The sequence below is a fragment of the Lissotriton vulgaris genome, chromosome 4_1, assembly GCF_964263255.1.
Source record: "Lissotriton vulgaris chromosome 4_1, aLisVul1.2, whole genome shotgun sequence".
Lineage (NCBI taxonomy): Eukaryota > Metazoa > Chordata > Amphibia > Caudata > Salamandridae > Lissotriton > Lissotriton vulgaris.
The window spans coordinates 517,779,089-518,067,446 of record NC_141691.1 but is presented as its reverse complement, the minus strand read 5'-3'; the positions used below and the strand labels follow the sequence as shown (position 1 = coordinate 518,067,446).

Here is a 288,358-nt window from a genome sequence, read left to right as displayed (position 1 = left end):
ACGGACTGACATCGCGAGGTGGTACAGTCATTTTCGTGATAGAGGCACACGAATATTGGCAGACAGAGGTATTCTATTCTTGGATAAACTTCCCAGCGGCAAACGCTACAACACACGAGTTCCACTATTACATTAAAGAGGAACCACCGGATAAATACGCTCCTTTCGAGGAGATTGAAATCCCATTAAAATACCAAGAGCACCTGCTCTGTTTTAAAGGCGCCCTAAAACATAATGATCATATCACCAGGCTCGGTCCACTAGGTAGACCAGGAGCAACGTGGCCGGTTCTAGCCAGCTACACACCACATCCAGACATTGATAAAATGTCAAGAGAAGAACTTTTAGCACAGCTAAAATTACTAATTAAAATACACAGACAGTTAGTCCAATATGTAATGCGGACTGCAACAGTCCAAACAGCTGTTAAAATTCCTCAGCTGACCTCTCATCAGGGGAACACAAATAAAATGACACCACAGAACATACAAGCATGTCTTGGAAAAATTCCCGCAAAACGGGAACAAATTCCTTTCTGGTTAGCACAGAAAATTACTCAAATAGAGGCAGTATTCCCGAATACTACCCCTGTTAAAAATCAGAGAATTCTGACTATCTGCCTTCCAATGGGGGTCGCACCACATGTGGAGGACTGTGACACTTGGGGTACAGTCTTTGCTTCCATTCACACAAAAACACATTGTGTTCCGTCCATGGCGGTAATTCCAGATGTGCTAAAACAAAATCAGAATGAATACGGTCTAGAACCTGCTTTAACTCTTGGTATGAAATTACTGAAAGACTTCAAGCAGGTCTCGGCTATATTACTAGCCAACATAAAAGGAGAAGCAGCATCTGTGGCGATCCGCCAGAAATTGAAAGAAACAGATATAACAGATCAACCAATTGAGCTTGCCAGAATCATAGAAAAATGCTATGAAGAATTAAGTAGAGATAGTTTGGGTGGGAAACCAGTAAAACCCCAACTACTTGAAAACCCTGAAAAATGTATTATTATAAATAATCTAAATACTCCTAAAAAGAGCTGGGATGGAACCTCATAAGATATACGAAATAACACTGCATATAGAGGGAGATAAGACTAGAAAAATAAGGGGTCTATTTTGGGATAACCTCTCAAAAGGCTATGACATCCTGTTAGCCGAAAAAGATTGGCCCCCAGAGTTTGTCAGGGAGTGCCCTCATGGCAAAGAAATGATTATGCCTGCCTTCTCAAATCACATTCCAATTCACACTAAATATATATATGCAAGGAAATGGGCAGTAGCCCAGGCACCAGCATTATATAAAAATCATGTAGGATGGGATGAGGACTCTCCTCCTCACAAAATCCAGCTAAAATGTCAACCACCTGCACAAAGGCAGTACCCAATTAAGCAAGAAGCAAAAAAACAAGTCAGGGAGATTTTAGATCAACTTGAATACCAAGGGGTAATTGAAAACATGCACCTCTCAAATGAACAATCCTTTGTTTCCTGTCTCCAAACTGGACGATTCGTATCGTCTAGTCTTGGACTACAGACACCTTAACTCATGTTGCAAAACATTTGCAGTACAAAACTCGCATAGTGCTGCACTAATGAATAACATAGTTCGCAAAAAGTACAAAACGACATTAGACATATCTAAAGGGTTCTTTTGCCAAAATATTGCAACAGAAAGCAGGTACTTGACCGCTTTCTCAATAATGGGGTCACAGAAAAATTTCTGTAGGCTCCCACAGGGATTCAAGAACAGCCCAGGACTATTCTCAGCCAAAGTAACAGAGTTACTACAAATGTATGATGATGAGGCATTATCTTATGTCGATGACATCTATCTCACAGACGACGACTTGGATACTCACTTGAAAAGAGTGAACACCATAATACTTGGGTTCGCAGTAGAGGGTTACAAATTCAACTTTAAAAAGTCAAGAACTGCCCATCTAACAGTCTTATTCTTAGGATACGAATTATCAAGTGAAGGAAAATGCCTAGCGGACAACTTCTTAGAGAAGTGCGCTGTACTCCAAGCACCGAAAACGCTGAAGAACTTACAAGCGATTCTAGGCTTCCTGAATTACAGAAGAACTTACATTCTAAACCTAGCAGAGAGGATTAAACCTCTCTACGAATTAATAAAACCTGATTTTAAACCAATCAACTGGACTCAAAAACACACAGAAATTTTGAGATCACTGCAAACAGACAAGTTAGCTAAAACAAAATTAGAAACACGTGACAATACACGCAACCTTGTAATCCGGGTCATCCCAGGAAGATGCGGATTCACGTACCTAACCTCTAATGAGGGAGAAACGGTACCAATAGCTTACAAATCACATTTGTACACACAAGCAGAAAAAACATTCAGTCTCACAGAAAATACTGTAAAGGCAGGGCAAACTGCTATAGCGAGAGAACGAGCACTAGCGCAAGGCAAAAGAATCACTGTTTTCACAGCAGAATCAGCCTTCGAGGCACTATTCAGCCCAGTAAATCTAAAAACAGTGTCACTAGATCCGAAATGGATACAGTGGGAAAATTCTCTTGCAGCAGAGGACGTGAAATACTATTTTGTCCCGAACATGAAAAAACTGAATGATTTAAAATATGAAAAAGAATATCCTCTGCCAATCGAAATTCTGCCCCTTGAACAGTACTCCTGTATAATCTATACAGACAGATTTGTACAGCATTACAATGTAGAAGATAAATCCTACGATGCAGCCTGCGCGATTGTTAAAGGTCGCTGGCTTTGCGGTAAATTCAGACCGAAAATAACAAAAACTGAATCACTGAGAAAATGTTCGGCTCAGCGAGCTGAAATCAGATCTTTAAAGATGGCGCTTGAAAATGCCGAACGTGAATTCCCGACACTAATCGTGCGCGATTCGCATTTTAGCGTCAATTCTTACAATAATGATTTGCAGAACTGGGTTAAAAATGAATACAAAGACGACACAGGTGCCACAATCAAGCATAAAATGCTTTGGAAACAAGTAGTTCTTTTTCAGAAAGAACTACAAAAGACTCACGTGATACACACTCTGAGTCATCAACGTGATGGCGTTCACGTTGCAGGGAATTCATTGGCTAATTCAGCCACAGCAGAAGCAACTAAACCGGCTTCCGTAGCCACAAAAAAGCGTTCAGAAAAATACATAGACGGGGAAACCATGCTGACGGTAAAAACTTCTTCAAAAGGCGACTGTGCAGCACTACCTGTGAACTATCCACTCAATTATACATACGTAATTGATGCAAACTCCGTTCCTTTTGCTCGAATCCCTGGAGTGGGGGATAGGGTAATTCCAAACACGAATCGGAGAATCTTATTAATAGCAGACGCACACATGGGTGAAGGTCCAAGGCACAAACAGATGAAGGAATCTCTGACTGAATTACAATCAGAATACTGGTGGCCGGGGATGAGCCTGCACCATTATAAATTTGTAAAGAACTGTCCAGACTGCGACAGAGACCGCAGAAACGAGTCAAGCGGAGTAATGCCATGGACATTTCTGAAGGTAGCATAGAGCTATCTACACATGCAATCCAGCGTCCTATTAATTGTTTAAGACTACATTCACTTAAAAAATGTGGCCCCAGCGCTCGGCTGACGCCAGAACTGTTATAAAAGATTTGCGAGTCTTTATCGGCACATACGCAATTGCCATGCTTCATTCTGACCAGGGTCCTGCTTTTAGCTCTCGAGCTTATAAGGAGGCCATGACCAGCATGGGCATTGGATTGCGATTCTCTTGTCCCTTCCATCCTGAGGAAAATGGGGTAGTGGAAAGAAAAAAACGAGACATAAAGCAATCTATAACGGCAAAGGTATTAGGTTCGGGTGATGGGTGGGTCCAGCATTTAACAAGTGTCCAACGTAGTCTTAACAACTTGCCAAGAAATTCTCTAAAAGGTTTCAGCCCGTACAAACTATTGTTCGGAACTAGAATGTATGTTCAGGACTTAGGTAGTCTTGCTTCAGTGGTAGAAGATAAGAAAAAAGACTTTGACATCAAAGATCGTTTAGCTGTTTTACAGGACTTAAATGAAACAAGAAAAGCCCTGAGCAACATAAAGTTAAAACAACAGCCAACCACCACTGAAGACACACCACCTGTCCCAGCAAGACCTGTCTGGATTCCAAAGATTGGGGATCGGGTCAGAGAGAAAATAGCGGTGAAGAAGGAATTTGGGCCTTCTTACAGAAAAGCAGTACCTGTCTTAGCAATCAACGGAACAAGATCAGTAGTACTACTGCCCCTTGCTGGTAAAAAGGAGAACAGAGTTGTATCCATCGAGCTGGTAAAACCACAATCATGTGGCCTATAATCAATAGAAGGCCCAGTGGACTCCCAAGAAGTAACAGAATACCCAAATTTGCTAGTATCCAAGAGGTTCAAACTGAAAGACTAATCACATTTGATAAACCTGCAGTGAATAAAAAGGACTATGCAGAAATGCCATGGAACTTGTGCCTCTTGAAACACAGTTCGTCATGAAACACCAGTCTACAATGATGTGGCATCAGAATGTGCTAATGGAAGCCAAATGGGAAAAACAATTCCAACAATCGACAGAACTGCATCTGGCTACTTCATACATTTCAACAACTTTTCTGAAGATCAAAGCGACCCTGAAGTGATGCCAGAAACAAAGACTTTTAAAGAAAAAGCAACAGACCTCTTTCATCAAGTCAAAGAAGCATATCTAAATGCACCATTGATTGAGCATTGGATTGTATCAGGGGTACTTATACTCCTACTATGCCTAATTTTAGTTTTAATTTTAGGAAAATTTATTACAGTTCAATGGACACAGCAAGTCAGAACATCAACTTAGTTCTGAAGCCTCACAAATCATCTCACATCGAGAAAAGAGAACTATCATCAGTAAATGTCACAGCCATTCCAATACCCGGCGGGGTAGTCTGGGACAAGACAGACTAAGAAATATATGGCCCGGTCGAGCTCTTGAAATATCCTCACCAATTTAAGGTTTCATTAAGTGACTTTGTAAAACCAAGTACATTCTCTGATGATTGGGATTTTGAAAGTATAAACAATATGATGTCGGATTTAGTGTTGTCAGCAAAATTTACAGAACATGATTATTTACAAGGTTCATCTAATTATGAACAGATGTACTGTTTTACACATTACGCAGACCACTATTTACATAAATCTGCTCAACCTAGAAATGTTTTTTAATATAACCAATGGGAACATTGTGCTACTCCACCTAAAAGCAGTTCAAAAATATTCTATGAGAAATTCCAATACTTCTCAGGGTTTAACACAAGTAATGCAGAAACATTTTATTACAAACTGATGGATAAAACAGGGACAAAAACCATGCTGACAAATACTAAATTGATATATTCAGAAGCATTTTATGAAAAAATGATTACATTTGGTTTTTATTTCTGGAAAAATAACATTGAAACAAAAACAATCTGGGGTACAAAAGATTGGCAGGTACAAGGCCTAGAAGCATTATTTCGAGCCTGCATGATCCCAGAACAAATAATGTTCTTGAATGACACAATTCAACAAACAACATGTCTTGGTCTAGCCAAGATTAAAGACCTTAACAAACCGTCTATTCCAAAGCCAATACCTGATAATGCAACCACAGATATTGAAGTAGACGTATCCCAAATTTTAAATGAAAACAGAACACATCCTGATTGGAAAAAGTGGTTAATCTGGCCTACAGACACAAATAACTGTCAAGATAGATTCCTGAACAAATTACAGGGGTTAAATATTACCAGACCAGACCCTAGATACTCCCAGAGACAACATCCAGGGATAGTAACAACATACAGTGTATGGAAACTATGCCTTGAATGGCTAGAAACATCCACACTGGCACAAATTAAACAACACTTGTCTTTACTTAAATATGGTGCTGACTTGCGCGATTTCATAATGGGACCACGCAAACAGCGTCAAAAACGTTTCATAGCGGCCAGTATATATGCTGCATACAACGAGGCATGGAAAGAAACTCAAATTGAAACAGCCGAGAAAATACGAGAAATTGATCGTATTATTTTTGAAAAAAATCACTTTCTGTTGTGGAGAATGGGTTAATGACTCTGTCCTCCAGAATATATTCACTGGACAGTATTGTATCATCTGCAATTGATATTATAGACCAGGACTTGCTAATGTTACAACATGGCCAGTCCCAATTACGTTCTATAGTACAGCTAGGCTGGACGTTGCAAAATCTCCGTTCGGGCTATGTGCCATGGCGTTTAATCAAAACAACGTCATTATTTTCTATCTTTAACCTTACTGATAAACAAATCAGTTTGGCACAGAAAGGAGCAGACTATACAATCCTGAGCACCGAAAAACTTGAGAGATTACTATTGACAATGTCAGAAAGACCTGTCATTGAATGGATAATACATGGGATTATCACAATTCCGATAACAACTTTCCAGTTTAAAAATTGCCTTGAGTATATACCGGCAGGCCAGTATGAAAAGTTGGGTAAAGGATACATTAAGTCATCATGGAAATTACCTTATACACATACATGTTATAGTGACAACAACAAAAATGTATTTCTTAGTGGTGATAAGTGTAAACAATCACTAAGCATGGCACACCTCTAACACAGATAGAGCCATTCTTTAGGCAACTTTCTAACGAGAGTTACGTTCTAATAACGGATCACAGCTGTTGTGGCTTGGTGCCAGGCTAATCTTTTGCCCCCCTTTTGTTCACTTCACGACAGTGCCCGGCTGGGTTCACTGTAAGTAAATTTATTTTACTTTAACACGCATGGGTTAAACTCAGGAATACCCCATTACAAGGTAAACTTTTAATTTTTCCCCGTGAATATGCAATATATTCATGGCGACTACACATAGAATTACAATTTCACATTATTTTCTTTGTAGACGTCCCTCACTCCCAGTCCTGATGAGACCCTCAGTCTAAGGGTCGAAACGCCGTAGACGCACTAGGAAACGAACCAGACTCACACAGTGCCTATGATTGTATAGCTGCTGTCTTATAATTGATTGAAATGAATGCCTTGAGTCAAGTTTCCTCTCTTTGTAAATAGTCACAGCTGAAACCTGTATAGTTCATTCAACTGTATACACGTTTTTGGTTAGCTCACAAATCACTTGGGACACATTGCACTTTGTATACTATATTGTATGTCGCAGTTAAATCATAGTATTATTTGTTTGTCATTTGAAATACAAAAACATTTTTTGAAACTGGTATGATTGTGTTTCTTTCTTCTTGTTGCCACCCTCCCTCCACTGCTTGGATTGTTATCAAGCCTTATTCATTAAGTAACTGATAAGTGATATGCCACAGGAACCATTGTTTTCTGGATAAACGCATTACCCTGGTTCCATTGTGAGTAGGGTCTCCCTTGTTCTCTTTTTTCGCATTGGTGCCAGGGAAAGCATATCTCTTAAGCGTTAGCTCCATGGTCACTTGCTGAATACAAGCATTGTATCCAAATGGCCCTGGAGACTCAGTGGCTCCGATTTGGCCTCCTTTAAATATCTCTTCTATACGAATTGATACTTTAAGCAGAATGAAGTCTGTGCTTTTGCAGACAACAGTGCCTATCACGTCATCAAAAGAGACGTATGATCTCCAAGTTGCAAGGACGACTGCAGAGATACATACACTTTTATCAACAAATTGCCCGGTGCATTTCACAGAAATGCTCAGCCAAATCCTAAATATGTCGAATGCCAGTGGTATCTCGAATGTATTTAAGACAATTTTTTCGGGACTGTTAACACCATTTGAAGCAGTCCTGGGCATCTTTCCCAATTTTGTCCATTCGATCTTTGGCGGCCTACCACTACTTTTGGGACTCGTAGCAGGTATTTTATTTTTGACCCTCCTGCTCCGATATGGCAAACCAAAACGCAGACATGACTCCGGCAAGGATGGAAGAAACGATCCTAGCAATACGCTACCGGGACCGCATAACTAGAGTCCTTGGGATAGCCCGGCTACGAGATCTGAATATGACCTGGTTTCTTTCATTCAGACCTATATGGCAGACCTGCATCTTACATGTGCTTCGATGTATGCTATGCGGAGAGGAATGCGTGTTAGACACCTGTCTTGCACTACCATCAGCAATACCAATGGACGTCGATACTTTGCTAAGTCCAGTAACGGCTCACGCATCGTGTTGTCCCCAGCGGTTACCAATCCTGATGACGGCATTCGTTGAGACTCCTGCGCTACGACTAGGTGGCGGCAATGAAGCTAGAAATGAAAGCAACATCACCCAGGTACGACCTTCTGTGAGCATTGCTGATCCTGAGATCGATGATAGCAATCATTCTCACAACTGCCAAGTTACAGCATTATCGAATTTGGTCAAACTGTCACCTGAATATGTAGACCAATTCTTTGCGAGCCTGTCTGAAATGATGTTCTCCCCTGAACAGAAACAATAACTTTTGGAAAACAATCCGGCACACAGTGTTCCCATGAACTCTGAATTCGGCCTTCAGCTTTGATAAACAAAAGCTACTGAAAAGCGTTTTGAACTATTTTTTTCCCCCGCTCACCATGAAATTATTTTTTCCAAAATTTCCAAAATATTTACCTTTTTTCTGGCACACGTACTTTGCTTAAAGTAGAACTATTCATAAAGAACAGAGCTTCTATTTTTAGTAGATCTAGAGACGTGATAATACCTCAGCCTCTAACACATTTTACAGCAATTGTATTTATATGTGATGAAATAGTCTCGCCCTTCTTTTCTGTATTTAGAGACATTTCATGTGTAATTCTTGCAAAATCGTTCAACTGAATACATATGCAATATTTTTTGAATGATTACTATGCTTGATAACGTACAGTACCTATTCATCTTCATGTATTTCATATACACCATTTCAAATGCAAAATGTATTTTGGGGTGGGTAGGAATACACGTGCTTCTTATTGCTTTAGTTCTTAGTAATTTGATGGACATAAATTCGTGGAGTGGGTGATGTGTTTTATCTAGGACCCCGATCAATATTGTGACCTCATGCCCCTATATGGCTATAATCAATACATATCCCTATAATGGCATAACAATCAGAACCATATTTCAGTAACTCGCCTCTGCTGTCCATGACAGTCCATGACACAGCAGAAGCCACTTCCTTAGATTCCTAGATAGCACACCGAGTTCTTTCGACATACCAAACCCCCAGCAACCTGGGAAAGCCCCGCTTGCTTTGTTTTGATTAGTAATAGAACTCCTGCGAGCACTGTAAGAACGACCAGTTCTTAGTGATATCTTTATTGACGTCTTATGTCCAAAAACTTACGTCAAACTCGGCACCTTTCAGGTATAAATATACCAACGTTGCCTCAAGCAAACACACGGTGGTGGTGAATACTGGAGCAGAACAGCTGTCCCCTTGCAGAGAGCCCGGCAGATGCGAGAAGCCCACGGACGCTGCCCCTCCTCCTTGACGCGCTGAGAAAGACGCTGTCTTTTCTCCTGCCGAGAAAATACAGCTCCGGCGTTTCCAGCCTACCCTTGCGGGTGACTGGGATATCGGGTTCTAAGAAGGAGATACCAGACCTCCTACATTCTATTTCAGAGGTACGGTGCTGACTAAACCCTTAGAGAGAATTCTTGAATCAAACTCTTGGCAAAACCAACTTAACTTAAATTGCTACCTACTTACTCCCTCCCATGTATTAGGCTTAGGTCAGGTACACCGGGGTAGGCGTAGTTAGAAGCACCAGTTGAGGTCGTTAGCCAATGTATATATGAATGTATATATTTTACTCATTTTAACTATCTTATGGCTAAGAAACCATATCAATGCTTTTACAATATTATTTCGTAATACTCCTTTTACTGTACCCACTTTTCATAATAACAAGTCTTGCTATTGTGGCAATTCATTTTTCTTGCATGAGAAAGAAGACTGCTCAATAAATAATATATTTTATTGAAAACGCCCGTCTCTCTATTCTCTGCACCCTGGTGAAAGTAAATCTGCACAACTGACTGAGTGAAATAGCTGTCTATTGTTTCACACGACTCTAGAGATTGACTCTTATTCTGAGGAGCAAAGTTGTCATGTTTATGCGGTTGTCGGAAGCTGAATCCCTTCTTGTCTGAGCCAGGAAAGCTGATCACTTCCTATTCAGTCAAGAAAGTTTCCAGTGACCTCTGAGCTAGCTGGCGCAAACCTAAATTAAGTCTAACATAGTCAGTAGAGACCTAGAAGACCGCAGTCCTACGTCTACACTGCTGTTTTTGTTATTCCAATGCGCAGGGCCTATAGGGAAATTAGGAACTACACTACAAAACTATATAACAACTCCCACTCCAACAATAACCCCCCCTCCCTACATCCTTTCGCAGTGAGCTCAAAACTACCCACCCCCCAATCCCTGGAGCCTGTCGCCCTCCCACCAATAGTCGCTGAACAGTCCTGTCTAGGGAATGCAGAACTGAGATCTAAGGGCGGGTGGCAAACCGCCTCCCACAACTCGAAACTGCAAATCAAACAATCAAGTCGGCAGTCATGGGGATCATCACAGGAGTTCCTCCCTCATCAAGGTCTCCCACAGTGGCTGAAGACTCCAAGTCAGTGGTTTCCTTCTTGACATCCATGTCCACCTCCAGAGGTGAGCACAGGTTCACCATTGACCAAGCATGACGACCGTGTCTTTCAGCCACCACCCTTGCCCTGTTGTGTTTGCTAGGGTCTGTGGGGCGCCAGTATCTGGCCTCCAGCCCGATTTCGTCTTGGCCTCTGTGTCGTCCAGCTGCCTCTGTTTTCAGGCCCCAGGCGATTCTGTGCATGGCAATTTTTTTGCCTCCAGTCCGTCCCATACTTTTGTTGCCCAGCCGAAGAAATAGGAGTACCCCGAGTCCATGACACGGGGCTTAGCGGAGAACAATAGAGCGCATTTAAGACCCATGGACCTCAGCTGCTTTGTAACTTCAAAGTAAGACTTCCACTGGATCTTGGTGGTGTAATCCAGATAAATGTTGACCGACCTGCCATCTAGCAGTTTAGGCCAGTGAGTCCTAGCCAGTTATGGTATAAGTTCTCGGAATGTGAGGAGGAGCACCACCAATGCCCTCAGGAGGGCACCCAGGGCCTTCCCGTCATCCCGTGTACCCTTTCAACAGTAAACTGTCAGGATATCTCCCCTTAAGCACCACCGTGTCCAACCAATCCTCAACATAGAGCTCTGTTGCGCACCCTCCACCCATTCGGGGACCCCCATCAGGTGATTATTATTGTGGCAGGAACCACCCTTCAGATCATCCAGTTTCACCGCCGTGGTGGCATTGTCTGTCTCCAGCTTGACCAAGCGAGTTTGAGTCTTCTCCAGGGTTCAAGTATTCTGTGTGAGAGTGCTCTCCACTACGCCTACTCTCTGCGCCAATTTCCGATGTTCGGGTCGCAGCAACCCCATCTCCTGGGCAACTGTGTAGATCTTAAATTCTAGGGTGGACTTTGTTTCCCTGATTGCCGCCAAAATGGCTGCAGCATGAGCGCCCAGACTCCTGTCAGTCTCTGCTAGGGGCAGTCTCTATTGCCATATACCGGACACCCCAGGTTCTCTTGGTGGTCCTGCTTTGCTCAGCTTATGATGTGGTCATTATGCAACTCTCTCTAGGTGCTGGTCTCCAGAGAAAGTACTACCATCTGGAGGGTCCAAGCATCGCATGGCAAGCCAGCCAGACACCAAATGCCAGTGCCTGTTACGGCAACAACCAACTCGCCTCACTACAGAAGGGGCAGACAGACAAGGGCTGCCCGTAGACAACACTGTGCAGCCTCACCCGGGAACCAGCCACACCCTCTTATGGGCTGCAGCCAGCTCCTTAGCCGCATCACCTTGGGTTGCAACAAAGGAGGGGGATGCGCCCCAGCACACCCCCTCCCAGCCACTCACCGCCAGGAAAGTCACCCTCCAACTGCCAACTCCAATACACTATGGCGACCCCCATCTCATTACCGCTGCTGGGCATCAGCTTCACTGCCTACCGTCGCTCCCTGGTTGATGCTGGAACCTCCGGGCCCAGGCCTCCTATTTTACGGGACAGGGTTTTGTTTTTGCCAATCAGCGGCACCAACAACCACTCCATCTCACGGCCCTGGATCCCAGCTGCACCAGGTGTCACAGCCTAGCTCCCCGCGATTGCCATCAAGGCTCCAGCCACCTCGTTTTCCACCGCTGGCGCCCATGTCTTCACTTCCCAGGTATTGGGGTGGGGGGTGTCGCACTAGAGGTCCAAGGTACTATAGCCCACGACTGGGGAATAGCGCTGGGCATGGGCCGCACTTTACATTGGCCCAGAATACACATCATTGGGCAGCTTCTACAGTCACCTTGAATGGCCTCCACTCCCAGGGCTTGTCTTGCCGCACACAGCTGCTGCTACACTGTCAGGTAGCAACCCCTGCAGCAACCGCTGAGAACAAACTTGCAGCCGCCCACTGCTATCTTGTTTCTGGCATGCACGCAGCTGTCACTGCTGCCTTCACCCACAGAGAGCCTCCTGGCCAAGCCGATCTTTACACTAGCTTCTACCTGTGCTCGTACGCCCCTCAGGGGAAGTTGAGGACCTGCTAGTTTGTTGTTTGATGCGCCCGCTGATCAAGTTTAACATGTTACCTTGCTGTTGTCATGGTCTCTTGAAGGAGATTTAGCATGAAAAGCTTGGTGTTATTTTTAGCAGGTGGGAAATAGACATAAAAATGTCTAGGAAAAAAAGTTCACTAGTTAATGTGAGGTGTGAGTATTGTCATCAATTATTATTGGGCTCATGACTTACCATATCAATGGTCATAGATAATCAGACAGTCAGACCTCCCTTTAATCTTCCCATTCTTGACTTAATCATTGGAACACTGAAAGCAACATATCCACCAAGCTCTACTGTTTCAAAAGTCCAGCATTGCTGGAGGCAACACATGTAATGATGCTTTATACATGATATCCATTATTTGTCCTCTGGCTTTGCTGGTAACTCAGCTATATTCCAGCAAAGTAGCCGTAGAGGACTACAGCTGGGACTAGCAGTACCTGTGGCCTATGGGAGATTCTAGAATTAGTGACGTATTTTGGTGACATTGTTCTTTGCGACTGGTCATCATGCATTCTGGTTTGAGGATGTCAATCTGCATTTAGGCCACACTTGTCAGTGAATAGAGGCTTGATCATCCCAATCTGTTGCTTCATATGGATTATTATATTTTGAAAGTCTTCTTGTGCCAACTAGTGGTTGGGCTAAACACAGATCTGTATGTGGCTTGGTATTTGCAAGCTACATCATTAGGATGGTTTGCCAGATTTGTGGATCATGGGATTTCTAGGTAAAGTTCTTCTGCAGTAAGGGTTACTGATATGCCCAAATTATTTTAAATTTCTGAGTGACCTAATATCAAATTGACGATTTCCTAATTTGACCAACAAGTTTCTGTTGTCTCGCAACCCTCAATTTTTGCTAAACAATGAAATATCACCCTTAATAGGTTTTTAGGCATCACTTGGTCCAAACCCTGAAGTGATGTACTCAGTAGCAGCTGGTAGGGAACAGTGGCGGGGAGCAGGGGGACGCAGGGCAGAAAAAATTAAAAATAAATAATGGAAACTTACTTGCTGGTTGCGTCTCCTGCGACCGCCTCTCTGCCACCTCTCCTCCATCGCAGGAAGCACCCAAGCTTCCAGGCTACCTAAGCCAATGACGCTGCTGCAATTCAGCATTGTGATTGGTCTGAGCTCCAGGTTTGACGCTCAGACGGAGACAGGGAGCCTGTGCATATTCCCCACCCGGCTCTGTAATGCAGCATGATGTGGAACATGCAAAGTGTGCATGACTGTCGGCTAAACAGTCATGGGCACTTTGAGTGAGCTAACCACTTCTCCCCCTGGCCCCTGCTCTGGCCAGCCCCACTCCTCCTCTCCCCTCACCTGATAACGGAAAAATAAAATGATAATAACGTTCTGCTATTATAATTACATTTTTCCTCTGAACTGCTTTTAAAGCAGTGGGGCGATGCTCCACCGTCTTAGCGAAGGAGCTGCCACTGGATGTACTTAGTTTAATAATGTTGCTCCTGTTCAGGACGTCATTAGACCTTCTTGAATGGTATTTGGGAGCAAATAGAATCTTGGAGAGGGATTCCATCTTTTTCGCTATGTCAAAGTTATTCAAGGGCACAAATCTATTAAAGACTGCTACATTCCTCCCTGAAATGCTGTAATAGTGCTTCTTACTAAGCATGACCAGGGTATCGGATTGGTTGATAGAGCTGCCCTTGTGGCTGTGTTGAGGGGATTTGATTGGTGTTTTCTGTGGGTAAAGGCTAAACGCTATTGCTGGTCGCCTACTGTATGGTCCCAACTCGAGCTTGTCTCGGAGTCTAATTCTACGTGCACCACTCCATACACTGTCCTTTAAATCTGGGGCAGGGCTAAGAGCCTTGTACTTTTTTGCTGGAGTAGTGGTAGCTTGTTGGCTTCTTCGATTTTGACTGTTTTGTTAATCAAGTCTTATGTGGCCATTAAGTAGGGGTTGGTAAGTATAGATGGTCCATTGCGTTCCCAATGTGGCTCAATGGGGAGAGTACACCTCTGTTTGGACTTCACAGGTCACAGATATGAGATTACATCCTGAAGTGGTTGTTGGTGTATTATTCGATTTTAGAGGATTTAGGGCCCTAGGTGTGGTGACGAGAGGCTTGCCTAGATAGTGCAATACCATTAGCAATGGCGGGCATTTGGTTGTTTCCCTCTTGTCTGTTGGAAATCTATGTATGCGGGTATGGATTGTGCAGTTAGGAGCAGAAGGGACAGGGAGCAGTTTCCTGGGATGGATCACCTCCAGGCTCACTCCTACCTGGAGATCTATAGTCACTGTCAACAGTTTTTTCGGGGACATGCTTGGGATCATCTTCTTCGATTTCTCTAGTTCTATTCTCGCAGAAGGGTTCTTTAATTGATGACATTTAATGACATATATAGAGCTTTGTTGGGCTAAATGTTTGCTTTGCTTTCTGTGCAAAGTTCTTGCTGCTTTTGGCTTTAAAGCTGGCTCTAGATTTGGGGAAACAGGTTCTAGAAGATCGAGCAAGCTGTGATGATCTAGGGCTCTGAGCCAATCAAACTTTTTCTTACTGTTATTCCTTTTGTGATTTGTATGATCAGAAGATTTGTTCATTGATCCATCTGGACCATTAGCTGCTAAATTTGTGGATAACAAGAACCTTTTGAAGTCTGGTAAACTGGAAAGGATGACAGATGGTACCTCTCCTGGTTTCATCAAAATTGCGGTGCAGTGGCAGGTGCCAGCTGGAGGGGCATGCTTATGTTTTGGAGGAAGGGTTAGTAGTTCAATGTCCTCCATGCTTTTTCCAATTATTGCTGCTGTTGACGCCATTTCCTGTACTGCCATTGTTTGTATGTCTATTTAAATGTCTCCAGAGTAACAACCTCTGCTATGATGTCCAGTGTCCTGCACATTGTACCCATAATTACTAAAATTGTCTTGGCGTTGTTTCGTGTTGCGCTGGCTTGTTGAGCCGTCATTGATGGTGCTTCTTAAAGAACTGATAGATATGGGCGTCCCACAATACCGCGTGAGACACGTTTACAATAGGGCTAAGTCCTCTTCTGCTGAGTTGAAGGAATCACCAAAGATTGTTAAATTGGGTGGAATTTCCAGATGACTGCGAATTGGGGTTCCATGGACCCTTTATCTGTAAACCTATGGAAAAGGTGACTAAAAGCAAGGCTTGCAGCAGGACAGCCTCTGCCGGGATGGCAGGAATCTGCCCTCTTATCAAGTTCACATGCTCGTTTGTGGAAGGATTAATGATATTAGAGTTTCCTTCTGTTTCTAGAGTGCCTCAGGCTGGCTGGACCATGGGATGAGTATCATTGATAGTAGTTGCAAAATCAGTGATCCTTCCATGTTTTGTATTGTGCGGTTGGTGGATCTGACGGCCAGTATGAGCACGTATCTCAGATAGCAAACCTTACATGGTCCGGGGATCACAAGCACAGAATTTTTTCGTTACAATTATGTTTCATAAAAAAAGTACGTAATTTTACTTGTCAGGAGTGGTTCCTTTGTTTATCTGGTCAAGGGAATTTTATTGTACCTTTAGCCTTTCTGCGTCAAAGGGCAGTACTGGCGCTGATGATGGTAGTGATTGCCACCCACTCTGGATTTGAGCGAGGTGTTGAGCAGGTTCTTTGCTGCTGTTGCAGAGCGGGGGGCCTTGGTTGATCCATCCTGGATAGTCACAGTGTCATGCATAGGCAGTTGAGACACTAAGAGGTTTCTTGCTGTGTGATTCCTCGTTATGGTTTCTGTTGCTATTTACCACTTGTAGGCAATCTTTAGTTTTGGATTTACTCAAAGGCGTGGATCCTGGTCTGGTCTGAGTCTTAATCTTGGTTTTCCAATCAGGCAATCAGTGCTCGTGGTAAATCAAGCCACAGGCCAGGTTTCCTTGAGCTTTTCTATTGACAGTACGTTTTCAGGCTCTTTGTGAAAATACACTAGGAATAATGGAAGTAGGTCAGTTGGTTAATTGACTTGTTGAGCATAATTTGATTAAGGTCAATTAACTACACTTGGACCTCAGGAATTGGCACACTGGGGTCTCTGGCCAGTAGGTACCGGTCGTAATAACGATTGTAAGGAAGTATTGAGCTTTCTTCCGGTGTACTTTGTTCGGCTTAGAAGCAGCCCCTTGTTGCTTCAACAACAGCGAACCGGCTTGAGGATTCTAGTGGCTTTGTGCAGCCACAGTGTTGCATATCCGATGATCCACACGTCCCTATCTGAGGCCCTGTCCTCTGTGTTTGTCTCAGTAGTTTGCTTGCAGTAGTGCCCTTTCCTTCCTGTACCTGATTCTTATGCCTGGTTGCACCACCCAGTGCCTCGTGTAGGTGTCCAGACTTCCACAGCAAGTTCTTCACTCACCACTTCTGGTGGACCACCCTGGGGTCGACAGTCGTCCTCTCCTTTCAGAAGCTCACAAATCCCACTTCTTCCTCATCTAACTAACTGCCCAGACTGCTGATCCGCCAAAACCATGGCCTCCCGCCTGCAGGAGACTCACCAGTGATTTTCCCTGCTAGTCGGGCCCGGCCAGGAGCGAGCCAGCCAAGTGTGGTGGAAATGGGCGTGAATTTAGAATGGGGAAGGCTTCTGTGGAGGTCAGGGTGCTAGCTGGACGTATAGCTGGCTGGCAGCCATGTGCCTGCTCATTCGCACACAAGGCCCGTCCTCTATGTCCACCCCCACCACCGCCTGTGTGCCTCTGCGCAGGGACTCGGATGTGTGGTGAACGTTGGGACTGCTCTCACAGGGGACTGCGATGACCTCGACTTCTGCTGGTTGTTTGTTTTTCTTTGTAGAGCTCATGAGTCGGTGCTCGGCTCGATGGCTCCTGTCAGTCTCCCTGGGAGTTTGGGCTTGGAGTTGCGTGGCACCTACCAGCTATGAATGGGCACTCTGAGCCAGTAGTGAGAAGGCAACCAGGGAGACCAGTTAATCCTTTGACCAAACAGTCAAACAGTAATTGGCTTGGGCAAGGTCAGTTAATAATGTAAATATTTCCCTTGTAATAAAGATGACTTGATTTGCACAGACAATAAGCTAATAATTCGCTTATGAGAAGTAGGAGGGAAGGGTAAGACCTTCAGGATTTGGGGCCATATTATCAAGAAAGGGCAATACATTATCGCCGCTTTTATCGGCAGGAAACTGCCGCTAAAGCGGCGATAATGGGCTTGATAATATGCCCTTGTGAATTCCCATAGAAGCCCAGGTTCTGGTATTAACCGGGGCTTCTATGGGAATTCACAAGGGCGTATTATCAAGCCCATTATCCCCGCTTTAGCAGCAGTTTCCTGCCGATAAAAGCGGCGATAATGTATCGCCCTTTCTTGATAATATAGCACTCAGTTCGAAGTTCAGTTCATTACTGGGTGACAAAATGTTCGTGCAGTTTTTTTATCCCGAGCTCCATGTGAAGAGGATGAAACTGAGGATGAATGGAATGAAGAAAAGGATTTGATGGTGGGGCTTGTTGATTGATGACAATAATTCCTCATCCACTTTTTCAAGGAAATACTGGCTTCGATATATGGCGAACTATGTTGTGCTCAACAGTGGCGGCTAGTGACATTTCAAATTGGTTAGCCGTAAAGATGCGGGATAAGTGTTGTGCGGCGAGCAAGTGAGCCCGACCTCTATAAGGGTGGTTCTTCCCCCCTGAAATTTTTGAAAAACGGAAAATGGGAAAATGGTGCATTTTCAAGTAAGTCTGAAGAAGCAAGAACTTTAATAAAGCAATTGTGAAAGTGTAAATATGACATCAATAAAGAGCCTCTGGGTGGCATTACTTGAACTGCAGACACTGTGGCAAGTTGGGGTGTTCTGGACGTCCATTCCAAAGGCCTCATGTTCTTGTTGGTCACTGTACATTGAGGAAGGCACGGCTGTGGTACAGAGGCAAATGCTAAGCTAGAACATCTGACGGCTACTAGGATTGGAGAAACGTCAATCACATGTCAGGCCTGTGTGTCTGAATGGCCAGCATGGCTGTGACAGTGGCAGTCAGTTGTCAGGTTGATTGACCTGGAAAGGCTGGGCAGGGGACGACAGTGTGCGTCAGTCACATGTCTGACTTGTGCCTCCAACAGACGAGCTGGACTGGGTGGGTGTCAGTCGCTTAGTGGCTTCTCAGGCTGGTGCATTTGAAAGGTCAGCAGGGCTGGGTCAGTGTTCGTCACTTTTCAGGTTGATCATCTGAAAGGTTAGCAGGATGCGACATTGTCAGTCACGTGTTTGACTTGTGCCTTAATGAGCAGCTGGACTGTGGTTGTATCAGTCACGTCAGGCCGGAGCCTTTCAATGGTCAGCAGAGCTGGGGCAGTGCCAGTTCCATATCAGGCCCTGCATTGTGAACAACTGTGCTAGGAGATATATGCCCAGCCCTGGCAGAGGATGGAATCGCACCAGGGTATGTGGTGTGCAGAGGGCAAGGTTCATTCACTGGTCCATGTGAGGGACACTCTGCATAAGCATTTTTATCTCAGTGCACAGCAAGTGTCTGAGGGCCACCAAAAGGCAAGAGGCTGTCAGCAGGGTCTTCATGAGACTTATAGAAGTGTCTGCCGAGGTTCACAGCTGGGTACAAGGAACTGAGTCACATCGGTTGGACATAATAAGCTGTCAGAAGAATCTTAATTGGACTCATAGTAGTGCATGCTGGGACTGTCAGAAGAGTTTAGGACACTGAGCCACATCCACCAGAGACAAGAGACTGCTAGCAGCTGCAGCATTTGACTGAGACTCTCAGCAGGAAACAGGAGATAGAAGAGACCTTCATCGCCACCTGTAGCAGGCTGCTAGCAGGAGCCTGCTAGCACCATCTGCATGACACACGCAGCAGCATCTAGAAGTAGAGAGTGCGGCACCTGCATGAGACTCGCAGCAGGAGACAGGGAACTGCGCGACACCGCTGAAGAGCGTGTGTTTTTCACCCTCTCTCCCTCTCTCTCCCTCCCTCTCATGCCAAACAGATCTTCACTGGATATTATTTGGTTCCATATTCGGGCAAACTACAACCCTTTGCAGTGCATTGTGTGTTAAAATCATACTTCTCAGCACAGATATTTCCCAGAGATCCCTCTCCAGCAGTGCCTTTATTAAGAGCTCATCAGCTATTGCTTCCATAGCTGCCAAGTTTTCAATTTGCTTATGTGTGAAATTTCCAGTATGTTTACGTGTAAGATGTCAATTTTTGTGTGCAACACTTTCAGCGACACCTTACTGTGAATAGATCAAAGCAGAAATGTCAATGCATGAGATAGATTTCACAAATGATCCTGCTTTCACAATATAATTTGCCAGCGACAACCTTAAAACAGCTGCAGAGCTCCTTAAGCATGATGGAAGTTTAGTATTCTGCTTCCCATTTCACGTGGATCATCCTGGAAACAAAAGTGACATCATAATAAATAATTTAGGCTTCAGTACATATTATTTTATGCCTGTTAACTTTAGAATAGGAACCGTCAGGAGAAGTGGAGTGGGATGCTGCAAACGACTGGGGCAGTGTGTTGCATGTGTGCAGTCAGTGATGTACTACAACATGGGATGTTAGAAAAGATGTTGGAGTCCCTGTCTTTAACGTGGCTGACTAGATATGCTAAACCATGTCTCCTAAGTAGGGTTTAAAGTTAGAGATAAGGGTGATTCTCCTTAACCTGATGACAAGTGAATACCAAAGGCAAATGAATAACAAAAGCAGAGCAAAGTAGACAATTAACATAAGATCAATTAGGATCAATAACACTAAGCAAACAATATTTATCAAAAAATAAAGCGTAAAATGTATTCACCTCCCGAAAAGGGTTACAATCTAAAACATATTAAAAACCATTGTGTTAAAAAACCACCAACAGTGGTAATACAATAGATCTATGTACAGTCAAGAGTGAAACAGTCGACGCGGCGTTTCGGTGCTTTGTTTGATCTTCACACCTTCTTCAGGACATTTACAACAATTGACTTGGTATCTGAGAAATTAAAAATAAAAGTAACTTAATACTACTTGTCTACACCTAAGGATTAATGTTTCTCCTACCTTGCTATTTGAGTATCTGCTATCTAGACATGATGTGATATGCTGACCCATTCCTATACAAACTTTTGGTCAACAGGAAAAACCACCATTGGAAAGTTTAAACACATAGTCGCTACATAAGCTCTCATTAGAAGAATGTCTGCCTTAATTTTTCAAAGTTGTAATATTATCATACACATCTAGAATCTACTTTTTGCACAAGTCTTGGACTCTATGTATATAAATGAAATATTGCTCATACCTGTGTTACTAATGGGAAGAGCATTTCAATTCTTTTCCACTGTGTTAATGACTTCTCAGCTATTTTGCTATTGCTGGAGCTATATGCAGGAAATAAGCACATGAATGTTTCTTAGTAGTCTATTCTACTATAGTAATAATATCCTTGTGGCTATGGTAAATATTATACTTTAGTAGGTTACCTTCAATGCAAATGATAAACTATTCTGTGTGCACGGAGGGGCCACCGTTGATAATGGGGATAATTCCTTAGATTCTTGTGGACCTGAATAAACAAGAATTTGTCTGAGTTGTCTAAATGAACATTTATTGAGAAACTGATGTCTATTTCCAATATTTCCCCAGCATCATCTACTGACCTGTTGTTATCTCAGGTTCATCATAGTACTTTATAGAATTGATGATCTTTGGTAATACAAAACTTCTCTTGTTCCATAGAAGAGGGAATCTGTGAGTCTATAATAAAAAATAAAGAGTATAGAGGGAACATGATGTATCTATATTCTTGCTACTCAAAGTAAAGGTCTATCTACTCATCTCTCAGTTAATCCTATGTGTCAAACTATGGGCTTAGTTCCCACCAATTATATAGAGGTAGTAATTTTATAAGGTCTCAGGGTATCTCTAAGTACTGTGTTGAACATCAGTTGATAAAAACGTCACTATGCCTTTCCTGAATAATCTTGAAGGGCTTTCACTCCCAGGTGTTACAAGTTATCAATAGGATTATCACAGGGAATATGCAATAAGCTCAAAGATTAGAAGAGACCTATGAGTTAGGTTTGTTAACTACTAATCAGCGGTAAAGTTACGCTGTCTATCTAAAGCCCATATTGCAGAGTCTCTGCCTACCTTATGAAGAAAATACGGCCTCCCTGCTCCTCCGTGCTCTCGTCTGTGCTGTCGTCTTCGTGAGGGTTCGAAGTCTGCACTAAGTGTTTTACGACGGCGTCTTTATATTGACGCTTCTACTATACACCCGGAAGTGATAGCTACCCAATGTTTTCCCGCAATTGCCGATACAGCTTCTAAATAAAGAACTAAGCCTCTGTTTTGCGCTATTATTCCACAATATGTATAATGATATGTTACGAGATTAGCTAATAGTTTTATTTCGAAAAACGTACCAAGTGACCCGGAATTCGATAGTTTTGATATAGGGTAGTAACGATGTATTCTAATATTGATGTTCAGCATCTCGCCAGTGTTATTATGTAAAAATGCGATCTATCCATTGATTGTGCTTACTAACAACACAGTTATTTATATATTGTTGCGATGATTCTATTTTTCGTGTCGGCCATATTGGATTGGGACAACTCAGTATCAAAATGCGATCAATTCAGCATACTGTTTATATTGGTGACCAAACACCGGGTTTAGTACACAATCGCGCGTTCTATTGCAAGGTTTACGCTATCGAGGGTCGTATTCCTTCCCAACTGTCATCAAATACTAGTTTAATTATAGTGGGCATTTGACAAACGTGTCTATATATTTTTTATGTGGAAAATACATATTATCTCTGTCGGATGGAACAAATGTGCATATATAATTGTTTTACAACCTAACCAGCTAGAAGTATCGTTCTGTAAAGATTATCTACAATATATATATATTACAATTGTTTAACAAATTGTTGCACTAATTCAAAAATATCTACTTCATCTTTGGGTTATATGCATGTTTAAACATTGATATTGGCAATACATCATTGGATCTCGACTTTAATGACGCAAACCACAGTAATATTAAATTGGCTAATAATATGAGTTCACAGCCAAACAACTAACTATTCCTATTCGTGTACATTACATAAGACAATATGGACTTAGATACAAACTTTAATACTTTCTCACATGTCTAAGGGTGTACCTAAGGGATACATTCAAATCTTCCCTTGAACTAATAGCTTAGATATCAGAATAGTACGACTAATATTTCCATCGGACTATGCTACAATCAGGGTTAGTCTGGGATAAGAACTATTGCAGATAGATACCAGTTAGCAATGTTAATCTATAAGATTAATCTTTCCCACTCTTCTCTATTATTTAAGCCAGTACGAAAGGTATTGAATAAGGACATATAAAACTGTTCTATTTTCTTTCTTTTGCTGTTCCAATTACCCCCTCTGGTACTGTGTGATATTGCCTCGATAACACACCATTTGAGATCTTCTAGTTTGTGGTTGTGTGTTACCCAATGTTCCACAAGCGGGGCTGATTTCTTTTGTGTCCTGATAGCAGACTTGTGTTCTGTTATCCTTGTTTTTACTTCTCTGGCTGTTTCATGGTATGGCCTCTTGCGAAAGTGGTGTTCGGCCCTGAGGCTCCTATATCTCAAAGAAATGTATTGGCCTTACAGTGAATAGGGGCTCCCTGAAGAGTGGGTTCACATTGCACCCCGGAGCCTGCACACCAGGAACATGTTGACTAGGAGGGAAGAGCGGTATTACAAAAGGTATAATGTGCATCAAAGTTTCGGAACCTTGTTTACCTAATGAAGAGGAATGCGATCTCACGCTGTAAAAGAGCACCAAAGCAGCAGGTAACCTGCTACACACTAGAGCATTTAATGCACCAAGATTTAGCCCGACAAAAGCAAAAGGAGCACATGAGATTTAGCCATGCGTTCTTAATGGTCAGCCCACTTCTCGTGCAACTATATGCTCCAGATTGCTAAGCCGTTTTAGTTAAAAGGCCAGAACTGGTCAAAGGTTTCAGATAAACAACACAAGATCACTTGGTGATTAAACGCAATATGTCTCTGCCATCCCATTCCGCAACACTAAATACATCTATCCTGATGGAGATCACCTAGTTTGAGGTTTGAAAGGTTTATGAAAATAATGAGTCTTCTGAATGCTTGAATGAAGACATATATATGCTCTAATAAAGGGCCACAAACCAATTTCCCTTCCCAAACTCGTGTCTCACATGTATGTTCTGGCACATAATGTAATGGGAAACACACGTATGCAAATGGCATATCCATGAACATGTGTGAGTGAACATGTACACAAGGCTGATTAAATGTTTGGCTGGAATTCAAAAGAAAAAAATCAGAATTGTCCTGGTAAGAATTCATAAACTCTCTGGTTAGGATAGAAAATTAGAGCAAATATTGGTCTAGGCAAGACAAGGAACTTCTCTGGAAGAAGAAAGGAGAAAGGCAGGACTGGCCTGGGCAAAATGATAAACTCTACTGGAAAGCTGAACCAGTCTGCGAAGGACTGAGAACTCTGTGGAAAAGAAGTGAGAAGCAAGGCCGTGCTGGCCAGGCCTGCTAAACTCTCATGAAGAGAAGACAGAAGCAGGTCTGGGATATGCAGCACTGATTGATGAGTGCTGTTTGCAAATAAAGAGCCTCGCATGGTAATACATCACATATAAAGCCAGCCCAGCTTACTCATCCAAGCAAGGCACAGCTCATGTCACACAGATTAAGAAAATAAACCAGAGCAACGTGCCCAGTTTCATCCGACCAAGAACACAATTCCTGCCGCCCCTTCCACTTCTCCCAGCACCCCAGCCTCCTCTCTGCACTGACGCTTTCAGCCACCCAGCCCTACCTCATACCTTCAGTGTGTGACTGACCTCCATCCATGTCCCTAACCTGCAGGCATCAGGGAGCTATGTGAAGTATAACGTGGCATTGAAGGCGATCTGCTGCCTGTCACAGTGGGTTCTCAAACAAGGACTTGTTGAATGTGCATCATCAGCAGAGCTGCACTTTCACTGCGATGAGATTAGTCTCAGGCGCCAGTCCAAGCTACAACCATATCACAGCCTCCAGTAGGACTCTGTAGCTGAGCAGCCCAGTTATGCTGAAAAGGGGCCGGGCTGCCATAAGATGAGACTCTGTCCGCTGTTACTGTGACAACCACCTCTCCACAACTCTGGCTGCTGGACACGCGGGCAGCAGCTAAATGCTAACTGCTGCTCGTTTTACAATAGCTTTAACAGATACTGGCACTTCACACTTCACAGTGAATCTGCTGCTGACCCCAAAGGACCGTGAAATAGATTGGGATCGAGGGTTCAATGCAGTAATGCGAGGACAATCCTAAATGTAAATGTTTTCTAATCAGAGCAGAGCTATCCTTCACACACACAAACACAAATATACCTGCGCAGCACACACATTCTTGCCACCCAATAACTACCCATACCTACTTATTCCCCTCTTAAGCGGGGGTCTGTAACTCAGATTGACCTCCCTCATAGATTCCCACGTGGATATATATATATCTTTTTTTCCAAAGTCAAAACCATAGAGGTTGATTCAAAATTAAGAATCATTACAAAAGGCAAAAAAGTAGTTCGTCAGATTCAAACAAACAAAATGTCTGGCACACATCCCAGAAATGACACATTTAATAGTTTAGAGACGTGAAAAACAACACACTCGTCTTAGTGTGAAATGGTATTAAGGGGTTCCCTAAAATTTTACCTTTTTAAAATGTATGACATACTTGTACTTTTTCTAAATGTTGTTTTTTAACGTATGTTATGCTTGTAAGATATCTTTGCATATCGAATAAAGCTTTCAACCAACCAACCATTAAAGGGCTGTACTAACAAAGATACGCATAATAAACCTAACAACATTGTAGAATGGAGCTACATAAAATAAGTTACTTTAGGAAATGTCTAAATCACAAATACGTGTTAAATACCATTTAGCTTACAATGAAGGGAAATTAGCCAGTTCTTAATTTGAGCTAGTGGTTGTAGGTGGGCCGGCCAACACTTATTTTTGGGAGCCAGCAGTTACTTTTCCTAATTAGACTTTTACTCAGAGCAAGACAGAGAAAAACACCTGGGTGCGGGGGGGGAGAAGGAGGAAGAGAAAACAGTTATAAAGGAGAACACAGGGATGAAAAGAAATCAGAAAGAGTGAGATAAAGAGGCAGTGGGTGTCTAGCGGTGGATTAAAGAGGGATGACGTGGAATCATGACTAGGCAGCAATGACTATGCAGTAAGTATTCAGCACCCCCAATATTCCTAGCACTGGCTACAGGCTGCGCAGCAAAACTTAGATCCCTCGCACTTAATATTTTACAAATTAAGCACTAGAAATGCCATTTCACTCTTGAAGCACACTAAGCAATATGACATTTAAGAATGAATAAAAATACGGTTGTGGCTTGGTCAACAGCAGCCTTGAATATTACAACATATGAAAAAATCTCAACATGGCTTCCTCCTAAGGCACACAAATTCATTTTATTCAGTACAAGAAAACAACACCATAGAATGAACCCCATTTCGACAATTTTATGAAAATGAAATACACAGGTACGTAGGGAACTTGTTCAGGCAATGTTAAAAGCCACTTTTTCTTCAGCATACCACTGGCCGTTGGTGCCTGCAAAGCGCAGCATTCAAACTGCCCAGGGTGCATGGTAGCATGTGTGCACCATACAATGCCAACTTTAAGGGAGGGATAATTTGATTTCTCACCCAATTTTCAAGGCTGGAAGAGGTACTCAAATACCAGTCTACTGACAACACCATCCTGCACTCTGGTATATTCATCTGCTCTCGTCAATAAAGCTGCAGCGGATGGATAGTGTTGGATTTGCTTGTGATCAGACTGTATTCCAGTTGACTCTGTTCCACACTACCAAGCCACTAAGCAATGAGATGGAAGTAGGTCAGAGAGACTGGTACTGTACATGCCAACATCAGTCCAGTGGACACCTCCATCCACCCCTCATTTTCACAAACCAGAACAGGCTTTATTTCTGATAAACAGATGGATTGCTAGAGAGTGACTCATTATGGTCAGCACAATAAACTTCGTTACTTTGGCATCTGTTTTCACTGGACTTGAGAGGAGAGGTTCTAGACCTGGAACGAGATGCTTATTATAATAATACATTCTGACCACATCAATGCCTATCAATCCTTTGTAGAAAAAAGCATGGGCGCTTGTAAGTTTGGCCACGTAACTAAGGAAAAGATTCCTTTAAGCGCATGTGACACTTTCCAGTTTACAAACTGTTATAAAGAAGAAAATCCAAGGTGAATAAAAATCGACTTTAATCCGTCACCCACTCTCCTCAACTACGAGAGGGATGCCAACATTCTAAGGCAAACTCTGGAGGAACAGTCCAAAAGGCAGGGGGAAAACAAGGAGGAACATACCAAGGCAGGAGGGAAAAAAGTGAGGAAGAGATTACAACACATCTCCCCTCGGCAAAACATGAAGAAAAGCTAATAAACATTTTATACAACGCGTTTGTAACATCCTTTTAAAAACCCTGGGGAAGGGGGTTGAAACAAACTATGCAACAACAAAGCATGAAAGTTGACATATTACTAAGGAAACGAAATGGCGTGCCGCCTGGAACAAACCGCACACCAGAAGGTTATAGGCACACGCTGGTCTTACATATCTAGGAAAGTTATGCCTCCTAATGGTTGACCCCAACTTACCAACTAGATATAGTTGTCACATAGTTCACTGAAATACAACTGACTCCTAGTGAGTTGGTACCATGTAGATTGTTGTAAGACCATGGATCTCTCCTTCTGATGGAGGCAAAAGAGGAGATTCTCATGCCCTCAATGGGAGACATGTGATATGTCCAAATACCATCTATTAAAGTTTTATCCACATCGAGACTGTTGTCAAGAGCTACTTGAATGTTTTTGGTAATCATTTGAAATGACTTGTCAATTAACCCATTGACCATGGAAGCACGTATGTTAGTTCCTTCGTGTTTGATTCCTAAATCATTTATGAACTTTTCCCTTTCGCTTGAAGAGAAAATTATATCCTTGTAAGTGACTAAGGTTTCTGGTACTCCTTCACTGGTGAACAAGTCTTTTAAGAATTCAATGAGGGTGCCAGTTGTGGCGCATTACACAGATTTGTACTTGATCCACTGGGAAGTGTAGTCAATGAGCAAGAACATGAATTTCTTTTGGGCTCCTAAATGGTCTAAGGGACCAATTACATCCATGGCAACTTTAGTCCACGGGATACTTGGCACTACTACTGGATTGCTGAACGTGAGCACATTTTTACCATCAGACACAACATTCTCTAGATCACTCTCTGTTAAGGCAGATAATTGGTCTTGATCATTTTCTCCTAACCATGCCCTGGACGGCACGTTAGTATTATTGTTATTCTCTCCCGTACTGCACACATTGTTCAACAGTGGGTTGCTGTCGTAGACACTGTGGCTTTTTCCCAAAAGCCCCTCTGGGAGCTCATCATTAAGCATGGGCGCAAAATCCGTTCCGCTCGCGGATTTCGCGGATTTTTGGTAAATCCGCAATCCGCGAACTCCCGCGAAGTTACTGAAAATCCGCGAATTCGCGAGCGGCGGATTTGGGGGGCAAAAGTTCAAGCCTTCAAGCTTGAAGTTGTAACTATTTTAGGATGGCACCGGCAAGCTGCCAGCGCCATCCTAAAATAGTTACTAAGTTAGCTAAGTTAGCTTAATCAGGAAGCACTAATAGATAAAATAAAGCAGGTGCTCGAACACCTGCTTTATTTTATCTATTACTTGTAAGATATCACAAGTCCCAACTCAGACTAGTGACACACAGTAAATAGTGAATTCACCTTGCACCTAGCTATGGAGTGGTAACAAGGACCGCCAAGGAGAGGTGAGTATGAACACCAGAAATAAACCTGAGAGAGAAGCACAACTAAGTCACACTGAAAATTCACTGGAATATAAAATTTATAAGGCATGTACTGTTAATAGAATACTGGGTGTACTGGGAGTACCAAGGTTAGAAATGTAAGAGTACATGTAATCCTAATCTGGGTTCCTGGTAAGCGTGGTGAAGAATTCAAATGTAAATCACTGAGGTGAGTGTGTCACCTTATAAAGACACACCGCAAGGTATGGGATTCTGAAGGAAACTGATAATATGGTATCACCTAATACATGCAGGGTGAAACGTAATGAAAATTGAATTGTAAGAGTAATGGGAGCAACCCCAGGAAAGCAACAGGAATAGTCTTACTTCAAAACATGAAGGTTGTAAAGAGTATGTGGAGCCAGGTTTTCTGCATCAACTGAAACACTGAATTGAGGATGGTTGTGAGGGGCGATGCGCTGTCACGAACTGACAGGCAGCAGCTGACTGAAACGCCTTCACAACAACGCTGGCTGAGGAGAGGAGAAAACGTCGCACTGACAGGCAGCAGCTGACTGAAGCGCCCTCACAGCAAAGCCGGATGAAGAAAAAGAGAACCAACGATTGAATAAAGAGGCCGGCTCTGCGTGGGCAGTGCTCCGGAACAAAATAGGGCAAAAGACCGGCTGTCCTGAGACTGGTGCGCCGGCTGCACAACCCAGAGTCCAACAGCGGGGAAGGAAACACCTCGTTGCTGCAGTGAGGAGGAGCCACACTTCAACTGCGTCGCACCACCGCAAGAGGTGCTGCACCTGTAAAAGGTCTCCTCAGGAGCTTGCACCAGGTATAGCAGTAGACGCATGAGGTGCTGCTGACGGCAGCCAGGCGGGGGTCTCTACAAGAACCGGCACCGTCCGCAGTATAGTGGCAGCTGGGGCAAACTCCACGGAATAAGCACAGACGGCGGTGTCAGCAGCCATGCAGGAATCTCCACAAAAACACCACACGTTAGCAGCAGACGGCAGCCAACAGCCAGTCGGGAATCTCTACAAAAACTGGCACAGTTGACAGCAAAGTGGCAGCTGGGGGACACTCCACAGAATCAGCTACCAAAACTCTTCAATGTGGAGAGACAGTTTCCCTCCGTGGCACAGGAATCACATGCAGCACCGGACAATGAAGAAAAGGATCCTCGCTCAACACCAACAAATCAGCCACAGCGCAAAGTGGGGAACGCAGTGCTGCAGGATGGAAGAACCCAGACTCTTCCGCAACAGCGAACAGCAAGATGGGGAACCTCGAACCTGAATAGATTGGAGAGAGCACTGAAAGGGGAGATGACGGAAGAGGCCCCCTGCGCCAACTCGTCGCCAGTGTTATAAAGAAGATAATCCGAAGCTGAGGTGAGTAAATATCGACTTTATTACGTCACCCACTCTCCTCAACTACCAGAGGATGTCAACATTCTAAGGCGGAACGGTCCAAAAGGGAGGGGGGAAAACAAGGAGGAACCTACCAAGGCAGCAGGGAATAAAAGTGAGATTACAACAAAAACTTCATGAAATAACTTAATGTGATTCAAAGAACTGATGATTCACACACTGCCGAGTAGCAAAACCAGGCGTGATATTATTGGTTGGTCCCGTGTGGACATTAAGAACTAAGGGCCTGGGAAGGGCACATTCCAAGGCCGGCTTTTCCCCCATTGTTCTTAGCACCTCAATCATACAGCCCATTAAAACCCTCTCTAGGCCCCCACAATGCTATAACATTGCTTGTCCTTTTACATTATTTTCATGCATGTCTATTTTTTTTTATTACTCAAACGTGTTTTACCTATCATGGTATAGACGATGTGCTCTTCCCCGCAATGAATGTTCATATCCTAGATAATTTCCTATCTGCATTATGTCATTGCTTCTTGTACAGGCTTTCCACTTAGTAATCTCTATAAGGTGGAGTTTTAGTCCAGTCAGTTCAGCTAACTTGTACACAGACTACAGCTTCCAGAATAGGTAAGGTTTTCAAAAGTTAGCATATCAACGAACGAGGGTGCCTTTTAATATGGAGTCATCTGGTACATGGTTGTGTGCCTCTAAGAATCCTTTTTTTAACTGAGAATGTGTGTATGTGATCTCATGAGTGGCAATGAAAATCTCCTTAAAAGTGACTCATGCAGATCGTCCTCCTTTTATTTTTGACTCTGTCCTTTCGAACGCTTATGGTCTTGTAATAGATTTAAAAATATATATTTATTTATTGCTTGTAGAGCGCACGTTCGCTCACAAGCGGCATTTTAGCTCCGTACAATTATCAGCTAATTGAAAATAATCACTGTGGGACCAGTTAGCAAATAAAACAGTTTTCAAGTATTGTATAAAAACAAGAGGTGAAGGAATAGTTCTCAAAGACAGCACAGCAGCAAGGCGTACCACAGTTAAAGTGTCAAGTGGACTAAGAGAGCGCCCTCCAGATCTGTTTTTTTAAAAGCATGGAACAGAAACAGAAGTTTAAAATTAGATCACGAGGCTTCTTCCAGAAGCGTGATACGAGTGATCAGTGCCATAAAACACTGTGCATGAGACAAATTGCTTTAAAATAAATTATTTGCTCCTCTGGAAGCTCGCAATGGATTCTGGCTTGTATAACAATCTCATATTTGTGTTCCTAGGTACAGACGTGCCAGATAGGGGGGCCGTCTATTTTCCTGCTGTGCGGCCCAAATGTGGAACAAATTACCGGTGGCCCTGAGACTTCAGCCGAACCTTTCATCGTTCAGGAAAATCTTAAAATCCCAGTTGTTTAATGCCGGGTAGCTGTTAGCCTATCTCCGTGCCCTGCTTAACTTACATACTACAGTGCCGAGACGCTTTATAAGCATTTTATAACATTAACATATCTTTTTAGATGGGCAGCTTTACAGACCGCAAAAGTGTGGAATCATTAAATGCCAACTTGCCTGGGATACTAACTGCCAGGCTCCTCCGATTCGAGCAAGTCTGCTGCTTGCTTTTATGAAGAGCACAGGTCGCAGACAGCCCCGTGTGCACAGCTCTTGCCAGGATGGGGTGTTAGATTAGGCCAGCTAATACTTTTGCAATGCCGTATTTTAGTTAGAATTCACTACTCCATTTTCTTTGCAGGCGAAATTTTAGTCTGTTCAAAACTGATTGTCTATTTTCTGAGAAATGGTCTTTGCTAAGTTTAATTTCTGAAATGTTAGCTTTTGTTTCGGTAATGAATAGACTGTTCATGTTAACGCATACCTTTCTCAATAGATAAAGGCCCTCTCCCACTTGTCTGGTGGCGGGCCCAAGGTGAAATGACCTTGGATTGTATTTGGTTGTATAAGATATGAGAACCAAAACCTTTTTTTGTATTTCACTGTCCAGCTGCATCTGCCTGGAAAATTCCACTGTGTGCTTGTCTTGCCCAGCTATGAAATGTACATAATGTATCTCTATGTTCACTGTTCTTTAGTTCCCTCTGTAGCACTCTCATGGACTGTACAGACTGGGCTCCACTCTGAGTGTATATGAATAAACAGTTATTGGTTCATATTTTCCACTGTCTGACTGACTCATCATTTGGTACGGAAGGCTGAGAGGTGGTCATCGGTAACCCAGGTGGCCCTGAGCGGTTCACTTCCTTCAGGGTTGGGGCCATGGAAGCTTGCTCCCACCCCATGCTGAAGAGTTAGGAAATGGGTGGGTGCAGTCATATGTAGTGCACCCTCGCTGGTTGACAAGCAGCCTTGGAAACCCAGGGCTGTTGCTTGCAATCAGTGAGGCCGCAGTTCGTCATCAGAGGGCAGGGACTTACAGTGTTGTAAGCCACCGGGGGCCAGGGCTGAATTCAGGTAAGCCCTCTAAAACCTGCGACGGCCGGCAGATGAATTCAGTGGAGAGGTGTGGCTCACTGGTTAGAGGCGGCAGACCCGAGTGCAGAGAACGGCCCGGGACCAGGGTTCGATTCCCGACGCGGCAGGGTCTTGGACCAGGATCAGCGGACTGATAATTCTCGCATCGGTGCCTACTCCGACCAGGGATCACACTCGGCAACTCTGGGCATTAGCTTGCCTCATCTCCACAACGGCCCCACACAAACGCCGGGGATGCCTGGTTTCACCTTGGAGACCCCCAGGAGGGACTATCTCACAGGGAAAGCCAGGACGGGTTCCCCAGCGGTCTATAGCGCTACGAGGCCTCCGGGTAGCAGTGCGCTTTACAAGACACAACAATTTACAACAATTTACAATTTACAATTCTAGAACCACATGTGCCTGGTTTTGCCAGACCCTCACGCAAAGCGAGGGTCGCAGGTGTACTGAATTAAGCAATAGGCATTCTTTAAAAGAATTAGGAAACAGTAATTGACAAATAAATTTGAGCAGGGCAGAGGCCTGCCGCCCTAATCAGGAAACTGCCCCTGCCTGCTTCGCTTTTAAGAAGTGTACATATTCCGTACACTATCTATTTGAAAGCACCGATCCAAATTCAAGCAGTAATCGCTCTGTAAATCCCAGCAGAAAACAAACTTGTTTCACACTTAAGTTTTCTTCCCTTAAGAGTATACAGGTCTACTGGTTGAGGCCAAAATAATGTTGACACAGTTGCACACCGAATTATTACATGGTGATATTGAGAAACAAAGAAGAAAAAATATTTTTCCTCCAAGTGAAAAAGTTAGACTGTTTACATGCTTTAGTGATAAAGACCCTTCTGTCTGTGTGTGTGGTCTCATGCTGCAGTTATCATAGCCACAGATAGAAAGGTATAGGAACCTTTTATAATGTACCCATGGCGCTCGAAGCCTGGCAGTAAATTATCTGCAGCCAGAACAAATGCTGGAGTTCAGATACCTTAAATGGGCATTTTAAAATCAGGATTTAGTTTAATATTTATGCTTATTATTGTAAGCAGTGGCTTCGCTTCATAACCGTTTAGATTAAAGCAGAGAACATACAAGCGTTTGCAATGCAATAAGTCTCTCATTTAAAAAACTCTTGTAAATGCAAGACCTATTGCATTGCAAATGCTTGTTTGTAAAAGCGCTCAAAGTGTGCTTTCACTTTAATGTCGGCTGCACCTCTTTATTTAGATGAGCTGCGCCTAAGGAAAGGGGCGAGGCCGCCATTAAAGTGAAAGCGTGGTATAGGGCACTTTTAAAAAAAAAAGCATTTGTCAAGTTGGCAATTGTTTTTTTAAAGGCCCCCCATTCTGCGCTTTCACTTTAATGCCGATAGCACCCTTTCCTTAGACACGGCTCATTTAAGGAAAGGGACACAGCCATCATTAAAGTGTAAGGGCGGCATGGGTAGTTTAAAAAAATTAAAATATTAATAAATAGTTTTAAAAAAACAAGCAGCTGCATTCAGCGCTACAAATAAACCAAACGCGCAGCTGCCACTATTAGCGTGGCGTGCCCTGCTATGTAAATAAATAATAGTGAAGAGTTGGGAGAGAGCGTGTCCTGCCTACAATAGCAGGCAGCTGAAAACCATTTAACTAAATAGTGCTCGGAGGCTGTAATTAACGCCTACCGAGTAACAACACATGTAATTAGGGGGACCCTCATGGGAGGTTACAAAATGAGACAAGGCGGTACTAAGGAGGGACTAATAAGCCTATTGACCAATAAAAAGGCACAGTTTCCAAAGGACAATGACATAAGCTAATGAAAAATATGGGCGGAGAGTGGGCAGAGCTTCAACTCCATACCTGAATACAGCATGACTTGCAGAGCAGCACATGCACTGCCCACACTCGACCTAAACAGGGAATTCCCTCTTTTTTAAAGAGAACACTCTGATGAAGAACTCTGTACTTTCCCGACCATATTTACACGGCATCAGGTACACCATACTTGATATCACTCTGCATGTTTTGAAGGAGAAACCAGGAACTACCTTGAGAAACCTTCTTACACAACAGATATTTCCCCTGTGGTCATTAACCTACAGCTAAACCAAGAAAACATAGTTGGGATGTTTAAATTAAAACCAACAAAAATGTATTAATCAGCACAGTAGGTGTCATAAGCTATCACTGAATTAGATCTGGGCCTGAGGGGCCAAGCAAAGAAAGCACAGACATGACAATCATGGCCCACGTTAGTGATTACACATCGACGGAGAAAGGTCCTGATCAGAGCATGGAGTAACAAAAAGCTGTTCCTTAATTCTGAATGGATATTTCTATTTTTGGAAATCAGCGAAGGAGAAGGAAGGAATTTGAGTCCAACAGGAGACTACTTTAAAACTTAGAAGCTTAGGCTTAAAAGTTGTGCGTGGCTCAATTAAAAGTTTGCAATACAGGAAGGGGAACTTCGGGCTTTTGAAAGGTCCAGGATACATGCCCTAGTCAAAGTACAAAACACATAGGTATGCAGCTCCTAAGGGGGAAGAAAGGTAAAAAGGTGATATCCTAAGCAGGAAGAAAACAGGTATCTAACGAAAGGTGGGAAGGGAAATCCTTCCTTTCGGAATGAGGGCCCTCACACACCCAAGCCCACTGGGTGTCATGCTTCATCATCGGGCATGCTCCTTGTTGGGTCGGCGCAGCAATACCCGACAGGCACCCTATGCAGGGGCTCTTTGGCGGAGATCTTTTATTCCTTCCTGTTTGGTGCAGTGAGTGTAAGGGGCCTAGGGAGTGTAGAAGTGCAGATGTGTAAGTCAAGTAGATCTTGTGAGTTAAAACAGGGAAGTGGAAGAGTCAAGCAAAATAAGTTTAATAATCCTGCCTTCAACCCTGATTAACAAATGGAGTGGTGACTCTCTGCAATGATGTTGCAGTGTGTTGTGCGCAATCTCATGCGGTCGACATGTTTCTTGCCTATTAGTCAGGTGGATCTGGCGGCAATTCCTCAAGACCTAGTGAAAATGTGATATGTCTACACTAAAAACAATGGTGATGTGGTGTGTTAACCTAATTTTACTATCAGTTGCACCAGAAACGTGTGGTATCTGTCGATGCAGCGGCCATCTATAAAGACAAATTAGAAAATCTTTAATTCAAGACGACATGATTGCTTAATGGATCGCGCCATCTTACTCCCCTATAGTACACCACTATGGGGTCGATTCAGATTCGGGAAAAAAACGTCCATACGATTTGTATCTGGAGCCCTCTCCGAACGAATCGTACCCGTCCGTCCGAGTCGCGTAGTACGATCCGTATTCCGGGAATCCGTCCGAATCGCCGCGATCCGTACGTATTGCAAGGCTGAAACAGTGAACCCTATGACTCGTACACATGCCGTACACCTGACGATTACGATCCGGACCGGGGTATGAGGAAGCGATTCGTACGGTCCACGTCAGGTAAGGGTGAGTCGTACGGAAAAGCACACAAACACATACACACTGTACGGTCCATACCCCCCATGATCGCAGGGGTACGGTGCGTACCCCTGCAATCATGGGGTGTACGCACCGTACCCCATGAACGATGGGTGTACGCACCGTACCCTGTGAATGATGGGTGTACGGTGCGTACACCCATCTTGCATGGGGTACGGTGCGTACACCCATCGTACATGGGGTGATCGCAGGGGTACGCACCGTACACCTGCGATCATGGGGGGTTGGGACCGTACCCGGGGGGGCCGTTCCATACCTGTTTTGGAGCGAACTCTGTTTTTACGGCTGTTTTCAGCTCCCGTAGAAAAAGGGTTGTACTGTGCGTACCCGACACTTATCGTACTTGCTGGGTCGTAAAAACCAGCTGCGAACCTTTCTGATGTCACGTACAGCGGGTTCCAAGGAAGATTCGGACGGGGATTTGATTCGTACGGTCTCTGTACGACTCGTACGGAGTACGGCTCCTGGTACGAATCGTACTTCGTCGTACGAACGAGGGACGTTGCAGGGTACGATTCGTACGGGAAAAACGCTCCGAATGGCTATTCGGAGCGGTTTTTCCCGAATCGGAATCGTACCAATGGTGAGGCTCACATTGTGAAGATGGGTGAGACCTAGCATGAATCACCCATGCTCGAACCACATTGGTCAAACACAATTAGTGAAGCTATAGTACCAAGTGGAGTAGGTAATATGTGTTCAAAAAGTAGTAGCAGAGTGGCGAGATCGAACAACTCACCTATAAAATAATCATGACTGGCCCCATCAAATCACGGCATGTAATGGACACATTAAGGTAACGATTGTCCTTGGGAGGGGGCCAAACGATGTGAACAGTTAATACAAATTAAGGTGGCGGGAGGGGTGCTCACACGGAGTAAAGAATATTAGTCACAGCATCTGATGCGGCAAGGGTAGTGACTGAGGTGGCTTGTAGTCAGGGCCCCCACCTTGGGGTCTGTCAAACACTGTCTGGGTGGCACTAAGCCCACAGACACGTGTGGCGGCCCGAGAGGCCAGCCACACAGTACGGACCGCCAGGTAACGAGCCGGCAAAGCGCCATCAAAGGCGAAGACTTGTGACGATCATGCCCCGGGTCGATGGTGTACTGCTGATATCAGCGGGCGATATCAAAGCCTAGGCTCACCTTGTACAGACAAAGCACTGTAGGACGTCCTAAGGGCGGAGAAGGCAAGGTACTCACGTTAGTGTTGTGCCCATTTGCGGGAAGATCTACCCCGCAATGCCTGATCCGGGAGGTAAATGCACATGCGATTCTGGCAGCTAAATATTCATCGAAGTGGTGCACATTGTGGTGCGTCTCCATAGGTGGAAGGAAAATAGAAAGTCACCCGCCTAGAAGAGAGAGAAAGTGTAGGCGTGGACGGTCATTTAAGTACTAGGTAGAAACCGCCATAGAACCCAAACGGAACAATAGTAATAGTGACAGGATGAGGCGAGATAAAGTCTTGAAAGTGGTATCTTCTTAAAGCAGGTTAGCACACAATAGGACACAAGTGCGGTTGGGTGGAGCCTAACTAAGGAGTCAATATTCTGTACACCATCGACCCGGGGCATGGGCGTCACAAGTCTTTACCTTTGATGGCGCTTTGCCGGCTCATTACCTGGCGGTATGTACTGTGTGGATGGCCTCTCAGGGCTGCCATGTGTTCGGTTGGTGGGAGCCTGTGGGCTTAGTGCCACCCAGACCGTGTTTGACAGACCCCGAGGTGGGGCCGGACTACAAGCTGTAGTGTAGTTCCTATTTTCCCAATAGGCTCTGCGCATTGGAATAACATAAACAGCAGTGTAGACGTAGGACTGAGGTCATCTAGGTCTCTACTGACTATGTTAAACTTAATTTAGGTTTGCCAGCTAGCTCAGAGGTCAAAAGAAACTTTCTTGAATGAACAGGGAGGAGTGAACTTCCCTGATTAGGCAAGAAGGGATTCAGTTTCTGACAACCACATAAACATGACAACTTTGCTCCCTCAGAATAAAGAGTGTATCTCTAGAGTTGTGTGAAAACAATAGGCAGCTATTTCACTCAGTCAATCGTGCATGCTTAGTTTCACCAGAGTGCAGAGAAATAGAGAGACTGGCGTTTTCAATAAAAAGGTGTTATTTTATTGAGCAGTCTTCTTTCTCATGCAAGAGAAATGAACTGCCACAATTGCAATACTCATCATAAAGTAAAGTGCGTACAGTGAAAGTAGTATTATGAAATAATACTGTAAAAGCATTGATATGGTTTTTTAGCCATATGATACTTTAAAACGGATAAAATATATACATACATAAAAACATTGACTAACAAACTCAACTGGTGCTTCTAGGATACGCCTACCCCAGTGTACCTGACCTAAGCCTAATACGTGGGAAGGAGTAAGTAAGTTGCAGTTTTTAAGTTAAGTTGTTTTTTTTTGCCAAGTATAGGAATCAAGAATTCTCTCTAAGGTTTTAATCAGTTCCGTACCTTGGTTCTAGAATGAAGGAGGTCTTGTATCTCTTGTTTCAGGACTCAATCTCCCAGCAACCCGCGAGGGCAACTTGGGAACCCCAGAGCTGGATTTTCTCGGTGTGAGAAAAGGCAGCTTCTCCAGCGCGTCAAAAGGGGAGGGGCGGTTTCCTTCAGCTCTCGCATCAGCTGGGCTCCGGATAAGTAGATAACCGCTCTGCTCCACACCACTGTGTGTTTGCTTAAGGCAACATTGGTATATTTATACCTGAAAGGTGCCGGGTTTGACGTAAGGTTGGACATAAGACGTCACTAAGAACTAACAGTTCTTTCTGGACTCCAGGAGTTCTTGTGTAAATCAAAACAGAAGCAGGAGGGGATTTCCCAGGCTGCTGAAGGCTTGGTTTGTTTAAAGAACGCGTTGTGCTTTCTAGGAGTCTATGGGAATAGCCTTGCCGTGCTTTGGACTGCATGGGCTATTTACTAAATATGGATCTGATTCTTATGCCTTTATAAGGATAATATTTATTAAACCACACAAGGGCATGAATCGGGAATATCGAATTAGGGTCCTAGATAGAAATACAACAAAGCCACCTCAGTCACTACCCTTGCCACATCAGACGCTGTGACTTCTATTCTGTACTCCTAGTGAGGACCCCTGCCTCCACCTTAATTTTTATTAACTGTTCACATCTTTTGGCCCCCTCCCTAGGACACTTGTTACCTTAACATGTCCATTACAAGCAGTGATTTGATGGGGCCAGTCGTGATTATTTTATAGGTGAGTTGTTCGATCTCACCACTCTGCTACTACTTTTTAAACACATATTACCTACTCCACTTGGCACGATAGCTGCACTAATTGTTTTTGACCAATGTGGTTCGAGCATGGCTGATTCACGCTAGGTCTCAGCCACCTTCACAAAGTGAGGCTCACCATTATTACGTGTGTACACATAGTGGTACATTATAGGGGAGTTTGATGGCGCGATCCATTAAGAAATAATGTCTTCTTGAACAAAATGATTTTCTTGTTTGTCTTTAAAGATTGGCCGCTGCATCGACAGGTACCGCACCTTTCTGGTGCAACTGATGGTAAAATTAGGTTAACACACCACATTACCATTGTTTTTAGTGTACACATATCATATTTTCACTAGGTCCTGAGGAATTGCTGCCTGATCCACCTGACTAATTGGTATGAAACATGTCGACCGCATGAGATTGAGCACAACACACTGCAACATCATTGCAGAGAGTCGCCACTCCATTTTTTAATCAGGGTGGAAGGCAGGGTCATTAAAATTATTTTGCCTGACTCTTTCACTTCCCTGTTTTAACTCACATGGTCTACTTGACTTACACATCTGCACTTCTACACTCCCTAGGCCACTAACATCCACTGCACCAAACGGAAAGGAATAAAAGATCTCCGCCAAACAGCCACTGCATAGGGTGCCCGTCGGGTATTGCAGTGCCGACCGGACGAGGAGCATGCCCGATGATGAAGCATGACACTCAGCGGGCTGGGTGTGCGAGGGCCCTCATTCCGAAAGGAAGATTTCCCTTCCCTCCTTTTGTCGTTAGATACCTGTTTTCTTCCTGCTTAGGATATCGCCTTTTTACCTTTCTTCCCCCTTAGGAACTGCATACCTATTTGTCAATTGAAAGTTTCATAGAGCGCTAATCAATTCCATCAATGGGACTTTGCAGCAACTTCCAACTTCATGCAGAAGTGGGAGAAGTAACACCCAAAAACAATCGGCAGGACAAAGGAAGAGGTGCAAGTTGAAGAAAACACTCTGCCGGAGTTACTGAATGGTTTTCTTGGTTTGCCCATTCTCTGATAAGAATGAAAATGCATTCCTTTCAAGACCTACAATAAATTTCTTGTAAAAATAATAATAAAATTAACTGAAATGAGAGCTTCGTCAATTCCTTTTGAGAGAAACAAGTGACTCCTGTTCTATTATAAAAGTGCACTTGTTTGCATAGAACATGATAGGTGTAACATATTTGAACTGATATTCTCTTTGAAACAAATGGATGAATTTATTATTTGGATGCACAGCAACAGACTAAATTTTATGAAGGAATAAAATGTGTTGCAGATTGTAGCTTTGCTTCCATCTCTCATTTCTTATTCTAATACCAATGGAATAGGTTCATCACCAAAGTGCCAGTATACCAAAACTAAAAAACAAATTGTTCTATCACTTTAGATGTCCCTGTTGAGACTCTAGCTTTATTACAAGTTCTAGGCCTGTCCGTCACACTTCAAGGCTAACGGAAATATTGAATTATTCATCACGTTTATTTCAGGTAGAGATGGAATCATTTTGGTTGGATTTCAAAAGTCAGTGATGCAGAATTAATTAGTGGGCGAGGAGTCAGAATGAAAGGTAGTATGATCTAGTTTTGTGTTAGTAACCTTTTGGATATTACGCTTCTCGTTCATTAGCGAGTCTTTCATTGTTACGGATGCAGAGAACAGGTATATTCAGCTACAGACGCCACAGAGATAACAGGCTTTGAAGCCAAGGGTGCTATTCTACTGATCCCACCTCCAGTGACCTGAGCTGATTATGCAACTGTGACCAAATATCTCAGAAGGTGCTTCCTGTACCTATGGCAGTAAGGCAAAGCCTTCAGCAATTTCAAAGATTGATTTATTCTCAAATCGTGCTTATGAACATTGAATAACTTCTCACTGCTAATATAGGATAATTAGTCAGGTATATTATTCATCTATTACTAACCAACAAGAGAGGTATGGGTAACATGACATGACTTTTAGCATTTAGAAGTCTTCACACATATTGGACAATAAAAAAAAAAAAGACTGGGACATTTTGGAAATTAATATTGGGATAACACATTTAGCCGGTATTGTTTCATTCTGTAGATTTCTTTTCCTGTTGCTAATGTTCAAATAGGTAATAGGCATTCATTTTGGTAGGCACAAGAGAGTAAGTGATTTGAGCAGAGTAACAGAATGTTGAGCCAACGCGGAGACTGGAACCTGGTTCCCCGGTAGCCAGTTCTGGTCATTAGGCCACATCCATGCCCCATAGTTCTAATGCATCTAGTGTAACATTCTAACTGGTGAATCATAACTGCCACAAGGGAAACTATTATTTCTGCAGTAACTTTGCATGTCTCTTGGGTCGTCATCTCGTTACCTGGTGATGATGCGCAGGGTCTCACCTCTGCCTTCTTCACACCACTACAGATATTCATACACACTAATCAAAGAGTCGATGCGTGAACACTATAAGCACACAACAGTATAAAGAATACATGCATAAGCAATAGCTAAAATCTCAAGAGAGCACAGAGTACGATAAACATGCATGTTGTTGGATCTACTGACAGATACTGAACAAAGGAACACGCAAGGCATGTGCGATCACATATATAACGCTCTGTTGCATTCATATCTACTGACAGGTTACAAGCTAGTCAGGAGGAATGTCGGTAATGATCCTCCTTATTCCTCCCTCACCCAAGAGTGAATGGACCTGTCCTATTGACACTACTGTCTGCTGTCGATCGAATGAGTCCTCTTGCCGCCTGCGTCCCTCGTCCCCTGCCAGACACAGCTCAATGGTTCCTTCGACTTACAGCCCTCTTTAGGTTCGTTATTTCCGTCTATGTTGTGAGAACAGCGTCATGGTCACTGTGCTTGAAGCAAGTTGAGCATTGTCTTCCATAGTGCCCCCTTTTGTTTCGGCAGGTCTGTCCATCTGGCCCTTTGATACTGTGTCAACTGCTCTTTCCTGGGTCTGTTGTTCCTCGGGTTTGTGTCCGTGCTCGTCTCTGCTGTCTCAGTGGCCTCCTCATGATTGTCATTCAGCTGCATGCTCTCCTCCAGGGCTCAAATTGTTCTCTCCACTTGCCAGGAGAATTGTAATCTCGTTAGCAGTGGCGGCTGGTGACAACTGAAAGTGGTAGGGCATAAAATTGGTAGTGTTGTGCACAGTGGCGAGCGAGTGTAGCGAGTGAGCCCGAACAACCTAAGAGGTGTCCAGGGGGCTCCTCCCCCTGAGATTTGTTATCAAAAAGAGCAGGCAAATGGTGCATTTTCAAGAAAAATTGACAAAGCAAGAAGGTTAATAAAACAATTCAGCTGTTTGTCTGTATTAGGAGCCGCAATGCTTTAAAAGTTTACTTATTTTACAAAAGTATTTATTCAGCTTTTTCTCAAAAGCACTAGATATAATAAAGAGCACATTAACATGAACAAATACTTATACACAAAAAACTAAAACATTAAATAGAAAGTAAAGGACAACTAAGCGTATTCTGCTTCTGCATAGCCACAGCCTATGAATTGCATATGAATTGTTTACCTACCATCGCAGCCTGTTGTAAAGTCTTCCCTGCTCTTGGACTCAGAGCTACACCGCTCTGGGGCAGTACACTGTCTTAGTGTCTTTGCTGCAGATCAGGGCCTGATCTGAAGCAAAGACACTGAAATAGTATGCAATTTGTGTTCAAAACGGATCCCTGACGCACAGCTATTGCTGAGGCACTGCCTGCCTCAGCAGTAGCTGGTTAGTTGACCACCCTAACATCCTTAAGGGTGTAGATTAAATGCTTCTGGGTCACATGTGCTACACTTAGTACACTAATTCAGTTACGTGACATACCTTTATCCTATCACGTACCAGGATGCAATGCTATATCTTTGTCTTTTGCTCTGGTACTGGTGTTGTTCCTGGGTGAGTGTCTTATCCAGGTCACTGCGTTTTTGTGTTCAACAGCCCAGTGCATTCTGGGAGTTGTATTCTTGATGCAACTCACTTGAAACTGTTGGACCGGACTGGAATAATATGAGCTTTATAATTAGGAGCCATCGGGTGACCTTTCCTCTATCCGACAAGCAGCCGAGATACTCTCGGCCCCGACGGCAAACCATTGGTTATGCAGTCAATATGTCCATCTGTATTTAATATTCCAAACTCAGTGGGATGTTGTGGAAAACCTTTTGTTCTTTTTTAGAGTTTTATATAGCGCTAACTAGACCTGAGAAATCGGGTATCAGAGTGCTTTACATGAGCACCAGTTTCGTTACAGACGTACACATTCATTTTTGTTCAGCACAGGGAGATTAAATGATTTGCCCAGAATCACAGGATGTTGACGTGGCCGAGACTCAAACCTGTTTACCCAGCTTTGAGGTCAACCGCTCTAGGCGTAAGGCCACATCCTCTCCCCAAAACTTGTTGGACTAAGCCTAATTTGCAATAAATGTGCTGAGTAATGTATGCGCACATTATTAGAAGAGTTCCGTTTGTAAACCGATTTCGTGCCAACGCGTGTCTCACTGGAGACGGACCACGCCCGCCTGTGCACCCCCACCCTGCTCGGGGCCTAGCAGAGGAGTTGTCAACCTCCACAGCGCCCCTCTCTAGCCCGTCTCCGGGACAGAGGGGAGGACAGTTCTTTGGGCTGCAGCGGAGTGTTCTTGATGTTTACTGACACAAATACCCCCTCTGTATATGCGCATTATTCACCAGGAATGGGGACCTTTGGCTGCTGCATAGCTGAGGCTCACCCAGCTGTCAACAGCTCCTCGCTCAAATGGAAGCATTTGTCCCCATTTGCTTAATCTTTTTCCCAAGTACTTGGTGGCACAATGTCATCCACTGATGCCATGAATAGTTCAGCTGTAGGGGTTGAAGGCAACTGTCCATCAGTCTTCTTTTCTTCTGTTGAGCTTGAAAAGCACGTTCACTTTTCGCTTTGAGGTGCCTGTGCATCCTTGAAGTACTAAAATTGTATTACAGACTTTGGTCACAAAGAACGGAAGTGACGTCCCAGACTGTAACCTTACCTTTCTTCACCCTCCAGAATGGAAAAAAAGATTTGAACAATTAATTTGGTGGATGACTTTTTAATTTCTTCAACTCTATTATTCATTACCTCTAAATCAGACACTCTCCATAGTGTCCCGGACCTGGCTGAGATGAGATTGTTGTGGTATTTACAGATGCAGCCATTTCCTTTCCAGCTGAAAATCAACAGAAAGAGTTAGAAAAATCTGGAACTCAAGATGGGGGACCTTACCACAGAAAAACGACTGAATAGTGATTTACCCACTCTAGTGGTTCAAAATTAGAGCAATGACACTATTTTTAGGGAAGAATAATACTTATATCTAGGAACCAGTAACATTATCTAGAAGACCATACAGATTTGTTGGACAGCCTGATGACATGGCATAAGGGTGGGAGTTGGCACGTCACACACAGAAACAAGGACTGTACCTATATATACCTGTATGTTCCTTGGCAAGGTGATGTCTGCAGTAGCATTTACTTATTTGCCTGGGACAGAGATTCATCTCTTAACTGTTCTGAGTGACATACTACCCATCCACCGAATGCACTTTGGTTCCTCTTCGGGGAAATGATGTGTAATACAAACGCAAATGCAATGCTATATATGTCAACATAATCATTCTACCTTAAAATTCATTTTACAGGGATGCTTGGGCTTGAGTTATGTGACCCCAAATTCCATCAATAATTTGGAAGTAGTGACATATTCTAGTTTCTATTTTAAAGTAGCCTTTTTCCTCAAACGTTTTTGAAAACATCAAAAGGAACACATAAAACGCAATATCCATGAGGAAAAACCTACACAAAACAAGTAAATATTCTTTTAGGAGCCACGTGTAGGAAGGTGGCTACCTGACTATGGTTACCCCAGATTTATTGTCTTGTGTTTAGCTGGTTTTCGACTTAGTTGGCCTGGTTCCCTGCTAATCAGGGCCCCAGGCTATCTGCTCTCTCTGTAAAATGGATTCCATGTACCCTAGGTGCATAACTAGATTGGCTTGGGTCACCTTATCAGCCTCTGAACAGACCACTATAGGTGCCCAGGGCATAGGTGCATCCAAGGTCTACCAGGGGCTGCAGCATATCTTTTGCCACCCCTGGATGGCTATCTAAAATTGACACAACTGGCTGATCACTCAGCTGGGGCAAGGTGGTGTAATCACCCCTTGCTTAGATATAGTATGCCTATATCTAAACCTATCTGGACACATATATACCTATCAGTCACTCCTATGGAAGGCTTATCAATCCTGAAGGCAGAGTGCGTGGTTTAATGTGAGATGGAGCTCTAGCATGAGCTGAGCCTGTCTGCAGCTGTCGGGAACAACTCCCTAAGCTGTTCCGGGATAATGCCATACCATATACTATTAAGTGCCTTATAATCCTCGCGGTTATATAGCAACTTTGGTTTGGCTTTATCAAAACATGTCGTGTAAGGTGTCATACGATTTGGAATACTATCCCCTCGACAGTTCTGTCGACGGGGATAGCATTCCACCCCTCTAGAGGGAGAAGACATGTTACTTTGCTAAAACGCGGTTGATTTTAAAAAGAGCCTCAGATCCACAAAATGGATGCTTCTGCCACAGACACGAGTCTGACCTCCTGCAGCTGACTGAAACTCAGCCAAGGAGGTCTGGACAAAGGATTTCCTGTCACAGGGAGGTGTCACACCACCCCAGACAGGAGATAGTGGATTGTAGCAGGGAGGTTTGAAAGAAACCAGACACTGTCTGGGGAGCACAAGGCTGCCCCTTGCATAATCCGGCCAAACCGGTTCTGGGGCACACCAGCCCCAGTCCCAGCGTGGCCTGGATCGAAGGGAAAGGGGTGTATCCACCCCCTTCCTGGGTCCCACCCATAGGAGGGGACCTAGCAAGTAATCCAGCCCCCTAGATTGGTATAAGAATGGGAGCAAAGCCAACGCACTCAGATTATCCTGATGAAACATTTGAAACGAAACTCTGGACCCTTCGACATCCTACTCAACGTAGAAGACTGAAGAATCTCCCGTGTGGTCAAGGAGTGACCACCCTGTGCAAACAGGCACCATCCAGCACCTCGACGTCTGCTTTGTTGCAGTTCCCGCCGGAACTCGAGCGACAGAGATCGACGAGATCAAGCTTGCCTGCCTTCTTACAGCCCGATCCACAGTCCCTGCAGAGCTGAGACCCGTGGAGGCGACCGGAAGCGTGGGGCACGCCATCTTGAAAAGACCACGAGACGCTGACCGTGCAGCCCATGAGTGACCCTCGAAGCTGTACACCGGGGTTTGAGAAGCCCCAACCCTGAGCCACTCTTGCACCGAAGCTCACCCCTCTACACTCGACGAGTGCTGCGTGGGACCCTTCTGCTTTCTTTGGCTCAACGCGTTGGCCCGGTCACTTGCCAGCTGGCTTGTGGCCCCTGTGCCGATGAAAACCTAAAACCGACTTGCGATTCTGGTTGCTCCAGACTTGAACCAGCTCCTCTGAAAAGGAGCCCCCACTCTGACCCTCCTGGTCCGAGTGAGAAGCGATCTCCCAATCCCACGTGGATTGCTTTTGCCAAGTGTTGTTGACTCCAATCTTGAAGCCGACGGTGAGAGCCTGCGTGGGACAGCTCGTGACCCGCTCCTGGACGTCGCAGATGCCCCAGAGCCCACGTGGCAGCGGAGAGAAGCTCCTCGACAACCACCTGATTGCGCCCGACATTGCCTGGTTCCGTCCTGGTTCCACCCTGGTCACTGCTGAGTGACCCAGACTCTGTCCCCTCTGCTTTCAGGTACTTTTCTACTCACATCGCCTGCAGCATCTTCAGCTTCAAGCACCAAGAACCTGCGTGACAAAACCCGACGCCACTTCGACCCTATGCACCCGCTTCCTGTGGGTGAGGTAACATTGCAACGCCAGTGTTCCCACACTGGTACACATCTCTAGGGCCTGTGTCTTAAGTTTTGTCCATCTAGGTTCAGCGTAAGTATCCTAAAACTCTATTTGTGTAACTTTTACGCACCATTGACATTGCATTGGTGCAAGCCGCGCTTTAAGCGCTGCACCCGAATCCCGCGGGCTTTTCCCGACTTCAGCATTGCTAGTCCCGACTGCTCCCAGCGATTCCCTAGGCCCAACCACTGTTCGATTGGTATCTCTTATACCACTTTTTTAATATATGGTTTGAGTGGCCACCCGCCCTCATCCATAATTGTGCAACTTTGTATGTTATACTGTGCTTTTGATTTAACGCTTGTGCCCCTTTGCTCATAAAGAGTACTGGGGATTATTTTAGAAATAAATACATATATTTTTATAATATATACTTGTGTGGTGTCTTTTCATTTGATATTACAGGACTGTGATTGGTAAAACAGCTCGCTTACCACGACCTCTTGAGTTAAGCCTTTAAGGCTGCTTAGTCTATGCTACCATTAAGATAGTTTGTCTAATAAGGTTGACTTACAACCAGACACCATAAGGGTTGTTTGGACTGATACAAGGTGGTTCCAGAATGGGAAACATCATATATCAGGCCAACTTCTCACACCACGTATCTTGGTTACAAAAAACATGTACTGTCCACACTGCAAACCCTACACGCTGCACCATTAAAATGTGAATTGTCTTCAAGACTGGCTCCATCATACATAAAAAGAGGTCATGAGGAGCAACGCCACACTGGGAAGAAAAACAGTAAACCTCGGATGTCCAGTGTCGGCTGGTGACATTTGAAAGGGGTGCCGCATAAAAGTTGGGGGAGGAGTGCCGTGAGCCAGAGGGATGGGAGGGTGGTGTTCACCAACGAGAAAATGTTTTTAAAAAATTGGGGAAAAAGTGTGTGTAAGTGGTGTATTTTAAAGCAAACTTGAGAAGGCAAGAAGGTTAATAAAGCAATTGCATATTTTTTTTAGGATTGTAACAGTACGCAGAATACCTATGCACAGATAAGATAAAAATAGTGTGGAGGTAGTAAGCCCTCAATAAAACAAAGCAGGATAGAAACATCCTCTTTTCTTAAACAAAATAAACCAAAGCATTACAGAAGAGACTCACCCTCTCCTTGGCACATGGACACAAAACTTTTTCAATAAGTCTCTGAGTTGAAAGTAAACCTCTTGATGAGACTACAGTGCCGCCTTTTCTAATTCATGTGTGAAACTGTATCCCAAAGGCCACAATCATAGTTAAGAACTATTACACCACAGTCTTCAAATATTTCCTTTAACATCCAATACTTATATTATTAATTTCTTCTACACTGTCTCCAAAAACCGCTGCCTTTCAGCAGGGACATGCAAGTTCAAGTCACCTTACAATGGATGGCTAGGTTTATTTATTTTAATCGTTTTATATACCGTGAACGTGATCCTTGAGGGTATCAGAGCGCTGTATAGAGTTTCAGCAAACAGAGAAGTGAAACAATAATATCACATTTACTAAAAGTTCCAAATTAACTAATAACGGAGTACAATAGATCCTTCATTTAAAATAGAATATTGTCATAGTTCAGACCACTGGCGATAACAGGCCATATGGAGAAGTAGGTGAGTAAAGACACTACCGCATGGGACAGCGCAACAATAAAAGTAGTTAGAGATAAGTAATCATGTGAGCACCTGAGGAGGCTGGAGTCGTGGTATCCAAGGAGGACATTTGTTCATAAGGAGTTCCTTGATTTTTTTCTTGAATGAAATGATTGAGGGATTAGTTCTGATTTTGGGAGGTGTGAAGCACAAGTTACTTACCTTCTGTAACAATATATCTGTAAGAAACATTAGTTAGTGTTAGATTCCTTACCTTAGAATATCCCAAGGCGTCAGACTGGATCCGTAAAGTTTTCGTCAGCAGTACCCCTGCGCGTTAGTAGACGTTGTCTGCGGCTCCACGTCCGTCGTTGGCATCATGATCGCCGGGATGGCGTCGCTGGAGTACTTAGACGCCGCCCTCGCGCACTGATGTCAGTCTGTACATAGCTTTCCGCGCCAGGAACACAGAGCCATGCAAGAAACCAACCCGGGTGTCATGAAACTAGGGCCCTGACAGGGAACGTCCTTAACCCTAGATATCAGTTCGCAGAACGGGGAGGATGGGTGGGGCGGTAAGGAATCTCACACTAACTAATGTTTCTTACAGATATATAGTTACCGAAGGTAAGTAACATGTGCATCTGAAAGAAACATGTTAGTGTTAGATTCCTTACCTTAGAATAGATACCCCAGCAATACCAACCCCAGTGGTGGGTCTGCAAACCAAAATCACACCAGCAAGTCCTGGAGACTGAACGGCCAAAGAAGTCGTCTCTCCGGACTTGGCTGTCCAGTCAGTAATGCTTGGCAAACTTGTGCAGCGAGGCCCACGTAGCTGCCTGACAAATGTCCTGCAAAGGGACTCCCCGTCCCAAGGCAGTTGTAGCCGCCGTGGCCCGAGTGGAATGGGCGCGCAGCCCCTCAGGAAGATCCTTTTTAGCCAAGGAATAACAGATCTTGATGCACAAAACGACCTACCGAGAGATGGTCCGTTTGTGCACCACCCGTCATTTCTCTGCGCCCACGTAGCAAACAAAAAGTTGGTCGTACAACCGGAACTGATGTGCGCGGTTCAGGGAAAAAGAAAGCACACTTTTTGGGTCCAGACGTTTGAGCCTCTCTTCCTCTTTCGAGGGATGCAGAGTCGGAAAGAAGGTGTGCAAGGTAATGGTCTGGCCGATGTGAAAGGCAGTAACCACCTTGGGTAGAAAAGAAGGACGAGTCATCAGAACAACTTTGTGCGGATGGACAGAGAGGAAAGGAGGCTTAGAAGAAAGAGCCTGGAGCTCACTCACTCTTCTGGCAGAGGTGATGGCAACCAGGAAAGCAGTCTTGAGAGTCAGAAGATGTAGAGGACAGTTATGGAGCGGCTCAAAGGGAGCACAGATCAGATAGGTTAACACTAGATTCAAGTCTCACTGAGGCATTACAAAGGGAACAGGAGGAAACATGTGAGTAGTGCCTTTCAAGAATCTATTTACAACAGGGGACTTGAAAAGAGAAGCCTGATCGGGAAGCCTCAAGAAGGCTGAAACAGCAGAAAGATATCCCTTGATAGTGCTCAGAGCAGAGCCCTGCTGGGCCAGGGAATGAAGAAAGAGGAGAACCTCAGAAAGAGGGGCAGAAAGGGGATCCACAGCCTTTGCTGTGCAACATGCCACAAATTTGTTCCACCTGCAGGCGCATACCGTTTTTGTGGAGGGACGCCTGGCTGTCAGAATGACATAACAAACTTCAGAAGGCAAGTCAAATGGCATCAACTGTCGCCGCTCAATCTCCACGCATGTAGGTGAAGGCTGGACAGGTTTGGTGGAGGACCGTCCCCTGTTGCTGCAACAGAAGATCCTCCGGAAGAGGCAGTCAAATCGGGGGATCGATTGACAGACTGAGTAGCTCGGATACCAGTATCTTCGAAGCCCAATCGAGAACCACAAGGATAACTTGGTCGCGCCTGATCTTCTTCAGCATTCTGGGCAGAAGTGGTGTAGGCGGAAAGGCGTATAACAGACCGCAACTCCATTCGCGACAAAAAGCGTCTCCGAGCGAGTGCCGCCTTGGAAATTCCAATGCGCAGAACTGATGACATTGCTCGTTCTCTTTGGTGGCGAATAGATCTAACCAAGGCTCTCCCCACTGCTGAAAGAGACCTTGCGCCAAGTCCAAGTTCAGACGCCACTCATGATCCATCATGCACCGACAGCTGAGTTTGTCCGTCCTGGCGTTCAGAGAACCTGCCAGGTGTTGAACCACCAGGGTGATGCCATGATGTTCCAGCCATGTCCAGAGGCGCAGAGCCTCCTGATAAACGGTCCACGACCCCACCCCGCCCTGTTTGTTGCAATACCACATGGCGGTGGTGTTGTCATTGAAACACCTGCACTACACTGCCCCGGACAGTGGGAAGGAATGCCTTCAGTGCAAGTCGGATTGCCCGCAGCTTCAGAAGGTTGATATGGAGTCGGAACTCCCCCGGAGACCAGGGGCCCCTGATTTCCGCCTCTCCAATGTGGCCCCCCATCCCAGGAGGGATGCATCCATCACAACTGTGTGCTCCGGTTGGGGTAGGAAGAGGGATCTGCCACTGAACCAATCGCGGTCCATGAGCCACCACTGCAACTGTCTTGCAGTGCCCTCTGAGATCAGGACGTGGTGGGACAGGTTGCCCTGATGTTGTGCCCACTGGAACTTCAGGTCCCACTGCAGAGCCCGCATCCGCCACCTGGCGTGATGTATCAGCAGGATGCAGGAGGCCATCAGACCCAGCAGCCGTAGGGCCATCCTGACCGAAACTCAGGATAAAGGCTGAAAGATAGGAATCAGAGCCTGAATATGCTGAACCCGCTGCTCGGGAGGATAAACCTGAAACTGCGCCGAGTTCAGAACTGCTCCGATGAAGAGGAGCTTCTGGGAAGGACTCAGGTGTGACTTCGGCACGTTGATGGAGAACCCCAGCGAATGCAGGAGGTCAGCCGTAGTCTGGAGGTGGGAGATGACTGTTTGGGGCCAGCCCGCCTTCAACAACCAGTCGTGGAGATAGGGGAAGACAGGAACCCCTAATTTGCGCAGATGAGCTGCGACCACCGCCATCACTTTCGTGAACACCCGAGGGGCACTGGTGAGGCCGAAGGGGAGCAAGGTAAACTGGAAGTGCTCATGGCTTACCGTGAACTGCATGTAACGCCGATGGGCCGGCAGGACAGGAATATGGAAATAAGTACCCTGCAAGTCCAACGCTACCATCCAGTCTCCAGGGTCTAGGGCAGCCAGAACCTGAGCTAACCTCAGCATCTTGAACTTCTCCTTCCAGAGGAAGACGTTGACGCTCCTGAGGTCCAAGATAGGGCGCAGGCCCCCTTTGCTCTTCTTGGGAACCAGAAAGTAGTGGGAGTAACAACCCCGCCCTACTTCTGGGCCAGGAACGCGCTCGATGGCCCCCTTGGTCAAGAGGGCCGTAACTTCCTCATGCAGAAGTTGCAAGTGATCCCCCGACATGCGGTGGTACTGCGGTGGCATAGCTGGAGGGGTCGTCTCAAAGGGAAGGGAGTAGCCCCTCGGACGATTTGCAGCACCCACCTGTCCGAAGTAAGGGTACGCCAGTGGAACAGGTGATGGCAAACTCTGCCTCCCACTGGCGAGGAATGGGCCAGAAAGCTCGGACTAGGAAGGCCTTGAGGCAGATGATGTGGGAGGGATGTGGACTGAATGGTTCTCTGTCCCCCTGCTCCGCCACGGCGGAAAGCACGTCCGCGACCGCTTTGAGGTTGGTTCTGCGGCCTGTGGCTAGACGAACGTGCGGGGGGTTCCCTTCTGTGGCCACAAAAGGAGCGAAAAGCAGAAGTTTGCTGGCGCTGGGCCGACAGGCCCAAGGACTTGGCCGTAGCCCTGGAGTCCTTAAAGCGCTCCAGCGCGCAATCTGCCTTGTCGCCAAAGAGGCAACGGCCATTAAAAGGCATGTCCATGAGAGTTATCTGGACATCCCCTGAAAAGTTAGTGGACCTCAGCCAGGAGTGACGACGAATCGCCACCGTCATTGTAATCGCTCTGCCCAGCGAGTCCATGGTGTCAAGTCCACATCGAATGGAGTACCATGCTGCATCCCGCCCTGCAGCAAGAGCCTGGGCGAGCCGTGTCCTGGCCTCTTCTGGATACTGGGGCAGCAAGAGCGAAACCGTATCCCACAGAGAGTGGGTGTAACGGTCGAAAAGGCATGCGGTATTAATGGACTGCAACCCTAGACTGACAGAGGAAAACATTTTTTTGCCAAACTGTTCCAGCCTTTTGGATTCCCGGTCCGGTGGTGCAGTCAGGAAGGCGGTTTGGGACCTGGAGGCCTGGATAACCAGACTCTCAGGGGTGGGGTGGGTGGACAGAAAGCAGGGGTCGCCCGGAGCTGGGCGGTGGCGCCGGGCCACGTTCCGATCCACAGGAAGGACTGTGGTGGGCTTGGAACAAGTACCCATCAGAACGTCAGTGAGGGCCTCACTAAACTGCAGCATTGGCTCCGAAGAGCTCACTGGCGGTTGAAGAACCTTGGTGAGTCCTCATGACCACAACAGGGAGCTCAAGGCCCAAGGCCTTGGCCACCTTGCGCAGCACCACGGCATAAGTTGCTCCCTCCTCTGTAACCACGGAAGGAGGAGAGAGAAAACCAGTGTCAGGTGAAGTGTCTAGACCACTGGCCTCCCTTAGCTCATCTGCCCAGACCTGACCTAACTGGCACTAATGTGCCAGAGGTTCCTCAGACCCCTCCCAGTTCTTCTCTTCATCCGTGTCCTGATAAACAGGCAAAAATAATGGAGCCGGGCATAGGTGAAAAGCTCACCAGTCGGCGTCGGACGCCGAGCCCGGGCCGGAGCTGAAACCAGGGACGGCGTCATCCTAGGACAGCACCGGAGGTGGCACCGAGCGGGTCGGCGGAAAGAGAGTCCTCATGACCCCAAGGAAGTTTCGAATCTGCTCCGGAGTCTCATTGAGCCCAGGGACCGGGAGGTGTGAGGCTGGATGCGAGTTCGTGGGCTCCGCCGGAGCCGCTAGGGCGGCGCCACCAGAAACCTCGGCCGAGTTACGCGGCCAGCGAGGGGAGGTCGAAGAACAATGGTGTTTCTTCGACTTCTTTTTGCCATGCCTCGACTTACCAGAGTGCGAGGACTTGGATCCAGATGATCGGGGATGACTGCGGTTCCACCACTGGTCCCTCGACTTCCTTCTCGACCGGGACCTCAAGCGGCACGGAGCCGACTGCCGGAGCTCGAGGAGCTCGAGGAGCTTGCAGGAATGTTCCCGCCTAGCCTTCGACGTTAAGGCCCGGCAGTCAGGGCACGACTTGTCATCCTGATCGGCCCCCAAACAGTAGAGACACCGGCGGTGAGGGTCGGTAATCGACATCAGTCGGTGACAGGTGCCACACGCCTTGAACCGGGCATCCATACTGGCACCAGGAGTCGAGTTGACTCGAAAAAGATAGAGAATAATTTCCAAAAAGGTAGTCAAAAAATGACTACGGGTTCACTCTACCCGGATCTGCGCTTGCTGGCGTGGAAAGAAGAAGAACTGACGTCAGCGCGCGAGGGCGGCGTCTAAGTACTCCAGCGACTTCTTCCCGGCGATCACGACGCCGACGATGGACGCGGAGCCGCAGACGACACCTACCGACGCAGAGGGGTATTGCTGACGAAAACTTCCGAATCCAGTCTGACGCCTGGGGATATTCTAAGGTAAGGAATCTAACACTAACGTGTTTCCATATTCTTGGGGCAATCCCAGAGAAGGCATGGTTGTTGGTTTTCTTCTTGTGTAATCTTTGAGGTTTCAGAAGAAAGGTGTTGAAGCTTCTAGATGTTCTGGAACCGCCAGAGCTTGAGATTCTGAGTGAGATAGTTGGGGGTTTGTGAGTCATGCAGGTGATTTTTAGTTGGATTCTTGCTTCGTAAGGTTAAAGGATTTGAGATCCGAGGTGACGTGGTTGTATCTTTTTGAGCCAGTGACGAGTCTAGCAGCAGAATTGAGTGAGGCCCGTAGAGGAGCAAGTTAGGAATTGGATAGTCTGGATAGTGTTGTACTACCATAATCGAACCTGGCACTCACTAGGGCTTGTACTGCATGCTTGAAGTCGTTGGGTGGTAGGAAAGGTTTAAGTTTTCTTAAAATACTAATTTGATAGTTTGCTGCTTTGATGAAGGTACTGATGTGCTTTTGCATGTTGAGGTTCTTGTCAAGAGTTATACCCAGAGATTTAGCAGTCAATAATTTGTGGATTGTAGTTGAGGGCTATAAGCTGTTTCACCCATTCTTCGATGACCATTGTCTGCCTAGGTGGGGCGATTAGAAGGAGCTCAGTTTTTGAGTGTTTAGTTTGAGGTGATTGGTTGCTAGCCAGTATTGAGTATCCATTAGTGTTGTTTTGAGGGAACTGATGTCTTCCTTGGAGGAGATTTTTAGGTATAGCTGGGTATCGTTGGCATACATGTGGTAGTGGATGTTGGATGAGTTTAGAATTTCTGTTAGGGGTTCCATGAATAGATTGAAGAGGGTGGGCGAACGAGATGATCCCTGAGAGACCCCTAGAGAGATCGGTGTGGTCTGAGATAGAGAGTGATTACGTTTTACTCTTTGAGACCTGTTTAGGAAATAGGAAGAGAACCAGTTAAGGACTGGTGCTGTTAGGCCCATATGATGTTCCAAAAGGTCTAGGAGACTTGTGTGCTAAACCATATCAAATACCGAAGATAGATCAAGAAGGATTAATAGGCAAGCTTGGTTCAGATTGGCATTTTTAGTGCATCAGCCACAATTTGTGTCGTAGCAGATACAGTGCTGTGTCCTGGATAGAAACCAGATTGAAATTGGTCTATAGATGAAAATGGTTGATGTGGTAACAGCGTTGCATGTGAACACATTTTTCAAGGAGTTTTGCCAGGGTAGGGATATTGAAAATAGGTTGGTAGTTGTTAAGGTCAGTTTGGTCCGCTTTTGCTTTTTTCAGAATGGGGTAACTTGACCGGATTTTAGGCAGTCAGGGATGGACCCTTGAAGGAGGGAGGCATTAACAATTTTGGTCCAGATTGGGAGTAATGTGGGAATGATTTCCTTGAAGAATTTGGAGGGAAGTAGGTCATTGAAATGGTTTGAGGGTTTCAGCCTCATCAGGATTTTGTGAATGGTGTCTTCATCGAAGGTTCTAAAGGAGCTCCATGAGGAATTGTTTTGGGGGAAAAGGCTAGGAGAGCACACTGGAACAGGAAGCTTGGGAGGAGAGGGGCAGGATTGAGGGGGTATAGGATGTTGTGCCAAGGCCATCTGTAGACTGTTTCTCATATTTTCTGCCTTCTGTAGAAAGGAGGCAACATCGTCACAATTTGGTAACAAGTTGAGTCCAACCAGTGGTTGAATGGATTTGCAGTTGGATTGTCCTTTTATGAGGGTAAAGACTTTTTTGGGTCGGTTACTGGCTAGATCTAGTTAATTTCTGAAGAAATTAGCTTTAGAGGTCCTGATGTTTTTGTGGTATATGCTCCTCAGTGACCTAAGGTGTTTGAGGTGATCAATGGACAGGTCAGATATCCATTAACGTTCTGCAAATCTCAGGATCTGTCTTTCTGTGTTGAGGCTACCATCGCACCAAGTTTAGATATTTTAGTTGAGGTTCTTTTTAGTTGGAATGAAACGAATGGGCCAAAAACAGACTCCATGGATTGAGTGTAGTGATTTGTGAGATCAGGACATCTGTGAGCTTTTCAGGGGGGTTAAGGATGCTGTGACTGAGAGAGGTTAGAGCATTCCTGTCGATGTTGTGCATGTTCCTTTTCCAGTCTTTGGGCTTTGTTCGTTGAGCAGTGTTGTTTATCAGAACTTCTGTGATGATGAATGTGATGCAGTGGTGGACCCTTCATTCACAAGGTAGGATACATTGCATCTGAATTGAGTTGAACTTTGCAATGATAAGATCTAATGTTGCTCCTTTATTGAGCATGGGCTTGCCGCAGAAGTGAGTCAGGTTCAGGTTTGCAAGAAAGGTTTTGAAGCTGTTGACTGCCGGATCATTCAGGTCATTCCAATGCAGATTGAAATCTCTGAGGAAGATTTGAGGGCAATGCTGATTGGCGTTTGTTCCAATGGTTTCCATGATTTGTTCAATAAATTCTAGGCTGTCACCTGGGTGGTGGTATAACATATGCAGCTTGCACCGGTATCTGTTGTTGAATGCAATATCAAGGCAGAGGTATTCACAGGTGGGTAAGACAGGAGTTTGTGTGCATATGACAGAGTTTGAGGTTGTGTATGCAAGGGATGCCACTTCCTGGTCTATGGGGTCTAGCCAGTCTGGTAATACCACGGTTAGGGAGGAAAAGATGGTAGTAGTAATCTTAGCTTAGCTGAGATCTGAATGAAAGCAGAAGAAACATTATTTCCTTGCCATTTATTTATGGCAACACTATTTTTAATGATGACACATCTCGGAGTCTGAGCTGAAAGTAAACCTCTCTGTGGGAGACAGCAGTATGCCTGCACCATTTTGTAGTAGTTGGATTGCTATTAGTCATCTGATTTGAGTTGGTACATTAGCCACAGAACCCAACAAAGCTGCCAAGGGGGGAGTATTCAATCTGGACTTGAACAGTTTTTATTTTTTCATTGACCTCTCTCCAACACATCTGAACTATTGGGGGAGAGGGTGGGGAATGGGTAGAGGGCGGGTTCAGGCCAATTGAATAAAATAAACAAGTGTGCAAGGACATCTATGACAGGCCATGCTTAGGGTATGGTCAAATCTGTGCAAGTGGGGTGGGGGTATAGTTCATCCAAGAAAAAACCTTTAGCAATAGAAGTCTGTAATGAAAGAAAACGTGTTCAGTTTGGAAACAGCAGAATTTCCAGGTTTCTTCAAGAAAGTGTTAGGTCAGTGGCCAATACCCTATGTGCTAAGTTGGCGACATCCTTTCGAGCAGAAAGAAACAGTCTATATAAATTAAAAACTCCCTAATCAATATTCTTCAATAACAATGTTGTGATTTGCAGAGGCAGGTGTGAGAGTACTCAAAATATTTTAAACTGCAGTTAGATATTATGGTAAAATATTACTCTTCGTGGTAGGAATCCCTCAAAGCTTGAGTAAAATGGTTTGAAGTCATAATTTATCTTTTAAATACATCAGCCATGGACAGATTTAGGATCGTAGAAAGCAAGCCCACTCCCTGATCAATGGCCTGCTAATATTAAAAAAGAATGCCTCAAACTTGTTTCCTCATTTACCCGATACCATAAACTACAGTTTTCGGACTGAAAACATTTCTGAGGTTTTGAAGAGGCATGGGTTACACTCTTCATAATTACACTTTTGATAGGTTTGACCCTAAAAGCTGTACACCTATTCCTAAAGCCATTTGGCTGCTGAAAGTGTTGGAAGAGAATGACAAGTTATTAGTAAACCATTCAAGTCTCTGTCCTCAACCAGGCACTAAGAAAGCATGAGGGGACATTCAAAATTGTATCTTTGATATAATGAACACAGTTGGCCCAGCATTATGCATGCTTCTGGATACACCCCGGTCATTCAATACTGTTGAATAGGACGAGAAACACTATGGGTATTACAGACGCAGCTGGCAATTATTTACAATAATTTATCTGTGCTAGGAAAGCTACAGTGATGGCAGGTCTTGAGAAGGCATCATTGGATACATTTCAACATGGAGGTCCATAGGGATCATGTTTATATCACATGATCTTCAATCTATATCGGCATCTACTTTCCATGCTTGCATCAGATCCTGACTTAGGATTTCACAATTCTGCTGATGCACACATTTACTTCAATACCCTATTGATGATTAAAGGAGGGTTTCTGGGTTATTCGATAATATAAAATAAAGACCACGGTTATGGAAATTGGATAATGTGGATAAGCCTCAATTCCTTTAGGATGTCAAGACCATGAACCCACATCTCGTCTGTAAACCTCAAATAATCTGATGGCTGGCCGCATCTTGGTAAAAGCTTTTGCTGTTACCATTACTGAAAGTGGGGACTGAATACCTGCTTCCTAGAAAAGAAAAAAAATTAAATGAACCGCAAGGCCGATTTTGCATTGAGGTTCAACTGACCACATTTGATGAATCTATACAAAACTTGCCATGCCGAACCCAAAGTGGATGTACTTTTTTGAAAAGCTTGGTATAGATTCATTGAATGGCACCAACATTATTAAGAAATCAAAAAATTCATTTGTAATGGAAATTGAGGTAACCATATCTACAGACTGACACATATATATTTATATTTATATATATATATATATATATACTTAATATAGGTGGATGGTCTCAGAGTATAATACACTACTTATTATTTTTGTGGAGTGTGGAGATGGGCCATGACTCATGAGAGGTGCAGCCTCAAGGGGGTCATGTTGTCCCTCACCTCTCTCAACAATGGTAATAAGCAGCATTTAACACTATTTGCATATATAGTTTATGCCCTGATAGCATGTTTGTTACCACATTTTTTCCTCCATCTCTTCATTATAGCAAGCATTCTGTAAGACAGTAAGCAGTAATTTCACATGTCAAAACACTGTACTGCTGTAATGTGTTTATTGATACACTTGCTTTAACCCCTTAACTGCTGCCGTCGGCCAACGGTCGTCACAAGCACTACCTCCCCAGTGCTGAGCACGAACATTGGCCGACGGGCCAGCATTCGTTCTTCGAACGTTCAGCACTGGGCGCTGAACATTCGACGCTCTGATGAAGTTAAATGGGCCATATTTATTTTCACTTGTCTGAGTACATATGTAAATATATAAATAAATAACATAACTGAAAAGTAGAGTACCTGGGATGCAGTGACATCTTATGTAAAGGTTATTAAATTTACCAGCAAACTGGCCCCCTGTCTTAAGGTAATTCTACTGGGCTTCCCCTCTGAGGCAGAAGATATGCTACATTTTACACGGGAGAAGATTGTGTTGCACATGCTGCTGCAGGCTAAAGGAGTTGTATTGGCAAGATTGGGCATGGTGGTCATGACTTGGGAGGAGGCGTAGTGGCAAAATTTTGGTAGTTCTGCAGATGGAAAAAATAAGAAGTGGCCAAGGGAAGGGAGCAAAGTCTCCAAAAATAATAGTCCATATGTCTTTCTTAACCAAAGGGTTGGAAGAGCGGAGTGCCCAAAGAGACTGAGGGTATTGGGTATTCTGAAACACTCTGAGCTGGGAAGTATAAGAGATGCAGAGGTGATCGAGGACCCGCTTTTTCTTAAGGATAGAACAGCTCTACAGTTTAGGCGTGTGCGTAAAGTTTACTACTACAGAGAAGGGCAAATGTTTATTGACACCTAGGAGGGGGCTTGGCCAGCTGTCAAGGATTACTTATTGTTTAGATCTTTTTACGGCCATTTCTCCTATCACTTGTTAAAACCTAAATAACACATATCTGAAACTCCACCTTACCTGTGATCTAAACACTCCTGATGATGGATATATCCAATGTAGTTGGGGTACACAGTCACAGGCATCTCTACAAATGCCATCTTCAGATGCCACATAGTAGACAGAACTTGTACACACACACTCATGTGCACAACACAGCACCATTGTCACATCGATGGCAAAAAGTTAGCAAACCAACAGCATCGCTATATACCACACCAACATGCATACTAAACCACTCAAATAAAAGCAGAATAATTATACAACACCTTCGTATGTGCAACATAGCATTGCAATTATCAACCTGAATAGTGACTGTGATGCACAAATAGAATTCACATTACTCTGGGAGAGCAATGGACAAACAACCACTCAAAATAAAGAAAAAAGTAACCAAAAAACGTCGTTTGGCACATCAATCCATACACATTAGACACTACAGAGATTTTAAAATGTCAAACTCATCTTACGTTCACACTAGCCACCTCTAAAACAAACATTGCTACTGTCACACAACGAAACACCAACAAGCACAAACATTTTGTGACACTCAGAGGTCTGCATGAAAGGGTACCCGAATTCACACAATGATACGATGCCATAAGAATAATAGCAAGTGCTGTACACAGTTTTCACGAGATAAACACTAAATAGGTCAGTAAGAACTGGGCACAGTTCTCACTTGAAAATGGTCTTCCTTTACGCCAAATCGTAAAGGATGACAGGCTATTTGAGTTGGGGATCAGACAATGTTCTTAAGTTGTTGACATCCTTCCTTTACAATAAATAGGACCATTTCAGTAGAATCTGGAGCCTTTTCATCTGAGCATTTTACACTCACCTGTGGCATGCCAGATGGGTCATCTATGAGCCCTATGCTCTTCAATGTATATGTGACCCAGCTGGCCTCACTCATCAAGCAGTTTGGCTTTTCAGAGGTCTCATATGCTGACGACACCCATTTAGAGGTGTCAGTCTCAAATAACATTGATGAGACAGCTGATCGCTTTAACAGCTGCATGTAGGAGAGTAGGGTCTGCAATCCTATGATCACCCAGATTTTTTGCTTTTGTTTCACTGGTTTACGACTTTCTCTGGCTGTGGGCCTGCCAATCAGACCCACAGCCTGGCTGTTCTCTTTCTAAATTACGATATGTACCCTAGGTGCATCTACCAATTGGTACTGGGCCACCTTATCAGACCCTGTAACTCAGGGCATAGGTGTACCCAGGGCCGCCAGGGGCTGCAGCATGTATTATGCCACCCCTGGCTGGCCTCCTAAATTTGACACAACTGGCTGCATGACAGCTGGGGCGAAGTCGTGTAATCACCCTTTGCTTTAGATATAGTAGCTCTATATCTAACCATACAATGGACACCCGAGTCCCTATCAGTCACTCCTATGGCAGGCCTTGACAATCCTGAAGGCAGAGTGCATGGGCTCGCGTGAACTGTGTTCTGGCCCGAGCCGAGCCGGTTGCAGCTTGCGGAGAAAAGACCCAATGGCTGTTCCATGATAACGCGTGCCACATCGGTAACTTCGGTGTCGCGTTATCAAGACATGTCGAGTAAGGTGTCATACGAGTCGGGATGCTGCCCTCTCACCAACTCTGGCGACGAGGTTAGCATTCCACCCTTCTAGAGGGACACGACATGTACGTAACTGTGAACCCCGGTTAAAGTTAACGAAAGCCTCAGCTCCACAAAATGGATGCTGCCACCACAGACACGAGTCTGACCTCCTGCTGCTGGGAGTCCTTCCAGCGAGGAGCGCTTGGACAAAGGGTTTCCTGTCGAGGGCGGTGTTCGCACCGTCCCAGACAGGGTTTGTGTATTCTGGGTAGGTAGGGCTTTTGCGAGAAGGTGACTGCGGAGTGGCACCCCGGTGCTCACTACGCATCTGCCGGTTAGAACCAGTTCCAGGGGCGACAGCCCTGGCCTGGGGAAAGTCCGGCAGGGGAGAGGGGTGTAACTACCCCCCTTCCTGGTCCCACCCTTAGGGCAGGACCTAGTCATGTACCCACCCCTTTCTTTAGGATAAAGGCCGGAGCGGGGACCCTTCCAAATTAGATCATCTTTGAATCAAGAATACTTTCTACGAAAGGACTTCAAGACTCTTCTCAAGATTTCTCCCTTGTGGCTAAGGAGTAGTCACCCTGCATCAGCGGGCACCATCTAAGAACTCTGCGGTTTGCTGTAAGTCCTTCCTCAAGGAATCCGACGGCCCAGCTCGACGAGAACCGGCTTCCCTGGCACCTCTGACCTCTACCCCCGTCATCAGCTCAGCTGTGATCTGTGGGTGCGACGAGACCTCGAGGGACCGGCCATCATCAGAACCTGCACGCTCTTAAAAACCAGCACGACCATCGAGGTAACTCTCTGGTGAGTGCTCTGGGGTCCGAGAAGCCCCGACCCTGAGCCGCTCTAGCTCCGAAGTGCAGTCCCCCAGCATCACCACGATCTGCGTGGGGCCCTTCTGCTCGCTGCTCAGCACGTTGTCTGGTCACTTGCCGCTGGCTTGTGTCCTTCTGTGACGACATCCGAGAATCATCACTGCCGGTCTGGTTGCTCCAGACTGACCCTTGCTTCCATCTTTTCGAGAAGCACCCCGGACCCTCCTGGTCCACTCAAGACGCCGACAGCGTCATCCTTCGTGGGACAGCTCGCACCTCCACCGTGGTCGCCGACAACGCCTCCTGGTCCGTGAGACTGCAGAGCCTAGCGTCGCCCACTCACCTGGTCGAGGTGACGGCCAACTGGTGCCTTCCTGGTACCCTCTGACTACTGGCTAGTAGTACGAACTTGGTCCCCTCTGCTTTCAGGTTTCATCAATCTCCGATCCAGGCTTGGATCTCTACGAACTATTCATCACTGGTCGCCGGCCAGCAACTCCTTTTCTTCCGGCTCCTGGCTCGTCAGCGAAGACCCCGACGCCTGTAAGACTTGTGCAGCCGCAGCCCTCGTGGCTAGGTAACTCGGCATTTCAGTGCCTGCATAGCCTCCTTACTCTAGGGTCCCGAGTCCCTCGCTTCCGACTTGCCTTAACCTTTCCGTGTCTTCGGACACTTGTTTAAACGTGCACTTGAAGTATTTGCTAAAGAGATTTGGTTTGTGCTTAGTACCCTGTCCTCATAAAGAGTACAGGGCTGTTGTGATTCTTAATAAATATACTGTTTATTTTCATAACACTTGTGTGGTGTCCTTTCACTGGGTGTTCAAGGGGTACATGTGTGGTAAACAGCTGGCTTAACGCGCCCTCTCGAGTCTTTAGCCTTAGACTGCTCGTATCCACGCTACTAGGATAGCTGGTCTATAGGTTGACTTACAACCAAACACCATTAGGGTCGTTGGAACGATACATAGCGGTCGCTAGAATAGCGAACGTTGCATATCGGGCCAACTTCTCACATTGGTGAGCAGCGGTTGGGATTTGAGCTTGCTGTTGTTTTACCACACGTATCCTAAGAATATCTTGTTGAAAGATCGCGCAAGTACTGTTAGTACATATAACTAAAGCTTAGAATACTCTGAGTTCTACTGAACCAGCTGTTGTAGCTCCTCAAGGCTTAGCACACCTTGGCTACAACTCTTAGCAAGGGATCAGTAGGAAAACACATAGTGTAGGTGGGTGCATCACTTACACCACACTAGAAACAGTATGTCGGGCCAAGGAGGAAACTCTGAGTCTCCCCTTGTGTCAGTTGACCCTCCACAGGTCATCCCTTCAGGATATACTGTGCTGAGCTTCAAGGAGTTAAGACGACTGTGTCACTCCCGGAAGATTCAGCAGGGGTCTAACCCCACAACGTCCTTTCTGATTGGTCTCTTGGAGACTTATGATGCCAGGAGAGCTGAGAAACTTCGTAGCTCTTCTAACCCAGAAGGAGACATGCCTCCCCTCGAGGGAACCCGAGATGATCCTGACCTCATCCACCTCGTAACTGAGAACGAAGAGGGAGAGGAGGACGAGGATGAGGATCTCTCTGGGGACGAGGCAGATAAGGGACAGGTAGAAGTCGTCAGACTAACACGGTCCAACTTAAGCAGACACGATAGTGGTACTGGGGGAACCCCGGCGCTACTGTCGGTTCCGCTTAACCTGGGGAATGGACGAGCCCGATCTCTGTCAAGAGACTCTGGCAGATCCCTTCATACCAACGGCTCTCACAACTCTTCTCAAAGAGGGATGACGTCCCCTCAGAGGAGAGTGTACGAAGCGAAGGAAAGGGCAGCTAATCTAAGGATCGAAAGGGAAGAACTTGCCCTGGCCAAGGAAAAGCTTGCTTTCGCTAGAGAGCAACAGTTAAGTGGGGCAATCCCCACTGGTGGCAGCAATGTACCTAGTAATAGGGAAAAGAGTTTCGATACGAAACACCTTGGGAAGATAGTGCCCCCCTTTAAACAAGGGGACGACATCCACAAATGGATTACTGCTTTGGAGAGGGCCTGCACTGTGCAAGGCGTTCCCCAGAGTCAGTGGGCAGCTATCTTGTGGCTCTCCTTTGAAGGAAAAGGAAGAGACAAGCTCCTCACCACAAGGGTAGAGGACGCTAATAATTACCAAGTCTTGAAGAATACACTCGTTGAAGGGTTCGGCCTAACCACTGAGCAGTACAGGGTGCTGTTCAGGGATACCCAGAAAACGCAGGCTCAAGACTGGTCTGATTTTGTCGATTGTGCCACTAAGGCTTTTGAGGGCTGGTTGCTGGGCAGTAAGGTTACTGATTACGCAGGATTGTATAATTTGATGATGAGAGAACAAATTTTAAACAATTGTCAGAACCAGTTGTTGCATCAGCATCTTGTCGACTCGGATCTGACCTCTCCCCAAGAATTGGGAAAGAAGGCAGACAGATGGGTTCGTACGAGAGTTAAACAGAACCAGGGCCAGAATCAAGGTGGTCAGAAGAAAGCAGACCAAAAGGGTAAAGATTCTAAGGGGGAACAAAATGACCAGAAGTCTTCGACAGGTCCCCAACAACCCAAAGAGGGTGGGGGTCAGGCTCCCCAAAAGAAGAAAGAAGGCCAATCCAAAAGATGGTGCCAGTACTGTAAAAGTAAATCTCACTGGTTTAGTGAGTGCACCAAGAAAGGAGGAGGGCAGACTCCTGCCACTGCAGCCCCTAAGGCACCTGTGCCCCCTAGTACAGTCAGCAGTGGTAGTGCGCCTCCCAAGGGTTTAGTAGGGTTAACCCTGGGTTCTGAGGGGCGTGACAACTTAGTTGGCACACTCACTCAGGCTGTCCTTGTCAGTACAGGGAACGCGGACGTGTCCCCTGACATAAGTCCCAATACGCTGGGCAAATACCGACAGACGCCTTTCATAAATGGAAAGATGGCTCAGGCCTATAGGGACACTTGTGCCAGCGTCACCATGGTGACGCCTAACTTTGTGGACCCTGGACAGATCATGCCAGGTACAGAATTCCTGGTGACCAATGCAAGCAATGTCACTACCAATCACAGTATGGCAATTGTAGCTTTCTCCTGGGGAGGGGTAACTGGCCAAAAGAAGGTTGTAGTTAGTCCAGACCTCCCAGTAGATTGTTTGTTGGGCAATGATTTGGAGTCGTCACAATGGTCAGAAGTGGAGCACCGGACTCACATGGAAATGTTAGGTTTGCCAGCACATGTGTTCGCTGTGACTAGGTCACAGGTCAGGAAATGCCCCACTGAACAGGTGCTGGATCCTGGAACAACGGACCAGACACCTCCCAAGAAAAAGAGCAGTAGGGTTAAGGCTGCGCCTTCCCCCTTGCCCCAGGTCGAGGATCAAGTCTCAGAGGAGGCTGACCTACAGGAATTGAGGGAAACTGAGCCTAGGGAGTTCGAACTTGATCAAGTTGAATTCTTGGGCTCAGGGGGACCCTCAAGGGAAGACCTGGGGAAGGACCAGTTAGACTGCCCTTCTCTTGAACCCCTCAGACAGCAGGCTGCTGCTGAGGCTGCTGGGAACGCCACAGGTACCCACAAGGTATACTGGGAAGATGGACTCCTGTACACTGAGTCAAGAGACCCCAAGCCTGGCATGACCAGGAGGCTGGTCGTCCCCTTGTCTCAGCGTGGTTTCCTACTTACCTTGGCCCACGAGATTCCCTTAGCAGGTCACTTAGGCCAGACGAAAACGTGGGACAGGCTTGTCTCGCACTTTCACTGGCCTCACATGAACGAAGATACCAAGGAGTTTTGCCGCTCCTGTGTCACTTGCCAAGCCAGTGGTAAGTCAGGTGGCACGACAAAGGCCCCCCTTATACCAATGCCTGTGGTGGGGGTACCCTTTGAACGGGTGGGGATCGACATCGTCGGTCCCATGGAACCACCAACAGCATCAGGGCACAAGTTTATACTGGTGGTAGTGGATCATGCCACCAGGTACCCTGAAGCTATTCCCCTTAGGACCACTACAGCACCTGTTGTGGCAAGAGCCCTGGTTGGAGTATTCTCCAGAGTGGGCTTCCCTAAGGAGGTCGTCTCCGACAGAGGTGCAAACTTTATGTCGAGCTACTTAACTGCTATGTGGAAGGAATGTGGTGTCAACTACAAGTTCACTACACCCTATCATCCACAATGCAATGGGCTTGTTGAGAGATTCAACAGGACCCTAAAAGGGATGATTCATGGACTACCGGAAAAGCTTCGGCGTAGATGGGACGTCCTGATCCCCTGCCTCTTGTTCGCCTACAGAGAAGTCCCACAGAAGGGGGTTGGCTACAGCCCTTTTGAACTTTTGTACGGGCATCCTGTAAGAGGACCCCTGTGTTTGGTGAAGGAAGGATGGGAGAGACCTCTCAAAAAGCCGGCAACCAACATAGTGGACTATGTGCTCGGCCTCCGCTCGCGGATGGCTGAATACATGGAAAAGGCATCCGAAAACCTTAAGGCCAGCCAAGAACTCCAAAAAGCTTGGCATGACCAAAAGGCTGTCTTGACTGTTTACCAGCCCGGACAGAAGGTGTGGGTGTTGGAGCCAGTGGCCCCAGCAGCACTCAAGGACAAATGGTCCGGGCCCCACACCATCCTGGAGAAGAAGGGAGAGGTCACCTACCTGGTCGACCTGGGAACTCCCCGGAGCCCCCACAGGGTGCTTCATGTCAACAGGCTAAAAGCATATGTCGACAGGAAGGACATGAGTTTGCTCATGGCCCTAGATGAGGGACAGGAAGAGGAGAGTGACCCTCTCCCCGACCTGCTCACTCAGAATCCTGACGATGGCTCGGTAGATGGTGTTGTCTTTTGTGGCAGCCTCTCCGAACATCAACAGAGCAACTGTAAACAGGTTCTTCAGTCGTTCCGACATCTGTTTTCTCTGACACCCAGTCAGACCGATTGGTGCACCCATGAGGTCGACACTGGTGACAGCTTGCCCGTAAAGAGTAAAATCTACAGGCAGCCTGATCACGTTAGAGACTGCATCAAAAGTGAAGTGCAGAAAATGTTGGAGCTGGGAGTCATTGAACCCTCGGATAGCCCTTGGGCTAGTCCCGTAGTTCTAGTGCCGAAACCTCACACCCAGGGTGGTAAGAGAGAGATGAGGTTCTGCGTAGACTACAGGGGTCTCAATGCAGTCACTAAGACTGACGCCCACCCAATACCAAGGGCAGACGAGCTTATTGATAGGCTGGCTTCGGCCAACTACTTAAGTACGTTTGACCTGACAGCTGGGTATTGGCAAATCAGGTTAGCTGAGGACGCCAAGCCTAAAACAGCATTTTCAACCCCTGGTGGGCATTATCAGTTCGTGGTGATGCCCTTTGGTCTGAAAAATGCACCTGCCACCTTCCAACGGTTGGTGAATCACGTCCTTACTGGGCTGGATGACTTCTGTGCGGCGTATCTTGACGATATTGCTGTCTTTAGCTCCACCTGGGAGGATCACCTGGTCCACCTGCGGAAGACATTGGAGGCGCTGCAAGCAGCAGGCCTCACTATCAAGGCCACCAAGTGCCAGATAGGGCAGACACAGGTTGTATACCTGGGCCACCTTGTAGGTGGAGGTCAGGTTCAGCCACTGGAGAGCAAGATACAGTCAATCAGGGACTGGGCTCCTCCAACCACCCAGACTCAGGTTCGAGCTTTCTTGGGCCTGACTGGTTACTATAGGAAGTTTGTCAGGAACTATGGTTCCATCGTGACACCATTAAATGAACTGACAAGTAAGAAAATGCCAAAAAAGGTTCAGTGGACAGCGAGCTGTCAAAAAGCATTCGATGACCTAAAGCAGGCCATGTGCACGGCGCCTATCCTCAAGAGTCCGGACTACTCCAAACCATTCATTGTCCAAACAGATGCTTCTGAGTTGGGTGTGGGAGCTGTTCTTTCTCAACTGAATTTTGATGGTCAAGACCAGCCCATTGCTTTTATAAGCAGAAGGCTGACCCCTAGAGAGAAGAATTGGTCAGCTATCGAGAGGGAGGCCTTTGCTGTGGTTTGGGCCCTGAAGAAGCTGAGGCCATACTTGTTTGGCACTCACTTCAAGATTCAGACCGACCATAAGCCCCTCTTGTGGCTAAATCAGATGAAGGGTGAAAACCCCAAACTGCTTAGGTGGTCCATTTCCCTACAGGGGATGGACTTCACAGTGGAACATAGACCTGGTACTGATCATGGCAATGCCGATGGGCTCTCCAGATATTTCCACTTAGAACAAGAAGACTTACCTGGTCAAGGTTAGCTAGTTGTTCCGACGTTTGGGGGGGGGGTCCTGTAGGAGAGTAGGGTCTGCAATCCTATGATCACCCAGATTTTTTGCTTTTGTTTCACTGGTTTACGACTTTCTCTGGCTGTGGGCCTGCCAATCAGACCCACAGCCTGGCTGTTCTCTTTCTAAATTACGATATGTACCCTAGGTGCATCTACCAATTGGTACTGGGCCACCTTATCAGACCCTGTAACTCAGGGCATAGGTGTACCCAGGGCCGCCAGGGGCTGCAGCATGTATTATGCCACCCCTGGCTGGCCTCCTAAATTTGACACAACTGGCTGCATGACAGCTGGGGCGAAGTCGTGTAATCACCCTTTGCTTTAGATATAGTAGCTCTATATCTAACCATACAATGGACACCCGAGTCCCTATCAGTCACTCCTATGGCAGGCCTTGACAATCCTGAAGGCAGAGTGCATGGGCTCGCGTGAACTGTGTTCTGGCCCGAGCCGAGCCGGTTGCAGCTTGCGGAGAAAAGACCCAATGGCTGTTCCATGATAACGCGTGCCACATCGGTAACTTCGGTGTCGCGTTATCAAGACATGTCGAGTAAGGTGTCATACGAGTCGGGATGCTGCCCTCTCACCAACTCTGGCGACGAGGTTAGCATTCCACCCTTCTAGAGGGACACGACATGTACGTAACTGTGAACCCCGGTTAAAGTTAACGAAAGCCTCAGCTCCACAAAATGGATGCTGCCACCACAGACACGAGTCTGACCTCCTGCTGCTGGGAGTCCTTCCAGCGAGGAGCGCTTGGACAAAGGGTTTCCTGTCGAGGGCGGTGTTCGCACCGTCCCAGACAGGGTTTGTGTATTCTGGGTAGGTAGGGCTTTTGCGAGAAGGTGACTGCGGAGTGGCACCCCGGTGCTCACTACGCATCTGCCGGTTAGAACCAGTTCCAGGGGCGACAGCCCTGGCCTGGGGAAAGTCCGGCAGGGGAGAGGGGTGTAACTACCCCCCTTCCTGGTCCCACCCTTAGGGCAGGACCTAGTCATGTACCCACCCCTTTCTTTAGGATAAAGGCCGGAGCGGGGACCCTTCCAAATTAGATCATCTTTGAATCAAGAATACTTTCTACGAAAGGACTTCAAGACTCTTCTCAAGATTTCTCCCTTGTGGCTAAGGAGTAGTCACCCTGCATCAGCGGGCACCATCTAAGAACTCTGCGGTTTGCTGTAAGTCCTTCCTCAAGGAATCCGACGGCCCAGCTCGACGAGAACCGGCTTCCCTGGCACCTCTGACCTCTACCCCCGTCATCAGCTCAGCTGTGATCTGTGGGTGCGACGAGACCTCGAGGGACCGGCCATCATCAGAACCTGCACGCTCTTAAAAACCAGCACGACCATCGAGGTAACTCTCTGGTGAGTGCTCTGGGGTCCGAGAAGCCCCGACCCTGAGCCGCTCTAGCTCCGAAGTGCAGTCCCCCAGCATCACCACGATCTGCGTGGGGCCCTTCTGCTCGCTGCTCAGCACGTTGTCTGGTCACTTGCCGCTGGCTTGTGTCCTTCTGTGACGACATCCGAGAATCATCACTGCCGGTCTGGTTGCTCCAGACTGACCCTTGCTTCCATCTTTTCGAGAAGCACCCCGGACCCTCCTGGTCCACTCAAGACGCCGACAGCGTCATCCTTCGTGGGACAGCTCGCACCTCCACCGTGGTCGCCGACAACGCCTCCTGGTCCGTGAGACTGCAGAGCCTAGCGTCGCCCACTCACCTGGTCGAGGTGACGGCCAACTGGTGCCTTCCTGGTACCCTCTGACTACTGGCTAGTAGTACGAACTTGGTCCCCTCTGCTTTCAGGTTTCATCAATCTCCGATCCAGGCTTGGATCTCTACGAACTATTCATCACTGGTCGCCGGCCAGCAACTCCTTTTCTTCCGGCTCCTGGCTCGTCAGCGAAGACCCCGACGCCTGTAAGACTTGTGCAGCCGCAGCCCTCGTGGCTAGGTAACTCGGCATTTCAGTGCCTGCATAGCCTCCTTACTCTAGGGTCCCGAGTCCCTCCCTTCCGACTTGCCTTAACCTTTCCGTGTCTTCGGACACTTGTTTAAACGTGCACTTGAAGTATTTGCTAAAGAGATTTGGTTTGTGCTTAGTACCCTGTCCTCATAAAGAGTACAGGGCTGTTGTGATTCTTAATAAATATACTGTTTATTTTCATAACACTTGTGTGGTGTCCTTTCACTGGGTGTTCAAGGGGTACATGTGTGGTAAACAGCTGGCTTAACGCGCCCTCTCGAGTCTTTAGCCTTAGACTGCTCGTATCCACGCTACTAGGATAGCTGGTCTATAGGTTGACTTACAACCAAACACCATTAGGGTCGTTGGAACGATACATAGCGGTCGCTAGAATAGCGAACGTTGCATATCGGGCCAACTTCTCACACTGCATGACACAGGTAAACCTGTGGATGCAGTCTTACTGCCTAACATTGAATGGTGGGAAGACGGAGGTTTTGCTGCTGGGCTCAGATACATCTTTTTGGTCACCTAGATGGTGACCCTTGGGTCTGGGTGACTTCCCAGCTCCAGTGCACAAGGTCAAAAACTTAGGGCTCATTTTTGATGATAGCGGACATTTGAAAATCAGGTCAATAACCTCAACTCACTCATTTGGTTCATCCTAAAATTGTCAAGAAAGTTCGTCCTTTCATCCCACCATACTCCCTAAAAACACTGGGTGACAGCATTAGCCTTGTCCAGGTTGGACTACGGTAATGCCCTGTACATGGGGATCTAAACACAGCACTTACAAAGGTTGCAGTGTCTTCAAAACACTCCCTAGATTCCAGACTGTTTTCCAGGGCCTAAGAGCCCTTCACTGGCTCCCAGTGGACAAAAGGTTTAAATTCAAATCCCAATACTTAGCCTTCAAAGCACTACACAGTGCCGGGCCTCTATTCTTGGGGACTCATTAGAATTGGTATGCCCCGGCGAGAAGTTTAAGATCTGCACATGGTAATCTCTTACAAGTCCCCAGGTTCAAGAAAGCACACTGGGGTGAAAGAAGCTTTCTAATAGGGATTGTCAAAACATGAAACTTTCTGTCACTGTAAAGAAGAGCCCTACACTGCTTACAAGTGTTCATATCACCAAATTCCTGAAAGGATGATTCTTCTAACAGAGTGTTTAGATGTGCTCTCAAGTTGTGAAAAAAACATGTTTACAGTGTGGTCTTAAAGCAATTTTACCCCAATTAAAACCTTAGGGTTGTGAAGGAAAAATCATAATTAATGTATCAAATATAGGGCTCTACTATGAGCTTGAATGTATAGACATTCCAATCGACTTCAAGTTCCATAAGGATTGCACTAAACAGAATCCAGATTCATTGCAACCACACAGCACAGATTTCAGTAGCTGACATTATTATTTAAGGAGCTGTAAGTCTTTTATTACAATAGCGGAGCTAAACAGAGCTTATAATCCAAGACTAGTTGAGGTAGTTACAATGTATGCCACTTGCTGCAAGAATGTGTTCTCTCAGTATTGTGGACTTTCTCAGAAAAGAGTGTAAGTTTACTGTGTTGTTTGATTCACAAATCGTAGTCGGAAGTACTGCCACATGTTCTTCATCATTCACCAAATCTGTGGTTTGATTTTAAGTATTGCTCTATTCTCACCAATTTGATTGATTCACATAAACAAACACTCCTTGACAAATAATCCATATGACAAGTAAACAAGTATACCTTTAATATTTGACAATTTATATTTACAGTTTTAGCTTTACCTTCAAGTTTGCAAAAATAGATTTTGGAGAACATGTATAATTTATTTAAAACATCAATAAATCAGAGGCAGCAGAATTTACCGCATTACCATACCTTCAAGACACCTCTTGAAAGATAATCTCCGCACCTATAAAAGGGTCCACCATTTAACATTTGAATCTCTGATATGGCAAAACAGCTTCTTCCAATGGATTCTTTTACATTGCATAACATTTTTCATGCGGTGGTATTCGTACTCACATAAGAAATTGTTCTATATTCCCATTTACAACATGGCTATAAGAAGAGCATGTCATCATTAGCTGCTTCCATCTGCAGCTTTCATGAGCACCTGAAAAAGCAGCCACAATGTACTCTATGAACATCTGCTCAATAAAAAAAACACATTAGGTTGCTATGCTTGTTAAATCAAAGTAAAGGATATTTTTAATAAAAAATTAACTTTCCTCCACAATTTAGGACCTAAAATAGTAAACACAATAAACCAATTTTAAACTAAGACACAAACTGTAAGTTCTAAGTCCCAACAGATGCTAATGGCACTTAGTTCTGGAATACATCCTTTTTTGGCTATGCATCATCAGTGGTCTAAATTCAACTGTGGAACTTTCTAGTAACATTTAATGATTCACGTTGTGATTATGACCCTTATAGATGCTACCACTAACCGTATTTTAGAAAGGGCCAACTATTTTTGTGTGCTGTTCCATAGAGCGAAAACTCGACCCCCAAGGTATTGAAGCATTTTTCATGAGCGATAGTTACATTACACATATGTGTACCCCATCACTTTCCCAGACATTTCTGTGACAGCACCTGAAGCAAGAAGGGTTTGTATATGACAAAATAACATAACATACTGATTCAATCAGAAGAATCTCTAAACACAACACTGGCTAAATGTTTTTTTTAAGAGTGACATATATGGACACTCAGTCTCCCATTTTGTATGCTGCACGTTGTCATAAACTTACACAAAATTATATGCTCACTGTTCAACTCCTCCTTGATCGCGCATGATGCACATTTAACTAAGAATTGGTGTTCATTTCAGGATTTTTGACTTAGAACTTTTTATGTTAATCTCCTTTTCTAGGGTTTGAAAGTAAGAAACAGTGTGCCCCCGTTTGGTTAACTTGATATTGCAAACCTTTCCAACCCCACCATAACACAAGGACATGCGTAAATGAATGCTTTTGCTGCTTGAGAAGGCCTACTTGCATAGCACAAACTTAAATTAAAAATAGTAAAAATAATACATGTTAAAAATTTCATATTGCCCACTGTAAACATGTATATACAAACTGAAAATATACAAGACAGATTATAGAGCAAATGTAACATATGTACATTAAAACTACAGCAATGGGCGATGCACCTAGATCGGTCTGCCTTCCTGTTTACTTTATCCAAGTAATCTCTTTCCCTATCTCTGTTATAGGGTTTCTTGACAGACATTAGGAGCAATCTTTCTTAGATGCACAGTTCCTCTCCAGATGAAATTTGCATTGTTAATCTAACGTACAGTCTTTGAATATCAACATTTCAGTCCTTCCCGAAATGCAATATCATCAGAGAATGCCTGGGAATTCATTTTACACATAAATGCTGGTGAAAGAGAAACAATCAATCCCATACATGTAGAGTAGGGATTGCACATGCTTAGGACTTTTACAACTTCTTCTGAAACTTTGTGTAAAGTTGGGTTCAATAGCTCCAATGTTTAAAGTACCTCAGAGAAATTCAAATGATACAAATTGAATGTGATAAAAAATACATCAGAGATAAAACATCAATGTTGTTATTTTTGACAGAAAAGAAAAAAAAAAAGCTTCTTGCCTCTTACCGTGTGAAATGATTCTCTTTCTGGACAGTACAAAAATATCTCTTTCTACTCACATGTTCTATAGACTCATACAGTCACTCAAATGTAGCAGAAATATTGGAACTAACATCCAATGTTCATAAATACTAAGAAATTGATCTTCCTATAGTTATAAATTAAAAAAAATAATCTTAATTTTCTTCACCATACCTTTTAGAAAAAATAGGGCAAAAAACTGACTTGCTCAGACAAAGTGGCCAGATAATCACGTACTCTGATAGACAAGAAGATATATAAGATATGGTGGTAAATCATAACAGCAACAATATTTGTCTTACAATCTAGAACATTTTAATTGAATTTTATACATTACATTACACTCAGTTTTACCTAAATTGAGACATGTCTCAAGTTTTAAAACAGACTCATCCATCCAGTGATATGAGGAATTTTCCAGTAGCTGTTGTCAGCAAGTAGCCCATATACAAATGTTATCTGGGAGAATATATTCTTTCTAAATCAAGAATTGAAAAATGTGCAGATTATTTAATTGTGCGAGTTGATAAAAAATACACACAAACTGCCAGCAGAGATGTATTTCTTGCAGGCTCTTAAGTTTGTCAAAAGAGAAATACTCAAATTAAATTAGCAGAAATAGTAATTAAAAGTACAAATGTGATGCTTGGTAAATGCACAGCCACTTTTTTTTACTGTACAAGCTCTGTGGTGACACAGCAAACATACAAAATAAAACATAATTAAAACAAATGTTTAAATATTCTAGACCTCATCTATTTTTCATTGATGCTTATCATTTTTTATTTCTCTTCTAGTCTGTGCAACTGTACGTAAAAATCATTAAGTATATGCTTGAGTTCCAAATTATTCCTTAACTGGATGCGAGTATACAAAAGACAGTGCAAACTACTATTGGTCTCTCAGGCCTGAAAGGAGACATACTTAAATGGTTCCATAAAGTATACGGATGTCTAGTCAGAAAAATTGATATCAGTTACTGTACTACACACGTTTATTGCTATTAGAGAGGAGGGGAGGAAGAAGGGCTAAAAGAAAAGTGAGGTTGCTTTACTGAATCTGTGACAGACACTTTTTTTTGTTCTGATAATGGCAGTTGATGATAATGGTGCTCTTTGCTTATAGACCCTTCCCTTAGTAATATTGCTAACAGCACAGTAGAATTGTTGACATATATTTATTATGAAAGATGACTGTCAGTTTATTTGTAAAAGAATCTAAAATGAATAAAAAGTTGTCATACAGAATAAAGAGAGAGTAAAAGCCCGACAGTTTTCATGCATGCCTAATTTACAGAGCTTAAATACATGCCCTGCGCGGGTTAGTGCATGGGAAATTTCAATCTCTTCTCCAGAGAAGGAGGCTGCTCCTTAAGAATTAGTTTAATTTTCTTCCAAAATGAGTTCGGAAATGCAGTTGCGGCCGATAATGCACTTTTTTTTTTTAGAGTGGGTTGCCATATTTTGTCATTGACAAAATGCGAACAAAAATGTTCTCCACTGTGGGACACAGAAGCAATCTGCAGTTTATCTATAATAGTGAATTTCATATTAAAGTTTTGCATTATATTGATATTAACATGTAAACACACAATTGTTATTGTGTATGTTTCACGTTAACTTGGCCATAGTTAATGTAGGCCAGTGTTTAAAATGTCTAAAGTTAGTTGCCATCTTATTTCAGGAAATGGGAACTTTTATTTCTACACAAGCAGAGTTTCAATAATGTTGAACATGCTTTTCCGTTTCTAGCTCATGAAAATAAAATATTTTTGTTGTAACCATTGTGGAATGTGATAATTTATATTGAATCTGAGAAATCACCTGCAAGGTACAGTCTGGTCCAATGTATCTTGCTGTGTTGCAGATAAATGTACGTTTGAAGGACACTAACAGAAGCTGTACTGTGAAGGAGCCTGGGAAGCTAATGAGCTCAAGACAGTACATTTTCACTCTAACCTGATTGGATCGCTTTATGTGAAGTATTTGAAGATTTAGCAAATGTTAAAATTGTGTAATTTAAGCTAGTGTAATGTAGATTAAGAGGCAGAACATTTCCAGAAGTAGCAAGAATTTTGTCCACTTTTGAGACAGTGTAGAGCAGACTAGGGTACTCTTTTTAAGGAAGCACTCATTAACATAATTTTTCCTCTGAGACAACTTTATGATAATTTGAACGATTACTTAAATGACTTTGATGTGAACCTCAAATTAACTCATGTATTAATTTACTTGTTGAGGGACACGAACGATTACTTTTTCTGAAAACTTTTAAACTTTAATAAATCTTAATGGTTTAAAATGTAATCATTCTCTGACTTTCTTGTGCAGCGTTTCGTCCTTCATTTTATTTAAATGAATTTAGTGTTGACCAGCCTCAGTTGCAAACTTCCATTCTTAATGGATCCCAAATTAGCAAAAAAAATCACCAACTATAGTATTATTTCAACTGTGGGATACACCCATCAAAGTATTTTTATCCTGTACTTAGCGTGTGGAGATTTAAGTACACATGGAAGTCACAAGTTAATGGTCAATTTTCAGTCTTATAAAATAATCACTACCACTGAGCAAGGTACCCCAATAAGCATTCATGAGGTGTAATTGCTGGGAACCTGCTATACTATAAAGCCTGCAAGAGCATTTGGACTCCCACCACTCCCAGTCTGTAGGGAATGCCGTTTTAATTTGTTCCAAAACATAACATTTTTGATGCTGTATTACTTGAAAATCTTCTATAAATAATGTGTTTTTTATTACAGGTGATGTATATTTCTGAAATACCACACTTAAATGTGCTGATGCCATTCGGTTAACATTAGATTGTCAAAAGTCCGGTTTTAACAAAGACTCACACAGTGGGTTGTTAGAGGTTTAGCTTACTGACAGCTCCCATGTATTTCACACTTTACTAATAACCCTTAATAAATAATTGTGTTTTTAAAGAGAGGTTTACAGCATCAGCTTAAAGACATTATACATTCACATGCTTCTAGTGTGTTTTTTTCCATCGAAAAACGTTATTGTGTGCATCAAACATGGAGATTTGTGTAATGTAACCCCAATTTGAAGTCATCTGTTGTGCCACAATTCCACAAAAGTAGACGCCATATTGGAATTTAGCGTTCACAGTCTTTTGCTCTCATGACTGAACTCACCAGTATGATGTATCACTTTGGTGCAGTGAGGGCACCGCTTTTCCATTAAGAGGTGTGAGGAAGTACACAGAGGATTTCAGTAACTGTTTTCTTCTGAAGAATTAATTTTTATATTTTTATATTCCAGAGTGACAGGCTGTAAGAAATTGGGTTATTGGTTGAGGGGGGTGAATCCCTATTCAAGCAACAAGGACACTCCTTGTCAGGGTGAACCACAAAAGTCATTAAATTAACCTTTAGTTAACCCTCTGGTAGCTAAGCACGAAAGAAGTCAGGTTTTACTTAGAGGCACTGTGTTACGTATATGTGAAGCACACACACTGTAACAAGGTGAAAAACAAAAGAAGAACATCCAAAACTAATATAAAATAATAGAGATAAATGTAATAAATAAAATAAGACCTGAATGTTTAAAAATCAATGGAAGAAATAGCCCTTATGGTAGTGAAAAACAGATGTAGGCGTTTTTCAATATCAGGACAAGTGCAACTTAAGAACATGTCCTACTTTTTAAATACAATGCACCCTGCCCTATTGGCCCATCTTAGGGGTGACTTACATGTAAAAAAAAGGAAGGTTTAGGCCTAGCAAAAGGCTTCCTATGCTGGGCCGTAAAGGCAGTTTCAAAACTGCACATCACGGCATGCCGGAGACATGTTTTAAAGTGCTACTTGAGTGGGTGGCACAATAAGTTCTGCAGTCCTACTTGCAGCCTTTAATTTACAGGCCCAAGTACCCATAGTAACATATACTAGGGGCTTACAAGTAAATTAAATGTACCTATTAGGAATAGGACAATTTTATCATTTTCAGAGGGGGAGCACAAATACTTTCGCACTAGTTAGCAGTGGTAAAATGAGTTCTAACAGCCAACAAAATCAAGTACAGCAAAGGAAGGGAGTGAAGGCAAAAAAGTTAGGGGTGAACCTGGACAGAGGTCCAGGTCCAACACAGATGTAAGTGGTATGTAAGAGGTAGAAGACAAGTTATATTCTTCAAAGCAGTGTAGCCCACCTGCGTATCTTGTCTGGTTACTGTGTCATTTTTGCGATATTTGCTAATGAGTACATGAAACTCCATAACACGGTTGCTACCCGTCTGAGCCCTCGAGGAGCTTAGGAGGGTCTGTAATGACTGCCTAGATGTTTGATTGAATAAAACAATCTAACTGACTAAACTAGATTGATTGATTGCTGTTGATCGAGTTTTCTTCCCTTCTAATATAAAGAATTGTTTACAGTTTGTATACTCTGTGAATGTATGTATGGAGTAAATTGCTGCTCTGATGACATGTAATACATTGATCTATACGTCAGTGTTTTTGATAGAATTCTTTTGATTGTTTTTCAAAAGTATAGAAACATTGGCATACGAGAACAATACAATGTATGGACCAGCACTAGCTGTCAGTACATGCACAAAAGAAAGCGTACATAGTAATGCCCCCTCAGACCTTGCCTTAACAGGGAAAACACCCAACTGGGGACATAGAAACTGGAAAGAAAAGGATGCAGAGGGGGTTTTTGTACAGGTATTGTGATGGTGGGGGATTGGGTGGACAATCGGTATGGCCCGTGAAGTCGATGTTTGTAGCTGCCGAGAGGTGGTGGCAGCAAATCTGATCTTTTGTTGTGTGACCAGTAGAGAGTGGGGGCCGTTGCAAGGGCACTGAAGATGTCCGTTGTTCAAAGCTATATTTGCAGTAGCCAGGGGAAGTCTACACTTTCACCCTGGTCCAGTGTATATGGCAGTCTGGATGTGTTTGGAGTGCTTGACCCCCCTTGACCTCAGTCGAAGAGCTGCAGAGCGAGCAACTAGTGTGGCATGAAACAAATAATTTTATTCTAGCTTCGCCAAATGGTCCAAAAGGGGTTGCCATTTAAATATGCATTTTCGTTCTGTTAGTGTGCAAGCACTTGCTAATTTTTTTCAAACCAGAGCACCAGACAGAGCCTCTTTCTTTTTTTCCAGAAAAGTGCGATAAGTGGTTTAGCCCCACATCGTCAGTCAAATAACTGTTTTGTCTGCACTGATTAATCCTTTGATGTTGGAGAGCATGATTTCTAGGAGGTTTGCGAGTGGTTGTGCCGGAATTGGATACCTCAATGTGTCTTTGATATGACCAAGTATCCCATTCCAGAATATCTGTATGAGTGCGTAAGCTCACCTTATGTGCAAGAACGTTCCTTCTCCCTGCCCACATCTCCAACATCTTGTTGAGATCTTGGGGAACTTTTGATGGAGCCCGACTGGCTTAAGATTTTATAAGCAGATTCTCTCTGGGGTATGCTTCGTAAGGATCTAGATATCTTGTGCCAATCGGTCCCAGTCCTTGGTCGGTATGATTTTCTTCAGGTCTATTTCCCAGCGGACTTGGTAAGGGTGCGGGGTTAGAGGTTTTGAGGCCTGTAATGCCTTGTAGGTTCGACAGATTAACCCCTTTGTGCCGGAATAGTTACGTATCATGGCTTCAAAAGGCAACCTTTTGCGAACCGCCAGCTGGGCGTTGGTGGGATGTAAGGTCTAGTATCTGAGCTGATAATATTGGAGTCTAGAGGACTGTCTGCACCCCTAAAATGACATAATATTGCTGCCCTGGAATAGATCTTTTAGTTTTTTACATTAGTCAGCTGCCTAGATGGGGAAGGAACTAGGATTCAGGGCTGGGTAAAGGCATGGTAGATTATGTGATCAGTGTGTTTGGGGAAGGGAAGGTTTTGAGGCCTCTCTTGGTAGTCAAATGATGCCACATATCAAGGATGGCTGCATAAGCGATCTTTGGCCGTGCCGATCAAGGAAGCCAGGCAAAATCCTACAGGGGTTGGCACACGTCTGAAGTGGACCCAGAGTACTCTCCGAGATAAAATGTAGGTGGGGGCCCAGTAATATTTAAGGAGGTTCAGGTACTTGACACTGACTTTGTCCCTAGGAAGCATGAGAAGTTTGGTCGATATGCGCTGTTGTTTCCCATTCCACACAAAGCAACATATTTTTGTTTGCAGACTAGTAATGTCTGCAGTGGGGATGGGTGTGAGGACTGACTGGAAGAGGTAGAGAAGTCATTGTAGGATGTTTAGTCCTTCACAGGCATGATAAATATGGGTTCTCCATCTCCTCAGGTCCTTTAGGACGCCTTTGAGGCAAGAGGCATAGTTTATCCTAGTCCAGTCCTCCAGGTGGGGGCTGATCTGGAGGCAAAGATATTGTATAAAAGTTGAAGCCCACTGAAAGGGTGACTGTTCTCACAACCAGCCCGTTCTGAGGGTCAATGAGATTGAGCATGCTTGATTTGTCAGTTTATTTTGAATCCTTGTACTGCTCCAAATCTGGTCTAGAGCCTGCATTACTGCTGGTAGGGAGCTGGGTGAGTGTGGAGAAGGGGGATGTCATCAACAAACAAACTGATTTGATGTTCTCTGCCCCCAAATGGGATACCTGTGATGGGGCTGTTCTGTCGTATGGCTATTGCTATATTGCTAAGGGTTCTAGAACAAAGGCAAACAAGAGAATGGGCAGCCCTGTCTAGTTCCCCTGGTGAGATGGATTGGAGGGGTGGTTTGCCGGTTGACCCTGATGACTCATGTTGGGGACGCGTAGGCCGCCATGATTTTGACCTTCATCCGTGGACCCATCTGTATCCATACTGCTTTCAGAAAGGCCCAACTGACCCAATCAAAGTCTTTTTCGGCATCTAAAGAAATCAAAAGGGCCGATATGTTCCGTATGTGGACTTTCTCTATGAGATGAGCAAGTTGCCATATATTGTCTGTCCCTTGTTCATCACAAATTAAGCCCACTTGATCAGGGTCTTTTAACCCTGGAAGTAGGTGGTCCAGAAACATTGCCAGAATTTCAGTGTAATGTTTTGCATTTGTGTTTAAAAGAGAGAAGGGCGATATGGCTTGCCGACCGCCAGGTCCTTCCCAGCTTTCGGGATCAGGGTTATTTCTGCTTTGCACATTGTGGGTGTTAAGATAGTGTTATGTGCGAAGGAGTTAAACAAAAGTGCAAAGTGCTTCTGTAGATCTGACAGGAACATCTTGTGGAAGATTGGTGGTAAGCGGCCTGGCTCTCGGCTTTGGCCTGACCCACCTCCGCCTCAGAGATAGGGGTCTCTAGGTTTTCCCAATGAAGTCGGTCAATTGGGGGTCAATTACAGGCTTCTAAGTATGCTTGTATTTCTAACTGCCTTTCAGGGTCTTGATTTTATAGCTTTTGATAGAAGGCATGAAAAGTTTCCCTTTTCCCCTACCTACCGTACCATCTGGGAATTGGATGTGTGGGATAAGTGTTTTAGCCCTATCAAGCCTGATCTTGGGGCAAGTGGAGAGCCTACTTTATCTCCCCAAAAGCAATCTTTATGCATGATTGGTCCTATTTGTTCTTATTTGGTCCCTAAGAATGGCACGTTTGAGTTTAGTTGTTCTGGAGGGAGTTTTTCATAACCTTCTCGAGCTCTGTAATTTCTGAGGTGAGTGCGTTCTCCACAAGGTGGGCCTTTCTAGCTCTGTCAGTCTCCAAGGTGATCTGGGCCCTTACAATAGTAGCTTTGAATGCACTTCATTAAGTGTGTAAGGACACGTCTTGGCTGGTGGTATTCGTAAAGTAATCTGGGATTGCTGAGCGTATGGCATGCCTGTTGACCGGGTCTCTCAAGAGTTGGTGATTGAGGCATCATCGGCATGGTCCTGTCTTAGGGGCCAAGCTGTCCTTCCATGTCAGAGGTGGTCGTGGTCAGATATGGAGATGTCGGACATAGAGACTGTTTCTAAGGTGTGAAGCAGCGATTGTGTGATTAGGATATAGTCAAAGTGGAAGTGGAGTGGACATGAGAGCAGAAAAAATTGTTCTCATCAGGATGCAGATGTCACCAGGCATCTGTCAGACCCAGTTCAGCAATCTCTTTTTTAAGAAATGTACACATCGTGCCCATGCCTTGATAAACAATGGACTGTCTGTCATGTTCAGGGTCCCATGCTAGACTGAAATTACCCTATGCAGAGGTGGCTTGAGGGGAGTGTGTGGAGAAAAGAATCTTGGACCATGTTAGGTGTGTAAATATTTAGGAAAGTTGCAGTTGTTGTACCAGTTTTAAATAACAGTCTACCGTGCATCTTGTTAGGAGAGTTACAGTTGTTGCACCCCAGGGTTGTACCAGTTTTAAATAACAGTCTTCCGTGCATCTTGTGACCTATAAGGGAAGCTCATCTAAGTGTGCTTTGCATAATAGAGCTACTCCCGCTGTTTTGGCGAGGAGTGCAACCCAGTATTGGTGGGTTAAGTTGGGTGCCACATTTGCTTATGGTCTCTTCTAAGGAATTGCATTCCCTGCAAACAAAAGTATGTCTGATTCTAATAGAAGATGTTTCCAAATCTGGTGCCACTTATCGGGTGAATTCATGCCCCATACATTGAGTGAGAGGAGTTACAGGGAGCGTGGGCCAGACTCTGTGGGTGGGGTGGTCCTTTTAGGTATTGGGTGGGTCATAACAGCCTATGGTGATATGGATGACACTGACTGCGGGCCCAGGTGGTGATCTCAAGCTTTGTAGGACTCATGGGAGTGAGGGAGATGTGGGGTAGAAATGAGACAACAACCTGAGTCTCAAACAACTAAGGGCCAACAGGGTCAGCCTCTCATAGGGGAGTCCATCTGGATAGTGAGTAGGATGAAAAATACCCACCTGAGATGTGACCCTCGATACCGTGGTCTCTTTGTCCATTAGATCTCACTTGATGAGCAGTCCTGTATCAGGGAGAGTACAGGACAGAAAAAAAATAAGTGTGATAGTCACTGTCTCTGGTCTTGCTCGTCGGTGTGCCCATCCAGCCGGACCAGTATGCCCTTCCCTGGAAAAGCTTAGGTCTGTGATCCTTCTTTGCACTAGGGGGCCCTCTGTTCATTTGGAGGTGAAAGGGAGGGCTCCTGCTTCAATATGAGGAGTTAGAAATACTGACCACTTTAACCTTTTTTGTGTGTGTGTTATTGAGTGGTGGCCACCTGGGCCTTCTCTGTACTGTCTGTGATTGGCAAAAGTATCTGTGGCCGCTAAGTCCTGAATTAATGTGACCTCTATACACCTGGACTGCCTTCCTCTTAGCTTTCCATGTTATATCCTCCTTTTCTTCGAAGACGTGCACTCTGGGGTGAAGTCCTTCCTATTAGTGCTACTGGAGACTCTGTGAGCTCTATTGAGTCTAGGTGCTGGTAGTTCTGGGTTACACTCTATCACCCGCAATACTCCTGAGTGAAGGTCATTATGCCTGAGCCCTCTGGCCCCACTAGTACCCCCGATACGTATATTGTTGTGCCTGCTGCGTTATTCCAGATCTTCTTGCTTTATCTACAGGTTCACCGTGTGTTCTTGTATCGTTTGAACTCGCCACCACAGCATCTCCTGCTCTTCAGTCCTCGTGTCTGCTGTGCGTTCTAAGTTGTCAACTCGATGCCCAACTGGCGCTATTTCCTTTTTCATCTCCTGTATACAAGTTTCAAAGTCCGTGTGCATGAGAAAGATTTCTGACCTGATCTCTGTGAAGAAGTGTTCTATGTAGTCTTGTGTGATTTTGGCAGGTGAGGATAAAGCCGTTTGCGTGGGGAGAATGTCTTGATTTTGAGCTCCTTCCATGGCGCGGTTCTACATGTAAGCCACAAAATTCTCTTGAGGGTGTTTTCCCTTGACCATCATGTTGGCCTGAGGGTCCTGATAAGGGGCCGGTGGTGAAAACCGCTGAGGAGCAGGGGGGTTCTTACTCTGGAGATAGCTGCAGTCCAATCTCCTGCTTGCCAGTTCGACCAGGCCTGACCCACTTCTGAGCTACTTTATGTGGTTTGGGCTAAATCAGTGGGGGGTAATAGACGTGGTGAGAATGGGCAATGCCAAACTGTCCGTTTGTGCTGTCTGTTGGGGGAGTAAGACTGTGGTCAGTATCTCTGCTTTGTGTCCTCCTGCTGGGTTTCCATCCTTCTGTTAGTGACCATGCTCTCCCCCATGCCTGGGGACATGCAGTATATCTGGTACTGTCTTGGGGGTCTAGACCCTATAGTCCTCAGGGCCTGTGCTCTGGGCGGTGTGCCTCAATGGCCCCGGCGGTTCCTGCCGCACAGTCCCTGGGGCCCTTGTCTTATTTGCTATCGCAAGCGCGGGAGCATGATGCCCTCACGAAGTGTGCTTACCCCTGCTGGTGCGGTGATAAAAATTTTCTCCTTGAACATGGTGAGCGATGGTCGAGGTAGGCCCTTAGGATGTTGGCAGCTCTTTCCACTCTCGCTGGGCGGTCACAGCTGCAGCCCGGGCTGTGCTGCCTCCAAGTCACTAGGCAGGGCCTGGGTCCCCACTCCTCAGCAGAGAAAGTCCTCTGGGGATCGGCAGCCCTGACCAGGGGGCTGCCTCAGAACTTGCCCACACTGAGCCCTCTAGGGTCGGTGCACTTCCCCACCACAGGGAGCTGCCAATCAACAATGGTCCCGGCCAACCCTGCACACAAGATGGCAGTCAGGAGCACTGCCGGAGCCCCGTCAGTGTCCCCAAGGCCCTCCACCAGCAATCAGGGCTCGCTTCAGCACCTGGGATTCTCTACGGGGGCTCACGACTTTTGAGGACTGTGTCCAAGATTTAGAGTCTCCATGCATGGTTGCTTGGCAGGGGCTTTTAAGGCCGGGAAGGAGCAGATCTCTCTCAGCACATGCCCGGCTAGGCCAGGCCCCCCCGCTCTAATCTTTTGAGGAGGATCAGCAATTGACTGGTTTAATATAAAAAAAGGAAATCACCTCTGGTATACATATTGGATGAATATGTAACATCATATCTGAATGAATATATTACCTATTCCCAGGACTTGGAATTCACTCAACTTTTCATGATGAGTGAGCCAAAGCACACACACGCACACATTCGTTCAAAAGGTAGCCCCGATAGTTGAGATAGTACACTATTTAAATCCTGTGTTGTTATTAATGGATTTCTCACAGTTTGTAATGTTTTAGGCCATTGAAAAAGAAAGCCCAGAGTCATATGTCAGAGTAAGATCTTTCAATGTAATATTGTTTATTGGCAGCCTTCACCATTAAACTCCTGGATGACGTCATAGCTGGCTGAAAAAGTACCAACTGCTTTCACTTCAACATGTAGCAATTTTTAATGCTTTTTGTGATGCACACTATTCATTATTCATATCGATTTAGTGAGTTGGGTATCTATTCTTCAGGAGTAATGCTACTAAGCGAATTGACTCTAGGTATGTATAATTGCCCCTTTATTGTTGGTCATTTCGGGTGAACTCCTTGTGTGATGCGATGGACTAGGTCTGAGGTGTTCACATTGATGTTGCCAAATTCAGTCATCCTGGATTTCTGTATCCTCAAATGACTCGTTGGAACAGTGGATTTTGAGGAAAAGCATTAGCAAATACCTTCTAAAAGTTTATTTTTAGGGCATTTACTGGTAACCACACCTGTGTAATTTTGACATACTGGTCACTGACACAATAGTCTGCCTTGGTAATGGTTCAGCCTAAAAGAATCTGCCGCACAGATTCCTCTTGGTAATGATTCCAGGCTGCTTCAGTTATGTAATGTTCAACACCGCATCCCCCTTGTATATTTGCAAAATATATTGTTCATCTGTGGATTTAATTGTTGGTTGTAATTTGTACCATCATGTTCTGTATGAACATCAAAATGTTTCTCTGCTAGATGCACTGTCCGTAGCACCAACATATTTATGTGCAACTGTGCTTCTGAACAATTCAATCCCCCACATGTGAACTCCCAAATCCTTTCAGGATTGTATCTGCACTGGTGGTAATTTGCAGTTTGTGATTGACTCCTTTGCCAGGACGTTTGTGTGTGGCACCCTTTTAAGGAGGTGATCACCTCCTTAAAAAAACAATGACAATCCCCATTTGACTGTGACCATTGCTTGTGTAATCACTCGTCTAGTAGTCGTGTATGTAATCTGGTTTTGAGAACTACTTACACAAAGTGTGCCATTATCCCTGAAGATTCTATATCTTCTCTCATCATTGTAACAGAGTTTGACGACAGTTTGGATGGGGTGGGGGAGGGGTGGGAGTCTCTTCAAGAATAGCCTGTCATGTACAGCAAACTAACCTACCTTCTGAATGTCCATAATGGCTCCCAGAAAGCTATTTCTCTGTGCTGGTAAGATTTATTCATGTTGAAACTAAGCCCAGATGAAGCAATAATTTCACTTTTCAGTTTGTAAAACTTTGGCTGGCAAGAGCGACTTTTTGGGGGGGAAATGCCTGTTGAGTAGTTAGGGATACAAACATGCAATCTCTCCTGAAATAAATAGCTCAAATTGATAGATACTTAGTCAACCCTTGCAGAGCAGATTCCAGCCCAGAAGGCAGAACAATGAACTGATGATTCTTTTGGCCTATTGCATAGCCTTAGTATTTGTGCTATCTATCATTACTATGAAACTGGATTCCAAGAGGAGAGGTATGATGTCTTGACATTGAATCATGTAAAGTTTTGTTTCGTACCATGAGCCATCTAAATAGAGATCTGAAGCCTAATATAGGTGTGAATATCCTATCCCTTTGTGTACAAAAAAGAATACTCCTTGCCCGGACTTCATTGTGGCACTGCTTTGACTACTCCCTTTGACAAAGCCTCAATCACTTTTCAGGCTGAGCCTGGGCAGTGCACTTGCTGCTCTGCTAGGCATGCTGTATTGAGGTAGGGCCTTGAAGCTCTGCCCATGTCCCACCCATCTTTTCAATTTACTCCTGTTACCGTCCTTGCAAAATCGCTTTTTGTTCCTGAATAGGCTTGTTAGTCCTTCCTTGTCTGTATTTGTAACCTCCCATAACGACCTTTTACTTGTCTTGTTACACGGTCTGCTTTATCTTGGCTTTGAGCACTATTTGGTCAATGATTTGCCCCTATTCCACCCACTACTTCACAGCACGACACGTGCTTTTACTATAGCGGCCATGTTTCTTTCTTTCTTTCTTTATTTTAGCAGCGGGGTCCTCTTTAATTATAGCAGCTGTGCTCATTTATTTAAAAAAGTTTTTTGTTTACTAGTGCGCATGCGATACTTTCATATTAATGGTACCCTCCAACTTTCTTTGGGCAAGTCTCGTCTAAACAAAGGTAAGCAGGCGCAATTAAAGTAAGGCGTTTTACCAACAACATGCATTTGTTTGTCAACTTGAGAAACAGATTCTTTTTTTTGTCAAAGCCCCCATGCCGCGGTTTCACTTTAATGTCAGCCATGCCACTTTCATTCGACAAGGCTTGTCTAAATAAAGAGGCACAGCTGCAATTAAAGTGAAAGCGGGGCATAAGGCAGTTTTACTAAAAAAAAGCATTTGTTTGTCAACTTGACAAACAGATTCTTTTTTTTGTCAAAGTCCCCATGCCGCGGTTTCACTTTAATGTCGGTCATTACCCTCTTTCTTTAGACGCGGCTTGTCTAAAGAAAGGGGCGCAGCCTCTATGGACGTGAAAGCGCAGCATGGGGTGCTTTGAAACAAAAAAATATTTGCAATGCAATAGGTCTCACATTTGCAGAGTTTAAGCTATTGGCATTGTACATTTTAATAGCTCAAACTCTCGTAAATGCGAGATCTATTGTATTGCAAATGCTTGTTTAAAAGTAGCAGCCAGCAGTTGGTCCTTCTCGAGTTGTCTTCGATGTGGTGGTGTTATTGGGAACACTGTATCTAATAGCCACCTGTTGTGTGTTAAATCCCCATGTCTCCTCTAAATGGAGATGCTACACTTGGAGGGTGAATTCACCGCATCTATGAGCCAAAATGTCTCCCAGTGTGCAACTGCCTCATCCTTTAATTGCATCATTGCAATCACTTCCCAACACGGAAACCCCTGAATAGGATACGACTTGCTTAGAGGTAAAGGCCGTTCGTGTTATATCAGAATCAGATCTTTTAGCATCTGACGGTGTGTTGTTCTTAAATGCACATTGGTAGCTGGTGTTCAATAAAAAGTGCCTTTTCGTGAGGCATCTAAAAGTGTATTGGGCACCCTTTAGAGATCTTCATTGTAAGCAAAACAATTAATATTTTCCGTCTGTGAACAGAAGAGCCAGCACTTCTTTTTTTCAGAGCAATAAGCAGTTCAAGTCTCCTCAAGCCAGACACCTAAGCTTACAGATGTCAAGAGCTGGGCAACAAATACATACTATTCACAGGACCCACCTAGAACACCTGGGCAAAACATAAATGGATTGTATTCCATAAATCTAAGACCAACCAACTTGTAGAAATTAAAATTGATCAAAATTAATAAACATTTTCTCATAACATAGCCCAATTAATGAGGAAATATTTCCAAAGGGCAATGCCGAGTCCAGTCACTGGCTCTTTGTCCAAAGATTTTCCACACATCTTCAATGGTGGAAAAGGGGGAGCAGATGCATGGGTCATTGGAAGCATTGGCAAAAAGATGGATGGAGACAGAGTAATAAACTCATTGAAAAAGTACATTTATGCCTAACCACTAGATGGCAAAAGTATTCAAGCTCTGGAATGCATAACTTTGTTCGACTCAAAACCTGTGTGTAAGTGTGGATTATAGTTGGTGAATATTTTAAAGTCCACCCAAAACTTGTTCACACTTTTAATATGGATATTATAATAAATTCTAATACCCACTGCAGTTTAAGAATTCACTATGAAAACTCTTGCAAGAATTTAATTTCAGTGGCATTTGAAAACCTTTTGGAGGCAACTAAAAATTACTTTAACAAAAAGGGTAGTTTTAGCATCACTGCCAGTCAATAGATCGTTGGGAACGTTGCTCCCCATACAATTGTGAGTTATGGAAGTTGTGGAGTGAAGGAGAGAAACACACAATGAAAATGTGTTTACGAAGCATATGGTGGTTTTTGGACTATACAGAAAACTAATTAATTAAGATTCATAATACGATTGATTACCTAACCAAAGACAATTTTTCAGTTGTGTTGTATTGAATTTTTTTGTGTATTTACTTTTTTTCCATCTTAATGTGCTGGTCAATAGCATACACTCCAACATTAGAATTTTTAAGAGGGGCATTTTTTAAATGAGTCTATGCCCCACTATCGGGACAATTTCCGTAGGAGTAAGTAGTAGTTATGAAATAGTGCTATTAAAAGTGTACTAACATCGGTTTACAAGAGGGACTTGTTTATCATTGGCTAGTTTGTAAAGTGAAGCCAGGGAATTATGATGGAAGGGATCTTGATCTGCTATTATGAATAATGAGGCATGACTGTCCGAGAAAACTAACTTGAGTTTAAATGTCAGCAGCCACAAGCCTATACAACGGAAACAATTGTACCGCTAATCATGCACATGGAAACATATTTCTAGCGAATATTCGTATAGCATTTGTAATCCTAACATTGGAGCCTAGTCCACTGGAAATGCTCAGTCTGATCTTAATGTTCTTCCAATTTTACCACAAGGTAACTGCAGCAGTTGTTCATTTTTATTTCATTTTACCGAGTTCCATAATATAGATTAAAGGCGAGATTTCATGAACACTAGCTTACAATGGCACAAAACCTTAAGAGACAGTAACTATTCTGGTAAAATGAGGATCTTGGACACTTTGTAAAAAGTCTAGCTACCACAAGTAGCACACGCAAAGCTCTCTATTTCCATTCTGTCATACATACACAGCCAGTGACATATTTACTTTGAATATCTTACACATAATGCATCAAGATGATGTATAGGGAAAGATATTCAAAATATGTTTGTCTCCACCAGTTCTTCGAACAAAGTAGTAACAAACTGAATGAGTGTATAACTGCCATGCATGATTCTTACTAAAAAGGGAGTCGAAAAGCAATCCCGCCAGTAGGCATCTGCATGTAACATTACATAACACATGTTATCTAAACTGGGAAACCAAAATCAAATCACAAGACAAACATGATCAAGGCCCATCAGCCTAAACAGTCAATACAAAAATGATAAAAGATGTTGAATGGGCAAATCTGCATGGCAACAGTTACAGAAACAAAATGTGGCTCATGATAGCAGCATCTGTGAAGCAACCCAGGTTTAAATGCCAGACGGAAGAGCAAATCAGTTCTGAGCTCCTGGTTAGTTCTATCCTTGTATACTGTAATAGAAAGAGGAATAGGGGTCCACTGAGTAAATCTTTCTTCTCATTGCAAACTGAGAGTCTACCAGCCATGCTTCATAAGGCCATAAAAACATGGAGGGTTAACTATTATTCTTTTCTTCTTCTTTTTTTTTTTTTTAAAGTAAAGTAAATTCTTTCCTAATCCAAAATTGACACCTGGAGCAAGTAGATTAACCCTCGATAATAGTGTATTGCTAAAATATAATAGCCCAAAAATGACAAGGAGGGAACTGTTATTTAACGTTAGCTGTAGTCATTTCCCCTTGTACTCAGCCAGAATAATGGTATTCAATCAATAGTAGAATGCTAAATAAACATAATGACATATACAAAAAAAAGAGATATGGCAATTACAGAACAGAGACGTTTGAGTTTTGTAACTGCATTGTACTGTAACTGCTCGGCATTGTGCTTTGCAGATTTTGAGGGAGGTTTTTATTGCGGAGATTATCTGAGTTGTCAGAAAAGGCGATGTCACATTCTTTACTTGGGCGTGGACTACCTCCTGTGTGCGTTTGTAGATGAGCATTAAGATCCGACATCTGGCAGAAGCTTTTATCACAAATATTGCAGTCATACTTTTTCTCCTGCTGAGTTAATGTCTCCAGATTGGGTTTTACGTCATCACTGGAATGATACTGTATCTGGTGTCTTACCAGATTGGATTTCCGACTGAATATTTTCTTACATTCATTACAAGAATATGTCTGGTCTCCTACATGTATTTTCTGATGTTTGTGAAGATCTGCTAACCTATCAAATCTTGACTCACATTCACAGCATTTAAATACTCTCTCTGTTGAGTGTGTTCTTTGGTGTCGAACAAGATTAGACTTCTTATTGAAGGTTTTATCACACAGATTACAACCATAAGGCCTGTCCCCAGTGTGAGTAGTACGATGTCTTATTAGATTTGATTTCTTATTGAAGCACTTGAGGCATTCAGGGCATGAAAAATATTCTACTGCTCCAGGTGATGCAACTGTAGTGATGCTTTCGCCTTTCTTGCTTGAGTTTTTCTTTGAATCATTTCCTTTGCATGGTTTCTCCCATGACTGGCCATTTTCCTGTTCTTCAGAATCACTATCTTTGGAATCGCCCACTCCATCCCTTGAAGGGGCTTTCTGTTTGTATGCTGAGTTATGCCCTCTACTGTGGCTTTTATCATCAGATACTTTGACAAAATCCCCTTTTACATTTTTTGTAAACTGCTTCAGTTGCTCTTGAGCTTCATTATAGCCTTCCATCACGGCTCCATAATACCAGTCATGATACTGGGTGATAGGTCTGTCATCTGTTTGATTTAAAAGATAATTAAGTTACTACAAAAGCATTTTAGGCTTGCGCAATAGCAATGCAATAAATATTTCACTGCTGCAAGATAGTGTTCCACTCAACTCTTAATACTCTCACTTGATGTGCTGATAGGTCAGTCATTCTTGTTTTAATCCAGATCACAAAGGATGGACTTTCCTTCAGAAAAAAAAAAGTGCCAGTTCCAAATGATAGAATTAGGGGGAAGGAGATAGACTGGGAGCCTATAACTTACCCAATGAGCTGGATTGAACTTTCTGCTTAAATACATCCATATAATTAATCTTTAACTCTTCGGAAAGAGGGCAAGCATTAAAAGTGGATGAAGACTTTTACCTGCTGAACCAATTCCCTTCCATCTTCTCAACATTTGGACATTTTAGGAGAGTTTTAACATAAAATTATAGGACTTAAGTTGTGGAAGAAGGATCGTTAAAATTATAGATTAACTTTAGATGGTTATAGTGGACAATAGGTTGTTTATGCAAAACAAAGAAAAACAATTCTTTCAGGAGTAGTTTAACCATACTATATATTTTATGACCACTAATTCATTTTGCTTCTTGTGGTAAGGAAAGTGGTTGTAAATGATTAGTCTGAGGAGTCAGATTATACGTGTTTGCACGTCACATATAATTAATTGTTCACACTTCTGAGAGAGGACAAGCATTAAAAGCGAGTGAAGCCTGCTTTCTGTTGTAATCATCCCTTTTCTCACCTCACCAATTGAAAGTTTTCAGAGTGCCTTCATATAACATTTTAGAAAATAAGTTGTAGTGGAAGAAAGAACATTAAATTCAAAGGTGAAATTTAGATTCATATGGTGGATAATAGGTTGGTTATATTAAGCAATGTTCAAACAGATAATTCAGGAGTAGGTTACCCACAACACATATGCTTTAGCCATTCATTCATTGGGCTTCTTGTGAAAACAATTTCTCTTTAGCATGCTGAGTCACTGCTAATAACTTAATGTTCTAGTGTAGATCACAAAGTATATTTGTACTGAAATTACAAGCTCTCATAGCTAGCATCACTACCATTCAGGATGAAAACTGAGTGCACATTAGATATCCTGAGTGGGGCTAACATGAAATAAAAATTCATCCCATCCCACTCTAATACTGAAGAATGGAAAATCTTCCTTTACTGTGTTAAAGTAGTTTATTATTCTTTCTCACTTGGTTGTATGGCTGTTAGAATACCCTGTGCACTTAGTGTTAATGTGAATAAGTATTGAAACTGAATTTGCCCCAACTGCAAGAGTGGAATCTGTAGGATACTTTTTTTATATTCAGACATTTTATTACAATTTTGGCAAACATAAAGCACAAGGAAAGCTAAATAAACGAGAAAGTAAGGACATAACAGAACACAAATCTCTCAGTCCAATCATTGGCCACACAAAAAATATCACTGCACAGGGAACTATAACAAATAAAGAAGCACAACAATATGTAGAATGATGAGCATGTGTGTCCTGTCTATAATAAACGTCTTGCAGTCAGATACATAAAGTAAGGAAAAACATCATACTTGCTTAAAACACTTTTTGTATGATTGAGCAAGTTAGAGGAAAGCTGTGATGCGATATAACAGGTATTTTAATGATAAGTATAACGACCTAGAGTGCGCACGCAGAGTATTTGATAATATTAGAGGAAAGAGGAATTTACTAAGGGGGTCAGAGATCCAACAAAGGGAGAGAAAGATGGGCAATTACTGGAACAGAGGCCGATGTACCTAGATTAGTGTAATGGGGTTCAGTAAATTGGGGATAGTTTTACCTCTTAGTGTAATGGGTTCAGTAAACTGGGGTCATTTTATCTCCTTTCCAAGAATACACGCAGCAAAATTAATCTGCACTTTTAATGAGTTTTGATTGTGGAAAGGCCCATCAAGCACGTATAGAGATTTTACCTGTGGCCTTGAATATCAACATTATGATTTTCATCCACATAGCCAAGTAGAGGTCCAGTAAAATTACATCTCTCCCCAGGAGGGTGAGGTTGAGTATGGCATAGTGGTCCAAGCAGGCCACATTAGGGTTAGGTGAAAGGTCAGATAAAAAAATTCTTTCATGCATTTGCTGATTTCAATTCATAGTGAATGCGTAGACTGGCACTCAAAGATTACGAGAGACATTTCCACTGGGTTTCTTACAGTTCCGACAGACATCTATTGAATACTAATGTCAAGAAGGGCATCTCTGGAATACTAATAATTAACGGCTCTTAAGCGAAACTGGTAATTACATTTGAGTTTTTTCCTTTTCAATGAAATCTGACTTGCTGCCTTTGCAGGCCGCGAGAGACCCGTGATGTCAGGGCAGGTCCGAAGCAGCTTACTTGTGGAAAGAAAAGAAAAGAAATCGGACCTCCGTCAACACCAACAGACGAAGCTGATGGCATTTCAGGACAAGACTATTGGGTAAGTTAGTAGCCTGCTTATCTCTTTACATTTCTCTTGCTTTTCTCTCTCTCTTTCTATCCTCGTTTTAAATCCTCTATGCCGCGGTTCACCCCTCCCTTACTGCCTCTTTACCCCCTTCCTCTCCACTCTCCTTCATTTTCTATTTCCCTCCTTCTGTTTCAGCAGCAGGCAATACAGGCACTTGGCATTCTTGACAATTCTACCTGGCTGAGAAGAAACAAAGACGATATATTCGGCATGTTCTGTGTCTAGAAATCAACTTGCCTAATTAAATTGGCCAACTTTATTTCTAGACATGGAATTTAAGTCTGGAAGCGAGGTTTCCGAAATGTAATAATTTATCCCAAATGTTTAACAAGTTGCCTAATTAGAACTTACGTACTGGCTAAATTACTACTTTTCAGAAACCTCGGATTTCTTTCTTCTCAGTCTGGCAGAATTTGGAAGGCTGCCTGCTAGCGTGATCACTGCTCTGTCCGCTCTGCTGAGAGGCCAAAGATCGGATGTCCACATAGTCTACACTCTTAACACCTTTTTGACCTTGGACATACACTGTGAGAAAGGGGCACTGCCTGCAGCATGAACTCCAGAACTGTATATCATGGCCAATTAAAAAAAACCGAGAGGTAACTCCGTCCAAAATATGCAAGTAATGTGCTACACGAAAAAAGCACAAAAACACCCCATCTTGAAAATAGCGAACACTCTTAGAGAATATAGATTAGGTAAAACGTGAATTAGAAACAGGAACTAAATCCCTGGCATAGATTGCCTTAACTTTTTTATTCATTGTTCAGAAATCAATTAGTGTTTTTTGACTGCAAAGTTAAGCACATGAATATAGGTTCCAACAGGGACCCATTTCACTGTTCGTTTTTAATTACTCTTGGGCCTGAGACCCAGAGGGACCTGGCCCACTTAAATGCCTGCAGAACTGCAGCGACCAAATGAAAACAAAGAGCTGGATATTTTAATAGAAAAATAGAAAGCATGCTGTATGACGCAGGATCATTAAATAGCACCAGATGAAATGACCATTCTACACATTTTGAATATTGGCAATGATTGATTGATTCGCTCAAACTAGTAGGATGAGGACGAAAAAAGGGGCACGGCTTTGTACACAATTCCTTTATAAAGGCCTGTATTTTTGGTCCTATATCACAGAAATAGTGCTGAATATTACCCCCCAAATACAGCAATTGTTAAAAAAGTTTCTCAACAGAAGACCCCCTCTCATAATAAACGTGGGCTCGCTCACACGTAAAAACTCATTCATTGCTCTTACGCCCCCACCACTTTCAAAGTCCACCAGCCGCCGGTGACCCTGCCAAGCCCTAGCACACACTGCTCCCCTTCTAGGAAGCAAGAGCAGAACATGCTTACTCACCCATTCAGCCCCTCACACACGCACTCACTAACCCATACAGTCACAGGCTCACTCATCCTTACAGACACCCATACAAGTACTCAGACAACCAATCATTCACCCATACAGCCACTCGCATACCCACTCACACACCCATACAGCCACTTAAGTCACCAACTGACAGACTGATAGAGACATTCACATAAGCAGTCACTCACCTGTACATTCACTAAGACACCTAATCACTCACTTATACAGTCAGTTAGGCACCCACTGAGTCATCCATACAGGCACTCATACACTCACTGATTTACCAGTACACCTTGCTTTATATATTTTACACTTATAAACGTTTTTAAAACACTCACAGCCAGTGGATGATGTCATCAGTGATGTCATTGAGATGTAATCAGTGATGTCATAGACCATGTCATGAGTGATGCAATATGTGAGGTCATTAGCAGTGCATTGTGGGGGCGCAAGTTATAGTTAGCTCAGCTAACTAGAACGGCTGAATTTCACTGGTTTTGTATGAGTGAAACCTGAGCCTAACTAGAACGTCCCTGTAACCTTTGTTTTTTCTGTGAATACATATAAATATATAACACCTACTGTGGGTCACCAGTAGGTAGTTATAGTTAGGACTATGTTTCCATAGAAAAAAAATGTTTCTTGACTTGCCTATATTTGGCGTCGTTTCACAAATTATCATGAAATTTCCCAGGAAATAGTGTAATAGTGAGTCTTGCTGTGCATGGACAGTTTTGGGGTGATCCAAGAAAAAGGGGGGGGGGGGGTCAAAAAAGTGCATTTACCATGATAATTTCATGGCAAACCGCTGAATAGAATTACACCAAATTTGGCAGAAAGCTAGCTTTTGGGCTGCGGTTTGAGTTTTTTTGGTATTTAATGTAAATCTGTTCCGTAATTTGCAAATAATAAAGAGCTTGTACAGAGATCTGCAGCACTCTGATTGGCTGCCAACACTTCAACCAGGAAGTGTTGTCAGTCATCTTGGGACTCTGCTTCAACTGAGTCCCCACCCAAAAAAGTGGAAAAAAAATAGAAAAGGGGGCAGGGTTGGAATACCTTGTTCCCCAAGCCTTGGTCTTTGGCTCCCTCTGGGACCCGAGCATTGCACAAAAAGCATAAAAAAAAACTGCTGCCAATTAGCAAAACTCGCAAATTTGTGGCAAAAATAAAAAACAACTTTTTTTTTAGAAACTAGCGCGGGCTCCTGCACTTGTTTGGTGAAGGGTCAGTGGGGCATTTAAAAAAAAAAGGGAGTGCACAGGTTATACCCTCCAGGGACCACCACGATTAAAAAAAATTAATGTAGCGTGGCCACACAGACCTCTCCCTGATGGGCTGTTGCAAGGCCCGGAGACCACCTCCTCCCCGGGGCTAATACAATGAGAGAGCGGGGGACCGCACAGACCTCCCGCATTCCGGGGACAACCACCAACTCCCTAGGGCAATATAAAAAATAAATAATAGAACAAGCACTGGCATAGCAAATAGGTCGTGCCTTTGGGACCTTTTAAGTATTTAGACATGCAGCACATCATCTTTCCTGGGTGCTGTTCCGCCAGGGATTGAAGAGCCATCCAATTACTACACACTGGTTCATGCTTGCCTCTGCTGTGAGATTCTTTTTCCTTGGTGGCATTTGGGAATTAAAAGCAACAACGGGGGCTGAATGGAAAGCAAATAAGAGAGGGTGGAAGAGAACTGAAAGCAATGTTGGGAGGATGAGGGGAATTGAAAGTACCAACGGGAGGGTGGGGTATTATAAAACAACGATGGGAGGGTGGGAAGGGTTGAAAACATGGTTCCCAAAACTAATGGTCACACGTGCATCAGGGCAATCTTGTGATACGCAGATAGTGCATAACAATTAGTCCGGGTATATATTACTAACAAAGATGGATACAATGCAGCATATACACTTTAAAATTTTTGCGGACTACTTGTGAAAATCCTCACACAAAACTGTGCCTACTAAGGGGGTCATTAGGATCGCGGACGGACTTGAGTCCGTCCGCGACCCCAGAGCAGGAGGGAACCTCCGCATGGCATGCGGAGTTCCCTCCTGTGCTATTAGGATGTGATCGCAAGGGTTGCGGTCACATCCTCTATTTTTAACATTGCGGCGGGTGGAGCTTCAAGCTGCACCCGCCGCAATGTTAAAAATGCACGCATTGCATTTGCATGCAGTAAGAGGCAGGCACCGCGCGGTGCCTGCCGCTTTCTGCATGCAAATGCAGGGGGGTACCATAGGTAACCCCCATGTGCACCCCCCACCCCCCCTTCACCTAGGGGGCCCGCAACGGGCCCCCGCAGTGAAGTTCCGTATGCTTTTCCACGGCGGAAAACCCGCCACGGAAAAGCATAATTTACAGGCCATCCTAATATGGTGGACGGTGTCTGGAAGACACCGTCACCATATTAGAGCTTTTCCGCCGCGGTTGTATGCCGACCGCGGCGGAAAAGCTGCGGACGGAAACCAGGACCCACCAGCCATCCTAATGTGGCGGTGGGTCTTTGGTCAGTCCGCTGCGGTTTTTCCGCATCCTCTGGGCCGGCGGTGCCTTCCGCCGGCCCCGAGGATGCGGAAAAACCGCAATCATAATGACCCCCTAAGTGTTGATATTTATCTACAGTGACATTTGCCGGTCATTGGAAGGCAATATGCAAACCTCGAATTGTCACCTTTCAATTGCCTGTTTCAGCATTTCAATGTTAAACTGTTTCTGATGAAGTGGAACCTTTGCCCAGACTGTGCTATCAACATGTAAAAATGGCAAAATACTGTAACCAGATAAGGCACATAATCTGCCTTTACTGTCCTGCTTGTAAAGTCAGAGTATATCTCGTTCACACAAGCAACCAGTCATGTAGGAGTCTTGAGTTCATAAGCATAATGAATTTCAATGCTGTAAGAGGTGGTTCTGTATTATGTTTTGAGGTAGTGATGTCCTGGGATAGAGTCTATATAAATCGAAATTAGGTAGGTTAGCCCTCTCCTATATACTGGTCAGTGTCAATTGAGGATACCATCAAGCAAAAAATTTCGGGGGTGGGGGGGGGTGCTGATTCTTCCAGCAAAAGGTAGAGTGGAGATGCAGGGGCCCTAAGAAGGAGTGAAAAACAAAGAAAGCCTCATTAATAAGCAAATGGTCTTTTAAAGATCTGTGAAGTGCTCGGGTGAGGCTGAGTGTGTGCCCGGGAAGCTGTCTCACCCCGGGTTGACACACACAACAGGAGGGGGGCTGAAGCCCTGCTGTGCAAGAGGGCAGCTACCCAGAGAGGGCAAATGAAAGGTGGCGAAGAGTTCTTTCCTGGAGCAAAAACTGACTCGCTGTGCACCCCAACCCGTGGCTGACAAGCATGTAAAAATAAAGTGCAATGACTCTCATCCTGGTGCACAAAAGGTACTTAGGAGGGACAGGAAAATGAATCACCTCACCTCTGGGGTAAACTGAGATGTATTAAAAATATGTACAGCCCCACCTGAACGTCCTGTGATTCTGGGCAAATCACTCAATCTCACCATACCGAAAAAACATGAATAAGATCCCCTTGTTTAAAGTAAATGGTGACCATATAGATGATCCAATTCCTAGGGGCACCAGTTTGCGCTATATAAAACTGGAAAAAACCTGAACCCATGACGTTGGCTGCATTTGTTTATTTCCATTTAGTCATCCTCTTTAAATGCTGAACAAGACTCTAGGGCGGTTTGGTTATCAGAGTGGTCCATCGCCCCTTTATCACAAATAGCTTCCCACTGGACTTCAATAATGGGACAAGGAAACAATGAATACTGCAGTGCGAAAACTAACGTCGCTCGAGAGAAGATGCCTGGGCAAGCCCAGGTCTCAATATCCCAGCAGACAGCAAAGAGCACGTGTGAGAGGACTACACGTTTAAGCCTGGTTGTAAAACTACTAGTCCATTCAGACATCAATTATAGGTAAATAGTAAAAGAATTGCAACGTCATGGGAGCCTCACCTCAAAGAACAGACAGCGGGAAGGTTTGCAGAATAAACGCTCGTGAAATAAAGTGCCATTCCTCAGGTTAGGTTGGAGGCACAAATAATTGTTCATGTGAATACGGTGAACAGTGGCATTGCGCAGGTCAATGAAAGTGCGGCAGATGAGGGGCACTAGGCTCGCTCCCAAAACATGAATGGAAACAAGCGCAGCGAACGCAGTAATTAAAAACAGATGGCGGCTGGAGTGAGAGCGGAAGGAACAAGCACGGCAAACGCGTTAATTAAAAACAGATGGTGCCCCTGCTCGCAACCGCAAGCCGTAGGCAGTGGGTGGATACATTTTTGGGGGAAGGTGGGGCATGCTCCCGCCTTTGCCCAATTGCGTGCTGTCTTTTTTAGAAAGACACACGCAAAGACCAATAGAAAAAATACTTAAAAAAACCACATGCACGAGTGTGTGAAAAGTCCTGAGTGATTCCAAGAGGTCGTTTTCCTAGAGCAGCGCATGCGTGCTGCGCTAGGCTCGACCTAAAAAGGTCCCCTGGATATTCGTGCCCCGGGGACCACCACCTTCCGGGGCTAATGTGACTATAGTGCTGGGGCTGCACGGACCCCCAGGGCCAAAATCAGATTTTGAAGTTGGAGGAAGGTCACGCGGCCCCCTCCCATGCCATATACGGCACCAGGGCCCACCACCCCCATGGCCGGCCCAATCACATCTGACAGCTTTTGCCAAGCACAAGCAAACAATCCGGTTCCATCAGGTGGGAGCTATTATGGACTCCCCCACCCTTTTTAGTACATATATAGTGAGGCTGGGTCCCAGCGTATGGGGTCCCTAGGGCCGACACAGGCCCGTGGAGAGGGACATGCGCCCCCCTCCCCAATTCAATCAAGGACAGGCCCTAGGAGATGGGGTCCCTGGAGCAAAAATCGGCCGGGGGGATGCACGGTCCCCTTCCCCTATCTCGTTAAGGCCGGACCCCAGGGGATGTGGTCACTGAGCTAAATCGGTGCGCGGAGGGGAAGCCACATGGCCCCCCTCCCCCATTCAAATGTAGTGCGACCCAGGATGAGAGGGTCCCTGGGGCCAAAATCGGTCCGAGAGGGGGGTGTGGCACTCCCTTCTCATTCAGTTAAGGCCGGGCCCTGGGGTTCCAGAATGTGAAATAATCCCCAGAGTGGGGTCGCATAGTCCCCCACCCCCTTTAAAATTTGACCTGGACACTCACTGATACAATTATCCACTCAGAGACACTCACACACCACCCACTCACAGACCCACTTAGACACTCACACACCCACTCAGAGTCTTACGCACCCATTCAGACATACACAGACACTCACTCATCCACTCATAGACAGACTCACACACACACATGCAGGCAGGCACAATCCCACTCAGACACTCTCAAACACTTACTCAGAAACTTATGCACCCACTCAGACACTTACGCACCCAGTCACACACCCAATTAAACACTTGTGCAGCCATTCCCAGGCCCACTCAGACACTCTACACACCCAGTCACACACCCATTGAGACACTCATGCAATTACTCACAAGGTTACAGATTACAGTTTGGAAATAAAATTTTAAAACCTTAGAAATTCACTCCACAAAACCATAGGTTACAGGGAAGTTATAGTTCGGAAATAGAATTGAAAACAACCTTGGAAATTCACTGAACAAACCAAAGATAAAAGGGACTTTATAGTTACGCTCAGATTTCACTCATAGAAAACCAGTGAAATTCAGTAGTTATAGTTACCTAAGCTAACTGTAACTTATGGCCCAGCAACGCACTGCATATGCCCTCACATGTTACATCACTCATCACATCTTGTTGTGGACATGAGGGAGAGGGGGTCTTTTGGTCAGAAGTAGTGTATGCCATTCAATGCAATCTTTATTACATCATTTCTTATTTGCAGAATACAGGTTGTCCTGTCTAAACGTGTCTGCTTCCAAGAGATGAGCAGTGTCCTTCCTTGCTCCATAATTTTAAGTAATCAAAACTACACTTTCTGGACACAATGACATTTAAAGGGAGGCGTGAGATGAATAAGCAACACATGGTCGTGAAGGAGAATACAACGAACAAGTAGGACGAACAAGTAGGCCTACAGAGTCTAACATTGTAAGCCACATTCTTGAAGAGACACGCACCTCATTAGCTATCCTCAAGAAATGTGAGCTTGTACTCTAGAACTTTATATATATATCAGAGGTCTATAAGCACTGGACATGTCAATGTCATGGCCAGGATATGTAGCCAGTAGCTACTCATGTTAAAAGGCAGTCGAAACGGAGTGATACCCATTTTCAGCACTTTTACATACCCTCCCAATGAGCCACTTATTATAAAAAAACAAAAACAAACGTGGCAGGATGTTTGTGGCTCAAGTCACCTGGGCAGGATAACCAAACGAGTCAGAAATTTTGACATGAGGAGCATGATGGCACATGGCCACTACGCCAGGGACTCATCATGTACTCCGGATTCCCTGTGCAACCTCTTTGCTTAATGATTTTGTATATTCACTTAGCTATACACTTGCATGGTGGAGGTAACAATACCAGAGCATTCGAATATTTATGAGCAACATGTGACGTGTGCAGTGCCTATATAGGTTCCATCCCAGATGGCTGACATCAATTTCTTTTTGTGACTTTCCACAACAAGCTGAGCCATGAAGAATACTGACCACTGGTGTGGAAAAGAAGAGCCCTAAAAAGTTGAACAGCTCTGTCCCTAGAATACGTTCATATAGCTGGGAGGATGGGTGGGCCTGTAGGGAGTCTGCAGCTAGATAGAGTCTCTAACACATAAGGTGTTAGCAAAGGTAGGTAACTTGTTCATCTGATAGGGACTTCTAACCACAGATTTCTTAATGTAAAATAAAATACTGAAGCAATACCTTCCTGGAGGTGGGTCCGCGAAACTGTTTCACACTACTAAGTCTTGCAGGACCAAACTAGCAAAGTGCCTGCCCCGATGGACCCTACTGCCCAGACAGTAATGTTTCCTGAACGTGTGTAGAGAATCTCACGTTGCTGACTCGCAGATCTCCAGAACTGAAATCTGCATGCTAATGCCGTAGTCGCCTCCTAGGCTCTGGAGGAATGAGCACACAAACCCACATGGGGTTGCTTTCTGGCCAAAGCATAGCAGATCTTAATGCAGAGCATGACCTATTGGGAGATAGTGTATTTCTGCAGGGCCTTTCCCTTCTTTGTTCCGACATACTCCACAAAGAGTTGGTTGTCCACCCAGATCTCTTCCGTGTGGTCAAGGTAGAACCACAATGCTCTTTTTGGGTCCAGTCGGTGAAGTCACTCTTCTTCCTTAGAGATATGTGGCAGAGTGTAATAGGTAGGCAGGGTGATGGACTGGCTGACACAAAAAGGAGTGACAACTTTCGGCAGAAAGGAAGCTCTAGTCCAAAGAACCAGCTTGTCTGGATAGAGGTTCTGTAAGGAGGCTTGGATGGAAATGTATGAAGCTCACTGCCCCTCAGAGCAGTGGCTCAAAGAGAGCGCACATCAGAAATGTAAGGATGAGATTGAGGTCTCGTGGCATAATGAAGGGTGAAAATGGAAACGTGTTGCAAACCTTTCAAAAACCTATCCACTACAGTAGATTTGACCAAGGATGGCTGATCTGGCAACTACAGAAAGGCTGAGATGGTAGAAACATAGCCCTTTAAGGTGCCTAAAGTGGAGCCCTGCTGGGCGAGAGAACTGATAAAGAGAAGGACCTGAGAGAGGGAAGCATAAAGAGAGTCCACCTGTTTCTCCGCATACTATTCCACAAACTTGCCCCAACAGCAGGCGTATACAGTCTTGGTAGAGGGATGCCTGGCTGCCAAGATAACATTGCAGACAATGGACAGAAGTTTGAAAGCGGTAAACTGTTGCTGATCAATCTCTATGCATGAAGGTGAAGCTTTGATAGGTTTGGGTGGAAAACCCTCCCTCGCTGCTGTGACAGAAGAATCTCCCAAGGGGGCAGCTTCATCTGATGGTCATGCTCAACAGGCTAGCCCAGTTCCGAGCTACAAGGATGGCTTGGCCCAAGTTGTTTCTGATCTTCCAGTAAACTCTGCAAAGTAGTGGTATGGGTGGAAAGACATACAGGAGGCCGGAGAACCACACGACACGAAAGAAGTCTCCGTGACAGCGCTGCCTTGTAAAGTCCAAAAAAGACTTGCCTTTTGTAGTTCGGACTGGACTGTTCCCATGGGGCACAGGGTCAGAGCTGATTTGCATATCGCCATTGTCTAACCCAGGGTGGTGTGGAGTGCAAAAAAACAATGGATTTGGGCCCAGATCTACGGACTGGGGTGAGTGTGTGACATTGATCCACATTCGGTCCATCACCTGTTTTGTTTGCATATTCCGCCCTAAGTGCGCTGGGGATGCCCAGACGTGGGTCCCAGGCACTCCACACCACTGGAGTCAAGCTAGCCGGGCTGATGAGAGGTGTTACCTCGAAACCGGTCCGGTCCTCAGATGCTTGATTCCGTTCTGGGAAGGACATGGCTTTTGTAGTTCGGACTGGACTGTTCCCATGGGGCACAGGGTCAGAGCTGATTTGCATATCGCCATTGTCTAACCCAGGGTGGTGTGGAGTGCAAAAAAACGATGGATTTGGGCCCAGATCTTCGGACTGGGGTGAGTGTGTGACATTGATCCACATTCGGTCCATCACCTGTTTTGTTTGCATATTCCGCCCTAAGTGCGCTGGGGATGCCCAGACGTGGGTCCCAGGCACTCCACACCACTGGAGTCAAGCTAGCCGGGCTGATGAGAGGTGTTACCTCGAAACCGGTCCGGTCCTCGGATGCTTGATTCCGTTCTGGGAAGGACATGGCTTTTGTAGTTCGGACTGGACTGTTCCCATGGGGCACAGGGTCAGAGCTGATTTGCATATCGCCATTGTCTAACCCAGGGTGGTGTGGAGTGCAAAAAAACGATGGATTTGGGCCCAGATCTTCGGACTGGGGTGAGTGTGTGACATTGATCCACATTCGGTCCATCACCTGTTTTGTTTGCATATTCCGCCCTAAGTGCGCTGGGGATGCCCAGACGTGGGTCCCAGGCACTCCACACCACTGGAGTCAAGCTAGCCGGGCTGATGAGAGGTGTTACCTCGAAACCGGTCCGGTCCTCGGATGCTTGATTCCGTTCTGGGAAGGACATGGCTTTTGTAGTTCGGACTGGACTGTTCCCATGGGGCACAGGGTCAGAGCTGATTTGCATATCGCCATTGTCTAACCCAGGGTGGTGTGGAGTGCAAAAAAACAATGGATTTGGGCCCAGATCTTCGGACTGGGGTGAGTGTGTGACATTGATCCACATTCGGTCCATCACCTGTTTTGTTTGCATATTCCGCCCTAAGTGCGCTGGGGATGCCCAGACGTGGGTCCCAGGCACTCCACACCACTGGAGTCAAGCTAGCCGGGCTGATGAGAGGTGTTACCTCGAAACCGGTCCGGTCCTCGGATGCTTGATTCCGTTCTGGGAAGGACATGGCTTTTGTAGTTCGGACTGGACTGTTCCCATGGGGCACAGGGTCAGAGCTGATTTGCATATCGCCATTGTCTAACCCAGGGTGGTGTGGAGTGCAAAAAAATGATGGATTTGGGCCCAGATCTTCGGACTGGGGTGAGTGTGTGACATTGATCCACATTCGGTCCATCACCTGTTTTGTTTGCATATTCCACCCTAAGTGCGCTGGGGATGCCCAGACGTGGGTCCCAGGCACTCCACACCACTGGAGTCAAGCTAGCCGGGCTGATGAGAGGTGTTACCTCGAAACCGGTCCGGTCCTCGGATGCTTGATTCCGTTCTGGGAAGGACATGGCTTTTGTAGTTCGGACTGGACTGTTCCCATGGGGCACAGGGTCAGAGCTGATTTGCATATCGCCATTGTCTAACCCAGGGTGGTGTGGAGTGCAAACAAAAAAACGATGGATTTGGGCCCAGATCTTTGGACTGGGGTGAGTGTGTGACATTGATCCACATTCGGTCCATCACCTGTTTTGTTTGCATATTCCGCCCTAAGTGCGCTGGGGATGCCCAGACGTGGGTCCCAGGCACTCCACACCACTGGAGTCAAGCTAGCCGGGCTGATGAGAGGTGTTACCTCGAAACCGGTCCGGTCCTCGGATGCTTGATTCCGTTCTGGGAAGGACATGGCTTTTGTAGTTCGGACTGGACTGTTCCCATGGGGCACAGGGTCAGAGCTGATTTGCATATCGCCATTGTCTAACCCAGGGTGGTGTGGAGTGCAAAAAAACGATGGATTTGGGCCCAGATCTTCGGACTGGGGTGAGTGTGTGACATTGATCCACATTCGGTCCATCACCTGTTTTGTTTGCATATTCCGCCCTAAGTGCGCTGGGGATGTCCAGACGTGGGTCCCAGGCACTCCACACCACTGGAGTCAAGCTAGCCGGGCTGATGAGATGTGTTACCTCGAAACCGGTCCGGTCCTCGGATGCTTGATTCCGTTCTGGGAAGGACATGGGTTTTGTAGTTCGGACTGGACTGTTCCCATGGGGCACAGGGTCAGAGCTGATTTGCATATTGCCATTGTCTAACCCAGGGTGGTGTGGAGAGCAAAAAAACGATGGATTTGGGCCCAGATCTTCGGACTGGGGTGAGTGTGTGACATTGATCCACATTCGGTCCATCACCTGTTTTGTTTGCATATTCCGCCCTAAGTGCGCTGGGGATGCCCAGACGTGGGTCCCAGGCACTCCACACCACTGGAGTCAAGCTAGCCGGGCTGATGAGAGGTGTTACCTCGAAACCGGTCCGGTCCTCGGATGCTCGATTCCGTTCTGGGAAGGACATGGCTTTTGTAGTTCGGACTGGACTGTTCCCATGGGGCACAGGGTCAGAGCTGATTTGCATTTCGCCATTGTCTAACCCAGGGTGGTGTGGAGTGCAAAAAAACGATGGATTTGGGCCCAGATCTTCGGACTGGGGTGAGTGTGTGACATTGATCCACATTCGGTCCATCACCTGTTTTGTTTGCATATTCCGCCCTAAGTGCGCTGGGGATGCCCAGACGTGGGTCCCAGGCACTCCACACCACTGGAGTCAAGCTAGCCGGGCTGATGAGAGGTGTTACCTCGAAACCGGTCCGGTCCTCGGATGCTTGATTCCGTTCTGGGAAGGACATGGCTTTTGTAGTTCGGACTGGACTGTTCCTATGGGGCACAGGGTCAGAGCTGATTTGCATATCGCCATTGTCTAACCCAGGGTGGTGTGGAGTGCAAAAAAACGATGGATTTGGGCCCAGATCTTCGGACTGGGGTGAGTGTGTGACATTGATCCACATTCGGTCCATCACCTGTTTTGTTTGCATATTCCGCCCTAAGTGCGCTGGGGATGCCCAGATGTGGGTCCCAGGCACTCCACACCACTGGAGTCAAGCTAGCCGGGCTGATGAGAGGTGTTACCTCGAAACCGGTCCGGTCCTCGGATGCTTGATTCCGTTCTGGGAAGGACATGGCTTTTGTAGTTCGGACTGGACTGTTCCCATGGGGCACAGGGTCAGAGCTGATTTGCATATCGCCATTGTCTAACCCAGGGTGGTGTGGAGTGCAAAAAAAACGATGGATTTGGGCCCAGATCTTCGGACTGGGGTGAGTGTGTGACATTGATCCACATTCGGTCCTTCACCTGTTTTGTTTGCATATTCCGCCCTAAGTGCGCTGGGGATGCCCAGACGTGGGTCCCAGGCACTCCACACCACTGGAGTCAAGCTAGCCGGGCTGATGAGAGGTGTTACCTCGAAACCGGTCCGGTCCTCGGATGCTTGATTCCGTTCTGGGAAGGACATGGCTTTTGTAGTTCGGACTGGACTGTTCCCATGGGGCACAGGGTCAGAGCTGATTTGCATATCGCCATTGTCTAACCCAGGGTGGTGTGGAGTGCAAAAAAACGATGGATTTGGGCCCAGATCTTCGGACTGGGGTGAGTGTGTGACATTGATCCACATTCGGTCTATCACCTGTTTTGTTTGCATATTCCGCCCTAAGTGCGCTGGCGATGCCCAGACGTGGGTCCCAGGCACTCCACACCACTGGAGTCAAGCTAGCCGGGCTGATGAGAGGTGTTACCTCGAAACCGGTCCGGTCCTCGGATGCTTGATTCCGTTCTGGGAAGGACATGGCTTTTGTAGTTCGGACTGGACTGTTCCCATGGGGCACAGGGTCAGAGCTGATTTGCATATCGCCATTGTCTAACCCAGGGTGGTGTGGAGTGCAAAAAAACGATGGATTTGGGCCCAGATCTTCGGACTGGGGTGAGTGTGTGACATTGATCCACATTCGGTCCATCACCTGTTTTGTTTGCATATTCCGCCCTAAGTGCGCTGGGGATGCCCAGATGTGGGTCCCAGGCACTCCACACCACTGGAGTCAAGCTAGCCGGGCTGATGAGAGGTGTTACCTCGAAACCGGTCCGGTCCTCGGATGCTTGATTCCGTTCTGGGAAGGACATGGCTTTTGTAGTTCGGACGGGACTGTTCCCATGGGGCACAGGGTCAGAGCTGATTTGCATATCGCCATTGTCTAACCCAGGGTGGTGTGGAGTGCAAAAAAACGATGGATTTGGGCCCAGATCTTCGGACTGGGGTGAGTGTGTGACATTGATCCACATTCGGTCCATCACCTGTTTTGTTTGCATATTCCGCCCTAAGTGCGCTGGGGATGCCCAGATGTGGGTCCCAGGCACTCCACACCACTGGAGTCAAGCTAGCCGGGCTGATGAGAGGTGTTACCTCGAAACCGGTCCGGTCCTCGGATGCTTGATTCCGTTCTGGGAAGGACATGGCTTTTGTAGTTCGGACTGGACTGTTCCCATGGGGCACAGGGTCAGAGCTGATTTGCATATCGCCATTGTCTAACCCAGGGTGGTGTGGAGTGCAAAAAAAACGATGGATTTGGGCCCAGATCTTCGGACTGGGGTGAGTGTGTGACATTGATCCACATTCGGTCCTTCACCTGTTTTGTTTGCATATTCCGCCCTAAGTGCGCTGGGGATGCCCAGACGTGGGTCCCAGGCACTCCACACCACTGGAGTCAAGCTAGCCGGGCTGATGAGAGGTGTTACCTCGAAACCGGTCCGGTCCTCGGATGCTTGATTCCGTTCTGGGAAGGACATGGCTTTTGTAGTTCGGACTGGACTGTTCCCATGGGGCACAGGGTCAGAGCTGATTTGCATATCGCCATTGTCTAACCCAGGGTGGTGTGGAGTGCAAAAAAACGATGGATTTGGGCCCAGATCTTCGGACTGGGGTGAGTGTGTGACATTGATCCACATTCGGTCCATCACCTGTTTTGTTTGCATATTCCGCCCTAAGTGCGCTGGGGATGCCCAGACGTGGGTCCCAGGCACTCCACACCACTGGAGTCAAGCTAGCCGGGCTGATGAGAGGTGTTACCTCGAAACCGGTCCGGTCCTCGGATGCTTGATTCCGTTCTGGGAAGGACATGGCTTTTGTAGTTCGGACTGGACTGTTCCCATGGGGCACAGGGTCAGAGCTGATTTGCATATCGCCATTGTCTAACCCAGGGTGGTGTGGAGTGCAAAAAAACGATGGATTTGGGCCCAGATCTTCGGACTGGGGTGAGTGTGTGACATTGATCCACATTCGGTCCATCACCTGTTTTGTTTGCATATTCCGCCCTAAGTGCGCTGGGGATGCCCAGACGTGGGTCCCAGGCACTCCACACCACTGGAGTCAAGCTAGCCGGGCTGATGAGAGGTGTTACCTCGAAACCGGTCCGGTCCTCGGATGCTTGATTCCATTCTGGGAAGGACATGGCTTTTGTAGTTCGGACTGGACTGTTCCCATGGGGCACAGGGTCAGAGCTGATTTGCATATCGCCATTGTCTAACCCAGGGTGGTGTGGAGTGCAAAAAAACGATGGATTTGGGCCCAGATCTTCGGACTGGGGTGAGTGTGTGACATTGATCCACATTCGGTCCATCACCTGTTTTGTTTGCATATTCCGCCCTAAGTGCGCTGGGGATGCCCAGACGTGGGTCCCAGGCACTCCACACCACTGGAGTCAAGCTAGCCGGGCTGATGAGAGGTGTTACCTCGAAACCGGTCCGGTCCTCGGATGCTTGATTCCGTTCTGGGAAGGACATGGCTTTTGTAGTTCGGACTGGACTGTTCCCATGGGGCAACAGGGTCAGAGCTGATTTGCATATCGCCATTGTCTAACCCAGGGTGGTGTGGAGTGCAAAAAAACGATGGATTTGGGCCCAGATCTTCGGACTGGGGTGAGTGTGTGACATTGATCCACATTCGGTCCATCACCTGTTTTGTTTGCATATTCCGCCCTAAGTGCGCTGGGGATGCCCAGACGTGGGTCCCAGGCACTCCACACCACTGGAGTCAAGCTAGCCGGGCTGATGAGGTGTTACCTCGAAACCGGTCCGGTCCTCGGATGCTTGATTCCGTTCTGGGAAGGACATGGCTTTTGTAGTTCGGACTGGACTGTTCCCATGGGGCACAGGGTCAGAGCTGATTTGCATATCGCCATTGTCTAACCCAGGGTGGTGTGGAGTGCAAAAAAACGATGGATTTGGGCCCAGATCTTCGGACTGGGGTGAGTGTGTGACATTGATCCACATTCGGTCCATCACCTGTTTTGTTTGCATATTCTGCCCTAAGTGCGCTGGGGATGCCCAGACGTGGGTCCCAGGCACTCCACACCACTGGAGTCAAACTAGCCGGGCTGATGAGAGGTGTTACCTCGAAACCGGTCCGGTCCTCGGATGCTTGATTCCGTTCTGGGAAGGACATGGCTTTTGTAGTTCGGACTGGACTGTTCCCATGGGGCACAGGGTCAGAGCTGATTTGCATATCGCCATTGTCTAACCCAGGGTGGTGTGGAGTGCAAAAAAACGATGGATTTGGGCCCAGATCTTCGGACTGGGGTGAGTGTGTGACATTGATCCACATTCGGTCCATCACCTGTTTTGTTTGCATATTCTGCCCTAAGTGCGCTGGGGATGCCCAGACGTGGGTCCCAGGCACTCCACACCACTGGAGTCAAGCTAGCCGGGCTGATGAGAGGTGTTACCTCGAAACCGGTCCGGTCCTCGGATGCTTGATTCCGTTCTGGGAAGGACATGGCTTTTGTAGTTCGGACTGGACTGTTTCCATGGGGCACAGGGTCAGAGCTGATTTGCATATCGCCATTGTCTAACCCAGGGTGGTGTGGAGTGCAAAAAAACGATGGATTTGGGCCCAGATCTTCGGACTGGGGTGAGTGTGTGACATTGATCCACATTCGGTCCATCACCTGTTTTGTTTGCCTTGTAAAGTCCAGCACGCAAACCCGCTAACATTGCCTGTTTTGTGAGGTGGCGAACAGATCTGATCAAGCCTCTCCCCACTGCTGAAAGAGACCTCGCACCACCTGACAGGATAGCATAAATGCAATTCATTCATATGAAATACTCATACATACTCATACATTCATACACTTTGCACTTCTCTCATAAAATAATAAAGGGGAAATAAATTATAATCATATGCTAAACAAAAATTGCTTTTCTGGTACAATGACGACCTGAGCACATTTGTGGCCTAACCAACGTAGATGTTTTTCTATGCGTGTTTTTGGTCACCTTCTTCAGGAAGCCACAGAATGAATAAATCAGAATAAAATCTGTAAATAATAAAACAATCTTTAATTCTAGTAGGTGCCTATACACCTATAAATATCTAACCTAATGAGAATGAAAAGTTGAGGGAATAGTTAAAACCGGTTTGTACACAGGACAACCGCCAAACCCTGCCAGATAGTGTTTAATCAAGAATATTGCCCAGTGAACTAGGTGGCAAGCAGTCCTGTGGGCGAAAGATCACACCATGCCGAAATGTTGTTAAACAGAACACCCATGTATAAACATGCACAATGTGCAATGATGTACTGTATGCTCATATTAACAAGCATTGAAAATGCAATAGGTCTCGCCTTTGATTAAGTTAAAGCCATTTGCTTTGCTAATAGTATTGTAAAGCAAAGCAAATGGCTTTAACTTAATAAAAGACTAGGCCTATTGCTTTTTCAATGCTTGTGTTATTGGTGGGGCCATCGCACTCCTGAAATGACCACTGATCCAGTACTTTGGGTGTCCCTGCCAGCCAATCCCTCCACGATCTCAATCAAGTGTCACGGCGACTCACTTCACACTCCCGGCTCAGGCCATGAGTTACCACTATATGCAGGGCATGAGTCGGGGGTACACGTGGGGGGATGGTGTCCATCCACTTTTATCACAGGGTGAACGCCGCCCACCGTGCCAAGAAGTTGGGCCCCACTGAAAATTGTGCTGAACTCGTCCCGGTGTAATTTCCAAATACTGGGACACTTTTAGAAGTGCCTGCACATTGTCTGCTTTCCATCTGCAACAAGCAACAACGTGCAGGCGGGGACGGGGCTTTCTTATTTAGGCCTCCTGCTGGGCCCATAACAAAGGCCGAATTTGAGGGGTCATCAGGCCTCCTTTTGTTCGAGTTTCTTGGCTGGGAGCAGTCAGGAGCCTCACACCTGATGTAAATGTAGCGGAGGGAAAACAAAGGCTCACACCTTGTTAGCACTTCACACATACTTAAGAGAGGCAGCTTTTCACTTTCTTCAGTCCCTTTTTAGGAGATATGCCTGCACTGTAAGAATATCGGATATGTTGGTCTTTCCCAGTATTTACACCAAGCAAATTTCATTTATAGCGAGCTTACTTCACCTAAGGAGGCGTTGAAATAATTTAAGTACCACTATTTTTTCTTGTACAGCAGTACTCATTCCAATGCAGGGTGTCAGAGCGCTTTATATCAACACGTGCACATTACATGTACAATAAATTATATGTTTGTAAATGAATGTAAAGGATGTAGTCCATAAAACTGGGGGATTGCAAGGTGTAGAAATCACAGATCATCTTTCTTAGCTCACTGTGCTGTTATTCTCGCAACGTGCTCAAACGTACACGATAGACCTGCTAAACATATATGTGAGGGCTTTAGATCTGATGCCACTTCCTGTAAAGTCATGGCTTGTGATACCACTTTCTATGATGTCAATTCCTGTGATGCCATGTGTGATATCATGCGCCGTGATGTCATGCTCCGTGATCTCTCTTGCATACTGCCTAGCTAGGTTAGTCCCCCCCATTCTTTTTTTAGGACTTGTGCCTTGACCATATGTACTTTTCCCCCAAATTGGGGGCGCCTCTACGATTGATTTTGCTTCTGTGCTGTCCACGTGGCACAGTTACATAAGCTGGTCCTCCGTGCGCCATTGTGAAGCACACTTGTACTGACTGTCCATTTTATATAGTGAAATAATCCACGCACTGGTGCTGCCCATGTCCGATAGTGAGAAGCTTGCACTGGTGCTGCCCATGTGCCACAGTGAAGGCAGAGTGGTCAGAGGATGCGGTCTCACGGCTAGATTGCCGACTTTGCAACTGGGAAACTAAGGCTTGAGCCTCGGGGTCGCGTCCACATCCTGTGATTCTGGGCAAATCACTTAATCCTGTGCCCACAAAAAACATGAATATGTCCTTGTGTAACGTAACTGGTGCTCATGTAAAGCGCTCCAATACTTTTGGATCGGGTTTGCGATGGCCATCTGACAATATGATAGATGCTTGCACTAGTGCTGCTCACGTGACACTGAAGGAAACATGCACATGTCCTTCCCATGTGCCACTGTGAAATAAGTTTGCACTCGTGCTACCATTTTGCGAATGAGAATAAATGTTTCTCTGACGCCGTCACATGATATTGAATGATGCTTGCAATGCAGCTGCAATGTGCCTCTGTAAAAGAAGCTGGAAGTGCAACTGAAATGTGCCCTATAAAATAAGCCTGCACTGGTGCTGTCCCATGATACAGGAAGCTCGCATTATTGCTCTGCCAGACCTGGAATACTATGCGTGGGCCTTTCACCTGACCCACTCCAGGATGCTATTAAAGTCCCCACTAGACAACGCTAACGGTTACATGTTCAAAGCTATGCTATTGGGTTCAGACCTTCCATTGGACGGATTTCTATTTAAATTCGGGCATCAGAGGTTTTTTAAATAAGTCAGACTGAAGACATTATACGGCCCCATAAAAGAATGGTCTCAAATTAAATCGAAGGCGGGGATTGCATATTTTTCTGACTATGCACCGATATGGGACTTTCCTGGGCTTTCATCGAATTCCACACAGTCAATAAAAACAGTCCTACAAGAAGCAGGAATTACAAGATGGGGAGAACTAGTAGAAGATGGCTCTCTTATTGATTGGGAAATATTTTCAGACAAGGCAACCTCACCATTATCTTGGTTTGTCTATAGTCAGCTTTCAAGCTGGCTTCGTTCTCAAACAACTAAAAAAAACAAATTCGGAGGAGACAGTTTATTAGAGAAGAATCTAATGGAAAAATCATACAAGGGAAAGGAGGTTGCTGCACATTATTGGAGCATCTTGGAAGAAAGAGAGGATGAGCTTAATCTTCCGACAAAGCTATGGGGTGGAGAGGGTGAACCCCAGGCAGAAGGGAAATGGATTGAGTCCTTTACGCTTCTTTATAAGATCATAAAACCAGCCTGGCTGAGGCGTAATCAATTGTTTACATTACATCGGGCGTACTATTCCCCCAAAAGGCTTTCCAAGTTTCAACCGGGGAAATGCTGCAGTAAATGTTCCCTGCCAGCTGCCTCAGATCTACATATGTTCTGGGAATGCCCGAATGATACTAATTTCTGGCAGGAAGTAAAGACATCGCTCGATTCAATCCTTAAAACCTCTATCCCCCTCTCTTGGTCCTTGGTAATATTTGGACTAAGTGATAATATCAAAGGATTGGAAAGAGAGTTCCTATACTACGCCATATTATTAGCTAGAAGACAAATATGCAAAAATTGGGTTAACATCAACCCACCAACTCATGCAGAGTGGTTGTCTTCACTTTACATCACATCAAAAGCAGATTTGGCCAGAACAAGTAGTCCCCGTACAGTGAGATTTTGGAATTTCTTGATTGAGTGGAGTCGGAACAGTTGGGACTCCGGGGTTTTTTTTTTTTCTTCTCCCCGGGTCCGATGATTAAGCCTCTGTCTCCATGTCCAACGGGAGGCGCCCCATGCCATAGCTAAATTGGACGATCAGCCCATATTGGGTGTGTATTGGAGCTAGATCGTGTGGGGCTCTATTTCTCAGCTTTGACACCAGACCGCCTTCCAGGGAAAATTGACGGTACCTTAAAAAGGCTACTGGGTCCCGCGGAGGAATGCCCCTGGTTCGATTAGGTGGCAAATGAGGACACAAAAAAAAAAAAAAAGGAAGCTCGCATTAACACGGCAGGCAACAATTTGCTGCTTGGCTGATCACTTTCAGGCCTATTGGCTTTACCAATGCCTCTTGGTGTTGCTGTCCAGCATTGACAAAAAGTATTCCTTGGCGATGCTCTGCAGCATGGCCACAGGGATAAAAAAAGGTGCAATGCGTGGCAGCTACCATCTGCTTCCTTTTGCAGGCACATATCACCACACAAGCATGTGACCACATAATGAGCAGGTGCCATTTTTAGTTACCAATCTGAGATGGAAATTTAAATAAACAATTTAACAGAAGTAGTGCAAAATTGTTCTTTTTTGATGAGCCAATATGGCAGAGGTGCAACGGAGGGGCTGGTTATGGGGAAATAAAACAAAAAACTATCCGATTGGAGGGGGGAAGAGGTGAAAAGTAGCACACAAAGGAGAGAGCTACACAGAGGCAGGGGCAAAGCACAATAGGTCTTTTGCAACCAGACAGCTAGTGCTGTCTCCTAGGCGAGACCTAAAAAGAACCTACAAGACTGAGGTATAGTGACAGGAAGTGTAGAGTCCTGGAAGAAAGAAGCATGATAAGGAAGCCCTGTTTTTCGGACATCTCTGTATTCAGCAGTGGAGAGTTGGGATGGCCTCCTTAAAAACGTTGGGCCTTTATTTATTTTAAAAATAAAGCTGTAGTCCTCAACCCCCTTGCATTCTTTCTCAATTCCCCTCAAATAGTACCATCCCTTTGATCCACACAGATGGCCACATCTGTCTTAACTATTCACGAAGAGTAGTTTAACTGCACATGTAGATATTTTTGGTTTTGTTATTTTACTCACAAAAACATAACTTTGTTTTTCTTCTAAAAGCTGCAGAAAGCATAGAAAACACCCCCAGCGAAACAATCGAAATAACCTCTGGTCGGTTGACGCGCAGAAGTGATGACAGGCCGGGGAGCATGGAGACAGGACAACTCCCCACGCCATCGTGGTGCTCTTCGGAGCTTGTGTCGCACTGGCCATGAACCAAAAGATGATGAAGGGGCATGGGATTCACTACTCTTCATCTTTGTTCTGCCGAGCCGCCCCCTCCCCCCATCTGCATTCAGAAAACTATATCTCCATCATGAAGTGCGTTTTGCAATAACACAACGGGTGACAGCAGGCTTCCCTCAGTCAGGCTGTCTCTGGGTGTGAAGGGTGTGGACGGGAAACAGCGCACTTCATTGCTCCCTCTGCCTTGCGGCCTCTTCAAAGAGAGAGTACAGGCCTTTCCTCACTTAATGGCATAGGCGCGCCTCACCTGCAGAACACGGGGGAGGGAGTGAAAATGAAAGCGCACCATGCACGCACTGCTTCAAACGCCGGCCCTTTGCGGGGACAGGAGATGTGCACGCGTACAGAGTGCACATCTCCTGTCCGTGCGCATGCCATCTCCTGTCCCACTTTGCTATCAAAACAGACGACTATAGGTCTCGCCAAGGTGTGCAGCGCTTGCGCTAAGTCGCTAGGCAAGACCTAAAAAGTGATAGTCGTGCAGTTTCCAGTACGGAGTCTATCACCATGGTGTATATAAATATGATCTAAAAAATGATCTGGGTCTATCCTATTATATACCTGGTGGTGTTTCATATTCTCAGTCCGGGCGATGAAAAGAACACTTTTTTTACTCCTTATGTGTCAGGTGTTAAAAAAATGAAAAATTGAGAAAAAATTACGCAAAATAATAGTTGGATTAGAGACATGAACATCCTAACATGTAGAGGAGTGCTTACCACTAAAGCTGGTGAGGCTAGAAAGGGCTGTACATCTTCAATATAATAATCAGAGCCTGTCTATTGATGCTTATGTTCAAGAATAATCTATAGAATGTGAATGAGACAAATACTTAATACAGAAGACTATGAATGAAAAAAAGAAAAAAAGCGCTCACCCTAATGTGATAAAATTAGCGAGTGTCCGGCTTAGCATTAGATTTCCCTAAAGTTAGTCGAAATACTGTACATTTAGAAAAAAAGAAAAACAGGCTATGAGCGACAAACCGAGACAACGTATGTGTCCATAAAATGAAAATATGTCTTCTGCACCTATGCCTCAATAGGATTTGTATATCACATCTTGCTTGGTATATTGGTCTCTCGATGAAGGCCGTGGGAAATGGATGCAAAATAAGGAGCCGCCGCCGGAGAATATCAACACTCGTGAGGGACGAGTTCCCGCTGTATGCAAGGCAAGCGTGGAAGTAAAGGGATCCTGTCACAGGAAAAGAACTAGGTAGGGTTACAGAACATAACACAGCGTGCGGCGAGGTTTACATAAGGAATAAACAGGTGCCATCTTGGAACGGAATATGGAAATATTATATAAATACATTTATTTGTTGGCAAAAAATAATAAAACTGGAAAAACCTACAAACAAAATGAATAACCCAAGATGTGGTTAAAGCTCATGGCCAGTGACCCAAAGGTTATAGAAGGTCATGACAGGGCTAGGAGAACACACTAGCACTGGGATATATAGCAAACTATACAGGGTTGGTGCAAACCAATAAATGACAAATCCTGCCAATCATAAGCTAATTTAAAATCTAAGTATTTGAAACTACAGAGTTCCAAAACATGGAAGATAACCATTACAGAACACTTTTGTACATTACAGTAATTGATGAAATGCTGTTTCTAGGAAAGCAACGCCGGTCCAAAGCCTCATATGGGTAGCATAAACATGGTGTTGAAGGATGGGTAAGGGTGGCAGCTTTGACGTATAAGCTGGAGTGTTAATATATATGTGTCCTGATTGATTGATGTTCAAGGAACTTCAATGTAGTGGCATAAGGTCAATATTTCAGGACCTGACAGAACGAACTGAAAGGTGTGTTCAACAATATCAAGGCAATAAAACAGAGGGAAGATGTCGAGCAAAGATGATATCAGGAAAAGTAGTGCTGCAGAAGGCATCTCTAAATAAGAGGACGATCTAGAGCAAGGTAGAGTGATGGGTGAAAATAGACTAACTGTATAGAAGAAATTGATGGAAATCTTAACTAAAAAAGGGGATCACAGAGGTATTAAAATTAGTTGTGGGGTCTTGTATGTAAATGTTGAACACAGAAACAGGAGGTAATATCACATCTAGATTGAATATCAGAATAAGACAGGGAAGAGTCAATCAATCAATCAATGGACTTTATTTCAGCCGAATGACCATAAAAGTGCAACTTGCAATACAGTACGGTACATGATAAAAAAAAGTTAAAATGTCTAATAGAATACATATTTTCATAATAAGGATAAGTTAAAATACATAATACAATGCGTATGTTACAAAACACAAGAACAATGATCAAGTATTAAGTTTCAATCCTTCTTCCTAATTGGACAAGAAAAACCAATAGCAGTACAAACCTCTAAAAAGACCTAATAGTGGGCTAAAAAGGTTCCCCAGTCCAGCAGTAGATAAAATTGACCCTAATATATCTATCGGTATAAGCTTGTTACAAAAAGTAAAACATAATAAAGTCATTACTAGCTTGTGGAAGGGCAGTAAATATCAGAATTTGGAAATCATTGTACCAACATTATGCATACAGGGCTTAAGGCAGCACATTTTTGGATGATTAATTGTAAAGGTACAAATTTGTCTTATGAATTTTAATCTCCTGAAGAGGATAGATTATTCTGTGATTCCTAAATGTTAAAGTCTACTCAATCAACCACCACATCCCAGTTGTGCACAGGAATTTGAAATAAATACATGCATACACTTTAGGGGTTGGATGTTCATAAGGATTTAGGGGTTCCTCGAAGGCAACCTTTTCGATCCAATGTTCCATGCTCACTGTAGGAAAAGTGCCACTGTGAAGAATATCGACATCTGTGGATCCCTTTTTATAATTCTTAAACCCTCCCAGTGGTGCCTTATCTCTTCCAGCCTACAAACTGCAATGATACATTTCTTACACAGGAGTGAATAGCTGAGGAAAAACAGAAATGGTCTACCGCTGCTTTTTTCTGCGGGCAAAATGGACAGTGATCTGGGGAGCAGCCTGATTTGACAGGGAAGAATCAACTGTTGAACCGTATAGCCTGATCCCAAGGGATATCCTTATTCAGACCTTGCGTGGATGTATGGAGAGAAAAAATCCAAAAAACGGGTATACATTTCCAGATGTCATCAGTACTAATGCCTGATTTTGATTTTACTTTCTTCAAGATTATCCATCTTATGTCTTCTACTTTATGGTCAAGATCTAAAAAGTGTTTCACCAGAGGTGCTGTAGGTTTCTTGGTGCATATAACTGACCTATGGTCAGTAAGTTTGGTTGAAAATGACTGTGAGGTTTAACCAACATAGTCCACGTGGCAAGGGCAAATAAGAAGATGTATCACATTTCAGGTTTTGAATTAGTGAAGGTTGTTAACCCTTTCCATGTGGAAGGTCCCCTGCCGTCCGACGTCAAAGTGGGCGTGTGCGGAGGACAGCCGGGGGTCGTCCGAACTCTGCCCACTCATTATTTTTCCCGCGCCGCTGTCAACGGGTTAAGCTAAGATCGTATCTATTGAAGCTAAATGTTGCTGTTTCCAAAGCAGTGTCACATGCTTTGCACGATAGGCACTTAAAGATGCCAATTATGGGACTGCTGCCATTGATGTTTTTTTTATGAAACCTCTGTGCTGTCATTCTGGACTATACTATATGATCCCTCAAGTTCTTGTTCCTCCAGTGGGCAAACATGGGTCCCGGTATTTATTGATCCTTTTCTCTCTCTGTATTTAGAATATACCAATGTGACCAAATGATTTGGCATATTTCTATACATTTCATATACATTCACAGTTTATGCACAAAGGCAGTATCTCAGGAGGGTCCTCTTAGAAAGGTTGTAACTATTAACAGATTCATCTAAAAGGGATTACAGCGAGACTTCAGAGGTCCAAGAAGGATTTTAAAAGATTGTCTACTTTACCACTATTTATTGCCCAGCAACTCTGGCCTTTCTGTACTTTACCAGGATTTCTTATTGACAGGGATCATGGTGGGCTGGCATCACTCAATTTGATCAATGAAAACCAGTCTGTCCAATGTACTGTTTAGTCATGATTCATATTATTTGAAAGGAAAAAATAGGATATGTCCAAACCTGTTTGGGATTGTTGTAGTGCATTATGTCTATGGGCGCATGTGCCACAGTACAGTGCTAATCAATTCATCCACACCGGTGCACTACCTCACCTGAGAAGGCTGTTTTCTTGAGAGACATCATGGTTTGTTAATTATACAACTTTGATGCAATGTTGTGTGGTTGTGGTCTAGTTATGCTTGTGATCAGGTGGGTACCAAGATGTATGTTCGAGTGAGGAAAGTGATGTGTGTTGAGTGTGGCTTGGGGCCACGCCTGCATGAAAGTGCCAGAACATCTGTCTAACGGGATCTGTTGGGGCAAAGCCATCTCTAAATATATAGGGACAGGATTGATTTGTATGCATTGTTGAATGTTAACTGGTAACTGATCTGGGAGTCCTCTGCTGGCCAACATAAATACGTTTTTGGCCTATTCTTTCACACGGAGTGCTGCTGGAAGCCTTTTGATAGCGGTCTGAAAGGCAGATCTGTGCTTTGTTAGGTGTACTTTAAATGTTCTTGCTCATGTAATACATTCAAGAACATAGAAGACCGCTAGGAGAGTCTTAAAGTTGTGGAAAATACAAGTGTGTCCATCAACAGATGCAAGGCGTGTTAAAACAAGCACTGTCATAGCCAATATGCATTTAAGACATAGCTGCAATAATAATTAAGAAGACCAATAAGGTTTTGTTCTAGGTGTGGATTTTGGGATTATTCAATTTGGTCCTGAAGAAAAGCCTTAGGGGTAGGCTTGAAACATGTAGACCAGGAGACACACACCCATCACAGTGTGTTTCTCCTCTCTCCCCCTTTTTAATAATATCAGCTAAAGGAGTCAATAAAAGCTATTTTCACGTAGCCAGATATGTTTTAAACTCACAAGTATGACCCTATCACTAATCATTTTTTAGTCCACACCCTACAAAGAGCTCCCCCATTGGTCGCAGCAGGCCCCGTCCCGCAGCGGGCGGGAAGAACCAGAGGATGAAGCATGCCACCAAGTGACATTTTGGTGAGTGAAGGTTATTTTAAGAAAACATATCGCTCTTCTTAAATACTATAAATACTAAAATACTTAAATACTATCCCTGGCAAGATAGCTAATTTGTCTTTGCGTACAGGTGGACTCTTTTTTGGTTACTTATATAAGAAAGGAGGTCGAGTCCACAGTAGAACCTTACCTTCCTCTTCTTTTTTTATTTGATTAGTAAACCTTTACAAAAAGAGAGTAAGGAAGCTCGATTCCACTGCAGTCAAAGTTAACTCGACACAACTAAAAGAGAGAATTCTCAAAAATACAAGAGGTTGGAAGGCATACAATTAAGCAAGAGATCTCCTGATAGCTTTCAAAAATGACATAGGATTCGCAATAGTATTTGCCTTTGACAAATCAGATTCTGACGATGTAAACATTGCTAAGGCAGCAAAAACTGTTAAAAGGGACATGATGTAGAAACCTGAAACCTTCAAATGGAACAATTGAGTTTGTCATGGATTGAAAACTGAAAGGTAAATGAACTGCTTCCCATGTCATAAAACAAATAATTATTGTGGTTATTGCTATTTTAGATTGGAACTGTGATTTTCCAAACACAGATTGGCCATGACACATTGATATGATCTTTTCTGAAACTGTGATTGGATAGGGAATTCAGATGACAGATTACTAAAAGAACTGTGTGAAAAGTTTTTTTTTTAATTGAGGAGAATAAAGTAAAATATTGAACACGTTGTTAAGCAAACGTCTAAAGACTTTTTCATGTCTCAGATACTTGTGGTGGGTGAAAGTCTGGGCCAAAGAGGAAACTGGTGTTTGGACTCATTTGCCTACCTCCCTACATAGTTGGATGATACACTGGGTGGTCTGCAAAACACACAAGATGATGAACGGAATGTTGCACATTGGCAAAACATTCACCCCCAGTCACAGATCTGGGTTTAATCCATTGCTATTATGCTCACCACGCCACCCCAGTTCAGACATGGCCATATGCAAATCAGCCTTGACCCTGTGCCTCATGGGAACAGTCCAGCCCGAACTGCATAGCCATGTCTTCCCCGGACCGGAATCAAGCATCCTAGGAGCAGTTTCTGGCTTTCAGCCGTCATCAGTCAGGATAGCTTGACTCCAGTGGCGTAGTGAGATTGAGTCCCACGTCTGGGCATACCCTTCCCACCTAGGGCAAACAGCAAAACACACAAGATGATGGACGGAATGTTGCACATTGGCAAAACATTCACCCCCAGTCACAGATCTGAGTTTAATCCATCGTTATTTTGCTCACCACACCACCCCAGTTCAGACATGGCCATATGCAAATCAGCCTTGACCCTGTGTCTCATGGGAACAATCCATCCCAAACCTAGTGGTCTGCCCAGGTACGATCGAGAACAGAGAATGAGAGACTCCCTTCGGAAAGTGGCCATGGAAAAGCTTGTACAGATTAAGATTTTACACAAGGTATTTTCCAGACAGGAAAATTGTTCAACAAGGGACTGACTCATAGAGTATATTATCTATATACACTGCCATACCAAGGAAGGTACCTTTAACTATACAATCAGGGGATATGTTATAGCCCCACTGTATTTGGAGACAGTAAGGAAAAAGCTTGCAACATATCTATAGGATATAAGGTGGGCTCATCATATCGCCTTGTTAGCAATATGGGCAAGGCTGACCTGCCCGAAATAACTGATTCAACTTACAATTGATCTAATGGTAGCTCACCACGTGCAGGCACGCGCTGTGCCCATCTCCCTTGCAAGCCTCCAGCACAATGGCATTTTCCTCGCGCCACTAAGACCGCCTCCCCGGCCGCAACCGAGCCAGTAACCCCCCCCGACCAAGCCAGCCCGTCGGCCCGCCTCCGACCAAGCCAGCCCCACCCGCCGCCCAAGCCAGCCACCCCCCCGCCCGCCGCCCAAGCCAGCCCCCCCCCCCACTCCCCGGAAACGTGCAAAATCACCCGGTGCTTCTGCGCGGTACTCCACCTCCTCCAACCCAGCACGACGCGGGGCTCTCCCATGAGCCCCTGCTATTCACTGGACTTCACGCGGGCCCTCTCCTGGGACCCGGGACTTGAGTATTTTCTCCCATGCCTGTGGGTCTCCTTCCTCAGCTGCGGCAGATCTCCGGGGAAGCGGGAGGTGCGTCTGTGCATGAATGTGCGTTCTTTTGCGTGCGATTGCACGTGCCTGTGTGTGGTACGTAAGTGCGTTGCACGGGCGGTTTGTATGTGTGTGTGCTGTATCAGCTTGGCCCCGGACAGCACATGGGCACGCGCACGGCTTGTCTTTCAGCTTGCATCTGGACAGCCAATGTGCACGTTCGCACGATCACGTCGTCTCTTTCAGCTTGTTTTCTGTTTGAATGTGCTGTACTTTCGGGCAGTGTTGGCAAACTCTTCCAGCGCCGCACACCACGCGTCAAGGCTCCTCTGGTGCATGTTTCACAAGAGACGTTTCTTTTCAGTGAGAGGCACCTCGCCTTCCATTTAAGCAGAGGGCATGTTCTCCTAAATGCTGGCAGGTACGGTTTTATTAAGTTTGGTATTAATCGAGATACCTTTTATCACCTTGTAGACCACGGGTACTCATAGTAGGGCCCGCGGGCCGGCAGCGGCCTGGCAAGCCTTCTGTGGCAGCCCGCGGACCATGAGACATCGTACCCGTTTAAAAAAAAAAACATTTTCAAAGAGTGTCTGCAAACACTGCCGGTTGCAGAGACACTCGGAGTCAGAGAGACTCTGCTGCTCTGTGGGGCCGGGCTATTCAATCCAGCATCGCCAGAGTGGAGCTGCAGGGGCGCTAAGAGGAGGAGAAATACAGCAAAGCCCCATTCACATGCAAATGGTCTTTTTAAAGATCTGTGAAGTGCTCGGGTGGGGCTGTGTGTCTGTGCGCGCTGGGGAAGCTGGCTGGGGAAGCTGTCTCAGCCCGGTGAGACACAGGCAGGGGGAGATGACAGGGGGAGGTAGAGGGACAGACACAGAGGGAGAGGGAGGAAAAGGAAGACCGAGACATGGAAACAGAGAAAGGGAGACAGACAGAGGGAGGAGGGCGATGGAGGGCAACGAAGGGAGACGGAGTGAGGGAAGGGGAGTGAGGGGTGAGGGAGGGAGTGAGGGAAGGGGAGTGAGGGAAGGGGAGTGAGGGAAAGGAAGTGAGGGAATGAGAGTGAGGGAGAGAGTGAGTGAAGGGGAAAAGTGAGGGAAGGGGAGTGAGGGAGGGAGTGAGGGAAGGGGAGTGAGGGAAGAGGAGTGAGGGAAGAGGAGTGAGGGAAGGGGAGTGAGGGAGGGAGTGAGGGAAGGGGAGTGAGGGAAGGGGAGTGAGGGAAGGGGAGTGAGGGAAAGGGAGTGAGGGAAAGGGAGTGAGGGAGGGAGGGGGTGAGGGAGGGATTGAGAGAGGGGGAAGGGGAGGGAGTGAGGGAGGGAGTGAGGGAGGGAGTGAGGGAAGGGGAGTGAGGGGGTGAGGGAGTGAGGGAAGGGGAGGGAGGGAGGGAGGGAGTGAGGGAAGGGGAGGGAGGGAGGGAGTGAGGGAAGGGGAGGGAGGGAAGGGGAGTGAGGGAAAGGGAGTGAGGGAGGGAGGGGGTGAGGGAGGGAGTGAGGGAAGGGGAGTGAGGAAAGGGGAGTGAGGGAAGGGGGTGAGGGAAAGGGAGTGAGGGAAAGGGAGTGAGGGAAAGGGAGTGAGGGAAGGGGAGTGAGGGAAGGGGAGTGAGGGAGGGGGTGAGTGAGGGAGGGGGTGAGTGAGGGAGGGGGTGAGTGAGGGAAGGGGAGTGAGGGAAGGGGAGTGAGGGAAGGGGAGTGAGGGAAGGGGAGTGAGGGAAGGGGAGTAGTGACGGAAGGGGAGTGAGGGAAGGGGAGTGAGGGAGTGAGGGAAGGGGAGGGAGAAAGGGAAGGGGAGGGAGAAAGGGAGAGGTAGAAGGGGAGTGAGGGTGAGGGGAGTGAGGGAAGGGAGTGAGTGAGTGAGGGAAGGGGAGTGAGGGAGGGAGTGAGGGAAGGGGAGGGAGAGTGAGGGAAGGGGAGTAGTGGCGGAAGGGGAGTGAGGGAAGGGGAGTGAGGAAGTGAGGGAAGGGGAGTGAGGGAGGGAGTGAGGGAAGGGGTGGGAGTGAGGGAAGGGGAGTGAGGGAAGGGGAGTGAGGAAGGGAGAGGGGGAAGGGGAGTGAGGTAGAAGGGGAGTGAGGGTGAGGGGAGTGAGGGAAGGGAGTGAGTGAGTGAGGGAAGGGGAGTGAGGGAGGGAGTGAGGGAAGGGGAGTGAGGGTGAGGGAAGGGGAGTGAGGGTGAGGGAGGGAAGAAGAGGAAAGGAGAGGGAAGGGAGAGGGAAGGAGAGGGAGGGAGAAGGAAGGAGAGAGGGAGTGAGACAGTCAGAGTGAGTGAGAGAGCGGGAGACCGGGACAGAGAGAGGGAGAGAGAGGGGGATGGAGGGAGGGAGGCATATTATATATACACACACACACATATACCGGGTCTGGTAGCTCAGTGGACGAAGGCGTCCTCTGCAGGGACCTGTGTTCAACCTAATGGTCACAGTTTTTTTGTTGCTCTAGCCCCGCCCTCTCCCCCACTGACCCCGCCCCCACCGGTGCGGCCCTCGGACACAAACCACACTGTAAATTTGGCCCCCGAGAGAAAGTTTGTGAGTACCCATGTTCTAGACGAAACTGAGTTGGCCCAGATGAACGCTCTATCAGTGTGCTCACTAAATGGCATTCTGTCACGTTTAAGACTGTGCACTAGTAATAGAAAGTAGCAGACAACCCTGCATTGGCGGATACAACAGACAACGCAGACAGAGACTGGTGCCTGCTTGAAGCCCGCCTCAGTCAGAGTAAGAAGTGCCCGGCCCAGGGGGTAATCAATAGTGTTCCTGCAGGTACCGCCCAGTGTTTGTTTTCTCTTTCACGCTCTGTTAAGTCGCTGTCTCCAGAGCTTTGTCTGGAATGGATTAAGTAGCGCTGGGGAGTCCTTCATCCATCTCAGTCACTTTCCCCACCAAGCGCCAAACCATTTCCTCTTATCGAGCCATCACTCCAAGGATAACTGTGTGTGGAGGTCACGGCAGGAGCATTCACATCCAGGCCATTAATAACGGGAGCAGGAAGGCCCGTCAAGCGCGGGACAGGCCTAGCCCTGCCTCTTTTTTTCCTCCAGTCACGCATATTCATCATAGCCAAGCTCCCTCTACGATACCAACAGGCCCAAACCCACAATGGTGCTTTCATTGGCCCAAAACCGTGGCATATGTAGAGAAGAAGGCAGACCGATGCCATGCACAGTGTGTTATAATCTTTAATATAATCTTTAATATATTCACTGACATCTCTCACTTGTGTGGACTCATTGTCTGGTGGTGCTAGGCTGGCTTCTCGTCAACACCCTTCAAAGTGGTCTGGAGCACAACGCCAGATTCACAGAGGCATTTATGATTTCCGGCCTTAAAGTAACACAGATCTAAGCTGAAGAAGTTCAGTGTTCTAATAGGACCCAAGCCCCACCAGCAGCACCTGCTGAAGACGTCGTAGTAGGTCATAGTCCTGCTGGGCACGCTTTCGCTTGTTCTTAATGTTTTGTACACATAGTTTGTATTTTTTGCACATTTTCAAATATTTTTTAGAGTTATAGTTCAATGGCTAAACACTAACCTGCATTTAAAAACACAAGTCACACGGAAATGTTTCTAAGTATTATTCAAGTAAAGATAGGAGTCGAAGGGCTTGTGTTCTCTTTAGAAGTATGTTATTGCTTGTACATAGGTTACAGGTAGAACAAGCCATGTCATTTCAGTCCTTTAAACTTAGAACGCCATGCTTGTATATATTGTATGTGTAGCCTGTGTTTATTTTGTAAACCAACTCGTGAAAATTGCCCTTAAATAATTAACATTAATTTAATGTAAAAAAAATGACCCACACAGAAGTATTGTATAAAACCTAGTCTGTATGTTATAAATATCTACGTAAGCTGTGTCAGACCTGACGTTGAAGCAGTGCATTAAGATTCCGTGGAAGCGCCTCTTGCCGTTTCCCGCCCCTCCTCCTGTCGTTCTCTTTCAATTTAGCACCTAATGGCACCTGTCCGGACGTCAGACCCTATTGTTGTCACACGATCTAACATTGGTTTAATCTAAACTTTTCTCTTCCTCTGAGGATTGAGCACACCTGCGGACTGTGTACTGACAATGTATTTACCACCTACGATATGATGGATTTTGCATTTGGACTACTGATGTGGAGAAAAAAATTGTACTTTCCTTCTAAAATCGACAATATGGCTTTTTCAGGCAGACTTAATTTGGTAAATGTACAGAGCGATGGAGAAACAGTAACAAATCTGCTTCTGCTTGACACCCCTCCCTTCCAAGGAGTTGGTCAGCTCTCAGAGGCAACATGATGATTTTTGCTGATAAAATGGGTAAGCAACAGCTAACCATTCAAAACAATGTTTATATACCAATTGCAAATAATAAAAAAAATAATGCAAAGCATTGTCATTTACAATGCCAGTAACTCAAACTTTAATGCTGCGAGACCTATTGCATTGTAAATGCTTGTTTATGTGTTGTGTTTGAAACATATAAATAAAAGATAAAAGGCATTGTAATTTACAATGCCAATAGCAAAAGTCAGGCCTATTGCTATTTGAGAAAATAGTGTTCAAAGGCTGTAATTAAAGCCCACCGAGTAACAACACTCGTAACAGGGGGTGTTGCCAAGGGAGGTTACAAAATGAGACAAGGCGGTACTAAGGAGGGACTACTAAGCCTATTGACCAATGAACAGCCACAGTTTACAGGGGACAGTTACATAAACCAATAAAAAATATGAAGGGAAGAGTCAGCAGAGCTTCAAGTCCCTAACTGACTGCAGCATGCCTCACAAAGCAGAGCATGCACTGCCCAGGCACGACCTAACAAGGGGCTGTAAGGTTATTTGTGTGGGCCTTATATTGACATCACCTCACTGATACATGAGTTTCTTTTATATCTTCCTAAATGCAGTCATGCCTATTTAGTCTTTGAGGACTTTAATGTACTTCTAGACCCCACAGTGAACTCCACCTGTTGTACATCTTGGAAGAGGACAATTCAGAATAGAAAGGTGGCTATTAATGATGTAGACTCCTTTGGGTTAGTTAAAAAATAGAGACATTTGCACTCTGATATTTTAAACATACTCTTCTTTTCCAGAGACTCTTTATTACAGAATTGATATGATACAACTCTTTAGAAATTACTATCTGGCGCTCAAACCTCCATGTATCCTGATCAAACACCCGAATCATGCGAAACTGATTCTAAATCAATTTAAAAAAAAAATTGATCTGCGGTCATCAGAGTGGACTGTCTTGAAGCAGCACTAATGTATTGCCACACTCGGATTAGGGTTATTAAAGACAGTGCCACTGCAGAGGCTATGTGCTTGGTAATAGTATAAACATGCTTAGGCGCCGGGACAAATTACCACATACACTACTCGTCTGAACAGTCAACAGGTTAAGTACATCAATTTCCTCCCAATCAAATTTGGACTGCTTTAAGCAGGAGCATGTAGTAGCTTTATACACTGGTCAAGCGGTACACACAGTAATTACTATTTCTCAAATATCTTTGGTTAGGTCACAGATACAAGGAATATTGATAAATAAGCAGAAACGGTTGCGTTCAAGGAGAGGCAGAATATTTATACTAAATCTTCCCTAATTTTGAGTCACTTCAAGCAGAAGTGATTGATCATTCGCAGGCCACAAACTGACTGGTTTACAGCCCATGTTTAATTCGAGATGTGTTTTCAACACTGAGATCAGCTTTAAAACTAGGGAAGATAGGTGTTGCTACTTAATCTTTGTAGAATAACAAGACAGCTTTAAAAGGTGCGCTATCATCAGAATTTTACAGAGACTGAGATACTAAAGTTGCCACAAAACTCCTTGAAAAGATAAAATATGTTAAGAAAGGTGGATCCATACCGAACACTAAAATAGAATTAACACTCTGGTATTGCCACAAAAAGTGAAACTTCCTTCAAAGAGCAGATTCTACTGGTCACTCATGACAACATAAAGCTACTAAAATGTCTACTAAGATCCACTGATCCGAAGTGCATTCTCTGCAGGCAAACATGGGCTTGTGTGTGGATGGTACACGATGGACAATTTTAATCAAGACATTAACATCTTTGCATTTGCTGTTGCAAATAGTGCTCCTATTGGCTGTGGAAAAAGCAACTGACAAGCTGACTTAGCATGATCAATGCAAGCTACTTTCCTGCTTTGGGATAGGGAATAGATTTAGTAGTTGGATTCAGGACACATTTACTGGGAAACAGCCTTTACAATTAGATTTTTACCATGCTGTGCCTTTACCACTCGTTTTGTAACCAGGTGTATTCCTTTACAACACATGCCTTTACCACACATTTAAAGTAAGTTGGGAGTGTGGGGGACTCCCCCCACATATACATCTGTGTTGCATACTCAGCAATGGTGCACATACCCCGTGCTGCAGATAGACTGCAGGCATACTATACTGGGTACTGCATGACACAGGTTTTTCTTTTCTTACAGTTCACTGTTTGGTTTGGTTAATGTGTTGCTTAAACCTGTACTGCATGGCATTATGCATGAACATATGAAAGCACTGAGTCACACTGCAATGCATCGGTAATAACACTGTTGAAACCCCTGTTTTCATTACCATACCCACTGTATGCATGGCGTAAAACCTCCAAAAAGATGGGTTTGATCAGAAACATAGCCAGCCATTGCATGACCCTTTGTCCTCTTGCTCTACTGAGCATGGGGGTCCCTGCCATGTATGAGTTTCCAATGTTTTCAGGTTGCCTACATAAAATAAACTAGGTGTAGTGCATTATGAAAACTTGGTAAGCAGCTGCAAGTAAAATTTCAGTTTATGCTATGTCTTCTGTTAGCAGGCATCACCCCTGGGCAGCACGGAAACATGCCACAAGCATGTGATTTTTAACAACTATACATTGTAAGGTGTCCATAGCTGGGTGCCCAACTTCACAATTGTCTGTTGGTTAACATTTTACCCCCAATACACGGCTACTTTACAAATACAAATACTTTCCATGGCTTGACCCAAATCTGTGTTTCATTAGGGTTTTTTTTTTATAAACTTCATTTTTCAGTTTACACATTACAGTACAAATATCAAACCAACAAGTCGGCATCAAATCGGCATATGTAGACATATCATTGACTGACATGCAGGACAGAGGGCAGCAGCCTGGGTGGTGAAGGTACAATGGGGCGAAACAAAATCCATTAGGGCTTTTGAGTGTAGTATGGTTGTGTAGGTTTTCCGTGCGCTTGAGCATGGATCACCAAACTAGACAGCAGGGTATATTCTGATGTAGGAGATTTCACTGGGAATGTCTAAAGTAATTGTGTGCAGGGTTGGGAACACCCAGAGTAAGCTACCAACATCATATATTTCCAAAAACAGAGACACAGTGGAATTTGGCTTGCTAAATTCAAACACATATTACCCATATTACCCAGAATCTCCTGCAAATGACAAAGTATGGGTAAAAGAAACCCCAAAATTCATATAATTTCTGTGACAGAAAACTCCAGCAAACATCCTACCATCCAACGTTCCCACACTTGCCCCAATGGCAAGATATATAGATTGAGCTTTTGCCTGGGACAGGAATAATACCAAAATATTAACTGTGTGAAGACAACATTGACACTATTTTGACTACACATACTGACCTATTTCTGTCAATTATAATAGGCCCACCCACAAGTAAAGTACTGTTTTTATTGATGTTAGACTCGATAGTCTTAGGGTTGTCTTCCCCACACATTTTTCCTGTTTGCCTTACCTTTTTGCTGTATTCTTTTTGTTGACCTTAGGACTCTTTGCACTTTACCACTGTCAACCAGTGCTAAAGTGCATGTTCTTCTCCCCTAAAACATGGTTTGATTGACTTATCCACAATTGGCATAGAGTGTGCTACATGTGCCCAGAGCATGTAAATGAAATGCTACTAGTATGCCTGCATGAAATGCTACTAGTATGCCTGCAGCACTGATTGTGCCACCCACACAAGTAGCACTTTTAGCATGCCTCAGGCTTGCAGCTGCAGAGCCTGTGTGTGCAGTTTTACTGCCACGTAGACTTGGCATTTAAAACCCCTGGCTAGCCCTGAAACTCCCCATTTATTACATCTAAGTCACCCCTAAGGTTGGCCCTATGTAGCCTATAGGGCAGGGAGCTGTGTAATTAAAAGGTAGGACATGTACAGTTAAGATTTGCTTGTAGTGAAAAAAACCCAAATTTGTTTTTCATTACTGCGAGGGCTACCTCTCATAGGTTAACGTTGGGATTTGCTAATTACACTTATAAGCTGTAATTCCTGATTGAGTAGGAGTAGCTCTGACACGTTTCATATCAGTGAAGTGAAGTGAAAAAGTTTTTATTGTTTCAGTTAATTAAAACCACAACAATACATTTTAAAAATCGACTAATGTGTTTAAAATTTCTTAATATATAAGTGCAATCTCTGATAGTATATTCTATAACGTTCTCCGTCTAATGCCGAGTTTATTATTTAAAATCAAATGAAGTATGATTAAAATGCAGTCTGTGTAGCTTAGTTCTAAAGTTCTTGATTTTTTCCTCTTATAATGTTCCGGAAAGCTCACTCCCCGAGCTACCACAGTTGTTTTATCCCTTTGTTGACAGGGTGCCGCAGTGTATTTTAGCGCTTGAGAGTGGGCTGCAAGGAACTTTAGTAGTAGGCAGTTCAATCGCGTGTCTACTGGATTCAAGGTTGCCATAATTGCAGATCTGCACGTTCTTATACCCCGCTCGTTCATAGACTTTTTTAAAGGAGAACTTCGAGCTTAAGCTAGATTCGGGCAGATACAGACAAAGTGAATGAAGTCCTTGTTGCTCCTCCCGCATAGTCTGCAGATTTTCGGTCCATCATGCACCCAGATTGGTTGGTCCATAATCGATGGAAATTTCCCAAAACGGAGTCCCATTAGTTTCTGTTTTCTGTGAGCTGAGAATGTGATTGTTAGGTATGGGGCTGCCACAAGTGTTTTGTAATTTGATATAACCATCCATGCGTGTTTTCTGGTACTAAACATGGCTTTATCAAGTACGAGGGAATGGAGTTTTGTTGACTTGTTTATAGCCTGTTTGAACGCTGGGTAAGGCAGGTTAAGTTCCCAAAGTTTTCTTGTTCCAGTCTCAGTTATGGATTTTTCAAGATACTGATTGTATGGGGACTTAACGTCAGATCTTATTTCTTCCCATAGTGCTTGGTGCAATTCCGAGGCTGACGTGTTCTGTTTCAGTGTGTACCAGTACTTAATACTTGCGTACTTTCTTCCCACTCTTTCATTTACTGTTCCGAATTCTAACCTCGTCTGAACTGGTGAGGCTCCCTGTTGTATTTGGAAGGTGGATTTAAAGATGGCTGTCTGCATTTTGTTAAGTAGGTCCGCATCTTTCCCATGCAGTCCTACACTGCCATATGACAAAGTTGGAAGAATTTTTGCTTTTATTGTTGCCAGTAGAGGTTTATATGATGGCCCCGTGAGCTTTTTGGCCAAAGATCTAAAAGCAAATGAAAGTGAATTTGATCTCTGGGTGATGTACGACATTTGCTGCTGAAGGCTGTGTCGATTATCAAAGTAGAAGCCCAAGTACTTGAAGTTGGACTCAGCCTCTAGCTTTGTTCCCTCCAGATAGAGGCATGTGCTGGCTGTCCGCCGCCTGGTGATATATCAGTGGAATGGTAATGATAAATCCTCTTTGCTGGCAAAGTTGTACTTATTTTATTTTAGAAATTGTACTTTTAAAAAGATGTCACTTCTCTGATCTTAGCTATTTGGGCATGCAGCCCATCTCCAATACACGCCTAGGGCGGCTGACAGCTGGACTTTGCGCATTCCCTCTAGACAGCCACACACAAAGGAACAATAGGTGTGACCGAGTGGCCATCCACATCCTGATGGTCATCCTGGGCAGGATAAAAGGGAGGAGCTTACACTTGAATAGGCAGTATCCTGTCCCCACACAAAGGACTGCACACCCCTCTGTAGTGAGTTGAGAGCCAGACCTGGGAGAGAGGACCTATGTGCACTTCAAATCTCGGTATAATTACTGGATCACAGACCCCACCAAATCGGACACTACTGGACCTGTGAAGAAACTCTGCCAGGAGGAAAGACTGCTGTGCTGCTATAAGAACTGCCACTCTGCTGGACTATTGCTCTGAAAGAATTGCTTTTCTGCTGTGCTGTCCTGCTGCCTGCTACCCTCTGCCCTGCTGAGGAAGAACTGGACTCTTGCTTGAACCCAGAGTGATCTCCAAAGGCCTGCTGGCTTGCCTGCTGGTCCAAGACTCAGGGATATCAAAGTGTTACCCCCTGCTCCTGTGCCTGGTCCATTGGAAGTAGATCCAGGAGCTTGCTACAGTGGATCTGATGTATACGCTGCTGCATGAGCAGAATCAACACACTACCACTGTTGCAGGAACAGAACCAGCACATCACACTTGGAACCAGCACATCGTCATCGGAACCGGCGCATTGGAACCACAGCATCTCAGCCACTGCAGGAGAGATGACCCCTGCATCCCCTCGACTGCGTGGAGAAACCTGGCACATCGCACTCGGAATAAACGCATCTCGGAACGGGCGCTTTATATTCAGAACAGGGGCATCGCTTTTGTTGAGCGGAGAAAATTGACGCATCACCTTGTCTGTAGGATCAACACTGCTCGGCTGCATCCCGCATCTTGCTTGCCACTAGGATTAAGGTACTTTAGTTCAGCATGCCTTGCGTGGCTCCTGCATCCTTGCCCGCGATCGGCCAGAACTCTTGACTTAGCCCCGGTCCAGCACTACCAAATCACCCCCATAGGCGCTTATTGCTTGTAAGCACTATTTTTACTTTTAATCTTTACAAAAAAATCAGATCTTGACTTCTACTTATTGGATTGTCGTTGTTTTGGTCTACTTTTATTTATAAAATCATAATCTATTTTTCTAGATTGATGTGCAGTCTTTTTGTGGTGTTTTCACTGTGTTACTGTTTGATGTGTTGCACAAATACTTTACACATTGTCTCTTAAGTTAAGCTTGCTCAGTGCCGAACTACCAGAGGGGGAGCACAGGTTAATTAATGTGGGCAATGTTATTTTTGCTGTACCCTATACATTCTGGAACTTTTGGTCACAGAAACCTGAAGAAGTACTTTTTTTTAATGGGTGTGTGTGTGTGTGTGTGTTTTTCTTAATATCATTCCTCCAAAGCTGGACATAAGTACTCAATTGATGTTTCTTATTCCCCTTTCTCTAGACATGCGGTTTAAATAATTAACTCTCTGATCAAGAAGGGCTGCGTATATGCACAATATATGACCAATAGTCTCTTCAGCTAGCTAGCACATAATCAGCATGTGGACGGACTACAAACAGTTTCATGGTAAGTTTTAAATTGCAAAACAGAAGAATATAACATTTTAAAGAAGTGGTTCTTATCTTTTGACTTCTCAGGATGCCCATAATCATTACAGAAGTTCGGAGACCACTGCTGAATCATTTTTAGGTCGAGCCTAGCATTGCAGGACGTGGGCTGCTCGCTGTGCGAGGCATTCTGTAGTATGTTTTTAGAAGTGGAGTGGAAGCCCCGCCCATCTTTTTCATTGGCGGGTGTCATCGTCCATGGTAAATGATGGCTTCCGATTGATAATGAGGCATCTTAGTCCCTCCTTGTTACCGGCCTTTTGTGACTGCCCATCAGGACTGGATCTTATTCTGCTTTAGCAATTGCGACAGCTTGTTATTATTAGACAATGGTTTTATTATGTCACTAAAGTAGCAATACAAAACTTAAGGGAATGCTCTTAGCTAATCTTTAACAAACTTTAAAGAATGTTTACACCCCAGACTTCCAGGACGGCTGGAGAGCGCCTGTGGTGGTCTTGAGTACCTGCTCTGTGTGACAATCTCTCAGTTAATAGACATGCCTTCATTGCTGACAGCACGGCAGCTCGTTTGTAGATCAGTATTTGAACGCTGGCTTCTAGGTGAAATTCATATATTCGTCTGCAGAGCCTGCAGTAAGGTTCGTGAAATGCCTGGTTTACACTGCCGCTGTGTTAAGGTTCAGGCTCCACATACTTTCCCTAAAAAAGGACAAAGGCTCGTGAGCACAAAAGACGGTGTTTCGTTGCATATATTATAGAGGGAGGAAGTGACCCGTTTTCAAGAACATCAATTATCTTGCACCAATTCCATTTGCGTTTCGTTTTAACCTAGAAACAGATTTTTTTTGTGTGTGTGCTGTGACTCCCATCTGGTGGTCAAATGAAGCAAAAGCATCTGTGATGCAATAGGTTTTGCATTTACACAAGTTTAAGCAAATAACATTACAAATAACAATGACTTTTATTTTTGTTTTCGTTTTAAAATATAAATAAAAGGCATTGTCATTTACATTGCCAATAGCTTAAAGTCGCGTAAATGCGAGACCTATTGCATTGCAAATGATTGTTGGAATATGAGGACCCCCACTGAGAGATTGTTGGAATCCAGGTACCAAGGCGTAAGCAATTTTGATGATTTGAAAGGCAAAACACAAACTCGGACTCAAGCAACTGGTGACCACCCCCACCCACTACGCCGGACACACACTCGACCCCGTCTTCTCATCCAGCAAGGACATCGCCTTCAGCCACGCCACCGGACTCCACTGGACGGACCACAGCTGTGTTCACTTCAGCTTTAGAAGGACAACGATCCACCACCACCAGCAACAGGTTGCACGCAGAAGCTGGAACAAGATCACAGTGACCAGCTCGCGACCTCCCTGAGCATGAACCCTCCCACCAGCACAACAAACCCAAGCCAGGCGGCCACCAACCTCGCGAAGTGGATCAGCAACTGCGCAGACGACCTCGCCCCGCTGAAGACCCCGCCTAGCAGACCCGGTAGCAAGAAAGCCCCATGGTTCACCGACGAACTCAAGAGCTCCAAGAAGAACTGCCGAGCCTCGAGAGAATCTGGCGCAGAGACCCAACACCGGACAACGTGACTGCCCTCAAGCTCGCCACCCGAAAACACCCCCAACTCATCCACGCCACCAAGAAAACCGCATTCAAGGAACGACTGGACAACAATGCACACAACAGCAAGGAACTCTTCAACATCGTTAAAGAGCTCTCCAACCCCAACGCCGGAAACAACGACATCACCCCTTCGCAAGACCTCTGCAACTCCCTCGCCTCCTACTTCCACAACAAGATCGCGGACATACACAACAGCTTCAGCACTCAACTGACGCACGCCACGACCGAACCACCGCCCCCCACCACCACCCTCCGCGCCTGGACCCCGATCAGCACCGAAGACACCGTCCGCACGATGAACTCCATCCACTCCGGATCTCCTACCGACCCCTGCCCTCACCACGTCTTCAACAAGGCCGACGCTGTCATCGCACCCCACCTGCGGGACATCATCAACACCTCCTTCGACACCGCTACCTTCCCAGAGAGCTGGAAGCACGCCGAACTCAGCGCTCTACTAAAGAAGCCATCAGCCGACCCCACCGGCCTCAAGAACTACCGCCCCATCTCGCTGCTCCTGTTTCCTGCAAAAGTCATCGAGAAGACCGTCAACAAGCAGCTGGCCGCCTTCCTCGAGACAAACGGATCCCTCGACCTCTCGCAGTCTGGCTTTCGGGCCAACCACAGCACCGAGACCGCCCTGATCGCAGCCACCGACGACATCTGAGCACTGCTTGACAACGGAGAAACAGCAGCCCTCATCCTCCTAGACCTCTCCGCAGCCTTCGACACTGTCTGCCACCGTACACTAGTGCAGCGACTCAGCAACGTCGGAATCCAGGAGAAGGCACTGGAGTGGATCATCTCCTTCCTCGCTGGAAGGACACAGAGAGTCCGCCTCCCCCCGTTCAGATCTGAAGCCACCAAAGTCATCTGCGGCGTTCCTCAGGGCTCCTCGCTCAGTCCAACCCTCTTCAACGTCTACATGAGCCCCCTCGCAGACATCGCACGCCAGCACAACCTCAACATCATCTCCTACGCCGACGACACCCAGCTGATTCTCTCCTTCACCAACGACCCTGCCACCGCCAGAGCCAACCTTCACTAAGGGATGAAAGAGGTAGCCGAATGGATGAAGATCAGCTGCCTGAAACTGAACTCGGACAAGACGGAAGTCCTCATCCTGGGATCCTCACCCTCCGCCTGGGACAACTCCTGGTGGCCCCCCGCCCTAGGCAGCGCACCCAAACCAACAGACCACGCACGCAACCTAGGCTTCATCCTGGACTCCTCCCTCTCCACGACCAGACAAGTCAACGCCGTCTCCTCGTTGTGCTTCAACATCCTGCGCATGCTACGAAAGATCTTCCGGTGGATCCCCACCGAGACCAGGAAGACGGTCACCCAGGCCCTCGTCACCAGCCGTCTGGACTACGGCAACTCCCTCTACGCCGGAAACACCGCCAAACTCCAGAAGAGACTCCAGCGGATCCAGAACGCCTCAGCACGACTCATCCTGGACATCCCCCGTCACAGCCACATCTCCGGACACCTGAGAGACCTGCACTGGCTCCCGGTCAACAAGAGAATCACCTTCCGACTCCTCACCCACGCACACAAAGCCCTACACAACCAAGGCCCAGGATACCTCAACAGCCGCCTCAACTTCTACGCTCCCAAACGCCAGCTTCGATCGACCGGCCACGCCCTCGCCGCCGTCCCCCGCATCCGAAGAGCCACCACAGGGGGACGGTCCTTCTCCTACCTCGCCGCCAAGACATGGAACTCCCTCCCGACCAACCTCCGCCTGACCCAGGACCACCTCGCCTTCAGGAAGCAACTCAAGACCTGGCTGTTCGAGCAGTAGCAGACCCCCCTCCCCTAGCGCCTTGAGACCCTCTGGGTGAGTAGTGCGCTATATAAATAAATGCTTGATTGAAAAATCATCCATTGTCCATACTATATTCTGTTCAATAGACTTGCACTGCACCCACGAATCATCTGAGAATATAATTTTCATTTTTAGCCTCTAAATTCTAATTCCTTAATTTTTCACAGAACCTTTAAACATTTTTAGCTTTACATTTTACTTCTCTTTTGACATTATTTAGTTTTCTAAGCAGATGCGGACAACCCTGAATAGGCATCCAAGACTCCAGGGGTCCCTGAACCACAGATTCAGAACACCACTGTTCTAAAGCATATAGGTCTGCATGTAGGAGCTTAGTGGTAGTCAGAGAAGCTGTCGCCTTTCTTCATTTTTGTTGTCCTGTGTTGCTCTTCCCTTTCCGCCTAACCCACAGAATCCACTGTAAAGCGAACAGTATGTTTCAGGTTGGAAATAACATTCACTTAAGTGAAGCCTCAAGATACATTTTGTGTCCTATGTCCCTAAACCGGAGCCTGGTCTGGCAGTCAGCTTGTAGCCTGAAATACTATGAAACTAGAAACACTTTCTCATTTTGATTTCAGGACTGTTTTGAAAGTGCAGCTAGTTTGAAAGATGCATTTTTACCAGTTCTTTAAAATATACAAAGCGGGTACATCTAGGTGAGTATCACTTTCTCCCTTTATGGTATTAGCGATTTGGGATATCATTCTGCCTCCTAGAAAAGTGCCTCCTTACCAATGAAGGATAGAATGTTTTACACCTGAAAAGTACATTCATTTATCAATCTATTTGTCACTTTTTATACAGGAAGTAACTATTTTTGCTACTTGTTTTCCCAAGCACTGGTAAAGCCAATAAGGAAGGCTTTAACCCCTTCGACGCTCATGACGAGCTGGGCTCGTCATGGCGTAGCCCGCTCGCACGCTGATGACGAGCCCAGCTCGTCACGTAAAGTGCGTTTTTGAAAAACCCAGCGCGCTAGCGGAATTCCGCTAGCGCGCATGGTGTTAAGGTGATGAATAGCATTTGTACGTGCAACACACAAACAGCATTTGCGGATGCCTGTATTTACATGGGTTGGCAAATTAAAGGCAGGCTGATTTGCTTTGTCTATGCTTACCTACTTTTTTAAGGAAACACTTCTAAGTTCAACTTTAGCAGCTTCACTAAAGCAAAACTCGAATGTGTAAAATACATATGTAAAAGACCAAATTCTTGTGAATGTAATCGATCAGTATTGTTTTTTCCAAAACGTTTTGTACAACTTGGAGTCACATTAACCCTTTCGATGCTCATGACGAGCTCAGCTCGTCATGATGCACAGTTGAGCTGTGCTGATGACGATCTGAGCTCGTCATGACACCAGCAAAATGGCAATTTCCAGCACAGGGGGGGGGGGGAAACGCCTAGCAGCCAAGGTGTTAAGTAATAATGAAGAGTGGATAAAATGGTTTGCGGGCCTTATGTTGCAGGCGTTTTGTGTTTTTAGGCATGCGTCTTTTTCATACACTGAAGTTTAAAAAAAAAAAAACTTAAGAGTGGGCTCACAATTAAGAAAAAGAGTTACGCAAGGCCCATAGAGAATTAAACATAGTTCTACACACTGCTTGCAGTTCTCAAAACTAATGGGTAAACATCAAGAAACCTGTCAATCCGGACCCTATGCCAGTATGAGTGTGTGGCATACAGAATTAAAAATTATATGATTAATATGAGTAGGCAGAAGCACATTAATTCATCCTATTTTCTATCCTTCCCCTAGCCCACATGAAATCTGGAAACTGTTTGAGGAAAGTCCGTTACTCATTACACTTCTTAAGTCCATTTGAAGTCAGCATACATTTAAGAAGTTCAAAGAGTGTGAGAAAAGGCATGGTAAATACTTGTTAATGCTCATGGGTCATATTTTGCATGTGATTACAACAGTCGTACTGCTACATCCAATGAGCTTTCCAGGCAATATCCACTTCCCATTTTCTAACCACATTTTGTAGAAATGTCATGGTAGATATTGTTTGCATGAGTGCATGCATAGCATTTACTATGGAACTGAATAATTAAAATGCTTAAAATAAAAGTACATTCCTTCAATTAAAATTCATTTGGAATCAAACCGACAAACGCAGTTAAAGACCTCACTCCACTGCTTTTACCTCTCTGGTCCAAGATCATAAACAAATCACTTCATCCTTGTTGAAGACCTCACTCCACTGCTTTTACCTCTCTGGTCCAAGATCATAAACAAATCACTTATACAAGGATGCATTCCAGATACCCTCAAAATAGTCCAGGTTTCACCCATTCTAAAGAAGCCCACGGCAGACCACACGGACCTTAACAACTATCGCCCTATCCCCAATTTCCCCACCTTAGCCAAGCTGCTGGAAAAATGTGTGCACCTACAGCTAACGAAACATATTGATCACTTTAATCTTCTCAACAAACACCAATCAGGCTTCCGTGCAGGCCACAGCACAGAATCAGCCATGATACACATCATTGACGACGCGCTGCAAATACTCGACCAAAATAGATCCTGTCTACTCATCCTACTGGACCTCTCCTCGGCCTTTGATACGGTCAAACATGAGAACTTGTTAGACCTCCTGAAACACATAATGGGTTTGTCTGGGACAGTGCTTAGTTGGTTCACTTCATTTCTTCAAAATCGGACACAACAATTCAAAGTCAATAACACCCTATCCAAACCTGTCCCAGTATCTTAAGGTGTCCCGCAAGGATCCGCACTGTCCCCAACAGTGTTTAATCTCTTCCTAGAACCTCTCACTGAAATCCTACAAGCCTCTAACGTGCATTATCACATGTACGCAGATGATACTCAACTCTACCTCAAGATACACACCCTACAGGATGTCAAACTACTTAATTCAGCGCTTAGGAGCACCCAAACTTGGCTTGCAGAAAATCATCTCAAACTGAATGCCTAAAGACTGAATTCCTACTAATAGCTCCCCCGGCTCAAATCCCCAAAATGCAAGATTGGATCAAACATATTACAGCGTTTAACGTTCAACCTACCATCGTAGACTCAGCAAAATCACTAGGAATCGCTCTTGACAGTAACCTCAACATGCAAAAACATATCAGCAATTCTACAAAGGGAGCCAACTTCCAGCTAAACTCATTGAGGAAAATGAAACACTTCGTACTACACAATGACTTCAAACAGGCAGTACAAGCTCTGGTTATACCCAGAGTGGAATACGGATGTGTCTCTCTCTGTGGCCTACCCAAAACATCAAATGCACCACTCAGAGCATCAATCAACGCCGCAGCAAGACTCATAACTGGATCTAAACGTACCTCCCACATCTCCCCGGACCTTCAATCCTTGAACTGGCTACCCCTCGAGGCGAGAATCCAGCTGAAAATTGCCTGCATGACACACAGAGCCATGCATCACAAGTCACCCAGCTATTTGGCACAGAAATTAACGATCTTGGGTGGGCCCAGATCCTCAAGAAGTGCGGCAAAACTACTACTGAAACCACAAAAATTCCATAAGAAAAAAAGTATAACAGATCCTTCTCTGGGATGGCACCCAGAATTTGGAATGCCCTACCCCCAGAAACCAGACTATCGATCCACTACCTTTTTTAAAAAGGAAGTTAAGGCCATCCTCATGGCCAAGTTCACTTGATTCTACTGAATCTACTGAAATCCTGTGACGAAACGCACATGCGCCCCCACCCACAAGGCACTTTCTTTCCTTGGATGTTACTCCTAATTCTGCTGTTTTACTATATGCCTTGTACATATGTTTTTGATCTGCTCTTATTGTCGGTTTAAGTAACTTTTACTGTATGTACAGCGCTCTGATATCCGCTAGGATCTTGTTCGCGCTTTATAAAACTTTAAAAAAAAGAAAAAAATATATATATAAGGATAATGTCATATCACTCAACTATCTTAGGTCTTCCAGCACTCTCTCATATCCTGTGCACTAGATGTCCTATTCCAGGAAATATTTATCTATATGTTATTCAGTTGGCAATAGCCTAACTGTTATAAAAAATTTAGCTGCAACAACAAAAAACAAAGCATCTGAAATAATCATTAAAATACTGTTTACTTCATTGAACAACACAGCACAAAAACAGAACAGGCAGGAAGTGAACAACAGACCAACAAATAATGGGTCACTAAGCTAACATGGCCATGTATGAAAATGGTACAGGCAACAGTTTGAAGATAGTCTTCTCATCACAATGAAAAGTTGAATGGTATTTTTTTTGCAAACGTACTGTACTTTAAGTTACACGTATATACTCTGGTGGATCATGGGAGACTCTGAAAACAAAGCTACTTGATAATTCTACTCTACTTGCTTTGTCTTTAGAAATATTTCTGTGCCAATAATCTCAGAACCTCCTTAAGTCTTGAGTGTTTATCACAGTACATTTTTACAAAGAGAATCATACCCACAACATAACATCTTTTTGTGTTTCATTTTTCTTTGACAAAATTAAAATTCAAATAGTAAATTTTCTCTGTTTGTTTGGGCTTTTGGTTTGTCGTCAGTAGATTAGGCAATAATGTGCCACCAAGCTTCATGTTTCTTTAGGTCAAGCAAAGATCGGGACTATTCCATTTTTTGCAAGGTGCATTGGTCAATTTAACACCTGCTAAAAAGCTTACTATCACTTAATCATCAAGATAATATTCCATGACGGAAGCAGGGTCTGAGGCAAATTATGCTTACAAATGGGGAGGCACTGACAAACTCAGCTTATGCAGAAGAACAGAATCACCACTTTATTTGTACAATAAGCACCTCCATCAACAAGGGAAACAATATACCTTACAACACAAATACAAATTACATTTGTGGCACAGGGAATAAAACAATGTAAGTACAACCAAGGGTGGGAAAAAATAAAGCTTTCTTCCACAACTAGCTATACAAGACAAAACTGATGTCGGGGGAAAAGGGAGAGGATTAAATTGGAGAATTTCAAATCTTGGCACTGTACTTGCTAATAGGGAAGGAGGGTAAGCCCCATATTCAAGGAGAGTAGGAAATGGCCTGGGCAACTAAGAGACTATGTGTCATTTTCTGCGACAAGTCCGCAAAGCTTAAAAAAAATAGTATTGAACAATGCTAGACTCCGCTTTGTAGTCATGGGTGTTAATCTGAAATAAAGCAGTTGTCATTACCACATTTCATATTGGTTTCTTGGCTAATAAATCACTTTTGCCATGCATCTGGGAAGGTAGCTGAAGTACTTCACAACGGTAATGAAAATGTATACAGAAAAAGGTAGAGAATGGCATCTACGGTAAAGGCAAAGTCAAGTTGTATGGTTGGAAATAATATCCTATTCAATGAAGTCTGAAAATTTACATTCAACTTCACTGGTCTTAAGCCAGTTCTCAAGGGTCAAAATGTGACCAGATAGAAGAAACATATTAACAGTCTGTGGCCTAGGGCATGCCAAGAGATGCACGCCTACACAAAGAGATGGGCTCCCTGCCCATCCTCCGCACCGTGTGAACAGACTTGCTGAAGAAGCAAGAGACCAGCAACAGTCTCTGACTGGGCAGGTCATCTATTTCTCTAACCACAATCTCTTGAGAGACAACTCTACTTAGTAAGTAGTTGCCATGGAGCCATAGGCACTTTGGAATGATTTCTTCTCTCCAAAAGGTTGAAGTCAATTTTGAATACAAGTGTCCAGTTGGCTGGATATATGTTAGCTGAGGAAGTTCTCTTCAAGAGTTTGCATAGTCTTATCCCCAAAGTGGCAGCATCAAAAGACTTCAGTTTCCCTGTTTTTTGTATGGCATCTTGGGATATTAATATTCAACAGATATACTAAGTCAGTGGATCTAAAGTTAGGAATAGAAGTAAAATAGCAAAATGTTGTGCTTGTAAAACACACACAAACACACACACACTTAGAACACAGGATGTGAGAACAATTTAGTCTAAATGTGCCTCCTCGGAAAGACACTTATTCTAATCTGGTGAACTAAAGTTATTGAGCAAACAGAAAGAGAGAGTTAATGTTGGGGGTAAAATGAGTAGTAGAACAAGAGAAACAGATTTGTAGTGAGAAAAATCTGTTGGATAGCAGCTAGGGCTAATTTTTAAACATAGCAAGAGGCAAGAGGCAGGGATGTGAAGCCAGTGGTGATATCACTGGCAAAATATCGGCAATGCCAAGTCAACATGTCCCCAAAGTCCATGACAAGTACAGAATATGCAGACAATGAATAGTAAACCGATTATTACGGAGAGTGATACAACCTATAAACAGCCTTTTTAAAATCCAAGCTACCATACTCGATACAACCTGGAGCTCCCATACTATTCCAAGTGGGAACTCTTCTTTAGCAACTTTTCCAAAATCAAGACAGAAATGGCTAAATAAAACTTGGGTTTTGAGAAAATTGAACATATCTCTTCCTGCACAGTACATGGTTATGGTACAGACATTTCCAGATCTGAGTTGCAGATTCAAGCTTTTGATAAAAACCAAAAAACATGAATATGCACATTTTACATCTGAGAGAGTGTACAGCTCAGTAATAAGTAGAATCTTTAAGGCTCCCTGACACAAGCAAAAGGAAATTTCTAGACGTGAGTGAAAAGGGATGAGAATCTACATTTATTTGTAAGTTTGCCAATGGAAATCAAAGATGCACATCAAACAATGTAAAGGTAATATACCAATATTCAGCCTGAAAATAATGTCCATTTAAAATACGAGCTAGTCTTGATCAAGCATGAAAGGATATTTAAACAATCTATGCGTGTTTAGTAATGGTCATGTCCATATACACTGCCACAGCAAGCAAATAAAAGCAGTCAGAAATGCGCTCAGTGTTTTGAACAAACAATCTCGCTTTTACAAATGCTGTGCTCTACAACAAGTAAGTTGTTTACCATACTTTAAAATCCTGAAATGCTTTGCCCTAGATGGTAATCTTTCAAATTAACTTTTTCAGGTTTGATGCATTTCTCTTTTCATTGCACAATGTCAAGTTTGTGCTGAGTGAGGCATTTTGCAGTTTTCATGCCATTTCAAAATGCCAACAATTAAACCATCGTCTGAAGGGCACACAATACCTGTCTTGGTATAAAGCACATCTGAAATTTGTTCATTAACTGAACTTTCTTAACCATAATTGTAACATACCAACCAAACACAAAACATGACCTGAACACAGCAATGCTCCAATAGCACTCACAGTGCTTCTTTGCTACAGAGAAATTGAAATGGCTGCAGACCTTTGGTCGGTGCTTAATTTGTAATAGAATGAATGCCAAAAGTTCTGTTCAGAAATCAGCAGCCACTGCTTTTAAATGTTGGCACACCAAATACCAAGGCTCCATAGTCTTGAATCAACCTCATTGCTTATCCATCCACTATTAAACACTCCCTGGTGCTTTCTCTCACTCATGCACATCCCTGCTTTCTCCATTTGCAACTGTTCTTCTGCCTTTCTCTTCTTACTTCTCTACCCTTTTTGTGTTTTTCCCATTCTTACTTGCGGTCAATGTCTGATGAGGAAAAATAAGTGTTGGTCCCCATAAATGGGTGCTGGTGAGCACCACCGGCAACTACAGGCTCAAATTAAGCACAGCTCCTACTTCAACAAAACCCAACAATCAAATGTATGCTACTACATACTTATCAAACTGGGACCACAACTTGCATACGGGTAGTAATTTCCTTACTACTGATCACTTACAACACACCTTCAATAACTCAACTAGAATAAAGAGATGGATAATCTCTATCCTATTAGGACTTATTGCAAAATGCATGGATACTCTTTAAAATGCATTACTTCATGTGTGTTCTTGAGGAGAAAACCAGTGTCATGGGAAAAGATGCAGGGATTCCGTGATGCAAAAAGTGTCAAATCAAGATCATTGAAACTAGGAGGTTGGATATTTCTAGGAAAATTAGATTTCATCACAGAGTTAAATAAACATGATTGTCCAGATAATGTTTTTAGGGCACAGTCACAACACCCGTCTGTGAATACAACTATCCAGGTAATGAGAACAATGAGTATACATCCAAGTTTGAAATCGATATACACCAGTTGGTAACTAGTAATAAGGAAAAAAGTTATAAAAATCTAAGATCTTCGGAAAAATATGAGTAATGATTTGTTTCTTAAAATCCTTTTTGCTACTTGTAGTGATGATACATAATTTATGTATGTGTTATATTGTGTAGATATCACTTAAAGGGGTGAGCATGACCAGTGATCTAGTCAACTAAAGCAATGCTTTGTCCATCATCAACACTCCTCTGTCCCCATTCTTCTTCTCCGTTTGCTTCAAAGTCTTTTACAACAGCTGTGCTGATGTATAGTCAGTTCTTCGAGCCTTAAAAAATGCCATGCACAGCTTTTTAATAAGTTCCTACAGTTGCTGAAACTCGGACTGCAGCATCTAGAATCCTTTTGTGCATAATTACAACTTGTTGCCATTAAGGTTGATTCTCCGACGATTGGGTAGTGCATGGCTGGAGTGCAAAACTAGTTATCATCTTGTTGGTCTTTTTTGAAGTAGTTCATACATAAAAAAATTCATATTATACTACTTTGAGATGCGTTACCCTGTTTTGAGAATTTCAAATAATAAATAAATGTATCTCGAGTTAGGGTCTAAAAGAATAATGCTTTGCATTAATAATTTCTCATATTAGCTTCAAGTGCTATTTTCAGCGTATGTGGTGTGCCAAACAGCTTCAACTAATCCATCTGTTGTCACAGTTGCTGGATGAGATCTGGGCAACTGTTGAAGTTTTCATCAAATTCATTAAACACATCAGTCTTTTTTCTTACATGGGTCTTTTGATGTTGAATGAGACCCGAGCTGTCTTTGAAACTTTTGCCACATTCATTGCAATGATACGGCCTTTCACCTGTATGAATTCTGTGGTGAATTTTGAGATTTTCTTTCACCCTGAATTTTTTTCCACACTCTGTACACTGATAGGGCTTTTCACCTGTGTGGACTCTGTAATGATTTGTTAAAAGTTGCTTGTAACTGAATTCTCTGCCACACTCCGCACATTTGTACGGCCTCTCTCCAGTGTGTGTTCGTCTGTGAGCAGTAAGTGCAGACCTTAAAGGGAAACTTTTATCACATTCAGGACATGTGTATGGTTTCTCCCCCGTATGGGTTCTTTGATGAACAATTAAGGAGGAATGGTCATTGAAGCTTCTCTCACAATCTGTACATTTATGTGGTCTGTCACCAGTATGAATTCTCTGATGTCTAATAAGATCTCCATTTTGGCTGAAGCTTTTATCACAGTACGAGCACCTGTAAGGTCTTTCTCCTGTGTGTATTCTCTGGTGTCTGCTAAGATCACCTTTCTGAGTGAAGCATTTGCTGCAAATAACACATTTATATGGCTTCTCTCCAGTGTGAATTCTTTTATGTTTGTTAAGTGCTGAAGTGTAACCAAAGCTTTTTTCACATCCATCGCACTGATAAGGTCTCTCACCAGTGTGTGTTCTCATGTGCCTAATAAGAGATTCTTTCTGATTGAAGAATTTTTCACATTCAGAGCATGGGTACTTGCCCTCGTTTCCTTGGGATGTGTTGCTTAAGGATTTTACAGGTCTATTTGATGGATCTAGAGGGTGTCCAAAACGCTTTTTCCATTTCCGTTTTGAGTTTTCACTTTTACATATTTTTCCCTGAAGAACCTTCTTGGCTTTTTCCAACTGTGCATCACTGTTCAGTTTTTCCGGGCATTCTTCGATAGATGGTTCCCTCTTAATTATATTCACAGGTTCATCCTCTGCTGGATTAGAATGAAAATCCAGTCATTATTCATTACGTGCACTACAGAAAACAAATGATTTAAACATTTGGCTCGTGAAATCCAGTGAAGTTGTGGCTGTCAAATGCATACGTCTGGTAACATAGCATGTTTGAAGATGTGAAGAACTGAAGTCATGCACGCGCTCTGAATATCTGCAATGATTGCAATGATGATTCTACTCAATGGAAAATAAACTCACTGATTAATAAAGCACAATTTAGTCTTTTAATATCTAAACCTAAATGAACTGCAGAAACTAAACCACATTCCATGCGCATGAAATAAAGTGATATTTTCCATTTAAAGGTTTAACTAGCCAGCTTCAGAATGACACATGGATCCCCACTAAACGTTATCAGGAACCAGACAACCTCAATATGCCCCTACTGGCAATGTCATAAATTCTCACTATGTAAAAAAATTGATGAAGAACATGCGAATATCTAAACCCATCATGCAAACTCAGCATTAACAATTGAAAAAGCCCACAAACTAAATTAAATCACAAACAAAACTATGGATCTTAATGAATTAATGCTGAAGAATGAGTTCTATCTGCTTATGTTTTGAGTCAGAAGGGAAGAGGAAAATGTCTCCCTAATGTGTCATTTTCCATTTCCCTTACATGTTCTGGTCACTGTGGACCTAGACAATGATGAGGTAGAACAGTGAGTGATGTGACCATTTAATCTCAAAGCACTGCACAATATTACTGACCACAACATTTTATCAAGGGTAATGTCACAGAATGTGGGTCTTCATCTGATTTCAAATTTTCAGGATGACTATAAATTATTCACTGTCAATAGAGCATGTTCATTGGTGCTTTTGGCAGCCACAGTGTGCCTCCATTATGCCACTCATATTTCTTAATCACTAAAAACTCAAAGTGTGTGCTATTTGCCCTTCACCAATATGCAGTCAATTCTTCTTTCTCCCTGTATTAGGGAACTAACAGAAATTACAAAGAAACACTGGGAAAATGTTTATGTTTAAGCTGGCTTCAGTTACAATCTAAAAAGAAACAGTCACTATGCGTGTGGCCAGTGAAAAAAGCAACATTATTAAACTGTTCACTGCAAAGGTCTGAAAGCTATTTTTTTTGGCCATTTACAGTGTAGAGCTAAATAAAAGGGAGATTAAACAGGACTGTCCTTTACTAGTCATCATGAATTAATGGGAGCAAGACCCCAATTCATGCATAACAGTAGTGACTAATCCAGACATCAGCAAACAAGGCATCTGTAGATTACACATCTGAAAAGATGTTAAATATTACAAATGCCTACTGTTGAGGTCTCCTTCAGTTACATCATGTTGAAACTCTATTGTAATCAACAGAACCCCAAATATGTTAAAAAACACAGCTTTAAAAATCTTTGACCAAGATTACTACAAGCACTAATTTAATGCAGACCGAATTTGGGGTACTGCTTTTATATTTCATATTTTCGGTGAACTTTTGAGATTAAGGAAATCAGGCACTCACAGAAGAGAATCATTTCAGCTTTTAATTTTAGCAATTAAATCCAATTAAGCCAATCCCTAAGGAACTGTTATAAAAGGAATAACCAGGTTTGGAGGCATTCAAAGGACTTCAGAACCAAAAGAATGTCAGACACAATGCTGAATGTAGAGATGGAAAAGAAAAGACTGGGAAGGAAAAGAGTGGCCTAAGGGCATCACGTAATGGGGATGGGGGAAGAGTTTAAAAATAGGAGAGAAATGTACTAGCGACAGAGGTGGGCTAGTAAACAGGAGAAAGAAGTGAAATGAGGGAAGACTAGAGAGAATGGACGGTCTGAGTAGGAAAAAGCATTGGCAAAGGCAATGGATCTATGTGAGAGATATTGGCTTTCCAGATGTTTTCTAGACATGTTGTCGAGCAGCATGGATTCTATGCAGCATGGCTAAATATTATTAAAAATAAGTGCTATACGCAATATTTTTTTTACTTTCTCTCATCATAGCGCTTTCTTTTATTATAACTTTTATAACGTTTTAGAACTTTTAACCATGCAGCCCAGCAGTCACGCTGCTCTACTACATGGCTAAAAGATATTGTCAAAGCAAACAGCTCTCACATACATCAGACCTTTTGGTTTTGCCATTGCTCGTATCTTTTCAAGCACATGGAGATTAAGTGATCTGGCCAGAATCACAGGTCGGGACTCAAACCTGGTTCCAGAGGCCCCAATTTTCAGCTCTAGGCTTCAGGCCACATCTGACTGAAAAGTTGTGGGCTCCTTCCAGTTTTAACAGTTTTTGAGGGAAGGCCCAATTGATGCTGGTGCAAAAACGAGAGAATCATTATCACTGCATGGACAAAAGCCGATCACTGGTGCTAGAGGAGTACAGAGACAACAGTCCTCAGGATGCACAACAGGTCTCTTCCTGACAGTATCAACCTAAGTTTAAAAGGAAAGCGTGGAGTTGAAGGTGACTGATTTTTTTAATTGGACACAATGCTCCAGGTGAGAACTTGAGAACTCAGCATTCAATACTAGAGCTACGGCACGACTAATGATTTGTATAGCTGTAACACAACGTATGTTTCCTCAAGGTCTTGCTCGACTTCTGTAGTTTTGCTGTATTGGTGGGTATTTTCTGTTGCACACCAGTATGAGTGTATAGGCACAGAAATGCAGTGGCAGTCACTTCAAATATTTCTTAGAAGACCAATGAATCCCTTTCTCATTCAGGTTGAATAGGCCAGCCAGGTTCTGTGCAGTAACTCTTGGCCAACTGAGGCCCTGACACTCTTTAACTGATGGTAGACTCAAGATTTCCAATGGGAGGGGGCTTGGGGCATTTTATCTTCTTTAAGGCACGATTTGCAACAACCATGTTTGATAAAACACTGGGCAAAGCTGACACAATAAATCGGAGCGGGGGGGGATGGGTTAAAACATACCATTGCCTCTGGCAGGCTGCATGACACAGGGTAAGAGCCTGTCTCATGCTTAGCTAGGGCATCTGAAAATCTGACAATGCTGGGCAGAATTGGTCACACATGAAAATCGCCTCTGAACGAACCGTAAGGCTTGGGATGCGATGTGACTGAGGAAAACAAAACATAGTTGTTATGATTAATTCACAAATTCCTTTCTTCACATGTATTGTTCTTCTCAGTGAGTGGCATTGCACACTGAATGGCATGAGGCTTGATTGCCAGTGTCCTGAGAAAACAGGGTGTTTGAGTAAACACTGCTGCACTGCACAAGTGAGTGACAAATTGAGCCTGATTAAATACCAGCACCAAAATTACAAGCAACAGCGAGGGATGGGTGTTAGATGAAGTGGGGGCAGAGGGGGGGGGCATCGAGGATGTAGGTCTAGCAAAATGAAACTAGTTGTTGTCGCTAGCAAATGAAAAAAAAGTAACAAGAGTGACGAGGAAGCCAACAAATGGCAGGTAATGAGCAGACTCCAAGCACTTTTTAGGTGTGTGTGTGTTTTTTAATTTTTATTTAAGGTTTTTTTTCCAGCAGAGATCTAAAATGGGAAGAGACTGTGAATTCAGTACAGAGTGCAAACAGGATGAGAGCGAAGAAGACAATACTGATATCCATGGCATACAAAAGGTCCAGCAAAGTAGAAGAAAAGAATGAATGTGAGGGAAAAGGAAGGAAGATGAACGCACACAGAAAGATATTTTCATATTGAAATTAATTCACAAGTTATCCCTTGATTACAACGTGCAGCAGTTATGTATCAACTGCATTGCATACTAAATTACAATCCCCAGCACACATTTTCTATTTCAAAGACATGACAGCAGTAACATCGAAAGTACACGCAATTACAGAAAACACAGTAATGAGGTTCTTCCTTTCTTTTATTCTTTTCCTCTTTTTTCTTTTTATTCATACAAGTTCTTAGCCGGCCAACACGTGTTTCATATTCGTATGGTAATCAAGGCACCGGAACTCGAACCTTGATATGGACGTTGTGACAACTCACACGACAACAGACCAAGAAAGTCGGTTATGAAAATGGACGGTATATGGAAAGTGAATAGCGTACCATACGAATATCTTCGCTTACGTACCCTGTTGGTTCGAATTATCACCAAAATTGAAAAAGATCAGGACAAGGGACTATTGAGCCTTGAAAAAATCGCAGGTCTATATTCCCAATGTGGCGACAAAACACATGTTGGCTGGCTAAGAACTTGTACGAATAAAAAAGAAAAAAAGAGGAAAAGAATAAAAGAAAGGCAGAACCCAATTACTGTGTTTTTTTGTAATTGCATGTGCTTTCGCATGTTACTGCTGTCATGTCTTTGGAAAAAAAAACGTGTGCTGGGGATTGTATTTTCGTTCATTTGTAGCCTAGGCCACAAGTTTTGGGGAGGCCGGTAGTTCCCTCCAACTTACAGCACCGTTGAATTAATACAGTCCTATATATTGATATTTTGTGACATCACCCTTGTGGCGCCAGTTTTGCTACCATCATACCACCGGTCTTTTGTTTTATGCATAGCATACTATGTTCCATTAACCGCCCATAGATTCTTTTAAAATGCATCTGGGATTTGGTAAACATCTAATGTTTTATTTAAAGGATTTATTGTGCAAAACCTAAGAAGATAGTCTGGAGTGATTCCAGCGCTTTTTAAGGAATTGTATAACATCTAACATCTTATGGTGCAGCTGCTCATATTTAGGTCATTTTAGTCTGTTGTTTGGCGAGAAAAAAAAGGACAGAGACATTATAAATTCTAGTTAACAAAACAATCATTTGGATTTCTGTAAGAACACCATATTTCAGTACTTTTTCTTATCAAAATTCCCAATATTTTCTTGCTATGCCATTTACTCTGGGAGACTTTCATGGTTGTAATTGCAAAACATTGAAAAGCCAGTCCTTCTTCGGGTTCCAAATGACCAACATTTTTGTCTCATGGAGTTACAGATCAGGATGCGAACAGCCTTCCACAGACTGACTCATCCAAAAACCCAATATTCAGGGGAGCATTGTGAAGTCAATCACGTATTGAGTACCGGTGAAAAAGGTCACACATTTTTTGATGCAGCACCTCTAATTTGACAACAAACTTGACACAGTTGCAAGAACTTGTCATGTAAATAGTGTTGAATAAAAGGGTGGAAAAGATTGGTTTGTCTCAAATAAGGAACACTGGCCTACCCTTCCACAACTTCTTTTTGAGTGGCATTGTGAAGATCAAAATACTATAGTGCAGATGCAGGCAGATATCGTAAACTTTCAGCCATAATGATGCAGACATTTTTACCTTCTGTGGCAACATTTGTCACATCATGGCACTTCTGTGTTAAAGGAGTGATCAAATAATAAGCTACCAGGTAAAGAGTTACTCTTCTGTGGGTTGAGTGGTGATATCCTTTGTCAACTGAAAAATGAAGTCAAGGGTTGCCAAAATCACAGCTTCAAAGAGACCCACTGTCTTCAATCCACAAGGAGACAAGAATGTACAGGTTCTTGGTCTGCATTGCTGCATAGAGCTGCCATTCCTTCTTCAAAGTTTCAAGCCTGCAGTTTTTTCAAACTGAAAATCCATGTAGAGAACAAACTTGTGGACATTTCTGCCACAAACAATATTTATCCTTTCTCACGAGACTGAGCTCTTTAAGAGGGTGGAGGTAACTTAACACACAGCCCACCAGGAGAGTTCTATACCGGCTTTGGATGTCCTACGCATTGAGGTCCAAATATAAAATGATTTGTGCAATTTCTGCCATTTACCTTCCCTAACTCTCAATATTGTCATACCCGTCTGGCTCCATGAAGCCAGGTGTCCCTACCTTTCTCGAAAGAACTACTAGCCACTTTATTAATTTATTAATTTTAAATGTGCTTAATGTAAATGTATTGAATGGTACAACAGTGATCACTGATCTCTTCACTCTTCTGAATATAAGCTCATCCCCAATCCAATATCAGAAATCACCTTATGGACACAACGTAATGCAAATTTGCTGTTAAGGCTGATTTAAAGTACCTACCCTGCCCAATGTTTTCGGATCATAAGGAAAACACACACAGACACCCAAACCGCTGTACAAAAAAAGTACATTTCTAAAGCTGGCCACTTGGTACAGTTGGAAATTTGTGATAAATTGCAAACAACACGAACAGACAGACCTCAACAAAAACCTGGCAAACTTAAGATAAAATTCAGACAATTTTTGATTTATTTGTCCACACCATAGTTACAATTCAACAAAAAAAACAGTTGGCTCATTGTATGCGCCTCCCTAAAAAATAGCAACTCTATTTAGATGGAACTAGCTAGATGTCTGCCTCATTGCAAACAACCATTTTTTAATCTGATAGTTCAGTGCACGTTCCTTGATGTGACATAACAAATCACATGGCACAGTCTAAGGGAAACGAAAAAGGCTCCTGTGCTGATGAAGTGCATCCCATGGACAAGAAAATAAGAAATGCAGCTAAATATCAGAAGATGTTAAGTGAAAAGTTAGGATATACGCAAATCGGAATACCAATTCATGCATTTCTGAATAAACCAAATGTTCACTTTGGGCGAGCTATGTACATTTGACTTAATACAATGCAAGAGATCACCACCCAGCTTATCTTTTAAAATAGTGTGCTTTCTAATCTATCATCCCACAGAATATGCTTAGGTCCAAAAAATAAATTCTTATAGAGGTTTCAAAAAAACAAATACATTCTATTAGTTAGATTTTTATAAAGAACTGACAGAGCAGATGAGAATTAATTTGAAGAGTTTCAGAAAGCAAAGGTAGGTGATGAGGGAGACTACTTAACTGGTGATATCAAGGTGATGTGCTACTGAGGACTGACATTTTGAAATAGCTTTTCAATATAGCTTCACTTCTAATAAAGTAAAGCTCATTTTATAAAATAGTTGCGAGTCAAATGATTAAGTGTGAGTTGTCCAACTCCGCATTAAGCTGTAAGATTTACAGTAAACTTAACAGGCTACATTTATTTCTCACAGGAACAGACTATTGAGCACATCTGTTGACCAATGCTAAGATTGACAGTAAAAAGTGTCCATCACGGAAATCTCTAATGAAGTCAAACACTTAATGATCTTGCCCACGTGCAAGATCTTGGTGCACATTTTATCAAGAGATAATATGGGTCCTAAAGGTGTGTTCTTTTATGGAAGGGGAAAAGGGGCATTAACAATTGCTTTTCCGTTTTTAAGGCTCCTCCCCTCTGACATTAATACTGTCTATCCAAAATAAAGGGGCAATTGCTTTGAAAAATACATACAGTTTCTCTGCACCATTTTCTTTGGAAGTATTTTTTATTACTAGACTTTCTTGATTTTCCAACACGCACTCACACATACACCTATATAATAGTTGAGAGCACTGCAGGGGCAGGTCCATGTGGCGTGGTGTGGTCGTACGGTGTTTGAAAAACTCAGTGAGTGTTTACCAACACAGTGAGGACTGGTTCCATCAACGTTTAAAAACTAGGCATTATAAAAAGCGAACTAGCATTTGAAAATTATGGGTTTGTGTTAAACTTTTTCTAACCAATGGCCAGAGAGACAAATATGTTGCCAGAAGGCTACCATACCACTTCCTCTTAAACCAAAGATTCATTGCGGGATGGGAAAAGATACAATTATGGCTTTTAAAATGGTCCACATTTCTGACATAGGTAAAGTGGTTCATACACATTTACTAGACACTTAAAACTTGTCCAGAACTTTGTGGAGAGACAACTTTCAGAAGGGACATTGAAGAGTGATCAACAGTTACTTTTAGACACCACTCACACTCATAGGAACCTGCAGGGAACTAATGTCAAGGCATCTATGGCACAGTAACTGATGACAGGGATGTAATTTGGAAGTCAACAGGGTTTGCAACTTTGATCCCCAAGTAATACCTTTCACTTTCATGCTATTTTGAAGTTATTTTTACTAATTTTACACTTAATTTCCATCTTTCGAGTCTTGTTCCTGTGATTTCATCAGGTTACTTACTTTAATTTCATTAAGGGAGGAGACACAAAAGTGCATGTGGGGATCCCTTTACTATACCTATGAATTTGTTGAAATGACACCAGGCTCGTACTTCGTACACATAAGGGTATTTTAAAAAATGGCCAACGACTTAATTTTGAAAACAACAAACCTGCAAGTATACTACTGGCTTGCTTTATGCGTTTAAGTGTCAATAAAGAAAACTATGAAAACAAGTAAATTCAATATGTTGAGATTAATTTTTCTTTTCTTGACTAGGGTATAGTATGTGCAGTTTTATGACCAATGTCAAATAAAAACTAGATAAAAATGTGTATCAAAGTGAGCATAAACATTCAACAAATATGTTAAGGATGTGCTGGACTATATCAGAGCAGTCCACACAATTTTTCTGGAGGAGATACAGGAGCTTAACAACTGCCTGGAGGCAGACTTTGCAGGTGTTAAAGTGTATCAATATGTGTTCACGATATCAGGTATAAGTATTGATGCAACCTGGATAGCAAGCACATGATTTAAGTGTCTTCCATTTTATTTGCTTCCATATAAAATAGGGCTCTGTATTTCTCTCTTGCAGATTCTACAACAGTAATATGTGCCACTGACATATTCTGTGGTTCTCCGAGTAAACTTAACATGGGCTAATCTCATTCCTAATGCAATAGTGCAACATGCGTTCTGCTATAGATTACATACTGTGAGTTGCTCTGCCTAACCACCCAAATGTGAAATCTGTACACATGATATTACCATCCTTGGGGTGGTATTAATGTATAGCGGTAGGGAGGGTCCTTAAGTGCCAGGGTCACAGGGACCAAGAGGAATAGGCTATTCGGTCAAGCACTACATACCTCTCACGTCATGCCCTGTGACACAGTCACATTTTTGTAGGGGAGCCACATTATAACTATTAAACATTAAACATTTATTTGCAGGCCAAGATGCGGTGAGGTATGCTTTCAGGGTGCAATTCCAAGTTTGAATATGCCAATCACATTCACCAAACCTCTATGTAACCATCATGTCACAGGTTATTGAAAGGGCTGAGTGGGTAGTAGGGATAGTATTTCTGGTGCCAATACTTGATTTGTTACATTATTTCAAGATTCAGCACCTAGGTCAAACATATTAAAGCACCAGTTTATACAATAGGCCCTTAATTCTGAACTTTCTTAAATGCTTTTCAATGCTCCCTTTATATTTTGCTTTTATTTGAGGGTCAACATTTAAGCTCATACGAGAAGCAAATCAGCAGCTAAATTATGAAGAAAGCAAATCAATTCTGTCCTGGTGAAAATGTTTTGGAGTTACAATGTTGACAAGAGAACGCACACACGATCAGCACATAATTTTTATAAAGGGAGTGACCAGTGTGTGAAAAGTGTTAAAAATGTTGTGGCAGTTGTGACATTTTTTTAACAAGACTGCACCAAAACCTGCAGAGATATCAATCACACGATTTGTGCTCCTGCAGTGCTGTGAGTGCTGTGCAATCAATGAAATGATTTTGAAAAATGCTTTTGAAAAAAAAATGAATAGGACAGTGACACTGGCTTTCAAATACAAGTTTATGACATGGAATAATGAAATAAAGATTCCACGTACTGAACAAGACAAATGAACACAAATGAACCGAGGTATTCTATTTACCAGAAAACAAGTGAAACAGAGAGTGACACACAATGATGATGCAGTGACACTAAGCATTTTATACCTTTCAAAATGCGTGAGATAAATATGCTGCAAATACTCACTTGTGGGGCTGTCAATACTTTCTACCCCAGTCAACTCCTGATCTTGAACGTAATATTGATTTTCCTCATGTTTAAGGCTCAAAGTGAAAACTGATGCAACATCTGGATGATCTAGAATTTTAAAAAGACAATTATACCACGAAGTAACAATTAATACAAATAAATACAAACTAGTACCCATTTAGCTAAATTTTTTTACCAACATTTTTTTCCATAAATTGTGCATGAAGTCTCTCAGGCCACTAGTAAAGTTTTGAAACTTTCTGTGCTGACACCCTTACTCCACTACTGTCTTTGCAAGATTTCAATTTGCTGCAAGTACTTAGACTTGGAAAACTTGGTACCTGAAAAAAATATGTTTGTATGTTAATTGCCTCTCACCTTTCACAGACAAAGCTGGCAACTATGGCACGATTCACCTCTTCATCCCTTCAATCTCTGCTTTACCCCTCTACCATACCGGATCAAATCCTTCAAACTCAAATGCTACAACTAAGCAGACAACATGCAATTCATTCTAATAATAGAAAATCCCATGGGTTTAAATACAACTAGTCCGGACACCTGTATCTGTGCTATTGAAAAATGGATGTTGGCAAATCACCTAAAACTCAACATCGCAAAAACGGATATCATGACCAACCGACACTGGCCCAAACACCAGCCCACAACAATATGTCTCAAATAACTTGAAGCTCTAACACTGTCTGAAGTAACGGACTTTAGACTCAGCCCTACAACTGATCCCACATGTTGATTAAGGTGAGCACCTTCCATACAATGGGAACCCTGATGTGCATCTTTCCTTACCTTGTGTACCACTGAAAAAGACCATTCTTACCTTCATAATATCGAAGGTTGATTACGCTAACAACTTGCACCTTGGTGCTCCTTCCTTCCCAATATGTAAATAACAAAGAATTCAGAACATTATAGCAGGAATAATACTTCATTTACATCCAAGGAAGTGACAATGCCAGTTCTCCAAGTACTAAATTGCTTCCTGTCGCAAGGTGATTGGATTTCAAGACACTGTGCATCGTCTACAGAGACATCCAAGAAAAAGACTCAAAGTAAACTGAATTTCAAACGCTATTCTCAAAACAGAACCTTATGTTCAAGACTATCACCCAGGGTCACAATGCCTTCGTATAAGAAAAAGACCATTATTCTGCCATCTCAGTACATGCGGTAAAAACATTTGATATTCTTTGCCAGACAAAAAATGCAATATACACAACACCTAAAATTCAGAAATTATGTAAAAGCCGGCCATTCTGGAGATAAAACACAATTTACTTGACTTGCTGATGTCAGTATCAAATGACAGCCATTTGATTACTGAATACATAACCAAAGAAAATGAGACTTGCCTTGATCACTACAACTCACTCTACTCAAGAACGGCTACATATCCCCTGAACCCCATATTAGGATCCTTTTGAGACTGACTAATCGGCGTAGTCCTTTCATCTATAGCAGGGGTCCCCAAACCGGTCCTGGAGGGCCGGATCCATGCCAGATTTTTGGGATATCCCCATTGAGATACATGTAGTTTTTTGAAAAATCTGGCATGGATCCGGCCCTCCAAGACCGGTTTGGGGACCCCTGATCTATAGTGTCCAAACTACCTTAGCAACCACTGCAACAATTAGAATGTTGCAGGCATTTGTAATCGGGGTAATACACAATATACACACCCAGGAACAATTGATACATAATAAAGCTGTGACTCGCCACATATTTATTACACACAGCATAAGAAATATACATACCACGCAGTCCAGACATAACGTTCGTAGCACACAGAACCACTGCAGTACTGGCTTTTATCATCAAAGCTCCATAACGGTCCAACATATCTAAACACTTAGTAGCAAATTAGTTGGCACGCACTTGTTAAGAAGATCTGCTAGCTAATTTCAACCACAGCTTGTGCACCTATATCTTACACTTTGCTTCTTCAGCACAAGTGCTGTGCCCCAAAACAAGACAGAGCACTTCACGGGCCATTCACACTTCCCACATGGGCTAACAAGAAAGACAGCACCATTGAACGTACACACCCAGACAATATGGCATGCCACCAGCTGTGGGAATGTGCTTCAGTGTTCTACATTGAGGTGTTCAGTGCTATATAAATGCTGCTTTGCTTCTTACCAATTTAAGGGTTTCACAGAATGTTGGTTCTGTCTTGTCCATCTAAAAAGCTAATGACTGTCTTTGAAAATAAATATGCTTTAATACTTTAGTATAGTTGTGATTTAAAATGCATGTTCTTGTAATGTGTTCTGAGATGTTGAACTTGTATTTGGGAATATTATAAAATATCCCATGATGGAGAGATCTGCTTCCATCATCACTTTTCTTCTGATAAAGATGTTTCAGAAAATTATGTGCCCAGGGCAGACGTATCTGGGCAGCCTCCTGTTACAGGACCGAACTAATAGCCATCCATTTAGACCTTCATCTTTCAGAAGTCGACAGAATAGGTATTACTAACCAGTATTACAAACACTTTTATAATTTCTGAACCAAGAATCCTTCTCGAGGAGCACCTAAAACAGAATATAAATTGTAGCTAATCTTTTTAGGTTTCACATTATTCAGGTTGCTCGCAATTAATCCACAGTATATCGCGTCCAGCGGTACCATTTGCCTCAGCAGGGATCTGAATACTGACCTTTCCAGATATGAATTGGAAATTAAAGTTAATTGGTTTGTTGTTTTTTCCTCTCACACTTTTTAACCCCAATTTAAGTCCTGTATATTTTCAACCCCTTTGGATTGAGTTTCTTTCTCAGATCAAAAGACTTCAAATGAAAATGTAGATGTACTCTGGTGGACATGATGCTCGATCTAGTGTCTGCAACAGCATACCTCCCTCAGCATGGTTGCTGAAGAGGTGGAATCCGTCATAATAATGTTATAAAGTCCATTCCCAGAAAAAAAGAGCACTTTAAATTGAAGGTTAAATAATTTCATTTACAAGCACCTCACCATTTGTGGGGTCAGCCCACCCCATTGGACTTTGGAAATTTAGTTCCGATTATTGGTCAGCAAAAGGAATTCAGCAGTTGTTTCATGTACTGGCAAGGATTGCCCTTCTTCATCCTCAATTGTTCGTTTTCTATCTAATGTTTTACCGATCTATTGTTCAATTTCTATCTACTGCCATGCTGGTAAGACATTGAGATTGTTACTGTTGAGCAAAGATTGGGGCCACTGAATGTGTTTTGAAAGGGGATGAAACACCGATGAGGACATCCCAGCTTCCAGGCTCAGGTGTTAGCACACAGTCTGTAGACGAAAATGTGAATCTTCTTCCTAAGCCTTGGTGCACACTGAACCCTTGATAACTGAATCAGATATGCCAACATTGCCTAGCTATTACCCCACTGGCTCCCCAACCGCTGAGAAGAAAAGGGGTATAATGCGGTTTACATACCAGAAGGCAAAGACAAATGGAAATCCTCAACATATTTTTCATTGCTTCTTGTCTTAGTACCGTTGTAGTGGACAATAAAAAATTAGTTACTTACCTGTAACTCCAGTTCTCCAACATTGATATCTTTGATATATTCACATAATAATGAATACTTCCCTGTCGTTAGGCGGGGAATTTCAAGTTCATTACTATAGCAGAAATAGCACATCCACCTCATTTTAAAGGACTCAAACTTCAGACAATGAGGTGAAAGTTTAAGCTCTTCTACTCCCCGTGGAGGCCACCATAGCTCAAATTTCAAAGCACAGGTTTGTGAATAAAATATGTGTGACCCTCTGATATCAATGTTTGAGAAATGGAGTTACCAGTAGATAACTAATTGCTTCTCCAGCACTGAATCTTTTATATATTCACATGGTTGAATTAGAATAACAAGCAGTACATATTATAAAATACAACAAAGCAAGAAGCAGAGTCATCTTTAATGAAACGTGTTTCAAAACTGTTTGTCCCCCCGCTGTGTCAGCCTATGCATCCACATCTAGTAGCGCTTTCTAAACATATGCCTGCTCCTCCAGGTGGCGGCAAGGCAGATGTCCTTCAAGGGTACCCCAGTACAGTGTGCCACAGTGGAAACCATTCAGAAAAGGGGGTGGTGATGAACAGAGTGTCTGAATTAAGCAGACCACTCTTACCCAGTCCAAAGATCAGGGTTTGATCCATCACCGTTATTTATCTCACTGCACCATCCCAGCTCAGAACCTGGCTATATGCAAATCAGTCTGTCCCTGGCCCAGTGCATGATGGGAACAGGGCAGACTAAACTACCAAGCCAATTCTTCACCAGAAAGGAGACAAGCTACCGGGGACCGGTTTCTGGTATTTCAGCCTTCTTCGGCCCGGCTTGCTTGAATCCTGATGGTGCAGTGAGAAAGGGACTCATGTCTGAGTATACCCTGCCACACCTATAGTGGCCAAAAACGATTCAGAAAAGGGGGTGGTGATGAACAGAGTGTCTGAATTAAGCAGACCACTCTTACCCAGTCCAAAGATCAGGGCTGGATCCATCACCGTTATTTATCTCACTGCACCATCCCAGCTCAGAACCTGGCTATATGCAAATCAGTCTGTCCCTGGCCCAGTGCATCATGGGAACAGGGCAGACTAAACTACCAAGCCAATTCTTCACCAGAAAGGAGACAAGCTACCGGGGACCGGTTTCTGGCATTTCAGCCTTCTTCGGCCCGGCTTGCTTGAATCCTGATGGTGCAGTGAGAAAGGGACTCATGTCTGAGTATACCCTGCCACACCTATAGTGGCCAAAAACGATTCAGAACAAGCATTTGCAATGCAATGGTCTCGGCATCATTAAAGGTAGAGCTATTGGCATTGCTCATGACATCTTTTTTCTTTAAATCAAAAATAAATGGGCATTGTCATTAACATTGCCAATACACAGCACTCTGCACTCAACAGCACACAATGCTCTGCACACTTGCTCTGCACTCACTGCTCTGCACACTCACTCTGCACACTCACTACTCTGCACACTCACTACTCTGCACACTCACTACTCTGCACACTCACTACTCTGCACACTCACCACTCTGCACACTCACCACTCTGCACACTCACCACTCTGCACACTCACCACTCTGCACACTCACCACTCTGCACACTCACCACTCTGCACACTCACCACTCTGCACACTCACCACCACCACTCTGCACACTCACCACTCTGCACACTCACCACTCTGCACACTCACCACTCTGCACACTCACCACTCTGCACACTCACCACTCTGCACACTCACCACTCTGCACACTCACCACTCTGCACACTCACCACCACCACTCTGCACACTCACCACTCTGCACACTCACCACTCTGCACACTCACCACTCTGCACACTCACCACTCTGCACACTCACCACTCTGCACACTCACCACTCTGCACACTCACCACTCTGCACTCACCACTCTGCACTCACCACTCTGCACTCACCACTCTGCACTCACCACTCTGCACTCATCACTCTGCCCTCACCACTCTGCCCTCACCACTCTGCCCTCACCACTCTGCCCTCACCACTCTGCCCTCACCACTCTGCCCTCACCACTCTGCCCTCACCACTCTGCCCTCACCACTCTGCACTCACCACTCTGCACTCACCACTCTGCACTCACCACTCTGCACTCACCACTCTGCACTCACCACTCTGCACTCACCACTCTGCACTCACCACTCTGCACTCACCACTCTGCACTCACCACTCTGCACTCACCACTCTGCCCTCACCACTCTGCCCTCACCACTCTGCCCTCACCACTCTGCCCTCACCACTCTGCCCTCACCACTCTGCCCTCACCACTCTGCCCTCACCACTCTGCCCTCACCACTCTGCACTCACCACTCTGCACTCACCACTCTGCACTCACCACTCTGCACTCACCACTCTGCACTCTGCACTCACCACTCTGCACTCACCACTCTGCACTCACCACTCACCACTCACCACTCTGCCCTCACCACTCACCACTAAAAATACAGAAAGCGGACACCTCCCTGTTAGAATCCGAGGGAAGCGAAGACGCGCCCAGAGATGACCACGTGAGCTCGTTCGCATGGGGAAGGAACATCGCTTAATCTTAAATACCATGAAGTGATTGTACTGTGGAAGAACGCCGCTACTCGGCCAGCATGGGCTCCAACTTGTTAAGCTCTTGGGATAACTAAATTAATTAGCGTGAATGCCCTTGTGGGAAATCAGCCCATTCTCTTGTACAAGCCGCCCGTGAATACAAAGAAAACACAGGCTACCTGATGTACGGCAGCCAACCAAAACACCGGCGGAAAGCAATTACTTTCCGTCAGGCCCGTACACTTCTCATAATAAGCGCCAATGGACGCGACATAAAGCAATCTGCAATGCATCTTTGTTCTGCGAAATAACCGCTCGTGGCCCGCACCGCTATTGTTTAGGCACTAATCAAATGCTACAGCTGGCTGCGCCGCACGACGCCAACATAAATAAGGTCGGCACTTTCACACTCACCCCTTGCTTGCAGCCATTGTAACTCCACAGACCACACTTTGTCCCCAGCAGTCTCTTAGTATCGCGGCCGCCCCGGAAGTCAGGCACGGTCGCCTGTGACGGGGGCGGAGCCACGTTCAGACCGGAAGAGGAGGCAGGCGGAGTCGTTGCGTCTCGCGGCCCGGGGCTCCTGTGAGCGGTGTAGAGCCCCGGGGCCGCGCCAGCAGGAGGTTGGGCGCCGCGTGCTGAGGTAAGGTAAGTTCCAAAAGGCTGGAGCGGGATTGGTGCACGTGTGTGTGTGTGTGTATGCTCGTGTGTGTATGTATGTGTGCGACGGTGACGGCGGGGGGGGGGCCTCGGTGCACGTGTGTGTGCGCGCGTGTGTGTATGTGTCAGGGGTGGTGTCTCTGTATGTATGTATGTGCGTGCGTGCATGGGCGCTTGTGTGTGTGTATGCGCATGCGTGTGTGGTGCTTGCGCTTCCCAGGAGACAGCGCCTGGCCACAGCGCGCGTTCCAGTTACAAATCGCCTGGAAGGATGCGCGCGGCCGGGACTGTCTCCTGGGAAGCATAGTCGCTGACAAAAGATCTCCGGCGGAGACGCGCTTCCGCGCGTTGACGCCGAGACCTAAAAAGGGGTGGTGATGAACAGAGTGTCTGAATTAAGCAGACCACTCTTACCCAGTCCAAAGATCAGGGCTTGATCCATCACCGTTATTTATCTCACTGCACCATCCCAGCTCAGAACCTGGCTATATGCAAATCAGTCTGTCCCTGGCCCAGTGCATCATGGGAACAGGGCAGACTAAACTACCAAGCCAATTCTTCACCAGAAAGGAGACAAGCTACCGGGGACCGGTTTCTGGCATTTCAGCCTTCTTCGGCCCGGCTTGCTTGAATCCTGATGGTGCAGCGAGAAAGGGACTCATGTCTGAGTATACCCTGCCACACCTATAGTGGCCAAAAACGATTCAGAAAAGGTGGTGGTGATGAACAGAGTGTCTGAATTAAGCAGACCACTCTTACCCAGTCCAAAGATCAGGGCTTGATCCATCACCGTTATTTATCTCACTGCACCATCCCAGCTCAGAACCTGGCTATATGCAAATCAGTCTGTCCCTGGCCCAGTGCATCATGGGAACAGGGCAGACTAAACTACCAAGCCAATTCTTCACCAGAAAACCAGGCACCTGCTGGAATGTGCCCTCACCTTTCCACAGAGAGGATGGTTAGCTTTAACATGACAGAAAGAGATGCAGACTGAGAGCCAAGGTGGTATCCCCTGTTTGGACTGGGCTTGACCTTTTCATATTTGACTAAACAACACAAAGCTGGTGTGATATGTGTATGTCCTTTGTCTGGTCTATATAGAATTTGAGACATTAACAGAAGTCCATAAAAATGTAAAAACATTTCTGCTGGTAAAGATGGGTTTGGAAAGAAAGATCAGAGAATACAGGTTCATTAAGGTGAAAGTCAATAAGAATGTTTGGAATTAATTTAGGGTTGGATCTGAGAACTACCCTGTCCTCCATGAAATGGAGAAAAGGCTCCCTGATGATGAATGATTGAATATCTAACACTTTACTGGCGGATGTTAGAGCTAGGAGAAGTGCTATTTTGCAAGAAACAAATTTTAAGACTGCTTTATGTTTAGGCTCAAAAGGAAGTAACATCAGCAGACTGAGAACTGTATTAAGTTCCCATGGAACCGGAGGATGTGGAAGAGCTGTAAATGCTCTAAAGAGACCTTTCATAAACTGTTTAATGATCCTTTAGGAAAACAGAGCAGACGTCGACTGAAGAATATTTGAGTCCACTTCTGGCCAAATACTAAATGAAGTCAATAGATTTTATTTGAAGTAGATTATGACATTACTCCTGTACCAACACAGAAATGATGCTTTTTTAACATTGTAAGTCTTACAAGTCATTGAAGTTCGAGCCTGTGCCAAAATATGTTTACTTTCCTGTGGCAGATCTAAATGCCAAATTCTAGGTGGTCAGGTACCATGCTGTTACATTCCCGGGTTAGGCCCATGTAGCAAAGCAGTTTGTTTCTCACATTGTCCTCACAATAACATTACAGCTGCAAAAGTTTTCACATATTTGCGTGCACAACAATGTTGGATTCGTTTCCCCGAAACTAAACATGTTTACACATCTAGAGTCACACTGCTAGATGTGTTCAAGGTCTCTTTTAGCACAATGTACAAATGTCACCTCTATCTTCACCCACGGGCCGACAGAGCTATCTACATATCCATCACTAATCTCTATGCACATCGCAAGGCTGCTTTCTGTTATGAAAGATGAGCATCCCGATAGATTAGGAGAGGAGGCACTTCAGCTGAAGGTCGTTGCATGCTGAGACTTCACCACACAGCAGTCTGACATCTTGTGAGGGGTGTTCAGTTTGTGACCAAGACGGGGTCCTTCATCCTCACCTATCAGGTAATGGGGTTGGATTGTCCCTTGGAGGGATTCTGGGCTCTACACCTACACACACTCTAGGTACACTTAGAGTAGGGTTTGCATCATAGTACACTAAATAACTGCCTTGTTTTATATGGCTGCATATATTCACTGTTTTAGCAACAGGGTAAAATTATATCTACTAGTTACTCTTTTGGTGCTCGCAATCACCTTTTTCTGCTTCTGTCTATTAATCATTGCAGCATCAGTATTTTATACAAGAATAATGTTCGTTCAATAAAACGTATTGAAAACCTTCCACTGTGTAGTCTCTGTATACTTCTCTGAGAATAAGTAAGCACGAGTGATTGGACAAAAGGTTCTGTACTGTTTCCACGAACCCTGAGGAGTCAGGGTTGTCCTGTTCAGTGGTTGCCAGAAACCATTCACTCCCTGCTAAGGTTAGGGGGGCTTATGGTGGCACTGTGAACTTCTGGTCTATAGGCCAATAAATCCTGAGCTTTGTCCGGAATCAGTCTAGGCACCAAGCGCCTAGTTTATGCTGTCCAAACAAAGGCGCAGATCCTAGGCATTAGTAGGAACTAAACAAGACTACTGCCAACTTGGGTGAATTGGGATTGGGTGGGCGGGGGTGGAGGGGATCTCTCCATGATGTTGGAAAGTATCCTGGGATGCACCTTGAGAGGAATGGCTGGACATGCTGAAAACTGCAGTGGTTCGCTGTACATGTACTGGAGAGGCCACACCGGAGCAATGAGGATCAGAGTGCAATGGTCTATCTTCGCCTTCTTCAACATCCTGGAGATCCAGGGAAAAGGAGGACAGGTGTTGGCAAATATCCTGGCCCAACTGATCAAAAGAGCATTGCCCATCATCCATGAATGTTAGAACCTGCTCGCAAAGCACAGGCATTTCTTGTGGTTCGGAGCGGCAAACAGATGGATTCTGAGGTGACCGCAATGTTTGGAAACGTCATCCACCTGTTTCTGTTCTAGTTCCTACGTGTGACAATGTGACATTTGCTGACTGAGTGCATCCGCTTGATCGTTCTGGCCCCCAGGCAGATGTCCTAGGGTGATGTCTATCCTGTGAGAAATGGCCCAGTTCCACAGCAACTAAACCTCTTCTGAAAGGAGTTTGGACTGTGTTCCTCCTTGTTTGGATGATGTGTTGTCTGTTCTCAGTAGGACTGGTTCACCTGCCAAGTTTATAAACCTAGTTATATGGCGCGGAGTTCCAACACATTGATGTGGAGCCTCTTCTCTGAATCTGACCAGAGGCCTCTGGTTGAAAGTTCTTGCTGGTGAGGTCCCCATCCATTGGGTGCATCTGTAATGAGTATTAATAGTTTTGTTATTGGCAAAAAATATCTACATTTAGCTTTGCTGGGATCCTCCACCACATTAAAGCTTGCTTCAAGCGCCTTGTGACATGGACTTTATCTTACCATGAGAATTCTATCTGTTTCCATTACAAATCCAGTTCTTGCTGGTCATGTCTCTTACGGAGCCTGCAAAACAGTGTGAGGCCTTTACATGATTTTTGTCAGGCCCAACAGATTGATTGATTGCTGTATATTTGTTGGCCTGACAACCCCTGTCTGCAGAGTGAACCTGATGGCCTAATGCAGCCTGCTCATCTACTGAACAATTACACAAGAGGATGTGCAATTCCACGTTCCCCTTCCTGAGGTGTCATGGGCTTAAACACTACCCTTGGATGATATCCTATTGTATGCAACCACTATACTATTGTTCTGTATGTGCATACTACAAATACTGCTAAAGTTGACTGTATTGTTGGCTGTTGTTTATCTTTTTAAAATATAACTGAAAAAAATTAAAAAAGAATTTAAAATAAACTTGCTTTGTGCATTTGGAGGCGTGGCATGCTCTCCATTTTGGTGGTTCTACACAACGGGCTGAAAGACGCACACACACACACACACACACACACACATATTACAGGAAAAACAGGACATAGGTTTCGTTTGCTTGTTTCTTATTCAATGGCTTATCTTGTCAATTTTGTTTGTCCCTCCTCTGGAGTATTGTCTCTTTACTTTAGTGCTTCTACCGCTCACTTTTAGGGAACTGCGTTTTTACATTTCGCCTTCACATCGCCTTCACGATGCTTGTAAAATCTCTTGTATTAAAACCGTACTTAAGATTGGCTGGCTCCCACGTCACTCTTGTTTCCTTGCTGGTCAGCGCCTCCTCCTTGCCTCGGTCATCGTGCAGTGGAGCTTGGATGAAATACTGCTTCCGATGGCCAGGGTTCTTCCACTGGCTGCGTGTTTTTGGAGGTACTTTTTAGGTCTCGTGGCGTTAACCGCGCAAAAGCGCGGTCTCGCCAGAGACCTTTTGTCAGCGACACAGCTTTCCAGGAGACAGGAGCTGGCCGCGCGTATCTTGAAGAAGGCGATCGGAGCGGGCCACGCGTGTGCGAACACGCTCGCTGTGGCTATCTCCTGTCTCCTGGGAAGATACAACACACACGCATGCGCACACACAGAGACACACACACGAGCGCACATACACGCACGCACACATACAGAGAAACCCCCCCACACGCACGCACACATACAGACACCCTCCCGCCGTCGCATACACACAAGCGCACCAAAACCTTACACGCACGCACACATACAGAGACACCCCTGCCCCCCCCACCACCCCCTCCTAGAACTAAAGGGCCACTTACCGCCACTCCGGGCTTCTTCAGCCTCCGCGGGGCTCTCCCTCTGGCATGGGAGCCCCGCGTCACCACTCCTCCTATGGGCCGCTACTCCGTGGGCGCGGGCTTCAGAAGACGGAAGTCCCGCCCCACGACAGGTTTCGGTTTCACTCACGTCTTAACAGCTTTCTTCAATGCTTGTTGGAACTGGCAGCGGCAGGTCGGAAACTGAGCTGCAGGGTTCTTGTGTGTGCACAGCTTTGTTCCAGTGGCGCACGAGCCTCGACTAAACTTGTGATCGAGGCGCCTTATCGTAGAAGTCCGGGTTTGTCTGCTGCGGATGCCAAGCTTCACCATGCTGACTGCAAGGAGAGCCCTGCTGCTGCTGTGCCTGGCTTGTGCCGCCGCTCCGATTCGAGGTAAGGGCCAGCCTTTTGTTGTGGGCAAACATGTGGCCAGATCGCAGCACATCTAGGAGCCAGATGCGAGTGCCTGCTGGATTCTGTAAGACATAGAAGAAAGACCGATATAGGGACATGGACGCGGGCTATTCCGAGTCCTGGAGCTGATACAATACGTTTTAATGTTCTTGTTTGTGCCGTTGAGGGTCGTGCGCGAGGGAAGCGCAGAGGGTATTTCGGGCTTGGAGTTGTGCTTGGAAAGTCGGCGCTACTATTTCTGTAGTCTCGTGGAGGAACCGAAGAGAGCGACCCGCACAGTCCCCGACTTCACCTGGCCCGTTCACGGGGGAGGCAGGGAGCACCCTCCAGGCCTTCCCTGCTGGTTTCCGTCAGGGGTGACCGCATAGTCCTTCCTGTGGTGCACTCCTATTCCTTCCCTTGGTGTATTAGGCCTCGCGATGAAATGCTTTTGTGAGGAGTCAGATGTTCCAATAGTTATGCGACCTTTGGACGGGGTTCCTCTCTCTCCCCGCCCATCTTGGTTCCTGCTGGAGACCTCCCAGGAGCTTGACGGGGAACAACTACCTGCTTGGTTATAGATTCACACATTTGCAGATATCCGAGGCAATTTCGGGAGTACTGTTTTGCAAGCTTTAACAGTTGGAGCTTTCAGGGGGTACTCGCAACCGTAAGCAGCCCCCCGTTCCCGCTCCGTGTGCCTGCTGCAAGAGCTGCTAGAGGTACCAGCAGCATCCCCGTGCTTTCTAACTTGGCCTGAGGCTTCCAGAGCTCCAGTGCACCTCACATGATAAAAGGCCAGGCCGGGTGCAGGGACGCATTTCAAAACGGGGCCGACTGAGGTTTTTCGACAGTGCAGTGGGAGTGGGTGAGAGTCTGCCTTATGTGTCATCTTAATATATCCCGAGGGGTCGGTACCTCAGAATCCTGGTGCGGATGGGTGAGCGCCAAGTCAGACTCAGGCAAGATCTTTACTAGCCCCTGAAGAACCTAAGGCTCTTGAGAAATGGTCACTTTTTTGACAGTACACAGGTCAGTGTTTTTTAAATGCCAGTGGGCTGGGTCCGTGTCAACGCACATGTGTGAATAATACCACCTGTGAGCCCATGCGTGAGGTGCATCATCAAAGCTGTGTGAATAATAACTGCGTCAGCCCCGTACGTGAGGTGCATCATCAGAGCTGTGTAAATAATAACAGCTGTTATCCCGTGCGTGAGGTGCATCAGAGCTGTGTGCATAATAACAGCTTTGAGCCCGGTGCCTGAGGTACATCATCAGAGCTGTGTGAATAATAACTGTGTCAGCCCCGTGCCTGAGGTGCATCATCAGAGCTGTGTGAATAATAACAGCTGTGAGCCTGTGCCTGAGGTGCATCATCAGAGCTGTGTGAATAATAACAGCTGTGAGCCCCGTGCCTGAGGTGCATCATCAGAGCTGTGTGAATAACTGTGTCAGTGCCGTGCCTGAGGTGCATCATCAGAGCTGTGTGAATAATAACTGCGTCAGCCCTGTGCGTGAGGTGCATCATCAGAGCTGTGTGAATAATAACAGCTGTGAGCCTGTGCGTGAGGTGCATCATCAGAGCTGTGTGAATAATAACTGTCAGCCCCATGCCTGAGGTGCATCATCAGAGCTGTGTGAATAATAACAGCTGTGAGCCCATGCCTGAGGTGCATCATCAGAGCTGTGTGCATAATAACAGCTGTGAGCCCCGTGCCTGAGGTGCATCATCAGAGCTGTGTGAATATTAACTGTGTCAGCCCCGTGCCTGAGGTGCATCATCAGAGCTGTGTGAATAATAACTGCATCAACACCGTGCCTGAGGTGCATCATCAGAGCTGTGTGAATAAAAACAGCTGTGAGCTCGTGCGTGAGGTGCATCATCAGAGCTGTGTGAATAATACCAGCTGTGAGCCCCGTGCCTGAGGTGCATCATCAGAGCTGTGTGAATAATAACAGCTGTGAGCCCCTGCCTGAGGTGTATCATCAGAGCTGTGTGAATAATAACTGCGTCAGCCCCGTGCCTGAGGTGCATCATCGGATCTGTGTGAATAGTAACAGCTGTGAGCCCGTGCCCGAGGTGCATCATCAGAGCTGTGTGAATAATAACTGCGTCAGCCCTGTGTGTGAGGTGCATCATAAGAGCTGTGTGAATAATATCAGCTGTGAACCCGTGCCTGAGGTGCATCATCAGAGCTGTGTGAATAATAACAGCTGTGAGCCCCGTGCCTGAGGTGCATCATCAGAGCTGTGTGAATAACTGTGTCAGTGCCGTGCCTGAGGTGCATCATCAGAGCTGTGTGAATAATAACTGCGTCAGCCCTGTGCGTGAGGTGCATCATCAGAGCTGTGTGAATAATAACAGCTGTGAGCCTGTGCGTGAGGTGCATCATCAGAGCTGTGTGAATAATAACTGTGTCAGCCCCATGCCTGAGGTGCATCATCAGAGCTGTGTGAATAATAACAGCTGTGAGCCCATGCCTGAGGTGCATCATCAGAGCTGTGTGCATAATAACAGCTGTGAGCCCCGTGCCTGAGGTGCATCATCAGAGCTGTGTGAATATTAACTGTGTCAGCCCCGTGCCTGAGGTGCATCATCAGAGCTGTGTGAATAATAACTGCATCAACACCGTGCCTGAGGCGCATCATCAGAGCTGTGTGAATAAAAACAGCTGTGAGCTCGTGCGTGAGGTGCATCATCAGAGCTGTGTGAATAATACAAGCTGTGAGCACCGTGCCTGAGGTGCATCATCAGAGCTGTGTGAATAATAACAGCTGTGAGCCCGTGCCTGAGGTGTATCATTAGAGCTGTGTGAATAATAACTGCGTCAGCCCCGTGCCTGAGGTGCATCATCGGATCTGTGTGAATAGTAACAGCTGTGAGCCCGTGCCCGAGGTGCATCATCAGAGCTGTGTGAATAATAACTGCGCCAGCCCCGTGTGTGAGGTGCATCATAAGAGCTGTGTGAATAATATCAGCTGTGAACCCGTGCCTGAGGTGCATCATCAGAGCTGTGTGAATAATAACTGTGTCAGCCCCGTGCGTGAGGTGCATCATCAGAGTTGTGTGAATAATAACAGCTGGGAGCCCGTGCCTGAGGTGCATCATCAGAGCTGTGTGAATAACAACTGCGTCAGCCCCGTGCGTGAGGTGCATCATCAGAGCTGTGTGAATAGTAACAGCTGTGAACCCGTGCCTGAGGTGCATCATCAGAGCTGTGTGAGTAATAACTGATTCAGCCCCGTGCGTGAGGTGCATCATCAGAGCTTTGTGAATAATAACAGCTGTGAGCCCGTGCCTGAGGTGCATCATCAGAGCTGTGTGAATAATAACAGCTGTGAGCCCGTGCCTAAGGTGCATCATGAGAGCTGTGTGAATAATAACTGCGTCACCCCCGTGCATGAGGTGCATCATCGGATCTGTGTGAATAGTAACAGCTGTGAGCCCGTGCCTGAGGTGCATCATCAGAGCTGTGTGAATAATAACAGCTGTGAGCCCGTGCCTAAGGTGCATCATCAGAGCTGTGTGAATAATAACTGCGTCAGCCCCGTGCATGAGGTGCATCATCCACATTGCTCAGGTCATCCAAATTCCTGCACTCTCTACCACACTGCTTTCAAGAACAGCATACTCTTGCACACACTCTCACTGCTTACCAATTCAAAGTTTGCTAAACATTTTATGCAACGCATTGTCATACACAATGCCAATAACTCAAACTTTAATGCTGCTGCGAGACCTATTGCATTGTAAATGCTTGTTTGTAATTACAGACAGTGAGAGCATTATTGTCTGGAGGTGCTCTTGGTCAAACAGCAATCATGGCAGCTGTGTGACTGGTGCGAAACATATTCAGCCTTAGCATTATATTCTGTCTCTCTCTCCCACACTTCGCAAGGCACTTGGGCTGTCTCGCCCAAATGCTTATTGGCATTCGACACAGTGACAGGAGAGTTAGAAGGGCCAAACAGCCTCAGCTCTGCAGCTGGTTTCGAAAGCAAGGGCACGGTCGAAAAAATAATAATAAAGAACTCAATTTTCACCGTGTTTTGGGCTGTGCTCTTGCCCTCAGTATTAAGTGTGCTTCTGCCTACATTTAGATGGATAAATGTGGCATTTTCATAGTTTGTGTTGATTTCTTGTTTATGTGTGTTAAGTTAGTGGGCTTGCAATACAATGTTGTCCATGTCTTGCCCTGCAAATGGGCCTAGTCTTTTGTGTTTGCACCCTTGACAATATAGCCTTTTCCTCAGCTGGAATGCTTGTCTGTAGAATATTTAACTTACATGGCCTGATCAAGACGTTTTGTCACAAAGAATTGATCTTGACAACTTGTGTGCTCAACTCACGAAGAGATAAATCTCTGCACACTGTTCTATAGACCCACATCTCTCATGGTCAAAGGATCAATGTTTCAAATAAAGATTCCTATTGGATGACTGTTCATGTACGAATTAAGTTCCAATCGATAATTGTTTTCTTTCGCCCCAAGTTATCTCTCATGGTTGCGGGTATTTTTCATGACTTTCCTGTTGGTTTGCAGAAAGCTTGCTTCGACATTAAAACATGTGTCATCTTAAAACAATGTTTTTGCAATTTTGCACATGACATAATAGTGAAAACATGTTTGCACCATTTCAGGAATACATATTGTGGATATTGTATTGCACAGTACCAGGTTCTTACAGCAACACCAGAACTTTTGAGTGGTGCTATGAAAACCTAGTCAAAAAATTAGTGGTCTTTAAGGGTGTAAATACCTCTGTGTTCCCTCTTGAAAATAGCTACAGCTCATCATAGAAGGAACGCAGTTAAATAACTATGCCAAGATAAACAAGTTAACAACATTAAAACAAGCATTGGCAATGTCAATATGTCTGACCTCGGTAGGCCTGTATATATTTTCTTTTCGAAAACACAAGCTTTAAACATCTGTAAGCATTAAAAAGTAAAACTGCCACCAACTAAAAGGTAGTGTGCTTTTGTTTGCAAAAAAAAAAAAAGGAGAACAAGCACTGGGAAAACCTATAGGTTTTACCTATGCAATTTCTATTGGCTTTGTCAATGTTTTTTTTACATAATGCACAACAGTTGAGCTTCTGATGACGCTGAACTGAACGATACTTTTCTGCCTTGACTTCACTTCATCCTCATCCTCATCCTCATCATAGCCTGTTCCCTGACTCAATAGTCTGGTTACCTGTGAATCTATTGCACTGCTGCGATCTAACTCTGAGTGACTGGTGTCTCCCCAGTACCCTTGCTTATGCTGCTGCCTCCACAGCTGTAGCCAAGCCTCTGACAAGGAGTGCTACATGGGACTGCACCGGCATGTTTGCATTTCTGAAGTGGGAAAGGCTGATAAAGGGGAGTGCATTCGCAGCCAAACCCCCACTCCCACAGCAGCACTAAATAACGGTCTCTGGCCTCAATAGTTCGGACAACACTTCCCCAGATAACAGATACTGCTCTGTTCAAATGCTCCAAGACTTCAGTTGTAAGGCCATAAAACGCACTTTACGTGAAAAGTTGAAGTAAATCATGCAGGAGCAGTTTCTCAGCATTCCCAAGTATTCCTCAGCCCAGACATAAAATGGACCTGTGCATCTTATGTAGGAGTTAAATTACATTCCTACATAATCTAATTGATCAGATTATCCTACACATGATATCATTTTCCTCCGCCCAGACCTGTAGCCTATTAAGGATTATCCTGCCCGCTACCTTCATTAAAGCATCTAAAAGGGATATCGGACGATAACAAACGGGGTTATTCCTATCCCCTTTTTTAAAAATTGGTATGACAATCGCTTCTGGCCAAGTTGAAATAAATGCAAAAACCACAGGTGATGGACAGAATGCAGAACAATGTCATACATTCACCCCAGTACAGAAATCTGGGCCTAAATCCACAGGGTCAAGGCTGATTTGCATATGATCATGTCTGAACTGGGGTGGCTTGGTGAGCAAAATAACGATGGATTAAACCCAGATCTGTGACTGGGAGTGAATGTTTTGCCATTGTGCAACATTCCGTCCATCATCTTGTGTGTTTTGCTGCTCACCCTATGTGGGAAGGGTATGCCCAGACATGGGCACCGTGCTCACTACGCCACTGGAGTCAAGCTATCCTGGCTGAAGACGGCTGATAGCCAGAAACCGGTCCTTGGATGCTTGATTCCGGTCTAGGAAAGACATGGCTTGGTAGTTCGGGCTGGACTGTTCCCATGAGGCACAGGGTCAAGGCTGATTTGCATATAGCCATTGTCTGACCTAGGGTGGTGTGGAGTGCAAAAAAACGATGGATTTAGGCCCAGATCTTTGTACTGGGGTGAATGTAAGACATTGTTCTGCATTCTGTCCATCAACTGTGTTTTTTGCAATTTTCACCCCGAGTGGGCTGGGTATGCTCAGATGTGAGTGCCAGGCTCTCCACATCACTGGAGTCAAGCTATCCAGGCTGAAGAAGGCCGAAAGCCAGAAACCGGTCCTTGGATGCTTGATTCCGGTCGAGGAAAGACATGGCTTGGTAGTTCGGGCTGGACTGTTCCCATGAGGCACAGGGTCAAGGCTGATTTGCATATAGCCATTGTCTGACCTAGGGTGGTGTGGAGTGCAAATAAACGATTGATTTAGGCCCAGATCTTTGTACTGGGGTGAATGAAAAATGGACACTTGTAACAGTTCTAAACCAGAGGTTAGAGAGGTAACTGAAACACCCTCAAAAACTCAATGTTATTCGGAAAAAGCGGTATATATGTTGTGTCCGCCCCACATTGATGTTATGGCAGTTATCGTTGGATGTTCCAATACGTGCTCAGTGCCAGCCTCATCCAGAGGCACCTCTGGTATAGAATGCAGTGTCCAGAGATTGAGGGTTACCCCCACACAGGATGTGAACAAAACAATACAAGAATTCTTGAAAAAGCAGAATGTTAAAAAAGAGAAAGTCACCCTTATGCTTTAATATAAGGTGAGATTCAAATGTCATAAAATCAATTGATACTACAAAAAGATTGAGTTACTGGATCTCTTTAGTATTCTAATAGGCTTGTCGACATGTTTCAGCTCCTTTTGGCCTTACAGGGTCTATGGAGCTTTCGTCAGGACTCACACACATAAAAACAAAAATTCTTACTCACACAATTCGTGTAGTATATTTTGAGTGTACCTTTTCTGGCACTCAGTTATGGAAATTCGCTCTCCACAATCTGTAATAAAGAGAGAGAGACATACAACAGTACAAAAATTTTGTTCAACTGTTATGGTGATTCAGGGTGGTGGGGGGGATAACAAGGAGGAAGGACATTGATATCCTCCTTTCAAAATATCAGCTTCTTATTATCGCTGAAGTGTTAATTTAGGAATAGAAGGGAATTAGTTCGGCATTGGAATGAGAATTAGAGAAAGTCGTGTGGATTACATCATTACATTGGAATCAATTGTGGCAGTGTTATTGGCTGTATCTTGCTTACCCTATATCTCAAAGAACATGTTATCGGCTATGGCTAGTTGCTGCTGTACTATATAATGATGTTTTTGCATAAGCTAGCTCTAAAGGTCTAACACACTCGTTATATAAGAGAAAAAACACTCGTTATATAAGAGAAAAAAGGGAAGCAACAAGATTTCTCAACTGTTATGTGATTCTTATCAAGGGGGTTTTTGATATCCTCTTATAACGATAAATTTGCATAAGGCTAGATAGGTAGTGGCTTTCGATATCTAGCGCAATTATTATATTGGTGTTCTGGTTCCACCAGTTTACTCTAGCATCTGTGTCAATAAGACTGTACCACAACAGATGGGAGTTACGGAGTGTAAAATAGCTTAGACAATTTTACTTGCGGGTAGAGATACTCTCGCGTCAAATCATACCTGTTTTAGAAAAGTCGCAAACTCCATGAGGGGGTGCCGCTTCTTGTAGCGCAGAGCTGCAGACAAGGGGTTGGATATTAGAAATGCTGCTATTGCGTCTTACCGGTATCCCTGGAAAAAGTTTGGAACGGAGCCGCCATTACCCGCGTGGTATGTAGTTCAATGACTTGTGCTGAATCTGCCCCCGGACGTCAGGTCTACGTATTGAGCTCCTATTTAAAGGGCCATTGGCGGTATTTGGGAACAGAGTTTTTTTTTAAAAATACTTTATGTGTCGTTTTATCGGCTTAAGTGGACAGTAGTGTTCTTGAAATACAACGAAGATGGACACAGTGTCAATTCGATTCCCACAAAGGTCCAAAGTTTGTTGGGTATGCTGAATTGTAAGTTAGCTTGAGTAAATCTTGTTCTTTTCTTAGACCGGTTATCTGGTGGAGCTAGTCTTAACTCCTTTGGTAGTGGTTGGGAATGCAAAGAGGATATATACATTATCGATCTCTCGTCGGACTAGTCCTAACTACTATAGTCATCAAGGTCTGTTATTTAGCGAATTGATGCCATGGAACATTGTCATTAAGGCCTTGTTGATAGGTTTTGAGGCGGTTCATCCACCTCTGTTCCTTTTCGTAGAGTATTTTTTTTTAATTCTGTGATTTTTCTGATAGCATCTCTATCACAGTCCAATGTAGATCGTCATAGGAATGGTTCATTTCTATGAAGTGCGCGCACAATTTTGTGGTGTTCTTTTCCAGTCTTATGTTGCTTCTATGTTCCCCAATTCTTGTTTTAACTTTTCGGCAGGTCATCCCTATATATTTCTTCATGCACGGACAGCTTACCATGTAGATAACATGGGTTGAATTGCAATTTGTATGCTGTCTTTGCGTCCATACTAGGGTTTCTGATAGTTGTAATGTTTTTGATGCTCTGGTTGTTTTACATGCTACACATGTGCCACAGGGGTAATGGCCTGTTATGGGTGTCATTGAGACATCTCTTGTTTTTGCTGGTGGTTTCTTTTTTGTGGGTCGTGTATGTACCAATACATCTTTCAGATTTTTTGTTCTTCTATTAGCAAACCTTGGTTTGGGCCAATCAAATCTCCCAGTGTTTAATATATGCCAGTTTTTATTTACCAATTTTTGCACTTCATAGGTGGAAGGGCAGAATGTTGTTACACAGGTGGTTAAATTTGGTATTTGTTCTTTTGGGTGGATCTGCAGGAGACAGTCTCTCGGTTGGTTGCTTGCTCTTTTTCTACATTTAGAGATGGTCTCCATTACCCTAGTATGGACGCAAAGACAGCATACAAATTGCAATTCAACAAATGTTATCTACATGGTAAGCTGTCCGTCATGAAGAAATATATAGGGATGACCTGCCGAAAAGTAAAAACAAGAATTGGGGAACATAGAAGCAACATAAGACTCTAAAAGAACACCACAAAATTGTGCGCGCACTTCATAGAAATGAACCATTCCTGTGACGATCTACATTGGACTGTGATAGAGATGCTATCAGAAAAATCACAGAATTCAGAAAAAATACTCTACGAAAAGGAACAGAGGTGGGTGAACCGCCTCAAAACCTATCAACAAGGCCTTAATGACAATGTTCCATGGCATCAATTTGCTAAATAACAGACCTTGATGACTATAGTAGTTAGGACTAGTCCGACGGGAGATCGATAATGTATATATCCTCTTTGCATTCCCAACCACTACCAAAGGAGTTAAGACTAGCTCCACCAGATAACCAGTCTAAGAAAAGAACAAGATTTACTCAATCTAACTTACAATTCAGCATAACCAACAAACTTTGGACCTTTGTGGGAATCGAATTGACACTGTGTCCATCTTCGTTGTATTTCAAGAACACTACTGTCCACTTAAGCCGATAAAACGACACATAAAGTTGCCTTAAAAAAAAACTCTGTTCCCAAATACCGCCAATGGCCCTTTAAATAGGAGCTCAATACGTAGACCTGACGTCCGGGGGCAGAGTCAGCACAAGTCATTGAACTACATACCACGCGGGTAATGGCGGCTCCGTTCCAAACTTTTTCCAGGGATACCGGTAAGACGCAATAGCGGCATTTCTAATATCCAACCCCTTGTCTGCAGCTCTGCGCTCCAAGAAGCGGCACCCCCTGATGGAGTTTGCGACCTTTCTAAAACAGGTATGATTTGACGCGAGAGTATCTCTACCCGCGAGTAAAATTGTCTAAGCTATTTTACACTCCGTAACCCCCATCTGTTGTGGGACAGTCTTATTGACACAGAGGCTAGAGTAAACTGATGGAACCAGAACACCAATATAATAATTGTGCTAGATATCGAAAGCCACTACCTATCTAGCCTTATGCAACTTTATCGTTATAAGAGGATATCAAAAACCCCCTTGATAAGAATCACATAACAGTTGAGAAATCTTGTTGCTTCCCTTTTTTCTCTTATATAACAAGTGTTTTTTCTCTTATATAACGAGTGTGTTAGACCTTTAGAGCTAGCTTATGCAAAAACTTCATTATATAGTACAGCAGCAACTAGCCATAGCCGATAACATGTTCTTTGAGATATAGGGTATGCAAGATACAGCCAATAGCACTGCCACAATTGATTCCAATGTAATGATGTAATCCGCACGACTTTCTCTAATTCTCAATCCAATGCCGAACTAATTCCCTTCTATTCCTAAATTAACACTTCAGCGATAATAAGAAGCTGATATTTTGAAAGGAGGATATCAATGTCCTTCCTCCTTGTTATCCCCCCCACCACCCTGAATCACCATAACAGTTGAACAAAATTTTTGTACTGTTGTATGTCTCTCTCTCTTTATTACAGATTGTGGAGAGCGAATTTCCATAACTGAGTGCCAGAAAAGGTACACTCAAAATATACTACACGAATAGTGTGAGTAAGAAATTTTTTTTATGTGTGTGAGTCCTGACGAAAGCTCCATAGACCCCGTAGGGCCAAAAGGAGCTGAAACATGTCGACAAGCCTATTAGAATACTAAAGAGATCCAGTAACTCGATCTTTTTGTAGTATCAATTGATTTTATGACATTTGAATCTCACCTTATATTAAAGCATAAGGGTGACTTTCTCTTTTTTAACATTCTGCTTTTTCAAGAATTCTTGTATTGTTTTGTTCACATCCTGTGTGGGGGTAACCCTCAATCTCTGGACACTGCATTCTATACCAGAGGTGCCTCTGGATGAGGCTCGCACTGAGCACGTATTGGAACATCCAATGATAACTGCCATAACATCAATGTGGGGCGGACAAAACATGTATCCCGCTTTTTCCGAATAACACTGAGTTTTTGAGGGTGTTTCATTTACTTTTCTAACCACTGGTTTAGTACTGTTACAAGTGTCCATTTTTCTTTTGATTAATTTGAAGAAGGCTGATAGCCAGATACTGGTCCTTGGATGCTTGATTTCGATCTAGTAAAGACATGGCTTGGTAGTTCGGGCTGGACTGTTCCCATGAGGCACAGGGTCAAGGCTGATTTGCATATAGCCATTGTCTGACCTAGGGTGGTGTGGAGTGCAAACAAACGATAGATTTAGGCCCAGATCTTTGTACTGGGGTGAATGTAAGACATTGTTCTGCATTCTGTCCATCAACTGTGTTTTTTGCAATTTTCACCCAGAGTGGGCTGGGTATGCTCAGACGTGAGTCCCAGGCTCTCCACATCACTGGAGTCAAGGTATCCAGGCTGAAGAAGGCTGATAGCCAGAAACCGGTCCTTGGATGCTTGATTCCGGTCTATGAAAGTCATGGCTTGGTAGTTCGGGCTGGACTGTTCCCATGAGGCACAGGGTCAAGGCTGATTTGCATATATGTTCTGCATTCTGTCCATCAACTGTGTTTTTTGCAATTTTCACCCCGAGTGGGCTGGGTATGCTCAGACGTGAGTTCCAGGCTCTCCACATCACTGGAGTCAAGCTATCCAGGCTGAAGAAGGCTGATAGCCAGAAACCGGTCCTTGGATGCTGGATTCCGGTCTAGGAAAAACATAGCTTGGTAGTTCGGGCTGGACTGTTCCCATGAGGCACAGGGTCAAGGCTGATTTGCATATAGCCATTGTCTGACCTAGGGTGGTGTGGAGTGCAAAAAAACGATGGATTTAGGCCCAGATCTTTGTACCGGGGTGAATGTAAGACATTGTTCTGCATTCTGTCCATCAACTGTGTTTTTTGCAAATTTCACTCCGAGTGGGCTGGGTATGCCCAGGCGCGAGTCCCAGGCTCTACACATCACTGGAGTCAAGCTATCCAGGCTGAAGAAGGCTGATAGCCAGAAACCGGTCCTTGGATGCTTGATTCCGGTCTAGGAAAGACATGGCTTGGTAGTTCGGGCTGGACTGTTCCCATGAGGCACAGGGTCAAGGCTGATTTTCATATAGCCATTGTCTAACCTAGGGTGGTGTGGAGTGCAAACAAACGATGGATTTATGCCCGATCTTTGTAGTGGGGTGAATGTAAGACATTGTTCTGCATTCTGTCCATCAACTGTGTTTTTTGCAATTTTCACCCAGAGTGGGCTGGGTATGCTCAGACGTGAGTCCCAGGCTCTCCACATCACTGGAGTCAAGCTATCCAGGCTGAAGAAGGCTGATAGCCAGAAACCGGTCCTTGGATGCTTGATTCCGGTCTAGGAAAGACATGGCTTGGTAGTTCGGGCTGGACTGTTCCCATGAGGCACAGGGTCAAGGCTGATTTGCATATAGCCATTGTCTGACCTAGGGTGGTGTGGAGTGCAAAAAAAGGATGGATTTAGGCCCAGATCTTGGTACTGGGGTGAATGTAAGACATTGTTCTGCATTCTGTCCATCAACTGTGTTTTTTGCAAGTTGAAATAAAGCCAGAAGCATTAGAGCGATTTAGGACATTTGTTAACAAGGGTGCCCAAAGACATAGCTCAGATTTATATAAGTCAATCGGGACACCGTCCGGTCCTGGTGCTTTCCCTGAAGCACTATTCTTAATTGCCCTGATGACCTCTGCATGATCGAATACGATCCCCAATGGGAACGCCTCTGATCGATCGACCTCTTCAGGTAGTACAGTCTGGTTGTCTGTATCATTATCGCTCTAGACTGTGTTAGGGTTATCATATAAGTTGGAAAAATGCTTAACCCAGGTGTCCTCTGGGATAGCTAAGTCAATGATGTCTGTTTCCTTATCTAGAAGAAAGGGTGCATTGACTGCTTTCCAAAAAGATAAATTGTCATTCCTTAAGCATGCCTCATGAAGGTTCTGCCAGGTTTCGTTTTTTAACTCTCTTATCCTTCTGGCTAAGGCAGCATGGTAAGATCTTCGAATCTGCCTTACAAGCTCCATCGATCTAGGGACTTGATGTAGGGGGCGTTTCAGATTGTGATGTGCCCTAGAACAATCTTTGTCAAACCATCCCTTGACTTTATGTGTATGATTTTTATATTCCCTTGTCAATTGTTTTTTAATTTCGTCCGTGATTTTACTGAAGGAGTTGAGAACTTGATGATTCTCTTCGGACAGTGAGAGGTAAGTTTTAATATGGTCATAAATGTTGGTGACCAATTTTCGGGTAAAAGCTTCAGGAACTACTTTTGCCCATTTGATGGAATAGCCGTTAGTGCTTGCCAGGTTAATGGGGGGATTGTGAATGACCTTAGGATTTGTTTCCACGCCCTTTATTTTCAGGCAGAACGAAATGGGATAGTGATCACTCATGGCGATATCGAGTGTCTCCCAGGACAAAACAAGTGACCAATATCTGGAGGACAGAAGGGTAAAATCAATTATAGAATTTGCCCCTCTCCCGTTAAATGTTGGTTTGAAATCTACCGCCGGTGAGCAACTTTCGTTAACATAGCTTAGGTCGAAATGGAATAACAATGTATTCAACAAGTCCCCCAGCCTGGAGTGGACAAAGTGAGTTGGAGCCTCTTCCCTGTTCTCCCCAAGACAGAGATACCAGTAGCTCTGCGGGTGCAGAGCATACAATTAAAATCACCCACCCATAGAAGTGCCAAATCCCCATCACCTATTTTCTCTAGACTGATCAGCGAGCCTCTAAGGCTATTAATAGTCTCTTCCCATAAAGATGCATGGGCATCGTTATAAAAGTTAATAATGGCCATGTTGTTCAAACCTGACCAATTGATTAATAAAATCTGGTAACATTCTGTTGAGATAAATTTAACAACTGAAATCCCTGCTGTGTTTTAAATGTAAATGCACAGACCCCCTTTGTTTCTACCATGTTGGCTTACAATGGCGGTTGTATTAAAGGTTTGACATCCTGTCAAATGTATTTCTTGGACCATCCAGGTTTCTTGAAAGCACAGTATGTTGTGCTTGTTTACTATGTCTATCCATTTTTGAAGGTCTACTTTGTCCTTTGGGCCCGCTATGTTCCAGGATATAATAGACTGGCCTTCAGGGGTTTTCTTATCAGTGACGTCAACCTCTCCCATCTTAGTTCTTATGTCAAGTATCCCTTCTTTCCTATATATCATATCATTAGCAGTATGTGTAGATGGATGATAATCCCTTGGAGCCTCATTTATGAGTCAGTCCACCCCCTCCAATCCAGAAAGAGAGGCAAATTGGTTAAAGGTAGAGATGTTAAAAATAGGGCCTGCTGGGTTACGCATATAGGGATTCCGGGGTCTTGAAGGGTTACTTAATAAGGCTTGAGGGTAGAAATACCTTAATTCACAGGTTGATATACCTCCCCAGCCATACTCAAGGTACCAGTCTCCAATATGAATAGTTGCCCTGCGATCTCTGAAATGAATGATAATGACATCCCCCTGTATATCTTTCGGTCTTTAGCCCACCCAACCTAATCTTCTTATATGTAAGATTTCACCATCAATGTTAGGGGCTAATGGCCTGTTCTTTCTCAGCCAGTGGACTACTTTGTTCTTGAGTTCTGGGTATCCCTCTGTTTTCCCCGCTAGCAGTTCTGGGACCCAGTAAGTATTATAACATAAGGTACCACCTCCGGAGGGTAATCTATTTGCTGAGGGGTTCCTTTTAATTTCTTGTCAGAATGAAATGCCCTGGCAGTATTTCCATGCTTATTATCTGGCTTACTGACTTGCCCTCCGGCTCTTTCTTCCCTAGATGTCCTGTGGTCGGTATCTATATTCAAAGGGGCCAGGGTGTTATCGTGGGATGGGGGTAATAAATCTACACTATTTAAAGGGTTAGTTATTTTCAGTCCTGTGGATAGCACAGAAGAGATCTGGTTCTGTCTATTAGCTGGCATTTCCCTGAGTAGTTTGGTGTTAGTTGTAGTCGCTTCTTGAACAGACCCCAGTTGTTCTGCTATTCTTTTCACTCTCTCAACGAGTGGTAATAATAAAGAGTTGACCAATAGCTCAATATTTCCCATTAGATCTTGAATAAGATGGGAATGTGGGGACGCGTAATCTGGCACAGGTTTCCTTGCTGCATGACCTTGGCCCTTTAAGGGGCTCAGAAATATTGTAGGTGTTTTTGCGCGTCTACCCATTTGGCAGTCCCCCCCCTCGCTTTCTTTTATTTGGAAGTCCTGACCCCAGTGATTTAGTTGATATATTCTTTTTGTGGTGGGCTTCCTAGATGTCAATGGTGTTTTCTCCTCAGAAGAAATTTCTGTTGGAGGTCCTATGTTAGGGTCATTAATATTAGGCTCCCTGCTTATCTCTGCTGATTCCGTTAGATCTTGTAACTGTGAAGGAATACTAGTGTCGTTAATTTGATCTTTATCGTGCCTTGATTAGGTGGTGTAATCGCTAGCAGGATGGGACCCAGGGAAGAACGTTTATACAGCAATTCTGAGGACTGGCGACCCTCAGTGATGGCTATTTCACATTCTAACACTGTAGCGGCCCTTGTTATAAACTGGTCTAAAGTCCCTCTGACAGTTCCTCCCACCAGGGATTTCCTGCCATTACTGACCCGTGAATTAATCTTTCTGGTATGTATTTTTGATTTACAGCTTGTAGTGCAAAGATAATATCCGGATACCGGGGATTATATTAACACAAATATTACACAGTTCATAACAGTTTAGTCATTGGTTCCTCTTATAAGGTGATGAAATCTTACTTTTGAATGTCCCGGGGAACCAATGCGATGGGGGCTGGCACAGCCCAGCCTCCTCTGGCCCCAGATGGCCCGCCCTTTGCGATGCGGAGGAAGCGCCGGTGTTTTCAGCGCCTCCGGGCGCGGAAGTGGGCGGGGAAAAACCCACAGAGGATTCTGGGGGCTGTAGTCCCCCGCTCGGCGGCCGCGTGATGGTCCTATGAGCGGCGGGGGGGGGGCCAAGAGCCGGAGGAGTCAGCGCACTCGCGCCGCAACAGCTGGGCAAAGATTTTGGTGGCAAAGAGTCTTTGAGCCGGTATCAAACAATGTGTGTATTCATTAAACGGGAAAGTGGTGGGTGCAGGAAATGGGAGTAGTAGATTTGGAGGGACTTAAACGTTGTGGTCAATTAGCGTTAGTGAGGAGTACAGATAGTGAAACACCCGTCTTGCCTTGTCATCACTGTTGTGGGAGAAACAGGAAGAAATCAGGAATCTAAGAGCCCTATTTGCGTTCCTTGATATTCACTCAGCTTTATTTTCTTAGCCGTACGGAAGGAATTAAGTGACTTCTGTGGTGCTAAGAGTGGGAGTAACCCTGTGATGGCAAAAAGATTGTGATGTCACTTCCACTACCCATAGCACTGGGGTAAATTAACATCCATGGATGTCAACATAAAAAACCAGGCTCAAGTCTCCGGTTTGGCTCACTATCTCATGATTTTCCCAGTGTCTGGAAAACTTAAAATGACCTTGTGTAATCAAACTATTGCTCATGTAAAGCACTACAATACCTTTTGCAAACTCGCACTTTAAAAAAAAAATGGCAAAAAGTGTGCATTGTTTATTTAAATAAAAGTGAAAAAATAATAGCTGCAGCGTCTTCTTTTGCTTTCCACAAAAATAAATGCGGATAAATTAAGATAAAATGATAAAAAAATAAATATGGATATATACACATGGAAATGTTAAAAAAAATCAAAACCATAAAACCGGGAGCCCTAATCGTAATGCACGTCTGTAGGAGGAAGTAATCTTGGAATGTTTTTTTTTTTTTTAAATACTCTTTATTGCATTTCAACATTATACATGCGACATCCAATGAAAGTGAGAGTTACACAGGTTTTTATCAACATATTGGTATGTAATCAGTTCCATGGCAAGTAGATCTACATCGATAATAAGGGGACCAGTGTCATTATCGTCTCCACCGTACTTCAGTGTACATAATAGAACAAGATGTTTACATTTCAGGCTGGTAACACACTATATCAATGAGAGGGGAGGTTTTAGTACAGATACACGATTTGTCACCTGCAGTATACTGCTGGCAGAGTGCATGTTGATTGTGAGTGTGTGTGGGGTAGGGTCGGACTGTAATGAACATGTGCACAGACATATAAATAAGGAGGATCTATAATACACAAGAGGTGGGCTCCCAGCCAAGGATCCGGGTGCATGTTGAAAACTGTGCGGTGGCCCTAGTAAGTAGATTGCTGTCGATGTGGGGTGATTTTAAATTGGATGAGTATTAGGGCCAGACCTGGTAGGCCAGCATTTTGTGGGTGTGAGATGGCAAGAACTTGACAAACTACCAATGCAGGCCCAACACAGTACCCGACATGCAGGCTCTGTCAAACCTGCAAGTAAGTTTCACATCAGGTCTTCAGATGTTTGTGGGGGGGATGGAGGGGCCCCGCATCAAACCACTGCCAACTGGGAGTCCATCAGAGATGAGGTGTCCTCTTTAGAGCTCTCTGCTTCCGATCCTGATGCAGAAGGGGATCGAGATTCAGCATATGTTTCTGCTTGTTTCATGGCTTGGGCTCCGCCCTTGCAACCTGCTCTGTATTAGGACCATGTGGATGCTGGTTGGTGTGAGTCCTGCGAAACCTCTGAGCTTGTCCCAGGGTATGTGCTTAGTTGTTGCATCACCACAGGGCAGTATACCGTTTCATTCCATCCAGGACCATGCCTCGTCAGAAGTGGTGCAAAAGGTGGTAGTTCCGGTGTGTTGTATTCTCAGGGTAGCTGGGAATTTTAGGATGTATATCACAGCATGTTATATTGGGAACCTTTTCACTTCTAGAAAGGAGGATCAGTGCTCCTGGACCTCCAAGGTGTAATCTGGATAGATGTGGACTTATGCGTTGTCGACCTGCTACGGCCCGAGCCCTTGTTACTTGCAGGATATGGTCTCTGTCGCGATAATTAGGGAAGGGAAGCCCCCACTGACTATGTGCCCTCAAAGGTTACATTTTTAGGGGTCTCATCATACATTTACCTTTAGCTGGATGCTGTCTTAGACCTATAGAATTGTCATAGAGTGAGTTTTGGGTCAGCCCCTTGTTCATTTATTTATTTTTTATTTTATTTATTTTTAAAGTTTTATATAGCGCGAACAAGATCTTTGCAGATATCAGAGCGCTTTACAGACGAAGGGTACAACATGTGAGTAAGTAACAATTGGGGTGGGGAAGGTATATGCGGGAGCATAGTCAGACAGATACATCAATAATGATACAAGTACAAATAAGTGGTAGCGTAAACAATCAGGTAGGTCAATAACACGAGTCATACAAAAATGCAAAAAGATCAGTAGAACTGAATGGTACAGTGTCTGTAAATATCATCCCCATTAGCAATTCAAGTGTATTTAGCCATGAGGATAGCTTTTACTTCTTTCTTAAAAAGTATGGTAGAGGAGATGAGCCTGGTTTCAGGGGGGAGTGAGTTCCAGATCCTGGGTGCCATTCCTGAGAAGGAGCGTTTATAGGTTTTTTCCTTGCGGAATCTTTGGGGCTTTAGCAAAAGATTGTTTGTGCCTCTAGTGTTTCTGGAGCCTCCAGAAATCGTCAGCTTCTGAGCGAGGTATCCGGGTGAGCTCAGGTGGACAGCCTTGTGCGTCACGCAGGCGATTTTCAGATGTATTCTGGCTTCAAAAGGCAGCCAGTTCAGGGATTTCAGGTCAGGGGAAATGTGTGAGTGTTTTTTTGATCCAGTGATGAGTCTCGCCACGGCGTTTAGAGAAGCTCTTATGGGTGCCGTAGTAGTTAGGGGGAGACCGCAGAGGGCGATGCTGCCATAATCTATTCGAGGGATGACTAGTGCTTGTACCGCAGTTTGGAAATCTTTAGCAGGAAGGAAGGGTTTGAGTTTCCTTAAGGTATTGATCTGGTAGTTCGCACCCTTAGTTGCTTTGTTGATGTGTTCCTGCATGTTGAGTTTGGTGTCAAGTGTTATGCCTAAAGATTTTGCTGAGTCCACAATGGTGGGATGAACATTGAGTGCCGTTAGGTGTTTAAGCCAAATTTGAGCGGTAGTGATCTTCGCGGGAGGTGAGATCAAGAGGAACTCTGTTTTAAGAGCATTGAGTTTGAGATGATTAGCGGCCAGCCAGGATTGGGTGCTTCTGATCGTTGAATTCAAGAGCATAATGTCTTTGGGTGATTGTAATCTGAGATAAAGTTGGGTGTCGTCGGCATACATGTGGAAGTGAACATTGGATGCTTGTAGAAAGGTGGTGAGAGGTTCCATAACTAGGTTAAACAAAGTTGGGGATAGGGAGGATCCTTGTGGGACGCCTAGCGATACAGGTATTGGCGAAGACATCAAATTGTTACTCTTGAATTTCTGCGATCTGTTGTGTAGAAAGGACGTGAACCACTTGAGCACAGTCCCAGATAGACCCATTCTTGTGTTTAATAGTTCGAGTAAATTCTCATGTTTGACGGTGTCGAATGCAGAAGAGAGATCAAGAAGGATGAGGAGGCAGGTATCGTTTTGATCTAGGATTTGAAGGGCGTCGTCAATTATGTGAGTCATAGCAGTTTCTGTACTGTGATCTGCTCTGAAGCCTGATTGAAGAGGGTTGAGTAGATCAAACTGATTAATGTGTTTAGTCAATTGTATTTGTGCGCATTTTTCCAACAGTTTGGCAAGAGTCGGAATATTGGTAATGGGACGGTAATTATTTAGATCAGAGGGGTCGGCTCTAGGTTTCTTTAGTAGAGGTGTGACTTGTCCAACTTTGAGGGAGTCGGGGATGGTCCCTTGTTGAAGTGAACTGTTAATAATTTTAGTCCAGAGTGGGAGGAGCGACGGGGTCAGGTCTTTGACAGCGTTGGCAGGAAGGGGGTCCGTGAGGTGATTGGCTGGTTTCACAGTGCTGAGCAGTCTACCAATTTCTTCTTCCGAATAGGTGACAAAGAATGACCATGTAGCATTGTTTTTTGGTTCAGTGGGTGCTGTGCAGTGGGGTTTGGGGTAAAGACTTACGTCAATGAGGAGATCGTTATTATGTTGTCGGTTTTTTGGATAAAGAAAGAGGCGAAGTCTTCACAGGAGGGTGCTTCGCCCAAAGTGCTGAGTGGTTGGGGTTGTTCCTTGGATTGTGTTCTGATTAGCTCAAACAACTTTCTCGGACGATTTTGGCTTGGTCGAGCTGACGGCTGAAGAAATCTGAGTTTGAGCGTTTTATTTTCCTGAAGTAGGCATTTCTCTTTTTCTTCAGCATTTTTAAGTGCAGTGCGGAGGGAGCTGATCTCCAGGTGCGCTCTGCCATTCGCATGGCCCGTCTATCGTCATTGAGACTCCCGTCATACCAAGGATTGGACATTTTTGTGGAGGCTCTTTTTAGCTGCATAGGTGCAGCTTCATTAACTATATAGGTCATAGTGTTGAGATAGTGATCAGTCAAGGATTGGGCATCCGTAACGCCGGTAGGAGGAAGTAGGAGGTTACAGCTGTTGGGGGGTAGAGAGTTTGGGTTGAGTTTTTTCAGGTCTCTTTTCCAGACTTTGGGCTTGAAGGATTGAACCGGGTTAAATTTGATTTTTTCATTGATGAAGAATGTGACAATATGATGATCTGACCAGTCACAGGGTTGGATAGATTCGTGTTGGATAGAGTCCTCTTTGGAGATGATAAGGTCAAGGATAGAGCCTTTTTTGTGGGTCGGGCTGTTGCATATTTGGGTGAGGTCATGGGCGTCGAGGACATTTTTAAGACTATTTACCACCGCGTCATTATGATCGTTCCAGTGGAGGTTGAAGTCACCAAGGTATATTTGTGTGAGTTGTCGCCCGGAATTGGTTGTGATCAAATCCATGATTTGTTGTGAGAAGGTAAGGTTGTCCCCTGGTGGGTGGTAAATGCCGTGAAGAGAGCATATTGGTTTGCCCTCACTGATAATATCGAGGCAGATGTATTCATAGGAGGTTGGGGAGGGTAGGGAAGGAGAGTTTACTTTCAGGACAGAGAGGTTACTCCTGTGTATACATGTGATTCCACCACCTTTTTGACCAACTCTGTCTAGTCTAGTGATGTGGTAGTTGGGGGGAACCAGTATGTCCATTATAGGTGTGGAAGATTCAGTTAGCCAGGTTTCAGTCATGATGATTAGGTCAAGGTCGAGTGTTAAGATGAGATCAGCGATTGCGGAGGAGTGCCTAGGGGCCGATCTGCAGTTGAGGAGGGTGCATTTGAGACGGGGTGTGTCGAGGGTGGAAGGGGGTTCTAGAGAGAGGGGGACTTTTCTCAGGTTACTAAGGATAGAGATTCTGTTGTTCAGTGTGGGGAGTCTAAGGGGATTTGGATGAATCGTTGGAATGGCGCGGAGGGTGGTGGGTATGTTGTTATGGGGAGCTGGGTCGTAGGAGCGGAGGAGGGTGACTGTGTCGAGGTCCTATAGTGGGTTGCAGGAGCGATGGGGACGGTTTTCACGATCGCGAGCAGGGATTGAGGTCCAGTGCGGGGGGCGTTGAGTGAGAGAGTCAGCCGACCGGGTGGAGGTCATGTTGGGAGGGGTGGTGCTGGTGGAGGCGGGTGAGGGGTGTCTGGGGTGTGTGCAGAGTAGTTGTTTGATGATGTGAATGTCTTCTTTGTGCTTGAGGCGGGTGGTGGGTGAGGAGTGACTGGAGTGAGTGCAGAGTAGTTGTTTGATGATGTGAATGTCTTCTTTGAGCTGGAGGAGGGAGGCCATAACGTAGTCTAGTGTGGGATATGTGTTGGTGGTGGGGATGGGAGGGTTGGGGGTGGATGACATAGGGGGGAGGTTGGTGGTATGGGAGAGGGTATTGGTGGTAGGCGGAGAGTGCAAGGTGGAGGATGGGCGTATGTTAGTGGTGATGGGGCGCATGTAGGGTAGTGGGGGGTGAGAATGGGGGGGGGGAAGTGGGATTGTATACGGTTCTTTTTTGAGGAGGCGGAGTAGAGTTGATAGAGGCGGCGTGTTCTGTGTGATTAGTTAATGGGTGGAAATGGGGGCTGAGAATGGGGGGGATAAAGGGTGGGGTTTGTCTGTATGCGTGTCGATCTGGTGCTGAACTAGGTTAGGCGGATTGTGGGTGGGAGCTGTGGTGTCAAGGGTGAAAAGAATGGGAATGTGGGCTGGTGTATGGGGGAGGGGGTACGGCTGGTGTATGTGGGGGAAAGATCTATGTCTGTGATTGAGGGGTGTGGGGTAGCAACAGTAGATGGGTGCATGACTAATGTGCCGGTGGTAGAGGAGAGGTGCGTGTCGTTTTGGGGCTGAGCTAGGTTAGCGGCGTTGTGGTTGGGGGCTGTGGTGTCATGGGTGAAAGGAATGGGAGTGGTATGAATGGTGGTCAAGGTGTTGGTGGGGGGAGGGGGTGCGGCTGTTGTATGTGGGGGAGAGATCTAAGTCTGTGATTGAGGAGTGTGAGGTGGCTACAGTAGGTGGGTGAATGACGATGGTGCCGGGGGTAGAGGAGAGGTGCGTGTCGTTTTGGGGCTGAGCTAGGTTAGAATGGTTGTGGTTGGGGGCTGTGAAGTCAAGGGTGATAGAACTGGGAGTGCTATGAGTGGGGGTCCGCGGATTGGAGAGGTGCTGTATGAAAGTGGGGAACAGGTTGTCTAGTAGTTCCAGGTTCCTGTCTGTGGATTGCATTAGGACAATCCCGTTGTTATAGATAGTGATTGTGGTTCTGCCCGGGAAGAGTTGGGATGGTGTGATGGAGAGTGTTCGGCCATGAGCGGATTTCCTGGAGTTGGAGACGGTGAGTAAAGAGAGGAACGTTTTTCTCCATTGAGCTCTGCGTGTGGTGTGGAAGATGATATCAATGTTTACGGCACCATTGACCGGTGAGAAGTAGGTGTCTGCAAAGGGAGTTTCAGGGTGGGACCTCAGTAAGTTGTGTTTAAAGTATTTAGCGGCTTTTTTGGTGAGTGTGGGTGGGTAGTTGATTCTATATGTGTGCTTGCCGATGAGCTCCATGTTGGGATGACGGAACAGGTAGGTGTGGGAGGGTGCCCAGTAGTCGCCGGTTGCATGAAATAAAAGTGACACTAGTGGGCAGCCAAAGTATATGCGGTAGTATTCAATGCAAACAGGGATAAAAATTGTAGTGGGTGCGGGTTGCACAGATGTAGGGTGCACAATATTGATATACAGGAGCAGAATACAAACGCAGACAATAATAACCAGTTGCATGGAACAACAATGACACTAATGAGCAGCCAAAGTATGTGAGGTAGTAATTGGTGCATACAGGAATAAAACTTGAAATGGGAGCAGGTTACATAAATGTAACAGGTCTATATGAGTAATTAGTCGGTGCATTACAGGAGTAAAAAGTGAAGTCGGTGTGGGTTACAAACATGTACAGAATAAAATGTAGGTATACTACTGACGATATACTAGAATGAAATACCGATGCAGACAGTAAAATACCTGAATCGAAGGTGACAATAGTGAGTAGTCAAAAATGAGTAGTCAAAAATAAGTGAGGTACATGAATCAGCAGCAAAATAGAGTTGCAACAAAAGTTCTATGTTATATAACAATAGTGAGTAGTCAAAAATAAATGAGGTACATGAATCAGAAGCAAAATACAATTGCAACCAAAGATTATATGAGACCAAAAGTGACACTAATGAGCAGCCAAAATATATGAGGTAGCAATCGGTGCATACAAGTGAAGAAAAAGTGGGATGTGCAAGATACAAATTAGGAATATAGACATATAATACCACTGTAAAAGGCAGACACCCTATCATAATCTGGCGTGTAAACATATGATGTAAATATATGAGGTAGCATCGGTGCATTACAGGTGAAGAAAAAGTGAGATGTGCAAGATACAACTAGGAATATACATATAATACCACTGTAAAAAGGCAGACACTCTATCGTGAGGAATGACTAGTCCATGATGGTCGCCAAGGATAGACAGTCTAAGATGGCCGAACCGATAGGGGAGATAGGGAAATTAGTCCTCTGTCTGCTGCTATTACTTTGAGTACGGGAAGGGCAATTTCACTTTCAGTTAGAGCAAGCACTGCTCGTAGCATGCTGGGAGGGAGGCTTATCTCAACTTCTGGAGGTCTTGTGTGGAGGAGTTATGCTGAGGAGCCTCGTGGACATCAGAGGTACCGGGGTGGATTTATTGCTATAGTTTTATGGCCCCAGCCATTTTGAACAAAGGAGATAGTTTAAAAATGTGAGCAGGCGGGTGGGGTGAAATAAATACCTTATGTAAAAACTGCGCCGTGAGCATGTTGAGTTTGCCAGCAAAGTTTTGCAATTGCAATGTTTAATCAAAGTGTGTACAGGGCGGGAGGGGGGCCTCTCTCAGCCCTCCGATGTCGCTGTTGCCTCCAGCCTCCGGTGGCAGGCTCCACTCACCCGACGTCCCTCCTGGTCCCGTTAGCCTCAGCTCTCACTCCATCAGCTCCTCCGGGCAGCGGCGCCACACAGCCGTGCTGCGGAGCGAGCGGGAGGGAGGGTCCATTGTCGTGGCCTCGTCTGTGGTGTGGGCTGGTCGCAGCAACCGGTACAACAACACCCGTCTCTGCCGTGGAGCGGGCGCGGGGGGGGGGGGGGCTCTCTCAGCCCTCCGATCCCGCTGTGAATCCTCTGCTGTGGGGCGGGCGGCTCTGCTCCTCTGCTGATCTTAGCTGGTTGCAGCAACCGGTGCAACAGCCCGCGTCTCTGCAGTGGAGCGGGAGGGGGGCCTCTCTCAGCCCTCCGATGCCGCTGTGACTCCTCTGCTGTGGTGCGGGCGGCTCTGCCCCTCTGCTGATCTTTGCTGGTCGCAGCAACCGGTGCAGTAGCCCGCGTCTCTGCCGTGGAGCTGGCGGGGGGGGGGGGGGGGGGCATTTCTCAGCCCTCCGATGCCGCTGTGAATCCTCTGCTGTGGTGCGGGCTGATCGCAGGATAATCCGCGGAGCTTCAGCCGCTCAGCCCCGGAAACGCGATAGGGGTGTCTGAAGGCGAGTGTCCAGTGGCAGATCGCGGGGCTTTGCAGGCTCCAACCTCCGCCAAACAGTGCAGGCTCAGCAGGCTCCCGGAGCCTCAGCCTCTCAGTCCCGGCGATGCGATGTGGGTGCCTGAAGGCGAGTGTCCAGTGGCAGATCGCGGGGCTTTTCAGGCTCCAACCTCCGTCAATCAGGTCAGCGGGCCATCCGGGCAATCCAGTTACTTGTGGTACTTTTCCAGTTACTTTTTCTGTTTCCGTTCCGTCGAGCTGGTGGGTGCTAACAGGGATAAAGCCCGAAATGGGATCCCAAGCACTGGGAGCTCTTCACAGGAGCTCCTACCAGGCGGCCATCTGGGGGGTTAGTGTATCACAGTTTCCTCTTCCTTAATGGATGGTTTTACTCCATGTTCATGGTAAGTCACACTCAACAGACAGCATAGGCTTTCTGGTTGCAAAAAAACCTATTGTCAGCTTATAGTGGGCTTAAAGCCAAATGATAGCTACAATTGGTTGGCCTTCTTCTCACTCTCATTTACTTGATTTTTATGTTAGCTTATGTGCGCTTTCCTTCCTCTTCTTGTTTTCGTCCCCTCAATGGAGCATGACCTCATTATTTGTTTCTGGAATTTGTCACACTTTCCAAGACGGCAGTTAGCGCCATACAAACCCCAATTACATGCTTAGAAATTTGCACGTTTACTAGTAACATGTAGGTTCTTCAAATGTGTATTCAGTAACATGATAGCATGTCCTTAGACGGTGGAACTACAAAGACAAAGACTTAGCTTTACATTTCCACAACACAGACTATAAATTAGTCTCCAGTGTTTCTTCCTTACCTGTGCTGGTGATAGTAATACTCTCTTCAGAGTTGTTAGGATCACTTGAATAAGGGGTTTCCTCTTGCTTGATTCTTAACAAAACATCAGGTTTTGGAATTGGACAGCCTTCCACGCACGGGCGATATTTTAGGCACGGCTCTTTTTCTTTTTTAATTCTGAATATAACGTCTGGATTGGCAATTGCATAGCCTGTTGAAGAGCAGACATACAAGTGAATGTATAGCATTATTCTTTAGAAAAATAAATGTTTTCCACATAATGAAATTTAACATGCCATGTTGGAGAAGTCCTGGCTTTTTGAACTAGTACTCTTTGATTTTCAAGTTACATTTTCCTGTCATGCCTGTGTTAAGTCCCATTACATTATTTCAGTTACTAAGAAAGAGCCTTTGAAAAACAATTCAAATCCCATGCACATACTTGTTACAATAACACACACGAAAAGTTTTTTTTTTTAAATCAACATATGCAAGATTCTCTTTCTTTAGTTCTTGAGTTTCAGGTGGTAGCGAGGTCTACAGTCTGGGTTTATCCTAGAAGGATGCTGTAAAGTAGAACATTTGGTTCAGTTAGCACAAGTATTAATAGTAGGCCCTATTTAGGAAATAGGGGCATGCTCAGGCAGACCAACAGGAGCTACTTGCCCACATCCATCGCAGTTGGGATTGTTTTCCTTGGTTGTCCTGGCATCTGCCCTACTATGGCTTCATAAATTGGGCCAGGGAACACATTTCTACACTTGACTCTCAAGTTAGTGATGGTGTGGAATCAAAGACTTCTCAAAGAAGTAGTGTGGGCAGCACCAGTCATTCGGATGCTGCATGGGTGCTGTACAAAGCAACCACAAGGAGATGATGGATGGAGTGCTGAAACCTTTCAAACAACCACCCCCAGTCACAGACCTGGGTTGAATCCATCATCATTCTTTAGCTCACTTCGCCACCCCAGTTCAGGCACAGCTATATGCATCAGTCTTAACCCAGTGCCTCATGGGAACAGTCCAGCTCGAACTGCCAAGCTAAGTCTTCCCTGGACTGGAAACAAGCGTCCTGGTACAGGTTTCGGGGTAACACCCCTCATCAGCCAGGCTACCTTGAATCCAGTGGCACAGTGAGCAAAGGACCCACGTCTGGGCATACCCTGCCAACTTAGGGTGAGCAAAGCAACCTCAAGGAGATGATGGACGGAGTGCTGAAACTTTTCAGACACTCACCCCCAGTCACAGATCTGGGTTGAATCCATCATCATTGTTTAGCTGGACAGTATGATGTTCTGGCTGATTGCTTCTTTACAATGTTCAATACAGGAACTGCCTCAGAGATGGGAAGAGCTCTCACAACTTGGTCAGCTTTGGCTCCACTCCCACTAGTTGTCAGCTTCTTCTGGGTGTTCAAAAAGAAGCTGGCCTTCTCCTATAAGACAGTCTTTCCTACCACAGGGCCAGACACAAACCTTCACTTTCTGTAAAGGCAAGCAGACTTCTAGGCACTAAGCAGACCTGTAGCTTCTCCAGCAAGCTGTGCAGACTTCAGTGATCCCCCCTCTTACTTCTGGGAAACCAGGTCTATATTCTAAGGTCCTGGAACCGATTTTGGGTGGTACCTTTTCAAAAGTTATTTTCTACTTTGTGTTAGGTGGTGGCTCTCACAGCAGGTACTCATGATGCTAACTTCAAACAGGAGTATCCAGAACATAGGCATCATGAACTGTGAAGATGTTGCCCCTGGCTGTCAACAACCTTCCTGATAAACAATCAGGGACAGACAAAAGAGCAGACCTTACCTAGCAACTTTCCCATCTTTAACAACAGAAATTGCTGACGAACTCACTCTCACCCTTTCCTATCATCCATCAAATGGCAGGGCTCAGGAAAATCTAATTAGCAGATCCTCACATAATTTTTAAGGATATCTCTGTTGCCATCTTTTCCAACTTCAGTTCCTGGGTCGTACCCTCCAGACAGAGAAACAAAAGCAGTACACTTCACCTGTCTGGAGAAGCTTTATCCTTCTTCCATCTTGTGCCATACTAACCCACGGACCATCCAGAAATGGATCCCACTGGTCCAGCAAACATACACACATTGCATTCTCAATGTCATATATGTTCCACACATACACAGTGAAGTCACACACTTGACCCAAACAAAGAATGTCAGCTCAAGGGACGGGGTGCCACACCAAAGTGGAAACTTTACCTGGGTGCCACATTAAAGGGAACCTTTATAGAGTACAGCTAGTTGGCAATACTCCTGTGACAGGAAAAATGTCTGTTCAGGATTATCAATTCGCAAAAAGCCATATGCTGCCACCACCGCCTCTATTCAACAACCCAGGGCATGCACAGTCAAATCAGTTCTGGGCATTGACGGAACCATGGACAAGGATGTAGCATAAAGAGTCGATTATCTTATTCAGTGGGTTGGTTAAAAGTTGATATACCAATTCCAAATGTGTCACGCGGGCCAGGTGCGCATGCCTAAGTATCATAAAGGGGCCCAACAATTAGTGTGCAGGTAATTTTTGAAAGAAAATAGAACAATGTAAATGACCAATCTTTTATATTAAGAGTGTCCTATGCAAACAACCAAGTTGCTATTCACTACTACACATTTCGAAAAATAAATTAGATAGTTATCAACTGAAAGAAAATCTACAATTTAATCCCAGTAATGAGTGGTGTAAAACGCTTCCTTACCCAGTGAGATCAAGGCTTCGTGAATTTCTTTCAACACAATCTTGTACAGCTCTTTTTGCCATTCTTCCAATCGCTGCCACTCCTCTTCAGAGAAATAAACAGCCACATCATTGAAGGTAACCAGTGCCTGAAAAACACAACGACTATACTAAAAAACAAAACTTGTAGCCCATTAATCTCACTAGCACCTTCCAGTGCACTAAGAGGGGTCTAGAGAAACTATAAGGAACAAGGATGACTTTGCACTGATCATTTAAATAATGAAATATATATAGCCTTATAGCCCGCCGTAGCGGGCTATAGCGGCTATTAAAGGCCTGCTCCCGCGTTAAAGGCCCAAGCTTAAGGCGAGGGACTTTAACAAGGGTGAGGGACTTTAATAGTCATTATAGCCCTGCTACGAAGTGCTATAAGGCTATTATAACATTCTGCCACTAGAGGGAAGAATGTTTTAACAAACAAAACAAAGGCTTCTCGATTTAAATCCCCTAGAGCTCCGAGAGGCCTTTGTAAAACATTGGAATGTTGTTCTGCAGGACTTTATCAGCCCGTAAAAGCAATGGAGCTCCCAACATTCCAATGTTCTAATAAATGATACACTTCATTCCAGCAATAAACAGGAAGCGTTATACGTAATACTGAAAGTTTATATTATTTTGTTAAATACTGCTTACTGTTCTATAAACATATAAAGAAAAAGTTGAAATAAAGGTAAACGAGAAATCGACAACAACAGGTAAAAAATATTTTCAAAGATGTAATTACTTCCATGGCTTTTGCAAGTCCTATGTTCAATTACTGATCATCTATGTATCGTTTAATTTTAGGTAGTGAACTGTTAACATTTCAAATGAAGGAGCTATCTCTGTGGGCCTTGACCAATGCTATCAGGATGATTTAATAATGGCAGAATTACTCCAGATTAGTAACACCATTGAGTAAATCAAGAAATGTTCTAGCTCTTTGTTGAGCCCTGGAAACAACACACCAGACCACTGGCCCAAAAAGAGAGAATATGAAGGTTGCAACATACACTATGCGAGCAACATCCAGTTTCACCAGAGTGAAATAGGGTCTGGAGAAAATCTATCCTACTATACTTTAGTCCTTTAAAGAAGTAGTAATAATAATGTATGTCCTAAAGGTATAAGAAAACTGCAAACATATCACTGCCACGTTCAAAATAATTTATTGGTCCCAGAATTTCTTCCAAGAAACTCTTAAACTGTACAGTAACAAAATGGGCAGCGAAAAATGGAGACGTGAAACAGAATGAAAAGGAGAGGATATGCAGAGAAAAATTACTTAAACAGAAGTAAGGCAGTGGACGTTTCAAAAGTGTGTGAAAGTAATGAGGAAGAGAGACAACATTTAGGAACAAGCATTTGCAATGCAATAGGTCTCGCATTAGGAAAGTTTGAGCTATTGGTATTGTAAATGACAAATATTTTATTTATGTGTTGGTTTTGAAAATAGTGAAATTAATAGCTTTGTCATTTACAATGCCAATAGTTAAAACTTTTGCAAATGTGACACCTATAGCATTTGTAATGCAATATGTGTTGTATTTACGAGACTTAGATGTTTTGATAATACAAATAACAATGGCTTTTAATTTTTTTTAATAATTAATACTTAAGTAAAAGTTATTGTAATTTATAATGGCAATAGCTTAAACTTTTGTAAATAACTTTTGTGAAGATTATGTTCCGTGTATTTTATTGGGACGAAAATCCAAGAACAGAAGTGAAATATTAACATCTTTTTGTGACATTTGTAATAAAGCTTGAAACATTGAGAGAACATATTTGAACCAGTTGTTGTTGTATGGCTGCACAGAGTGATGCTGTGGTGGCGCTGAGTGATGTTGTGGTGGCGACGAGTGATGCTGTGGCATTCAGTGATGCTGTGGTAGCGCATAGTGATGTTGTGGTAGCGCATAGTGATTGTTTGGTGCCACTGAGTGATGCTGTGGTGATGCGATAGATAGAGTGAGTGCGATAGATAGCGTGAGGGGGGGCGATAGATGGATAGAGAGCGATAGATAGATAGACAGATAGATAGAGTGAGTGAGGGCGATCGATAGATGGATAGATAGAGTGATGGCGATAGATAAAGTGAGAGCGATAGATAGACAGACAGATAGAGTGAGGGCGATAGATAGAGTGAGGGAGATAGAGTGAGGGCGATAGATAGAGTGAGGGTGATAGACAGAGTGAGAGCAATAGACAGAGTGAGGGCGATAGATAGATAGATTGATAGAGAGAGGGGCGATAGAGTGAGGTCGATAGATAGACAGTGGGTTGTATGTGGGGTTGTTTATGGGGGGTTGTGTGTGTGGGGTTGTGTGTGTGTGTGGGTTTGTGTGTGGGGGGTTGGGTGTGGGTGTGTGGGGAGGTTGTGTGTGTGGGGGGGTGTGGGGTTTGTGTGTGTGTGGGTTTGTGTGTGGGGGGTTGTGTGTGTGGGGTGTGCAAGTGTGTGGGGGGTTGTGTGTGTAGAGTTGTGTGTGTGTGAATGTGTGTGTGGTTGTATGTGCGGTTGATTGTGTGGTTGTGTGTCTGATTTTAACCAATGTTTTTAGCACATTCTGGGTTATAAAATGTAATGGGATCTACACAGGTCATACCACCATTGACTCCCTTGTGTGTCTAGCTTTCAGAAATATCTTGGTTTGTTAAATTTCTCGCATGGCTGCCAACTCTGGGCAGAATCAGGCAGTAGCCACATTTGGCAAAATGAGTTATTTTTCATGGCAAAAATGTGATGCCTTTAGGTAGAAAGTTACTTTTATGCACTCCAGATAATCAATTTACACAAAGAAAGAGTGCTACTGTGGTTGCTCGAATGCAAACTTAAACTAACAGAAAGCCTCTTGACATGTGATCAAGGGGACTTCAGCTATAATACAGCATGAACACATGCTATTCATCCATATAATCCAAAGGTTATGTTTGATTAATTCAAATGTATTGTTTTAATGTTTGAAGTTGCACTTGATTGTTGTGAATTCAATTCACAAGACTCCAAATCCTTTGCTTAGATCATATTGATTTCTAAATCAAACAAGCATTGCTATCAGGCTCCGGCTGCCACTTAGTCCACCACATCCCACGTAGACGCTGCAGCCATCTTTGAATGGTTTTAAAGGCAATTCAAAAGCGGTCGCCAGTCTATGTGAATCCCTATCTCAACGGTGAGACTGTTCTCCTGCTTCCCATTTCTGTTAAATACAAATTATGTAAAAAGAAAATCCCTTTCTGAGCTGCACGGTTCATCCTACCCACGTTTCAGGCGCAGATTTGAAATACTGATGGTTTGGGCTTCCCGGAATTCAACTGGTTGAGAGGTGTAGAGAGGTAGAGAGAGTGAGGTAGAGAGCGCGAGGTAGAGAGAGAGAGAGAGAGAGAGAGAGAGAGAGAGAGAGAGAGAGAGAGAGAGAGAGAGGTAGAGAGATAGAGAGGGAGAGGTAGAGAGGGAGAGGGAGAGAGGTAGATGGAGAGAGTGCTAGAGAGGGAAAGAGGTAGAGAGGGAGAAAGGTAGATGGAGAGAGAGGTAGAGGGAGAGAGGTAGAGGGAGGTAGAGAGAGGTAGAGAGGGAGAGAGGTAGAGGGAGAGAGGTAATGAGGTAGAGAGAGGTAGAGAGAGAGAGGTAGAGATAGAGAGAGAGGTAGAGAGAGAGGTGTAGAAAGAGAGGTAGAGAGATGTAGAGAGAGCGGTAGAGAGATAGAGAGAGGTCAAGAGGTAGAGATAGGGAGAGAGGTAAAGAGGGAGAGGGGTAGAGCGAGAGAGGTAATGAGGTAGGGAGAGAGGTAGAGAGAGAGTGACAGAAAGAGAGGGAGAGAGGTAATGAGGTAGAGATAGAGAGAGAGGGGTAGAGAGATTTAGGTAGAGAGAGAGGTAGAGAGATGTAGAGAGAGAGAGAGCGGTAGAGAGATAGAGAGAGGTAGAGAGGTAGAGATAGGGAGAGAGGTAGAGGGGTAGAGGGAGAGAGGTAGAGAGAGAGTGGCAGAGAGAGAGGGAGAGAGGTAGAGGGAGAGAGAGGTAGAAGGAGAGAGGTAGAGGGGGAGAGCGAGAGAGAGAGGTAATGAGGAAGGGCGAGAGGTAGAGAGAGAGAGAGGTAATGAGGTAGGGGGAGAGGTAGAGAAAGGGAGGTGGAGAGAGAGGTAGAGAGGCAGAGAGAGCTAGAGAGGTATAGGTAGAGAGATAGAGAGAGCTAGAGAGGTAGAGGTAGAGAGATAGAGAGAGAGATAGTTAGAGAGGGAGAGGGGTAGAGAGAGCGGTAGAGAGAGACAGGTAGAGAGAGCGGTAGAGGTAGAGAAAGAGGTAGAGAGAGAGAGAGGTAGAGAGGAACACAGACATGTTTAGTGCCACTGCATTCTGTCTGCCAACAATCAGGTCGAAAATTAAATCCACCGACAATAAAAACATATATTACCCGTACTTGGAAGACAGGTGTTGATAGTATATTATGAACTATTGTTTGTTTTTAAGAACGTGTACTTTGAGAAGACGTGCTATCTGCCAAGCGCGCTCTCACCTTTGACTCCCGTCTCGTGGTGTGCCTTCTTGCCACAGTGCCACACGCCGCTCAGCGTTGATAAAAGCGCGCCCTGGCACTTCCAGCAGGGTGGAATGTGCCTAGCATGCCAACGGCCAGACCTGGCTCGATTCACAAAACTGAGCTACAAGATAGCTCAGCGGGCTGGAAGTCTGCAATAGAGAACTGCGAAGAGGAGGTGGCGTAACGGTCAGAGCGTCCGGCTTTGGAACTGGGAAGACAAGGTCGAGTCCTCAACATCCTGTGATTATGGGCAAATCACTTAATCTCCAGTGCCTTAAAAATATAATGTAACTGGTGCCCATGTAAAGCGCTTTATTATCTTCAGGTTGAGGACATCATATATATATATACATATTCACTGAAAAAACCATAGGTTTCACACCAGTTATAGTTACCTGGAAATTTTACTGACATAAAACCATTGAAATTCCCACATTATAGTTAGTTGGACTCACTATAACTTGCGCGTGTAATGCACTGCTGATGACATCACATATTACATCACTCATGACATGGTCAGTGACATCACTCATGACATCACTGATGACACCATCCAGTGAATGTGTGCCTTTCTGAAAAATAAACATGTTTTATATATGTATATGTAAAGGTCAATGGAAGAATAAATGTTTAAATAAGTGTCTTAATGGATGTTTTTTTTTTAAATGATTGGTTAACTGGCTTATTAAGTGTATCATAGTGAATACATATATTAGCGAGTATTGTTTAAATATTTAAATGTTTGTATCAGTGTTTCACTTTGTGTATAAGTGGCTGCATGGGTTGGTGAGTAGCTACATGTGTGTGTATATGGGTTATTAGATGTTTTTTTTAGTATCAGTATAAGTGTCTGTATGATTTGGTGGGGGTGTTACTTAGCACACAGATGCATCAATGACTGACTCACTGTTTGTATGTGTTTTGAAGACAGCATATGTGCCAGACTGTATGGGTGAATGAGTGTGTATATGTATGTGTTAGTAAGTGAATGACTGTCTTACTAGTGTCTTTATCAGTAACTACATATGTTTTAATCTAGTAAATGTGAGTATTGGTGTATATAAGTGAGTATATGTGAGAGTCAGAGATTGAAAGAGTTCTTGTTTAAATAAGTATGTGTTTCTATAAGTGATTGTTTAAGAGAGTAAGTATGTGTAAGTTTCCTTAGAAGTAAGGTGGTAGTGTGTGTATAGCTGTATATGCAAAAAAATGGATGTTCAATATTTTATTTGCATGTGTGAATATGTGTGTGAGCAACTTTTGGAAGACTGTCGGTGTGTTAACGGATGTATAGGTGTCTCACTACATATGATGAGTGAGTATATGTATGACTGACTATATCGAACTGTTGGTGAATGAGTGGATGTGTATGTAAATGGTGGAATTACTGAATTGGTTGTTGTAACTGGTATAGGTATCTCCACTTTTTTGAAAATGTTAGTTTCTATTTTTGAATATGTGTTTCAAGGGTTACTTTACAGTGAAAGGAGGTCAGTCTCTCTGTCACAAGGATGGTGTCATCAGTGATGTCATGAGTGATGTCACTGACCATGTCATGAGTGATGTAATATGTGATGTCATCAGCAGTGCATTACACGCGCAAGTTATATTGAGTCCAACTAACTATAACGTGGGAATTTCAATGGTTTTATGTCAGTAAAATTTCCAGGTAACTATAACTGGTGTGAAACCAATGTTTTTTTCAGTGAATTTAATAGGTTTTTTAAATGCTAATTCCTAACTATAACTGGTGTGAAACCTATGGTTTTTCAGTGAATTTCAAAGGTTTTTTTAATGCTAATTCCTAACTATATATAGGGCCTCAAACCTATGTTTTTTTCAGTGAATTTCAAAGGTTTTTGAATAGCAAATTTCTATTGCTATCAAATATAATATTTTTTTATAATGAATCCTATATTGTATATTTATGTAATACTATTTTTTATATGTATATATATATTTTTTAATTTTTTATTTTTTTTTGCCCAGGAGCGCTCCCGGTGCGCGTACCGATGTGCGCACCGGAAAGTGCAGTATTGCGGCGCGCCCCGGTGAGCGTCCCGTTTGCGCTATTGCCGCGAACGAAAACATCATCGTGACGTATCGCGTAGCTGCGTCCACGTGATACGCACGGCGTAAGCGCACCCGGACGCATACGATCGCGCTACGTAAGCGCCCCGGGGCGCGTAGCGTAAGCGCGTCGGGTCATGTGACCTGAAAATAACACTTCATTGGTTCAGAACAGTTTTGGTTTCCAAATGATGAAAGCCCCCACATTTTTTCCTCATTCTCACTTTGTACTTTGAGTGAGGAAGACCTGTTTGCAGACCTATTTGTACCTATTTGTACTGAGAAATGGCTACACTAGCAGCAGCAGCAGGAGCATCTCAACCACCACCACCACCACCACCACAAGGACCACCACAACACCACAGTGGTGGAGATGAAGAAGAGGAGGAGGAGGAGGAGGAGGAGGAGGAGGAGAGGCGGTTCCTGCCTGAAGATACTACCCCCTATAAGCCAAAGGACCACATTGTCTGGGAGTTTTTTAAAATCCCAAAGGACCTCAAGAAAGTTAATGCGCCAAAGGTTACTTGTCTGATCTGTGGCAATGTACTTTCCAGGGGGAACCCTGCCAAAAAGTACTCTTTTGGCAACAACACCATGATTTGCCATATGCAACGCCGGCACCCAAACAACTATGCTGCAGCAGAGGTCAGAGAACTTACCAGAAACCCTCCCCAATCTTCTCCCAGCACCTCCCAAAGTCAACAACCCACTCCATCGGGTCCAGAGTCAAGGGAGATGGTCCCAAACATCCAAACCCAGTTTGGAGATTTCAAAATCGTTTGTAAATTTTGTGGAAGAACAATTTGCTATGGAGGGCAAAGTATTAAACCCATTAACCGTGCTGTAGACAACCACAAGTGCAAAAACAAACCTTAATTTTTCCTGTTTTTGCTCCAGTTGAGCCGTTTACAATTCCCTGTTTTTTGTTTGTCCCCATAAAAATTACGAAAAAAATATAAAATTGTTCATAAAAGCAAAAAAAAAGAAAAAAAATTCCCAACAAAAAATATATATATATAAAACAACAAAAAGAATAAAAAAAACAGTTCGTTTTAGAACTACCTCCAATTTATAAAAAAATGCTACATTTTAAAAAAACTCTGTCATTCTTTTTTCCCCATGGTACGCTCCCCGGTACGCTCCGCGGTGCGCGTACCGGGCGCTACCCCCGCGCAAATTGATAAAAAAAAATAAATGTTGCCCCGCGGGGCCCTTTTATGGCCCCCACATCAAACCTAGGGGGTCAGGGGGGGTCTACCCTGCCCCCATTTGGTCATTTCCCCCTTTGTTTTTGCCACCTCTTGTGTCTCGATCCTACCGAGACACAAGATGGCGGCCGCTCCGGACTGTTTGGAATGTTGACAGACACCCGAGAGCCAATCAGCTTTCCGCTCGCGTAGCGCGCTGGGGCGCGCCCCGGTGCGCGTACCGGGGCGCGCTTATAGATATATATATTTTTTTGAACCTAAATTACTCAAAATCCACTGTAGCACATATCTTGAGACATAGCAAAGGCACATCGGGCTACCAGTCCCTACAATTTCGCAAAGTTTGGTGGGAATCCATTCAGCCGTTCGGGCTAAAAGTGAGTCCACCCTCCCTATGGAAATTAACATGGGGAAACACGTTTTGGGACACCCCTTTTATCTCGGCCCCCGCTTGACGAATCCCCACCAAACTTTCAGGGAAGGAGCGGAGCGCAGCGAGGCAAATTTAAGGAAAATTACAGGCAGATCCCTCAATCGACGCCAAGGTTATTCCCAATAGAATGTTCATAATTTCCTATGGAAAACAATCCTAACTATAACTACCTACTTGCGACCGCCAGTTGGTAATATATATATATATATATATATATATATATATATATATATATATATATATATATATATATATATATATATATATATATATAGCCAAGACATGCGCCAAAATCAGTGTCGCAGGAGTATGGCTTCAAAAGGTGGGTGAAAATGATATAGTGGCGTTTAAAGATAAAAAGGAGGAAACAAAAAAATATGCGTGGAGGCTAAGGGAAAGATTAACGGTAGGTAAGAGGATGAAAATGAAGCCAGAAAGAAATTTGTCTGGAATACACAAAACGTCTGCTGGGTACGAGCACAGCGTGCGACGTACTTTGAGCCTGAGGCTGCTCTGTGGTGGTCTGCTGCTTTCAAGTCCGATGCCAGATGCCAGCTTCGCGCTTGAATGCCTCACATGCACTGGCCATAAACCGCATTCCAAAGGTCTTTGGTAGCATTTTCTGGTGCCCCTTACTAAATCTCTCGCATGGCGATTGCTTAAGCAATAGTTAGGCTCGACCTAAAAAACAATTGGATGTAAAGGAGTTGAATACAGAAGAGAGAAATAGAGGTAAGTATACAGAGGGAGAATAAAAAGTGATACTGCAACCTAAATTAAGAGGCTCCTAAAACACACCCATCTCAGAGCAAAACACACTTGCAGGTCAACCTTTAAAGCCCAGCTTTTAAAGTATGTAATATTTTCTCTCATGTTTTTAATTATTTATCCTTATCTAAAGGACATTAAAAAAGTTGTATCAGTTGGCAGAATTCTGGTGAGAAAGGGGGGAAACAGTTGGTGCACTCCACATGCATTTGGTTGAGGCCCACCCTTGCCCATAAGTTGTATCCATCTACAGCTGCAGGACAAGATTCTGAATAAAGAAAAGTGTGGGCCCGCATGATGGCTGAACAAGGGGAGGACAAGTGTACTGTGGCATCTGGAAATAGAAGGACTGGGTATAGGACAACACATTTACAATTCCTCTGTTATGAAAAGCTGTGCATCCATAAATACCCCTATAGTGCTTCGAATTATCCCATACATTACAGCTGATACTGCAAATGACACAGTCGGTATCACTGGTGAGGAGTCTTATATTACCACTCAAGTCTTCAGTGACATCCCTGAAGTAACTAAGCACCATCCACCCTGCAACCTCCTTTGGGTGCACTACCTGACCGAGAGAAAAAAATGCTGAAATATGATTCATTATTCTTGATCTCCTCAGCTTGCACACTGAACAGGTACAGATTTAATTTTCATAGGGCTAGGGTCACCTCAGAACAGTAAAGCAACACAATAGTCATCAAATTCCCACAGGATAACTAGCGAGGGATCATCGTTCGTTTTGTGCCCCTAAGGCTGGGAGTAAATGTAGCCCAGTTATGTACTCCGCATTCAACCAGAAATCAACTGATGAATCTCTAATAAAATTACAACTTTAACAACAGTAGTGAAAAGGTGTTAGTCTCAGCTAAACTTTACAAACAAATACATAACAGCAAACTAAATGAGCAATAACCTCCAAACTAAAAAGAAGGAGAAACAAGATTTACAACAATTTTCACAAGAAAAAACTTTACCAAAGGATATATGGTTAGTACAAGAATCCTCTAAATCCAGATGTTATCAACATACATTCATTGTCAGAATGTATTAAAGGACAAGTTAGAAAACCTTAATGAAATAATGTCACTGGAACTAAAAGAGACTGAAGTTTTTAAAAATATGGAAGTGAATGAAGGCTCAAGAAAGGGAGGAAATGAAATAGAAAATCGAAATTCCTATTTAAGACCAGTACTTGACCAACAAATCAGATTTAGAAATATTTGAGGAAGCTCAATATTGTAAGAAACAACAAAATTACCTTAATAAAATCTGCTACTTTAAATTCAGAAATAAACAACTCCGAGCAACCAATCTATAATAAACACAAAGCCAATGCAGTGGAACCAGAAGTAGATGAAAAGGAACTCAGAAGAACTCAATCGACTACTCCCAGAAATAAAACTGAATCAAGAGACAATTAAATTGCTGAAGGCATAAACGAAAAATAGTATACACATTACAGTACCAAATGATAATTTGTTTTGGACACACAAATAGGACGATGAAGAAAATAATTCAAAACAGACTCTCTAATGTTTTTAACTCCTACGCAAATCTGGCTTCTCAAAACCCATGTTCTTGAAATATCATATAGATCAACAAATTAAGCAGACCGATTGAGACTTACACTACTTTATGTTGGTTCAGAAAATGCATGTTGTCAAGAAACATGGAAAGATACTATTCTTCACCTTTCTAATTTCACTGTAATTGAAAGCTTAGAAGCAAAGGCCGCTTTGGGTAGATCATGTGGAGGTCTGGCAATTGTACTAAAAACTTTTCTTGACCTAACGTAACCAGAGTTATTATGAAATAAAAAAATAAAATCATTTTTTTTTTAAATGTACTGATAATCTCCATCAAATTTAAAGATTAAATTACATTTACTGTGATTAGCGTCTATATCTCACAACAAATCATAAAGGAAATATAAGTGGTTTGATCAATATGTGTAAGTACTTTTTGGGCTCTGGAGATCAGCCCTAGGACTTGTCTGCTTCAGCTTAGGGACTTTATTTGTTGTTCAACTGCCTCTATTTAACTGTCTTGATAGAAAACGACCAGTAGAGGTCAGTAAAATACCAGAATTGCTTTCTGCTGAAGGACTTTCTTTTTTTTTTCTTCTGGCAACTCCCTCTATTAAACTTTCTTAATAGAAAACGACCAGCAGAGGTCAGTAAAATACCAGAATCACTTTAGCATTCTCTAGATTCCAGTCCATAGAAATGGTCTTCCAAGAGCACCCATAGACAATAATATTTTTTTCAAATCTTGTATTTTCCTGATATGACCACTAACTGATTTTATATTAAAAACAGAGTTTTGGTCTATACCGTTTCCAGCTGAAAGGCAATATTTCTCTCCATGTGTTCCCATACCTGGTGTGTCACGCAATTTGGTGCTTACTTTCCCTCCATGTTAAAGAACAGTAGATGTTTCAGCACCCAGGCTAATGTGCTGCATAGCTAAATACATAAAAGGCCCCAAAGGCGAGACTGATTGAATTGCAAATGCTTGTTCCGTACAGTGCTTGATTGAGGATTGTTATTGCCAATGTCCTATTCCTCCAAATATAGGCTACTCAATTCACTCCATCCACTTACCTGGTGAATCTCCCCCTGAGCAACGCTTTGAGACGTAAGAAACCTTGTCCGCTATAGAGTTGGACGGATCCGAAACGGAGAAGAATTTCTCCCCAGAAATTGTCTCCTTCCTGGCTTCAAGAATGTCAGCTTGCTCCGCCCAGCTCTGGCTTTTGCGATCCCCCTTCCTAGGCTTCTTCAACCTTTTTGTAGATGTTGCTGTAACGGATGTATCCTTCATCATGGCTACCTCTAAATGTTCCCATTCATTAATTACATCTTTGCCTAGCATTATTGCAGATACAGAAACAGGCCCCTATACTGCACCAATAGAGCCCCCCCATAGCCCCTCTGCTGCCCTTCCAAGCCCAGCACTTTTGTTTGATTAATCACGAGTGGGTTGGCTCACCTCGGTACTCTGAACGGTAGTGCCTGACTCCGCCTGCTAATTCTCATCAATACATGTATTGGTAGCTCGATTTCCCTCTGCATTACTAGTAGCTCAATTTTCCATTAAAGACGGTTGTTTCGATAAATTTTTGACAGAAAAAAAAAAGATCACCAGGGTCAACTTTTTCCAGGACCAGCACCAAGCATTTTCTCGGAGGCAGGCTCTGCTTAGCTTATGGCTGGTGCTCCAATGCGCAGCCCTCTGCTTTCAGCCTTCGTTGACACGAAAACATCAGCGGACCCACAAACCTTAGACCCTCTTGGGCTCTTTGGCGTTATGAGAGCTTCATAGGAGGCAGCCCGGCATCTGGGGGTATCAGACGTACAGGGAGACCTACGGGGAGGCACCAGGTGAGTCGGAAGAATGGAAACCGGCGGTGTTGAGAAAAAACGCTATATGCGGTCCAAATCATATCAAATTAATCTGTAGCCATATAGCGGACATCCAGTACTAACATCGAGCAAAGAAACCTCAGGAGGGTTGACCAAGTAGAGAGCTTAAATAGCCGCCATCTTTGCCTCCCGTTCCCCCCAACATTGAGGATTTGAATAAAGAATTTAACATTCTTAAATTCCTCAACGGGTCTGCAACACAGTCAAATATACTGTCAACTGAAGAATAATTATTTTGTCACTGAGGAACATGGGTTTTAGACAACTTATTGGTAGATCTCTGAACGATCAACCAGCTAATTATAGGTTTCATGCAGCAGGAAGCAGAGATAGAATTGATTATTCTTTTTTACATACTGAACACTTTGATAAATGCTGGTTTTTAAAATGATTACTCCGCCAGGAAGTTTACTATCACTATCCTCATTGCATCTCTTTAATGTGGCAACTGTTCTATTACAACCCTACACAATTATTCAGCAAAGCATTTTGAGGGTGAATAGAAGAATTATTTGGAATGGGGACACTGTTTAAACAACTTTCCATTTTTGACTCATTAAGGTTGACAAATGATACTCTAAACATCTTCTGGAACTGGATATCCTCATGGGTAACCCATTAAAAAACTTTTTACTGAGTTTGTTTGTGAAATCTGCGATAACTATTACTTTGTAAGTTTGTTGTAAGTGGTTTTAGTTAACTTAAACAATAAATCTTTACCTAGTTACTCTGAATTCAATCAGAAATCAGTTGATGAACGGCAGTCCATCCTATATCGGATCACCTACAACACCATGGTGAAAAAGAGTACATGTTTTTTCCACTTAATTATTATTATTTTTTTTAAATGGTGATAAATGTAATCTACTTTACTCATACAATAGCATGCCAGCGGTTGAACCACACATTTAGTTCCATATACCCCGACACATTGCTTGATTGGTAACTTGTGGTAACTTGGCAAACTCAAGGAACACAGTCTGCACCCCTGATTCAAATTCAAAATGTTGTCCACCTAGACGAACTAATGAGACTGTAAACATGCAAATCACTCAGAGTTACTAAAGATACTGTATTCTGTCGGAGCAAGGGAAGGAATTTGGTAAAACAAACATATGCGCTAGTACAAGTTTTCATAGTTGCTTTGTTCTTAATGGGTTACTTTACTTTTGTTGAAATCTCGGAATGCTTTCTTCAGACTGCTCCAAGTACACAAGTCAAAAAAAGATATATATAATGCGTTACCTGAGAAGAATCCGGCTCGGCCATTTTTGGAATGACACTTTCTTTCAAAAATCAAGTTGGCTAGTAGCTCCAACAACGTGTTTGAGGAAAAAGCATGCAGGCGGGTGTGGTATTAGTATCCTTCCGTTCACCTGGAGAGGAAAAGAACAGAGCGGTTTCATTCAGTCATTGGAAAAACTCCCAATTAAAACTCTGCTTAAATGCAGCCCACACTTAACGTGCCATGAAATGAAGAGTTTTGTGCCCAGACCAGATTCTTACAAACTTCAAGCCCATACAACATTAGTGAACATTTCATGCTCAAGAACATCAGAAAAATGATATACCATGGTATGAGTTGTACATAAAATAGCATATAATAGAGACAAACTTATTTTACAACCTCCATGTTGAGTGTACTATGGTGAGCAGAAATGTGTTTTCTTGTATAACTTCAAAGAAATCACCATTGTTAACTCTAAAAAAAAAAAAGTTTACTTTAAGGAAGGTTCAAAACATAGGTATTAAGGTTTAAATTGTAGCCCTGCAACCCGAGCAGGAAATGAGACAATTTAGGAGCAGCACTGCATTTATAAAGACTATACAAGAAGCAAATTAGCAAGAAGAAATTATTTTAATTTGGTGTGTGTCATGTGGGACTGCATAAAATTACAGCACCACTCTTATCTTTTTAATGCTGCTACCTCGGAAAGAAAAATGCTGTATTTTAACAGTCATTATTGACCCACAAGCCCTTTTTTAGGTCTCACCTAGGCAGCGCACATGCGCTGCCCTTGGAGGGCCTTTAGCCATTAGTCTTCACTTTTCAAGCACTGCACTCATGCTTGTGGCGGCATCCACCTTGTGGGAGTGAGCAGTGGCACGCCACAAGCACAAGGGCAGTGCGTGAAGACTGCGCGCACATGCACGCACCACTCCAGGGCTTCTTTTTCAGTAAGCAGCACTGCAGCTTGCTTCTCATCGGCTGCAATGCGTTGCTGTAGTGCCTGTTGTGGTGTTCTCACTCCCCTCCGCTCCCGCCTGGTTTTAATTAGGGTGGCCTTTCACTTTCACGGCCGCGCTTGTTTCAATTGTTGCTTTCTGCATGCCTCTGCTTGTTTTGTTTCCCTCTGCACCCACTTTACGCCTTTTATCTGACACTCATTTTAGAGCCCCCTAGCTTTCACTATCCCACTTAAAGCCCTGAAGTGCAGTGCACGATGGCTCCATCCTGACTAGAACTTATTATTGGAGAATTGCAGCCAGTGGTCTGTATGAGGTTTCCTAACAATAGAAGCCAAGCTTTTAACACACACATGCGTCCTTCATTTCAAACCTTTTGTCTGTTGCATTGTCTTTCAACAAACTAAAGAAGAACAAGCATTTGCAATGTAATAGGTCTCGCATTAATTAAGTTTGAGCTATTGGCATTGCTAAATATTGCAGCGCAAATTACAACAAAAGTCTATAAATTGTAGGCCAAAAAAATATGTATTTATTTTTGTAGCAATAGTGGCATGCTGCCCTTTAGATGAATATGTTTAAAAGTAAAGTGTGCCATACTGCAATTGCTACAATAGTTAATTGTGGATGCATTAACAATTGATGTGTGCACTGGTGGCTGGTGGTGTGTGTGCCTGTAGAAATTGTGCACCGATGGCTGGAGCTGTGTGTGCCTGGTGGAAGTGTGCACTGCCGGCTGGTGGTGTGTGTGACTGGTGGTGTGTGTGCCTGGTTAAAGCATGCACTGGCGGCTGGTGGTGTGTGCCTGGTGAAAGTGTGCACTGACGGCTGGTGGTGTGTGTGTGCCTGGTGAAAGCGTGCACTGGCGGCTGGTGGTGTGTGTGTGCCTGGTGAAAGCGTGCACTGACGGCTGGTGGTGTGTGTGTGCCTGGTGAAAGCGTGCACTGACGGCTGGTGGTGTGTGCCTGGTGGAAGCGTGCACTGATGGCTGGTGTTGTTTGTGCCCGGTGAAAGCATGCACTGACAGCTGGTGGTGTTTGTGCCCGGTGAAAGCGTGCACTGACGATGTGGTTGTGTGTGTGGTTGTATGTGTGGTTGTGGTTGTGTGTGTGGTTGTGTGTGTGGTTGTGCTTGTGTGTGTGGTTGTGGGGGTGTGGTTGTGGGTGTGGTTGTGTGTATGTTTGTGTGCTTGTGTGTGTGCTTGTGGTTGTGTGTGTGGTTGTGTGTGTGGTGGTATGGGTGGTTGTGTGTGTGTGTGTGATTCTGTGTGTGTGTGTGGTTGTGTGTTTTGGAGTTGGCGTTCCTATCGGTGTGAATCCAGAAACAGAGTGCATGACGAGATGACATGAGTCCAGGACAGCTCTCGAGAAGGCTCCCTTCAGATTACGGGTTGGTCGTTACGAACAAAACACTCTTAAACTTCCTCTGTGTTTTGTATCATGAACCACTCGCTGAGGTTTACATGTTTTTATATGTGTCTCTGTATATTTAAAAACGGTGTCCATCCGTTGTAGTGGTCAGGCTCGCTCTCTACGCACCGTAGAGGTAGCTGGTCTGATACAATTTGACAGGGCTGATTTGGGTTCCAATTCAGGACCTGTTGTCAATGCTCGCTGAAAACACACAAGCCATTTTATGTTGCGTTTATGGTGTGGTATATTGGTAATAATTAGTGGAAGTGGCAGGGTGCACAACGAAGAGGTAAGTTAGTTAGTTAATGGGAGGCTTCTGAATTCTGGGTGCACTCGTAGGGTGGTGTTATCCGTCTGAAACACCTTTAGATATCAATGTGGTTGTGTATGCGGAGCCCCGCAAATACATCCCCTGGTGAGGCACACCAATATGGATCACGCAAAAGTGCTTCTGCTTTCGGTTATAAATCTTTGTTTATTTCATTTCCATTGTTATATGCATATGGTCCATTTAAGGATAATTGACTTCGATATTAAACAGCATATCAGAAGACGACAAATGTTGTAACTCGTTAACATTTGAACATTGACCTCCAATGCATTTCGGGCTTAGGTGCCCTTGGTCACGGAGAGCTGAGGAGGAAGCAGAGAGGAGCGACAGTGAGGGAATGTATCGCAGTTAGGAAGGTCGGGGGGGTCTATTACAGTGCTATGGTGTGTGGGCTAATGAGATAAGTTACTAGTGCGCGGAGCTACGGTGAAGGGTGGGGTGTGTGATGGGAATGTTACCGCCGGTGGAAAGAACAAAATATAAATATCTAAACCTTAGTTTTTCAAAGTCTTACTTCAAAGTTACGCGTGGCGTCCTGAGACGTTCTCGGTCGGTCGTCCATTCGCTGTCTCAAACGCGTGTGAGACAACCTGCTTAATAATTACATGAACAGAGATGACGGACTAACGCCCGAATATAGCGGGGGCCATGTTGAAGTGGTGAACTTATAGGGAAACCGTGTAGTGTTAGGTGAATACTACGTACACAGAAAGATAAACAGATAAACAAAGGTAAAACGTGTGAATGAAACTGAAATAAGGAGGAAGGTGAGGCAGCTGGATAGTACAATATAGATGATGTTACAGGTAGCAGCTAAATTCTGTACGATCATTGAGCCCGTGGGGCTTAAGAGTTTGCAGGAGGTAAATCCATTCAAGTTCTCTCTTGAGTAACAGTTTGGTATTGTCTATGCCTTCTCTCTTGGGCACGATCTCTAGGACCATGAATTTTAATTGAGCGATGGTATGGCGTGCTTCCATAAAGTGAAAGGCAATGCTGGATTTTTCAGTTTTAAGTCTAATGTTAGACTTGTGTTCATTAAGTCGGGTTTTGATTTTGCGCTCAGTCTTCCCTATATATAGTTTGCCACATGGGCATTTGAGGGCGTAAATCAAGTTGGTAGAATCGCAAGTGGCGTCAACATGGAGTTTGATATTGTGTCCTTTCATGGGGTGTTGTATTTCATTGCCCCTAATTACACTGTTGCAGTGGCCGCAGTTCAAACAGGGTTGAGTGCTGCGGTGTCGTTTGGTTGACTCAGTGGGCTTAGCCAATATTTCTTTAATGTTTCGGCTCCTGGTGTGAGCAAATATTGGTGGCTCATTGAAGATGCCTTGAAAGTCGGGCTCATTTTGCAGTATTGGCCAGTGCTTCCAGATAATCTTTTTGTACGCTGCACTCGCAGTTGAAAATTTAGACACAAGGACCATGCGTTGCTCTATATTTTTATGAGTCTTAGCCAGGCAGTCCTGTCTGGATATGTTGGCAACACAGGATTGTGCATCTCGCAGGACAGTCTCTGGGTAGCCACGTGCCCGGAATCTGTCTGACATTTCCATCATCCGTTTATGGACCATTGTCTCATCAGATACGATGCGCTTGACGCGCAGCATTTGAGAGTACGGGAGGTGTTTTTTCAGGGAGCCTTGGTGGAAGCTGGTAAAGTGGAGAGCATTATTTCGGTCTGTGCTCTTTCTGTGAAGATCCGTGACTATTCCGTCAGCAGTATTTTTAATATGGACATCTAAAAAGGCGATGTCAGTTTCGCTGATTTGCCACGTGAGTTTGATCCGCGGATCTTTGGTGTTAGTTTCCATCAGTAGGTTATGGAGAGATTCTTTAGTGTCTGCCCATAGGAAAAATAGGTCATCAATGTACCGTAAGAATAGTTTCGTGTGTTTTAGAAAACTTGGGTTAGTGTACAGGTATTTTGTTTCAAAATTCTCCATGTAGGTATTGGCGTAGGACGGGGCGGCACAGTTTCCCATCGCCATTCCAAAGAGTTGCAAAAACCACTGATTGTCGACTTTAAAGTAGCTGTGATATAGGGTAAATATCATTAATTCCATTAAAGCCAACGCTAGTGCTCCCAGCACTAGTGAAGAACAAACAACATCTAGTTCTTCTCCTTTTTTAGAGATCAGCCCAGACCCTCCAGAAGACCCAGGCAGAGCAAGATCAAAAGAACGAGACATAAGTCCACCGGCCACAAGGAGTACAGTTGCCAAAAAAGATCAGAAACCAAAGAAAGCAGTCTCGTAATCAACATCTCTAAAACTCAAATATCTAATCATCAAATGAACCTCTTAGAAAAAGGAACGTCATTCATTCCCACGACATCAACTAACCTCCTGGAACTTGAGGTTAGCACCTTCAAGTTCACCCGGAAACTGAGACTAAGACACTTTTTCGATAATGTATTACCTCCACCCACCACTGAGAAAACAGATGAACTCAAAGGTCTACGACCTCCAAGTACTTATCAGGCACCTACCAGCCATAAATGTATCGATTTGTTTGAAACACTGGTTCGCAAAGATTCAGCAAACATCAACTTCAAGGCACCTAGAAAAACTCACAATCTGACCAACAAAGATCGGGACACGTTGAAGTCCCTAGCCAACGATCCGAGCATAAAACTCACCAAAGCAGACAAAGGCGGGGCCCTTGTTATACTCGATAGTGAAATGTACACGAACAAACTTTTGGAACACATCCAAGATACCGATACCTATATGGCCCTGGATTGTAACCCTACCAATGAGTATCACAATCAACTCAAAGAAATTGTAAATAAAGCATACCAATCAGGAATCATAGAAGAACGCACCAAAAGGTATCTGCTAGTGGAATATCCCAAAAGTCCAACGATCCACATGTGTCCAAAAATCCATAAAAATCTCATGGACCCCCCATTCAGACCGATAGTGTCCACCAAACGATCGATCCATGAAACCACTGGTAAATTTTTGGACAGATACCTACAACCTTTAGTCACTCAATCATTGAGTCACATCAAAGACACTACAGAGTTCCTCACGAAACTATCCTGCATCCAAACCTCCTGCCATGAACCTCTAGTGTTCTGCACAGCTGATGTGAGTTCACTATACACATCAATACCCCACGCGGGGGGCATCGAAGCAATAGAACAGACCCTACTCAAAAGCAACATTCACCCTGACATGCAAACGTTCCTGATGGAATTAATGATATTTACCCTATATCACAGCTACTTTAAAGTCGACAATCAGTGGTTTTTGCAACTCTCTGGAATGGCGATGGGAAACTGTGCCGCCCCGTCCTACGCCAATACCTACATGGAGAATTTTGAAACAAAATACCTGTACACTAACCCAAGTTTTCTAAAACACACGAAACTATTCTTACGGTACATTGATGACCTATTTTTCCTATGGGCAGACACTAAAGAATCTCTCCATAACCTACTGATGGAAACTAACACCAAAGATCCGCGGATCAAACTCACGTGGCAAATCAGCGAAACTGACATCGCCTTTTTAGATGTCCATATTAAAAATACTGCTGACGGAATAGTCACGGATCTTCACAGAAAGAGCACAGACCGAAATAATGCTCTCCACTTTACCAGCTTCCACCAAGGCTCCCTGAAAAAACACCTCCCGTACTCTCAAATGCTGCGCGTCAAGCGCATCGTATCTGATGAGACAATGGTCCATAAACGGATGATGGAAATGTCAGACAGATTCCGGGCACGTGGCTACCCAGAGACTGTCCTGCGAGATGCACAATCCCGTGTTGCCAACATATCCAGACAGGACTGCCTGGCTAAGACTCATAAAAATATAGAGCAACGCATGGTCCTTGTGTCTAAATTTTCAACTGCGAGTGCAGCGTACAAAAAGATTATCTGGAAGCACTGGCCAATACTGCAAAATGAGCCCGACTTTCAAGGCATCTTCAATGAGCCACCAATATTTGCTCACACCAGGAGCCGAAACATTAAAGAAATATTGGCTAAGCCCACTGAGTCAACCAAACGACACCGCAGCACTCAACCCTGTTTGAACTGCGGCCACTGCAACAGTGTAATTAGGGGCAATGAAATACAACACCCCATGAAAGGACACAATATCAAACTCCATGTTGACGCCACTTGCGATTCTACCAACTTGATTTACGCCCTCAAATGCCCATGTGGCAAACTATATATAGGGAAGACTGAGCGCAAAATCAAAACCCGACTTAATGAACACAAGTCTAACATTAGACTTAAAACTGAAAAATCCAGCATTGCCTTTCACTTTATGGAAGCACGCCATACCATCGCTCAATTAAAATTCATGGTCCTAGAGATCGTGCCCAAGAGAGAAGGCATAGACAATACCAAACTGTTACTCAAGAGAGAACTTGAATGGATTTACCTCCTGCAAACTCTTAAGCCCCACGGGCTCAATGATCGTACAGAATTTAGCTGCTACCTGTAACATCATCTATATTGTACTATCCAGCTGCCTCACCTTCCTCCTTATTTCAGTTTCATTCACACGTTTTACCTTTGTTTATCTGTTTATCTTTCTGTGTACGTAGTATTCACCTAACACTACACGGTTTCCCTATAAGTTCACCACTTCAACATGGCCCCCGCTATATTCGGGCGTTAGTCCGTCATCTCTGTTCATGTAATTATTAAGCAGGTTGTCTCACACGCGTTTGAGACAGCGAATGGATGACCGACCGAGAACGTCTCAGGACGCCACGCGTAACTTTGAAGTAAGACTTTGAGAAACTAAGGTTTAGATATTTATATTTTGTTCTTTCCACCGGCGGTAACATTCCCATCACACACCCCACCCTTCACCGTAGCTCCGCGCACTAGTAACTTATCTCATTAGCCCACACACCATAGCACTGTAATAGACCCCCCCGACCTTCCTAACTGCGATACATTCCCTCACTGTCGCTCCTCTCTGCTTCCTCCTCAGCTCTCCGTGACCAAGGGCACCTAAGCCCGAAATGCATTGGAGGTCAATGTTCAAATGTTAACGAGTTACAACATTTGTCGTCTTCTGATATGCTGTTTAATATCGAAGTCAATTATCCTTAAATGGACCATATGCATATAACAATGGAAATGAAATAAACAAAGATTTATAACCGAAAGCAGAAGCACTTTTGCGTGATCCATATTGGTGTGCCTCACCAGGGGATGTATTTGCGGGGCTCCGCATACACAACCACATTGATATTGGTAATAATCACACCCATGCTGCCTTGTTTTCCTTCTCACCATATCTACCAAGGCGCAGCGTTCTCCGAGGTTGTCGCATCATTAATTGTATGATGCCCTACGCCTTCACCCTCGCAATAAGCCTAGTTATTTCCGCTAGGCCTTCTGGGTAATATGCCACAGCCCATAGACTTGCGCAGCCTCAAGAGGGGCAGGCCATCTGGGTGAAGCTGGCTCAATGACACTCAACAGATAAAACCAACAGTATCACACATTCCTTCCTCACAGAGCCAGGCCCAGCCCGTCTAGTTCATTCGAGGAAGTCGATGGAATATTTCTTGTTGTCTTAGGAGGACTTTTTGAGGCCTGGCCCAGACTTCTCGTGTTACCTCTCATCATTCCCTGGAAGCCGTTCACGCATCATCACCCAGCCCGAGGAAGGCCCCTGTGACTGAGCCCTTACGCCTTCTGTTTTACAGCCTTACCTCAAAGTACCGAAGACCCGATAACATAAAAAAACAAACCTCTGCTAGTTCCTCGCTGTCACAGCCAACTCATATGGGGGCCTCCGACAGGAACAGCGAGGCCGTACTCCAGGCCTTCAACTTCACCCAGCCGCTTGCTATTGAGACAGCACTTTTCCTCTCTGCGCTGTCTTTCTCCAGAGCGGCTCTTAGTTGGGTCACACGCCGTGAGCGTGCACATGGGCTGTCCATGCGCCTTCGCTGGCGAAAATTGAAAGCGTGGGGGAGCGCCGCCGTACACGCTTACAGATCACGTCTCCAAAAGCACGTGGTTCACAGATGACGTCACCAAAAGCGCACGTTCACAGCCCATGTCTTCGAAAGCGCGCAGTCACAGCCATTGTCTCCAATGTATTTTAGAAGCTTGTGCACCTCTCCTGTCCCACTTTGCTAAGCTACCCGGCAACAATAAGTCTCGCTTACGCGAGCATCGCATTGCGCTGCATCGCTAGGTGAGACCTAAAAACATCCGTGATAAATGGTTTCTGCTTGTTTGGCAGTTGCACAGACACAATTCCTCCTCGGGCCTTTAATAGGTGACTGGCGCGGGGAAACGCTCACATTTCTATTTCCTTTGCATGGTAGCAACTGAGGGGGACACGAACAGGAGGAGAACCACGCTACCCATTTGGATATTTTTGGTGACCTGTTGCGTTTCCCGCTCCGCGGGAAACGCTCGCATCTGACACCCTGTCACCGGCAGCAGCAGAGGGGCCACAAAGGAGAACTACACTCCCCAGAAGGCAGCGGGGGAGATAGACGCCCTCCTGCCACGCCCTATCCAGGTGTATTTAATCTGCACTACAGTCCCGCCCCGCGGGACAAGTCAGGCGAAGCCCGGGCCAAGGGCGGGCCCATTTGAGCCTGTTCGAGAACCATCAGAGGACAGGACGGGGCCACATCCATTCGATGCCAGAGTAAGGTTAGTTGCTATCCGTTATTGGGGACATGGTCTAAGGTATCCATTTATTATCGGACTACATGCGACTGGTCGTTTAAGGATCTCTCCTCTACACACTAAAGAACAATAGTAGGCATGTCTGTAAAGGGGTGAAAGGAGGGAAAACTGCCCCTACTGGCTCTGTCATGGTAACGTTGGACCAATTTATTGTACAGGCTACATCGATTGTAGCACATGAAATTGACCGTGCTGAGAAAAGGCTGTCGACGGACTTTGCCCTTAACAAAAGGTCCTCTATAGGAGCGCTGGCTAGGGTAGTGTCCCCCATTACCACCCCAGGTTCTAATGCTCCCCTAGGCGAAGGCATAGGGGTGAACCAAGTTATTCACTCTGCTCTAATTCATATGGTCCAAGGGGAGCCCAGTCAACTATGTTCGACTCAAGAGAATTTGCAGGACGTTGAAAATAGTTGTATAGATAGCAGCGTGTTGATTGACCCTATGGAGTGCACCACAAGAACGCGCCCAACACGTGGTTCAAAGCCAGCAGAACCAGTATTGGTAACAAAAAGGAAGCACTGGGGTTCAACCCAGAAGGGGAGAAAAGCTAAAGTAAAGAAGATAAATGCCCATAAAGAATCATCTGGGGCTAAAGCTATACCTTCTAACATCACAGAGTTTTTGTCCCCGACAAAAGATTTGGTAGATCCAGTGCTGCCCCAAAGGATGGACACTACACTGGATTGGTCTCAGGAAATGTGGAATAAACTTGAACAGCTTTTTTATAGGTCCTGTACTCCCATTTATTATAGATTGGACGCCATTGAAAAGAAACTGTCAATTCTTGAAGGTGTAGGGGCCAGGGAAACAGAGACACAGGTGGGTCTGTGGTTAGCATAAGGAGTGGTCACGAGTCTGTGGGAGTTCCTGAGGCTATCCTAAATGCTAATCCTTCAACTAAACCAATACGGGCAACAGCATCAAAACGTAATACCACCATGACCACTAGTGATCCTGCCACTCAGTCCAGCTCTAGTGCAACTAAAGGTGTACAACTTATGGAAGGTGAAGGTTCTGGGAAGGGGGTATAAACTCTGGGCTTTTTAAATCAGGCTGCAACAAACGTGTGAACAGTGATCCATTATCGGGCTGTCTCCCATTCATAGATCTCCCCCCAGCCTCTGCCCCCTATGTGTGCATTCTGACGGGGGTACCATTGTTAAGACCAGGCCAGCGTGAGGATTACCCGGACCTGAAAAATAAGTGTATATATTGGCTTAACACCAATCGGTCTCTTCCCCCTGGGATGTCGGCCGAAATCTTATTTGCAAGGAGGGTGGATTGGGTTGGGTCGAGACACAAAGATATAAAGGGGGATAGTGTTATTATAAACTTTAGAGACCGTAGAGTTGTTGATCACATTTGTAGCTGGGATTATCCGGGTATGGACTCTTGCATTAAGCCACTTCCGCTAACTTACTTCTACCCAAGGTTATCGAAATGGCCAGGGAGTAAGAGGTGGGCTTGTGCAAGGTCCCGAGTGTGGGATTGAAATTCGCACAGCGAATAGGTACACTGTTCTATCTGACCTAGATGAGTGCGATTGACGCAAAGCTGACCCTAGCTACCAAATCCCAGCATGTGACAAGAATGCTGTCAACCCACTTAACCTTGATCACGGATCGGGTGGTCTGGGGGATGCTGTATCCAGCCCTATTAGTACTCCGTTAGGTGGGTTTACACTTTGTACTGCCCCTGTGGATACGAGCCCAAGATCCCCCAGTGGCATAGGGGTCAAGGGATTGCCACCAATTTTGGAGCCGACTTCAAGATCGGGCCAGCCCCTTGGGCAGGAAAGGGATCTGGAGCCAGTTGACCGTGGGATCCATAGGGCCGCTAATGTGACGCTGCTATCCTGGAACGTCGCAGGACTCGGCTCTAAGGTAGTACTTCCTGAATGGTCAGATTTTATCGAAACCCATGATATAAGTCTCTTACAGGAGACATGGGCGATAGAACCCGTGTTTAGATTAAGGTATCTCACATTCCAAGTTTCTGCGACTAAGCAAGCAAAGGGCAGAGCAATGGGGGGCCTGACGGTTTGGGTACGGCAGACATTGTGCTGCAAAGTATCTCAAGTTCCCACCAACAGCATTGATATACTACAGATAAGAATTACCCCAGTGCTTGGCCCTAACTTGTATATATTTAATATTTATGCAAGAGGCCTCAAAGGTGGGAGAAGTTCAGAGGTTGTAGCAGACTTAGAGGCGTTGTTGGACGGTATGCCGAGGGGTACTGGTGTGATAGTAGTGGAGGATTTCAACACCACGTTTGAACCACTAGGGTTGGAGGATCAGTCCCTCACGGAGGATGAAGATATGAGATGGGGCATACCTACCCTAGAGATTGAGCCAATCAAGAAGTGGACGGAGGCGGCCGTCCAACTAAAGGGGATGTGTGTAGGTCAGCAGTTGAGGGCCGTAAACGGGCGAACATCGTCAGATAAGCAGGGGGTCAATACCTTTAACAATGGGGTCAGGTCGAGTCGCATTGATTTTGTCCTTGTAAGTCTACCATTGTGGCAGTTCGTAAAGGACATGGTCGTTACTACTCGTGTTGAAAGCGATCATGACCCGCTTATAGTTACGGTAACCGGACTGTTCGGAGAAGCTAAACCACCTAGGGTAGAGGTAGGGGTAGTGAAATGGCATTAACTAATGACATGCGGCACCTGAAATGGAGAAATGTTTCTGATTCTCCAGATGCTTTGTTAGCCATGAACAAGGAGGTGGATAGGGTAGTGGAAGAGTGGGGCACGGGTGAGGACAATCAGTCCTCGTTGTCTAATGTTACAGCGACACACACTGCCCTCTTTGATCGGCTAAAATTATTTTTCTGTAAACCCATCAACTCTAATAGAGTTAAGTATAAGAAAGTGGAAGGGTGGTTTAATGAGAAATGTCGCCTTGCGCGGAGGTCACTAGGGTCAGCACTGTGTACCAGGGACTTAGTAAAAGTGAGGTTGGCACATGTCTCTTACAGAAAGGCAGTTAAAGAAGCAAAAAAGGTCTGGGACCAGGCGAGATGGCAGGAGCTTAAGGAGGCATGTGTGTCCAGGAATCCTAAAATATTTTGGGACATGTATAAGTGGGCCCAGGGGGGGTGTCCAGATCCCCCGCAAAAACAATGTTGCCCATCATTCATGGGTTGAACACTTCGAACCCCAGTACGCTTCTCTGGGGGACGAGGCGAATATGGATCCCTACGTCCACTGCCATTTTTCTAGCGGGATATTTACACTGGCAGACGTGGATAGGACAATAAATTCTATAACACCAGGACGAGCACCTGGAATAGATAGTGTCCCTGCGGACGTTTTTTTGAGTTATAAACCTTCCTGGCGATTGTACATTAGACATCTAGCAAATGCAATTGCCTGTGGTGCCCCAATTCCGGTCTCCGGGAAGGGGGCAGAGATAATCCCAGTAGTTAAACAAGCAACAGAAATATTCGGAAAGAAATGCGAGAAAGCGCCAAAGAGGAAAGGAGAAAGCACGGAGTGAAAAGAAACCAAGCATTGCCGCAGCGCAGCAGAAACGAGAGACACGGCCTGGCGGCCGTGAAACTGAACGCACGGCCGGCCGTGAAAAAACCTTTGATGCAGCAGGGGGCAATTAGGGGAGGAGAATGGCTGGACTGAGGCAGAGCGCAAAGCCTTTGATGCAGCAGGGGGCGTAGCGGGAAGAGCTGCTGGCGGCACCAAGCTGACGATTTGATGCTGTGCACGCGCATTTTAACTCATTGCGCTTGTGCAATGAGTTAAAAAGCACATGCACTGCATGGAATCGCCAGTGGAATCGCCAGTGGTTAAACTCTGGATAAGCCACTATAGAGCTTCGCCAGCTATGCGCAAGCACATCAGCAGGCGAGCCCTAAAAAGGGGATAAATCCATAGCAGCAAACTACAGACCAATTAGTCTCATAGATTCCATCCAAACAAGCACTGGCGTTGCCAATAGGTCTCGCAGTAGGAAAGTTGAAGCTATTACAATTGCAAATAACAATGCCTTTTATTTTTGTTTTCATTTTAAAAACATAAAGGGCTTTGTCATTTACAAAACCAATAGCTCTATAAGAAAGCGAGTGGTCTCAATTTGTGGGCGATGGCTCCGCAGGGGTGAGCGGCGCGAGGCGTCTCCCCCTGCGGATTTCGCGCATAATGGTAGGGTCCAGGAGCGCGATATAGAGGGGGAGCGTCAGGGCAGGTGTCAGTGCGTAGTTTCTGAGGAGATTAGGCGCAGGTAGTTAGAGAAAGGGTTTATACTTTCTTTAGCGAAATCCCACCCACCCACCCTCTAAAAGAAAACATATACTTAAATGAATTATATATTTATATATATATATAGAGGGTTTGCCACTTCAGGATGCGTTTCCCACAACAGATGGCTTTAGGCATAAAATTCACAGGGAGGAGGAGTCTAGAGCGGGCTTCTCCAGTTATTAGTTAGATAGGGGGAATGATACAGAAAAATGGAGGGGAAAAATGGAAATAAAATGTTGGGGAAGTTATGATGAGTTCAATACAAGAAAAGAGATTATTGATGGTTTTGGTATAAAGTATAAATTTATAATGAAATGAAATAAATAAATAAAGAAATGGTTTCGGTCTAACTGCCAAATTTACATGTTTGATGATCTGTTGGGAAATTTATGAATATACATATCCTGAATAAAGTGGCCTTTTCTGCTATAAGAAAGCGAGTGGTCTTAATTTGTAGGCGATGGGGAAGGAGGAGAGGTGGCCAATCAGATGACAGCCCTGACTTCCCAACTTATTCTTTTACCTTCCCTAATGGAAATCTCTCCCAATTTGCTCTCTGTCCCCTGGCTCCCAACCTGTTGTGCTCGTCCTTGTGCTTCGTACCACTACCTACATACACCCTCATCCATGTTGCTTTCAGGTTAATCTCCATACCCATCTTCGTGTTGCTTTTAGGTAAAATCTTACGCGTACTCGTCTCCACCATCAGCTGCCTCCAACCCCCCCATTGATTCAGCAACACAGCATTGCTATTGGAAACAGATTTCGTGAATAGTAAAAGGAAATGTTGGTCTAAAATAAACTTTTGGCTGCAGGGCATTGTGTTATTCAATCCTTTAAATTAATTACTGCTGAATTATCTTTATTACCTAAAACATGTGCATGTCCTCCAAGAAGAGTCACTTACATGTATATTTTGACTTTATTTCTTGTTCAGTCCGAGATAGCCCCTTACTACACGTCTGTGCACCCCAGCCGTAATACCGTTTTTTTTACATTCTGGCCTACTTGTTTCTGCGTCTGCCTCTACCATTACCTACTGCTGGTGGCTCCAGCACATGTACCACAATAAAAAGTGAATTTACCACCACACATGTACCCTGCATCTTACAATAAACATCAAAATAAGGACAACATGAACTGCAAATAAAAACTTGCTGATAACTAAAACATAACCTACTTTGTCCCACATCACAATAGGACACTTGCCCCGGGTTTTAATTCATTACAGATGCATCATTTTAATTCCTTTTTCCATTTGTGTCATTTTTTTTTCTTTTCCACCTCCCCTCCCTTGTAACCTATTACCCATTTTTTGGTTCTCGAGCGCCGCAAAGCTATACAAATGGCAATAGCACTATTAAAATATGATCACTCCACTGCATACAAAACAAGCATTGGCATAACCAATAGGTCTCGCCTTTGGAACTTTATAAGTATTTAGTTATGCAGTACAATATCCTTTGTGCAACAACTTCAACTGTTGCATGTCTGAACACTTATAAAGGTCCCAAAGGCGAGACCTATTGGCTATGCCAATGCTTGTTTTTTTATACTTTATCTCTTGTGCATGTTGTTTACTGGACACTCAATGCCCCTCACAGCATTGGCTTAATAGAGATGGTCCATCGTCTGCTGTTAACCTTTTCTGCTGTCAAGCCACCAGCTAGCACCCCCAACCAGCCTAAAAATGTACTGTTACAAGTGCAGGTAGGCAGAGTGGTGACTCTCTGGCTGAAGAGCACACTCCCTCCATTCACCACATTTGGTTTTCCTTTCAGTCCCCTAACCCTGCTTTGTAGGCAGAGCTCCAACCCTCAGGTGGCTTACGCGCTAGCCTGATCCATAAGGGGATAAATGATCATCAACTGTGCCAATTGTATCCTGTTGGCACACATTGTGTCACTTAGCGAGATTGGGGTGTGCTTCTAAATCATTATAGCCACAAAGCGGGAGTCTCTATTACTCCCAGCTAGAAGTGTATACATATTTTGAAAGGACTTCTGTGGACTCAAGGAGTTAGCTCCACTTGTGGATGCCTGCAGGGATCTGAAAATCAGGAACTTGAATCTAGGCAAGGCAGACTCTTGACCTTCCATCTTTTGGAGTTCAGTAATTTCAGTACCATTAAATTGGATAATAGTAACAGCTGCTATTTACAGAAGGAACTCCAACCACTCAAATGTGGGTGTTCTTCAAAATTACTGGTTACTGTGGGGACTTTGTGGAGAACGATGATTCCACTGTAGCTTCACTCACAACACTGATGCCCTGGAAGCAGCTAAAACATTAATTAGACCGTGGACTGTTAGCAGGGCTCTGAACAGCAGAAGGTTTTGTAGAAAAGGCTACAGGGGCAGAATTCTGTCAGCCCTTCATTGCTCAGACTGCCGCCTCCAGTTATGGTATTGTCGCAATTCATTCCAAACTTATTGATACTTGAAAACGTCTAGGGACTTTTATTAGCCAGTGAGTTCTATTTAGAGAACATAACAGGGCAGCAACTAAGAAGCAATACTTTGTGATCATGTGGGAATTGAACAGGCTCTGTCCATACTTATTTGTCATCACATTCACCAACCAGGATACAAGCTCACAGCCAGGGAAATGGATACTCCCAAACTGCTCTGCTGGGTCATATCATTGCAGGGATTGTACTTTATTGTTGAGCGCTAGGCTGGAAATTTTGAGGAAGAAAAACAGATTAGACGAACAGTAGAGTGGTTCGATGGTTAGCATCTAGGCTGGGAAGGAAAATAAGTAATGACAAATGTTATTGACAATCTGTGCAATTTCATTTTCCCCACCATTTTACCTTTGTCACTTAGACTCCTCTGGTTCAGGAATAAAGAGTTCCAGTTCCAAATTACAAAGGCAAACAGATGGAAATAAATAGAGATGAGTCACCAGATGACACAAACAGTAAGAATACAGATTAAGAGATGCTTGTGGGGTATCAAGGTATAGAGTAACTCAGTTTTCTATCTATTTAAGTCCCCCGAACTGAAAGATACGAGCAAAACACTACCATCTGTAGAACGGGAGGAAAATGTAAGTAAATAAACATGAAGATCCGGGAGCATATATAAAAACGTGAGAACCAAGTCTTTATATTAAATCCAGATCAGAAAATAAGATTTTCAACAATATCTTATATTTTCCAAAGCATTACAAATGAGCCCTGGATTGTTATGGTCAGACTGGAAAAACTGAAAATTCTGGGGACATGCTCCACATGGTAGACCATCTCTAAATTTCCAATTGTATAATAACAGGTTCAACATTTTATCAGGTAGATTTCTTTTATATCCAGAGTTCTTGCACAGCTAATAGATAAGAGGGGGGTAACAGGCGACTGATGCAGTGCATTAATTTAATATTCAACTCAAGAGCTTCCATAGACAAATTTTGAAATATAATTAATTAGAATCTATTAGCTCTGTCTGCACTGCCCCTGAATCGATTCCGTGAAATGTTGCATTCCAAACTTATGTATCAGTTTACAATGTTTAAAATGGATAAAGAAATGTTAGCTTAAAAAAACTGAACCATTGTACGTAGAACCCTTCCCACATCAAAAAATACCAAATATTTGGTCAACTGAGGAAAAACAGATATAACCTTCCCCCGTCACAAATAACAAATTGCTGAGGAGACAACTAAAACAAAGGTTTACGCAGGCTGCACCAATCACAGACTGTCCTTCGAAAAGGTTTTAGGACAGTGTAAATATCCATCTCGAGTTTGGATCTATGACTGAATGCATTTCCAAATTCATAGAGCTTTTAAACCCCTTTAGTTCTAACATCGGTGAGATATATCAAGGGCAGTAAACATCGTTTACCACAAATCCTTTTCCCCGCAGGCAAATACAATGCAGTTGTTACAACAACCGAGTTGTAACAGCGCATCCCATTACTCCGCAAGTCGGAACAACGACTTGCGGAGGGGTGAAAAGGTGTTGGATTTAAAATCCAACACCTTCCCTACTGTTACACATACTGGAGTTGAATAGTAAATTATACTATTCCAACACCCAGCGCCCTCCCAGAACAAGTTGTTGTTACGACTTACGGAGTAATGGTATACGTTGGTACAACGCGGTCGTTTTATCAACCGCGTTGTAATTGGATGTGGGGAAAAAGAATGCGTAGTAAGGGTCATATTCATCAAGGGCACTCTAGATGTTCTTAGCAAACAATATGAAATCATAATGTGATGTAAAAAGACGTACACACAAGTATTAAACATGATACTGGCAGGCTAGTAAAAGTTAGTTTTGTGAACATCTGATCAGCAAGCTACCCATAGACTCAGGATACAACCATGATCATTAAGATGACAGGCCCAGTTTTGAAAATATAATCTCTACATTTAAAAGGCTAAGCATATAAAAAAGAATTAGGTACAGCTATGTATACACAACTTGCTTCCTCTTATGCCAACATAACATTAGGTGGTATGAGAGGGAGCACGCCTGGTCAGAGAATTTGAGTCAATAAACCCAATACATTAGACATCTAGGGTGGTTTGAAGATGACATTTTAATAATCTAGAGTGAAAGTGTCAACAAACATCTCACTGACATTTTTCATAATCTAGAGTGGAAGTGTCCACAAACATCTCAATGACATTTCCTCACATCAAACTGCCCATTCATTACAATCACAAACCATCACCTTTCTTGACAGGCCTTTTTTAGTTCGAAATAATATGCTATAGAGTAACTTTAAAAGAAAACCTCCAGATGTCAGTGGTAGTTCATATGCTTCTAGTGCACACCTCAATAATTTAACACAAAAAATATAGTGAATGGCTAATGGGTCAGTAAAAATCCACTGCAGTCTAAAATTGTGAAGTAATCAAATCGATTCACAATTCATACAAGGAACATAGTACCAAGAAGTGCTAATGATGGCTAAAAATTAAGTCAACGAGCTTACTAAAGAATAGTTACACTCTTTCCTTACGCCAAAGAATCTGCTAAAAACAGGAAATAGGCCGGTAAGATGTATCAACCATTAATCTCTGCAGAGAAGTAACATCTTAAAGGCTTTGGCACACTTTGGATTTAGATAAAAACGTATAACAGACAAGCAGGACATGGGTCAGTATCACCTTCCTATAGATCTCCGAGGTTAACATACATTAAGCACAACTTAAGCTTCCTGAAAACAAATCCAGTTTCACCAATGATATAGTTAACTGCAAATGCTAGCTATACTTTTTGGAGAAAGACAAAGATGAATCTTTCAATACTAGAGATCAGATGCGGAATATCCCCATATGTAAGCCCAGGTACACCCATTAATTATGTGTACAGCATTGATACACACAGAGTGCTGTGTCCACTGGGAATATGGACAGTTGACCATACAAGACCTATTACAAATGGAGACATCAATCACTGAATGCTTGTTCGTTACCTAAACAAATCATGTACCTCTGCATTAAGCAAACTTAAAATTCAAGGATAATGATCATGTCACTGATCAAACGAGGTGGAAACTGCACTAATGTTACAGAATAACCACTGGATCTTCATTCCTGAAGCAATCACAAAAGGTGATAATTTAGATTATGTATAAGAAGTCTTTTGTGTTTCTAACAAAGCATTCACTGTTAGTATCATGGTTTAATTTTGTGACATGGATTAGATTTAACTTAATAATGTTGACACTTTAGATAAACAATTTTCATCTCAAAGAGACAAACCACTGTTAAAACTACAACGAATATTTTGATGTCCAGATAAACAAAAGATATTTAAACTGTAGGACAATGGCATGTGAATTTCATTATTTAAATAAAATAGTGGCAACATAAACTCAGTGAAAACTGGAAAGAGTGTCTACTATGGTTTTTTCTCTTTATTCATTAAGACTTTGGCCATAATTGGAATATATTATTTGAGGTAACTGACATAGCATAACCCCTTGTAGATCCCGCAGTTAATGTTTCCGACTGAAAAAGGACACTTCGGTGTGCAACACATCTCTACCAGCATGCTTTTGGGACTTGTTATGGTGACATGAAGTACAAATGTATGACGCTTGAAATAAAACAGGATTTCATACCCTCTACTCAGTACAAACGTCCACATCTCCCAAATGTGATGAATTGTGGATATGTCCTAAGGGTATTCATCATAGGTTTCTTACTTGCACTGACCAGCTATCTAGTATATCTACTTGACAACAGGTGTGCAGCAAACACGCTTTTGTATAACCAGCTTTAGAAGGACAAGATAGTGGGAAGAAAAGACAATATCAAAATAATAATTATACTAGACTTTGTTTTGTTGTTTACACTTTAGGGCAGATTTATGTCGGACTTGCGCCACGTTTACGCCGCCGTTGCGTCACTCAACGGCACGGAAACGTGGCGCATCCCTGCGACCTATTTACAACATGACGCATCTAGGCAGATGCGTCACGTTGTAAAGCCCTGCGCCACATGAAACCTGCGTCAGGTTTCATGTGGGCGTTCTGTCGCAGGGTGGGTGTTCCCTCGTAGGAAAGCCCCGTAAAACTGACGCAGTGAAATCTACAAGATTTCACTGAGTCAGTTTTACGACGCTGTTGGGTCAAATCCTTACGCCTGCTTGAAGCAGGCGTAAGGAGTGACGCACCACGTTATGTATGGGTGGCCTCTGTACATTGCAGGAGTTGCGTCGCACTTGCGACGCTACTCCAGCAATGCGCCGCCCGTACACCACAAGATGCGTCACACATCTGTTCTTCCTTGCACCATGGTGCGCCGCATTCTAAATGCGGCGCATCTGTGGTGCCGCAAGGAGGGAATTGCGTGACGCATCAGTTCTGGCGCATCCCTGCTGATTTGCAGAGATGCGCCAGAACTCATAAATCTGCCCCTCAATGTTTCGCTGCAGTACGTTTCATATTGTGTGTGGTTTCAATTCATGTTTTATGCACTAGCTAAGGATTTTAAAATACATATCCTATCTCTTAGTGCCATCTTTGAGTATGTTTCTTATTAACGAAATAGAGCTTGAAGTTCCACTATTTCCCTGAACTCATCTTGCAGAACAGAACACTTCTTACAACAATATTGCTTAGTAGGTTGTTATGGGTTGCAGTCCATTTGGATTGCTTATTCGTATTGGCATTTTGAACAAGTGCTTGGATAAGGAATCTGACCCCTGCAACTCTGGGGCGGTTGGTACCCCTGTGAATGTACCACAAGTGCTGAGAAACAACTTAAAGGAAACATGTTTAGCACTATAGGAACATATCGAAACCCATCAGAAGATAACTGTGTTCCAACTGCGTGCAACTTACTCCGAACATTGATCTAGCTTTAGATCAAAGATCGTTTTCCCAAAAAAAATCGATATCCAATGTAAACAAAATACATTGGTCATCAGTTCAGGGTTGAATCGGATCGTAGTAAAAACATAAATACCGATACACAAGGTACTTCCCTCTGCGTGGCTGACTTGCAGGTCTTAAGGCTAAGAAGCACCAACAGTATCAATATGACAACAAAAGAGGGTCCTACTAGAGAATGGAAAACACCCTCCTACTGTGCACTATGAACGTGAAAGGACAAGCATTGAAATGCCAGGACCGAAGGCGCCCTCTTGCACCCCAAGAAGACGACCGGAGCAGCCATACAGATCTGACAGAAGCATTCTCACCTGCCCCAGGACCGCAGGCTTCAGATCCCTGCAGGGGATTTAATCACAGGAAGCGAGCGTCCTTTCTTTGCCTTGTCTGAAGATTGACACAGCTCTCCTTTGCTGTGCGCCTGCGCGTCATGAAGTGCTCTCTGGACTGCGCACGCGCATTTCGCTGATCAGGGTAGTTAAGACCTCTTTGCTATGGTCTCCGGTTTGTGCTTCAACGGAAGGATGGTCTGTGTTCGTCCAGCTAACTGCTGGTCCGAACGCGGCGTTCTAGACGCCTCAGTGACCGCCTCCCGACCCTGCGTCTTCTCCTGTTGTGGACAGCTTTGGTCACTATGCCACGTCCGCCATGATGGATCACAGTCGCCCCCTCTTGATACAGCCCACCAGCCCGTGGCTTGCTGTTGCATCTGCGCAGTAAAACTGCCTTGTGTACCCCTTTCTGGAGCCATAGTAGAACAAGAGTCGGTAGCTGTCCGAATACCTCTTCTGTCATAAACGGACGAGTGGCACTGCGGCAAAGGGGAGCAATAATAAAGGCGACACCATTTCATTCGTTTTGAGACAAGTGGCTGGCCACACATGTAACACCGTTTTTATTTTTAAATGTTCCTGGAACTTTTCATAAGCGATACGCGCTGACTTGAGAGCGGCTGGGATACAGACTGAAGAGTACTGTGGCTATTAACCACTGCTGAAAGCTACAGTGTGCGCTCAACCATGCTGTCAGGATGAAGGCTACAGTCTGAGCAGGCGCAAAGGCATTCCTTTCTTTGCGCATGCTCGAAGGTGCAGACATGGAGGCTTGCAGCAGGCTTACAGACTGATGCCGCTCCTACAGGGAAGTGCCCATTTATCCTGTCTGCAAGAGGAGGACAAGAGACTGGCTCTACCGGACAGCGGGTAAATCTTCGTGCCTGAACCCTATTCACACTTGGTGATCCACTTCACGCCGTAGCTTCTAAGAGAGAGGGTCTCCACTCCATTCCCGATTATAGCTACTTGGTATATAGCTAGAATAACGAAAATGAGCGCTAAACAAATAGTAGGAGAAAGCGCCAGGCTTAATTTCTTAAAGATGATACAGTAGGTTCCATCACATGTCCTCGTTGCAGTTTTGTCTCAAGTGTCCCAGCTGGATGTAATGCAAAAGTGTTCAGGCGAGCATACTTTTCTTATGTCTTTTCCTCAATTAAATCCTCACATTTGAAGTGATGGGCAAGGTAGACTGTGTTTAAATTAATCGGAAATGGTTTTAGCAACGTATGCATAAAATATAGCTAATGCAGTTTGAAAGGGAATTGAGTAGCTTGCGCAGTGATGAAGCACATCTCAGTTTCTCCTGGTCTCTGTCGTATCTGAAACAGGCCTACATGTCAACACTTATGTGCTTGGAGATTTCACACCCGCTGGCGTTCACGGATTACAGTGTGAAATATGGTTAACAGACGACGTGACCCTCTACCCAATTCTCTGGCAGACGTTTCTTGTTACTGCTTAAAAAAAATGTAAAGTAGTTGTGATTGTACGATGATTGACAACATCTATAATGTACCGATCATGGACAAAATAACAAGATAAAAATGTAGGCGCATCATTCAAAAGGTTCAATAAGATTATCTTTAAACATCATGGAGATTTTAGTTCTGTATATCATACCAAGATGCCCACTAGTGTCCACTTCGGAGACGATCAAAGCATCGATCAACATAGTTATTGCGCTAAAAAAAGTAATACATTTGACAGCAGCTGTATTATGTTCAGATAAACGATAGTGCTGTAGCGAGATTTCTCCCCGTCTTTCTTTGCACCAATATTCTCCCTTCTGTTCAGTTCGGATGACTGTAGAATGTATAATGATGTCACGGAATGTTTGAGTGCTGGGTCTTGGTGAGAGTGCCAGTTGAAGATTGCAGGCTAAGCAGCAGGTAGGCTGCTCCTGGTGGGGCTACACTACCATCTTACTGCATCTATGACTGAAACTTAATAAAGGAACTACTTGGAACTTTCAACTTGTCTGCATATGGCTTTTCACACTTCAACAGATAGTTACAAGTGGGAGGATGGTGAAAATCTGAGTAATAGGTGTACACTTTTTTTTGGGCGGTCGTAAACGTTAGTAATCTGACATCTTGTGTTGCTTTGTTATGGAATGTCAGGCATGTTATGGTTTTAAATAGTCTTTTTTTAGAAGTTTATTAGAGATTAGATAGTTTGGTTTATCCCTAGTTGCTATAGACAGTGTATGACAGAGCTTTGAACTGAACCCCCCACCCCCCCCTAGCTTTAGCCCTGTATATTAGTATAAATGGGTCCGACACTGCTAGCCCCACACCAAGCCTCACCATGATCCATCCCTCAGCAGTGTATGAGAGATACCAGAGGAAGACAACTTGTGCCAAAGTAGACTATTGTCATCAAAGGCTGCTCTGTAATTGATAAATCAGACAAAAAAGCACACTTCATCACCGTTCACAGACTATTAAGCTAGGATGGAGGTTGCTAGCACATTGTCAATTATTTGTCTTAACACATTCTTCAAGTTTTCTCATAGGTATGCGTGCATAATCGTTTGAATCAGTAAGAATCATTTAGCTGATAATTGTCCAAAGTTGCTAAGTCTCCTTCCTTATAAAGAGGATATAACACAGAGCCATCCATGAACCTGGGTTGGATGGTTGTTTAAAATAGTTATTCAACAAAGGTGAGGACTAATGTCCCACTACAAATTTTAATTTTGCGTAATATGGTAGGTAGACCATTAGGGCCAGTGGCATCATATGGTTTTTATTGTACAAATGTGTTCTCAACCCTCTTTACGTCAATGACAGTGGGTAGCAAATTGACTTTATCTTTAGCGGTCCGGTGTTCTTGTGGCAGTAATCCATATCTAGGAATGAAAGTTTTTCATTGTGCATAATGGGACTCTATAGAAAATGTGTGCGTCTAATACTAGTAGCGTTTATGCATTGCATAGCGTTGATATATGACCAATACTTCTTTTTGACTTTCAGTTTGTACGTGTCAAACATAATAACCCATTGTGATTCCATATCAGTCAGTCAGTCAAACAAGCTTTATTCGACATAGTCATAAAAGCATTACATATATAAATTTGTTATATAAGAATAGAGTTAAAATTTATACAAAAGTTTAAAACAAGGAATTCATTATAGTGATAAAAATAATCAGGTTAAGATACATCAAGTATTCAGGTATAAAGTGCATTTTCAAAGACCTACCCCTTTACATTTTTGTTTCTAATAATCCAGGCCCATCCTAAATATTTCGCCACAGCTATATATATTACAGGGGTTGGGTTTGTACAGATGATTCTAGTAGCCACGATTCCACTCCGAGTGCCTAATAACTTAGCCATGGGTCGCAGCCAGACTCTGCGCGGGGCAGAGTAGGCCGGACACACAAAGAGTAAGTGGCTTACTGTTTCATTGGAATCTAGGCAAGATGGACAAGAGCTACTTCCACCATTAGGACCATTCCCCCACTCTCACTAACAGGGGTGTTTATGGAGTTCAAGGATGAAACTCGTTTTGAGACATTCTGGGACGACATAACGAAGCCACTGGACAGAAAACTTTACTTTCCATTGAGAATTGGCAGTATACCTATCAGATCTTTCACATCCCGGTAATTCCATATCATTTTCTTAGCCCTCCAGACTAATTCTTTATATACCTTTTTTAGCTAGGTGATTATCTTCACAGCCCCTGCCTCTTCCAAATAAATGCCTCTAGCTGCAGGTATTAACTTAAACCGTTGCTCCCTCCCTAGGCATTGTGCCCTCCCTAGCCATTGGTACCCAAGAGCTTACCAGGGATGGATTTAATGCTAGGACAATCTATCATCAGTAAACCTTCCACCAGCTACCAATTGGGGATGAAACTGGAAATACTGATAGACTGATGCCTCTGGATGATGTACACACCAACCCATTAATGATACTCTCATCAAACCATTGAATCCTAAGATGATTTTGGGAAGGTCTTGAGAGGTGAAAAGCCAGATCACACCCAGCTAATTTATAGCACACATTAACTTTGTCAGCTACTTGTACATTACATTTTGTACAAACTACATTATCTTTGTTTTCATTACTCTATGAGAATACTTGTGCTTTTATGCACTCCACCCTGTGTGCTGATTCCCCTTTCACATTCCCCCCCCCATCGATCTCTGTATTGCTCTCTAACCCCCAGCTCTGCTATTGTTTTTCCCACCAATCCCTGTCTTGCTCTATTTTATAAACCTCTTCTCCTGCCCTCCCACAGGCCCTCTTTCCAATACCTATTATCTGCACTGTTGACTTGCACTCCTCATTCCCCTCTTCCTTTACTCCTCCACACCCTGTTATTTATTTATTTTAAATTATTTTTTCTCAAATTTGTTTGAGAGCTCAGCAGCAGCAATTTGCTACTGATCCGTACCTTCCCTAAAAATGCTTTCACACACTTTAAAAAAAAACTGTATTGTCCCTAGATGAGTGTCTGCCATCTTGGAATGCTAAATGTAAAACATAATGTCCATCATGATGCCTGCACTTGGTTGCATACATGTTCATATATCACCCATCTGGGGCGACAGTAGCATTGTTGTTTTATTGCACAATGTTCTTTAGCGTTGATAAAAAGAATATTTGTTTTGCATTTTCCTGATGCTGAACAACATTGGCAAAAAGCAGTGACCAAAAGAAAAAGCAATATCTATTGGTATTTCCAATGCTTGTTGAATATTCAGTTCACAGAATATGTAGGCTTTTAGGACATCTCCTTTTAAGGAGTTTCAATAAACCTATCTGTTTTTAGCATAAAACCGTAAGTTTAACTGCCCTTCTCTTATCTATTGTGTTCATTGGCATGTGCTCCACTATATCTAAATGTTTGTCTCTAAGTATGATCACCTCACTTTACAAATTATGTACCAAATCATCCAGCCATATAAAGAATACATGCTCGTTGTCTTCCAGGGTGGTTACAACTAACTGCATTTACACACTGCTGCTTTCTACTCTCACACAGGGGCCTGCATTGCAACTCCTCTTCAGCTTGTTGATTCGGCCGTAGGTACAAATCTACAATTTCACCTTTGTCATCACAGTTTCATTGGCCGTATACGTTTATGGAAGCGAACATCGATAAAAGAAAAAAGAAAACTACCATGTTTGAGCAGCATTCTGAACAGGTGCGACAACTTTATTTACACCTGGGGTTGTTTATATGTAGATGGATAAAATCTTGTAGACATTGGTTAATTTATGGAGAATCATAGCGAGATGTCATACTAACCTCCATTACACCTTCCAGTGTGTGTTACAAAGGCATACATGGCTGTATGATGAAAATACAAGGTCATTCCTAATGTAGTTCATTGTGATGCTGCATCCATAAAGTTCATAATATATGCAAAAGCAATGAAAGTGATTACCACAGGAAGAAATTTCGTAGAGGAATGACGCATAAGTTACATAAATTGATATGTCAGCTCCAAACATTGGTCCTCAAAAAGTGAATAATTTCAAATGTTTTTTGATTTTAGAAGGGTTTGTGGAGTAGATGAGAGCTATGTTTTTGCTTAGCAAATTTCTTAATAAAGCACAATAAATCTATTTTATTGAACAAAATTGTTACTGAGAAAATAAAATATAAGTGTCAGCAGTGTGGGCCTTGACCTAGCACTAGTGTGTCGTAATGAATATCACAAGTGCTCCTACGCTCAATTGTCCATGGCCCCACTGCCTAGAAACCACAATTAATGAGCAACCAACTAAAATGTTTTGAAAAGGAACGTCAATTGAATCAAAAAAATATCTTCATGCTCTGTTACAAGCCCAGATTTTCAACAACTACAAGTAAATGTTCAGAAATATATCCAATATGTGTAATCTTAACAGGATTCAGTTTTCAGGAGTCTTGCAAATGTGTTCAGAATCCAACTTTTATTTATGTTCAAGATAAACAACTTTTTCCTGTCAGCCCAGCCAATGCATTTGGTCCCTTAGCACTTCATCAGGGCTGTGTTTTCCATAGAATTTTTGAAAGGCGTGGAGTAGAGCTTCACTTTAATTTCTTCCACTGCAATCAATTTTTGTCTTTTTCTCTCTTCCTCCCGGGTGGTGTAGTACCCCCTGATTCATCTTGCTCCTTGGTGATCTGGAGCCAAATTCCACGGGATAAGCGCATACCTGTGGCGCTCTGGGACACGAAGGAGCAAGATGAATTAGGGGGAACCATTTTTTTGTTTATTGAGAAAATAGTTTTACTTATTATCATCTACATTGAGAAAATATTTTTGAAAAACTGATCTTGCTTATGCCTTTTTGTATCTCCCTTCTGTCCAGTTTTGATTTAAGAAGGGACATAGAATGGGTAGACCATTGTACATTTATCCTGCCCATTTTGATCTGCTCTTAGACCTAACCCATTATTCTCTTGGTGTGCCTTTATTAGTTTTTGGAATTCAGGCATTCCGTTTTAGTCTATTCAAGGTGTCTTATAAAGAGCATAGCTGCCCCAAAGGCCTCCCGGTGATGAGACGGGCACACCTGCAAGACCTAGCAAGTCGTGCAGATGTTAGAATAGATGGTACTTTACAAGTTTCCTGAAGGAGATTTCTGGGTGCATTAGTCTTAGTTTGGCAGGGAGGGCATTCCACAATTTAGCAGTTAAATAGGCAAGGAATGACCTCCACACCCGACTCTTAACCTTGGAAATGGTCAACCGAGAGGAGCTCTAGAACGAAGAGATCTCCTTGGCACGTATGGGCAGATTTGTTTTCATATCAGGAGGGGACCTTTTTACTGCATTGCTTGGTGGGCCATGCATAGGTTTTTAAAATGGATCCTTTTTTGTATTGGGAGCCAATGTAGCATAGCAATGGCTGGGGGTGCTGAATGGTGTTTGGGGATCCTGAAGAGTGATTGTGCTACAGCAGTTTGAATGATCCGTAGGCGTTTTAGGACGTATTGAGGGGCTTCTCAGGAACAGGGAGTTGCCATAATCAAGCAGTGACTTGATCAATCCCTGTTTGACTACCCTTTTAGATGAGGGAGTTAGCCACTGCATGATTTTGCTTAGTGTGTACAGTAGTCCGAAGCAAGTTGCGGACAGTTTTTTGGCTTGCGTTCCCTTAGTGAGTTCACTGTACATCCAAAATCCAAGGCTTTTTTGCAGCTGTGCAGGGTACTGGCTGCTCTCCAAAAGTATTGGGGCCAGAACAGTTCTTTCCAACTGGATGTATTGTTTCCTACAACCAGCACCTCCATCTTCCCACCTTTGAGCTTGAAGATGCTGTCTGACATCCATTCAGTTATTTAGTTAATGCAGGCATTTAGGTCACTGGATACCTGCTGAGATTCAGAGGTAAGTTCAAGGATCAGCTGAGTATCGTCAGTGTAAGAGACAAGTTCTAAGCCGTGTGCTTGCACAAGTCTTGCTAGCGGAAGGACATACTCATTAAAAAGAGTTGGGCTTTAAGAGGAGCCCTATGGGACTCCACATTTAATGGGATAGGTAGCCAGAGAAATGGTTCATCACAAACCTGAAAGCTTCTATTGTTCAGGAAAGCCTTGAGCCAATTAAGAGCGAAACCTGTGATGCCAGCGTTTTCCAGTCTTCGGACCAGATTACAATGGTAGGCAGTGTTGAAAGCAGCACTGATATCAAGCAGAGCCACCTCGATCCAGGATGAATCAAAGCTCTTCAGTAGCCACTAATAATGCGGTCTCAGTTATGTTTCCTGGCAAAAATCCTGGTTGAGAACAATGAAGGATAGAGCCCAGAAAATTAGAGAGATGCGTATTAATGTGCTTCTCTAAAATTTTACTAACGATTGAAAGCAAAGAGATGGGCCCGTAATTATCGACCATCAAGGGGACTGCATGTGGCTTCTTTAGCAGGGGTTTGATTATGGCATGCTTTCATGCAGGGAGAACCGTGCTAAGTGGCATGGAAATGTTAAGAATCTTCATAAGAGTTGGTAGAATAATGTTGCCAGCTTTTAGTAGGACATCAGGAGGAGCTTGATCTAATGGAGAGCCAGATTTTATGGTAGTTAAGATCCAATGTATTTTAGTCATTTAGAGACGGAAGGAATGACCGTTGATGTGTCATTATTGGTTCTTCAAGGGGAATCAGGCCAGGTGATGAGCTTATTGGGGGAGAGTCTAGAATATTCTTTACTTTATTTATAAAAGCAATGGCTAACATGTTGCCTCGTTCGATGGCAGGTGGGAGGGATGCTATACGAGAGGATGATGTCTTAAGGGTATTGGCTATGTTGTATAGCTCCCTAGAAGAGTTGCTGGCATTTTCAATTTTGATGCTTAAATAGGAGACTCTGGCCTGTCTTATTGGCTGCTGGTATTTTTTAAAAAAAAGCTTGTCTATAGATTATTTTGTTGCCTGGGTCATACCCTTTCCTCCAAATTCTTTCCATTTTCTTTGACACTTTCTTAAGTTGCACCAGCTCTGGAGTATACCATGGAGCACGGCTGCCGCGCCGCATTGAAGTCAGATTTGTGAGGGATAGAAAAGTCAAGTGACTTTGCTAGTCATTTCTCAAATTTTATGTACATTTCAGTTGTGTAATCCTCTGTGATCGGAGTGAATTCCTTCAGGGCACTGTACTGTGCCACTTTCTCATATTGAGTATTTCCATGACCTTCTAATCTTGGCTGGAAGGGTTTTTTTCAGGCTTATTGTGGGAAGGCAAAACCAAAAGGGGATCATGAAGTGATCTGACCATAGGACGGGAAGTACGTTTTCTGTGTTTAGCTGGGTAATGTTAGAAAAAATTGTGTCCAGTAAATAGCCCTGACTATGTGTTGCAGAACTCGTAATTAGTTTTAGTTATAGTACTGCGAGATCTTGTGCTAGTCTAGTTGCCATGATATCTTTGTCGTCCTCAAAATACAGTTTGAGGTCACCTAACAGGGTGAAGTTCGCCTCACTTAGAATGCATTCAGCTGCAATTTCAGGCAGAGCTAGTGTGAATTGTGTTGCTGACCCCAGGGAGCTGGGGGTGATAAATGAGAATCCCTGAGAATGGAAAATTTGGTGGTAATTCAAGGGAGAATAGGAGGCATTTACTGTCTCTAATATCAAGTGGCGTGCCAGTGCATTTGCACTTATTTTTTAAGAAAATGGCTACTCCACTACCTCTTTTGTCTTTCCTATCAAGCCTAGTGATCGAGTACCCCTGGTGGAGATACATAACCATGTGAGGGGCCGAGCTTTCGTTTAGCCAAGTTTTAGTGAGAAACAAGGCGCCAGGGGATTTATCTTCAAGGAGGAACATTGTTCCTGGGTTAATCATTCTATGCCACCACTATAACCTTCCATGGGGTAGGTGGCCTCAATCTACAATCCTTACATTATCATTCTTTTAGATTTTATTTCATTTGCACTAATTGGCATCAAAATAATTCCAAGAAAGGATAACTGCGAAACAAAATGATGGTTAAGCGTATGAATTATTTTCCTTCTATTTTAGCAAAATATGATTATTTATTTAGCTAAAGAACTATAATCCTCACGTTGAAATCAAATTTGGAATTTAAATGAACACTCCTGCTTGCTGTTTTAACCTCTTAAGCGCTGCTGACGGCCAACGGTCGTCACGAGCGCTACCTCCCCAGTGCTGCGCACGACCATTGGACGTCCATTCAGCACTAGTTCCAATGGACGGCGCAGCACTGGGGAGGGATATTTGCGAAGCAGCTAAGGTGTTAATCTAATATTTAGAAAATTGTGTGTTTAACGGTTCAACAGCCTACCCCTGCCCTGAATGGAATTAAACCCATTCACAAATGCTGCACCCACTATTTGACATCTGGTTTGTCTCTTTCGTTGGATAACTGACCCATTTACATCTGTATGGCTCTTTCCAATTAACTATTTGTTTATGTTGTTTAACTGCAGTTGGTTCCTTTAACACGTAGCAAAGCTACATTGGCATGTCATGGGAAGTCCGAATTAATCTGCATATCAAAAAGGGCTGTAGCTGATAAATTAACATCTTCTGTCATGTACAATTCGTCTGGTACCCAACCTACTGTCTCTTTCTATGGGCGCTTCATTCTTTGTTTCACTAAGCTATGGGAAGTCAGGGATGATATGCTACTCCCCCTGTGCTAGTATGAAGTGACTCGGCCATGAGAGTACTGGTATTGAGGATGTTCATACCCATTGTTTCAGATCGCCGTGACTTTCAAGGACGTCGCCATTTATTTCTCTGAAGACACTTGGCATCTATTAGAAGAATGGCAGAAGGAGCTGTATAGCATTGCAATGAAGGAAATTCATGGAGCTCTGCTTGCTTTGGGTAAATTTCAGTTTTCTTGCACTAATTTGAGTTGGTTCTCGTACAAGTACAACATACATACATACATACATACATACATACACCTTCTTTCCTAGAATATTTCAAATAATAAGCGAATGACACATCTTCCATTGTTACCCAGACATGTTTAATTAACAGCAGACCTCCTGCGCACCAAGCTCACCGTCTGGAGTGAATGCTCTTTTCGTCTTTATTTGACAAAACAAATGCCATGATTTCTCTAGGTATAGTTCTGTCCTTTGCAACATACTTATAGCATTCTTTTATCCATAACAAATGTGATGGTTAATTGCTTTTATACTTTATTTGCTGGTTTTTTTATGGCATTTTGCCTTTAGTTTTGTATACATGTGGAAAGGTGCATTGCTCAGTGAGGCACATTTTCTCATCACCATGCACAACTAGCTCCTAGTTAGACTAACACATTTTCTCTATGACAGCCTCGTCAACCCCTTTGTAGCGCAGAACCGTGGCAGAAGGCCACCTAGGAAGATTTATGTTAAGAGTTAGAAGTACCAGCACAACGCTTGGCTCAAGAAACCACACACTAAAGCTCCCAGATCAATTAAGAACATTCAAAAAGTATTAGTAAATAAGGCCAAAAATTTGAATAGTCACTGTAAAGTTAGGGCATTTTAAAGCAACGATTCCATTCCACCAAGCTTCTCCATTCTGCATAGGCAGTCAATGAAAGTATCAGCACAGTACTCATAAGTGGCCACTGAAAGCTTACTCCTATCCAACAAATATAGCATGACTTCCAGCTCCAGCCTACCTCTTGCCTTTAGTCAGACTGGAGGCAAGCATAGTTCACAGCTGCTGAGTTTCAAAGAGCTCTTGTGAGAGTGACACCAAAGTCATCACCTTCCTTTGGAGATCCTTTGTTCTGGATACCAGCTCACAGTGAGTGTATGTTGGCTTTGTCACTCACTTTCAATTTCCAATAAAGACTCTTTTCCAAGTCTAGTACCAGACCAGATGTTTGTTCATGATCTTTTCCAGGACTTTTGCCAGGACGTGTAGCGGGGGATGAGCCAGTAGTTGACTGGTGTTTTGGCATTTGCTGAGAGTTTCTTTAGGCGAGGAAGATCTGTAGTGTGTTTCCAGGCATCCATTCGGGATCAAATTGAGCATGGAGCTGATGGGGTCCAGTCCTTTAGTGAATATGCGATGAGAGCACGAATTTAATGATGCTCCAGAGTGTATGGTGGGCATGATTGAGGGTGGTCCTGGGGTCGGTGTGTTTCTGGAAGTGCAGGTGTTCGGCGGCTATGAGGGTGTCTTCCGAATTGGTGTGGTCCTCCACAGCCTATGTTAGCATGGATTCCAATGAATATCTTGTGCCTGCACTTGCTTTCCTATATCTGGCAGCTATTGTGAAAAGAATGCCCTAAATGTGAGCCTTAAGTGAGCTCCAAAGAGTGGAAGAGGATCTCCCCGATGTATCATTCTCTAGTAAGAATCTTGCTATTTCCTCTTTCACCTCATTATTGTACAGTATTTACTCATCGAAGCCCCCGGTTGTGGGCTTGTCAGGGAGCAAGTGTGTTTTTAATGATCTCATGTCTGATCAGACAACTCCATCAACAGGGTGAACTGACCTATTTTAATGTTTGTTAGTGTCCCTCTTAGTCTAACTCCCACCAAAAAGCTTACTAGTGCCTATGTGCTACCATGGCCCAGTGCTCTGCCCCAGAAGGCAGAGCACTAGTACTTCTGTAGCCCAGTGTTCTGCCCCTTTTATCTAGGTGACCTTAGTTACCACCCCGTCAAATACATGGTTACATAAACTCACCTCCTCCACCCTCTTTGAACCTGCCAAGGACAATATTGTCCAGGAAAAAATCTGGAGCGCATTATATGACCGTCTTTGACCAGCAGGAGCATCTCCTGTAAAAGACAAAGATCTGCTCCAGTCCTCTTCTCAACATTTAAGACCACTGGCCTCTTTACTGGGGGATTCAAACTCTTTATGTCAAGACTCGCTATCATAACCATAGACATTGGCCTCAGTAAGCCTTCTGTTTCTGCCCTCCTAGTGCTGGTCCCCAGTATCACCTTACAAACTAGGGCCACCTCTCTACCCTTACTTTGTACACCGTCGAAATGCTGCTGAGCAGTCATCCCGAATCCCCCGCCACAAATTAAAAAAAGCAGAACAAACATTATATTCTAGAATAGTGGGTCAGAGCCCACAGTGGTCATCTTGTTTCAGGTTTTCTAGCCTCAAGGCCACTTCATCTCCCACCCGAATCTAATAGTCACCCATCGCCCTCCCAGGGTGCCCCATTCACTCACTGTTCAGTATGTTCACCCAGGGCGTTCATGGAAGGAGCCCTCGCCACTCTTTCCCCTATCTTAGGCGTCATCTTCTCCACTTCTCTAGGGGCTGTCTGTTTTACCTTCTCAGTCTCACTAGGGGGTGGGGGACAAACCTTTAGATTCTTCTTCGCTGTGTGCAATTTAACCCCTTCACTGCGGCGGGAATTCCGCCGCAGTGCTTGGGGGGGGGGGCGCACGGCTCACCTGCGCTTGTGACAGAACCGCTCCGTCACGCGCCTCGGGTGAGCTGCGCTAGTGACGGAACGGTTCCGTCACGAACGCGCCCGCTCAATAGAACGCGCCGCACAGGCGCGTCGAGCGGGCCGTGACGGAACCGTTCCTTCACTAGCACAGCTCACCCGAGGAGCGTGACGGAACGGTTCCGTCACAAGCTCCGAACGGGTTAAAGCTCAGATCGACACTGTCCACCTCCCTGGGAGCTCTGGTTCCCTGCATATTGTCCTTCGGGAGAATTGGAATCAGTTGAGTCTCTTGGGCCTATTTTGGGTAATTTCACTCAAAAATCAGACTAAAGGGATAACCCCATTTCCTTGAAAGTTTGGCCTTTCCAAAGTGGTCTGCGATCTATTTAATGTATTTCTTGTTTCGTCTGCGCAGGAGTGTAACCCCCACCAAGTCATTGTAGAAAGTCAGTTTTTGTCCCTGGTAGATGATGATATGAAGTGCATACGCATGCCATTATCTCTTCTTTTATGTCACAATAATGGAGGCATGTTAAGGTATGCGAGAGTGCTTCTACTCTGACAACTGGGATATGCGTATGAGCAGGTCACTAGAGCTATCTAGATATGGTGGTAATTTCTGAACATAAGCCTTGATATCTGTTCCTTCTCCTCCTAAAGAAAGACCTCGAATCCTGATGCCCTGAGAAGATCTGTTTTTGAGGTGATCCTGCCTGAAGGCTAGATCTGCATATTGATTTTTTAGAGCTAAGATTCCTTTATATCCTGCTGCATGTTGTTTAGAAATTGTCCTTTTAGATTTTATGACTCCTGAGAATGAGTGGGTAATTTATCTATCAAAAATTAAGATGAAGTCAGAATGGTTAACAACTGCATAAACCTATGAAAACCTGAAACCAATCTCACTTGTGTCTTTCCACACTTACCCGAAAAGTCTGTCGCTACACTTTAAAGTACCTCTAAGAGCTTTATTCCAGGTTACCTTAATAAATCAATTGAGAGCAGACCCCTACATTTCTCGCCATCTGAGCCTCAAAGAAACTTCCTTAACTCAATTTATTTGGAATCCATAAGTCTTTGTTTAGGGAATCTGCTTCACTCTTTAATAATTATCCTCTCTTTTGGGTTAATTTTTTATAATTGATTTTCCACTTGCCTATAATATACACAAATAAATTATACTCACTAATATTGTATGGAAGATAAAGTATACATATAATAAAACCTATTGATAAGCTAATATTCAAAAACATACAACTGACCAATGTACAAAGTAAAATGCTTTTAATTGAAAGAAGTAAACCATATATGTGTACACGAATAATACTTTTTTCTAAAAGTAGAAGTAAGCCACAATTAACCCAACGTGTGCCATACATGTCTTCATACAGTAACATAACAATTAAGAACCCCTTGCCTCCGTCCTCTTCAAAATTCTTCAGTTGCCCCCTCGTTGATGAGTTTCCTTTCCTGTAAGTTTAGTTCTGGATTTTACTTTTGTTGAGTATTGCTCTGATTAATCATAGGCTTTCATTCTGAGGCAGAACAGGGGTTGGTATCCTCATACGGACACAAAAGCCATCCCGAATTGCATGTGCGCCCTGTACACTCCTCAGATAAGCAGAGGAACCTCCCTTTTTTTATTGATCTAGGTGATGAGAAATGTCATTGGGCTTGCACGTGAACAGCGCTGTGTAAAAGCGTGAGCTTTGAACAAGACTTATTGGAACGTTATCGAAGGTCTGTGTATTCAAAATGCTTCCCCCCTAAAAATAGCCCACTTGGATTCTTCTAACGAGTCTCGAGGGCTGGAGTGCGGAAGAGAGCATGGAGTCAGTCCACTGAGCTGTGCTATTCCAACTTCATAGCGCTCCAGGCTCAAGCTACGTTTACGTTGTAATAGTGGTCTCACCTGTCCGAAGCTGATTTCTGGAAATAATCTGTGCATCTGTTAATATTGAATACTCAGAGATCTCTTTTTAACAGGCTACACAATCACCAATCCGGATGTTTTATTCAGAGTAAAAAAAGAGGCTGAGCCATGCTACCAGAGTGATGAACGCTGGGCAGGAAGAGGACGCAGTTCCGGCAACCCCACAAGTAAGATTTTTGGGGCACTAGATTTCCAGTTTGAAGGTGGGGGAGGGGCTTTCTTTATCGCTTGGATGGAGTTCCCTTCTTTTCGCTGCTTGGATGTGTGCCTTCTCAACCACGACTAAGTAGTTCCTTGTTCTGTGTGACCACTTTCAGCCTCTTGTGAATTTATTGGGCAACAGCAGCATTATTTTTATTAGGTCTCGCCTAGACGAAAGCAAAAAGCAAAGCTTTTTGCTGTCTAGGGCGAGACAACTTATGTAATCACTTTCGGGGGAATGTGGACAGCAGACTGTCACGAGCGTCTCCTGCCGGAGATTCTACCTCGTGAGCCCGCACGTCGCCGTGCCTCATTTTCCCATTCTCAAACCAAGCCACACTCACGCATGCGCACATACACACACTGCATACACACACACGCACCCCCCTTAAACAGACACGCGCTGCATACACACACGCACCCCCCCTTAAACAGACACACGCACGCACGCACAGACACACTCAAACAGACACACGCGCGTACACCCCCACCCTCAACCCCACTCACCGGGCTTCTCTCCCCTTACGCATGTGAAGGCACTGTGCTAGAAGGTGCGCTGTCTGAAATCACCGCCGCCTCCCACAGCGGCATTGTATGTAAATTAAAAGTTGCCTCCCCGTAAACACCGCCGCAGCCCGGGAACTTCGGTAGCCTCACAAATCCCGAGCGCAGCTCCTCTGACGTCAGACGAGGAGCCGCGCTGGGATTGGTGCCGGTGGGGCCGTTGCCTGGCAACGGAAGTGTCGTCGACGCCGGGCGGGAGGGGCTTCTTTGCGTAACACATCACATAATCTGCCCGTGCTTACAAGAAAATAAATATTTCCTTGTGTGATATAACTGTTGCTCACCGTTACCTTCGGGTCGAGGTTGCGCCTCCCCGTAAACAACGCCGCAGGCCGGGAACTTCGGTAGCCTCACAAATCCCGAGCGCAGCTCCTCTGACGTCAGACGAGGAGCCGCGCTGGGATTGGTGCCGGTGGGGCCGTTGCCTGGCAACGGAAGTGTCGTCGACGCCGGGCGGGAGGGGCTTCTTTGCGTAACACATCACATAATCTCCCCGTGCTTACAAGAAAATACATATTTCCTTGTGTGATATAACTGTTGCTCACCGTTACCTTCGGGTCAAGGTTGCGGTATACAAAACTGCCCCAAAGAAACATAATACGCGATGGTGTACTGCGCTAAGAAAGCGGAGCCTGATGGAGCCTGAGGCGGCCATGGAGCCGGGCCTCCCGCTGCTGCTGCTGGGGAGCTGCGGCCTGCTGCTGTTCGCTGCCGGTGAGTCCGGTTTACGGCCCGGGGAGTGGGGTGCTGCTATGTTTAGACTTAAGGGCGCAACAGGGAGATGTCTGCGGAAGCCCCTTCCCGCGCCTGTGGTGTCACCTTACAGCACTCGCAGGAACTTTCGGGCGAGTTTAGAGCTGGAGGGAGCCCCTCACTCACTCTTTGTGCTTCCCGAGGCCACAGCCTTTGTCCCGGAGCCGCGCTGTGCGGCTCTCTGTCATCTGCCTGGCTGCAGGCGCCGTTCAAAGCGCGGTGTGTCTCGCACTGATTACCAAGGCCAACTGCACTCTGTCACAATGAGACCGACAGTTAGGGTTTATTAGAGCACCTTTAGCATGTACACTTGCCTCGCACCACCTACGCGTGTAAACAGCGCATGCACAGACTGATCGAAAAGTGCATGTATAGAATGCATGTGTACGAACTGCTAATGGGCCATGCATTCAAGTATAGGGTACTAGCCACAGCCGAGTACCTTAATTGTACAGTCCGTGCATGCGTGTACAGCTAATACAATATGCACAGACCTGTTCAAACGGCAAAAGCTCCTTATTTACAAGCACAGTGTGTCATTTTTCTATGTGATGCATTTACTAACTGAGCTATTAAATGTGCTTGTTAAACCTCCGTTTCACCGCACTAATTGCTCATGCTTTGCGTATGCGCAAGTATCGATTACTGTAACTGTTTGTATACGTACAGCTTGCTACTTCATATTGAACATGCACAGATAACTTTCTCTCTGCTCTTACACTAATGTGCTTGGGGTGGGGGAGACCAGCCCTGTTGTGCATCAGGCTAGGAGGTGAGACATTGGAGGCAATATTTTGTAACTAAAAATACGACAGCTCGCTGGCTGCTAAAGGTGCAGCTATTTTACAGGCTCTATTTACCGCAAGGCGACATTATTGGACATTCCACCTCTTCGAGCCCATTTTACAAAAAGTAATCAAAATGAACATCCACCACCACATCCACCACCACCACATACACCACCACATTCACCACCACCACCACATCCAGCACATCCACCACATTCAGCACATCCACCACCACCAAATCCACCACCACAACATCCACCTCCACATCGACCACCTCCACATCGACCACCACCACATCCACCTCCACCACCACATCCACCACCACCACCAAATCCACCACATCCACCACCTTAACATCCACCACAACCACATCCACCACAACCACATCCAGCACATCCAGCACAGCCAACACCACATCCAGCACATCCACCACATCCACCACCACATCCACCACCACATCCACCACCACATCCACCACCACATCCATCACCACCACATCCACCACCACCACATCCACCACCACAACATCCACCACCACATACACCATCACCAGCACATCCACCATCACCAGCACATCCATCATCACCAGCACATCCACCATCACCACATTCACCACCACCACATTCACCACCACCACATCCACCACATCCCCCACCACCGCCACCACATCCACGTGTGTGTGTGTGTGTGTGGCTCTGTGTGTGTGCGTGTGTGTGTGTGTGTGTGTGTGTGTGTGTGTGTGTGTGTGTGTGTGTGTGCAAATGTAATAGGTCTGACATCTTACAAGAGATTAAGCTATTGGCACTGTAAATGACAATCACATTTATTTATCTGATTTCACAACCAACACATAAATAAAAAAGTTGTCATTACAATGCCAATAACTCTAACTTTTGCAAAGGCGAGACCGTTGCATTGTAAATGCTTGTTTAGAGAATTTGAAGAGCACTGACCAGAAACAAGGAACTGTGATGCTATTCTTGCTACTAGCCAAGACTATGAACAGAGAAGAAGAGAGGGATAAGGTGGATGGGGTCAGTGAAAGGGTCAATTTTATGTATTTGTAAAAATCCACCAACACCACATCCAGCACATCCACCACATTCAGCACATCCACCACCACCAAATCCACCACCACAACATCCTCCTCCACATCCACCACCACCACATCCACCTCCACCACCACATCCACCACCACCACCAAATCCACCACATTCACCACCTTAACATCCACCACAACCACATCCACCACAACCACATCCACCACCACCACCACATCCAGCACATACAGCACATCCAGCACAGCCAACACCACATCCAGCACATCCACCACATCCACCACCACATCCACCACCACAACATCCACCACAACATCCACCACCACATCCACCATCACCAGCACATCCACCATCACCAGCACATCCACCATCACCAGCACATCCACCATCACCACATTCACCACCACCACATTCACCACCACCACATCCCCCACCACCGCCACATCCACCGCCACCACATCCACCACCACATTCATGTGTGTGTGTGTGTGTGTGGCTCTGTGTGTGTGTGTGTGTGTGTGTGTGTGTGTGTGTGTGTGTGTGTGCAAATGTAATAGGTCTGACATCTTACAAGAGATTAAGCTATTGGCACTGTAAATGACAATCACATTTATTTATCTGATTTCACAACCAACACATAAATAAAAAAGTTGTCATTACAATGCCAATAACTCTAACTTTTGCAAAGGCGAGACCGTTGCATTGTAAATGTTTGTTTAGAGAATTTGAAGAGCACTGACCAGAAACAAGGAACTGTGATGCTATTCTTGCTACTAGCCAAGACTATGAACAGGGAAGAAGAGAGGGATAAGGTGGATGGGGTCAGTGAAAGGGTCAATTTTATGTATTTGTAAAATATCAAGTCCATTTCAGTAGAGCGCAAATAGCTTAAGCATTCATATACGATCGCTTATGACATCTCTTTCGATTCTGGGAATGGAGAGTTTCTGAGAGGAGGAGGTTGTAAGGAATCTGGAGGGGATGTATGTATTGAATCTTCATCTAATGAAAGTGGGGCTCTTGGTGAAAAATGCCCTCTAGCACTGGCAGATACAAGAACGGGCAGAGCCAATAGTTTTGTCGTTAGTGTGATACCACATGCAAACACGTAATGCAGAAATGTGCACAAGCGATCTGTGCCACTTCTCTCTGGCCACTCTCTTTCATTGTCTGCTATGTATGTGCCCTGTTTTGTAGTTTATAAGTTTGCAGTACTTGATTTTTTGAATTTATTTCCAAGCTTGAAGTCCTGATGGAATGCAGCACCGCAAGCTTGGAGAATAAAAAAAATGTGACCTAGACACAGGAAACACAGAAGGGGGCAAATTGCACAAATAGTCTGTGGTTATAGGGTATTTCTGCATGCCTGTGTTCAAACATGGATGCTGTCACGTTTTAACAAACTAAGCATTACAAAAGACTACACTCACAGGTACATAGCAGCATCATACTACAAATATATCTCAACAAATGCCTGTATACATATGCCTGTATTTAAAGAAATCTCATCCTGTATTTTAACCCTCCATTCTGGCGGCCTGCTCAGCTGTTGCCTAGAATTCATGAAAAACAGCATGGAGAGATTCTCACAAGAAGCACTATTTTCATTATTTTTCCGCAATTAAAAATAAATACAGACTGGAAATACATTGTTTTCTGTCTGTATTCATCTGTAAAAATCAGTAAAAACTGAAAACCGGAAGCTCTACTTATGATGTACAACACAGCATGCTGACTGAAAACAAATTCATACTTGTTATTTTTTGGTTTTGCCAGGTCATCCAGCTTTTTACCCGGACATCTTTCTGAGAGTTGACATAGATGAACACAGTGGTGTTTCTGGCAGTCCAAATTCAGCAGAGAGTTTAAGTTGCAATATTCCAAACCGAGGTAAGTAGAACACCTAACATGGATGCATGAACACTCTTAATATTGATTAGTAATACATGCTTTGAGCATAAATAAGATGCATTACTGAGAAAGAGAATGAGTTTGCTACATGTAGTGTTTTAGTGTGCTGAACCTGCAATCATCCATTGTAGTGCTTTTCATGTGCAGAAACCCCTTCCAAGCACAAATAGTACATGTAAATGGCACGTGCTGGGCATTTCTAGTAGTTTTTGTGAACATATATCAATGTGAGGGCTTGTTAAACGGAGGGTGCCTGAATTAATTGTTGAAAATTTGCATCTTGCACATGAAAGTGAGTTGTAGGTGGAAAAAGCAAATCTTATGGAGACTTGTGTAGCCGACATTTTGTCATTAGCATGGCCTCTTATCATTATTGACGTTCGTGTACTTTCTGTCTCTGGTTTAGTGGATTTCAACACTGACTGAAGTCTATTTCCTAATTGTTCCTAAGTTTGATCATCAGCCGTATAGCTGAAGTGAATAGCCTACTTTCATGTGAAATGTATGCTACAGTGGGTAGGGGTGTGTAGCTTAAATTTCCTTGAAGATGCTGAGTTTTAGATATGAGCGAGTCAAGTGCATCTGACTTTTTTGATTTGGGTGAGGAATGGTATCGGAAGGGAGGGAAAACGTGACCAATTGTGCCTCTGAGTATGACCAAATTTGCCAGGACATATGACCACTTGGGCAAGCATATGGTAAGCCATAGCAAAGAATATTTCCAACTGTGTGAGAAAATCCATCTAACTCTTGCAAAGCATGTGACAATCAGTGTTCAAGAAACTCGGTTGACGGTTGAGCCCTGAGCTCTTGCCCCCCCCCCCTACACTACCTCAATAAGAACCTGTTACCATTCGCCCTCTTTACGCTGAGAGTGAAATGCACAAAGATTTGTACAAGGTCTTGTGTTCAGATCTATAGTAGGATGAACCTCGGGAAACCGGAAATTATTGCAGAGAGTTCCTGAAAGAAAATGTCCTCCAAAGGAGACATCACGGTTACTTCAGGTGAAAGCCATTATGTTTACCTTAAGTTGGAAATAATAAACTTTGGTTAGAACATCAGGGGGTGAATTCCTCTGTGCCATAGAAATACAGTGTAAGTGTTCTGCCAAGGCCAATCTGGTGTTGGTTGTTTGCACCAAGGACAGCTCCAAACAATTTCCTCAATTATCGTTTGATTCATTTTCCACCTGCTCCTTCTTGGAAAACCCATCCTCCATTTTCTTTTTATTAGTTTATTCTGTAATACATACACAGCAATGTACACTTTAGTCAAGGTGAGCTCTATACACTTCTTTCTCCACATTCCACATATCGTATACACAGTTGAAGCACTACTCACAAAGTATATACATTCGCATATATGTATCCACGTCACTTGGTTACGGGTACAATTATAATTTTGACAAGACCTCTAGTCCTCATATATTGGGTGCAGAGGTATCGTTCAACTAATTCTCATATGCCATATAATCTTTTTAATCTTTTTTTTAAATGGTATTTACTGTGAGCAGCTCTCTACATCATCAAGCTTTTCTTAAAGGTATTCTCTTAAAGCAACAACTTCCTGTTTAAGAAATTCCTGTTCTATACACCTCTTCTCACAGAATTTCTGTAGGCGGAATACACGTTCTTAACAATCTTGAATCTATTTAACCAGGTCAGAACCATCCTTTCACCAATCCTTCGTGATTCCTGAGCCTTGTCCGTCTTGCATGTGGGATTGAGGAAGAATCTCTTGAGAATGAGATCGCTTTCATGGTTTCCGTCATTACTGCCCTTGGACAAAGAAGAGTGCTCCTCCTCCAACATTTTGCTTAACATTGTCTGGTGCCATCCTGTCAGCAGGGAATGGTGAGACGAGCACTTGTATAGATCATGGTCCAGAATAGTCTACCAGGTCTTCGTTCCAACTCAGCCACCTCTCACCTTTGAGGATCAGAGGCCTCAGGTAAAGATGGGACGCCCACTATATTGAAATATTCAGGACAAAAAAACGCAACAACATCTCTCTAAAGAAAGGTTTCCTTTACTGCTTGTAAGATCCGTGAGCAGGGCTGCAAACACACCTGCGTCGGCGAGTAATTACTCATCTTCAGCATCTCCAGACCCGTCTGATCTTTGCTTGTAACACATTACTGCCAGAGTTGTCCAACAGGTAAAGTCCCATATTTCCAGCTGCACGGGGTCAGTTGACCAATCACAGGTGAACCCTTCCCAAGCTTTGCTGCTGTGCTGTTAAGTAACCTCCATGGCTCTCCCTCCCTCTCAGCAGGATCTAGGCAGGCCCTGGCATCTGTAGTTGTCTGTAGCACCGGGTGTATTATCCTGCAACTAGCAACCTGGTCTCCACATTCCCCCAGATTTTCAGATGCTGTCTCAGTCTGGTACGAAGCACCGACAACAGTCTTAGGGTTGGAGCCTCCCCATCCCTGGAACCACAGAGGAGCCAGTGAAGCAGGTATGATGGAGCAAGAAGGGTCGCTGGATTGAGGGATAAAGCGGGGGAGACACATACATGGTTTACTCCATGTACATACTGGTCTTGCCCCCACATCTCTCTAATTCGTCTATTGGACATGTGTGATTTGGCCCAATGTTACATTCAGCTCTGTTGCTTTGTTGACATCGTGTATTTCGAGAGTCCTGCGGATGACCCACCTAGAGATTTTTAATCTGCAGCCTAACACTGACCTGGAAATGTTAGATGTTCTTTGTGATGACAAGGTTGTGCATATTGTGTTATCACTGTAGGACTTGCGTTTAAGAAACTTGCATCTTATTCCTCATGCATTAATGTTTTACAGGATATCCAGTTATATCTGCTGATAAACTTCCAAGATGTAAGCGGGAGGATCTGCCATATCCTATTGAGCACTTGGACCCCCAGGAAAGAAGAAGCCATTTAACCGGTATGTACCGGCATTTTAAGAGCAACACATTTATAGTGTTAACATTGTTAAATCTCTGTCTACTGCACTGTAACATACACAATCATAAACATGTTATTGTCTGCAATTTGAACACTTTTTATACAGTCTACTGAAGTCTGTGATGTGCTTCTGGTTCTTTTTTTGAGATATAATGAATTAATGCAGATTATTTCCCTATTACTATTGTTGGTTAATGTAATGCAGGCAGCATAGTACTTAAATTTAGATTTCTGCTGTTTCTGCTAAAAACTGTAAACGTTTTTTCAGCTATTATTACTTGTTTGCTCTCGGATAATCTGGTCATGGCTAGTTATCTCATGACAAAACATGCTTTTGTGGGGAAGACATTTTATAATTTTGTGCTATGTTCTTGCTGTGTGATTTTTTTTTTGTTCCCCCCGTCAAGTTCTCTGGTTCGGAAGGGTGTAGTGCGGCTAAGGAAACAAGCATTTACAATGCAAGGGTCTCGGCATTATTAAAGGTAGAGCTATTGGCATTGCGCATGACATTTTATTTTTTTTTTACATCTTAAATAAGTGGCATTGTCATTTTCATTGCCAATAGCTTAATCGTTAAATAAATGGCATTGTCATTTACAATGCCAATAGGTTAAACGCTCGCAAATGCATCACCTATTGCATTTACACCCACACAGAGCCACACACACATACAGAGCCACCCACACACACATACAGAGCCACCCACACACACCTACAGAGCCACCCACACACACTGAGCCCCACACACACACATACACAGAGCCCCCCCCCACACACACACACACACACACACACACACACAGAGCCCCACACACACAGAGCCCCACACACACACAGAGCCCCACACACACAGAGCCCCCCACACACAGAGCCCCACACACACAGAGCCCCCCACACACAGAGCCCCACTCTACACACAGAGCCCCACACACACACACACACCCACACACACACACACACAGAGCCTCACACACACACAGAGCCCCACACACACACAGAGCCCCACACACACACAGAGCCCCCCACACACACAGAACCCCACCCACACACAGTGCCCCACACACACACAGAGCCCCACACACACAGAGCCCCCCCCACACACACAGAGCCCCCCACACACACAGAGCCCCCCACACACACAGAGCCCCCCACACACACAACCCCAAACACACACAGAGCCCCCAACACACAGCCCCCCACACACACACAGCCCCACACACACACAGCCCCACACACACACAGAGCCCCACACACACAGAGACCCACACACACAGAGACCCACACACACAGAGACCCACACACACAGAGACCCACACACACAGAGCCCCCACACACACAGAGCCCCCACACACACAGAGCCCCCACACACACAGAGCTCCACACACACCCAGAGCCCCACACACACCCAGAGCCCCACACACACCCAGAGCCCCACACACACCCAGAGCCCCACACACACCCAGAGCCCCACACACACCCAGAGCCCCACACACACCCAGAGCCACACACACACACCCAGAGCCACACACACACACACCCAGAGCCACACACACACACACCCAGAGCCACACACACACACACACACACACCCAGAGCCACACACCCAGAGCCTCACGCACACACTCAGAGCCACACGCACACACCCAGAGCCACACGCACACACCCAGAGCCACACGCACACACCCAGAGCCACACGCACACACCCAGAGCCACACGCACACCGCAAGAGCCACATACACACACAGGAGAGCAGGCACAGCGAGGGGGCAGGGAAGCAAGCACAGCGAGGGGGCAGGGAACCAAGCACAGCCAGGGGGCATAGCATAGTAACCCGCAGCCGGTGTTCTCCTTGTGTTCTGATTCGAATCGGAACACAAGGAGAACACTATCTGTGAACACCGATGTTGAACTGATGAAAATTGCTATATAGTGCTGAACCCTTTTGTTTAAATGTTGTTGTAGGACTTGTTCCTAGTTAAGGAGCATAGAGGGGAGTGCTCCTTGGTTCTGTGCACTACTTGATACTTTGGGACACTGTACATTTGTCAGGTGTGGTCTTCAATAGCCTCTACCCTCATCCTTGTGCATTCAGCACATGTAAGGTCACAACATCACTCTCACTGCTCATTTATGACCATAACACTACTCTAGCAGTCTGTGTAAGGTCACTACACAACTGTTGCAGCTTATGTAAGGCTGCAACTCCACTCTGGCAGCCCATGTAAGGTCACAACCCTACTCTATCAGCACATGTAAGGTCAAGACACTACTCCAGCAGCTCATGTTGGATAAAAACACAAATCCAGCGGCTCATGTATGTACACAACACTGCTTTAGCGGTTCATGTGTCTACACAACCATTTCAGCAGCTCTTGTAAGGTCAGGACACTACTAAAGCTTCTGATTTTGGATCACAACACTATTCTAGCAGCTCGTGTCTGGTCACAACCCTGCTCTAGTGCCTTATGTAAGGCCCTCGTGACATTACTCTAACGGCTCATGTATGTACACAACACTTCTCTAGCAGGCCGTGTATATGAAGACATAGAAGATCAGACCCCCACCCTCTCTTTTCGCCAGGATTTAACCTCTAGCCGCTCGGGCTTTAATTCACATCCCTGTCTTTGATTCGAGAAGACTGTGATAGACTTCAAATGCGCCTAATTCGTTTTGCAAGCAGCAACAAGTGTTTTGCCTTGACACTTCTGTATTTATTTTAGGTAACTGAAAATGCAAGCGGAGCCTACAGTTCCTGTCAGACTTCCAAAGCTAAGCCTACTAGTGGGGTGACTAAAAACAGATCGTTAATTCTCACAGACTTTAAACAACTCAGGTCTGCATCGTAGCGCTTCAATAAACACAGATTTGGAGGACTGAAGTACCTCACCCATGCCTGTTTCCAAACACTATAATGCCCGTTCTCCATTCTCAGAATCCTTGGATATAAATTGACACCAATTCTTAAAAAAGATAAATGCCATTGTGTGTTGCACTATGGCGCGCGCTAGGCTGACCTTGTAATAGCCCATATGCGAATCCTTGAGCTGTCCTGCTCCCTGCATCGCTGGTCCTAAGAACCCCTCGAAAAAAAGCGACAATGAACCCGAAGCACCCATAAAAGGGTGTATGCTGACAACCTGCACATTCTAATTCATAAAAACGAAACCGAAACATAACGTGCTTTGTTACCATTGTTTAATGAGGACCTTGTAACAGCACACACGTTTACCTTGATGTGGCCTAACTGCCAGAGCTGCCGACTTTGGAGCTGGGGTACCTGGTTCGAGTCTCAGCGTCCCCTCAACATCCTGTAATTCCGGGTAAATCACTTCATCTCCCCGTTCCCACCAAAAATTTAATATGTATTTGTGTAAAGTAACGGGTGCCCATGTAAAGCCCTCCAATACCTTCTGGTCGAGTTCGCAATATGTAAACTGCAACAAAAAATTAAAATAGATTGACTGTAATGGTGGAGATTTACACGGGCACTCTGGGCAGCATTTCCACTACCCTGCCCCGCTGACAGTGCAGTGTCAAACGATACAACTCACACATGTACATATGCGCAGGTTCAATGACAAAGAGAACGTAAAGCAAACAAACACAAATGCACGCAAACACGCGTAATAAACCGGAATAATAGTGAATATGCACTGAGGCGCTACGTGACTGACAGATTACACGGAGTCCATAACAATGTAATTCATGTCAGCAACACAGCACAGCATTACAGAACGTGGGAACAGATGTGCCCTAACGGCCAGAGCTGCCGTCTTTGCTGATGAGTGTAGAGCCAGGTTGGAGTCTGGGGTCAGTTCAATATCCTGTGATTCTGGGCAAATCACCAGTCTCCCCGTGCCTTCGGGTCGAGATCGCGCCATATATAAAGAAAACTACACACAGCCATGCAGCCATTTCACCGTTTGATTGTATACGTTAGAATACTGCCTACCATTTCTTTGAATGTATATGGGGGGAAGGGGGGGGCAAGAGCGGGACGAAGGAGAGCTGCGGACGGAGGAAAGGGGGGGCGAGAGCGGGACGAAGGATAGCTGCGGCGGAGGGAAGGGGGGGCGAGAGCGGAACGGATGAGGGCTTTGGGCAGAGAGGCAAGAAAAACGGCACAAACAGGGGGCAGGGGCGCGAAAAACGGCACAAACAGGATGGCAGAGGCAAGACAAGGGATAGTTACCACATGTCCTCGGTACACGCTGCTCTCCTGGTTTTACCAAGCAGCAAAATGGCGGCCGCAAAGCTCCGAAAATTTCGGAATCTGAGGCGTGTTTTTGCGTTCTGAGTGACGGATGACGTCACAGGTAGAAAGAACGCAAAAAACACGCCCCCAAATCCGAAAGAGACGGGGCTTGAACGGAGTGATGCCCCTCTCCTCCAATGGCTGGCCTCCATTTAGGAAGCCAGCCAATGGAGGAGAGAGGCAGGTTCAAGCCCCCATACCTATAAACATTAAATCTCTCACCGAAGACTGCGCAAGTGCAGCCTTCCGGTCTTCGACCTAAAAAGGGCGGGTAATGTAGAGGAGCTTCGTTCGGAGAGGGACCTTACCCTGCACCAATTATTTCCTTGTGACCTAGCCCCCTAACGGCCCTTCATGGTTCCTCATGGTTCTTTTGCTCAGTTTTTTGCAGCAGTAGCTACCAACAAGGAGTTGACCTTTAATATGCCTCGAGAGGTCAGAGGTTTCTCCACTGGGCATACTTTAATGTTATGGGCTAGCCAATGACGGCAACTTGGTTGACATTGAAACCTTTTTAATGAGGTTTATCTCATTGTACATTGAAAATATATTTATCACCGGTGTTTGTACATGCACTCTAAAGGCTTCAGGCCCCGGGTATTTAGAATGTGCCTAAAAAGGCACGGTTGGCACCTATACCTTACAGTACAAGATTTCCCGACCTTGAAGACCTGCCTTTACATGTTGTCTAGAATGTGTCCCTTTCCAAACCATATGTACATGTTCCTAAAGAGTAGGCACCTCAGTCGAAGAAGGTCTGAATAACAGCATGCAGTGGTCCCAGAAACCATGAAGTGAAGACTTGAAAATAATGTGCCAGAAACAGTATTAAGGAACAGTGGCTTCCAACACCTTTGTTGGTACTAGGAAATTCCATCTGACTACATGGTTTTTACTTCGATAGTTGACATGTAGTAGTTCTGAAAACTAGCATTGTGTCTTACTGAACTGTGTTGACTTAGGAAGCATACTTCTCGTGTTTTGTGAATTTAAGAAGAAGAACTACTATAGAAACATTACGTTTCCGCTGTTGCAAGGACACCACTGGCACATATTCAATGTTTTAACTGCAGAGCTCAAACAAAACATGCAATAATGCATGACGAAATCCCTGTGCACTGACTGAGAGCTTCTCAAGGAGCCAAGCTAGGGACAGCTCTGCTTGATGAGACACGTCCTACACCTGTGAAAACTGCCTGGACTTTTTGCACTCAAACAAACAGAGAGATAGTACTATGTTGATCTAAGGCCATCACCACCTTTATCGTATCGCTAATTACCTGGAAGACGGTCCGAATTGAGAAATCTTTACTTCACAAAGTCACCCAAAAAAGGGCTGAATGGAAAAGCCTTCAGCATCATTCTGAGGATGTCGGATTCTGCTCTTGAGTATTTACCTTTTCATGTTTTTCGCTGTAAGTATTTGTCATGATGATTCGAGGGCATGACTTCTGTCGTGGGCATTAATGTCAACCTTTTCAATGAGAACTGAATGCTGTTGTATAACCCTGACACAAGGTGTTTCCCATCTGCGGACCTCAACATTTGGTGTAGTGGGAGGAGGCATACTGGTTCTTGGGGGAAATCAGGAAGAATAGACCGCATCCCCTGTCTAAGACGTACATAAAGGAATATATCCAAAGGCGTAGTTTGCACTCCTTGAAGAAGATGTTCCATTGAGCGGAACGTCCCCTCATGGAAGAGATCCCCCGAAGTGGTTATATTTGCACGTTTACATAGACCCTGAAATCCCTTCTCCTGTAACAGCGATAGACCAGGATGATACGACAATGGGAGCCGTGGGGAATAAAGAGTAGGCAAATCTAGTAATGTAGTGATCTGGTGCCATGCATCCACCGTGCCAGTGACAGTAGTGGGCGGTGTCGCCCGCGTGCTGACAGGCTCGTGTATCACACCAGTCAGCGGCACTGGATCAGCAAGCCAATCTGCTGTAGCTATCTGTGGCATGTAGCGCGGAGGGTGCATCCAATAGTAGGCATAATGCGCCTGTGTGCTTAAAAATATATCTCGAAATCTGGAATGTCAAAACCACCCTGTTCATATGGCCTCATCAGTGTCGACCAACTAAGTCTCCACTGTCTCCCCCCCCATAATAGTCTTAGCAACTCAGAGCGTAACGTTTTTAAAAAAGACCTGCCCGGAGCATAAGGGATATTTAGAAACAGCTACAGGAACTGGGTAAGTATGACCATCCTAATAAGGGAGGCCCTTCCGGCAAGCGAGAGAGGTAGCGATATCCAACGTGTGACATTGGCATTAAGGTGTGTTATGGCCGTACCGTAATTTGTTGGTATGGTTTCTTCCCTGTCTCTGGTCACCTGTATGCCAAGATACCGCAACTCAGTTTCCCACCATTCTATCGGGAAATCGAGTGGGAATTGCGTTACCACCGGTGTAAGAGGGAAAACCTGGGATTTCCCCCAGTTGATGCATATCCCAGATAGTCAACCAAATTTTATAAAGTCCTGTAAGATGGGATTAATATTCTGTTGTGGATCTCTAACATAAAGCGTAATATCGTCCGCATATAACGATACCAATTTTTGACAAAGGCAGCAGCGGAATGCTTTGTCCTGGTGCAATTGCCTCAGCCTACAAGCCAAGGGTTCTACCGCAATTGCAAAAAGAAGCGGGGACAGCGGGCACCCCTGGCGAGTGCCTCTTGAGATCGTGAGGGATTGGGATAAGTGGCCATTAATCAAAACCATAGCAGTGGGATGGTGATACAATAGTTCAATCCAGGACAGGTACATCTCAGGGAAACCTGAGATTCCCCCCATTTGCCTCTCCATCCCTCTCATATCTTGCTCCAATTTACGTATCGTGTTTTGTATGTCCCTCAGAACCCCAAATCTCTTGGATATGCAGAACCCACGAATTGTTACTTTAAATGCTTCCCATATCAGTTCAACACTATCTACGGAGCCTTTATTTCGGACATAAAAATCTTTGAGTTCCTCGTCTAGCTCTGCTCGAAAAACCATATCTAAAAGAGCCGTTGGTTGTAACCGCCAGCTCGGCCTAGGCCTATCATACCCCGGAGGGGATAGTGAGACCTTACCTGGGCAGTGATCAGAAAAATTCTGAGCCAAATGTATGACGTTGCTAATAGTCGGCCCAAGTCCCCTAGTGAGTAGACAGTAATCTATGCGTGCCCAGGTTCTTCTATATGATGTAAAATGCGTACCTTCATGTTGTAGGGGGTGCGTATATCTCCAGCTATCTATCAGCCCACCTTCCGCTATTATTCCCTGCAGAACTTCCTGTGCTTTGGTGTAGTGTTGGGGACCTGCATTGGATCTGTCTAGTTGTTGATTTAGAGCGACATTGAAGTCGCCCCCCCGGATAATGTGCATTGATCCAATTGCTAGGATTGTACCCCATAAATTGGTAAAGAATTCTGGGCAGTCCGAATTGGGGCCATAACAGTTGGCTATTGTGACAGTATCTCTGCCCAGTCGCCCCCATAGTATAACATATCTTCCTTGTGGATCCTCTAACACCCCCATCTTCTCGAATCGTGTGTGTTTACTGAAAAGTATGGCTGTGCCTCGGGCATAAGAGGAATAGGAAGAGAACACACGGCAGCTCGCCCACCGACTAGCAAAGGAATTTTCGCCACTCGATGCAATGTGGGTTTCCTGTAAAAGCGACACATGAATCTGCTGCCTATCCAGGTAGGCTAAAACTTGTCTCTGCTTTCTCGGATCCCCAAGGCCCCGAACATTCCATGAGATCACCCTGAGGATGTTGCTATCCTCCTGTGTCATGAAACCAAGTATCCCTCGCCTGGCCCATATGTAGTAAGAGTGTACATTCCGTCATCTGCATACATGACAAGACATAGCTAGTAGAAAAAAACTGCACACTTGTGTCACTGTGACAAACAAACTCCCCTCCCTCACCACCCCCTCCCACTGAAGCATCCCAATCATGCCAGTAGTGAGCAACCCTCCCTTCTCCCGAAGATCCCACATCTTCTCAGGTAAACCAACTGGGCCTGATCCATCCCCTCGTAACCCTAAGATTAGACTAAAGAGATGCATCAACAATCTAGCAGCAAGAATGGGGTTCTCCCAATTGGGAAATACACCTAGGTAGCCCACGAATACCTCTCGTCGGCCCGAGCGCTATGTGTTACACAGCGGTATCCCAGGTCCAACTCGAGGGTGACCGACAATACATTGTTCTTTCTCGTCCCCCGAAGTATCTACAAACCAAAGGCCATGTAGTGAACTTGCTTAGTGTCTTATCCCATGGTTCTATCATTGTTCAGTGCATCAGCCATATCTGCAAAGCGGGAAGTGCGTCTTCGCAGTGTGGTATAACCATGTGCCGCAATGCTCACTCTCCTTCCGGCGATTGCGATCTAGGGGAGTCCTCCGGTTCCAACTGCAATCTCTTCTGTCTTTTAGGATGCTTCAGGTACTCTTCTACCTGTTGCGGGTTAGTGAAGAATTTTTGCGACCCCTGGTGGGTAACTCTAAGGTGAGCGGGATATAACAGTGCATAATCCTATTTGAGCTTGACTAAGCTTTTGTTTACATCCCAGAAATTTGTGGTGTTCCTCCTGCACGTGAATCGTGAAATCCGGGTACATAGTGAAAGGTATGCCATCATAGGTCAGTTGCTTTTTCTCCCTAGCAATACGCAAGGCAACGTCTCTATCCCTATTGTTTAATAGGCGAGCAATAATAGGTCTAGGAGTACTGCCAGTGGGAGGCCTTGATCCTAGAGAGCAATGTGCTCTTTCAACTACAAAGTGAGGAGAAAGCAAAGTGAGGAGAAAGCAGTTCTGTACCCACCACGGCCTTTAGAAGCAAAGGTAAAAACCCAGGCACATTATAATAAAGTCAAATATCTGGCATAATGAAATACAACAAGAATGAAAAAACACAAGAAGAGAAAACAACAATATGCTATGATCGCATAGAGAATTTAATCATACTTATAAAAATTTATATGAACATATTCAATAATACAAATTTTTACTAAAATACATTAAAAAGAACAGTTTTTCAATCAAGTTAATGTACAGTATTCAGGGAGATATTAAATCATTGATAGTTCCCAGAACTGATTGAAGAAGCTGATGTCTGTCCACGGCCTTTAGCAAGTTTTCAATATACTCCTCCATCCTACCCGTATTCGTGCTCTCCGTTATGCCTAGTACCCGTATGTTATTTCTCCGACTTCGTGCCTCAATGTCCTCGTTTTTCACCGCTATTATCTTGAGTAGTTTTTCCATTTGCGCCGTCACCTTTTTCAGCTGGGTGGTGGTGTCCTCTACATCCGAGACGCGCTGTGCCGTCTCCTTGATTCGCGTCTCATGTCCTTCTATTGTCCATACGATGGCTTCCATCCGCGTTGATACTGTGTCCATCTTATCTGCCATGGTCGCAAAGCCCTGTCTAACTTCATTGAGAAGCGACTTGAGGTCATCACTTGGCGCTTGTTGATGATCTTGCTGAGAGGACTCCGCCCCAACATCCGCCTCTGCATGTTGCTGTTTAGTGTTTTTTTTAGCATCAAAAGTGTGTTGCGGTTGGCGGACATCCAGTCTCCACATCTTAGCCCTGAGTCCAGCGGCGGTTGCCAGTACAATTTGACCCCTGCGATCTCCCTTGCCAATAGGTATTTCGTGGCTGTGCAGCCAATCCGTCAGCATTCAGGAATGTCTAAAAGTTGCCCGCTACTATTCAGTTGTGAGTTTGGCTAGATCACCTGGTTCCACTGAGGTATGTGTGGCACACCTTCTGGTAGTGGCAGGGTGCAGATGCAGTCTGAGCAGGCCCCCACCCTAATGCTGCATCCTATGAATAGCTCATCTTGTCGCACTCCCCGCCAATTCCCTTCTCAGTACCTCAGCTGATAAGTTAAGCGCCACACCACTTCTACTACTGTCCTCTATGCATGCAGAGGCAATATCACGTCACCAGGTGCACGCTTAAGATCTGTGGTCAGATTGGAATGCCCCTGCCGAACAGTTCAGTTTAATTCCAAGCCTTATATATTAGCTACAGACTCCTCCGGTGTTCATCCCAGCGTCGCTTTGGAGGGCAATCAGTGCAGTCGCTTCCCGCTAGAGGGTCTGCGTATAGCGCTGTCCCCTATTCCTCTCTCTGCTTGGGCCTCAAGCCTTTCACTCTCCCCGCCGACACTCCTTATGACAATGGCAGCAGTTTCAATCCCAAGGCCTCACTCGCTGCGTCACACATAGCTGTCGAGTACTCCCATCAATTTCACTCGCTCCTCTCACCCATTGCAAGCGGGAGCTCAGCGACGGTAAAGTGATGTCTCTCCCGTGAGCGGGCCTCCGCTGCGGCTGTTATATGGCAGCGCCCCCTCAGCGCACTCACCTCTGCAGCCTGCTCTATTCCAGCAGATAGTGAGCAACCATTCAGTAGTCCCGGGCAACTGGGGAGAAGTCACACCGCCTCCCGATCAGTTTTTTTGGCAGTGGAGGGCGGCACCTCCAGCACTACGAGCATGGGCACAGGCAAGGCCGGTATCTGTAATGTCCGCCTCTAATATGGCTGCCCTGTGCGTTTGCGAGATGTGCCTCCCGGGACCAGCCCGCAGTCAATAGAGCACAAAATATTTTCCACTTCCCTCGTCGCTCTCACTGTGGAACCGATGCACAGCATTTGTCGTCTGAGGATCTCCTAGAGGTCAGCCACTCCGCGGGTCTGCTCGAAGTTCCCTCACACTGGCCTAGCTGCCGCTTGGTGAGTCGCGACCTCTCGTTCTCGACCGCACCGCTTGACAGCTCCAGGGGCAGCAGGACCAATCCTCGGCTCCCGCTTCTCCCGCTCCTCAGCCGCCACAGACACCACCGTCAGCTCAATTTTCAGCACTGCTATGGCTCTAGAGTTAGTGGATTGTCACCCCACACTTTACTGCTCATATTGTGGACGAGCAGCCGGATAAATGCTGGATTTCCTTGCTGGTCTGCGGGAGCCTCACTCCATGGTGGCCATTCCGCATGTGCGCCACCTAGCGACCCCCAGGTATGACAGGATTCATTACGATGAATTGGAACAATTGCTCTAGTTCTTGCCAGACGAAGATAAATCAAAGGCATATGATTTAATTCAGGTAGGAAAACTAATTTGCAACACTTCCATTAGATGGGCTTTAGACGCAACTGACACAGTAGCTTGCGCTGTCAACACCAGTGTCCTTTGGACGACACGCCTGGCTACGCATTTCTGGGTTTAAACCCGAAGTCCAAACATCTATTTTAAAAGTACCATTCGATAAGCAGCACCTCTTTGGTCCTGTGGTGGACACTAATTTAGAAAAGATGAAAAAAGACACAGAGGTCACAAAATCCATGGGTGCTTTGCAGGCCCAGCTGGTCGGGGTTCCTGTTGCTGCTCCTTTTACAGAGGGGGCTAAAGAAATATTTCCACAGACACCTCCTCTTCCTATAAAGGTAACAATCAGTCCAGAGGTTACTTTAGAGGAGTATTTTGAGGCAATAATAGCAATGGAGGGGGCAAATGCAACACACCCCGTACTTCCCCTGCAGCAGACAAACACTGACTTGCCTCCACTTTCCCCCGATCATTCCACATCCTTCGGGCATGTCTCTCTTAATTTCTTCCCATCTGGAATACAAGCACTGCAGACAGATGTGTTCTACAAATGATCCAATCTGGTTATTGCATGGAGCTTACCAACAATCCCCCAAACATTCCTCCCCAAACACCCAACATGTCACCTGAAAATTTGGAGCTTCTCAAACAAGAGGTTCACTCTCTACTGCAAAAGAGAGCTATAGAGCCCGTTCCATTACAATATCAAGGGCTTGGGGTGAACTCCCTATACTTTCTCATACCCAAAAAAGACGGATCTCTCAGGCCTAGATTAGACCTCCGAGACCTAAATCTCTACATTCAATCGGACCACTTTCACATGCTAACCCTTCATCAAGTGCTCCCACTCCTTCAGCAAGGCGATTTTCTGTCTACTCTAGACTTAAAGGATGCATATTTCCATATTCCAATACAACCTGCTCAACGCAAATTCCTCAGGTTTGTGCTAGCGGGAAAGCATTACCTGTTCAAAGTGCTCCCATTTGGAGTGACCAATGTTCCCAAATGCCTGTCATGTGCGAAGACAACATTTTCTCAACTTCCCATACTTAGACGAGGGCTCATCAAAGCCAGCACTCTCACAAAGTGTCTACAGCACACTCAAAGAACAGTACACTCACTGCACAACCTCGGATTCACAGTAAATCTGTTGAAGTCCCATCTCCAATACTCCAATACGCAAACGTACTTGGGAGCCACTCTAGATGCACAAAAAGCTCTAGCCTGTCCCAATCCGGCCAGACTCACAATATTCAGGCTCTAATTTCAAAGTTTCAACCCAACCACTCATTACCAGCTCAGGTGTTTATGCAGCTCCTCCGAATAATGGCATCTTGCATCATGATATTTCCCTATGCAAGACTTCAAATGGGTCCCCTTCAAGAATGTTTAGCACGTCAGTGGAATCAGTTTCAGGGTCGATTGACAGATCCAGTGTTGATGGACAGCCTTACTTATCTCTCTCTGCAGTGGTGGAATCTACAGAGCCTTTCCAAAGGGCGCCCTTTCATGGACTCAGTTCCCCAGACAGTGGTAAAAGCGGAAGCATCCCTCAATGGTTTGGGAGCTCATCTCCAAACTTACACAATTCAGGCTTTGTGGAGTCACAAGCAAAAGCAACTCCTCATAAGTCATCTAGAGCTGCTAGCAGTCTTTTTAGCCCTCAAAGCTTTTCAGCCTCACTTTGTAGGTAAAGCTATACTGATACGCTCAGAAAACATGACAACCATTTATTACATACAAAAGCAAGGAGGGACATACTTTCTCCAACTGTCACACCTTGCACAAGCCATTTGGAAGTGGACCATTCCTTGCGAGAATTATCTCCTAGCGGAACACCTTCCAGGAGTAAAAAATCAGATTGCAGGTCTGCTCAGCAGACAAACACAACAGATCCATGATTGGGAACTTCACCCTCAAATTCTCCTCCCGTTCTTCCAGATCTGGTGCTTCCCAGACCTAGATCTGTTCGCCACACACCAAAATGCAATATGCCCAAACTTCGCCTCTAGGTATCCATACCCATTTTCCGAAGGCAATGCTCTATAGATGAATTGGTCAGGGATATTTGCCTACCCTTTTCCGCCTCTCCCACTCATTCCACTAGTGGTTCGGAAACTCAGGCAAACATCCCTCACACTAATTATGGTAGCCCCCACATGGGCCCATCAGCCTTGGTTCACCACCCTGTTGGACCTCTCAGTAGTTCCTCATCAAAAACTCCATCTCACATCCAGTCTCCCAACACAGAGCCATGGAGAGATAAGACATCCAGATCCCAAGCCTCTCATCCTTGCGATCTGGCACCTGAAATCATAGAGTTTGGTTATCTCAATCTTCCACCAGATTGTATGAATATCATTAAAGAGGCCAGATGGCCTACTTAAAAGAGCTTGCTCTGCAGCAAAATGGAAGCGGTTTGTTATTTATTGTAAGAACAGCCATATCAAACCACTTGATGCTTCAGTTCAAAATATCATCTGTTATTTATTGCACTTGCAGCGCTCAAATTTAGCATGTACATCATTTCACTTACATCTCGCTGCAATAGTTGCATACCTTCAGAATAGACAACATCTGTCTCTTTTCAGAGTGCCTGTTATCAAGGCTTTTATGTAAGGACTTAAAAAATGTATTCCACGAGACTTCCACCTGCCCCAGCGTGGAATCTTAATATTGTCCTTACCAGACTAATGGGTCCACGCTTTGAACCATTGCATAAATGTGAACTGCAGTTTCTCACTTGGAAAGTTGCTTTCCTCATTGCTATCACATCACTAAGGAGAGTGGGTGAGCTTCAGGCACTAACCATTGAAGAAACATTTTTACAAGTACACCAAAACAAAGTGGTTCTTTGCACTAACCCTACATTTCTCCCCAAAGTAGTATCTGCCTTCTACATCAACCAATCTGTTGCTTTGCCTCTGTTCTTTCATCAACCAGATTCAGTGGCAGAACGAGCTCTACACACCTTAGATGTTAAACAAGCATTACTCTATTACATAGAAAGGACCAAATCTTTCCGTAAAACTAACCAACCCTTTGTTGTTTTTGCTCTACCACACAAAGGCTATCCCATTTCTAAATCGGGTATTTCCAGGTGGATAGTTAAATGTATTCAGACATGCTATGCAAAAGCAAAGAGGACTTTACCAATTCCTCCAAGAGCGAATTCCACTTGCAAAATAGGGGTTTCTGTGGCCTTCTTAGGAAACATACCCATAACAGACATCTTTAAAGCTGCAACATGGTCTATCTACACCACACACATTTACAAAACACTATTGTGTAGATGTGTTAGCCAGACAACAAGCTAATGTAGGCCAGGTAGTTCTACGTATACTCTTTCAAACAACTGCAACAGCTACAGGTTAGCTACCTCTTTGAGAGATTACTGCTGTATAGTCTATGCAAAGCATGTGCTCTACAGCTCACATGCCTCAATCGAAAAATGCGACTTACCCAGTATGCATCTGTTCTTATCATGTAGATCTGTAGATTCACATGTACCCACCCGCCTCCCTGGGAACCTGTACCTATTCCAGTACTATCTTACTTAAATACATACGCATGGACCTCTCTTTTCTACTCTTACTAACTCCATTCTCACCCTCTGCGGGAAAACAATCTAACAGTGGAGTTGATGCCCTAGCACACTATCACAGAAAGAAGGAGTCACCTACCTCGTGACTGGAAAAGGCTTCTTTGAAGAAAAACAAAATGCAAACATCCAGACCCAATACTAGATGGCAGACTTATGCAAAGCATGTGAATCTACAGCTCTACATGCCAAGAACAGATGCATACTGGGTAAGTAGCAATTTCCTTCATACCTATTTTCCTTTTTCGCGCTTATTAGATATGTTGCAATTACGTCATTAGCCGCGACAATCGCTTCTTTTTCATGAAGTCTAAAACGCATATATCCACACATATTACAGTATTTTACACATTAGTGGTTTCTTACAGTATTGTCTAATGTCATGTTTTTCTAGCGAGTTTCTATGAAAACCATCTCTAAAGCCTATTTTCTGTGTTTGCGGTAACTTCGGAGATCGAAATGATGTCGGTCTTCGCGATACCTGCAGATATGTTGTGAAAATGCAAAGTGATGTAATATGTGAGGTGATGAGCAGTGCACTGGGGGTGCGAATTATAGTTAGCCCAGCTAAATATAACTGCTGAATTTCTCTGGTTTTATATGAGTGAAATGTCAGCCTAACTATAACGTCCCTTATTGTTTTTTTCAGTAAATGTTTAAGGTTTTTTAAAGTTCTATTTATTAATTGTAACATCCATTTTTTTAAGTGAGCCTGAAACATTTTTGTATTTTCTTTCTATAACTGGATATTGTATATTAAATCTATAGTATATACCACTCATTTTTGTATCTGGTATTGGTTTATCAGAATGTGCATTAATAACTGGTTTTTGAGTTGTCACAACATTGTCTCAATTACTGTGGAGAATCTCTGATCAGCAAGTGTATTTCACATACTAAAAAATAAACTTCAAGACATTTTTTTAAATAAAGTTAAGAATAAATATTTGGTAAGATATTGTTGTAACTTTTCTTTCTGTGATCAATTTAGGAGAACACCACCTTTACAAAACAAATTACCTTCGTTGCGGTGACGTCGGTAGTCGCAGAAAGTTTGTACAAAACGTAAAACATATATAGGCACTTTTTTCAATATATTTAACAGTAGAGCTTTATAAGTGTACTTTTCAAGCTAATTTTTGTAGTGAGTTACCAGAAAACTCGTCTTTGAAGACTATTATCCATTTTCGCGGTGACGCGATGATTGGTAGCCTCGGTCACTGTGAATACAAATCAAATGCAGACCTTCAATAGCCACCACCTCATTAAAAAACAACATATAACAGAAAATGGATTACAACCCACTCACAAAACACATTACTATCTAAACGACTGTATAATAGCATGTACAACTCCCTTAATATATCTATAACACAGTGCATAACTTTTTCAGTGTAATCTGACTGCATGCATCACTGTATCACTAAGTCTCTCATTCACTGTATAAGTATTTGAGGGGTTCTGTGCGACGGTGCAAAAGTCTTTCAATACTTCTATAACAAAATGCGTGACTGTCTCAGTACATCTATGAGTGGGTATATCAGTGTCACAATGGGTCTGTGACTGGTTGCGTGAATCTCTCACTCAGTCTGTGAGTAGGTGCATGAGTGCCTTTCTGCATTTGCAAGTAATTATATCACTGCCTAGATCTGTGAGTGCATGCATGAGTGTCTGAGTGGGTCTGAGTGAGTGCATGAGTCTCTCAGTGGGTCTATTACTATGTGTCTGAGTGGTTCTGTCAGTGGGTGTGTGGGTCTCTGAGTGTGACGGTGAGGGGGTACATGAGTCTCTGAGTGTATAACTGACTGGCTGCATAAGTCTCTGAGTGGATCTATGATTGGCTGTGTGAGTAACTGTATGGGTGTGTGAGTGGGTCAATGAGTGGATGTATGAGTGACTCCGTGGATCTGCAGGTGGGTGTAAGTGTCTCAATAGGTCTGTGAGTGAGAGCATAACTCTGAGTGAATGGGTGTATTCAAGAGTGTCTGAGTTGGTCTGTGACTGGGAGGCTGAGTGTCTGGGTGGCTCTGTGAGTTGATGCATAAGCCTTGACTCTGTGAGTGACTGTGTGTATATCTAAGTGAGTTTGTAAGTGGGTGTATGAGTGAGTGACTGACTGAGTCCATTAGTGTCTTAGAGGGTCTATTACTGAATGTGTAAGTGACTGTATTGGTGTGTGAGTGGGTGTATGAGTGAGTGTATCTGTGAGTGGCTCAGTGGGTCAGTGAAGACATACGTAAGTGTGAGTGGGTCTGTAAGTGGGTGCATGAGTATCTGAATGGGTCTGTGAGTAGGTACATGAATGCCCAGGTGGATCTGTGAGTTGGTGTAAGAGTCTCTAAGTGGGTATGAGACTGTACGCATGAGTTTATGACTGAGTCTCTAAGTAGGAACATGAGTCTGAGTGGATCGGTACATGGGTGTGTGACTCTGATTGAGTCTGTATGTGGGTGAATGAGTACCTGAATGGGTATCTAAGTGGGTGCGTGAGTATTTGAGTGGGCATGTGACTGAATGTAAAAGTGTGTCAGTGGGTATGTGAATTGGTGTATAACTGGTGTGTGACAGTGACCAGCGAGTCTGTAAATATATATATTTTAATATATTTCACCAATATTCGCAACAACATCGCTATAGTCGCGACGTCGGGATCTGGTGATCTCTGACCCACCTCGAGCTTCAGACTGACGGCTGCAGCCTCGACCTGAGAGGTCCCCCGACCGCGACCAGAGCTTGTAAGAAGATCCGACGCCTAAAGACACCCCTTTCACCATTTGCCCCACGGCCTTGGGTGGCCTAAGCGAGGGTGTCCAGGCAACCCCCAAGAACCCAACTTACTTCTCCTTCCGGTGGTCGCCTTCAGGAAACCTTGCCTGAGCCTGCAGCTTTTCTTCCAAACTGGAGATCTCCATTGAAAACCACACGGCTCCCGATGTCTTCTTGGCACTCTACATCTGGCGGCCTCTGTGTCACTGGTGGTGCAGCTCCTGTGCTGTTTGGTGGCCCGGGCAGTGCTGATCTTAACCCCAGGAGCTTTGCTCCCACAACTGAGTGGCCTGCTTATAAGCAGTTCTGTATCGAAGGCCCCCTAGCCCCAATGGCTAACATTGGGCCCCTGCACTCTGCACCCGGCCGCCCTAGTGTCGCTAGTGGTACGATTTTAAAGCCAAACTGAACCATGGGGAACCTTGGTTCTAAACCCCAAAAGCTATCCTTGCAGGTCATTTGCTTACCTGCAAACTGATAACCTTCTTTTCTCCCATAGGAACTAATGTTATGGTTTTCCTCCCAAAAATGTTTTAAGTGTCAAACTGTTTTTGCATGAAAGAAAAGTAACTGTGCTTTGAAATAAAAACTGTTCTACTTACCTGTGTTTAGTAAGCTCCACAAGGGGATATCTAGGCATATCACCCCGAGTCCAAGTAATGAGAAAGTAATCAAAAGTAATGTTCAATGTATTCTGGACTGTTTTTAAGAAAATGCAAACCAGTAACTATTTCATTTCCATTCACAATTGCATTTCCTTGTAAAGTCCTGCGTAGTTCTAGACATAAAATCGAAGTATATTTTTCTTTCATACTTACCTAATTGGTTTGGTTTCTGTCTGAGTGTGTGCTATCATTTCTTGCCTGAGTGAATGCAATAAATGCTTAACACACCCTCCTGATAAGCCTAACTGCCCGACCACACTACCACAAAGAGAGCTGTTAGTGATTATCTAATTTAGCCTCTGCTATACGTCTGGGGGCCCACTGGACTCTGCACACTATACCTCACTTTGGTATAGCATATACAGACCCAGCTTCCTACATTAATCAAATTACATTTCGTACCATCATACACTGGCTTACTTGAACTCGGCTCTATTCCTTTCTTGTATAATCAAAGAATCCTTATAGTACTTCTTGATTAAATCTGTATCTATTTTTGTTTTTGTAGATGGATTGGCCAATAATCCTGGTATAATTGGTGTGGATAATGAGGAAAATTAAGTTAAACAGTGTTCAAGTCAGTGCTGGACTTACCTTTCTCTTTCACATGATCTTCTTCCTGCTTTTTCACCAATATAGATTGATATTGTTCTACTATATTCATTGGCTAAGTTAGAACCCAAGGATATGTGAAACTCAGTAACTCTGAAAGTCTCTTCTGGACTATTCTCCGTCATCTGTCATTTCCGGGGTAGTACAGAGTCTCTGTAAAGCCATGCGGCTTCACCCACCAATGCGTAGGAGCATAGCTGGAAAAATTCACCTGATCCAGTCTGGCCCCTGAGAGTATTTTAAAGGAAAGTAATCTGTGGTTAAATTATGAGCCACCAGAAAGAGCGTTACTAAAGGCAAGTAACATGCTCATCTTGGTCAATTTTTCCAACAATTTTGATGTTATTTCTTTTGGTTTGGTGTCTCCTCATCAGTACTGTGGATACACTGTAAAATGGTGAATAACATCAACAGGACTGAGCTGGAAGGAGGTAAAGGTAGTTTCTGCACTTTCATAGTCATATTCAAAAGTATTGTGTTTGCTGTGTTTTTCGAATAAAATGGTCCAGTACTCGCTTTTTGTTCCTTCTAATGTAACAGGTTGTTCACCAAAATCTTCCAAGGCAAAAGTCAGAAATTAACACTCTACATGTCATTTATCTAACCTTCTGATCATGGAGAATGCAGAATACTGCTGTTTTTTCCTCCCCAACTGTACGTCTCTCAGTTTTTTTCCCAAAATCTTATTTTCCTGATACATGACTTTTCTCACTTTTGTCTTTTTCTTTATGGTCTGCTAGTCTTCTTCTGTCAATTCCAAATTATTGGAATAGGTAGACTTTTCAGTTCCGGTTTAAGAAACATGTAAATGTACCAGTCTTCTTAATCAAAATTGGGTAGATGGCTAGCATAATAAGGGACAGCAGCCTGTCAATGATGGTAGAAACAACTCTGCCTTTACTATTCATCTACCTATGTGCTTTTCCTTCTTCATCCTACACGGTTTGCATATCTGTTCTTTAACCTCGAATTCCCTTCAGGGTTATCATGGATCATAAATGCTAGCCCCCCACAATGATAACAGCTTTCATCAGGCTGCATGCATACCATGCGCTACATGGATAGAGGTGCAAAAGTAAAGGAAATAATTTATCAATTGCACTTTAAAACAATATGCGCTTTTAGAACTGCTTGATACCTGCATCCAGACTGAATGACATTTCCTCAATGTATAATGAGAGTTATAACCCTAATTCTCTTATGTTAAATTGGAAAGTAGCCTCAAAACCAAATTCACAGCTTGTAAGCAATTAGGTGTGAAGAGTCCAGTGGTATAGTTGGGTTACTATGACCTATATTGTTTTCACTACTTGCCTAAGCTCCGTTGAGAACTTAAGAAAAGGCATTAACTTATGTTCATGTAACGTAATGACTAGTTCGCACCTCTGCTCAGCTTGAGCTATCAGCTGATAGAACAGGGAAAAGCAACATAAAAGCAAGTATGGGAGAGAAGATTAAGTTTTAGAGCAGGGATTTAATATGGGAACCAGACTGGGCATGCAGCCTGGAATAGATGAGAACTGAAGGGTAGAGATTTCCATTTTTGTTCAGCGTGCTGGACTTGGAGGACCAAGTTTGGAGTTGGGGGAAGGGGGTCAGAAAGGTTATCACAGTGGACCAAACATTGAATACAACACATTTACCAACTTGCTGCACCAAGGAATTCCTGCCTGACCCACAGCAGAAAGCATGTGGATAAAAGCCTACAGCTCTGTCTTGAATCTCCTGGCCCAGAAATGCTCCCAAGGTTAGTGTCACTAGACTTTTGCAGGCCCACACTGCTAAAGCAATCCTTGTCCTGCCAGTGAAGCCAGCATGCCTTTATGGACCTTACCTCCTGTGGCTTGATGATACATAAGGCATAGTCATGTAAGATTTCCTATGTGGAAGAAAACTAGGGAACCAATTACACTAAAACATTTATCCTCCTTGTTCCTGTACAACATCTGTCCTGTGGTTGGAGAATGTAGAATACCCTGTCGATAAAGAAAGCTGTTCCTGCTTCAAGGAAATCCAGAGGACTAGTGGGAAGTGGACATTTTGATGTGGATCTGAAGTAGGATTGTGGGAAGTCTTCTGTCTTAAAATTGTGTGTAAAAAACAATTGAATATTTGGAGCCCTTTTTAATCTATAACCTTTTAGTAAGAACATTTCCTGCAAAGATTCTGCAAGTAAGCAGAATTTAGAACAATATTGTAAAAGCTGCTGGTGGACCTACTGCTTTCTAGAGTCAACATCCTGTTCTCTGTTGCTTTTTTAGGAAGGAACTCAGATCTCGCTGTATGAGACTGACATTACCAATAAGTATTCCCATTTCATCTATGCTAGAACATTTGATTCCTGCATCAGATTTATTTAATTTTCTTGGTAATTGACTTTAATATAAATTCATCACTTACAAATTAACACAAATTAAATTGGTTTGAAACCTTTATGTTCTTTATTTTATAATTATAATGGTATCATGAACTTTTGCCTGATGTACCACATGCATTTTCTTTAGAGAAGGACTGTCTCCTTGTGTCATATTACAAGGCATGAGCTCAATGCAAACAGAATTCAGTTTACTTTTACAATTTAGGTTAGTTGCGCTTTTCTATAGAGAAGCATTTTTGCAGACTAAGAGCATCAGTAAGTAAGAGTTTGACTGAGCAGTAGAACTGCGAACATCAGTGGTTTCTCTGGTCCGCATAGAGTCAAAGGAATTGCTATGTTTACATCAATGGCATCTCTGCCGACTACACCAGTGTAAACCTCTGACCTAGTGGCTTGTTTCTCAAAGGACCACAAGGTCACATTGACTACCTTCCCATCTTAGTTGGGGAGGGGGAAGAAGTGAGCTTCCATCATTTTATTTTCTTGTGTAAAAGAAGAAGGGCTGACGGGCCCACCACCAGGGTCTGAATGACCAGCTAATGCTCCTAAAGTTCATTAAACATACTTGTTTGTGGCTGGAAGGGGACACATTCAGGATTAATAGTAACAAACATTTTATCATTAAACGGTGTCTTGCATGGACAGCTAAATCCACCCTTAGTGCGACGGTAGCTGAATCAAAAATAGTAAATGATTTTAAAAGGTTCTGATTAAAAATTAGGGAGACAGTAGTACTTGGTAACAGTTATAACCTGGATGTTAAGAGAAAAGAAAAGGCTGGCTTGATTTACTTGCAAGTCCCTATTTGTTGTCAAGAGGGAAATAATTAAACATGTTGTGTTCTGGGTTAAGTTAGCATTATGCTATTTGTGAAGCATTATTTCAGTTCTACAAATTTGCCCAGGAATTAAACACAGTCTTAGTTTATATGATCATTGCATTTGTTTATATTACGATTTTTGCTTTTTTTCATGTTTTTGTGTAGACTCAATAAACAGCAATCCTGAAGGTATATTACTAGTTAAAGAAGAAGAGCCCTATTCTAGAGGTAACCATGGTTTGGAGAGGGGGAAAATGGTAACTGCCCATACAAGTGAGTAACCACTGTTTATATATCCATCTAGGCATGTCGGAAACAAAACAGTTGTGAAACTCTTGTTTTTTGCAGATAGAAGGGCAAACCTGATCAGTGAATTAAGATCGATTTGAAAATGTCAGAATTTTCTGCAAACCAGTTAGTCAGAATCTGTGTTCATACGTCTCAGGGTTGAAAATAATAGACTAGATAGCCTATGACCAGGAGAGACAGCTAAGCTATTGTATTGCTATTTATCAATACATTAAGCTGGTGTACGCATACTCTGTTTCCTTTGGTAATATCTGTGTATGTTACATAATTGTAAAAGCTAAAACTAAAAAGAAAATGTGGGACACATAGCATCCGTGTTTCTCAAGTGTTAAATGACATCTTTTAATTTCTGATAATCTTTCAACCAGTGCCTGAAATTCCCTTCAACAGTATGTAGCCCTAAGAAAAAACATGATTTAGTGGTAGATTATAAGACCCTAAGTAAAAAGTAATATAGTAGTCAAGTTTAAGGAATATTTGATTCCTCTAATTGGTATTGACATATGGGTTTGCTTGTGGATTTTGTGTGGGCTGACTTTTATCTCATACAGCTGTTATTGTCTGTATATCTAAATATCATCTGAAACTGTCTTCATAGAGGTTAACTTTACATTCCATATCGTGGGTGTGAAATCATATCAATTTTTAATGCATCTGAAATGTTATTTGGTCTTAAATGACTTGATTATTTAACAAATGTACTCATTTAATCCTGGCTGTATTCATTTAAACTGATAATTGTGCTTTTTTTTTTACAGAAGATGTCATTGCCATTTCAAAAAAGAAAGAAATGTTCACTAAGGAACTTACTGCAAAGCGTACATTACGTATGATGCCATCAGGCAAACATAGGGAGAGTTTCTTCTGGAGTTCTGACAAGCAAATTAGTAGTCGGCAAATTAATTCCAAATTAAATCATAGTTTAAAACCATATAAAACGATAATTGATGTCCAATGCTCCAGTGGAGCACAAAATCCAATTTTTCAAAATCAGTACCACATGAATGCAAGGCAATCTCCCCCACATGAGAATGGAGAAATACTAAGTGATAATTCAATTGGAACACCTCGTCAACGAATACGTATAGGACCTAAATCTTTTCAGTGTGATGAGTGTGGGAAAACCTTTGCTAAAAGCTTAAACTTTTCCAGACATCAAAGAAGCCATCTTGGGGACAGACTATTAAAATGTACTCAATGTGGAAAATATTTCAACAGCGCTTGTAGTTTGTTCAAACATCAGAGGGTCCATTTTGGAGAAATACGATACAAATGTACAGACTGTGAAAAAAGCTTTGGCTTTCTTAAACAACTGCAGTTTCATTTCCATCAGACTCATATAAGACAAGAGACACATCCTTGCACGGATTATGACCGAAAACTTAAAAGCATAGAAAGCTTACCACTTAGAAAAAAGGCAGGCGAGAAACCATACTTATTTGTTGACAATAAGAAGATTGGAACTGCTGAAGTAGGTATTATTCAACACAAGGGAATCCCAGCACGAAATCTACAACATAAATGCACATACTGTGGAAAAGGTTTTCAACAGAGGTCCAATCTAACCCGACATATGAGAATTCACACAGGAGAGAAACCGTACACATGTACTGAATGCATGAAGAGTTTCAATCAAAGTTCAACTCTAAGAAGCCACCAAAGATGTCACACAGGGGAAAAACCATACAGATGTCCTGAATGTGGAAAATGTTACAGCCGTCTATCATATCTCTCACAACACAAAAAAACTCACAAACGTGTTCAGACAATGGCACAGTCACTCATAGCCAAACATGAGTGAATTATTTATAATTATTTACATCCAAATGCCACCAAATGATTATCTGAGTGATTAAAAAATGCATAGTTTTATTGGCTAACGTATAGCAAATACAATAGTATAGGAATAAAAAGACAATTGTTTATAATTTTAAATGATGCTTTTATACAATTTTACAAGCTGAAAAGAATAACATAAAGAGAACAACTAAGTGAAGATAAGAAGAGGAAATGGCTAATAAACGTTTTGCTTTAAAAAAGTGTGAGTGGTAGCAATAAGATATAGAGTTGATCTAGAGTTGAACATAAAAGCAAACATTTGAATGTGGGATTAGTGTGGAAAAACAAACCACTTCTTAATACTGATGAGCAGTTGCTAATTGTTCAAAATAGTAACTGTGCTATTTAGAAATGCAAAATTCCTTAGCATCTGTTTAAAAAACAAAACTGTCAAAAGTTGTCAAAAGAAATAATACATAGAAATTCACTAATTTATGCTCAAATATCTCAACTGCATGAGGCTACTGTAACAAAGGTACAGGAGATGAGTTACAATTTATTTTTATATGTCTATATTGTTTTGATTTTCGAACTTCTATGCCAGATTATCCTTTTGCAAATGTATGTTGTACTCCTAGGGGTACACAATGTAGGTATGGATAAAGTTTGCATACCCTGTATAAACAAGAAAATGTACAAAATCCCCTAGAGCCAATTACTGCTGTGAATCATGAGAAAAATGTGAACTTGAGAGACCGTATTACATCAAAGCCTTCTAGAGAAATGGGGATAATTTACAGATCAATCTGTGTTTTTTCCAATGTAATTGAAAACATATTCCAAGTTAATAAAATTGAAAACCTCAGTCATCTAATAGGATTTAATAGAAGCCTTGCAGCTCATGGTTTCGTTCTGGAATTACTCTTAAAAATGTATTTCTGATAGATAAATCTGCTTGCAAATTCCTCACCTGTTGAATATACCCAGGTAGTTTACTGGATCTGTAAACATTTCATTGCTTTTCTAGGCTGATTGGGGCTTTGGCTCCATCAATGCGCTGGAAGCGGCACCTGCATGACGTCACTGGAGCCAGATAGTGCCAACTCAACACTCCGTCAGTTCACTTTTTTCGTGTACTTCAACTAGGATCTGGAGCTGCTCCTTGTGATTTTTTGTTCATGTTTCTAGTGTGTTGCTTCAACTTTTTTCCAAATGTCATCAGTCATGATCGTAGGGATGTTATTGCCAAAGATGTCAGGCTTTAATCCCTGTTGTACTTGTAATGGACAAATGTTCATTTCAAACCCACAAGAGTATGTCTGTGGTCCTTGGAATCAAAGTATTACTCTAGGCTGTGCCCTTGGCAAGTGTGGGTCTCAATGCCGATAAAGGTGGAGGTCTCCCTTAAAGTCACACTCCTCTCCCTCATCTAAGTCATCCTTAGAGGAGAAAGGAAAGCAAGATGATGACAAAAGTCTTTGGGGCAGTCAAAAGTCAAGAAAAACGTGGGGCAGACAAAAGTCAAGAAATAGGCCGCCTTAAAGCACTCAATCTCCTGTTGTATCTTCCACAGAGCTGGAACTTGTAGACATCACTCTGCCTGAGGAGCCTTCTCTAGCAGTGCTGCCTGCTCTGGTGCCTGCCACAGGTCCCATCCCCGGTTCATAAACAAGCTCCGGTTTATTTGGACATACTTCCATAATGGCACTGTTCATGCCGGCTGTAATCCCCATTTTGTTTGTCTTCATACCTTATGGGTCTGTTTGGAACTCCATTTGTATTTCCGCTGGCATCTCTCCTCTTCATGCCTTTTGACCCCCCAAGGATCCCAATCAGAGAATGCCTCTGGTGCTGGCTGGATCCATTTTAGCACCAGTTTCTTCACCAGTAATCTTCCACTGGTGAGGTTTAAGACGGTGAAGACTACTGTCCATTTCTGGCCTAGAACTATGAACAGTTCTGGAATAATTTTTGGGGCTTTTCAGACGGCTTCCCCTTTTGGCAGACTGTATGTATAGGCATTTATATAGCGCACTACTTACCCGGAGGGTCCCAAGGCGCTTCGACCGCTGCGAAACCCTTCCTGGCTTCCCTGAGAGATGGTCCCTTAATGGGTATCTCCAGGGTGAGACCAGGCATCCCCGGCGGTCTGGTGGGGCCGTTAGTGAAGATGAGGCAAGCTAATGCCCAGAGTTGCCGAGTGTGAACGCTGATCAGAGTGGGCACCGAGGCGAGAGAATTATCGAGTCCGCTGACCCTGGTCCAGAAACCTGCCGCGCCGGGAATCGAACCCTGGTCCCGGGCCGTCCTCTGCTCTCGGGTCGAGCCCTCTCATCTGGTTCAAGTGCGGATCCAGCTGCTGAGGTAATGGAAAGGATTGTCAGACCCTGCAGCCCTACTTCTTATCCTTTTCTGCACCACTAGAGGAGTCCAGGCAGCCGGTTGAAGGGTGGATGTTGTAATCTAGTACGTTCTCAAGTATCATAAGTGGCACATTCCGCCCACCCCTCCGGACTTCCACCTATTGGTATGTTCCCCTGGAGGCAGCTGTGGAATGTTGGTATTCGCCTTGCAGTTCGTAGAGTTAGGTGACAAAATAAAGGTTGATCTTACCTTCTCCTGGTTTCAAGAAGACTTTTAACAACACTGGCAACAATATTGGCGAAGGGGGCCTCTCTGTCACCTCCCCTTTCAGTGCTCTCTCCGTTTGCTGCAAGTTAGAGGTGAATCAGCTGTTTCAATTGAAGTGATGAGAGGACGACATGTGTGCCTACTGAAATTGACGGAACTTCAAGGGACTGCTTGGTGAGCCCGGTGATAAGTGCAGTTCCTGTGTCCTGAGTGCCAGTGTCCAGCTTTCAAGCATCGGTCCGCCACAGTGGTGTTGTCCGTGCTTCAGTGCAGCTGTGGTGAAGAATTCAAGTACAAACGTCATTTTGGTGCCATTCACTACTAGCGGTGAGCTGTATCCTTGTGTGCTTGTTTCGAAGTGATTCTCGCCATTCTGGTACAGTGTGGAGGCTTTCTTTCAAGTGGAAGCTGTTCATCCTGGGACGTGTACCATGGTGGAGTTCGTGCGTAGATGCAGCTGTGAGGAGGAATTTAGAAAGAGATAGCCTGGCAGCCTTCCGAGCCATAGGAGAGGCGCTGCCAATTCGTCCCAAACTTCCTCGTCAGCTTTTTCTACCAGCGTCAACATCTGAGGAAAATTACGATCAGCGAAGAGCAGGTGCCGTGCTGAGACACTGCTCTCCTGTGTCATGCGCTAGTTGGGCCTGCGCAGCAACGTTGCTCTAAATCCTGTCAGGGAGCCCTGTGATCGAGGAGGAGGAGTGAGCCCCGGCACCCCAGCCACTTCAGGGCCGCCGTACATTTTGTTTTCGTGATCTAGGAGGTTCATGTGGCGTGTAGCTGGCTGGGTCTGCGCATCAGCGTTAAAGGAGATTCCTGTCAGGGAGCTTTGAAATCGGCAGAGGAGGAGGAGTTGCGGCGCCCCAGCCACCTCAAGGCCGCCGTACTTTTCGCCTTCATAGCTTCCTGCTGGGACAGTGATCATGTGGAGGTTCCTGTGTTCGGGCAAGTGTTAACAGGTGCAAGATTCCTGTGTGGAAGGAGACTTTGGGGACTGCTTGTTGTTAAGTAAGACAGCCACTAGACTGCCTCACTCCCATAATTTTTTTGGATACTTTGTAAGACTGTGCTTGGGTGACGAAGGGACTGTTGGTTCTCATATAAGACTGCCAAAGACTGCCAGGCCTCCCAGTCCTATTAGTCCCTGTCAGACATTACTTGGTTGCCCTTTCCCTCCAAACCTTTAGCCCCCTGCAAGGCACCCCAAGTACGTATTCTTCCCCCAGCTCCCCAGCAACCCTGTGTTTTTTGTTTCCTTTCCCCTGGAAAAAAAAATATATAAGAATCTACATATCAGGAATTGTGGGGCAGTATACGATAACCTGTCATGGTTTACTCTGTATTATGTTGATTCTAATTACAGGTGGGACAATAATTCTTGAGCTGCAGTGCCTGCATGAAGCATACTACGTTTGAATGGGCAGTATACTATATTCGTGCATGGTTACTCTATTGTGGGGAATTGCTAATTTACAGGGGGGACAACAAGTTTTGGTCTACATTGCTTACATATATCATCTTTGTGCATGCCTTTCTTTTAAGTCGTAGTATCAGGGGATTTGGCATCTGTTCTCTCTGTGTTCCTCTCCAAGCATCAAATATTGTCAGGGAGAGTTAAGGGAAAGTTGGGTTCAGGCTTCACAAGGGGGTGTCCCCTGCGTACATTCCACTTAGTCGGGATTGGGGTGGGGTTGAACCTAGGTCTTTTCTATTTCAATTACGTGGTACGGTACCTTTATATATAAGGCCTGGCCTTACAGCCGTGTCAACCAGTACTGTAGGTTTAAACTGCATTGAGTGTACTTTATTTTATACACAATTTGACGGCCACCTGTGCCATCGGGCGCTAGTGCAGGTACGGGTAGGCTTTTCCAACAGTTGCTAGTGTAGCTGCATTAAAGCTAGAGTTATTATCATCTGCTCTACCCTTTTCATTTTGGTAGTGGTGCCTCCTTTTTATTCCCTTCCCATGGCGGCATCATCCATGATCCCACCCCCTTCTTTCTTAAATGACATTGGTGATCCAGATATACACTGGAAGGACTGGATCAATTTATTTGATTCATACCTCATAGCCATAGGGGGAGAGAAATCTTCGGCTGTGCGGAAGCAACATGTTTTGCTCCATAATTTAGGAGTGCAAGGGAGGAAAATTTTTGACACCCTTCCAGACCCAGAATTGGAAGAAGATGAGTTAGACTTAGATGTGTTTAAAGTAACCATGCTAAAACTAGAAACACATTTCGGAGACAAGGTTAATGTTGTTCTTGAGAGACACAAGTTTTTTTCGCGAGTCCAGGTAAAGAATGAGTCTATCACTAATTATATAGCAGCACTCCGTGGTCTCACCCAGCTGTGCGAATTTGGGGAATTGAACGACTCCCTCATTAGGGATCAACTGGTGAGATGTACGCACAACCCTAGGATAAAGGAAAAGTTACTTGCAAAGAATCCCTCTCTGAGGGAAGCCGTCTCTATGGCCCAATCCATCAGGCACACCGCGAAGTGTATTCTGGAAATGGACCAAACTAAAGAACCAACCTTGCTTTCACCTTTAGTAACAACTCCTCCTCTCTTCACAACCACCCAATCACCTACAACGAAATCAGGAACACTTTTCCTCAAATTGTAATGGTCAACTGTTACTCTCTGTTTTTCTTTAACATCACTCTCAACTGCAGCACGGTCCACCCACACACATTCTCTGTCTTTTAACCATCCTGGAACTTCTTTCACACCTGGTTCTCGTCCCTTCAAAGACAGGAGGTTCTGGAGGATAGCAGAGGGAGAAGTGTACAAGATCAGGTCCAAGGAAATTAAGGGTGAGAAACCCATAAGCATCACAGAGGGTTTGAAATGCTTCAGATGTGGGAGCTGTAATCATCTAGCCAACAGTGTACATTGTACTGCACGTAATTCGACTTGCATGAAGTGCAACAGAAGGGGCCATTTTGCTAGAGTTTTGCAAGGAAGGGGAGATGAACCAGGTGAAGGTGGTACACAGTGAAGACGTACAGAATCAAAACTATGTGTTCTAGTAATTCGCTAGGTGAGCTTCTGTTTTGCTCGCACATTTTTCTGCATGTGGGTAGGTGTGTTATTATTTCCTCCATATGATAAGGTGTGGTGTTTATTCCAGTTCACCCTTGCTCTCTTTGTCCTTTTCGGTCCCTGATCGCATGTACTATTTCTAGCCCTTCGTTTCCTTATGTTTTTCCCTCCCTATTGTTACCCTTCCCTCCCTCTTCCTTCCTTTTGTCTTCTGTATCGAAGGGAGATGTGTTGTAATCTAGTACATTCTCAAGTATCATAAGTGGCACATTCTGCCCACCCCTCCGGACTTCCACCTATTGGTATGTTCCCCTTGAGGCAGCTGTGGAATGTTGGTATTCGCCTGACCGTTCGGAGAGTTAGGTGACAAAATAAAGGTTGATCTTACCTTCTCCTGGTGTCAAGAAGACATTTTACAACAGTGGATATCCTCCATGTTGCAGGCATGGAAGGCCATAACCTTTAAGCAGCAGGTCTTACAAATATTAGAAAGGGGGTATGCTTTACCCTTTAAATTGGTTCCTCCCTAGTCCATTCAATTGGAGGACCACATTTTGATTCTGCATCAGGAAATGGCAACTGTGCTGCAGAAAGAACCAGTGCAGTTAGTCCCATACCAGAAAATTGGGCTCTGGTGCTACTCTCAGTACTTCTGCGTCTTCGTCACAACATAGACCTTAGGGTCTTGAACTTTTTCCTTCACAGCAAATTGCCATGATGCTGTCTCTAGTTCTGGTTTTCTTGCACTGGAAACAGAAAATTGGATGGTGTCCTTTGGTGACACATATCTTCATATGCCGATCCTGCAGTTGCACAGGAAGTACTTGCCTTTTGTTGCAGGATCCACACTCTACCAGCTTGCACCTTGGCTATTCACCAATAGCCAGCCATCCAGTTGATGGCTGGCTTCCTGAATACTGTTGGTCACTCACACTTGCTTGCATATAAGGGCTCACCAGTGGTGCCTTCATCTGTACTGGTTCCAGCAGAGGCGTGATCAGACAGACACCATCTTGATCTCTCAGGACACTTTGGTGGACAGGGTTGGTTGTTGGTGGAATGGCACCTTTCAAAGGGTGTATCCAATTACCCCGCTTCAGCCTCATCCACAGTGGTGAAAGATGCTTCCTTCCTAGGGTGAAGTGTGAATCTGGAGGAAGTGGAGATGAGGCACCTGTGGTCTGCAGTCGAGCAGGTCCTTCATATCAATCTGCTTGTACTGCAGGCAATTGACCTGTCACTGAAAACCTTTCTCCCATCCCTTTGCAGACTGTTCTTCCATCCCTTTGCAGACCGTTCTGCCCAGATCTTGACAAGCAATACGACAGCGATGTAATATGTTAACAAGCAAGGAGTGGGGTCTCATCTTCTGTGTTTGAAAGTACTGAAGCCCAGGGCTTCCACACTCGAGCACTGACTCCGGCTGATGACCTACCACCTGACTGGCCACTCTGAACACCAGAGTTGGTAGTCTGAGTCTGCTTTAATATGGCAACCAGAAGGGGTGCTCTCAACAATAGGTGGTCCAGACCATCTTTGCCCTGTGGGCACCTCTCAGTGGAACTTTTTGCTACTTGTGCGAATATGGATCTTTCTTATCTACTGCGCTTTGCCCTCTCCCTAGTCCAGCAGGACAGTGCAGGGATCTTGGTCAAGGGTTACATTGCAAACAAAATGAATTGTATGCCGCTGACCAGTCGTCTTTAATCAAGACTTCTATGGTGGACTGACATATGTGCCCTCGTACATCTTTTGTTATGTCCCAAGTGGATTTGACTTTGGTCTGAACTTTTTTGAAAGAGGCTCCCTTTG

At 44.3% G+C, this 288,358-nt stretch overlaps 2 protein-coding genes across 6 annotated transcripts; one reads left to right on the top strand and one right to left on the bottom strand.

Annotated features, from left to right (window-relative positions):
- Positions 1-90,016: 90,016 nt before the first annotated feature.
- On the bottom strand, positions 90,017-233,913 carry LOC147718915 (uncharacterized). Of its 3 annotated transcripts, none has more exons than XM_086964665.1 (6): positions 233,546-233,913; positions 212,241-212,371; positions 198,526-198,652; positions 195,826-196,017; positions 157,796-157,906; positions 90,017-91,998 (listed from the first exon to the last, which is right to left on the bottom strand). In XM_086964665.1, the coding sequence occupies exons 2-6, from the start codon at positions 212,262-212,264 to the stop codon at positions 91,055-91,057; spliced, it is 1,398 nt and encodes a 465-aa protein (XP_086820791.1). In that variant the 5' UTR covers positions 212,265-212,371; positions 233,546-233,913; the 3' UTR covers positions 90,017-91,054. The 3 variants fall into 3 exon arrangements, with proteins under 3 accessions (XP_086820791.1, XP_086820788.1, XP_086820789.1); XM_086964662.1 differs by lacking the exon at positions 90,017-91,998 and adding an exon at positions 142,317-148,045 and having other exon boundaries at positions 233,546-233,911; XM_086964663.1 differs by lacking the exon at positions 90,017-91,998 and adding an exon at positions 146,857-148,042 and having other exon boundaries at positions 233,546-233,911.
- Positions 233,914-234,203: 290 nt separating this feature from the next.
- Positions 234,204-281,733, top strand: LOC147718914 (zinc finger protein 777-like). Of its 3 annotated transcripts, none has more exons than XM_086964659.1 (8): positions 234,204-234,436; positions 238,570-238,732; positions 243,745-243,871; positions 248,404-248,517; positions 253,491-253,604; positions 256,435-256,539; positions 278,942-279,049; positions 279,844-281,733. In XM_086964659.1, the coding sequence occupies exons 2-8, from the start codon at positions 238,670-238,672 to the stop codon at positions 280,884-280,886; spliced, it is 1,674 nt and encodes a 557-aa protein (XP_086820785.1). In that variant the 5' UTR covers positions 234,204-234,436; positions 238,570-238,669; the 3' UTR covers positions 280,887-281,733. The 3 variants fall into 3 exon arrangements, with proteins under 3 accessions (XP_086820785.1, XP_086820787.1, XP_086820786.1); XM_086964661.1 differs by having other exon boundaries at positions 234,313-234,436; positions 279,847-281,733; XM_086964660.1 differs by having other exon boundaries at positions 234,325-234,436; positions 238,649-238,732.
- The last annotated feature ends 6,625 nt before the right edge of the window (positions 281,734-288,358 follow it).

Bases quoted from the DNA above. Each gene is read 5' to 3' on its own strand.
- LOC147718915 (XM_086964662.1), bottom strand. From the start codon at position 212,264: ATGGCCGAGCCGGATTCTTCTCAG. The intron at 157,907-195,825 runs GTAAGGAAGAAA...TTAAAATTCTAG, and splicing joins TATTACTATCACCAGCACAG to ATCATCCAGATGTTGCATCA. The intron at 148,046-157,795 runs GTGAGTATTTGC...ATTCTAATCCAG, and splicing joins AAGTATTGACAGCCCCACAA to CAGAGGATGAACCTGTGAAT.
- LOC147718914 (XM_086964659.1), top strand. From the start codon at position 238,670: ATGGAAGCGAACATCGATAAAAGAAAAAAGAAAACTACCATGTTTGAG. The intron at 243,872-248,403 runs GTAAATTTCAGT...TCTTTTTAACAG, and splicing joins TGGAGCTCTGCTTGCTTTGG to GCTACACAATCACCAATCCG. The intron at 256,540-278,941 runs GTATGTACCGGC...GTTTTTGTGTAG, and splicing joins AAGAAGAAGCCATTTAACCG to ACTCAATAAACAGCAATCCT.